The sequence below is a fragment of the Podarcis raffonei genome, chromosome 9 (assembly GCF_027172205.1).
Source record: "Podarcis raffonei isolate rPodRaf1 chromosome 9, rPodRaf1.pri, whole genome shotgun sequence".
NCBI lineage: Eukaryota > Metazoa > Chordata > Lepidosauria > Squamata > Lacertidae > Podarcis > Podarcis raffonei.
Window position 1 is genome coordinate 67,471,325 of NC_070610.1, and position 247,652 is coordinate 67,718,976.

At 44.3% G+C, this 247,652-nt stretch overlaps 6 protein-coding genes and 1 long non-coding RNA gene across 52 annotated transcripts; 5 read left to right on the forward strand and 2 right to left on the reverse strand.

The window, feature by feature from the left end:
• The first annotated feature begins 2,674 nt into the window (after positions 1–2,674).
• On the forward strand, positions 2,675–12,221 carry LOC128421441 (placenta-specific gene 8 protein-like). 2 transcript variants are annotated; one of them, XM_053404284.1, is made up of 4 exons: positions 2,675–2,744; positions 8,239–8,367; positions 10,015–10,139; positions 11,804–12,221. In XM_053404284.1, the coding sequence occupies exons 2-4, from the start codon at positions 8,256–8,258 to the stop codon at positions 11,906–11,908; spliced, it is 342 nt and encodes a 113-aa protein (XP_053260259.1). In that variant the 5' UTR covers positions 2,675–2,744; positions 8,239–8,255; the 3' UTR covers positions 11,909–12,221. The 2 variants fall into 2 exon arrangements, with proteins under 2 accessions (XP_053260259.1, XP_053260258.1); XM_053404283.1 differs by lacking the exon at positions 2,675–2,744 and adding an exon at positions 7,520–7,608.
• A 1,323-nt stretch (positions 12,222–13,544) lies between these two features.
• COPS4 (COP9 signalosome subunit 4) lies at positions 13,545–23,683 on the reverse strand. 2 transcript variants are annotated; one of them, XM_053404261.1, is made up of 10 exons: positions 23,556–23,683; positions 21,833–21,912; positions 20,650–20,801; positions 19,475–19,578; positions 18,438–18,591; positions 16,601–16,751; positions 15,934–16,104; positions 15,056–15,171; positions 14,595–14,679; positions 13,545–13,946 (listed from the first exon to the last, which is right to left on the reverse strand). In XM_053404261.1, exons 1-10 carry the CDS (start codon positions 23,627–23,629, stop codon positions 13,813–13,815), a joined length of 1,221 nt encoding a protein of 406 aa, XP_053260236.1. In that variant the 5' UTR covers positions 23,630–23,683; the 3' UTR covers positions 13,545–13,812. The 2 variants fall into 2 exon arrangements, with proteins under 2 accessions (XP_053260236.1, XP_053260235.1); XM_053404260.1 differs by having other exon boundaries at positions 15,056–15,183.
• Positions 23,684–23,892: 209 nt separating this feature from the next.
• Positions 23,893–58,767, forward strand: LIN54 (lin-54 DREAM MuvB core complex component). 9 transcript variants are annotated; one of them, XM_053404252.1, is made up of 17 exons: positions 23,893–24,220; positions 25,014–25,235; positions 34,854–34,934; positions 36,430–36,503; positions 36,979–37,691; positions 38,142–38,262; positions 43,509–43,654; positions 45,150–45,275; positions 45,639–45,855; positions 46,650–46,726; positions 46,871–47,068; positions 49,705–49,796; positions 50,981–51,052; positions 52,227–52,329; positions 52,493–52,630; positions 54,376–54,578; positions 55,445–58,767. In XM_053404252.1, the coding sequence occupies exons 5-17, from the start codon at positions 37,014–37,016 to the stop codon at positions 55,644–55,646; spliced, it is 2,373 nt and encodes a 790-aa protein (XP_053260227.1). In that variant the 5' UTR covers positions 23,893–24,220; positions 25,014–25,235; positions 34,854–34,934; positions 36,430–36,503; positions 36,979–37,013; the 3' UTR covers positions 55,647–58,767. The 9 variants fall into 9 exon arrangements, with proteins under 9 accessions (XP_053260227.1, XP_053260233.1, XP_053260225.1 ...); XM_053404258.1 differs by lacking the exon at positions 34,854–34,934; XM_053404250.1 differs by lacking the exon at positions 25,014–25,235.
• On the reverse strand, positions 57,460–60,677 carry LOC128421443 (uncharacterized). 2 transcript variants are annotated; one of them, XR_008332313.1, is made up of 2 exons: positions 60,413–60,677; positions 57,460–59,443 (listed from the first exon to the last, which is right to left on the reverse strand). It is a non-coding gene; the product is annotated as an uncharacterized LOC128421443 (long non-coding RNA). The 2 variants fall into 2 exon arrangements; XR_008332312.1 differs by having other exon boundaries at positions 60,273–60,677.
• A 1,018-nt stretch (positions 60,678–61,695) lies between these two features.
• SEC31A (SEC31 homolog A, COPII coat complex component) lies at positions 61,696–120,617 on the forward strand. 18 transcript variants are annotated; one of them, XM_053404231.1, is made up of 30 exons: positions 61,696–61,737; positions 62,158–62,184; positions 74,014–74,096; positions 75,585–75,708; positions 76,822–77,020; positions 77,129–77,224; positions 77,982–78,122; positions 79,403–79,545; positions 80,597–80,696; positions 80,915–81,076; positions 81,571–81,723; positions 83,088–83,321; positions 84,001–84,075; positions 84,614–84,664; positions 86,965–87,042; positions 89,003–89,069; positions 89,207–89,385; positions 94,364–94,490; positions 95,114–95,259; positions 95,440–95,613; positions 97,432–97,608; positions 99,907–99,999; positions 100,672–100,798; positions 102,595–102,948; positions 106,581–106,619; positions 111,361–111,419; positions 112,580–112,858; positions 116,263–116,382; positions 118,587–118,658; positions 120,020–120,617. In XM_053404231.1, the coding sequence occupies exons 3-30, from the start codon at positions 74,018–74,020 to the stop codon at positions 120,197–120,199; spliced, it is 3,828 nt and encodes a 1,275-aa protein (XP_053260206.1). In that variant the 5' UTR covers positions 61,696–61,737; positions 62,158–62,184; positions 74,014–74,017; the 3' UTR covers positions 120,200–120,617. The 18 variants fall into 18 exon arrangements, with proteins under 18 accessions (XP_053260206.1, XP_053260205.1, XP_053260209.1 ...); XM_053404230.1 differs by lacking the exons at positions 61,696–61,737; positions 62,158–62,184 and adding an exon at positions 67,431–67,618; XM_053404234.1 differs by lacking the exons at positions 61,696–61,737; positions 62,158–62,184 and adding an exon at positions 67,431–67,618 and having other exon boundaries at positions 102,595–102,903.
• Positions 120,618–130,902: 10,285 nt separating this feature from the next.
• On the forward strand, positions 130,903–177,132 carry SCD5 (stearoyl-CoA desaturase 5). Its single transcript, XM_053404282.1, has 5 exons — positions 130,903–131,190; positions 161,913–162,043; positions 163,513–163,718; positions 171,639–171,871; positions 176,784–177,132. Exons 1-5 carry the CDS (start codon positions 130,944–130,946, stop codon positions 176,972–176,974), a joined length of 1,008 nt encoding a protein of 335 aa, XP_053260257.1. The 5' UTR covers positions 130,903–130,943; the 3' UTR covers positions 176,975–177,132.
• Positions 168,602–242,358, forward strand: TMEM150C (transmembrane protein 150C). Of its 18 annotated transcripts, none has more exons than XM_053404267.1 (10): positions 190,611–190,726; positions 210,729–210,792; positions 217,423–217,484; positions 225,768–225,849; positions 226,441–226,494; positions 229,246–229,278; positions 229,430–229,497; positions 231,679–231,806; positions 237,695–237,872; positions 241,329–242,358. In XM_053404267.1, the coding sequence occupies exons 2-10, from the start codon at positions 210,767–210,769 to the stop codon at positions 241,535–241,537; spliced, it is 840 nt and encodes a 279-aa protein (XP_053260242.1). In that variant the 5' UTR covers positions 190,611–190,726; positions 210,729–210,766; the 3' UTR covers positions 241,538–242,358. The 18 variants fall into 18 exon arrangements, with proteins under 18 accessions (XP_053260238.1, XP_053260244.1, XP_053260242.1 ...); XM_053404265.1 differs by lacking the exon at positions 190,611–190,726 and adding an exon at positions 204,237–204,483 and having other exon boundaries at positions 210,726–210,792; XM_053404264.1 differs by lacking the exon at positions 190,611–190,726 and adding an exon at positions 204,237–204,483.
• Positions 242,359–247,652: the final 5,294 nt, after the last annotated feature.

A 247,652-nucleotide genomic window follows, 5' to 3' on the forward strand; every position in this document is an offset into this window, starting at 1 on the left:
GAACCAGACAGAGGGCCTTCTCGGTAGTGGCGCCCGCCCTGTGGAACGCCCTCCCATCAGATGTCAAAGAGATAAATAATTACCTGTCATTCAGAAGACATCTTAAGGCAGCCCTGTTCAGGGAAGTTTTTAATATGTAACGCTGTACTGTTTTTAACACTGATTGGGAGCCGCCCAGAGTGGCTGGGGAAACTCAGCCAGATGGGCGGGGTATAAATAATAAATTATTATTATTATTATTATTGCACTTTGACGTGCTTTCGAACTGCTAGGTTGGCAGGAGCAGGGACCGAGCAACAGGAGCTCACCTCGTCACGGGGATTCGAACCGCAGACCTTCTGATCGGCAAGTCCTAGGCTCTGTGGTTTAACCCACAGCGCCACCCATGTCCCACCACTTTTCCTTAGGACATCCCTATTTTCACTGGAGAAATGTTGGAGGGTATGGAGTTATCTGACCCCTCAGCCATCTGAAGGCAGCCCTGTATAGGGGAAGGTTTTTAAATGTTTAATGTTTTGTTATGTTTTTATATACAGTGGAACATCGGTTTTCGAACGTAATCTGTTCCAGAAGACCGTTTGACTTCCAAAACCGAGGATCCATGGGTGGTTGGCAAAATCCATTGAAAAAATGGAGAAACATGCCTCGACTTCTCAGGCATGTTTGAAAACGGAAGCGATTACTTCTGGGTTTTCGACATTCAGGTTCCGAATTGTTCGGCTTCCAAGACGCTCGAAAACTGAGGTTCCACTGTATGTTGGAAGCTGCCCAGAGTGGCTGGGGCAACCCAGTAAGATGTGTGGGGTATAAATAGTAAAATTATCATTATGGAATGGGACGTCCCTATACTCATCGGAGAAATGTTGGCGGGTATGTGCTTGATGGTAGTGAGATGTGCGCAGCTTGCACCCACCAGGAGCGATGCCTCAATGCCTTCATTGTGCACGGCGTTAGGAAGATTTTGGGCATGGCATGGCAGGACAGAGTCTTAAACAAGTGCTCTCCCAAGCTCACATTCCCAGCATGTTCACACTCCGGTCTCAGCGACATAATAATAATAGTTTATTATTTATACCCCACCCATCTGACTGAGTTTCCCCAGCCACTCTGGGTGGCTTCCAACAGAATATTAAAATGCAATAATCTATTAAACATTAAAAACTTCCCTAAACAGGGCTGCCTTCAGATGTCTTCTAAAAGTCTGGTAGTTGTTCTCTTTGACATCTGGTGGGAGGGCGTTCCACAGGGCAGGTGCCACTACCGAGAAGGCCCTTTGCCTGGTTCCCTGTAACTTGGCTTCTCGCAGTGAGGGAACCGCCAGAAGGCCCTCGGCGCTGGACCTCAGTGTCCGGGTAGAACGATGTTGGGTGGAGACGCTCCTTTAGATATACATCTGCTCTGGCTTGGTGATGCCCACAGAATGGAAGATGGTAGGATCCCCAAGGACCTGCTCTACGGGGAGCTGGCTTCAGGCACCAGGCCTGTTGGCACACCAACTCTGTGTTACAAAGATGTCTGCTAACGTGACATGAAGTCTAGCAACGTCAACCCTTCCATGTGGGAACAGATAGACAGGTTGTGACCACAGCAGTGACCAGAGGAGAAATGTCTGCTGGGAGGAGCGCAGAGAGAAGAAACATTGAGGCACACCTTGATCAGCACAACTGGATGCCTTCATCTGCCCCACCTGCAACAAAACATGTCTTTCTTGTATTGGTCTCTACAGCCACAGCAGGCGCTGTAATTCTCCAGCAGTTTGACTTCACCTGCAAAAGTGTACTCTTCCATTGTGTCCCAAGACAAATGGATGAGAATCAGCCCCAACAGCACCATGAGTGCAAATAATTATGGGTGCACAGTAAAAAGGATGTCTAGAAATAGGGCTTGAAATATACAACACACCCAAAGATAGCATCAGTGACTCAGTGTTATGACCTTAAAGGGACCCCTGACCATTAGGTCTAGTCGTGGCCGACTCTGGGGTTGCAGCGCTCATCATGCTTTACTGGACGAGGGAGCCGGCGTACAGCTTCCAGGTCATGTGGCCAGCATGACTATGCCGCTTCTGGCGAACCAAAGCAACACACGGAAACACCGTTTACCTTCCCGCCGGAGCGGTACCTATTTATCTACTTGCACTTTGACCTGCTTTCAAACTGTTAGGTTGGCAGGAGGAGGGACTGAGCAACGGGAGCTCACCCCGTGGCGGGGATTCGAACTGCGACCTTCTGATCGGCAAGTCCTAGGCTCTGTGGTTTAACCCACAGCACCACCTGCGTCCCTTTTGACATTGTGACCTTAAGGTCCTTATGACCTTAAGTGAGTTTATCTCCATACTCTCCAACATTTCTCCGATGAAAGTAGGGACGTCCTAAGGAGAAATGGGATATTCCAGGATCAAATCAGAAACTGGGATGGCTTCTGTAAATCCGGGAATGTCCCTGGAAAATAGGGACACTGGGAGGGTCTGCAGGTCCCCAAGAAATGGTGGCTCCTCATGATCTTTTTCTGCATCTACTAAGATCCACCTTTGCTATTAACACAAAAAATGCACCACCTGGTAACCAGTCTGCAAGTTGATACCAGTTTATTATGCCCAGCGGAACAAACAAAAGCAGTTTCATTATTGTGTGGGTTTCTTTCTGCCATCAACTTCCTTAAACCGACAAAGGTTGCTTGCTGAACTGAAGTATCTCTATAGTGACACCAGCCTCCGAAGGGACCTGTCGCTTTCGAAACACTTGGTAAGTGGCGTGTGTGGCGTTACTGTCTGATTTTGCTTGAAAAGAGGAATGAGCTGATAGAGGGAACTCCTGGAAATGGATGCTGCAATAAGCTAACCTTCCAGGAAAAAGAAGGGGGAAGCGTAACCTGTTATCAGTGCTGGTAATTTAGGTTTATCAAGAGTGCATCTCAACTTAAGGTTGTCTAAACATGCCCAAGCCATGCTGCAGCAGAACTGACTACCGAAAGAGACAGATGTAAACCAGGAATATCTGGATTACATTTTCTTCATGCATCCCAGTTGAAAAGGGGCACGTATGCAAAATTTAGAAGGGCTTTGGTGGTTCTACAATAACTGAGGAAAACAGAGAATAACTGGGGAGCGTTCCGGCCATCTTGGCTTCAGTTCAGATAGATGCTCTTATCTGAGAGGAAATAAGAGATCATCTGGGGGTTTGGGCTGGGTGTTCATCAGTATGCAGATGACACCCAGCTCTACCTCTCTTTTAAATCAGAACCAGTGAAGGCAGTGAAGGTCCTGTGTGAGTGTCTGGAGGCGGTTGGAGGATGGATGGTGGCTAACAGACTGAGGTTGAATCCTGACAAGACAGAAGAATTCTTTTTTGGGGGGACAGGGGGCAGGCAGGTGTGGGGGACTCCCTGGTTCTGAATGGGGTAACTGTGCCCCTGAAGGACCAGGTGAGCAGCCTTGGAGTCATTTTGGACTCACAGCTGTCCATGGAGGTGGAGGTTAATTCTGTGTCCAGGGCAGCTATCTACCAACTCCACTTGGTACTCAGGCTGAGACCCTACCTGCCTGCAGACTGTCTCGCCAGAGTGGTGCATGCTCTAGTTATCTCCCACTTGAACTACTGCAATGCGCTCTACGAGGGGCTACTTTTGAAAGTGACACGGAAACTGCAATTAATCCAGATTGCGGCAGCTAGACTGGTGACTGGGAGTGGCTGCCGGGACCACATAACACTGGTCCTGAGAGATCTGCATTGGCTCCCGGTATGTTTCCGAGCACTATTCAAAGTGTTGGTGCTGACCTTTAAAGCCCTAAACAGCCTCAGTCCTGTATACCTGAAGGAGCGTCTCCACCCCCATCGTTCAGCCCGGACACTGAGATCCAGCGCCGAGGGCCTTCTGGCGGTTCCCTCATTGCGAGAAGTGAGGTTACAGGGAACCAGACAGAGGGCCTTCTTGGTAGTGGCGCCCGCCCTGTAGAACTCCCTCCCTTCAGATGTGAAGGAAATAAGCAGCTATCTTATCTTTAAAAGAAATCTGAAGGCAGCCCTGTTTAGGGAAGTTTTTAATATTTAATGCTGTATTGTTTTTAATTTTCGATTGGGAGCCGCCCAGAGTGGCTGGGGAAACTCAGCCAGATAGGTGGGGTATAAATAATAAATTATTATTATTATTATTATTATTATTATTATTATTATTATTATTATTATTATTACCGAGGCAGAGAAGAGCAACAAGCTGAGCAGCAGAAGTCCCAGCAGCTGCTTTGCTCCGGCAGGGTGAGGGGAGCTGGGCTTGAAGCAGCAATCCAAGTTTGAAGAGTCCAAAGCGTTCAGAACGGCAGGGATGCAACAGAGTTGTTCCCTCCACACACCCATCCCATGCTTTTATAGTCAGGGGACTTAGGAGACCGAGATGGTTGAGTGTGCAGGTGCTCACTGCATCAGGGAGAATGTGTGTGTTCCAGGGGTGTGCACTGAATTTTTTCATAGGGGAACAGTTAGGGCCTGAGGCGCCAGCTTGTAAGGCCAATTTGGGGAGGGGGCTGCGTGATGTTGCGCATGTGAGCATCGCACCTCCCTCCCTAAGCTTCCCAGGCTTTGGGAAGGAGGCGTCCGGCCTCTGACAGGATTCTGGAGCCCTTCTGTCTCCTTCCCAAAGCCGGGGGGGGGCAGTTTTTGGAAAGGTGGTGGGAGGGCTCTTGGACTCTTTGGGAGCATCGTGTCTCCTTCCCTGAGCTAGACAGAAGCTTCCTGGGCTTTGGGAAGAAGGTGGCAGGCATTAATACTTTAATACTCTAACTTACTGGGGACATTTAGGGGACTAGTGTAGTCCCCTAGTCCACTGACCGCATGCCACTGGGGTGCTCCTACCCATGGGAGCCCCAAGGAGTTCTGAGAGGCAAGGCCAGGCCTAGGCAAATTCGGCCCTCCAGACGTTTATGGACTACAACTCCCATCATCCCTGACCACTGGTCCTGTTAGCTAAGGGATGATGGGAGTTGTAGTCCCGAAACTTCTGGAGTGTGTCCTCCCCACCTGACTCTGGATACTCTACCCTTAATGGTGGGCTGACACCCTCCCCAGATTAAAGGTGACAAGTTAAGCACTCAGGTATCATGAGATTCACATAGTGTGGATAGTAGGAGCTGCCACACACGTGTGATACTGTATTTTTCGCTCTATAGGATGCACTTTGCCCCCTCCAAAAATTAAGGGGAAATGTGTGTGCATCCTATGGAGCAAATGCAGGCTCCTTGGCTTCAACGATAGCAACGCGAAGCCTCTGAAGCGCAGAGGGAGCGCTCCCTCCACGCTTTGGAGGCTTCGCGTTGCTTTTGCTGAAGCCGCCTGAAGCCCCCAGAGCGCAGCGGGAACTCCCGCTGCGCTCCGGAGGCTTCAGGCAGCTATCTGCAAGCCTTCGGAGCGCAGCAGGAGTTCCCGCTGTGCTCCGAAGGTTTGCGGATAGCCGTCTGAAGCCTGGAGAGCGAGAGGGGTCGGTGCACACTGATCCCTCTTGTTCTCCAGGCTTCGCTTCGCTGGAGAGGCGCTGCACAGTTTTCCCTCTCTGCGCAGCGCCCCTTCAGCGAAGTGGGAGGAGAAATGGAAGGGGCTCCGTTTCTCCTGCCGCTTCGCTGAAGGGGCGCTGAGCAGAGAGGGGGATAATTTTTTTCCCCCATTCTCCCCCTCTAAAACAAGGTGCGTCCTATAGAGCGAAAAATACAGTGCATATTGCAAACCTGCAAAGATGCCTGTTATTATTTTCTCCCAATTCTCACTGGTGACAACTCATGCTCTGCTTGAAGATGCTTAAGAGTGCTCTCCCTTATTTCAGGTGTGCCATGCAAGGGCATAGCTGTCAACTTTCTCCTTTTCTTGTGAGGAATCCTATTCGGAATAAGGGAATTTCCCTTTAAAAATGGAAATGTTGACAACTATGTGCAAGGGTGAAGCCCAGCTTGTTGCTCTAGTTGCTTTTAATGTGGTGTATCATTCAACACACCTCAGACTTGTCCCCGGTTAGTGTTTAGTTCTAGTTCCAGAGAAGGCAAATGTGTTTGTCTGATGCAAGAGTTTTGTGACACCTTAAAGACTAACAAAATCAACGCATTTGTCTTCAAGGTGCCATAAGACTCTTTGCTGTTTTTTCAAGGCTTCTTTGCCAGTGGTCTGCTGTACCCTTTTTTAACAAATCTCTTTCCGCACTGTTCCTGGTACTGTCTAACGGTTTTAAGCCTAAGTGCCATGGGGGAAGGAAGGGGGATCTGTGGGCCAGATAGGGAGGCAACATCTGGTCTACAAGAAGTAGTGTGGCTAGGCAGAAGGCGGCAGGCATTTTCACTTTGCATTTCTTAATGCAGAAAGTATTGATCTGATGTGTAGAGATCTTTCCTATTCTAATTAATTCAAGAGGGTTCTGGAAGCTTCTGGAAGCTTCTCTGTGTGAAAGAAGCAAGCAGAAAGTGCATGCTGTTTGGATTATGCCCAGTGCTTTTTTTTCTAAAAAAAATGTTTAGGAGTACTCTCATTTTGACTCCAGAAAATCACCATTTTAGAGTTCAAATTGGGGGGGGGGGAGTAAATGGACAAAAGTACAGATATTCACAAAATGTTTAGGGGCATGCATACCCCTGCATCCCCCAGAAAAAAGCACTGAGTACCTTCAGAGAAGCTGAGTACAGCAGGATTAAACTAGTTCTGTTATATCTTTCGTGAAGGTCATGCTGACTATGGTAAGAGGCCAGAAGGAGCCTGGGTTTCACTTTCTCTTTCCATCTCTTTTACTTCTGGTGTGGTGTTCTATACATAGATAGTGTTAAGGGTTTAGACTTAAGTTATTGTAAGTTTAAGTTAAGTCTGCTGCAACTGGATTTCTTATGGACAGTGCCAATCCTGAATGTATTATATTACATTTGTGACCATTATGCTTATTTGCCTTCAATCAAGCTCTACTGGATGAAATATTAATTGCTTCTGGTCTATTTTTTGGGAATCCTGCAATGTGTTTAAGTTTTTACTCTGCTAACTGTACAGTAAATTAGAATCTACTCTGGATCAATATTGAGTAGAATTTCAGTGACAATTTTATTTATTAAATTTGTATAGTGTTACGGAAAAATCTAGGTGTGAGGCTGCTCAGTCACCCAGCTCGTCGGGCAGAGCCCGCGGGTCCCTGCGGAATAAAGGAAGGAGTCCAGCCAACCGGAGCAAATAGCTGTAGACCAAGAGTTTATTGCGCAATAGGTTCAAAGAGCAAATTTTGAACCCTGAGGATGGGGTGACAAAGACTTTTAAAACTTCCCACCATATCCCAGAATACAGTTCGTACAGCATCATTGCTACATCATTGCTACATCACTGACATGTCACAAAAGGGGAGGGTATGAGCTTTCGTGTGCATGCACACTTCTTCAGATACACTGAAGAAGTGTGCATGCACACGAAAGCTCATACCAAGAACTAACTTAGTTGGTCTTTAAGGTGCTACTGGAAGGAAATTTTTGTTTTGTTTTGACTATGACAGACCAACACGGCTACCTTTCTGTAAAAGGGGAGGGGTTAACCTTGGCAAACGTGTCCAGACAAGTCCTTGGTACAAGATTAGCATAAGCAGACATGGGAGGGCAAGACTCAGGTATAAGATTAGCATAGACAAATATGTCTTAAGTACCCACCGCCCAAAAGTACAATAGAAGTTCCTTTGCATGTCTGGAGCCTGAGGCGAGTCAGGTGATGAGATTTGGCTTCCTTTGGCTAACAATGAGCCCAGCAATTGTCACCTCTGGGAACTTCCTGGAGTCCTTTTGCAAGGGGAAAATAGCTTTGGAATGGAGGAAAGTGGGAAGGGAGATGATTTTATATTATTTTTAAAGCTAGGTAACTTCTCTGAGCTGTCAAGTTGAAAGGATACATTCAGGCATAATATTTGTAATATTTAACTTTAAAGATGTGCCCCCCCGGTAATTTCCATAACAGCCTTCAATCAAGCTCTGCTGGATGAAATATTAATTGTCTCTGGTCTATTTTTTGGGGAATCCTGCAACGTGTTAAGTTTTTACTCTGCTAACTATACAGTACATTGGAATCTACTCTGGATCAATACTGAGTAGAATTTCAGTGACAATTTTATTTATTAAATTTGTATAGCATCCTTCATCCCAAGAGTTCACAGCATAGACATGTTCCTTGCATTTGTACAGTATTATGGTATTTTCAGAATGGAGATCTGTTTATTTTAACATGACTCTCTCTTTCTTTTCTTTAGAATCAGCAGCCTGGAAAATGAACCCTCAGCCAGTGATCATGCAGCAGCCACAAGTTGTGGTTATCCAGCCATCACAACAGAGCTACTGGCAGACAGGCGTGTGTGACTGTTTTAGTGACTGCGGAGTATGTGAGTAGCTATGGTACAGATAGATCTCCTTTGTCATGGAGATTAAGGTGGTTTACTCAGTGGGTTGAGTTGGGAAAGGCAGCCTCAGTATGCACGCTGGATGCAAACCTTAAACAAGTATGAGCTTGCTCATCATGGCCGTTATGGAAGCACAATTCTCTCTCCACTGGCTGAGTTCTCCATCGGGTCCTTTTAATATATATATATTCATTTATTCATTTATTAATTAGATTTATATACCACCCTTCATTGAAAGATCTCAGGGCTGCTCACAAGATAAAAGCACAAATGATAGTTAAAACCAGTGCTTTTTTTCTAGGGGGACACAGCGGTACACATACCCCCACACTTTTTTCAAAGAGGGCCAGATTTGATGAAGTGAACATGCATGAGGGCTGACCAAAGTTGAAGTAGGATTGAATTTGCTGAGCTTTTTTTTAGGGTTTTACATGTACTACCTCGGGGGCCGGATTAAATCGCCTGGGTTAGGCCCCCAAAAGGGACTTTGCACATGCCTGCCCTAAACATTTGGTGAATCTTTGCACTGTTGTCCATTTACTGTATTTCTTTTTCCCAGTTTGAACTATAAAATGGTGGTTTTCTTGAGTCAAAATGAGAGTACCCCTAAACTTTTTTAAAAAAAGAAAAAGCACTGGTTAAAACAGACGTAACAAAGCAGTAGCCACCACAAACACATGTAAAAACTGTAGAATATTAAATATTGAAGAAGAATGTTTTTGCCTGGTGCCTTGTTCTCTTCTAATGGCAATGGCCCCAGCCTGAAGTGCCGGAACTGAGTTCCACTGAGTTGGAAATCCCCTTGCACCTTGCATTAATGAAACTGCAGACTGGTTGCATGCCAGGGATGCAACTGGTACATGCAGTCTGCCTTGACAGGCGTCAAGCAAGACATGTCAACCAACTATTCCTCATTATTCCAAACAGAGGAAGCAGGCTTGTATCAAGTAAAACAACTGGGCTATCTCATTCTCTTATTTTTTAAAAAATATTTTTTATTGATTTTAACATATAAATTATAAAATGTACCACAAAACTTATCACTTATACAATCTTTTTAGACTTCCATCAGCACCTCTGATGATCCACCATTTTAACCACTTCTTATGCATTTCTTAACTTTATATTGCCTTTACATCTCTTAACAAATCATCCTCCCCCTTCTCCATTTTTGCAATACTTCCAATAATACTCCTCACAAAACGTCTTGCAAACCTACAAACATCGTCTGATCTTCACAAATACTTTTCAAATAGTCCGTAAATTTACTCCAGTCTTCCGTGAATTTAGGATTTCGAATCCTTCCTGTTAGTTTATCTAATTCTGCGTAGTCCATTAACTTCATCCTCCATTCTTCAATCGTCGGTAATTCTTCTTGCTTCCTTTTTTGGGCCAAAAATATTCTTGCTGCTGTTATTGCATATAAAAAATCTTATATTCCTTTCTATTTATATCACTCCCAACAATGCCCAGTAAAAATGCTTCTGGTTGGGCTATCTCATTCTCTAGGGCAGGGGTTGGCAAAGTTTTTGTGGCTTGGGTCTGTTCACGGTCCCGCGGCTTGTCGTTTTCTTGTACCGGCAGCACCCTCTGCCAAGTGATGCCCTCTTCATGGTCTCTTCTGTCTAGGTCTCTGTGGAACATTTTGCTATGTATGTTTGGGATGCCAAGTTGCCGCAGATATGAATGAATGTTGCCTCTGCGGCACAAGCGTGGCAATGAGGTCCGTCTACCGAACCAAGTATGGGATCCCGGTAAGTGTAGCTAGCCTGGCGAGGGCAGATCCAGGTTTTAAGGATCTACAGCGAGTTGTTTTATTTTTACTAGAATCTCAGGTGCAAAATAGCAGCTCGTGTATGTGCGTGTGCTCTCATTACTAATTCTTTATAGTAATTGATAAGTGTGAACTGTTAATTATTTGCTGATGTTTAATTTTACTGTTTACTATTGGATTCTAATGGATTGTTGAATATTTTAAAGTCATTGTGACTTTTTATATTGGATCAGATTGTTACTATTGACGTTTGATTTTTAAAATTATTTTTATACCTGACGGAAGCTGCCCAGAGTGGCGGGAGCAACCCAGCCACAGGAGCAGGGTCTAAATAAATTATTATTATTATTATACAATTAAGGAATAAGGTGCCTCTGAACACACCTACACATTTATTTTTAGTACCAGACTTGAGCACACAGGTCACACCCATGCCACACATTTAAATGCTCTTTACAGTAATCCCACAACTTATCCGGGTGTTACGTCCCAGGAATTGCTCCTAAAGCCAAAACCATGTATAGTCAAACACGTTGGGTTCAATGGCGAGTGGGATTGCCAGTCGTTTTTCCCGGAACCCTGCCCACTTTTAATTTTTTTTTGTTTTTAATTGCCACACATGTGAAGCTCATTTATACCCCACCCTGAGCCTGGTTTTGGCTGGGGAGGGCGGGGTATAAATAAAAATTTATTATTATTATTATTAAATGCACACAAGCCACAGGCTTAACTGCACCACTTTGGCTTTCCCCAAAGAATCCCAAGGACTGTAGTTTCCTTTCATTCTTTTAAAAAAAATTCTATATTTTTCTGTCTCAAAATAGGGCTGTAAATTCTTAGGGGTGCTGAGAATTGTAAGGAGATCTTGTCATAGAACTACAATTCCCAGCACCCTTGAACTATACTTTCTAGATTCTTTGGGGAAGTAATTACTGTTTAAGAGTGTGGATGTGACCAGTGTCCTTTCCACATGCAGTCACACCTCGTTTTCCCTTCAAGTTTTCTTAATTTCAGCTAATTTAGAGGGGGGTAAGGAGTCTTTGGGACGCGGGTGGTGCTGTGGGTTAAACCACAGAGCCTAGGACTTGCTGATCAGAAGGTCGGCGGTTCGAATCCCCGCAACGGGGTGAGCTCCCGTTGCTCGGTCCCTGCTCCTGCCAATCTAGCAGTTCAAAAGCACATCAAAGTGCAAGTAGATAAATAGGTACCGCTCCGGTGGGAAGGTAAACGGTGTTTCCGTGTGCTGCTCTGGTTCACTGGCTTAGTCATGCTGGCCACATGACCCGGAAGCTGTACACCGGCTCCCTCGGCCAGTAAAACGAGATGAGCACCGCAACCCCAGAGTCGGCCACAACTGGACCTAATGGTCAGGGGTCCCTTTAAGGAGTGTTTGTGTTTAGCACTGTTAAATAGTTGGGAGCCAGATTTCCTGGGCAATCTACTGCAAAGATCACCCAGTAGATTCCATCTACTTTTACTGCCCTTTCTTGCTACTTGCTACAAAAGGCTTTGGGGTTCAGTTACAGGCATTTAAATATATGCCCCACGTGAAGTTTGTCCCAAACTGCCTGTTGACTCTTCATCTGTATTTAATATTTCTTTTTCCAAATATTATCTACTATTTGCCTCATTTCTTTTTAACAGGGATCCATCTGCGATGACTACTGCACTCTCTGGTGTTACCCTCAATGTGCCCTTTGCCAACTCAAGAGAGACATCAATAGAAGGCGTGAACAAGGAATCTTTTAGGGAAGTTGAGAGTTTTGATGGCATTTATAGTTCAATTTAGTTGCTGCTCATGTTAAGCGGTAATGTGAATTTTTCAAAAAGCTTCTAAAATCACACATGAAACCTGTGGGCTTATACAAATCTAAGTGTTTTTTAGCTGTTAATCCAGTTTCTTGCCCTTCCAATTATTCCACACCTGCATGTATTTGAATTAGTGTATAAGGAGCAACAGCAGTCTTTCCAAATCATAGTAGTAGGTGTTCCCTTTTGTGCTTGTCTCACCTTCTGATTTCCTGATTCAGTTATGTCAATTAAGTACCAACAGCGCATGTGTAAAAGAAGACTGGGATATTATTTGACTTGTTCCATCTCTCTAGAATGTGACCTTCTGAATAAACAGGAAATCTGCTATAAATCCTTTTCCAGCTCTCTCTTTTTGGGGTGCGTGGAGGGGACTGGGACAAAGAAGCCGAAGCCCATTTGTATATGTGGAAGTTTTCTGAACAAGTGGGACACCACAATTTCATATCATCCAGTAACTACATGGTGAACCTTAAAATGGCCTTTTGGAAGAATATAAACATAAGATCAGAATAAACTAGCTTTGAATGCTGTGTGTCTGTGAGATTCTCATCTGCACTTCCTGTCTCTGGTTACACCCCAAGAACATAAAATTACCATTATAAATTTGAGATGGGGAGAGAAGAGAAAGAATTCTCCTTTTCTTTATAGTAAGCTAAGTGGACACCTGAGAAGGGGTAGTATAGGGTTCTCATATGAAGCTGAATACCCTGATCATACCTGAATACCCAAATTGTATGAAAACTCAAAATTATGCATTGGGATAAAGGTAAAGGGACCCCTGACCATTGGGTAGTCGTGACCGGCTCTGGGGTTGTGGCGCTCATCTCGCTTTATTGGCCGAGGGAGCCGGCATACAGCTTCCGGGTCATGTGGCCAGCATGACTAAGCCGCTTCTGGCGAACCAGAGCAGCACACGGAAACGCCGTTTACCTTCCCACTGGAGCGGTACCTATTTATCTACTTGCACTTTGACGTGCTTTCGAACTGCTAGGTTGGCAGGAGCAGGGACCAAGTGATGGCAGTTCACCCCGTCGCGGGGATTCGAACCGCCGAGCTTCTGATCGCAAGTCCTAGCCTCTGGTTTAACCCAGGATAGCCAAGTTCTAAGATTCACATGAACTATATTGATTTACATGGTTTTTGCATAACTGATGTCAATAAACATTTTCCCACTATAACTATTCCTCTCCCCTTGTCCCTTAGTTTCACTAGACATTGCTCATACAGGTTTAGGGGCCAGATCCACTCCCATCCACACATATTTGGCTAGAGTGGATGGCAACTTCCTTGTACTAGTTTTCTCTTTGCTCTGTATACGGAGAGGCTATATATACATATAATAAACAAAGGATGAAAGCCTTCCAAGGTTTAACAAACAGCTCCACAGACTGTAAATTCAACAAAAGAAATCAATTATCCTGATGGAAGTTCTGTCGGGAGGATAGGATGTAGCAAATGAAAACTGAAGATAGTGAATCTGATTAACTTCTAGCCTGCCTTCATTGGAATAACTACAGCTAAATAGAATATGGCACTTCAGTTTCCAACGCACACACACAAATATTCACAAGGCCACGAAACAACTGAAATTTTAATGCAAAACTTAAAAAACATCTTGTATTCCATTCAGTTATTTTTTAAACAGCTTAATGTCTATGTTGTACTACCATACCTTTAAGATAAACCTTTGGGGTTTTAAACATAATGTACACACATCTACACCTTTGTCTAGATAGGGTTCTAGCAGAAGTTGAGCCAAAGTTGTAAGTTCTTATGCTAGCTTCACATTTTTAGATGAAAATAAACAAACAATCTCTACAGAACAGGGGGGAAATGAAAGTCTACTGAGCCATCTGAGCTTCCATTGCCTGTGCTGTCCATTCTGGGGCAGTCTGACTAATCTTCTCCAAAAGGTTGTTAACTTGGAAGCAGAGAGACTGAATCTGTTTGTCCCACGTCGGCAAGGCTTCACGAGCTAAAAGACAATAGAAGAATTCATTCTTGCATTCATTGCTTGTTTCTATTAAATTTCCTGCCATTATTCGTTTGCTGCATAAGCAAATTTTCTGTTACCAGGTCTGCAGATACAGTTTTTTGGAATACAGGAATTCAAACTATTGCATGGACACTACTGCCATCTGGTGGCTACAGCGAGAATTACCACTTTGTCATATGTTGATTGTAAAGGGACCCCTGACCATTAGGTCCAGTTGCAGACGACTCTGGGGTTGGGCGCTCATCTTGCTTTATTGGCCGAGGGAGCCTGCATACAGCTTCCGGGTCATGTGGCCAGCATGACTAAGCCACTTCTGGCGAACCAGAGCAGCGCACAGAAATGCCGTTTACCTTCCCTCCGAAGCAGTACCTATTTATCTACTTGCACTTTGACGTGCTTTCAAACTGCTAGGTTGGCAGGAGCTGGGACCGAGCAACGGGAGCTCACCCTGTTGCAGGGATTCGAACCACTGACCTTCTGATCGGCAAGCCCTAGGCTCTGTGGTTTAACCCACAGTGCCACCCGCGCCCCATGTTGATTGTACACCAGGCTAAAATATTTTGCTTTTGCATTACATGTGCTTCAACCGCACCTAAGGCAAGAACAACAAGCTAGAGCTTAACTTACTTTCAAAGTGAACAATTCCATCTATCTGATCAATAAATCCATTCATGCGACCCTCTGTTATCATCTGGGATGCTATCTTTTCCGCCTGAAAAACAAAACCCAAAAGGACATCTACTTTTAATAAATAGAAGCCCACTCTTGATATGGTTTTTGCCACATGTATATGTACATAGGTGTGTCGGTGGTAGAGAAAAGTTATATATGTCAATTTATTCTGCAGGAGACCTTTGCAACTGTTGATTATACTGTGGTTTAACCCACAGCGCCACCTGCATCCCTTATACAGTATAGAAATTTAATAAATCATCATCTTATACCAGCATCAATCATTTTTTGTTCCTTTCTTTTTGAACGCATCTGCTTTAAGCAGAAGAGCGAACTAGTTCTTCATCAAACTAGACGTTATTAAAACTAGCTTAGTTTGAACAAAACAAAAGCAAACAGTACACAAGTCTATATACCTTGGCTGCAGGAATTTCTAATAATGCTCCAAGTTCTTCAAAGGTAATATTATTATACAGTTTGCTTGCAGATAACAAATTATGCTCAATGACAGCTCTGTCCAAAATACTAGAACCTGAAATAGAAACTGACAATGTATTAGGAGTTTGAAATTCAGTATGTATTTGGCTACAAGTCAAATATAATTTAAAAAACCTGTATGTAGCATATGCAGTCCTCAATTTCTGTTCCATCAATACTGCTCCGTAATAAAGGTAGAAAAGAAATTGGCTTACATTATTATGATATTATCGTAACTTTCATAATATAATTTATTGGCTTTAAATCATTGTGCTGAAAAGGATATAAACCTGCTTAACTAAGAGTAATATTTTTTTGCATCTTTGTCAAGCTTACAGAAAGGAAATTTCAGTCTAAATGTTGATGGAAGCCCAAAGTACTACATGATGGCTAAGGAGATTAGAGCAGCATTTCCCAAACTTACAATAATGGCATGCCCCTTTTGAGTGTTCTATCTTACTGGAGTACTCCTTCTTGGTTGAAAATACTACTACTTTATCTTTGAATTAGCTTTTTTTAACTGCAGAAAACATGAAGTAAAATTTAAAAATTCTACTGTGTACACTTTGAAAACTTTCATGTATGACCAGGGATACACATACCATATTTTAGGAAACAATGGATTGGAAATTTCATGGAACTAGGTTATTTGTGCCAAACATTGGAGTATAAAAGGATATAAAGACCCAATGTAAATGATTACTAAAGCTGACCCAAAGTGCAACAATGCTCATTTTGAACGGGTATATACAGAAAGGAACAATGTCTGAGTGCCCATCAGAACAGGGTACACCCGCACTTTAAGAGACCCAAGTACCATCAGCTGTTGTTGCTTTTTGGTGTGGCATGAGCATTGCAGCAAATTCTTGCAATTGGTTCCCTCTGATAATTCTGTCTAGATACATTTTCTCCAGTATCCCATAGGCCGCAAGCTGCTGGCATCTTTCATCCTTGAAGAGAGTAGCTAACATACGGGAACGCTGCTGTCCTGAAAAATAGTAAGAATACCGTGAACTAGGACATCTCAATTCAGTACTGTTCACTTCTATTTCAATGCATTTTCTCAGCTGCCTTTTTGCGAGCCAGTAGCAAATGGCCAATTTCTTCCTGCCTGCCCACAGCACTCAACTGTTAATACTTGATGACTTTTCAAATTATACCTGCTAGGTGCAGATTGCTTTAGCCACTAGATCCTTTCTATGGAAACAAACTGCAATTTCTGCTTCTAGAATGCTACACCACCAAGATGATTTGGTTTCAGTAATCATAATCATTAACATGAAACCGTACATGAAACATTCCAGTGACACAGGGCAGACAACCTGTGGCAGCTTATGCAGAAGTTTTGTTTTATGGAAGCATAACATGCATACTGCTTTAGAGTAGAGCTCCCCCACCCCTTGCAGAACAGGATCATATATATAATCCCAAAGACTAAAATGAAAATTGCATATATAGAAGTCAGCCATCAAGCGTTGCTTTACCTGCTGATGCCAAGATTGTGCAATGCAAGGCATGTTTCAGTGCCTCAAGTCTCTCACTTTCGTGGACTATGCTCTTGTAAGAAAGCTCATTATACCTCTGGGCAGCTTCAATGAACTTCCTTCGGTAGTCAAGAACGCGAGCATAGCACACCTGAAACAGGGGAAAAAACCATACAGCTGCTCACTATGTTACCTATTAAATCCAGTAATAATATTTGAGGGTTCCCACTTTTCATGCAACTGACCATCAATTTTCATACTACAGGTCAGAATAATAATAATAATAATAATAATAATAATAATAACAATAATAATAATAATTTATTTATATCCCGCCCTCCCCAGCCAAAGCTGGGCTCAGAGCAGCTAACAACAGTAAAATAATACAGCATTCTAAAATCAATTCATTATAAAATGAGTTCAAATCAAATTGATGGCAACCATTGGGCTCGAGTTCTGTGAAGAATTACCAAAGGAGGGGGAATGAGAGGGTAGCAACTGGTAGGCCAAATCTGTATCTCGGGAAGTAGCAGGACCACAGCCCCTACTCCAAATAACCTGTCAGTTCAAGAGGGATGTGGAAAGAGTAGAGGTTGTGGTGCTGGGACTTTGAAGCAGGACCCTTTGGGGAGTTGGGTGCATCAAGATGACTGCTCCACCAAAGTGGCCCTTGGAAAAACTAGGTAGAGCCTGGAGGGGTACAGAGCATGGAATGACTTGCAATCTAGGAATTACATGTTCAAATCATAGAAAAGTCACACAAGAACTAGGTTATTGTGTGCTTTCAACTGTTTGGCCTTCCAGTCAGGCATTAAACACCACTGGTCATCACAAAAACGCAGTAATATGAACTGTAAAGGTAAAGGGACCCCTGACCATTAGGTCCAGTCGTGACCGACTCTGGGGTTGTGGCGCTCATCTCGCTTTATTGGCCGAGGGAGCCGGAGTACAGCTTCTGGGTCATGTGGCCAGCATGACTAAGCCGCTTCTGGCGAACCAGAGCAGCGCACGGAAACGCCGTTTACCTTCCCGTCGGAGCGGTACCTATTTATCTACTTGCACTTTGTGCTTTCGAACTCTAGGTTGGCAGGAGCAGGGATCGAGCAACAGGAGCTCAGCCCGTCACGGGAATTCGAACCGCCGACCTTCTGATTGGCAAGCCCAAGGCTCTGTGGTTTAACCCACAGCACCATCCGCATCCTTAATATGAACTGCACTGGAGTACATTTTAGTGTAAGTGGTCACCACCAGACGGGATCCCATGTTACATAATGAAATTCTCTTTAATCCAATGGGCTGCTAAGGCAAACATGGGCGCCGTTCAGGTAGTCTGTTTATCCCCATCCACCATCAAATAATGAATGTCCTCCCTACTATTCAGGAAGGGAATTCTCTGAAGAAGTCCTTTGAGAAATGTATCCCTAGGAGAATTATACAGGGAGCAATATAGTATGTAATGAACAATGCTTTCCATCTCTCCCTAGCCCCAGTGATTTACAGATACTATGGCTATCTCCCATCCAAATGTGTTGTGGGCATAGTTTGGAATCTCAAAGCTGTAAATGCCTTCCTCATCATTTAAGCTGATAACTTTAAAAAGCAATCTTGGAGACCATAATCAGATTTCACATAATAAAATGGTGAAAATTACAGAGTTTGAACTTGACATTTAGTTAACAGATGGCCTCACTTTTTATTTATCCTGATTTGCAACTACAAGGGTAGCAACCTTGAGGTCAGCAAATGAGGAACAGATGTATATGCAAAAATATAATGATAAAACTTTTAAGCAATATGTTATTTCATTTCACTCAAAACAAGAATGTTAGTATTTCACCTTATAGTGAATTTGTAACTGTTCATTGGTTGATTCATTCTGAAGAAGAGATGCTCTGTTGATGTAAGCCTCAGCCTGAACGGGATCGTCATCCTCCAGGTACAGTCGGGCAATTTTTAGGTAAGTCTCCAATTTATAATCTACATTGTATTGCCTTGAATAGAAAGGGGGGAAAATACAGTATTGAAACCTCAGTTCATTTGCCTCATAAGAGTTTTGCAAACATACTTACAGTAATACTACACGCTGTATAATGTTTGCCACCAGCCAACTCTGGCTGAAAGGAAGGATAGGCTGTGTCTCCCCAGAGAAATGGAGAAGCAGGATACACAAAGGCAACCCGCCCCCCTGCAAGAGGGTATGAAAATGTAATTTATTGGTTAATTTTGAATGGTAATAGTCATAAGGTTTTACTCACAGTAGACTATTAAAATGGGCACAACTAATTTAGGCCCATTAATGTCAGTAGGTCTACTTTAATACCACCCACTGTCTTAATGCAAATGCATTCAATGTGGGGCCCTTCTATATGCTGTGGACGACAATTCCCATCAACCCTCAGGGATTATGGGACTTGTAGTCCTAAAACTTGTAGGGCACGTTGACTACTCATCATAACGCAATACACTATTTGATGGAAGCTAGCAACAAGGTCCATGGCAGTCTCTTGTAAGGAAAAAAACAGCTCAACTCTATGCACTGCTCCACAGAAGACACTTGGATCGAAATCAAAAATAAAAATAAGTGCAAAAATAAAAAGTAGAGGTTGCTGAAACCAAAAATAGGACTGTGCTCTAAAGATTATAACTGCAACATGAGCAGCACCAAAGGGTTATGAGTTCCCCACAGAAAAAGTTTCCAGGTGGATCACTGATCTATCAAAATAGTATGTGCAACTGTCACAGAACAATCAGAGAAGCCAAAGCTATTGAAAAGTCAAGGAAACAGATCCAGAATATACCCAATGAAGCATTTGTACTACAAAAGGATATACAATGTATGAAGAAAAAATGTCAGGTTTTCTAACAACTATTTACTTCTGTCCTGTTTCCAAAGGAATCCCCACCAATACTTGTGCTGCATTCCGCCAGTCTTCTTCTTTCTCATAAATTGATGCAAGATGTTGTCTTATAGAAGCAACCTGGGAAGAATGAGGACATAAAATTATAATGCAATCAAGTTATCAGTTTGATCCACTTTCTAATATCCTTTATATTATCTGTTTCCTTTTGCCCATTTGACAATGATAATCTGATTTTACATGATCTACAATATCTTTAAATATACTTCTCAATAAAATGCATATGAGGGATGTATTAGGATACAAACTGCCAAGAAGCGTAGTGATTTTTGTTTTGAGTTATTCCAGGGTAGGAGCGAAATTTGTGGTGTAGAATTTGGTACAAATTTTACAAGAATTTGATACAAATTTTACAAGCTGCAGGAAACTACAGGGCAAACAAAGCTACCTTCAATTAATGACTGTTTTAATAAAGTTAGCAAAGTATGCCAGGATGAACAAAACTGAATAGTCTGTATTCATTATTGGAACAAATTGACTTGGGGCATCTTTTCCTTGCTGTCCTTTTGGCAAGGCTTATCATATGCCAGTGATATCTATTATATTTTAGAGTACAGTACAGTGGTACCTCAGTTTTAGAACAGTCCTGTTTAAGAACGATTCGGTTTAAGAACTCCGCAAAACCGGTAGTGTCCCAGTTTGCAAACTTTAACTCAGTCTAAGAATGGAATCCGAATGGTGGAAGGGCACTGGCGGCGGAAGGCCTTATTAGGGAAAGCGTGCCTCGGTTTCAGAATGGTTTTGGTTTAAGAACGGACTTCCAGAATGGATTAAGTTCGTAAACCGAGGTATCACTGTACTGAAAATATTTCAATATACTCTTTATCTGACTGGTTTGCCAGAGCCTTCTTGGAGACAATTACCCATCTTTGGGATGTCCTTCCTGGTGAGGTGTTTCTGTCTTTTTCATTATGTTTCCTTTTGGAGGAATTTAAATAGTTGTTTACCCAGGCATTTGAAACGTACTGTTTTTGACAACCTTATTAGCGGAGGGCATGTGTCTGTTTCACATGTTTGAAAATGTTTTTATTTTATTTTTAATTGTATTTTTAAATCACTTTGATGTTTCCTGCCCTGGGCTCCTTTGGGAGGAAGGTTGGGATTGAAATTTGATCACCATCTTGCTCTTACCTGCTCCTCAAATGAAATGACACGAGGCTGGATCTTTTCCAAGGTGAAATGGTAGATTTCTTTGGCTGTGCCATCAGGAAGGCTTGGAAGATGGGTACAGAAGTCTGTCAACAACTGGCGTGAAATCACTAAACTGACGTTTTCATTGACCACTGGTTTAAGAGACATAAGGTGGAAAGAAAGTCAGGCTATACATTGTCGTTAGGCCTGTCATTTTAGTGAGCATTCAGTCTATAACCATTGTTAAGGCCCCTGTTTCCAACTCAAACTTTTAGGCAGCTGTACCAGCTCATAGGGACGCGGGTGGTGCTGTGGGTAAAAGCTTCAGCGCCTAGGGCTTGCCGATCGAAAGGTCGGCGGTTCGAATCCCCGCAGCGGGGTGCGCTCCCGTTGCTCGGTCCCAGCGCCTGCCAACCTAGCAGTTCGAAAGCACCCCCAGGCGCAAGTAGATAAATAGGGACCACTTACTGGCGGGAAGGTAAACGGCGTTTCCGTGTGCTGCGCTGGCTCGCCAGATGCAGCTTTGTCACGCTGGCCACGTGACCCGGAAGTGTCTGCGGACAGCGCTGGCACATGGCCTCTTAAGTGAGATGGGCGCACAACCCCAGAGTCTGTCAAGACTGGCCCGTACGGGCAGGGGTACCTTTACCTTTACCTTTTACCAGCTCATAAGAGCCTGGGCATAAAACTGTTACACTGACATAGCATCTGTTTGCAACTCAGTTGCTGTGCTTTCATAATACAAAGGCTCAGAGTCACCATTGTGAAATGTGGAATATGAGTTGCATGGCACAGAAGTGGGGGGGGGATGCTGCCCCTGCACGGGCACAACTCATTCATTGTTTCACCACAGCACAGTTTTATGATCAGATGCCAAAATAATTATACTAGTATTAACATTTTGCAGAGACCATAAACTTGGATAACAGGATTATGAGATAACAACCCTCCTACAGCCTAGAAATGTTTATTCAGAATATCCCACTGATTTTGATGAAATTTATGTCAAAGTATTCATGCTTAAAAATGACACCTCAACCTTTTCCCTACCAAATCCCCAGTGCTATATTGATGCCTGTTTCAATGTACAAAGATTTCTAAGACCATTCATTTTTTCCGATTGCAATTAAATACTTACAAAGTTGTCATTCAACAATTCATGAAAACTGACAATTAAACTCACTTGCTTCTACAAAGGCTTTTAATGCCTCTAATTGTTCCACTCCTGAGAGCTGAATTGCTTTTTCCAATATCTGACGATACCTGCCAGAATGCAGTAAAAAAAGAGAGTTAAGTTTTAAGTATCACTGAATACAGAGCTAATTCTAAGCTAGATGGACCAGCAGTCTGACTTATTATAGCTTCCTATGATGCTAAAAATTGGTGCATTTTAAAAATTAGCTTTACATCTTGTGCATTTAAGGACAATATGCATGATATTTTAGAATGCCATTCTTCTTGAACCATTTTAGAGTATGTACATGCCATACTTTCCATTTCAATGGAAATCCTGAGATCCAACAGCTCTGGTGCTTTCCTACTGCAATGAAATGGCTAGTCATAGAAATGAGGGCACAATTTGACAATTCTTTTTGCAGAAGGAGAGTATTATCATCCTCTTTCACCTTTTCTTGCATTAACTCTAATCAAACACAAGAGTACAATGTTATGCAAGGGACTACCTTTTAGTCCTCCAAAAGGGAGTGTGAATGCACATCATTATGCTGAGATACAATGAGCAATCAAAAAAACAGCCAAACAGCATCAGGCAAAAGCTGGGCATACTTGTATTTACGACATCATTAATCCCATATTATCCTGCCTTTCCAACTCTTGTGAGTGCAATCTCCTGTGGTTTAGGATACTAAATTGAAGAGAGAGGAGGGAAGCTTCAACTACAGCTGCAAGGGAGGCCAGTTCCTGGAAGTCTGTGTTGTTGGCATCTGTCTTGAGAGACAAACCACTGCTTTAGCAGCTCCAAAGTGACCTCACAGGGTGTAAGCCTGGGCAGTGTGTTTGGAGGTCCTGGGCTACTCAGATGACAAGACACCCCCCCCCCCAATCTAGGAGCCACAGGTGAGAATTGAGTGCAGGGTTGTTGACCAAAGATGGACAAACAACCCCAGAAGGAGCCTGTCTCCCAACACCCCATAGAGCTGTAATAATCTTACATAAACTGCTTAATCTTACATAAACTGAAAACATAAACATAATCTTACATAAACTGAAAAGCTGCATAGAAACACACCGAATAAATAGATCAGGCATGGCCAAACTTGGCCCTCCAGCTGTTTTGGGACTACAACTCCCATCATCCCTAGCTAACTGGACCAGTGGTCAGGGATTATGGGAACTCTAGTCCCAAAACAGCTGGAGGGCCAAGTTTGGCCATGCCTGAAATAGATAATAAACTCGAATTAGATGGGGAAGCACGGCTGGCTTGTTTCTACGGGTTCGAATGAATTTCTGCTAAAATCCCAGCAACTGGTGCGAGGAACAACTGCTGTTGCTGTTACCAAATTAATGTTGACAGCTACCCATTAATTTTCTTAACCCACGCTGCTTCTTTTCCATAAAGATCGCCCTAGATCCACAAGGCCCAACAGAACACGGAGGGAACCGAACCAGCGCCATGCAGATCCAGAACAAGACCTGAGAGGAGGGCAGGCCTCCCTAAGCCTGCCTGCTCCGCTTCCTCCTCTCCCCACCCCGTAACCCCGGTCAGACTCGGCGCTGGCTGCTACGGGAGAAGGGGAGGGAGAATAATAAATAATAAAATAAACAAAATTTTATTTATATCCCGCCCTCCCCAGCCGAAGCCGGGCTCAGAGCGGCTAACAACAGTAAAATAATACAACATTATGAAATTTCATTATGAGAAGGGAGGGGGAAAAGGAGCCGCTCACTTCCCGGCCAGGTCCTTGTGGGAGCCGCTCGAGCTCATGAGCTGGGTCAGCTCCTGCCTCACAGCCGCCGCCATTTTGGATCCTCCCCCTTCCCGCCCACAACCTGTGAGGGGAAACACAGCACCGCCGACTCCGCCTCCTCCGGCGCGAGGCGCCTCTACGCTAGAGACGGCGACGCAGCCGCGTATCCATACGGAGTCAACGGCTTTGCGGCGTGACGTCACGGATCCCGGAAGCGCCGAAAGGGGAGGAGGAGGAGGAGGAGGAGGAGGGACCCTGAGCGGAAGTGGAGCGCGCTTTGAGGAGGGAAGGCGGGAGAAACCAGCGCGGCGCGAGAAAGAGAGAGGGAGAGGGCGGGCTCGCGGGTTGGTTGGCTGTTTGGCGCCGGTGACGCGGCGCCGGTTGCCAGGGCGCCGCTGCCCGAGCTATTATGGGATGCGGCGGCGGCGGAATGGCGCTGGGCGCGTGATTTTGAACAAACGCGGAACCTGCCGCAGCTGCTGCCGCTGTTGCCGCCGCCGCGAGCAGCCGCCGCTGTCACGGCGACCAGCCGGCCGCGCGCGGGAGCGAGCCCTGGAGCGCGCGGGCGGCGTTGTCATTACGGTGGGGCCGGCGCGGGGGGTGGAAGAGAGCGATGTGAAGCGCCGGGGCTGCGGCGGGCGCAGGTGAGCGCTAGGCGGGCCGAGCGGGGGGCGGGTCGCCTGAGGGGCAGCAAGGGAGAAGCGGCGCAGCCCTGAGGCGCTTGAGGCGGGGGACCCACCGGTCGCCTCCTTCTCCCTTCGCTGACAGGACGAGTCTAGCCGGCTTGTGGGGTGGGCGCCTGTCGGGAAGGGAGGCGCAGTACCGGCCCTTCTCCCTCCTCCTCCGCCTCCCCTCAGGATTATAATATTTTTAATTGTCATTTTTCTATCTGTCAGTGACGAAGGGGTTCGGGACCCCTCGGCGGAGGCAGAAGGTTTTAGGCCCGGCAGGAACTGCGCGGAAGCCCCGGGGTAATATTTCGGCCTCGGAGCCGCGACGAGCCGGTGCCTCCAGGAACGAGGCAGGAGGCTTCATTGTTTTATTTTCAAATTGCCTCTCATTCTTCTGTCAAGAAAGGCCGCGGGGAGCAGGGATTTGCCCCAAAAGCGGGGTGGGGGGAGGCTGGTGGCGTGGGTTGAAGCTGTGAGTTGTAAGTCCTGGGTAGAAGCGACTAACAAATTCAATAAATAAGAGCAAGAAAGGGAAAGAAGAGTCTCGTTTCGAAATATCGAGTTCGATCTCATTCTTCAGTCTGAAGGCTGCTGCTCAAGGAGGTTTGCTTTTGGCGTATCGTAGGGCCGGGCAAAAACTTTAAAATTACAATTCCCAGTCACGGATATTTATTTGTCCAGAATTTAACGCAGGTGGAAGTGTTTTGCTCTGTTGCTGAAACGGGAGCAGAATAGCTGGCCTCAAGCACCCCTCTCTTTCTCACAGGAAACCACAGTTTAACAGGGACTTTAATCTTTATGGCAGTCAGCTGAGTTCCCTGTGTTTATTGTATGGAAAGTCGTTGGACTCTTCTCTTGCCTTACAATCTTATCAGACCTGGGCGTTGAATGGTGTAAAGAGCAAGCTGTTATTGGTGAACTGTCAAAGATTGCTGGACTGTGGCTTGACTGATGTTCAATAATACAAAGTAGCTTTTCTATTTGATTCGTAAGAAAATGGACTCTTATCTTCTGTCTGTCTGTTCCGTTTCTCTTGTCTAAACAGCTAGTGCATATCTTGATGGCAATAGTACTTCGATTTTTATAATGTAGATATTAGAAAGAAATGTTAAATACATATTTTGTTTTCCCTCTGATCAAAATATTCAAAAATCCAACCAAATCCATTCTTTCTAGAGAAACCACTTCACAAATTAAGCAGCTGTTATTTAAAATGCATTTTTCCTGTCAAAACCCAGTACATATAATTCTAAACTTACAAGTATTTATACACTTACGGTAATCTTGAGATCAGAATGGTAGAACTAACAATACCTTTGTAAGTTGCTCATTATGATCCATTTACTAGCAGAGGGCAAATGAGCCAGTGGAGCAATAACTGTGAGCAGTGTATATTGCTAAGTATAAACAAGGAAGCTATATTTTAACACTATCAGTGCTCCAGTATTATAACAATTGCTTTCCAACTATGTTGATTCTGGAAAATCAACAAAAATTCACTTGGGAGGGAAAGGTGAATCTATTGACAGTGGTGCTTGATGAAATACCAATAAATTCTATAAAATTATATCCAATATTAGTCATACTTTCATTAGACATAGTGAAATCAAAGGATTTAAGTTTATTGATTTGTGGGCAAGCCACACTACATATTTCTGAAACCATTTAAAGCAAAACAATGTAAGCACAGGAGAAATGAAAACAAAAATACTCCTGTTAAATAATAAGTGCAATACAAAACTGACCTCAAACAAATTATATCGCCTCATCTCTAAAAGCTTGGTGAAATAAGTCTTTCACTATCCTCCTAAAAGAGTATCCTACTGTGGAGAAATACACCTTAATGGAGAGAGAGTTCCAAAGTTTTGGAGCTGCCACTGAAAAAGCCTTATTATGAGCCCTATTAACCTTGTCCCTTATAGGAACCACCAAGAGAACCTCATTGGCAGGTCTTAAAGACCAGACAGGTTGGCATGGGAGAAGGTATTCTTTCAAATATTTAGCTGAGATTCCTGCATTGCAGGGGGTTGGACTAGATGACCCTTGGGATCCCTTCCAACTTTGTGATTCTATGAAATATTTGTTTCCTGGGCTGTTTGGGGCTTTAAGTGTTAGCATAAGCACCTAAAATTGGGCTCAAGAAACAATTAGCAACCTGTGTGGATACTTTAAAATGGGGATAATATGTGAGCAGGCTCCTGCTCCTATAACCACATGGGCCACCCAAGCTAGACAGATGCAGCTTGGTAGTCTCTATGCGTGGGTGAGATTATGGTGTCAGGAGGAGGAGCAGGTGGCGACTGGATTTGTTAGGCACCAGACAACATTATAGGACATTATAGCTGAGCATGTATAAAAGGGATGGGCCGCACTGAACCAGTGTTGGACCAGACTGTTGGTAGTTAACAGTTGGGGGAGACCCAACAGGAGCTGAAGAGGGTCCCGTTTAGAACAAATCTCCCCCTTACGATGAAGTTGATAAAGTGATTAACATTTAAATGGGGAAGGTGTAGAAGTAGGCATTGTGAGTGCAGGTGCAAAACAAAGCAGTTCAGGGAGGCCAGACCACAACAGTTCAATATGCAAAATGCCAAAAACACTTGAAGACAAAGACTTCATACAAGTTTTTACACACCAATGCTAGAAGCCTCTGAACCAAGATAGGTGAACTGGAGGGCTTGGTCTTGGAAGATGGCATTGATATCGTGGGTATAACAGAGGGTATAAACTTTATAGGAAGGACAGGGAAAGATGCACTAGAGGTTGTGTTGCGTCAAAGAGGGCATTGAGTGCAGCTAGCTAGAAATCCTCAGACAAGGCACAGAGAAAGCAGACAGAGAAAAGTTTTTCTCCCTCTCACATAACACTAGAACTCATGGTTATTTGATGAAAATTCAGAACAGATAAAAGAAAGTACTTCTTTGTGCAGCACACATTTAAACTAGGGAACTTGCCTCCTGTAGGAGGCTGTCATGGAAACCAGCTTGGATGGCTTTAGAGGATGATTAGACAAATTAATGGAGGACAAGACTATCAAGAGCCACAGTGGCTCTGTTCTACTGTACTTCCATTGTCAAAGGCAGTATGCCTCTGAATAAGTTGCTGGAAATTGCAAGTGGGCAGAGTGCTGTTGTGCTCATGTCCAGCTTGCAGGCTTTCCGTAGTGAGAACAGGATGGTCCATTGGTCTGATCCAGCAGACTCATCTTAAATTCTTATTTAACCTTGCAGGACAAGTCCTGTAGTCGCCCGGTGCTATTCTCTGCTGAAACTCATCAGAGATAGGAGTGGAGCCACTATAAAACAGTATCCCCAACTCCAAATTCATGCCATGATCCATGGCATCAAAAGCCACTGAGATGTCAAATAGAACCAAGAGAGTTGCATTGCCACTATGCCTCTTTCAACAAAAGTCATTGATCAGGGTGACCAAGGCTTGCTGGTTTTCCACAGGCATCTGGTTTGGCCACAGTGAGAACAAGATGCTGCATTAGATGGGTCATTGGCCTAATCCAGCAGGTTTATGTTCTTATGCTCTTAAGGTACTTTTGTTCCCCAAACCAGGCCAGGAGTCAGATTGAACTGGGTCCAGATATTACCAACAGGCCTTAAAGTGTATACCAAAGCTCTCATTGACTCTGCTGTAGAACCCAATTAAGAAAACTCTTGACCTTCATAGCATCTCTGCAATCAGATTCCAGAATCTAGTTTAAAACAGCTAAATTTATGCAAGTGTACCAGATAATTGATGCATAGAATATGCAGAAAATTTGCTGCTTTCCAGTTCACAGTGCATGGGCAGGTTTGCCAGGGTATTTTTGTGGAAACTAAAATAGTTGTTTGCCTCATGGAAATGACTTGCAGAAGTACTTTGATAAATATGTAACTTTTATGTGGAAAATGGATCTAATAGTGGCATGATGTATTGGCTCTATTCAAGTTTTCCAGGATGGTTCAACTACTATAGAACATCAAATACCTACATAAATCTCTGTGCATAATTTCTCCACTAGCATATTTTTCATTTAATTGCAAGAGGCATTGCAGCTTTCACCAATGAATTGCTGAGAATAGTGTTTGACACCCAGTAAAGCCTAAGTTAACTGAAAAGGCATTACAGTTCTTGATACGGGAATTTATTCTTAAACTATTTTGCTATGCTGAATTGGCTTGAGTGCCACGCTTGAGGGTTTTGCTACTGAGCAAAACTGAGACATGAATAATGGAGTTAGTCCTTAAGTAGTGTAAGATCTGATCTGTCATTAACAGTCACTTGTATCTTGGCAGTTGAGGGGATACAGTGGTTATAAATTGTGTTGTGTAGAATGTATGGAATGAAAACTCTTTGAAGTGGGAATCTCAGTGTAGTTCCACTTCTCACACACTCTTGGAAGCAGATTCCCATGTTCAATGTGATGTTCCTCTATGTGAGTGAGTTTGGGTTTGTTTGCTGTTTTTTAAGGGAAAAAGCAAGCATAAATGATTTTAGGTGGAAAAACAATGTTTTTCTCCATCAGGTTTGTCTAGAATAGTGTATTAAAGCATTTTCATGCTGATTTCTTTATTAGCCATGAGATGGGCAAAGTTTTCTTTTAATTTTACTAGAAGAATTGCTGGAAGCTTTCCCCCTTAAAAAGCCTTCCTATGTCAATGGAAATTGTTCATAGTCATAATGCACTGGTGTTTACTTTTTAAGGGCAGATAATAAAAGGATGAGAAAGCTTTTGTTGATGAAAAATCTATATATACACCAGATGCACAGTTACTTCTTATTCATCCTGTCCGCACACACCACCTTTCATCTCTCCCGATTCTTAATCGACTAATAAACCATTTGGTCTGCAATCCTATACCCATTTACCTGGGAGTAAGCCCCATTGAACTCAGCGGAACTTACTTCTGAGTATAGGATTGCACGGCCAGGCTTTTAAGGTGCCGTGGAAGTGCAGCTTGTTAGCCCGGCTTCCCTTCTGAATTCCGTCTCGGAGCTGGAATCCGCCCTCGTTTCCTGGAGAAGGGGCGCAAACCCTTTGCGTTTGCGTGGACAGGGAGTCCTGCCCTGGCCGGAGCGCGCGTTTCTTGTAGGTCAGCGCCCGCGTCGTTCCTCCTTTTCTCGGCGGGGGCCGGGCTTCCCCTCCCCTCCGGTGGGAGTGGCTCAAGCAAAGGGATCGGGACGGAGGGAGGAGGCTGAGGTTGTTGCTGAGCTGGGCTGTGATGGTGATGACGAAGTGAAAATGGCGGATCTTTCGAAATACTATCCCGGCCCCTGACATACCAGCGACAGCACCTAAGCAGCCTTGAGAGGCTCCCCCCAACTCCTCTGCTCGCTGCTGCCAGAAACCTCCCTCTCCTCGTCTTTTCGTCCCAACTCCCGGGCAGCCGCTTTGCAGCTATCCAGACACTTCTGGGGGAAGCTCCCTCCTCCCCTCGGGCTGGAACTTAACCCTCCTGGAAGGAGTCGGTGGCTGCGCCCTGGAGAGGGGTGAGAGACGCACCAAGCAAGGCCTGGGCAGGAGATTGGGGGAGAAGGGGAGCCTGCAACGCTGGGTAGGGTGGCTTGCTGTACAGGAAATCCAGGTGTTTTCAAGTGTAACCTAAATAGTTAACCTGGCTGGAAAAGAAGGGAGTATTTGGAGCTGCTGAGGCCTAACTCGCCTTTCAAGGTCTCGCTTGTACTGTGTCTGTCTGATGTTGCATAGCTTTAGAGTTCGGGTAGCGCAAGTGATGTTCATATGGTGGTCAAGGAGAAACCTCTGCAGAACAAATTACTGGATTGATTGCGCCTACTCTTCTTAGGAGCGCAGTGAAGAATGTTAGTATGCTAAGCTGCTCGTGGGACACTAATGATTTTTAAAATTAGCTGCTTGCTTTCAGGGGAGTGTAGTCGCATACATCATAGGTGTGCTTTAGTGGTCACTTTCAAATATATATAATTAACAGCAAGTGTTGCAATGGGCAGAAAATAATAACTTCACAGCATGTTAGATAATTAAAGCTGGGAATTTTAAAATGTATCCCCCTTAACCTTTGAAAGGTGGAAAAGGTCAATGCAGCAGTAATGATTCAGACGGAAAATGAGTGTTTGGTTTTGGTTTTAATTCCAAGTTTTGTTATGAAAAGGTGCAAAGCAATATATTTTGTAAGTGTAATCTAGTTACGTTAGGGTAGCTGGGATTTCTAGCACAATAAGGCAAATGATAATTGGTGTCAAGGAACACAGTCTGAAAATATGTTTTTGTTTAATTACACTGGGTGGTATCTGACTAGGTCATACACTGAGTACACCCACTGAAATCAGTGAACTAAGTAATGATTAAGTGCATTGATTTCAGTGGGCCTACTCTTGATTATGTCAGATGTCAATGTCAGTGTTATTTACCCAGTGACAGCTCTAAAATGTACACAATAAACGTGACTCCTTTTTCTGAGGGCTAGGTCCACATTCAAGTTCTACATATGCATGTGTGATTCCTCTCTCCACTCCCCTATCTATGAAACTGGGTATCTCTCTGTGAGTGACCTTCTGATCATTTTTGTTGATTGAAAAGCGACATATAAATGTGTTAAATTAGTATTTAAAATGGTATCTTCTTAACTATAGGTTCTAAAAAATGAGATTCATATATTAAATATACCAACCATCTTATTTCTAGGTGGGTTTATATCTTGTAAGAGTATCATTTTTAATTAAAGACATTCCATGCGAATTTTAAAACTGTGTTAACTGTTAGCGTGGGATAGCTTTGTATCAGGAAATAATTAGTTAAATGTGCAGGTGGACCTACTTTACTTTTCCTCTAGTGTAAGAAGGAGCAACAAGCCACGACCCCTGGTTTAGAGTTACATCCAAACCAGGATTTGTTGTCTCACTGCTCCCCACCCCCAAGAAATCGTGAAGTTAAACCAAGGTTTGCTCTTAGCTTACCAGTGATGTGTTTGAACAAAAAAACCCCTCATGATTCCTGGTCCAAACATAAGTCAGGGATCATAGTTAGTTGTTTCTGCTCACACTAGGAAGGAGTAAATCAAGAATTATCTGTGTTTATGGCAAACCATTAACTGTAGTTCACCCTGATGTATGGAATGGAATGTAAGTTATTATTTATATTTTACTTTTCTGCAATCATATTTGGAGCTTGCAACAAAGTAACAGAGATATGCCGTATTTTCCCGTGTATAAGACTATATTTTCCTCAAATTTTTAAAGTTTAAAATTGGGGGTCTTATACACAGAATGTTAAAAATATTTATTTCTTAATTTTGGGCTCAAAAAATAGGGGCATCTTATCCATGGGGGCATCTTATAGATGGAAAAATATGGTAGTTCAAAAATATAGCTAATTTAAATATGAAGCATATCTATATAGACACCTTAGTAGAAAATATTTAGAATTCTGGATATTCCAGCTGTATTTTTTTTATGCTTCATATGTTACATAGTTTCCTATATTTTATTGGGGGGGTAGTAGAATTCTTCATATTTAGATCACCATATAAGCTATAAAATAGAATTCAATGCAGAATCTGTAGGGTGTGCAAAGGTGTTTAATTTATTGGTTGAATACTGGAGGTTCTTGCAAAACTAATTAAAATTAAAACTTTTAAAATTATTTGAATAAACAACTTTCTTTAAAAGTAAGCCATTTTCCTCTTGGGATTTGTGTTTATTCCCTTGGTTTTGAAATGTCAAAAGCAGACTCCCCCAATTTGGAATGCTCCATGTACAACTCCTCTAATCTCTGACCATTGGACAAGCTGGCTAGAGCTAATGGCAGTTGTACTTCAAAATGTCTGAACAGCCTCTGGTGAGGAAAGACAGCTGTAGAGGATTAGAAATTTGTATTTTCATAATTTTCCAACTTTCATTTCTTGACACCTTGTGATATTGCAAGTATTTATATTTCTTATGATACGATACGGTGAGTACAATGTTTCACCAGCCATTGTTTGGCATCCGTGAAGCTTACTAAGATCTTAGACAAGCTTCAGCTTTCAGACTTAATTTCTGATTCCGTTTTCAGTACAGTACACAGCAAATTGAGCAAGTCATATACAAAGTAGCCTTGCAGTTTTAGTGCAAGGCTTTTAGCAGCCCAAAATAAAATTTAGGGTAGCTTTTCATTTGTTACGTCACATTGCTTTTTACCACTGAATTGGAGCAAGCGGCAACCCTAAGAAAACTCAATTACCATTTCCTCTGATTCAGCGGTAAAATGTGGGTTTTCCTGGGGAAAGCATCTTGACACACACACATACACACCCTAAAAAACCCACAACATCACTCAAATACAGACCTGTGCCTACAGAAGCAGCTGAAAGGTAACTGAATGAGCCCTTAGTTAAAGCTAACGGTGCTTTGTGGAAGAAGCACATAGGACACTCAGTCTTTTCACGATATTTATGAGACTAGGAGGCATTGCATGTAGGCTGTTAATCAGGAGAGCCTGCAAAAAACATATTGCATTGGTTCTGAAGGATCTGCACTGGCTGCTGGTTTGCCACTAAACCAAGTTCAAGGTGCTTGTTCTGTCAGATAAAGCTCTACACAGCTGCTCCTACATACACCTGCCTGTTGGTTACAACCTTCTGGATACAGCATTCCCTCTTAACAGCCACATTTACCACGAATTTGCTGCATGACAACATGTAAGAGGACCTTCTTTGATTGGTGCCTGATACCACAATGCCTTCCCATCTCATGTATGACTTATGCCGACCCTTGTGGATTTTTGGTGCCAGTTAAAAATTAGTTGATGTTGTAACATTTTATTGAGATTTCATTATGTTTATTATATTTTATCCTGCTGTGGGGTTCTTTTAGTGAAGGGTGGGCTAGATTTTTGAAGTAAATAAGTAAAGCATACGCTGCAAAGATAAATCAATGCTTTTAATTGTTCTATCCTCCCTAGTGAACCTTCTTTCTAATGGCTGTGACCTTCAATATTATCTCACTCTTTTAAATCTTTATTGCTTATGAAATGGTCCAGACTTGGTTTTCATTTGAGGATTTGTACTCCCAGATTGTACTTCTCATATTGCTGTTGACATGGGAAATAATTGGAAATTTTCTGATCTTGAAAGGACTCTTGCTCTGCCTTTGAGGGAGTATATTAGAATTCGAGTTCATACTTCTGTAAGGGTTGCTTTGGTACCATGCTCAATACACCAGTACGGTATGTTTCCCTCTGCCTAGGTAGTTATAAATAGTGCTTTTGTATAGGACTTTCTTGCTGAATTAGGGTCTACCAGCGGTTACCTCTGGCAAACCCTTTGTCATGTTGAAATTGTACAGCACCAGCTCACCTGGGTACAAGGGAATCTTAATCATTTCAGGATTATGTTGAAACATAAAATGTCTGCATTAATGAGACTTTTAGCCTCTGCGCAACTGGAATTTGCACATCCCACAGACAAATGGTTAAGGTAGTCAGTGATTTTACTTTATCAGTATATCTTAGATTTTTATGGTAATTGCATTTTTATATATAGAAAAAACTGACAAAATGTATATTATATAGATTCCACAAACAATAATTTTGCTGTTAATCTTTAGGAATTAAGGGCTAATTAATTCTCATTGGTCAACACCCCTCTTCCTTAGGATAAGGTAAAGGGACCCCTGACCATTAGGTCCAGTCGTGGCCGACTCTGGGGTTGCAGCACTCATCTTGCTTTATTGGCCGAGGGAGCCGGCGTACAGCTTCTGGGTCATGTAGCCAGCATAACTAAGCCGCTTCTGGCGAACCAGAGCAGCGCACGGAAATGCCATTTGCCTTCCCGCTGGAGCGGTACCTATTTATCTACTTGTACTTTGACATGCTTTCGAACTGCTAGGTTGGCAGGAGCAGGGACCAAACAACGGGAGTGTCGCGGGGATTCGAACTGCCAACCTTCTGATCGGCAAGTCCTAGGCGTCCCTTATCTTCCTTAGGATACTTGGTTCCAAACCACCACTTTTAGCTCAATCAGAAGAGCATGAGACTTAATCTCAGGATTATGGGTTTGAGCCCCATGGTTTGGTTTCTATGATTCTAGGCTTTGTCAAAATGGAACTATAATGTCTTCAGGGGGTCAAAAATACCTGATTAATGAATTAACTGAAACTATGGGCTCTTCACTTTTAAAGGAAGGTGTTCTTTCTGGTAATGGAAAAGCTGGAGCATGCCTTTTGAAATCCACCTTGTTTATTTGCTTTGACTAGCAGAAACAATGCTTATGCTAATATATTGATAACTTCCTTTGGAATGACCGCAGTGAAATTTCTTGTGCTTACCTGTCTTGTTCCATGTCCAGCTAAGGTAGTAATATGTGCTTATTTTCTAAAATAAGTCAATCACAGAAGAGTATTTGCAAATGTTCTAAAAAGCACTTGCCTGCCTGAGAGTCATCACTGCTTGGTGCTATTTTATTTGGCTACATTCCCACTGCCAAGTGAATGGTGAGGTTAAAAAGTTTCCTGTGCCTAGTAGACCTCAGATCAGTTCTAATCCTGTCCTCTGGTATCCTGCCTACATGTATATAAAAATTTACTGAAGTTGTGACGTCTATTCTGAAATAAGCACATCATGAAACTGTATCTCAGACTCTTGTATATTCTGTTATCCTAGAGCTGGATCTGAAAGCCAGAGCTAGAGCGGACCTTGGATATGTCACAAGTTTATAAAACAAAAGCAACTTCTTTTGGAGAGGTAGGTGGGGGTTCATTGCAAGAGAACCTCAGTTATCTGGATTAAAGTTAACACTGCTTCATAAAAGCATTTATTTCAATCTTGCCTCCATCTCCTGAACCTGCAAGTTATTGTAATTTTCAGCTCATTTGGGTATAATCAGTGGAAAACTCACTTCCCCCTTCCTTTGTGTTACATGCATGAACACACTGTACTTGTTCTGTACTCTGTTTTGGCTGTTAGTCATAAAATTATACAAATCGAGCCATAAAGCAGCTTTGTAATCAATGAACAAAACATCCAGCATGTTATTAATTCATTTGAATACCTTCTAAAGTGCTAATCTTTTAATTATGCATGGAGATTTTATATAAATGCCCTCATTGTGGCCTGTTCAGGTTAGTAAGTGCTGCTGTTGCTTCATCCTGACATCCAGCATTAGTATTATGCACAAAGAAAAAATAAAAATTTATTTGGCCAGACATTGTGACCATAAAGTATATTTTGGCCGTATGGAAACTATTATTGCTCCTTATTGTACTTGAATTGATTCAGTGGTTTAAATGAATATTTACTGGTGTATAGCTTTTTATTACTGTAGTGGTTCAGCACCCTGTGCTGTAGGAAAGCAGAGTATAAAAATGTTGAAAGAATGAATAAACTAGTGAGAGGGTACGGGGCAGTCCCATATGACAAAACAGCTCATGGAATAAGGCAAAGGGCAGGGAAGAGGTATGGTCTATATAGGCACAGCTCCTGTCAATTACTGCTAAATTGCATTATTATACACTGTAAATGTAAACATTTTGTGGTTTAAGACTGTGCATCCACCAGTGTGCCTTGGGCATTGTGTATTTTGGAACATTATTCTCAATTTTATTTTTTCCTTCTCTGGCTAAGTAATTCGTAGTGGGTGTATGCTTTAAATCTGAGTTTTTCTTCTGTCACTTCATGTAAACTCTCCTTTCCACACTGAATCTCAGATTAGCTGAATTTTGCAGGTTTTACAATTTCATTAGCATTCTTCCTACCAATTATTGAAGAAGTAGGCTATTTTCTCAGCTTTTTCCCCGTGACATTTTCAACAATACAAAAATACAATTATTAGCTGCTTGAAAAACTCTTAACCTAGTTTGTTATTAAATAGCTTGTTGAAGATGTTAAGTACCTTGGATGATCAATTTAAATTTGCACATCTGTGCAATTATCTCATTATATTGTGGTTTTTACACTCAGCTGTTCTGGAGGTGTGTTCTTTCCATGGAACATTTACCTGTTCTTGAAAATATGGGGGGGTGTTTTCAGTAACCATGAAAATCAGTTTTGATGTGTAAGGTGGTTGAACATCAGATTTATGAAAGGGATTTCCAAATGTGCTATGAGAGGGTGCTTGAGAGAAAGCCTAGAGGTGGAGAGACTTGAAATGGTACTTAAACATTAGAATTTTGTCAGTTTGGGACTGGATTTATAAGGAGCAGCTTGCTTATAACATCTGAAATCTTCCCATCATCTTCAGCCCTAACAGATGGTGCTACATTATAATGCTTCTGGACGTCGTCTGATGTGGAACAGGATTTAAAAGAAATTCAGGTAACTGAACAGAACTCATGATTTTCTATACTTCAGTATTTCATGGAATCACTATAGAAGTCAAATGTCCAATCTATGGACAGTTCCAGTGTCAGAAATGTCCTAACAAGCTTCCTTCCTGGTTGAGAACATGCAGAGTTTTGTACTCTCATTAACCCCCATCAATAGCTTTTCATAATTGCTCAAAGGTACTTCTTTTCAAAGTTGAAAAAGCAAGCAAGAGGCATTTAACAATTTAAGGGCATATTCCAGCCAGGAAAAACCACTCAAGGAGGTTGCAAAGACGATTGTCTTAGACATGCTTGTTAGCCAAAGCAGTGGCTAATCTGTCTGCAAATTTTTAGCCACAGCCAATACCATGTAGATGTTTATTTCACGGTTTTGTAGGCTCCCACAATAATACATCCGATGCTGCAACTTGCACATTGTTGTGGAGCTGAAAAATGAATTTCCTTTCTTTGAAATATCACTGCAGTGCCTCACCTTTGGCCTGTCGTCCGCATTTGCAATATGGAGGTGGTGTCGGCGGAAGTGAACAGCTTGCTACCTGAAGAGATCATGGACACAGGCGCAACGCTGGAGGAAGATGAGAACATAGAGGCTGTAATTGTGGGTGACACTATGGAGATGGAACTGGAAGGAATGGCAAACGTAAGCTCAGGCAGGGATTCTGTTACTTCTGGCACGTCGTCCATCACCACAGAGACCGTCATGGTGTCCAGCAATTGTGTAAGCCACGTCATAGCCAGTACTGCCACTACAAAAGCCGGTACTAGTGTGACTGCACAACCTTCCTTTCAAAGTAGCCTCCAGAAACTTGGTCCTCAGACTCCTGTCACTATATCGGCCAACCAGATAATTTTAAACAAGGCAACTGACTTGAAAATTGGCAACCAGACTATAAAACCAGAAGGGCAAAAGCTCATTGTAACAACTCTGGGGAAACCTGGGCAGCCCATTGTCCTGACATTACCCCACAACCAGCTGTCTCAGTCACAGAAGGCCACGTCGCAGGTGCAAGCAGGTGACTCCAAGCTGCCAGCGCAGCAGTTCAAGGTGGTAACTATTGGAGGAAGGTCAGAGGTGAAACCTGTCATTGGTGTTTCAGCCTTGAGTCCAGGGAGCCAGTTGGTAAATGCTACCACCCAATCCTCTGTATTGCAGACCCAGCAATTAAAAGCAGTGCAGGTAAGAAGGCACACTGTTTCTCATTATCTTTTGTGTTAAAATTGCTCCCATTCATGATTCCCTTTTGTTGGCAGTAACGTAAGTGGAGCAGAGTAAGGCAGGGAAAGTGAATCAATAAGAAGCAAAATGTAAGGAAGAGTTACAAGAGCAATGGAGGTGATGAATGATTATTTTTTTAAAAATAGAGTTCTTGCCTATAGAGAGGGATGTGTAGCAGCACAAAACCAGTTAGAGGACACTTCTTGGGGTGGTGAGAAGATACACATGGCTAGTGATGGGTAGAAGCAGGAGGGAGAAGTTGGGGGACTGCTTCCAAGCTAATCTGTTTAAGGGCAGTGGAGATTGAGAGTGAAGACACTGCAGAAGGTGAGAATATGTGGATTTTGGCTGTTATTGCATACAAACAATAATTCCTCTAACTGAGGGAATGATTCTTCTTTTGCTTTTCAGATTGCTAAAAAAACCAGGACACCCACCTCAGCCCCGGTGATAACTAAGCTGATCTTCACAAAACCAATCAACAGCAAAGCTGTTACGGGACAGACAACACAAGTGTCACCGGTCATTGCAGGTTATATATTTGTGGCTTCTTGCGTGGTGCCGTTCCTAAAGGGGTGAAATGTGAATTGAGTCAGATACAGGCTGGGATCCAATTGGGCAGATTTTCATGGAGGGCTTTTAGGCTCCTTTCTCTTTTACACCGCTGCCTTCTGAGTTCCCTCAAAAAAGCCAGGGAGTCCTTCAAAGTGACATTTAGGAGTGATTATCAGGGGAATCTGATAATTCTGCCCTTGTATGTTCACAGAAGCACTTTATGTGCACGCACAAGGCTCTTTGGGTCCAAGCCACAGAATGAATCTTGCTGCTCTTCATCTCATAACTTCTCAGGGAAGATGAAAAGTGTGTCAATTTACAGATTACGTGGGTCATGTAAAATAGTGCTTTCAAAACCTAACAGCAGCATTGTTATTTCATGTCTCTCTCAAATGTTCAGATTGTGTGCACGGTGTCAACCAACTTAACCATGTAGTAAATGTGGAAAAGCTTGCACGTTTCATAAATGTGCATTAAAAGTGTAGTGTTATGTGCAACTGACTTGCTCTGAAGAGTTCTGTGGTTGCTGTTACTCCACTCCTGGCTACTGACTGGTTCTGTTGCTAGGGAGTCAAGATGTTTCTTCTCATCTCCCTATGCATTGCTGCAGTGTTTTATCACTACTTCCTGGCTCTTTGTTGGGGAAATAAGATGGTTTAAACTGTTCAAACTTCTGGGTTTTTAAAAAGATGAGTACTACTTTTAAGCTGCAAAGTCCTCTGTCGGTTCTAAAGGGTAAAGTGGATAAGGTTTTAGGAATTTTATAAAAGTGGAAAACTAAAATATTCACTTTACACCTTATAAATCAAGAGTAGCAATGCAAATGGACAATACTACTCTTCACCCTCATCACAAACACACAGAGAACCAAAATTAACAACTGAATATGTAAAGGGAAACCACACAGTATCTGCTAATATTTTAATGTTTATGCATTTTTAAACACCTGGAATACAAATTCAGACTAAAGATCAGTAACCCATGGAGAGAGGAATTTCTTCAGACTTCTTTCCATGAAACTCCATTACTTGAGGAGATGCCTTTTCTATTCAGTCATCTTACCACTTGATCCATCCTCCATCCTCTTTAAAATATATTATAATGCATGACAGGGGTGGAAATCACATTTGTATTAATACAGACAGCCAAGCATGCATGGTGTAGAAAAATTTCATCATGTGATATACATTGTTTGCTTTATTAGTCCTTTATCATTTAGGATGAAATTATGTACAGCTCCATTCACTTCCACAGTTGCCTTAGATACAACTATTGTTGTCACTCCCATTGAAAGTGCCCAATGCAGTGCCTCCCCAGTCAGATTAATTTCAGTTTATGCAGCCTGATAATGTGGGAAGGACTCTGCAATGATCTGACTGGCTTCTTGCTCTCTTAAGCCCTGTCCACCCTGTTTGGTGAAAACCACTTGGGAGGGGTTGATCAGTTGTATCCAGGGTGTGTTGAATGCATTTTTACGTGACAGAGTCGTACCTGCTACCTTTAAATAGGCATATGTATTGTAGGGCCCATTTTATGTAACATCCTTCCAGTTGAGGTCAGATAGGCCCTTTCCCTACTAAACTTTTGGCTGCTACTGAAGACTTTCTTTTTAATCCAACGGGTATTTTAATTGTAGCTTGATTTTATAGTTTTTACTAATTTTATTTTTGTATTGTATCTTTGTAAACCGCTTAGAGACTGTTGTTGTTAAGTGGTATATAAATCATTTAAATAATTTTAAAAAACTCACTTGGGAGTAAGCTCCATTGAACTAATTCAGACTTAATTTTGAGTACATGTATAAGATTGCATTGTTAATGACAAAGCTTGTAACATATAGTGCTGTAAACAAGCACTTTCTTTTGATTTTTCCATAACAACAGAGCCAGTATTAAAGTGCCTTTATTATTTTTATATTTTAAACACTGTTGTTACTAAGCAGGAGTTGTACGCAGTGGACCCAGTTTGCATGTAATGCTACTGTGTGGTTTAACAAACCACAAGATGTCTCACAGACAAATAAACCTTGGATTGTTTCTCCAAAGTTTTCTGTTTTTCAGCTACTCTTGCCTTTGTAGCTTGATGAATGGCTGGGGTTGGCAAGCCACGCTTAAGGAAAAGTGGTGGGCTTGCAGGAAATGCCAAGTCATAGTTAAAACAAATCAAGAACTATAAGCCAACAACAAACCAGGTTTTCGGACAGTGGATGATTTTTGGTAGTAAACAAGCCATAATTGAGCTGTTGGCAGGCTTCACACATAATGCTAAGCTGTGGTTTAACAAACCACAGTTTAACAAGCCATGGCTTAGTGTTTTGTACAAACCCAGGCCAGTCACTGCTTCATGTGTATTCACTGCAGTGTCCTGTGAAAATTCAAGGCCAAAACTGTAGTCAATACTTTTATCAGTGCTTTTAGAGTGTAATGAATCTCTTCCAGTCAAAATGCAGGAATGTAAAATGAAGAGCTAATTCTGCTTGTTTAAAAGAATAGAGTGATCCAGCACAATAGCATTCTCTGAAAATAACATGGATTTATTTTCTTGAAACAACATTGTGGGCTGCTGTTCAAGGTGTCTGCTTATCTAATGCATCAGTACCTATCCCTGTTCAGTTAGAGGGTTTGGTTTAATTTAGACTAAATTTGTTTTTAATTGCCCTCATAGTATTAGAAAATTGGATTCGATATTCTTTATAAACACTTAAAAGCTATCAGTAAGTCTTCTATGCTTCTTCAATTAAAAAAAGCAAATGTTCCAACTAATTTGCTTCTATTTATATCCAATGCATTTCTGAAGTTCTGGATAGCTTGTGAGCTAAATGGAAGTGCTTTATTTATACCAAAGCTCAAAATTGTGATTCAATCTAGTTAAGAGCATGAGGAGAGATCACTAGTATGCTTTCTTAGTTCATGTAGAATATTCTGACATTGGTTGCTGCTTGTTCTGCGTTTCAAAATGGCCCACAGCTTTCAAGAACTTGCCAATAAAAAGCAAGCAATTAATTGCCATCAAATTCCACTTTAGGAACATGCGATATTCTGGAAGTCTGTGGCTTTGTTCAAAACAACAATAAATAATGGTTTACTGCTACTTTTTGTCCCAGGCTGTGCTCCCCCTTTTGCCATGCTCTGTTCTTCTCCCATAAAGCCAAGAGGCAAAGTTTGGAAACTTTTGCTTAAGTTCACTGTGCCTTCCCATGTCATTCAAGCTGGGAATTGTGGTTTATATAACGATCCATGGTCAGCTTCAAAATAAGACAAGTTCAAACCATCACCCAAGCATCTGAAACATTTCCTTTCCTAGTTCTGGAAGTAGTTCAGATGGCAGCTTAGTAGCAGTGAGTATACCTCCCTGGTATGTGTAAGTGTAATGGTTGCGGAGTGTTCTGAGCTTCCCAGTCACTGCCCCCTTTATCATGAGGTTGAAAGGATGGTTATCTCTTCGCCTCACCCCCCGCCCCCAAGTTCATACAGCTGAAGGAGTTAGATGGAAGAGTGGTGCTTTTTTGCACTTCCTCTTTCAAGGCCCAGATCAGAACCTGAGTTGTTGAACATTTGTGGAGTGACCGAAAGCATAGCTGGGCGGGGGGGGGGGACCAAACTGGGAGACAGAAAACGGATGTGGTGATGAGGGATGCAGGGGAGAAGAGAATGAGCAATGTGTGCACACATAGGATCCAGTTAAATGAAATCTCTTGAAACTGCATAATTGGTTCACAAATTTACCCCCCTCCCTCCAACCACAGTCAAATTATCAATCACACCTATTTCCATTGACAGAACGGTAAAAAAAATACACTTCCAGTGGTTTCCGGTGTGGCCATTGTGCAAAAACATGGATCTGAGACACAGTTTTATGGAACCTCATAATTTCTACATCAAAATCATAGGTCAGCTCTGTGTCTGCTGATGCGTGCTTTGAGTTGTTGTCATCCTATGTCAAAATCATGAAGATTCATGGGGGATATGAGCCCTGGATCTGTGTTACTGTGGCGCTGGCTGACAACAGATATGAATTTTTTAGTGCACATTCTACCCCCTGCTCCTGCCCAAACCACAATCCGATTAAAACCTATGTCAAACCAGAGAGGGTGGTGCCCATGGCAAACTCGCAACATTTCCATATTATACCAACTGGTAACTGTGGTTCAACAGTAACTGGTTAGTTTCAATGAGCCTGCTCAAGATCAGTTATCACAGATTAGTTATACTTTTTAAATGTCCTTGGACCATCCTGCCACAGATCAAAGAGTCATAAAAGGTGCATTTTCTCCCAAATAACTGGACCCTGCAGTTGAAGAATTTTGGTCTTCGGGGCCACGAAAGACCATGGGAGGCTGTAAAAGCTACTAGATGGTACTTTGGAAAACTTATATTAAACTCCAGGAGAGGTTTACAGTTCTGCAGTATACTATGTTCCTTAACCATACTCCCAATAATCACTGATAAATCAAGCTTCCTTCTCACCCAGCAGGTGGGGACTGAGTGAGGCACTTGAAAAGGAAAAACATACTTGTGCAGCCAGGCTTCTTCAAGGGGCATTTCAACAGAAATGTCTTGTTTTCCTTCTGTGTCTGACTTTTAATCAGAGCTGGAATAACCTGAAGCTGAAGCCTGGAAGGAAACAGGTGGCCCAAGCAGTAATGCAATGCACACAGTCTCATCTCGGGATGTAAATGCACCCCTGTGGTTTCCACTTATGATTTATTGCTGACAGAAAGTTCTAAAAGGGGGGGTTACTGAATGAGGTTGGTGGAACTTTTCTCGCAAGATTATTAGTTGTAACCAGCTGTTGTCATCTTTCCCTTTGCATTTTGTCCTGCTTTATAACAGGTTTCTATTTTTGTTAGAAATACAAGCGGTGAGAATTGAATCAGCTGTATTTCTGGTATATCTTTACCTGGAAGTTGCTAACACAAGAGAAAAATGGCTAATTGTTAATCTTTTGATCTGGAAGTTTGGATTTTTGGCAGCGTGCTGGAGTCAGTTTTGTCTCTCTTTTTCTGTTTTCATTTTATTCTTGATGGTCTTCAGCTATTTTATTACAAAAAAGAAAACACTGTCAGAAAATGTGAGACACTTCTACTCTGCTACCTGGGGGGAAGGATGAAATGAAGGCAGCACTTCTTCTGCAACAGTGTAGAGCAGTGAATTGACATGCTGTTTCTTTTCATGACACCAGCTATAATCATCAGTTTGTTTCTGTTCTCTTTTTTTTCTACAGGTCGAGTTCTTTCGCAGACCACTCCAGGGACACCTCCAAAGACGGTGACTATCTCAGAAAGCGGCGTCATTGGGACTACTTTAAGTTCTGCTATACAGCAGACACCAAATAAGATAGCCATTTCTCCCTTGAAGTCCCCCAACAAGGTAAAAAGGTCTATTCAGGTTTACAATTATTTTGGTGTTGCTCTGAAAATGATCTGAAGTAGTAGGATATATTCCATTTAAACATATTCCACTTATTCAAATGTGGAAAGTGTGAGTTAAATTCTATTAATCTGTATTTACTTAAAATGGTAGCTGAGCCTTCCAAGTGAAGAACAAGTAACCTGAGCTTCAAGCTGCCTATTTCAACCTGTTTTTTGAGTTTGTTTGAATACTTTAAAACCTCAATTTCTTATCACTACTGCTCGATTCTCTTAAATAGGGCTATGTTTAAAACTTGTCATTGAGGTTTTCATAGCTTTTTTATAAACTTGAGGAAGCATTTCCAGCCCTGCACTTGAGCTTGTTTGATATCACTTAAAATCTTATAATTTCTTTATTTCCTTCTGAGGAAACTGATTAGTTCAGTGAAATTAGTTTTGTAGCTGGCATCTCGTAAAAGGTAAAGGTAAAGGGGCCCCTGACCATTAGGTCCAGTCGTGACCGACTCTGGGGTTGCGGCGCTCATCTCGCTTTATTGGCCGAGGGAGCCAGCATTTGTCCGCAGACAGCTTCCAGGTCATGTGGCCAGCATGACTAAGCTGCTTCTGGTGAACCAGAGCAGCGCAGGGAAACGCCGTTTACCTTCCCGCTGGAGCGGTACCTATTTATCTAGTTGCACTTTGACGTGCTTTCAAACTGCTAGGTTGGCAGGAGCAGGGACCGAGCAACGGGAGCTCACCCCGTCACGGGGATTCGAGCCACCGACCTTCTGATCGGCAAGTCCTAGGCTCTGTGGGTTAACACACAGTTTTGTTTAATTCTAGTTTATTTTTTGATTTTTGTTATTCTGTAGTCGATTATTTCTCTTTTCAGGGTAGTTTCTTTTGTTCTGTGTAATTTCTTGGTTCCGTGACTGTCTTTTTTTCACTGGCCTATTTCAGCCTGGGCTCGCTCAGTCGATAGAGCATGAGGCTCTTCATCTCAGGGCTGCAGGTTCGAGCCCAACATTGAGCAGCAGATTCCTGCATGGCAAGGGGTTGGACTAGATGACCCTTGTGGTCCCTTCCAACTCTACAATTTTATGATTTATTTTAATCACGTTTCAAATGATCCACAGCAACAAAACCTGTAAACTTACTGCCTCTGTTTCTTTTAATGAAATTGGAATTTCCAAATTACCAAACATCTACCAGCTGAGCAAAATTATCGGGGGCCACTTTCTTCTTGCCAGCAGCTTCTGATGCCTAAACTGTTGTAACTTGTTTACCAACCTGGTGCCCTGCAGCTGCTTTCAGTACCAGCTAGCAGGTGGTGGTGGTTGTCCAAAATAGGTTGGCTCATGACCCCCAACAGCATGAAAAGTCTTGTGCATTTGTATTCTGTTCTGATTTTGAAGCTGAACGAGCTGTAGTTGTGTGGAACTGTATTACAGAATGTTTTAGCCTAAGATCTTTGCTTTGTTAAGCAGCTAACAGTGGTGTCTGTCGCCTCGCAGCCTCCAAGCTCACCCCAGAAAGCAGTTGGTGTTCCTCTAAACGTAGCCCTGGGGCAGCAGATTCTCACAGTGCAGCATTCAACACCATCTTCCCCCGGAAAGGCTGTAGCTAACAATACAACTCAGGTATGCAGCATTCTGGCTCTTGTTCTGAAAGCCTCACCATCAAGAGTCCGACTCACAGCCCTGCATAGTTTCAGACATTGTTAACTGTTTATCCATCGAAGTTTTGCATTTGTTTTGATGAGTTGAAATGATATGCTATTGGGAGAAATAGCTTAAAGTAAATTTGGTCACAAACTGGTGCTTACTGTATCCGACATCATTAATACAAAGTGATAGTGCATTTCAAGAGTTTATTGATCTGTGCTTTAAAATGAAGCACAAGGGGGAATAATGTTGACTCACTAGAAACTACTTCTTTGCCAACAATAAAATAGAGGCTGATATATTGACACCACATAAATAACTTTACAACTATTTTAACAGGCTGTGAAATCTGCAGTACAGACCCTTACTATGGGGGGAGTGAGCACATCTCAGTTTAAGACTATCATTCCCTTGGCAACAGCACCCAATGTTCAACAGATTCAGGTACCTGGAAGCAAATTCCATTATGTCCGGCTTGTAACTGCCACAACAGCCAACAGCTCAGCACAGCCAGCCACTCAGAATCCCAGCATCAGCACAGCATCTCTTCAGCAAGGTTAGTAGTCTCCATAGTTGAATGTTTTCACGACAGTTTTGGAAGTGCTTAACAGAAATGCAAATACAAAGGGCATTAAGTAGGCATATGTTTAACATTCCGTGTTCTGCTTTGTGCTGGTTGTATGCCCACTCCCAAGTAGGAAAGGTTTCCTAATACTTGTTGGACTAATGATTTAGCCATGAATGTTCATTGTTGATCTTTGACCAAGATTCGGGTGTCCCCATTTATCAGGCAGCCTCCCCTTCTCAGTCCCACCTCCATTGCAATAATTAGGTTTTTTAAAATGAACAGCTTCCAGCAGTGCAAATGCAAACTATTTTTAAAGTTGTAATTGCCACTTAGGGGGTGATATACATTCCTTAGCCATGAAAAGTGTCAGATTGGAAACGCTGCTTGTTTGCCCTTAATTTTAGGAGATGTTGCAGATGTATGGTCTTTTTGTGTTGTGTTGCTTTGTTTCACCATGATTTGTCTAGGAGTTGATCAGGTAAATGGTAAACAGCAAAAGTTTGAGGTGTGTGTTGTTGTTCTATCCAAAATTCTGAAAAAACTCGTTTAAAATATTTTTTTCTGTTAAATGATTTCAGCATGTAACAATGCCATAAAAATAGATATCGAAATATCCCACCCTAACCCGGAAGCTGGTGTTCAGGCAATACATACAAAAGAACAACAAAACCAAAATGGCCCTACCTTTAGTATACAGGAGTAACAACCAGAGAAGCTGCATCCTGTAAACATATTTGCACAGGAAGTTGCATATTGTGTCTCATGTTGTTTCTTTTGAGCAGCTAAGCCAATGGTGGTGAATGCAACCCCCGTGAGGATGTCTGTCCCAATTGTTCCAGCAACGCAGGCAGTCAAACAAGTGAGTTTTGCGTCCGCCTACGTACTTAATACGTATTTCTGGTTTTGTACAGTTGGAATTTCCAAAGTAACTTCTCCTGTTGATTTGCAAAGAATAAGATCTCATGTGCAATGAAGGCATCATGGCAATTTCCTTTCCTTGCAGGTGGCGCCCAAACCAATTAGCACAACTTCGCAGATAGTTACTACAAGCCAGCCACAGCAGAGGCTAATAATGCCTGCCACACCACTGCCACAGATCCAGCCAAACCTCACCAACCTTCCCCCGGGCACAGTGCTGGCTCCAGCCCCTGGTGCAGGGAATGTAGGCTATGCGGTTCTCCCGGCTCAATATGTCACACAGGTATGGCATTGATGTGGAGATGAAATTGACCAAAATATTTAACAAGCGTGTGATGCTTTATAGTGTATAGATTCTTTTAACAAAAATGACCCACTTGGGAGTTAAGGCCAGAAGAATTTCAGAGTTTCCAATGTCTGTGGACACAAAATAAGTGCTAGAAATAGGGTAGGCATAATCCATCATTTTCTAATCTTTGATACCCAAGACGTTGGGCTTTTTCCTCCCGCTTTTGGACTAACTGTGAAGCACACCATTGTACTGAAGTGGATACACACATTCCCTCTCCCAGGATGTTTTCCCTGCTGGAATTTTCCCAGGCTGCCAGCTGTGCTGCAGGCTGTATCAGGGCACCCTTCCACATGGGGAGATGTCGGTGCCCATATGTTGGCAGGAAAAAAACCACAGTCCTGCACAGGGCCTTCCTGCTTAAAGGACATGGTTGCATTTCCCTTCAGTCCTTCTCTCATCACACTAGTGTAACCCAGCACAGTTCGGGAACTGCTAGCCTGATGAAACTTACTGATAGACACTAGCACAAGATGCTGCATATGCTTGGAACGTGTGTTAGACAGGCAAGACTGAGGAACACCTGTGGATTGCTGCTGTCTTCCTTTGGAAAACATGGGATAGAAAATTGCATGTAGAGCAGCTGTGTAGAGGCTTACTGGTCCAAATCATTGAGAGTAGCCCTCTAATGGAAAACAGCAACATCCCCCACGCTCTCCCTTGTAGCCAGATAGTCTGGCAGAGCTGAAAGAAATGAGAGCTTCAGTGTGACTTAATTCATGGAGTAGATGGCCAGGTGGAATTCATTTGGTGCACGGCCCAAGCAGATGATGTGTCTTCTGCCAGAAAAAGAGATTAGGAAGAACTTACCCCACCAGCAATTGAAATACAAAGCAGGCAAGAAAGAAGGAGCCTTTCAACATGGATGGAAAGAGGAAGGACATTGTTTGCCATCATGGCAGCTGAGAAGAGATGGTTGCCAAAATGATACTCCGGTTTTGTAAATGCAAAATCTCATTCCAGCCAGCTTGGAGGATTGCTTTGAAATAAAGCTGAGTTCCAACTGTTCCCAAATAAAGCTGAAAATGGAAGATCTTCTTTGCTGGAAAAATCAGACTTGTCTCTGGAGTGTGAGGTTCAAGTGCATTCTAAGAACTAAATAATAGAAGATTATGGACTGCATGGAGATGAGCGGAAAATAATTTTAATAACAGAGAACAAGAGTCAAATCCCTTTAAATACCTTTATGGGGAAATGAGAATGTGGGATTCTGAATCTAAAAACAATAAAATGGCTGGGAAAGCAAGGGCAGCTGATGAAATTTATTTTAGGTATTAACCCACCATCACTATACCTCAAGGCCATGAAGGTCATCAGAAATTCATCTGGTTAACAAAAGGGTGTTGCCGGGGAGACGTAGGACCTCAGCTGTCTTCCTCTTTGAAAATTTCTCTGCTTCTCCAAAGGAAGCAGGCATGAGGAATTTTTCAGCTTGCAAACAGCTTTCCTAGCTAACGCAGTCCTAGCAGAAGCTCGTCTGCAGGTGGTTCCTGTCCCTAAAGTGGAGAGAGTTGGGTGAAAAGCAGAGAGCTGATTGCACAAGGTGATTTCTTACGGCCAATATGTAGCATGTTAATGGTTTTGTCACTGGAAAAGGTACAAGGAAAAGCTATGTAAACTGACACTCCCTCCGCCACTTTTCCAGCTTCACTACCATGCATTCTGAATCAAAATAGGATACTTGCAGTAAGCCCCTAGTTTTCCATAATTCCTAGTTTTCCATAGATATTTTCTGCTGATACCACAAAATGAGTTCCAGCAGTCCTCTTTCAGGTGTGTGAAAATCCCCATATAGTTTAGCAACAACAAAAAGATCAAAATCAAATCGTATGGTGCTTTGACAGGCTCTTAGGCAGGCATAGGCAAACTCGGCCCTCCAGATGTTTTGGGACTACAATTCCCATCATCCCTGACCACTGGTCCTGTTAGCTAGGGATCATGAGAGTTGTAGTCACAAAACATCTGGAGGCCTGAGTTTGCCTATGCCTGCTCTTTGGGCTGCATAATAGTTCAGCTGTGGAGGAATTCTAATGGGACTATAAATGGAAAAACTGCTCTATGTATTTCCCAAATAAAGTTTTTCCCTACTATTTTTTATCTGACCATGAAACTTAGGCATGAGAAATTGAAGGAGCTTTGACAACATAAACTGCTAATCAGGTGTAATATTTTAGTTTAACTCTCAACAGACTTTTAGTCAAATGGAGTGTTATGGTTCCTGAATTTTCTAATCCTGTCACAAAAAAGTGTGGTGCTATGAGACATTATTGTTATTTTTATGTTTAGACAGGTTTTTAATCTAGTTACAACAGTCCTCTTAGAACAGTGTATCCTAAGAGGTGTGAGGCTTCCATTAGCACTAGAAAATTAGGTACACATTAAACATGAGGTTATAATCCAGTTTCCAGGACAAAAGCCCTCCAGTCTAAAAATAGTAGTGAACATCTTCTTCTGACTCTTAATGACGGAATAAAAAGTGTTTGGCCAGCTATTTGCGCAAGTACTAATCTGCAAACGGTATGTCATGTACTGGCTTCGTGTTCTGACTTTGTGAATTTATTTATTTTTAGCTGCAGCAGTCATCCTACGTATCAATAGCAAGCAATGCCAATCTTAGTGGGACATCTAGTATCCAGACCCAAGCCCGCCTGCCATTCAATGGGTGTGTATTGTGTAGATGTGTTTTAAGTAATCACTGCACAGAACGGAAAGACAGAGGATTGGGAGAAATATTTGGAGTTGTTCGGTGTTTAGCTGCTGAAGTGGTAGGGCATCCGCCTTGCATGTAGGAGGTCTCTGGTCTCAGAATATACAAATAGGGTTGATGTTTTGCTTGGTCCTAAAAAGATACTTCCCAATTGTGAATTTTTGCAGGTTTTTTCCCCTTATGTGCCAACCCAGTTACATTTTGCTTTATATGAAACCAGTCTTAAAATAGATAAAGATCTTACAGATGTAAAAACAATTCTCTTTACCCATAAAAATTATTTAAATCCTACCCAGGTTCCAAAAGGAAAAGTAATCCCACAAGAGTAGGGCAGGCACACCGAACACCTCTCTGCACATATTTTTATTCCTAATGAAGAGACTGAACAATCTTGGTCAAGCGTATTGTTTCTCGTGGTTTGTTTATATGGCGGTAGTACAGTAGATCCCAAATATCTGGGCACACTTTGTTGTAACACCTGAAAAATTTAATTTTAGAATGTGGAAGAGTAAGACTTAGGACTGCTTTTTGAAGAGCCCAATACCCATTTTTTCCATGCATGAGTCACTGATATGGGCATGCCTGCTTAACTGAAAGGACACAGCCCCAAAGAAGCAACTTTTAAGGAGACACAACAGAAAACAGCTTCATGAGGCCAGGTGAATTTGCTGAGTCTTTACTTTTGGAGTGACTGAATAATCCACTTACAGCTGATGCTCATGCAAAGCAGAATAACTAGTCCCTGACAAACTAAGCAGAAGAAAGCAATGCCAGAGCAGGCGATCATTCAGAGAAGCAGTAGATAACCTCTGTTATGCATTGACACAATGGACTTAAAGGACAGTTAAACTGATTTTTTTTTAATCCTGATTCAGTAGCATTTTCCTTTTGGCACCACAGTTTGGGAATTACTTTTCTGATAAGTCATTTGGTGGAACCACTTGCTCCGGAGGCATTTAAGATGCTCCTGCTCTCTGACCTTGGCACAAGGTGGGCTAGGTTGTGTAGTCTGAACTGTGGGGAACAGATGGGTCAATGTTCGCAGTATTGTTATTGCACATCTCAAATGACGCAATAGCTAATCAACATTTTGTCCTTTGGGCCAAAAAATGACTGAAGTCATTAAAACTGTTTTACAGAATAATTTCCTCCGAATCGGCAAATCGCCCCAGAAAGCCATGCAACTGTACAAAATCACTGTGTCTTAAGCTGTAAGTATAGCTGTTTTACTTTTTGCCATCTTGAAATGTTAAAAGTAAAACCCTGTTTTTCCATCAACAAGAAAGTGCATGCATTACAGCAGAGGAAGCTAAAATCTTATTGGGCTCCCAGCACAGCCACTGGTCAGGGATGTTGGGGTTGTAGTCTAGCAGCACGTTAAACCCATTACAGATAAAATCTTGTGTTAGAGGAAGATCAAGTAGAGGCCACATTTCCCAGAGATTTCATATTTAAGGTGGTTATCTTAATCTCACTCTGCGGTAGATACTATCTTTTGCATTTTAGACTTGGATAAAACCTGTGCACTGCTGCTGAGCGCCATGTGCATGATAGGATGAGGCCTCCTTGTGTAGTGATGTGTTCTTGAGATCAAGATATATGAGTGGGCAAAGAGGCTAAACGACGTTGCCTACAACACATCCTGGTTGGCTGAGTAGGAAGTTCAAGCAACTTTTCAGTATGCTGAATGCAAGCTCCTCCCGGTTCTAATTTAAGGGCTACTAAGTTGAAGGGGGGACGCGGGTGGTGCTGTGGGTTAAACCACAGAGCCTAGGGCTTGCCGATCAGAAGGTCGGCAGTTCGAATTCCCGTGACAGAGTGAGCTCCTGTTGCTCAGTCCCTGCTCCTGGCAACCTAGCAGTTCGAAAGCACATCAAAGTGCAAGAAGATAAATAGGTACCACTCCAGCGGGAAGGTAAACAGCGTTTCCGTGCGCTGCTCTGGTTTCGCCAGAAGCTGGCCACATGACCCGGAAGCTGTACGCCGACTCCCTCGGTCAATAAAGCGAGAATAGCAACCCCAGAGTCGTCCGCGACTGGACCTAATGGTCAGGGGTCCCTTTACTTTTTAAGTTGAAGGGGGGAAAGGCCTGCCCTTTCCTTTTCCTTCAGGGCCAAGCCACACTAGCTTTCTTCCTTGTGGGAGGAGTGTTGGAAGCCCTTTCTCTCCAGAGTTGCAAAGCCCCCGTGGTTCTGGCCTTGGGATTTTTTTTTCTCTGCGAGACTCATGACAACAAAGTTTGAGAGTGGCTGTTAAACCCACTTGGAAGGCTGATCTGCCTGCCGTGAGTGTGGTTGGAGGAGCCATGCAACCCCTTGCAATCCACGCTTGTTCAGTCCTTGTGGGCGTTTTGTGTTCAAGCATCACACGAGATTTCCCTTTCAGGTACTGCGATTGCTTTGCCAATGGTGAGTTCTGCAACAACTGCAACTGCACAAACTGCTATAACAATCTGGACCATGAGAATGACAGACAGAAAGCAATCAAGGTAAAGCTCTTCTCTTTCTAAAGCAAAACCAAACCTTGACAAAAAGACTTTTGTCTTTTGTGACCGGATGAAATGGTGTCTGCCAGTTCTTCCTGTGAAAGACTGGGTTTGCGTCTCCAGCAATTGCATGTGGTGATGGATTTCTTTGCATCTGCCTTGCTAGGCCTGCCTTGACAGAAACCCAGAAGCCTTCAAGCCTAAAATAGGGAAGGGGAAGGAAGGCGAGTCGGACAGGCGGCACAGCAAAGGTTGCAACTGCAAGCGGTCTGGATGTCTCAAAAACTATTGTGAATGCTACGAGGTAGGACCCAAAGTCTGCTGTATTTCTCTCCTCTCAGTACTTTTTTGTCACTTCCCTCCCTGGTTCATTCTCACAGCATCTCCATGGTGGTTCCGTTTTTATTTTTTTTAACACACACTTATATTAGGCTTATAAATGTTATGTGAAATACTAATACAATGGTACCTCTGGATGCGAACGGGATCCTTCCGGAACCCTGTTTGCATCCTGAAGCGAACGCAACCCGCATCTGCTCGTGGACGGGTCGCGAGTCGCCGCTTCTGCACATGCGCGTGACGTCATTTTGAACATCTGCGCATGCGCAAGCGGCGAAACGCGGAAGTAACGCACTCCGTTACTTCCGGGTTGCCACAGAGCGCAACCCAAAAATATTCATCCCGAAGCTACTTCAATCCAAGGTATGACTGTACCTCGGGTTACAGACGCTTCAGGTTACAGACTCCACTAACCCAGAAATACTACCTTGGGTTAAGAACTTTGCTTCAGGATGAGAACAGAAATCATGCAGCGGGAGGCCCCATTAGCTAAAGCGGTGCTTCAGGTTAAGAACAGTTTCAGGTTAAGAACGGACCTCCAGAATGAATTAAGTTCTTAACCCAAGGTACCACTGTATCCCTATTTTAAATCCAAAGCTATCTTCAGCCACAGGAAACCTCTTAAATAAAAATTCCTTCAGTGCTTCTGGAAAAGACCCAGGCTCTGACTTTGGGCAACCTCCACAGGGAAAGCAGTTCAGAGCCAGGAAGTAGCTTAACAAAGGCATTCTGCCATGTTTCTGTTTACTGTGTAACATCCATATACTGTAACTTCAAGAGCCCCTTGCGGACACGACTTCTACCTATATGAAAATGGGAGAATGAAAATCTCCAGTAGTTGAAGGATTTTATCCCCTAATTTTGCAGCATAATGAAAGATCAGTGATGCACTATTGCAGATTAGGCAGTCATATTTATCCGGCTGATGTTGCACTGAAAGGTGTGTGCTAAACAGTAATCACTTTGAATACACGAATAAATCTGTGATTTTACAACACATAGAAAAACAATACCTCAAAGACCGCCTCTCCCCATATGAACTGATCTGGACCCTGTGAAAATCATCTGAGGCCCTTCTTCCTGTGCCTCCTCCACAAGAGGCCCGGAGGGTGGCAAAATGAGAATGGGCCTTTTATGCAGTGGCTCCCGATTTGTGGAATGCTCTCCCCAGGGAGGCTCGCCTGGCGCCTTTGTTTCATATCTTTAGTGCCTGGCAAAAATTGTTCCTCTATAACCAGGCTTTTAACATTCTATGGCCTTTCTGCAGGGCCTGCAAGACAACAGCTGTTCTGCCTGGCCTTTGGTTTGGACTTAGTCTGACCCTTATGTTTTCCTCCCCTTATGGTTTTGATCTATGGGCTACTATTAAAATGAGGCTGCATTTTAAATTGTATTTTTAACCTGTATTTTAAATTGGTTCCCCCCCTCCATTATGTTTTTATTGTAATTTTACTGGTGTTAGCCTCCCTGAGCCCGGCTTTGGCCAGGGAGGGCAGGGTATTATTAATAATAATAATAATAATAATAATAATAATAATAATAATTATTAAACGTGTTTCTAGAAAGGGTTTGTTCTGCTTTTCTTTTATTATGTATATTGTGTTCTCATTTTGTATTTTTATGTTGCAAACTGCGCTGTGAACTTCGGATGAAGGGTGCTATACAAATTAAATAAATGAATGAATAGGCTTTTGTTTTTCTCCTGTTCAGGCAAAGATCATGTGTTCTTCAATTTGCAAATGTATCGGCTGCAAGAACTTTGAAGAAAGCCCAGAGCGGAAGACGTTGATGCACTTGGCTGACGCTGCTGAAGTGCGAGTCCAGCAACAAACTGCTGCAAAGACAAAGTTGTCCTCGCAGATTTCAGACCTGCTGACAAGGCCAGCCCCGGTGTTGACCAGCGGAGGGGGAAGGTGTGCTTACTTCCATTTTGTTGATGTCATGCAGTCTCTTCTGTGCTGTTAAAAAAATTAGTGCTGTAGGTTGAGAGAAATACAGTGGTACCTCGCAAGACGAATGCCTCGCAAGACGGAAAACTCGCAAGACGAAAGGGTTTTTGGTTTTTTGAGTTGCTTCGCAAGACGATTTTCCCTATGGGCTTGCTTCGCAAGACGGAAACGTCTTGCAAGTTTGTTTCCTTTTTCTTAAAACTGTTAATACAGTTGCGACTTGACTTCGAGGAGCAACTCATAGCCTTTTTGGTGTGGTAGCCTTTTTTGAGGTTTTTGAAGACTTTGGTGATTTTTGAAGCTTTTCCAAAACTTTTCCGAAACCGTGCTTCACAAGATGAAAAAAACCTCAAGACGAAAAAACTCGCGGAACAAATTAATTTCGTCTTGCGAGGCACCACTGTAGAGGACATGGAAATAACTTTTGGGAAGCAGAGTGCCTTCTCCTGCCTCACTTGCCTGGGCTCGTATTTTAGTCTGCTGCTCCTGCAATTGCTAGACATGGAACAAGTACATATACTACACATTAATGGGTGTCTGTACATGCTGTTTCCCTGCCTTTTCCCTTTAGCTTTTAAGGGCTTTAAACCCCTTTAAACCTGGAGGGAGGGATCTGTGGAAATGATGAACGAAAGCCATTGTCAGCCTGGATTTATAAAGATTGTGGAGAAAAAGAAAAGCACATTGCTATTCACACGTAAGTGTGTGTTTGAGGAACTGCATCTGATCTTCCTTGCTTTTACAGATAGATACCTTGATACTTAATTTAGGGGAAAAGGAGTCTGATTGTCAGTTATAATGCACTAAGGCTTGTTCTTGTTTTCTTCTAGGTTGCCATTTACCTTTGTAACGAAGGAAGTTGCCGAAGCGACGTGCGACTGCTTACTTGCGCAGGCGGAGCAGGCCGAGAAGGCAGGAAAGTCGAAGGCAGTAGCAGAACGGATGATTCTAGAGGAATTTGGACGTTGTCTGATGAGAATCATAAATTCAGCAGGAAAGTCCAAAAGCGACCCTTGTGCCATGAACTGCTGACTCTTGAAATGAGCTGTGGTCTGAACGGGACACTAAAAGGCACAGGGACACTTTTTAGTTCACATCAGATGTAGTTTTAGTCCATTCTTAATTTGGTGCTGCTTAGTTTTCATTGGTGTATGTTAATATTGAAGCTTTGTAATGACGTGTACCTTTTTAGCTTAACACTTTTACTTCATGCATATGGTGTGTATCTTTGTCCTCTCAACTTCATGGGACTGCACAGAATTGAGATTCTCTCCCCCCCCCCCATTTCTCTCTTAAAAAACGTTTCTTCTGGCAATTCTTTTTAAATTATTATTATTTGCAATGTATAGTGTTATATTTTGTATGCAGGTGGGTGGGAAGACATCCGACAGACAGGTTTTCAGGAACATCTCTTTGCAAACCCAGTTGAAATGACATTTGGCCAGCATCACAACACAGATTTTGTTGCAACAGTGAATAGCAGTACATCCTTGGATAAGGCAATGTTGAAAGGAAGTCAGTTAAAATAAATATTTGCTGGAAAGCAGTAGTTAGCCACAGTCCTGACTGCAGTGGGGAAGTTTATTGTACAGATCTTACTATTAGTATATATTAAGAATAACGCATTATCAGAGCTAGACCCAGAAATATTTAACTATGATATACAAAAAATCAAGGTGAAAATTTATATCATAGCCTCAAACAGCATAAAACAACATTTATAGTAAGTTTTTTAAAAATAATGTATCACTGTAATACATATTCCAAATTTTAATAAACTGTTTTCATTCGATTTCAAAGAGATTATCAATATGTTGTTTGACAAATTTTAATGTAGCTAGGGATTTTTAAAAACATTTCTGCCAGGTCCCAAATGTTAGCCAACCCCCTCTGAAGGATTGAAGGCAAATATCTCTCTCTCTCTTGAATCTAGCTATCCTTATAAGGCAGTAATCAAGTTTCCCTGTAACTTCCTGATCTTTTTAAGAGTGTGCTCTTTGAGATATGTGACTATAATTGCCAAAGGATCTTCTAGTAGCATTAATACCACTTATATTCATTGATACCTTACAACTCCCCCAGATCATTTAAGCTTTGTACCCTTCCAGTGCATGAAGTTGGGGGGGGGGAATCATTTATTGAGTTAATGATGTGAGATGTAAGCAATGCTTGATGATGCTACGTACCCTCTAAAGAGCACTTTGCAATGTGCCACACCTTTTAAATTGATATATGGGTGCAAGGGGAGCATAACTCTTAGTCTATATAAAAGGTTACATGGTTTTGCTCACTGAAAGCCCCAAACCATTTCCCCAATATCCAGATACCAGCGAGGATACCAAAAGCACATGAGTACTCTTGTGCCTCTTGAGTTTCTCAAACAGCAGTTTCCCCTTCCCTCAGACTCCATAGCAAATTGTTTTGAAGGGGGATTTTGAAAATGAATTTGCAGTTGGCCTGGCGGGGGGAGGGAGTAAAAAAACAAAACAAAACCCCTTAAGGGCAGCTAAAATGGCTCTTTGGATCCCAGCTAGCCAATGGGAATACTTAATGGTTCAAGGGTGTCTTCAAATGACCTACTTGGGTTTTATTTTAAATGTGATCAGTGAGGTGTTGAGGGTTAAACTTCTAAAGATGTGGTGTTTTATTGTGTTTTAACAATGTGACTGTCACCTGCAGATTTGAGGTGACAATCCAACACTGCTTCACTTAATCCCATTGAGTTAAACAGATTTAAGTGCACCTGTGTCTGTTAGATTGTGGCTGCAGTGCATCAAACATCGGAGCTTTCCATTCAGAAATTTATCCAAAGTAAACTGCATCTGCCTTGCCACTCACTGTGTCATTTTGTTTCTGTTTTTGTATACACCTCAAGTTTTAGCTTACTTATTAAAAAGTATGTTTTAGCAGTGCAGTGGCTGACACGTCCTAGTAAGACAAAGCTAAACCTCATAATTCCTTGGTGGAACAGAACCCCCCACTCCACCCCACCCCCCATGAAATAGCATTATTTTGGGTGGAGATGCTTCAAAGCGAAAGCCTTTGTAACAAATATTATTAAATTGCTAAACACACTTGCATGGTTTTCTAATGCAGCAAATGATTCAATCATTCTAAGTTTCATGAATGGATATAAATCTCATGCTTGAATTAGCAAGCACTTGCTATTATCTTAGTCTGCTCTGTAATACTTCAGTTCTTTACCCCCAAAGGGACAGCATAGAACTGTACATATATATTTTGTTTTGTAACTGTGTATGTATACACATAGCAGGCTGGCATATACGTACACTCAACCCTGAAAGGGAAGCTGTTTTTCCTTTTACCAGAATTGTTTTATGAGTAGAACTCTTGACTTGGAGTCAAAAGTCAGTGTGTTACCTTTTCAGAGTAGATGGTGAAGCTCACCTTTTTACTAATTCCATAAGTGTCCATATGATAAGAGATGTATAAATGTAAATTAGTGTAAGTGGATAAAATAATACTTGATCAAGTTATTTTTTTGAACATGCATACTTTGATCTAGAACTAAATATGTGTTTAATTTTGTACATACTCTTGTGTCTTATTCTAACTTGCACCTTTTGTGATGTGTATTTATAAGTGTGCAGAAAACCTTTTGTGAAGTTTGGATTCCGGTTGTAGATTATGTATGATGGAATTGCGTGTAAAAGATATGAAGAAGGTGCAATCAAAGATGTACTTTTCTGTCCCCCACTCCCTCCCCCCCTTTAGAACAAGCTCTTTCCTGTATTTAGCTTGGTTCTTCCCGTCTTCTTACTCCTGCTTTTGTGTTTTTGAACATGGTTCCCTGCATGAAACTGCTGAACAAGTTAGTTAAAATTAACATCAAGATACTGGGAGGAATCTATGAAACACTCGTGCAGTACAACGTCTCCAAATTAGTGTTTCTCCTGCATTTCTGGCATGATTGGAAAATGCCCAGCTGGAATGCTTTTGTATCATACCCATTGTCGGCAGATTTTGAGAGGGGAGGGTGTCGGGGATTAATTTTCTAGTTCTGGTTTACATCTAAAATAGATTGAAATTTATATTTACTAGACCTATTCAAAGAATACACTTTTCTATATTGTAAAAACAAATGTCAGATAAATCACAAAGAAAAAAAATAAAAAGTTTATACTATTCTGTACACGTGAATGTTTGCACTTTTTTCTTTGATAAGAACCTTTACATTCCTCATTACTACCAGGTTTTATTAGCATTAATGAGGCAATTTCCTTGAGAGGAATTTGTCCGAGCTTAAAATGCTTTATCATCTTAAATCCTCAATATGTCCAATGCAGTATTTCTTCTCTTTCCTCCCCAGCTGTCCTCTTCCCATACACTTTCCCATTTTCCCTGTTGAACAGGACATAGCCTTGGTTTTATTTGATTCATCATTTGTTCCCCATAATTCACTGGCAAGTCATGTTCCTTCTCGCTTTACAACATTGCAAAACCATGGCATTTCGCTTGACCCTCCTATCAGATGTCAAATAGATAAACAATTACATGACTTTCCATAGACATCTGAAGGCAGACCTGGATCAAGAAGCTTTTAAATAATGTCTGTTGTTTCATTGTGTGTTTTATATATTCTGTTGGAAGCCACCCAGAGTGGCTGGGACAACCTAGTCAGATGGACAGGATGCAAGTAATAAATTATTATAATTAATATCCCACTCTGGATGGTTTGTGAGAGCCACACTCACCATCGACATTGGGCAATACTGGTGTGCTTTGGCACAGGCCTCAACTCTGCTGAAGGTGAATGAAGATGCTGCTGCTGTTTTCTTCTGTCAATGAAAACGGATGTTACTACAGGGCTGAGGATATAAAACAGGAATGCTCAACATCATTAAAACTAGGCTGTTTTGTGTAGTCCTCAGAGGTAAGCATGCTGTGATAGCTTCATAACTTCATGCACTTTAACGAACAGCCATGTTGCAAGGTAACGGGAGAAAGAAGGCTGTATGTTGTTAGGAAAGGGCACACCTTTTTTTAAATTGCATTTCTCCTCTGAATTTTAGCCAAGAATTTGGCCTCTTCCCAATGGGAAGACCCATCAACATCCTCTCCAGTTTCTTAAGTCCACAACTTGACTGCACAGCCAAAGTCTTACGTGCAGCGGCTCCCAGTGCTTTGTAAACATTGGCTGGATTCTCCAGGAGTGGAAACTTTTTAGAGAAAAGTCATTCTACTAACTTATCACTGATTTTCGTTGCACCATCATGTGGAAGCAAGCCCTAATAAGCAAGGAAGTGTTCCTTCCCAAATACTACACTACTACAAGTTACAGGGAACCAGGCAGAGGGCCTTCTCGGTCGTGGCACCCGCCCTGTAGAACACCCTCACACCAGATGTCAAAGAGAAAAATAACTACCAAACTTTTAGAAGACATCTGAAGGCAGCCCTGTTTAGGGAAGCTTAATAGGTTATTGTATTTTAGTGTTCTGTCAGAAGCCGGCCAGAGTGGCTGGGGAAGCCCAGCCAGATGGGGGGGGGGGAAATAATAAATTATTATTATTACTACTACTACTACTACTACTATTATGACACGGATATGAAAGGAGTCCTGTGCAACAAGGCATCTCATATGATTTCTCAACAGCCTGTGAGGTAGGACAGGCTGAGAGAGGCTTTGGCTGGCGCCACCTCCAGGTCGTACACGCGGGGAGCTTGCATGGGAATTCAAGCCCTGGTCACCCAGGGTCAGAGTCAGAAACCGTAGCCACTAGGCCATACTGCTTCCTTCCTGGACGTCACAGACTTCTTATAATAATATTTTCCCCCACTCCCTCAGGCTGAGCTCAGAGCGGCGTCGCTCTAGGGCTCCGCATCTTTGTAGTGAGAGCCCTATCGAACGGAAAGCACGGGTGGGTTTCGCAAATCGCCCGCGTCAAGGAGAAACGTACACGCAGGTCTACATCTTTCGTAGCTCTACGTGCTCGCCACCGTTCGTTGAAAGGCCGTTCAAACCGCCGCCCTCGCGGATTTCGTTTTCCTTATTGGCTCCCCTTCCTTGCCTGAAGCCCTTTCTGATTGGCTCGCGCTTCCTCTCCGTGTGTGTGTATATAACCGTTCTTCTCATTGGTCAGTTCTTCTTTAAGGCTTCGTACTTCCGATTGGTTGCTTTTCCTTTCTATCATTCCAAATAACGTACTTCACTCGCGTACCAAAAGCGGAAGAGGATGTCAGAGCCCAATCAAAAGCAGAGTACGGCTAAGAGCCAATGAGAGCACGGCCGCGCTAGGCGCGAGGTTGGCTATACCCGCGTGCTTTGGCAATTCAATTCCTTTCGGGTTCCGTCCTTGGTGGAGTGCGGGTCTCTGCGTAGAATATGGGGGTTTTACAGTAGCTTTGTACTTAGGTTCATTTAACGGGGTGGGCGGACGGTTATTATGACTACTGTTGTTATTTTTCGTCTTCCCCCTTTAAATGTATTTAATTTAAAATTAAATATATTAATTTAAATACATTTAAATGTATTTAATTGCTACTAATTTGGAGTCTAGTGAGAGGCACTTGAAAAATTGCCGGGGGGGTACCCAAAACAATTTTTTCCAATTTATTGGGGGAAGCTGGGGACCCCCACTCCGTTTTCTGTAGTCTTTTCCAGACCTTCAGGCTTGAGTGGAACTTTTCACTGTGATGAGGTGGGTCCATTTCTTTTGGTTAAGGGAGAGTCTCTCTAGTATGTACTGTGGTTGCTTTCTTGTCATAACTCGTAACTCCCTTCCACCCCAATCCTTCAAATGTTGCCTTTGTTGCAACAGGAGACAAGTTAGGAATAATCATCATCATAATTTGTCATTTATTTATAAGTTATTTTTTATACCCTGCCCATCTGGCTGGAAGAAATTACAGTACTTGGCACAAATTGCCAGGCAACGTTCATAGCCACGAAGCCATAACTTCCTAAGACAGAACTCAGTACTGGAATATTAGTGCTCCTGGTTATTCAGTACAGTGGAGGCAGCAGTGAGACCTCTGTAATGTTGCTTGAAGGTGCACCCCCACTTCTGATAAGACTTGCAGGTAGTCTTAATATGTGTTTTACGTGTCCTTTTTTGTTTTGCAGAGGGACTTCATGACAGCAAGGAGTCCCAAACTTCTTGAGGTATGACTGTTGCTCTGAACAACATTTGGCATAGGTTTTGTACTTTTATATTTTGAGGACTTGTTTTCGCCAGTGTCATAAAAAATGTTCATTTTCCTTGTTGACTTATGGAAGCTTTAGTACAAAGTAGTATCCTTAAAATGTGTGGAATCTACTTTTTTAAAAAAGCTCCCAAATTGAACATGATTGCATGTAGACATCAGTATTGTACGTTTCATTTTCATTTCTGCTGGTACTTGCCTCGTGTCCGGTGATTAAACCTTTTTTTGCTGTTCACATCATGATTTGCTGTGATTACTATTCTTGAAGATGAGGACACAGGATTTAAAGTAACATTTCAGATTCTTGAACATTGTATTTTCTATATCTCTATCTATCTTTTGAGATTTACTTAATTATAATTCATTTTTCTGCTTTCAGGTATAAAGAATCTTCCAGGATAATCAGGTAACATTTAAAGCATTTGTGAAAATGGCGAAATTAAGAACTAATACTCATGAACCTCTTGTCCATGCAAGTAGATCTGAGTTGTAGGGGGGCATGGTTTGTCATTCTACAATCCTGTGGTCTTGGGTAGCTGAAAAAAGTGCTGCTGTGATCATACTGTATTTACCGTATGTTTTCCTATTAAAACATGGTGTCCATGTGAACATGTACTATTAGGTTTGCTCAGATGGGTAGAAACTATTGTGCAAATCAGCTCCAGTAAATATTCTAGATTTTGTGCATAGATGACACACACACAAAGTTTTTTAGATATTTGCATGTTATATAATGTTAGTACCCTGCTCTCTTAAGTATTTGGAACAGTGTATGTATAGTTCCCATATAGTTTTCCCATATAAGCAGCTTTAGCTTCAGCTGTAGAATTGCATAATGTGCTTTTATTTATTCTCCCACCTCCCAGTATTTTTAAAAAAATAGATAGGTGTGTACAACAGTGAGCATGCTGGAGAGGGAAGTTCATTTTTAACGGTTGTGTCCAAAATTAAGTCCTGAGCTCTTGAAATAGAGGTTACTAATTAAAAGCCATTTCCTGTGTGTTTTGTCTTGAGAAAAATATGAATTCCTGCTGGATTTTTGGGTGGTTTGGATATTTGCTGTCTTGATTTCTGTGATATTATTCACTTGTGTGGAGGATCGAGTGGATAAATGTCCAAGGAAAAAAGGGGAAATATCCAGAGATGGAAAGAAGTCACAATTCCGACTAAGGAAGAGTAGCAGATAAAATTGATGAATTGTGCTGAAATGGCAAAACTTACAGGAAGAATTAGAAACCGGGAAGAGGCTGGTTTTAATAAATAATGGGGAAAGTTTATAGCTTACTTGAATTTTTTTCTAAACAATTACATACATTGGTAGGTTTGGCACAAAACCTGTAGTAAAAATTTGAATTATGGATTGGTAAAGGATTTATAATAGTTACAGAAGAGATGCAGAGGGAAAATCATTAAATGATGATCCACAAAGAGGGGCGGGGAGGGAATTCAAAGGGGATTTTATGTTTTTATTGTGTTTATTTTTCTTTTGCTTGTTGTATGTAAAACTGAAAATGCAAAAATAAATTATAAAAATAAAAGAAGAGCCTCTCAGGCCCATGTCTAGAAAGTGTGGGATGAACAGAATAAAATCAGGAAAAGGGGAAATGATAAAAGTATAACTTTTGACCAATCTCTGTAAGACACATTTTGTATACTGATCTTCCTTTTGTATTGATATAAATAAATAAATACTTTGACCTTCAATGAAGTCTTGTGGCTTGATTTCTATATTTGTGCTTAGGAAGCAGAACTAGCATTCTAAACTTTATTAAATAAATTTTACTAATATCCCAGCTGTGGAACTGGCAAATATGTTAGATGATGTATTCAAAGTACTTGGGAGAATCTGAAATAACATGTACGGTTGGGTGGTATCAAACAAAATGTCGTTAAAGTGTGGTATGATGGTACACAAGGACAGGGGGAAAGGAAAAACAAGTTCAGAATTCGTCAGGATGCAATGCTTTGCCCAGCTGTGGATTCTGGATATTTTTTGTACTTTTACTTTCTATAAATATTTATTTCTTGGCAGATTTAAACACGGCCTGTTCAGAGAGCTTTTCACATGATACACAAATAGTATTGTAGATAAAAGGTAGCTAAAATCCACAATGTATATTGAAAAACAAATATACAGTGGTGCCTCGCAAGACGAAATTAATTCGTTCCGCGAGTCTTTTCGTCGTGCGCGGTTTTTCGTCTTGCGAAGCACGGTCCGTCGCAACTGCACCTCTTCAAGCGGCTTTAAGAAAAAAGGAAACAAACTCGCAAGACGTTTTTGTCTTGCGAAGCAAGCCCATAGGGAAAATCGTCTTGCGAAGCAGCTCAAAAAACGAAAAACTTTTTCGTCTTCCGAGGCATTCGTCTTGCGAGGTACCACTGTACATAAAACCATAATCACAGTTACAATCATACAAATATTTGTATAACTAAATTATGGGACTGAGTAGGCTTGCTGAAACAATGTTTCAGCAGGGAACTGAACACGTGTGTTGGCCTAATCTTTGCAATTCAAGGTATTTAAAACTCACATCTGTGTAAGTAAAGAAGAGAAATGACTGCTTATTCTGCACTGAAAATGGATTCTGAGTAAATTTAGTGATTGGATAAGAGGGCAAGTCACAGATTGGTAAGCTTTGTGTCTTGTTTGTGGGGTTCCTCTTGGTTACTGTGGGAAATGGGATGCTAGACTCATAATTAGGTTCAAAATTGATGCCAAAGCTCCTAGTAAATGAGAACACCTTGTGGTGGCTTTTATATGAATCCTGGAGTAGCTATTTCAGAAGTCTTATTCTAGCATGGGATCCTCTGAACTACCAACATTTCATGTAAATGGAAAAATGCAAGTGTCACTTGTCTGTTCCTGCTCAAGATTATATATGCAGCCTTAGGAAAAGGGTAAGAGTGAGACTCTCCTGTGCTAGTCATGTTTTAACAGAAGTTCAGGGCAACTTAAGTTTACATTCATAGGCTTTCAGCCACAAGTGTGTTGAAAGTGTACCAACAAAATAAAATTCCTTCCAGTAGCACCTTAGAGACCAACTAAGTTTGTTATTGGTATGAGCTTTTGTGTGCATGCACACTTCTTGAGATACACACATGAGGCATGCACACGAAAGCTCATACCAATAACAAACTTAGTTGGTCTCTAAGGTGCTACTGGAAGTATTTTTTTTATTTTGTTTTGACTTACAGCAGACCAACACGGCTACCCACCTATATCTGGAAGTGTATCGGTGGCAAACTAACTTAAAACAAAAAACAACACTAGTCTGCAGTTAATTAGGCCTGCACACCTGAACACAAACTTTATATATCTGTCAGAAGAGGAGTGCCTCCTCCCCTCCAACCCCACATAAAATCCTGCCTCCCGAAAGATAACTTAAATGTGTAAATTATGTGCAGTGAGTTCAGACTCCAACGCACACCCACTGCAGTGTTGGACTGAAGTTCAAACTCCTGGCCAAACCAGTCAGCCTAGTATATCAAGATACTGTGATTCTAAATAAACATTAAAGTCCAGGGTCTTTAGCTGTGCCTGGCTGCCTTAACGGTCTGCTTATGGAGTTCCCTGAGGCACTGACCTTCGAAAGCAGTGTTGGGCTAGGCCTTTGCCCCATTCAGCAGCTCTTTTCTAAACTAGCTGCAGTGGGGAAGTAAATGCACTCTGCACACGTGCAGAGGTTTTGAAATACAGTATATACATCTATATAAAACGCCTATGAACACTCCTCATCACCTAGAGCAATGGTTCTCAAAGGGTGTGGCATGAGAGGATGGCAACTGTATAGTATAGTATAATACAATATACTGTATAGTATAATATCAAAATAATATTTTTGGATGTAAAATCAGGAACAGTATCTACATCTCTCAAGAGCGTTGGCTATTCTACAGTTCTCCACGACATAGGGTTGTGAGCAGGGATCTCAACTCAGAAACATGAAAGAAAGGCTTTGTGATAAGAGTAAATGAGTTTGTCTCAAATTAGAATATAAATGAGATTACCAGGCAAAAGTGAGCTCACACCTCTTATGGAGTTCGTATACATGTATGTATTTAAGAGGCTCGTTTATATTTCGGGAATGATTCTTGTTCTCTATGTTGCTGCATCGCAGACCCTCCAAGTGCCCCTGTTTCCCAGGGACAGTCCCGGATTTACAGAAGTTGTCCAGGTTTTTGGTTCTGATCCCAGAATGTCCCAATTTCCTTTAGGATGTCCCTAATTTTCACAGGAAAAACGTCGGAAGGTATGGAGTTATGCAACCCCCGAGCTATCTGAAGGCAGCCCTGTAGAGGGAAGTGTTTTAAAGTTTTGTGTTTTATAACTTTTTTATAGCTGCTGGAAGCTGCCCAGTCAGATAGGTGGCGTATAAATATGATGATGAGATCCCATCGCCATGATAGTATAGGATATTCCTATTTTCAAAGAAGAAATGTTGGAGGCTTTGCTCCCCAGGGTCAGTATTACAAAGCAGTTTTGTTCTGTGCTATAACTTGAGCACTGCTAGGAGTGGCTTCTATCAGAGTATATCAGAGTGGATAAAAATCAATGATTTTTTTTTTGTTCAAATTGGATTTTTTAAATAAAATGCTTTTGGAGAAAAAATCTTTCTAAAGATAGCTTTCTATTTAAGTTACATTATAGTCCAAAGGTTATTTCATCAGGAAATAAGGATTTGTTTTAAGTTTTTCATGTGTGCTAAAACTCAGTCTACGAGTGTTGTTTTTTTAAAATCATTTAACCACATCAGTTAACAACAGTTAACAACCATGACTACATATGCTATAATGTTATCGTTCTAGTTAAATCTAAAATCCTTTTAATTTTTATTAAAGAAATGATATATTTTTCTCCTTCCAATAAAGTACAGCAGAAAAGTTGCCCAAATATAAAGAGTTAACTTATTAAACCTCACAATAATTTCATATTTATCTGTCCATGCATTTCTAATAGTATAACCAAATCAGTAACTTTTGATAGAACTGTAAAAACTACTCTGAAAATTTATTATTCCAAAAATGAAACCTTCCTCTGGTTGTAAGTATTAAGATTATACCAGCAAGAATGAGTCTTTCTGTAAAAAAAAGAGAGAGATTTGAATCAAGTCTAACTGACTAGTGATTTAAATCGATTTAATTTAAATCAAATTCACCCTATATATAAAAGTATGTAATATATACTTAAATATGTAAGATTTGCTCGCGGCGAGCCGAGGGTGTTATTTACATATATATACTCTGAGGGTGTTTATCTATCTGTGTGTGTGTGTGTATGTATGTATATGTACTCTATATATGTGTGTGTATATATATATATATATATATATATATATGTGTGTGTGTGTGTGTGTGTGTGTATAGATAGATAGATAGATACACACACACATATATATATATATATATATATATATATACACACACACACACACACACACACACACCCTCAGAGTGTGTGTATATATATTTATATATATAAACCCTCGGCTTGCCGCAAGCAAATCTTTATTCCGAAAGCCAATGCAGAAACTTGGAGCCCCTCCGGCCTAGCCGACCCCCGGCGCGCGTCCACCGTGGCGACTTCTCCCCTCAGAGGCGGCAGCGTGGCGACTTCGCCGGCTTCCCTCTCCTCCTCCTCCTCCTCCTCTTCCTCCCTCTCCCAAGCAGGCCCAGCCCCAGCGGCGGGCGGGTGCCACTTCGTCCCGGAAGCCGGCGGCATGGAGGCGGTGCTCCGGCTGCCACGTTGAAGCCCGAGCGGGTTGGAGCTTGGGGCCCTGCGGGCGGAGGAGGAGGCCGCAGCCCAGCCTTGACTTTCCTGGCCGAGGGAGACCGGCGAGCAGGTGAGAGGGAGACCGAAGGGCGGGCGGCGGCGGCGGCGGGTTGGGGGTCCCAGCCGGGCTTCCCTTTAAACTCGGCCCAGCTCTCGTTTTGCGCCGCATCCTGGCGACTCGTCTTTCCTAGGATTGCAGCCATAGCTTGGCGTTGCGAGGTGGCCGAGAAAGGGGGCGAGGGATCCACTTCGCCCACCCTCCTGGTTTATTTATTTATTTTTTTGCAAAAAGCGGGGGCTCCCGGTTTAGGCGTGGTGCTTTTAACAAGAGGCTTTTCCCTCCCCACTTTTTCGGAGATGCAAATGCATAATGGGATTTCGTCCTGCCTGCATTTTTAGCACTGCGGCCCTTTTGTTGCATCGGTTTGGGGGGCGTCTGGCTGAGCACCTTCGCTCCCCCCCTCAAGGGAGCAGCGGGTTTTCCAAACCCTTCGGGGATCGACCCGAGTTTAGCCTTTCCAGGCGTTTCCCCTGTCTTGTTTCTAGGCATGCACAAGTTTTGGGTTGGAGAAATAGCATATCAGCAAAATCATACTGTTGCATCAATATTTTTTTTGCATTCATACACCTGAAGGAGCTGCTGCTCCCTTCCCTAGTGCCATACTTGAAAATTAGGATCCTGGCTTCAACAGCTAAACACGCATTGAAATATTGCAGGCTTTTCCAACTTCCAAGAGACTGCGATCTACTCCCACTATAAAAAAACTGGCGGTTTTTTGGGAAGTCAAAGTTTTTTTGAGCTTTTAGGGGAAATCTAAGTTAGGGAAATCAAAGGGGGTGGGAGGGGTCCCAAGATCTACCACAGACACCTCACGATCTACCAGTAGATCACGATCTACCTGTTGGCCACCCCTGAAATATTGCATAAAATGCCTTCTTCTACAGCTAGTGTACCATGACAAAGACCTTCAGATTTAAGTTTTAGCCTATTCTCCGATTGTCTTGAAATACATACTGGAAGCTGTAGAGTCAGTTGATTATTGTGTTTAAAATGTCTCTGCGATCTTGAGCATGTCACTGATATTTTCTACCCAGAAGAGTTTTCCTACCGTTTGTACACAAAGTGGCACTTTCCTAGTGTTTTGTACACAAAGTGGCACTTTTATTCAGGGCCACTTAATTTAGAATATCTACCACCCTTGGAGGGCACACCAAAGATAAGGCTAGAGATCAAATGGCAAAATGTTAATTTCTACCTGCAGTGAATTTTGGAAAGTTGTTTTTCTGTATGAGTTTGGACATCTTTTATGATACAGTATTGTAATCAAATTTTGCACAGTGGTTCCTGGCTCAAGCAGCATGTTCTCACCTGTGTTTGGATACAGTAGGATACCATTTTGAATCAAGATGGTGGGCTGAACCTTTCAAAGCTGCAGTTTTTTGGATATGGGGCTGCTAGTAATATCACAGATATACACACATTTCAGTGTTGTTGAATGGCAGACCATAATGTCTGTTAATACAAAAATTAGGAGCCTTGTTAGTTTTGGATTAATTACCATGGAACGATAAGAGTGTAAGCTTTCGTATGTGGCATTGATTTTGTATTTGCAGTTGGTAGCAAGAGGGTTTGCATGCAGACTTGTATATTCTTAGGAAAGATCTGCTTCTTAACCATGGTGGCTTATCAGTGATCTTCAGCTGGTAAATTGGAATCCAGTACTGAATTGCAAGCCTGAGCTAGGTTGGGTCACAACAGCAGTGTTACCGCCATACAAATAGATGATTAAAAATTAACAAATGGGTTCCCAAATGCATGTTTGGAGGCAGGTCCCAAGTCTGCAAAGTTTGAAGACTACAGATTTCAAGAGATACCAGTTAGGATTAAGTAACCTTGGGTCCCTTTTCCCTATTCATCACTCTTAATGAGAGGCTGCACTTTCTTTGGTGCTGGGTTAGTATCAAAGGTTACAGTGCCAAGTAATAGCTTTCTGTGTAGCTGGACACCGTGGAAGGTTGTAAACTCCTTTGTATCTATAGGACTAGCAGGAGACAGGGCTGCAGTGCTACTTTGAAAGTCCAGTAATGGAAATATCTCTCCAGTACTGTATTATTTTTCTGAATTATTTGGAGGACTTGCAGTTTGTCCAGCACTAAGCGAACAAAAGTAATATTTTATTTATTTATTTATTGTTTTTATACACCATCCTTCCTCCAAGGAGCTCAAGGTAGTGGGCATGGTTCTTGCCTTCCCCACTTTATTCTAACAACAAGCCTGTGAGGTAGTTTAGGCTGCTCAACCAGTGAGCTTCATGACTGAATGGAGATTTGAACCCTGGCCTGTCATAATCTAACACCCAAATAAAGGCAGCATACTGGCTGTCCATGCACAAGTTGAAGAAGAAGTGGGCATGTGCAGAATTAGGAACAGCCACTATTAAAGAAAAGCGAATATTTAAGATGCTATGGTCGCTTCCAAATGATATTTCTTTATTGGCTCCAGGTCAACTTCCATTTTCATTGTATAGACTACTGCTGCAGCTCACACCTAGATTCCTGTTGCATGATTTGTTGAAAATTCTCCATTTCAGGAAGTGTGACTTTAAAAGCTGTACGGTACTTAAAATGAAGAAGTGGTGTGGTTAGCTGTTGCAGGATTGGTACCAGAGAACACATACAATATACACATAGCAACATATTGTATTGCCTCAACTTTTCTTAGTGTAAGAGTGCACAGGATTTTGATAGATTACACACAACATGTAAGATGTTGAAACCAGCAGAAGTAGAGCAATGTCAGAAACACAGATATATGACAGTGCTACAATTCTATGATCTCAGCTACATTGCTTGACTTTAGCTTGCTCTTACAACTGGTCACTTGTCCCTTTGTGCAAGAAGGAGAAACTCATACAGTAGAAATGGAAATGGAATTAACTATGGACTGAGACAGAGGTTTTTAAACTGGCTCGATGGAGATGTCAGTCACCAACTTTGTACCCAGGAAATATCTAACACTGAGTGAGAGATTAGCCTGTGTTGTTTTTTAAAAAAACAATCAGAGAACAGTGTTGGTACACAGTATTGAAAAGGCACCAGTAGTGAAAAGCAAGGGAAAATCAAAGTTGGTTCACCAGGTACCAAGAAGACCACAACATGGGTACTAGATGAGCTTCTGTGATTAGAGCATTCCACAGTTGGGGTACAGTCACTTCAGTTTCCTTGCTATGGGAAAAGGCTGTTGCTGAGACTACACAAGACATAGAATCATAGAATCATAGAATTGGAAGAGACCACAAGGGCCATCGAGTCCAACCCCCTGTCAAGCAGGAAACACCATCTGAGCACTCCTGACATATGGTTGTCAAGCCTCTGCTTAAAGACCTCCAACGAAGGAGACTCCACCACACTCCTTGGCAGCAAATTCCACTGTCGAACAGCTCTTACTGTCAGGAAGTTCTTCCTAATGTTTAGGTGGAATCTTCTTTCTTGTAGTTTGGAACCATTGCTCCGTGTCCGCTTCTCTGGAGCAGCAGAAAACAACCTTTCTCCCTCCTCTATGTGACATCCTTTTATATATTTGAACATGGCTATCATATCACCCCTTAGCCTCCTCTTCTCCAGGCTAAACATGCCCAGCTCCCTTAGCCGTTCCTCATAAGGCATCGTTTCCAGGCCTTTGACCATTTTGGTTGCCCTCCTCTGGACACGTTCCAGTTTGTCAATGTCCTTCTTGAACTGTGGTGCCCAGAACTGGACACAGTACTCCAGGTGAGGTCTGACCAGAGCAGATACAGTGGCACTATTACTTCCCTTGATCTAGATGCTATACTCCTATTGATGCAGCCCAGAATTGCATTGGCTTTTTTAGCTGCCGCGTCACACTGTTGGCTCATGTCAAGTTTGTGGTCAACCAAGACTCCTAGATCCTTTTCACATGTACTGCTCTCAAGCCAGGTGTCACCCATCTTGTATTTGTGCCTCTCATTTTTTTTGCCCAAGTGCAATACTTTACATTTCTCCCTGTTAAAATTCATCTTGTTTGTTTTGGCCCAGTTCTCTAATCTGTCAAGGTCGTTTTGAAGTGTGATCCTGTCCTCTGGGGTGTTAGCCACCCCTCCCAGTTTGGTGTCATCTGCAAATTTGATCAGGATGCCCTTGAGTCCATCATCCAAGTCGTTGATAAAGATGTTGAATAAGACCGGGCCCAAGACAGAACCCTGTGGCACCCCACTAGTCACATAGTTTTAAAAATATTAATCCTTTCCTTCAATGCTGTGCTCCTATAAGAATTATAGGGTTTCTGGTTAGGAGACAGCAAAAAGGAGTAGGGAGACTCAGCATTGATGATATCAGTTTGAGCAGTTGGCAAATAATCCTCGAAAGTACTTTCTGAGAGATGCTTATCTGAAAGTTTTGTGGTACTTTCTGTTTTACACTTTCTTCTTTTAGCTTGTTTCTAGTTCTAATTAAAGCTTTTGTGGCATGATCACATAGTTCCAGTTTAAGGTTTTAGTTAAAGCGTTTTAAGAGGAAGCTGTGGTTGGAACAAAATTCTGGGCAGTTGGCCATCGGAGTGAGGGCCACGTTGTCCTTTTCGCTGGCACTTAGGTGGAGGTCTGGAGGTAGAATTTTGGATAACGGTATTCCAGAACTTGATTGCAGTTTCTTCTTATAAATGAGTGCATGCCAGCATTCTATAGAATCACAGTGTTGAAAGGGACCACGAGGGTCATCTTAATCCAACCCCCTTCAGTGCAGAAATCTCAACTAAAGCATCTATCTCTGGTGGTCACCCAACCTCTGCTTAAAAACCTCCATCTAAGGGAGAGTCCACAACCTCCCAAGGGAGTCTGTTCCACTATCAAACAGCTCTTAACTCTCAGAAGGTTCTTCCTGAGGTTTAAGTCAAAATCCCCTTTCTCATACAGGTGTCTCCCCGCTTATGCAGGGGTTACGTTCACAGAACAGGTTACATTAACAAAAACCTTTATTTACAGTGTTTTAGTGCTCATTTGATGTTGCATTGTGTCACCTGGCACGGCCACCAGAAGGAATGTGCAAGCTCTTGCTTCTGCCTTTGCTTAACTACAGTTTAGCATTCTATCTGAACCTTGTTGTTGTTGTTTAGTCGTTTAGTCGTGTCCAACTCTTTGTGACCCCATGGACCAGAGCACGCCAGGCACTCCTGTCCTCCACTGCCTCCCGCAGTTTGGTCAAACTCATGCTGGTAGCTTCGAGAACACTGTCCAACCATCTCGTCCTCTGTCGTCCCCTTCTTGTGCCCTCCATCTTTCCCAACGTCAGGGTCTTTTCCAGGGAGTCTTCTCTTCTCATGAGGTGGCCAAAGTACTGGAGCCTCAGCTTCAGGATCTGTCCTTCCAGTGAGCACTCAGGGCTGATTTCCTTCAGAATGGATACGTTTGATCTTCTTGCAGTCCATGGGACTCTCAAGAGTCTCCTCCAGCACCATAATTCAGAAGCATCAATTCTTCGGTGATCAGCCTGCTATCTGAACCTTAAACTGTGGTTAATGTTAACTATGGTTTGTTGAAACAAGCTAGCTTTATAAACCATGGTTTCTACTCAACTGGTTTCAAAGAAACCATAACCAACCACAATTTGTTTGGCAGCTCGCTGCTAATAAAAAACGAATAGGAAAACGTCACTGTCAGTTTCATATATAGAGCTTCAGAGCCACATGCCCTGTTGGTATTGAGCCATGCAAGAATTTCTGGTTTTGAATGAAGAAGCTGTTTGTGAGGAGGACAGCAAAGAAATATCAATAATACCAGAGTGCCATGTGAGGATTAGGTGTGTTTGTTTATTTATGAGCTGCGTTATAGCCTTCAGTTTAGACAGTTTTCTCAGTCTTCGCTTACTCCGGACCCAACTTGACTTCGGGCCAGAGCAATTGGAACAGAATATGAACTCTCTGGGAAGAGCATTCCACAAGCGAGGAGCCACCACTGTGGTCTACTGATTTAAACTCATCTAGGATTTCTTTTCTTAACACAGTCATACCTTGTGTTATGTTTGCTTCACGTTGTGGCTTTTCAGGTTATGAACACGGCAAACCTGGAAGTGTTTACTTCCGGGTCTACCATACGCGCAGAAGTGATCTGCATGCATGCACAGAAGTGATCTGTGTGCTTTGCGCATGCGCAGAAACAATCTATTGTGCACGCGCTGTAGCAGCACTCTACTTACGGACTTTCCGGGGTGCGAATGGCACCCCAAAACAGATCGTGTTCGTAAGTAGAGGTACCACTGTATTGGTGAATATTCTGAAGACTACTTTGACGCAAACATGGACTTTATTTTTTATTCTTCCAGTCAGAAGGATTTAAATATTGCCTCCTCTGAACAGTTTTGGGTTAAGAGCAGAGTGTGTGAAGTCTTCATTTTTGTCCAGTTTCTCACCTTCTCCTGTAGTGATGCTGTCTGTGTATTGTACTCTTTCAGCAGGATGAAGCTAAAAGAGATAGACCGTACTGCCATGCAGGCATGGAGTCCATCTCACCATCACCCCATCTATTTGGCTACTGGTGAGTTATTATTTCATTGCAATGTGAAAATATCATGTGTTGGATCCAGAGGTCCCATGAGCAGAACTCTCCTCTGCAAGTCGTAGAACCCCTGCCCTTCGTGGATGGGGGCACTCTAGAGCCAGCCTTTCGGCTTCAGTTGAAGCTCCCAGCTGAGGAAAATCTCAGTCACCTGGTCATTTAGAAATCTGATACTAGCATGCTTACATCTGAAATACTAATTCAGATGTCTGCAGACATGGCACTTTAGTTCTGATGCCAGCCACTTAGGGATTTTGAGCACTTTTTGAGCCCTCATTAAAATATTGCCCTTCTGAATGCTGAAAGATGGTGAGAATAGCATGCAGAAAAAAAATAAAAATCACATCCCAAAGAAGAAAAGGTTTACCTGTAAATAAAAGCCCTTGCCTGTATTTGTTTGGGGCTTTTGTTCTGGCTTTTTAAAGTTGTTGTAGTTGTTACTTATTAGACTTGTTAATTGGAGACCAAAGGTCTCTGAGGTCCAGCACCGAGGGCCTTCTGGCGGTTCCCTCACTGCAAGAAGCCAAGTTACAAGGAACCAGGCAGAGGGCCTTCTCGGTAGTGGCACCCTCCCTGTGGAGCGCCCTCCCATCAGATGTCAAAGAGAACAACAACTACCAGACTTTTAGAAGACATCTGAAGGCAGACCTGTTTAGGGAAGCTTTTAATGTTTGATGTATTGCAGTGTTTTAGTATTTTTTTGGAAGCTGCCCAGAGTGGCTAGGGAAGCCCAGCCAGATGGGCGGGGTATAAATAATAAATTATTATTATTATTATTATTATTATTATTATTATTATTATTATTACCAAAGGTCTCCAAATAACAACACTTAGCTTGAACTTGCACTAAATGTGAATTTGAGATTTGCTTTGCTGGATGAGACCAACATCCATCTGTGTTCATCTTCTCAACAGCAGCTGGTATCTCTGTGTATTCATAAGCTCATCATGAAGGCAACAGCCTTAGTCTCTAGTTTAGCACTAGCAGCTGGTATTTAGAGGTACATTGCCTCTGTACATTTCAAATCCAGTTATCTTTTATAGCTATTGAATCAGACTCCTAGATATGTAAACCTGTTTAGTTCATTGAACCGTGTTCTATGTGGTTCAAACCCAGTTAAGTGTGCACAGGATTGCAGACTTAATAGAGTCAGTGGGCTTGTGCAGGGCTTCAGCACCACACTATACAGTGGTGCACTAAAATCCTTTCTTTTCCCTGGCAATTCCCAACATTATTAAGGGCAAGAGAAATTCCACAACTGGTATATAAAAAGGGAGGTTTTGTAATGTCACAAACAGCAAAAAGATTCAGAATCTGATAAGGATTTGTTTGCGTGTTTTAAAAGTAGGTTTTTAAAAACAGTGTTCGGTTTTACCTCTTCCCTTAAGTGTGTGAGGTTGTTTTGGGCTTCCCAAGTGTTATGTTTACAGTACATCAGTAGTAAGGCATTCCACATGTCTCTGCAGGTACATCTGCTCAGCAGTTAGATGCAAGCTTCAGTACCAGTGCTTCCCTGGAAATATTTGAACTTGACCTGACTGACCCATCGCTGGATATGAAGTCCTGTGCTACTTTCTCATCCACTCATAGGTATGTGCAGACTTTAAAAACTGTCTGCTTATGTAAATGAAAAGCTCAGGATGTGAGTATTAGCAGTCAAAGGGGCACAGCTTTCAAGATCTGGAGGTTTTTTCTCCTGATAGTTTATGCCATGATAAACTAGCTCTTGCCAAACTGGTGCCATCTAAATGTTTTGGACCGCAGTTCCTATCAGTCTCGCCTATCCACGTTTGTTAGTTTGGCTTACATCCAGCCCCAAGGTCCTTTGCCCACTAGAAAGCACACAGCTTCATTGTCATGCCGCTGTGCATTTGGGCATAACTCAGCAATGTCTGACTCTCCATACTGCTGCAGCAGAGAGAGAAAGCCCTACACAGAGCTGGGCCTTACAGTCCTTGCTGTGTCTCCTGTACTTGCTGGTCCCTGGAGGTGAGAGGGAGAAAGAAGATGTTGGCAAAAGCAACATGCTTAGGCACAGAACAGTTGCATCAGGGGTAGGTAGACTGTATTGCTGTGGTTGGCTCCCTGGCCTCCTAAGCACAGAGGTCACAACAGGGATCATATCAATTTCTGGATTCAAACCCCCTTTGGTTGTAGTCCTTCAAGACCTGGAGGGCAAATTTCCTTATGCCTGGGCTGTAGATCCTATGTTCCTATGATGTGCCAAGGCTCCTGGCCCTGCAGAAAAGCCCTGAATGGTGGTCTTTATTTGTAAAGGTGGCCCTGTATCCCTTCCTTGCTGCTATTGCATTTCCTTCTCCTAGAACTACAATTGTCCTGAGTGTACATTCAGCTAATGGAAATAATTCTACCTGTTTACTGCTTGAGCAGCACTTGTGCCGAGCTAATAATGGCTGCTTCTCAGGACAAAGTGGCTTGGGTGGTGTCCATAGATGCAAAAGGCTATGCTCTTCCTCATGTAGATTTTGAACAGACTCCATGAATCTTTCATGGCCGATTTAATGACAGACAGCAAAAACACTGTGCTTCTCTCGGCTGCTTGCATTGTCATTGGAGGTGTCTGGCTTGGTTACTTAAGACCGTTGTATTGAATTACTTTGCACTGAATACAAAGTCCTGGGCTATAGGGGTCTTTGCCCTGATCCAGCAGACCTCATCTCACGTTCTTACATCGTTTTGCAGGTATCACAAACTGATATGGGGTCCTCACAGAATGGCATCTGATGGGGATCTTTCGGGGGTACTCATTGCCGGCGGCGAAAACGGAAACATCATTTTGTATGACCCAGCTAAAATATTGGCAGGTGAAGAGGAAGTTGTGATTGCGCAGAAAGACAAGCACACGGGGCCTGTTAGAGCTCTGGATGTCAACCTCTTCCAGGTTAGATCTTTCTTTCTGCACGTTAATCATGGTGCCTAATATAGCAGCACTTGAGATGATATTCAGTCCTTATTGCATGGACCTGATTGTGTGTTCTCCGTTTTATAGACAAACCTAGTTGCTTCTGGTGCAAATGAGTCTGAGATCTACATATGGGACTTGAACAATTTTGCAACGCCTATGACTCCAGGAGCCAAGACTCAGGTACAAGACACATATTTTGCCAGGTCTTAAAACCATTTGATTGGTTGGTGAGAGAATGAGCCGATTGTCATCTTACAGTCTGTTTATGGTTGGGGATGGGGAGCCTGTGGTCCCCCAGGCACCCTCAAACTCAAACTTCCATCAGCCCCTGCTAGTGGGGCCAGTGGTCAAGTGATGGAGGTTGGATGTCCAGTTACATTTGGAGATTTACAGGTTCTCCTCCCCTACTTAAGACACTTTTGGTTGAAGGGAACATCTTAGAATCCTGTACTGTAAAGCTTTTTGAGAAACCTGTAATTGCGTGATGATACATCCTTCTGAAAAGTGCTTGGACATTGTAGAGATGAACAGAATAACCATGGAACTTAGGGTAGCTGGCTGCTTTATTGAGTAAATGATAGGCTAAAATTATTATTGATTGATGTGTGTGTAAACGTGAATTGAGCCTCAGGTACAACTCATTTAAAGTGAGAACTAAGGATAATAGGTTAAACTAGTGTTTCCCAGCCTTGGGTCTCTAACTGTTTTCGGACTACAACTACCATCATCCCTGACCACTGGTCTTGCTAGCTAGGGATGATGGGAGTTGTCGTCCCAAAACAGCTGGAGACCCAAGGTTGGGAAACAGATTTTGTTGTCATTTTCAGTGGAGGTCTGCCAAGTTTTTGAAGAGCTTAATAATAAGAAAGGTCTGCCAGACATTGCATATTTTAGTGACGTAGAATGAGAAACTGATGATGGGTTCTGTTTCCAACAGCCTCCTGAAGACATAAGCTGCATTGCTTGGAACAGGCAAGTCCAGCATATCTTGGCTTCTGCATGCCCTAGTGGCCGTGCTACAGTGTGGGATCTCAGGAAGAATGAACCTATCATCAAAGTCAGCGACCACAGTAACCGGGTAACTATTCAGCCAGTTTGTTGTAGGCACTCACGCCAGTTGAGTATTTGTTAAGGCTGGTTGAAAATTTCCTTCTGAGGTGTGGGCATCTGCCTTCCTTCCCCATGTTCGTAGAGGAAGTGTAGGGAGCCTTGGGCCCAGAGGCTACATGTGGCCCCCAAGCCTCTCTACCTGGCCCTTGGGGGTTTCTCCAGGCCACAGCTGCTGCCCCACCCCAGGCTCTGCTTCTTGTGAGTGTTTCTGCCTTGATTGAATTTGTCCTGGAGCTCCTACAGTGCCTCTTGCACCGGTTCTCAACCTGTGGGTCCCCAGATGATGTTGGACTACAATTCCCATCATTCCTGAGCTCGCCTTGCTAGCTAGGGGTGATGGGAGTTGTAGTCCAACAACATCTGGGGACCCACAGGTTGAGAACCGCTGGAATGGAGGATAGAGTGTATCAAAACTAGCTTAGTGCCCTGTTAAATTTCATATTCCTTGCCCACACCCACTTCTGCCTCTGGAACCTCCCACCACTGGCATGTCTTTCCCCCTTCCCCCTTCCCAGGTTGCTCAGAAAATAATGAGCTGCAAAAAAGAGTCCTCTCACCTGATGTAGAGTAACAACATGAAAATGGTTTTATCGCTGTATGTTCCCCTTGGGAGGAGTAACCCTGAAGGTCAACCCAAAAAGATTGAAAATGTTAAAAGTTAATGAAGCGCTCTACTTGTTGTGAGCATTGCACAATCTTTCTGCTCCCCCACCTTTCGTACAGGGAAAAATCCTGTAAATTGGGCCTATTCACATGTGGCAGGAGGGGGTATGAATTTTCTGTGTTTTGTTACATGCATGGAGAGGGGGTATGCATGCCTGTTCTCTCCATCTTTGGCCTGTTCAGGTTGTGAGCTGGCCCATTCATAAATACAGTATGGATGAGTCGCAGGCCCTGCTTGCAGGTCAGGGATCTGCTTGGCCCCAGTCCAGGATGCTGGACTAGATGGGCCATTGGCTGTACTTGCAAAATTAGGGTAAAGGGAAGTAGGACCCACTGCAAAATGTTGCAATGCATCCTGTGCTAATACAGGGACATGAGCGTGCTTGTATGGTATATCTGCATCTGTTTTGGGAGCGACCAACCACATGGGCAAAAGCTTTTACATGTGCCCAGCCCAGCGCAGAGGCAGAGGTAGCAGCACTGGCAGAGGGCTGTGCAAAGCAAGTCTTGGATAGAAGGCAGCGGTCTGGTTTCTTCTAAGCCTGCTTGATGTTGCTACTGAGAGCACTGCTTGTACAATTTCAGATGCACTGCTCAGGGCTGGCCTGGCATCCTGATGTCGCTACACAAATGGTTCTGGCTTCGGAAGACGACAGGCTGCCTGTAATCCAGATGTGGGATCTCCGATTTGCATCTTCTCCGCTTCGTGTTCTAGAAAGCCATGCAAGGTATTTTGGTCTCTCGCAGATCTGACTGGCTGCGTGGTTGACAGACGTTGAAAATGCTAATGACATCCTCCTTCACTGCTAGCAGCAGTTTGCTATGTGGATTTTGCTATGTCCCCACAAAAACAGACTGCTTAGCAAAAACGATTGAATACTTACACATTGCTAAATCAACACGGAGAGTAAGAGGAAACACCTTACAAAAAGTTAATAAGGAATGGACTATCTTTAAAGAATATCTTAAAAACTATGTGGAGAAGGTAGATCTCCTGACAGACAGTGAATAAATCTAGAAATAAAGAGAATATAATGAACTTAGCTTGGAAAATATTTGGAAGAATCGAACATCCAAAATGAAATGTGTGCAGATTAAATAAATGTAAACTAGCTCAATGAGAATGGTTGGAAGTCAATTCATGGTGGGTGTGTTCATGCTGGGTACGTATATAGGTAATGTATGTTTTGTAGATATGTACGTTTTGTATTGTTTGATATATGTTGTGATGGGATGATGAGCTGCTTGTGCATAAAGTCCTAGTCCCTCAGAGTTTGGCTAAGTCCACAAACCTCTGTCTGTGACGGAGCTCCTTAAGCATGGCTCCGTCAGTCGCTTGTAGAATCAGACAGTGGGCGTTTACGGAACTTCTTCCAGCATAAAAGTTCCTTAACGGAAACGCGTCTTCTGGACTCTCGGTGTGACAGTTTCCGGCGAGGAGTGGGTGTCCCTATGGGAGGTCCTGAAACCTCCCCACTATTTTCGCTGGAAGTGTCTCTGAGCCCTCCCTCCGACTCACTTTCCCTTGGAGCTCCTCCTCTCCCCCTGCTGGTTCCCTCCTCAGCTGATAAGTCTCTCTCAGCCTCTGTGAGCCCTTTCACCTCCTGCTTCTCGGATGGCAGTTCCCTGACATATGTATTGTATTATGTTTGTAGATTCCGATGTACAATAAACCGTATTTAAATATTTTCTAAAAGACAAACAAAAAAATACTGCAGGTATTTCAGAGTTTGTTTTCAACTTTTACAAAGGCTTGATTGGTTGCATCTTTTTCCACAGAGGCATTTTGACAATAGCTTGGAGTATGGCGGATCCCGAACTGTTGCTGAGCTGTGGAAAGGATGCTAAAATTCTTTGCTCCAATCCAAACACGGGAGAGGTACTGATTGAACACTTGCTTGCAAGCTTTTGAAATGGAGAGACATTTCTTGTTTGGGTATTGCAAAAAGAGTGCGCAGACTTTGCGCTCGGAGCAGCAGAAAGAGGCAGGATTAGCTTTTGTCTCCAAACTAGCTTTCTGGATGTGGCTGGGTGGTCCTTCTTAAGCCGTTTAGGTCTCCGCCATTGTTATTGTAATATGTTTGGTTTTGGATACAGGTGTTGTATGAGCTTCCGACCAGCACCCAGTGGTGCTTTGACGTCCAGTGGTGTCCCAGGAACCCTGCTCTTCTCTCTGCTGCTTCTTTTGATGGGAGGATCAGCGTTTACTCCATCATGGGGGGAAGCACTGACAGCCTGCGACAGAAGCAAGCAGACAAGGTATTTAAAACAAAACACTGCGTATCAAATTGACGGAAGACAGATGTTTGCAATGCATGATGAAATACTTTTTAAAAATTGCTTTGACTGTCAAAAGTTACCGTTGTGTACACAGGCAGTGACTGTTATCCTGAGAGGAGTCCTATTTGTAGGGTTAAAGATAGAGAGAGAAAATCATTTGGTGGCACCTTGGAGCTAACTTTTTAGAAGGTTTTTATTATAAAATGGTGGTGTGGTTTGCTATGAAGCTGTGCATCCTGCTTGCCAAACAGAACAATCATGTTCTTTTTTGTATGGACAGTTGAGATATTGACAGGAACCGTTGACTCTGCAGCTCAGATGGGCTTCTAATCCACCCCTTGAATATATAAACAAATTAAACTCCAAAAAGCAAACCCAAGAAATGATAACTGGTTGGATAAACAAGAGTGGTGATAATGCACATGAGTTTTAGACCCATCTGTCTTTCTCTTTCTCTCTCTCCTTTTCAAAAGCTCTCGTCCTCCTTTGGTAATCTCGATCCATTTGGAACAGGGCAGCCACTTCCTCCATTGCAGCTCCCACAGCAGACCACTCCACAGAGCAGAATCCTGCCCTTGAAGAAGCCACCCAAGTGGATTCGCCGACCTGTCGGTGCATCTTTTTCAGTAAGTGGAATCCTAATTGCACTCTAATGGGGTGGGCTGTTTAACTCTTCTGCTGAGTTGTCTGTTCTATGAATGTGTTGTTCTGCTCCTTTGTGAAGTTTAAAATCGAGGATATGCGGTATATCACATTCCCCTTGTGATGAAGTAATCACACAACCGGCACTCGGTATAATGTGTCTGTGGTGTTAAGCCCTGTTCAAAATACTGCCGTGAAATTAGATCTTCAGCTGACAGAGTGTGATGGACTTGCTAGGGACAAACAATTATAGATAGAGCATCTGCTTTCATCTGTCTCTTGGTTCAGAAAAAGGTCACACCTTCTATAACTGGTGAGGTGTTGTTACTTCTTTTATTATTAGTTCTACATCTGTTAAGAGAATGGGGTAAATATATCGATTAACTAAGCCCCAAAATATGTCACTTAACATGTGACATGGCTCCAATGGACAGTCCTCTGCTTTCCCTCCCCTAGTTAAGAGACCCGGAGCCCTTTATAGGTGTGTGCACTTTTTCCCATGCAAACTCTGCTCATTTCAGCAATAAATAAGGAGTGGGGAACCTCAGGTCCAGGGCCCAAATGTGACCCTCCAGGCTTCTCCGCCTGCTCCTCCAAATTCTTCCCAGGACACACCTTTCACCAATCCTGCTTTCCATCCTCCTTGAGTGTTTTTGCCTAGCTAGAATGTGTCCTTGAATTTTGGTCATGCTTCTTGTCTGGATTGAGGACAAGGAGAGGAGAGATACATGTAGAAACCAGGTAAAACTTGTACCTGTTGCTCTGCCTACGAAGGCCTTCTGGCGGTTCCCTCACTGCAAGAAGCCAAGTTACAGGGAACCAGGCAGAGGACCTTCTCGGTAGTGGCGCCCTCCCACCAGATGTCAAAGAGAACAACAACTGCCAAACTTTTAGAAGATATCTGAAGGCAGTCCTGTTTAGGGAAGCTTTTAATGTTTGATGTATTACGGTATTTTAATATTTTTGGAAGCCACCCAGAGTGGCTGGGGAAGACAAGCCAGATGGGCGGGGTATAAATATTAATATTATTATTATTATTATTATTATTATTATTATTATTATTATTATTACCTTTGGCTCAGTCTACCACAGGGCATGTGGCCCCTGGATTCTTTCCCTTGAGCCAAAAGTGGCTCTCCGTCCCTGGCACAGCATCTTCACAAATCTACACTGCAACGCTAGTTTGCAATTCACCCACCCCTCTCAAACGTCTGCTTTAAAGCAAACCTCAGATCTTCAGAACGTTCTTTTCTTTTGAGCGTGCATATTAAAACGGAAGCATGGATCTTGATGGTAATGGATTTGAAATTCTTCCCTAAACTGTATCTGCGCTGCCCTTGAATTCCAGTTTGGCGGAAAGCTAGTTACCTTTGAGAACAGCAAGCCCCAGCAGCAAGGAGCAGAGCATCCTCAGCATCACTACCACGTCTACGTCAGCCAAGTTGTCACCGAGAAGGAATTCCTGAGCCGCTCCGATCAGCTGCAGGAGGCTGTGCAGGCAGAAGCATTTGTCAACTATTGCCAGAAGAAAATCGATGCTGCCAAGAATGACTTTGAGAGGAACGTGTGGTCTTTCTTAAAGGTAATGATAGATTTTTTGGACGGCGCATTAGCTCCCTGTCACCTTAAAAACCCAGTGCTTTGTTAGTAATGACCACAAACTTAGATGCCTTTAAAAGAGGACTAGACAAATTTGTGCACGATAAGGCTATCAGTGGCTACAAGCCAAAATCGCCATGTTCCACCTACTGTCACAGGCACTATGCCTCTGAAGACCAGCTGCTGGGGATCTCAAGTACAGTAGAGTGCACTCAGGTCCTACTTCTGGGCTTTTGGTTGGCCACTGTGAGAACAGGATGCTAGACCAGATGCTGGCCTTTGGCCTGATCTGGCAGGGCTGTTCTTCTGCCATGTTCTTGCTTGACAACATCGTCAATGGTGAGAGATGATGGGAGTTGTAGTCCACCCACATCTGGAAGGCACAACTTTGGCTCTCCCTGCTTTTAAGCATGGACTGCCCTTAAAACACGCAATTCTTTGTACCGCTCTGCTTAATGTTCCATTGCAGTCCTTCCTCCTTGCAGAGATACAAGGGGCATCAGGGTTTTGTTAGCATCTTGCTGCAAATTCACAGGTTTGCTTTGCAACTGTTAATTGTACAGAATGGGAGGTGCAGGATGGTAGACATTGTGGGAAAGGGAATAAAAACCAACCTCTGTTTTCTACAACACTTCCTTTTTCCTAACATTTTTTTTTTAAAGGTGCATTTCGAAGAGGATTCACGTGGCAAATGCTTGGAACTCCTGGGCTTCAGGAAAGATGACCTACGGAAAAAGGTAAATGCTAATGCTACTAAATAATAATATTTGTACACCACCCCAGGCACAATGTTTTTTTAATGAAGCTGTTGGCATGGTCACTCATCAACAATTCTGTGTATAGAACTGAATGGCTGGCACCTCATTGGCTTTTAATGGAATTCGTTTATTGTGTTGATATTTATGTGTTGTAAACAGCCTTGGGGTTTTTAATGTAGGGTATTGTTTTTTAAAAATTAAATAGAAATGAACTAAAAGGTTTTCATTATACAGAGGTGGTTGTCTCGAATGTACCTTAATACCCTGCTCATTCTTATCATTTGCTTTCTCTTGACAAGTAAAGGCCAGATTAACACACTAAATAGAAATAGCCTTTAAAAATATGTGTGCCAATCTTCGAAACAGCTTTTTAAAATACCAGATTGACATGTGATAGAATAGGTCCTTCAATAAGCAGAGGAAAGTGTTGCAGAAAAAAAGAGTTGTCAGTTGGGAGCGTTGAGGTTTTCAAGGGTTCCCCCCAAGATAATCCACAATTCTTTTCTCTTCCCTTCAGATTTCTTTAGCTCTCCATAAAGAGAGTCTTCATGGTAGAGAACCAGATGAGGTAAGGAAACAAATGCAAGGGTTTTATTATGCAAATGGGATGGAGTTTGGAACTTAGCTCACTTTTCCTGCAACCTCATTTCTTTGGCAACCTAGTATTTGCTCAAAGAGGCATGAATAAGCCAAGCTTGCCGTCATGTTAACCTGCATTTTACAAGTTGCACTTTGGGCAGTAAAGGTTCATATTAATCGCAGAATAAAACTTCAGCCTTTTTTAAAAAGACTGTGCAGGAGTTATTTGCTTTTTTCATTACTCCAATTAACCCAGTTCACAGGAGATAAATCCACCTTGACCCAAGTCTTTATGGTTTGCCTCCCTTCCTCCTTCTCCCCATTAATGTTCTTTACAATTCTGATGTGGCCTCTGCGGCAGCATTTTATGTTGTTGGGCGTCTTGACAGTGTAATAATACATCTCGCTAACCTTCCCCACTTTCTCTGGAAAGAGTTATTGCACATTGTCTCCACAGAGCCAGTGCTTTTTTCCCTGAGTTCTGAATCTATAATGTTTAAAAGGTTGCTGGAAACCTTTGAAAAATGAAGGCCATAGATCTCTCCGAAATCCTGGCTTGAGAGGAACAGGAACTGCAGTACTGCTGCAGTTTTGTGCTACTGAGGAAAGGCAGGGGGAATAGCGAAGCTTTGTAAATTCAAGAACTACTTTCTCCAGCAGGGTTAGAAGCAGACAGTGGATCAGAGTAAGGAAATCACTTTAGACTTGGGCAAGCCAAGGGTCTATACATAGTGCCTAATATAACCAGCTTTCCCAGCATTTATAACAGCCTCAAACCCTTGAAAATCTTTCTCTAAATGTTTCGTTGCTGCAGCACCTCCACATGACCCAAACATAGGCTCAATAGGGAGCTGTGTGTTCTTTCGCTAAGAGCTTTGCTTACTAATTACTTCCTGGTGTTTCTTTTCCTTATCCTTTGAGTCCATTTGCTCCTCAATCTTAATCCCAGTCCTCTGTTTTCCTGCATCGCTTTCCTCCTTCTCTCTTTCCCCTCTCTAGTCCACTCTCCCCTTCCAGTTCAGTGTTCTAATTTGCCTCCCTTTTAAAGCATCTGCAGCACCTCATTTCTGCAGCTGTACGTTATTTATTCATCTCTCTGTCTCTCTCTTGTGCCTAAAGGCACCTGGGGCAGCTCATTAGAAAGTTATTTTGAAAACTAAATGTAGCTAAAACACCGCAAGATAAATAAGGGAAAGTGAGCAATAAAGGCTTGTAAAACCTTAATAGGAGGAAGCACTCACAAACCAATACAGGCGAAGAAAATCAGTTGCAAAAAGCCCATGGAAATGAGATGGTCTTTACAAGCCATCAACACCAAGAGGGAGGAGCAGGGAAGTTTTGGACCTGCCAAGGGGCCACCACTGAGAAGGCCCTGCATTGCGTACACACCCACCGAACTTCAGACAGTAAGGGATGTGGAGCAGGGCCTCTGCTGACGATCTTAACAGTCAGGTGGAATAATGTTGGGTTAAGGAAACACAATTCCAGCCTGTCTCAAGAACTAAGAGTCAGCGTCTAGGATCTTAGGCAGACCCACATAGTTTTGTTCTGATCACAGTTTTCATGACATTGACACTTTCGACATTGAGGGAAAGTGTCAGCACAGTTGATGTTTCTCAAGCAAACATCCTCAAGCAAGCCTGCAAATTATTTCTCTCTCCAGATAACAAGGGATAGTATCTTACTAATGGTCATGCAGTTTCTGCTGAACTTTCTGGTTCATAGTGCAGGGTTTCCCGTAAGGAAATAACATGCATTCTGCCACTAAGCTACCCTCCTTATCTTGAGTATTTTTTTTATCCCTGACTGTCGCTTCTGTGAGTTTGCCTTCCACCCATTCCTTTGTCTGTGTGTGGGTTGAAAATACCCTCCTATCTGAAAGTCAGTGTGGTCTAGTGGTTAGAGTGCTGCAACAGGAGACCAGGATTCAGCCACAAAACTCACCTTGGGACAGTCACTACTTGCAGCCCAGCTTACCACGCAGGGCTGTTGTGAAAATAAAATGGAGAAGGGAGAACCTTTCCCCCTGCTTTAGAGGTCCTTGGAGAAAAGATGGGGTATAAATGCAGAAATAAATACAATATAGTGGTATGTTTTGACACACGTTTCTTCACAGGGTGTGAGATGATTTGGAAAGGAAAGCCGAGAAAGAAGTCGCCTTTTTGTCTTTAATTGGGTGCATAGGTTTATACTAACAATGGGAACTGTTTGGTGCTGGCTCTAACTGCTTTGGTGTCTTTCTCTCTGCCTAAAACCTTTGAAAACATCCTTTCCTCTTCTGTGGGAAAGAATGTAGAGGAATCTGACCAGCCAGTGCAGAGTGATGGCGAAGAAGGTGTGGCTGCTCAGGATCAGCTCTTGGGAGAGGTATTCATTCTCTTCTGTACTAAACATTGGGTGCTTGGTCACTGACTCCCAACTATTCTGTTTGCTCTGAAATATTCATATCCCGTACACTCATAGACAGGAGACTGAGTGGGGCAGGGATGGGGAGTCTCAGGCCCCATAGGGCTGAATGTGACCCTCTAGACCTTGTTGGAACTCCCTCTAAACTATGCCCCTTACCCAGTCATACCCTCCTTGAGTGTTTTTCCCATACTGGAATTTGTCCCTGAACTCGGATAACACCTCTTGCTTCCATTAGAGTGGAGGATAGAAGTGGACAAGAGATGTCTCTGGGTAGAAACCAGTATACATGTCTAAAACTTACATTAATTTTGCCTCTGGTCGTGCCCAGCATTTGCTGTGCACACTCTTGCCTCTGCCCCCCAGAAAGAGGTTGGTACCATAGGCTGAAAAAGGTCCACCATCCCTGTAGAACAGCCTTTCTCAACCTGTGGGTCCCCAAATGTTGTTGAACTACAACTCCCATCACCCCTAGCTAGCAAGGCCAGAGCTCAGGAATGATGGGAGTTGTAGTCCAACAACATCCGGGGACCCACAGGTTGAGAACCACTGCTGTAGAAGGATGTGAGTGCAAGGCTGTGCATTTTCTGCACTAAAAATTACCCAGAGTCTCTTGCACAAAGGGGGGAAAGAAAGAGTCAAAATTTGCAGCTTGAGTAAATGCAACCATTAACCCAGGTTGTGTTTTTTCTGTGAATGCTAGGCACTTGTTCTTCCCCCTGTTGCACAGTGCAGTGGTACCTTGGGTTACATACGCTTCAGGTTACATACACTTCAGGTTACAGACTCCGCTAACCCAGAAATAGTACCTCGGGTTAAGAACATTGCTTCAGGATGAGAACAGAAATCGTGCTCTGGCGGTGCGGCGGCAGCAGGAGGCCCCATTAGCTAAAGTGGTGCTTCAGGTTAAGAACAGTTTCAGGTTAAGAACGGACCTCCGGAACGAATTAAGTACTTAACCCGAGGTACCACTGTGCAGCTTCTTAACTTTCTTTTGATGGGCATTGAGAAGTGACATGCGTCAGGGGGCAGTAATGCCTGGAAACCTTTTTTTAGGACACCCACTTCTTAACTCCCCATTGCTTGTGGGGAGGATGGAGGTGCCTGGGGAAGAAGCATAAATTTCCAAAGCTGTTGAGTCTTGGGAAGGCGGCCAGTGGCTTTGGATATACAAGCCCCATGCATATTACATGGGCTTTCCCTGCTAATGGTGAACAGAGTAGAGGAGCAATAGGTTTGGGTTTCACTTCGTCTGCCATTAGCATAACCAGGAATGCATAGGCTACATTAAATACGCTGAAAGATTTTACTCAGATTAGCATCATCCTCTCTACAAGGATGCTACCCACCCCCACAAAACAAATGCAGACTTCCTTTCCATTTTGGCCTCTGGGCTTTGGAGTGTTCTGATGCACATTATAAAGCTGGAATATACAAATTGTATTACTCAGTTGTACATGCTGTGCTTTAAGAGGCCTCCCTTTCGAAGTCACCGGGCATTTTGCCAATTGCATTAGAAATGGACAGCTCAATAGCTCTCTCAACCACAGTGGTTTGTTATTTGGGCATTTCATCTGAATGACGTAGCACCCAATCCTGTGCCTATTGACTTGAAAGTAAAACCCATTGAGTTCAGAAGGTGCATAGGATTGCAGTCCTAAATACGCACAGTTTTGTCACCAGGCTGGGATTCTCCCCGCTCCCCATCAGGTTGCGGCAGGATAAAAGAAATTTTGTTGACACAACACTTTGTGATATATGTGCAGCCATAATAATGCTCTTCTTTAATACCACAAGTTAGCAGCCTTTCAGGAAAATTACGGTATGAAAGCATATCAGTATATCTTGTTTTCTCAGGTATGGATTAATGTAAATACATTATCAAATCCACTCTAACATCACATTCGTTTCTGCCTATTAGAGTAGAAAAGATGAGACTGCCAACCCTCCGTCTGCAGATGAAACATTCAACATTTCCGTCACTGGAGGTAAGGGAAAAATGCCCACATTTTGTACAGAAGATCCAGGTTTTTTTAAACTTGGCTAAACATGAACCTTCCTCAGTTCATTGTTAGGCCGCTGTGATGATGATGATAAGTGAGTTTCTTTGTTTTCCTTGTTGCAGATATAGACGGCTTGATCACTCAGGCTTTGCTGACGGGGAACTTTGAAAGCGCTGTTGACCTCTGCCTCCACGACAATCGCATGGCTGATGCCATTATACTAGCTATAGCCGGTGGCCAGGAACTGCTGTCCAGAACCCAGGAGAAGTACTTTGCAAAGACACGAGGCAAAATTACCAAGGTACGCAGGCTTTTAAGTTGGAAACGTGGGTAAATTATGGGCTCACAACCTCATCCTTTATTCAGAAGACCAGGCAGGCTTCTGGAAGGATCAGATAATCCATGCATCAAGTAAACAGTTATAATAGATGCATAGTAACGTGAGAGCAATTTGTGGGGAAGAATCAGTAGTGAATATGAAGCTGTTGCTTATATAACAAGGCTGATTGCAAGTGGACTGTTGGGCGGCAGATCCCCTCCGTGGCCATTCCCCTTAAACACAATTAATATTGATTTCAGTATAACCTTTAATTGTAATTAAGTCAGGAGACAAGGGGCTCATGGTAGGGAGGAGGCATAAAATCCTTCCTCTTGCTTCCAGTTTCTTTAACAATGGTTGATGGATCAGCCTTGCATGGGTACCAGCCCAATATTAGATAATGGAGCTTCTACGTCATAAATGAAAATCCTCAGATACCGCTAACATATAGAATTGCCTGATTCTATCTAGAGCTGCAGCATTTAATTGATTGCATTAATCAACGGCAAAACTTCTGATAGTCCTTTAAGAAGTGTCCTTGATTAAGCAGGCAGCAGTTCTTTAAAAAGCCAAAGAAGAACAAGGGCTTATACAAACGGCAAATGATGCAAGAGACATTTCTTGCACACCTGTTTTGTGGCAGTCATCATAGTACATCATCTACAAACAAAGTGTGCGTCTCGTTTCTGAAGTCCGGCTTAGATTTCATGCAATTGACTAAGAAGCGTATGATTAATCAGGCTGAAGTCCTGGTTCTGTCATGACATTTTTCTTGCATTCTCTTATATTGAGCTAGAACAGGATAAGAATAAATTTTATTGATTTGAATTGCTGGATGAAAAAGAGAACACCGCCCCTCCTTTTCTTCCAAGGTGGTGTTACTCCTTGGTAAGCCACTCTCAACCAACAACCTCCCTCCCATCTCCTGCCTGCCCCTTAGATTTGACTGTTGTGATGCTTTTCCCTTGGTTCCAAGGAATGTTCAGCCTCAACTTTGGCAGTTTTTGTGTTTCTATATGCCATCTGTTTTGCATTTTGTGAGAACAATTTTTCTCTCTTGCTTTGATCCCCGGTGTCCTCCTTCAGTTTTCTGGCCATCAGCCAGAGCAGAGGTATCTGGGGATTTGTGTTCATATGTTCACGGGTTACTTTCCTGAGTTTAGCAGGAGTTGTTCTTTTCTAATGGCCCGATTTCTGCCATAGGCCTCTGCTGGTTTGTACTTGACATTCTCCGTTGCCAGCAGAGCTCATTCCCTTCTTCGCCTCGTCCTTCCTTTTCCTTGAGGCTGTCAGGCAACTGGAGCAGCAAATGAGGCAGGGCCTTAAAAAGCAATGGAAAACATTCCATTTAGTTTTCCTACATCTTCTGTGATGAAAAGGCTGTATAAGCACTTAACACTTGACTTGTGGCACCCTTGCTGATAAGATTGACTGCTGCTGGGTTAAAGTATTCTGCGAACATTAGTGACCAGCAAGCTAATGGTGCAGTCAGCCAAGAAAATCGCCTGGTGCACACAGAAAGATGATTTCAGACTTTTCCATGTTGGCCCGATTCTTGCTGTAAAGGTAAAGGGACCCCTGACCATTAAGTCCAGTCGCGGACGACTCTGGGGTTGCAGCGCTCATCTCACTTTACTGACCGAGGGAGCCGGCGTTTGTCCGCAGACAGTTTTTCTGGGTCATGTGGCCAGCATGACTAAGCCGCTTCTGGTGAAACCACAGCAGCGCACGGAAATGCCGTTTACCTTCCCGCTGGAGCGGTACTTATTTATCTACTTGCACTTTGTGCTTTCGAACTTCTAGGTTGGCAGGAGCTGGGACCGAGCAACGGGAGCTCACCCCATCGCGGGGATTCGAACTGCCGACCTTCTGATCGGCAAGTCCTAGGCTCTGTGGTTTAACTCACAGCACCACCCGCACCCCATTCTCGCTGTACTTTTTATTAAAACAGAGATAAAACTGCCCATGCTGATTTTCTGGCAAGAATGTGGGGGGGGGTGTGTGCTCACACTTCTGTTGTTTGTCCTATGCTGTGGACATTTTTGAGAGGGCAACAGCAGTAGCTAAGAGCTCTTGGCAGAAACTGTTTTGCTCTGTTTTTAGTGGCCCAGGGCTTAAATCTCCATCCAGTAGCAGAGGCTTGTGGATCTGCCAGACCCAGAGGTGGGCTGTGCGTTTTAGAAATAGCCCTTGGGGTCAGTCTATCTTGCAGCTGTGCAAAGTGAGATTTCCCCAAACACCTGCTTTTGTTTTTTTCCGATGGAGCCAAGCTCCCCTCCTAAACCAGCTTCTTTTTTCAATCGCCTTGTTTACTTTCTCAAGTGTCCTATCAATCTGTCCCACTTGACAGCTGTTCACGCCTCCTCATGATTGAAGTCTCCCTTGTTTGTCCCCACAAACAAGGGAGTTACAGCCAGGTTTCTTTGGCTGTAACTCAAAAATAAATCAGACTTCCGGGAGACGATGATAAGCAATTTAGGCACAGCTTTAGGCAATCAAGTTCCTGAATTAGATTACCAAGATCCTGAAACTTCCAGTGATAAGACAAATGGTGCAGGTAATTGTGGCAGTCTTTGTACACCCCTTTGTTTCTGGAACCAGATAGGTTGATGAATAAAACATTCGATGGTGCCGACTAGGCAGAGATTAACAGGTGCAAAGTTACCTATAAGCCACAAAGGTATACTGCACTTCTGGTATTCTCCCTTATTCTCCCTACCTCTTCTCATACTCTTGTTATTTCATAGATCTAGTTCTCCTCTCGGCTATACCCCCACTCCAATGTTAGATGTGCCATCTTCCAACCTGTCAAATGCCTCTGTTGTTGGGGTCTTGTTTAGGGTTTGTCCAGGGGTCAGCAAACTTTTTCAGCAGGGGGCCGGGCCACTGTCCCTCAGACCTTGTGGGGGGCCGGACTATATTTGGGGGGGAATCCCCCCCATGACTCTCCCCTCCCTTCTGCACAGCACCAGACGAGCCCCAGTGGCTGCTTACCTGTGCCTTGCGAGTGGCAGGGGCTGGTGGCAACAGCGGAGGAGGGATGATGAGCGGTGCGATAGGGCTGGCTCCGGAGAGGGGCTGCTTAAAATGGCGTTCAGCCAACTGCGGCTCAACAAAGCCCAGCCCCTTTTCTCCTCTAGGCAGGGCGGGGAGAAGCCAGGAGGAGGGAGGGAGGAGGTGCTGCCATGGTGTGTGTTTGGGGTGGGTGGGGGGAAATGGCGCAGCCTGAACGATCAGAATCTCCATGCGGCCATTCCCGAACCTTCTGCGGGCCAGATCAAGAAGGCAATTGGGCCAGATCCAGCCCCTGGGCCTTAGTTTGCTGACCCATGGTCTGTGCTATAAAATCCTGGGGGCTTAAATGTTTGTGGATGCAATGAAGCAACACAGGAGGAGGTAGTGCAGTGCACAAGGACCAATGTCCTGCGCTCATTGCACCTTCACCGTGTCCGAAGCTGCTGGGAGCAGAAGGAAGCGAGGATGTAGCAAGGGAGAAGCGCTGTAGGGAGATTAAGATCCGTGAAATGCAGGCAGGAAATGGGGGAGTGGTACCTTGGGTTACATACGCTTCAGGTTACAAACTCCGCTAACCAAGAAATAGTTCTTCAGGTTAAGAACTTTGCTTCAGGATGAGAACAGAAATCGTGTTCCTGCGGCACGGCGGCAGCAGGAGGCCCCATTAGCTAAAGTGGTGCTTCAGGTTAAGAACAGTTTCAGGTTAAGAACAGACCTCCGGAACGAATTAAGTACTTAACCCGAGGTATCACTGTGTATTTATTTCTCTAGCGCTGGATGCAGTGTTACAAACTGAGACAGGAAAGCTAGGAGCTGAATGGCACCTTAAACCTTGGTTATGGGCACAACAGCAGAATGTCTAAGCACGCTTTTTTAACAGCAAGAATATAAAGCTGAAAATGAATGAACTTCAGCTAAAATCTTACATTCATTTTTCGCATGGTTTAGTCCTCACCTGAAGACTGCAAAAAAGAGCAAAGCCATTCTTCCCCTGCACTCACCGCTAATATTTTTCAGAGGGTCTCTTCTCCAGTATTCAGAGAGTAGCTGGAAGTGGGGAGGCAGAAAAAGGTCCTCCTTTCCTTCCACTCTGCAGTTTTAATCTGAAATCTTTGGCGCAGTACTGTACCCAGAGCTCAGAAACTGCTCAAGCTAATGAGCAAAACGCTTCCTTGTCGCAAAACGCACCTAGAAAAATGGGAGTTTCGAATGCGGGTTAGATGTGATTATCAGGCAGAGGGTTGTAGATGAGTCATCTGACTAGTCTATGACTTCCCTTACCTGATAATCTATTTTTCTGTGTGGAAGAAACATTCAGTCAAGCAAGCCTCCACCTGCATTCTGTGGTTGTACGTTCCAGGTTTCTCATCCATCGTTTGTGAGAACTAGGCCTTCAAAATGTTGTAGATTAAGAAGTGGTTAGGGAGGATGTAGTTATTGGGTAGGGTGGAATTTGGAGTGCATGATCTTACACCCCAAGTTGGGATAATTACATTTTAATGTTCCTATATGTGAATCAAAACAAACAGTTCCCTGTAGGCAGGGAGAAACTAGCACAACTGAAGTGGCTGGACTAAGACTTTTCTCCCTTATGTGCTAGTTTTCTACTTGCAAGGCTTTTTTAAAAATAGGAGAGACATTCCAAAAATGTGATTCCCACCCCCGCAACCTGCAGTATGAAGTAATATTTTCTATTTTACCACCACATCCTGCTGCATGTGTAGATTAGGCAACTACAGATTTCGCTTGTACAAAACCATGACACAGGATTACTGTAGCGTAGTAGTAACCAGTGAACAGTGTGGATGTCTTTCGATCCTGTTTTTAAAGCAAGCTTTTGCAGAACCGCTATACTCTGTTGGCTAGGATGCTCAATCGATAAATGCACAGCATTAGAACAGGGCAGTCATAATACACTTATTTGTTCTCTGCCTTTTCTTCTCAGCTCATCACTGCAGTTGTGACCAAGAACTGGAAGGAGATTGTCCAGTCTTGCGACCTGCAAAACTGGAGGGAAGCTTTAGCTGCCGTGTTGACTTACGCAAGGCCAGATGAATTTGCTGCTCTCTGTGGTGAGGAAACTAGACACAGACGAAGGTGTTGGGTTACTCTTTAATTAAAATGCAACGTATCTTTTTTATAGCTTGCATTTTCTGTGTGGAAATAAAATATGAACACATCTCATTTAGTAAGCAATTAAGCAGATTATTATTATTATTTAAAGCATTTTTACCTTACCTTTCATCTGAAAAAGGTTTCCATAGCGGCTCCTAAAATATCAATGAAAAGACTGATCCAACTTGCAGTCTTACATTCTTAAAAGGCAGAGCACAAAAGGAAAAAGGGATTTGGAAGGATGAGGCAGGGAAGCGAACTCGAGCACTAATTCTTACAGACAAAGTTCTTGTAACCACCAGCTGGAATGGATCAAGTGACAGCATGGCTTTAGTAGCCTCCATTTCCTGGTTCTTATAATCATAGGTTTTTCATGATGTTTAGAATGGGCAGCTGAGATTAGCACTAACCATAACTTTGCCAAATTTGAATGTCGTAGCCAATGCTGGCTAGAGATAACCAGCAAATGGAAAAGGGAACACTTGAGCCCTTGGTACACTTGAACACTTGGTACATTTTTAACAGTGCAGGTTTTAATTGCATGGATTCAAATATGCACTCTTTTCCTTCTAATTCCTAGATTTGTTGGGCTCTAGGCTTGAAAGCGAAGGTGACAGCCATCTGCAGACTCAGGCTTGCCTATGTTACATTTGTGCTGGAAATGTAGAAAAGCTGGTTGCCTGCTGGACTAAAGCTCAAGATGGAAGCACCCCGCTTTCCCTTCAGGTAGCTCTTCATTAACTAGTTCCCTTTTGGGTCTGGTCCCCTGTGAGATAACACAACACCTTTAAACTTTATATGAAATTCTACTGGTAAAAAAAAAGGGACCCACATGCAGATAGAAACTCTTCAATCCAAACTGGCCTGCTTCCCGCTTAACTATTTCCTTTTTCTTTCTCCCCATAGGACCTCATTGAGAAAGTGGTTATCCTGCGCAAGGCTGTGCAGCAGACGCAAGTGGCCGACGCCAGCACAGTCGGGGCTCTCTTGGCCGACAAGATGAGCCAGTATGCCAACCTCCTGGCTTCGCAGGGCAGCACCGCTGCAGCTTTAGCTTTCCTTCCCGAGAACACCAACCAGGTAAACGGGCTCGGCTTTTGTTTCCCTCCCTTGCCTTAACGCTAGATTGGCCTTTGCTAACCTAGTGCCCTCCAGATATTGTGGAGCGCAGCAACGCATCAGCGCCAGACCTTGAAGGCAACTGAGGAACTTCAGCTGGTCCAAAATGCAGCTGGGCTTACCATCTAGGTAACCCTGTTTTTAAACAGCTGTGTTGATTTCCAGTTCGTTTCCAGGTCTGATTCAAGATGCTCACATTAGGCTAAAGCCCTAAACTGCTTGCACCCCAAATATCTGAAAGTCTACTTTCTGGAGGGGGGGGGAGATTCTTGGTAGTTCCACTGTCCTCAGAAGTTTGAGGGTCTTCTGGGAGAAGGTGCTCTCTGTGGCAGCCCCCAAGCTGTGGAATTCCCTCCTCGCAGAGGATCATATGGCACCTTCATTATGTAATAATAATAATAATAATAATAATAATAATGATGATGATAACTTTTATATATACCCCGCCCTCCCCGGCCAGAGCCAGGCTCAGGGCGGCTAACACCAGTAAAATTACAATAAAAACATAATGGGGGGAAAAACCCAATTTAAAATACAGGGTAAAATGCATCCTCATTTTAAAAGTAGCCCATGGATCAAAACCGTAAGGGGAGGGAAAACATAAGGGGCAGACTGAGTCCTAACCAAAGGCCAGGCGGAACAGCTCTCTCTTGCAGGCCCTGCGGAAAGATGTCAAGTCCCGCAGGGCCCTAGTCTCTTGTGACAGAGCGTTCCACCAAGTCGGGGCCAGTACTGAAAAGGCCCTGGCCCTAGTTGAGACCAGTCTAACCACCTTGCGACGTGCGACCTCCAAAGTGTTGTAGGTTCCATCTGCTTCTTAATTTTTTTCATCTATATCCCACCTTTCCTCCAATGAGCTTAAGGAGGCATACATGGTTCGCCTTCCTGTTTTACCTACACAACAACCCTGCCAGGTGGGTCAGTGCGCGTCTGGCCTGAGGTCACCCAGGGAGTGTCATGGCCGAGGGGATTGGAACCCTGGTCCCGTAGGTCCCAGTCCAACACTCTAACCCAGGCATCCCCAAACTCAGCCCTCCAGATGTTTTGGGACTACAACTCCCATCATCCCTAGCTAACAGGACTAGTGGTCAGGGATGATGGGAATTGTAGTCCCAAAACATCTGGAGGGCCGAGTTCAGGGATGCTTGCTCTAACCGTTACACCACACACTGATTCTGAAGACGCACCTCTTTACCCTGGCATTTGATGCCCAAGAGAGATTTGTATATACATTGGGATCTGCCCTATTCTCTTGATTGCCATCTGTTTTCAATCTTGTATTTTTAAATAGTTGTAACCCACCCTGGGGCCACATGGTGAAGAAGGGTGCGTAAGAAATATAATGATGGTGATGGAGAATGGATAAATGAGTAGTTGAACATTGTAGGGCCCAGTTAGGCCAGTAGGGCCCAGTTAGGCCAGGAGAGGAATGACTGAGTGGAAACTCCTTGTTGGTTCAGTTCTTCCGGCTTTGGAGCAGGAGCTATGAAGAAGAGCTGTGTTGAAGCTCCCAAACATCTCCTGCCTACCTGCAAGATGCGGAACACCCCTCATCTTGCAAAGATTAGATACATTTGTGTGTTTCCTTGGGTCCCTGCTTCAGCATAGGTGAAAAATTATTCCGCTGCTGCAGTAACTCGAGTCCTCGTGCTTTCTCACGACTCTATTCTCCTGCCACCTTCTGTGTCAAATAACGAATGCGCCAGTTCTCTTGATTGGATCACGCTTGCTTGTGGGGTGTATGTGTGCAATTCCTTGTGTTTTCTTTCCTCTTTGCAGCCAAACATCATCTTGTTGCGGGAAAGGATTTGTAGAGCTCAAGGAGAGCTTTCCCGGGCCCCGGAAGCACCAAAGGTACCTTACGAAAGACAGCCTGCAGCACCCAGGGGGAGAATTGGACCTGCGGCTGGCCAGGCACAGATGCCACAAGTCCCAGCCCAGCAATACTATCACCAGGTAACAGACACCTTCATCAGCAGCCACACTTCAGCTTCTGTGGACACCCAGCTTTGCTGCAGCATTGTTCTGCCTAATGTTCTGAGCATTCAGCACCTGCAGTGTCTGTATGAAGTGCCTCTTGCAAGTCTTTCCAGCAGCAGCTTCTGTGTGTGCTTTTTGCAGTTTGTACACGTGCTTTTCTGAAAAGCGATCATGGAAATCTTGCAAGCCAGCCTGCCTGAGTGTTCGTTTTGATGCCACGCAAGCTTTTGCTGATGTGAAATGCTCTTTTAAATGCCGAGTGTTGTAGCCTTAAATCCTGCTTGGGATATTTTCTCCTGCTTTCTTTTCTCCCTGCCCTCCACCACCCTTTGTGTTGCTTTAATTCCCTGTGCAGATAATGAATTTGGGACGTGTTTTGCCACTACCCTTTCAGCTTGAAATAAGCTGGATGGTTTGCTCCAAGGCTTATGGCTCCTCAGCCTTCCGATATATTTGCCAGACAGCTATGATAGCAGACTTAAAACACAGTTAGGGCAGGCTTGTAAATACAATATTGTCTGGGTGGACTGTAGTGAGCAAGCATCTTCTCCAGGTGACCAAGCCTAGAAGTGTTTATAAGCTAAAAGAAAAGAAAATGTTTTATTTGATGCAACAAATGACAAGTATAAATGTTTGTGGAGAGGTGGCTCCTGAACGATTTTATAGCTTAGAAGCAGCCTATTTGCAAGGCTGTTCTTATGGATAGAGAGCGTGAAACTTGCACCTCATTGTTCTGTTGTCTGTAACACACCGGGAGAAACCAGCACCAGAGGCTGTGTCCCCCCTGCAAGTTGTTTTTGGGATGTGCACATTCTTCTCTTCTTTAAGCACAAAAGTTATTGGCACACATCTGTCTCGAGAGAGAATGGAGTGTGCCCCCGGGGGTGAAGTTGGAACCACTGTACTAGCAGCAACAGAGTGACTTCCCCGGACACACTGCCTGGCCAGTGGGTAAGGAGGTCCTGGGCTGCCCAGACGACAAGACCCTCCTCTCAGCCTCGCTGATGTGGTCCAAACGAAAGCGGAATGGTATATTGTAAATGGGAATGGCTCACTTTGTCTGTGAAGACATGTGCTGGGCAGGCTTAAGAGTTAAGTGTTGATTTCACCCTGTTTCTGCTGTGAAAGGCAAAGCACAAATCAATCTCTGTATGTGGCTGAGTCTTAAAAGCAGGCAGAAGCTGCCATCCTCTTTGGGTCTTGCTCCTTTCCTTTCAGTATCTTAATTACATAATACCATGTATTGATTTTGCAAAGAACATAATGTGTCTTACTCCCGTCTTGATGTTGTACAGTGGTACTTCGGGTTACATACGCTTCAGGTTACAGACGCTTCAGGTTACAGACTCCACTAACCCAGAAATATTACCTGGGGTTAAGAACTTTGCTTCAGGATGAGAATATAAATCTCGCAGCGGCAGCAGCAGGAGGCCCCATTAGCTAAAGTGGTTCTTCAGGCTAAGAACAGTTTCAGCTTAAGAACGGACCTCCGGAACAAATTAAGTTCTTAACCCGAGGTACCACTGTAATATCATCAGGCCTTTTGTTTGTGCGACAGCACTCATTGGCACAGAGTTCCAGCACCTCTTTTTTGCTGCCCATAGCAGCCATTTTGTGCTGGCACCCATGGCACTCATCAATATAAGCACGGGCACCTCGTGTTGTTGTTTTTTAACAAGGACATAAAAGCGCTGCATGGCATTATCCCAACCCAGCAGCTGCAATAGTCACAGAGCAGTCTGGTGCCCACGCTGAGTTTTGTATGGCCAGGTGTGCTGTGTATGTTTGTGTCTCCCCCACCCTCAGCCCACGTTCTCCACTTGTATGCTCTGGGAGTTCATATCTTCCGCAGGGCTCTCTGTCGGTTCCTGCGTTTTAAAACAATCCAGTCGAGTATTAGACAAGCAGCACTTGGCACCGAGACTGCAGCTTGTTAGGGATGCAAAACATGACAAAATAAAAGCATCCTAGTCCATCCAACAGCACTAACCAGGTGAAATCTAAATCACCGCTGAGCATTCACTGCCTTCTTCCCCTGAGCTTCTTCTCTTTCCCCTTGCTGTCTTGTCTTGGCTGCTTGGCTCCTAAGAATACAGTGATCGAGGTCTTAAACAATCATAACTATTAAGCAGCATGGCAAATAGGGGGTTGGCATTGTTTGGTGTGGGCATTTTTTGAGCATTCTGGCTGTTTTGACACCCTTTCGGATTTTTTCTTCTTCTTTTTTCATTTCGTTTTATTTTTCCATGATTGGTATCTCTCTGTTCAATTCAGGTTAGAGTTGCCCCTACTGTCACTACCTGGAGTAACAAAAACCCCACTGCCCTTCCCAGCCATCCTCCTGCAGCCTCTCCCTCTGAGACACAGGTATAACATCAATTATTCCTCTTTGAGCAGGATCTGCTCTCCTTGTTATTATTATTTTTTAAATAAAAACTGGACACTTGCACACATAATCCCTTTCTATGCCATTCCTATGCTCCCTCCCTGCTCCCATCACCTTTTTTATACACACTTCGCAATTCTCAGCGCATTCCTGGCCATCTGGGAAGTAGGCACAGGTTTCAGATCAATCAGATTTCCCAGCCGGCCTTGCTGTATTTCAAGATGTCTTCTGGCCTGTGAATCAGATTTTGAGTTCAATCAACGAGGCCCCCGTAGTTTCCACTGGGGGAACAGGTGGGCTTAATTCCTCCCCGCTGCCACATTTCTCCCTCCCTAACAAATTGAATAAATGATTTAGCCCTTAAAAGCACCTTGAGTTGACCGTCCCATTCCCCATAATGAATTCAGCGCACGTTAGGTTTTCTCCATTTTTCGGCATTGCAGGTGGATATTGCCAGTTTCTTGGGCACCCTGTTGCATGTTCTGTCTTTACATTCAAAGTAAGGTGGGAAGTGGAAAAGAATTGTATGTGAGCTAAAGAGTGCTTTGAGAGCAGGACTTTTAACTTTGCAAACTGTCATTCTGGGCCAAGCCTTCGCTTCTTATGCACCTAACCAAACCTAACCTTTCTTCTCTTCCCAATTTGTTCCCCAGGGGGAAAACCCTCCTCCTCCAGGGTTTATGCCAGGGACTGTTAATCCCAGTGCACCACCACATCAGCCGGCGCCTCCTGCTTACAATATGTACTCTCAGATCGCAGCACAACAAGCGTATCCACAACGTAAGTACCGCAATCTTCCTAGTATCCCCCCCTTTATTCTTATTACATTGAGCTTGGTGTGCTATAAACCTAGGTTTGTTGTTGTGGCAACCTTTGAGATCTTCCCCTGGTGCCCACAAAGCCTTTGAACCACCCCCTCCCCATCACCGCTGCCATGGTCACAAGGGGGTAAAAGTGGTCACATCTTTCTCCCTTGAAAAGTACATAGAGCTGAAGGAGGAAGTTGTGAGAATATGCTCATTCCGTCAGCACCCTGGTATCTCCAGATGAAGGGTGGTATACTACTACTAGTAATAGTAATAGTAATAGTAGTATCATACACACACCCTGGCAAGGCAGATTGGATGGTAAGGGACCTGTTGTGGTACTTGCACTGGCTTCTGCTAGAGCATCCGGTTAGCTGAATCCGGACCAATGTTGTGAATAACATGGCAACTTGGATTATTTTCCCCATTGTATCCGAAGAGCCCGGAATGGCTTGTATCTTTCATGACTGTGAAGGAACTTAAACCTGCTCTTTCTTTCATTCTTTCTTTCCTTCTCTCCCTCCCTCCCCCTCTCCCTGTAACTCAGTTCTCAGCCCACCATGCTGCTCAGGTTCCCTTTGGGATTGACAAATTTCTCTTCAGGCATCATACAGGCATTAAATAAATGAGCTATGGATTTTGCAGTGAAATAGCTGCAACCTTGTGATATTCATTTGATTTCTTCCCTCCCCATCGCCCCTTAATAACTCATCTGGTAACAGCACTTAACATCCAAGCAATTTCTGCCAGGCAGCATGGTGGGGAGCAGGGAGAGCTTTTGAACAGACGAGTCAAAGAATTGTTGAACATTAAGGGTTGCGATTTCTAAGGAAGAAATGGCACTTGGCAGAACAATGTGTCTTCTAAATTATTCAGGGCGAGCTGCATACATGTCGTTGGTCTCCCCCTACCGCCACCCTTGTCTCTTTCTAGCCCCCTAGAGCAGGGAAGGGGAGATCCTGTGGCCCTCTGGGTCACATTCGGCAACATCATCTCACAGGCAATAGATTGCAACCAATGTGCCCCTTTGGGTTCAGATAGTACATGGGTAGACTAGTCTAAAAAATCTGGGATACAAATGTTCCTGGCCCTCTAGTGCAGGCATAGGCAAACTCGGCCCCCTAGATGTTTGGGACTACAACTCCCATCATCCCTAGCTAACAGGACCAGTGGTCAGGGATTATGGGAACTGTAGTCTCAAAACATCTGGAGGGCTGAGTTTGCCTAGGCCTGCTCTAATGGCTATGGAGGCTCATTTGCCTTATTTACCCATGTCTAGGAGGCTTAGTTTGGTCAAACAAGGTATGCACTTCCAGAGCAAACGCTAAATACATTACTTCTGGTAAATGTGCCACTGTAGCAACTAGATGACTGTGAAAATTTGTGTCCTGGGCTCCTCTACTCATGTACTACCTGAGACCAAAGGTGTGCATAGGTTGCCAGATGTGACCCCCCCCAGCTCTCCTACCCCACGATTCTAAATGTGTCTGGGGGGGGGGTTATGGCGTTGCTTTCGTTCTCGTTTATTATGCATTCTGTGTTCTCGTTTTGTATTTTTATGTAGTGCACCGCCCCGTGATCTTCGGGTGTTGTATGCAAATTTAATTAATAATAATTTTCCGTTTTTATCTTCCGTATTAAAGCAGGAACCTTTATCTGGAATGCTTAACCTGCAGCCCCTCTTAGGAGGGCTGTGTTTTCTCCCTTTTCAGCTGGGCCTCACTTTACTAACATAACCTTCTCCTTTCCCCCCACGCCTCTCCGATGTAGCTTGCCAGCCAGCGCAGCAGTATTCTTTCGGAACGGGGGGACCGTCGCTCTATCAGCCCCACCAGCAACAACCTCCTCCGCCCCCTACCTCAGCCTCTTACGCTAACCCCAACCCTCCTTACATGCCCTCTAACCCTCCCACCTCCATGCCCTCCCCGCTGTACCCAGCCCAGCCCCAGCCCTCCCCGACCAGCTTGAACCCCAGCTCTTCTCTTCCTCCTCCCCCTCCTTCTGGTGCCTCCTTCCAGCATGGCCGGCCGGGAGCCCCAGCATCTTCTCTGCCGTATGCGCTGCCTCCTGGACCCTCAGGTACAGAGCCGGCAACCAGTGAGCTCGCTGCATCCCAAAGAACAGGTCTGCGCTTGCAAAGGGGCCTTTGTTATGCATTTTGGGGGCGGGCTGGGATGGGGTGCACGTTTCATTTATCCTTGTCGTTTTGCATGTGTACGCTGACATGGTTTTGCGCAAAACTGGTGACTTGCGCAAAACTCTGGTTGTGTGCTTCTGAAAAGCATCGCCATCTTTTGCCTTGCTTATAGGACCAGCAGCTTGCTCTGTCCAGAGCAGCGTGAGTGGCCAAACGCCCCTGCCGTGAGTCAAAATAGCGTCCAGAGATAGTCCCAGGAGTCATTTGCTGCATGTTGTTCTTGTTCAGTCGTGTCCCACTCTTCATGACCCCGTGGACCAGAGCACGCCAGGCACTCCTGTCTTCCACACTGAGAGCCAGTGTGGTGTAGTGGTTAAGAGTCTTGTAATCTGGTAAACCGGGTTCGATTCCCCGCTCCTCCACATGCAGCTGCTGGGTGACCTTGGGCTAGTCACACTTCTCTGAAGTCTCTCAGCCCCACTCACCTCACAGAGTGTTTGTTGTGGGGGAGGAAGGGAAAGGAGAATGTTAGCCGCTTTGAGACTCCTTAGGGTAGTGATAAAGCAGGATATCAAAGCAGGCTGTCTCCTCCAGCACCATAATTCAAAAGCATCAATTCTTCGGCGACCAGCCTTCTTTATGGTCCAGCTCTCACTTCCATACAACACTACTGGGAAAACCATAGCTTTAACTATATGGACCTTTGTTGGCAAGGTGATGTCTCTGCTTTTTAGGGTGCTATATAGCTGTATATTTGCTGCATAGAGGCTCTCAAACTGTAGAAGGGGCTTTAGCTGAACGTTCTGGTTTTAACCAAAAACAAGACCAAAAGGAAGTCAAGACATCAGTGCTGGCAGCTTTCAGTCAACGGCTTATAAGAACAGGGCTTTAGAATGGGACCTGGCTCTTGTTTGTTTGCCATGCCCCAAAATTGCCTAGCCAGTTGTTTAACATTCACAAGCCTCCCGCAGAAAAGTGTGTTACCCGCTATCAGTTTGCTAGATTTTTTTAGCCTGCTAGGGAGATCCTAGCCACCCCCTACCTCCTTTACTCTTGCAAGAGCCCCATGGAATCCTCTAGGGTAGCCTTTCTCAGCCTGTGGGTCCCCAGATGTTGTTGGACTACAACACCCATCACCCCTAGCTAGCAAGGCCAGAGCTCAGGGATGATGGGAGTTGTAGTCCAGCAACATCTGGGGACCCACAGGTTGAGAACCACTGCTCTAGGCTGAGAGATAGTGGCTGGCCGACATTCACCCAGTGAACTTCAGAACGGAGCGGGGATCTGAGCCCAGGCCTTTGCAGCCTAAGAGTCCAGCGCTTAAACCCCTACACCACACTGACTCTCCTAAGGTACGGTCACTTTACTGATTACCACTGCAGTTGCACCCGTGCCGCTCTGGAAAACCTGCAAAGCTACAGCCGCCCTGCACAGACCAAACATTTGTATTTATGGAAGTGTGTAAGTACAGGAAGCCTTATACTTCTCTGAAGTGGCATGGGAGCAACCGCAGTTGCCCATTGGGAGCCAGAATCCCTAACAGGCAGATAGCCATGATGTGGGAAGGATCCTCTTGGTGCTCTATTTCTCACTTCTTAACAAAGATTATTCCATTAGCAAGCTTTGAGATGATTTCAGGAGAGCATGGACCAGGGTTCTTGTTTTAAACCCAAGTTTGGGGACATGGGGGGGGCAGTCTGACCTGTCCCTTTAAAATAATAATGGTAGTAATTCTGGAAACTTAATCAGAGCATACCTTATAAACATGATGCTGTAATTCCAACCAGAACAAAATGCATTGGCCTCTGACCTATTATATCAATACTCCAGCCCTTTATATTCATTGTTAGCTGAAGTTTTCCCATTGGGATTGGCACCAGTAAGGGGGGGGGGGGCGAGCGACAGTTGTTCACTAAAGGTGAGACTCGATATCGATGAAGCAATTTAGAAACCCTTTAAAGGTATGTTTTTCTTCTCGCATGAACTAAACAAGCATGTCTGGAACGTTTGCTTCTGCATGTGTGTTAGCATGACACAAGAACGTTTGGCCCAAAATGAGAGAACTGTCAACTTGCTTTTGTTAATGTTTTTTGTCTTGAGCAGCTATGGGTGCATGATAACAGACCTGTTTCTTTATCGGTGTCGTTCAACTCTTTAGCTTTCCTTTCCTTGAAAATAAAATGCAAATAAGCATAACAGGAAGACACAAAGCTTTTGTTAGGGACCAAAATTTTGTATTATTATTATTATTATTATTGTTATTATTTTGGCCAGGGTATGAAGGGAGTAAGGCTATTACAGGTTACAGTTTTGGATGAAATTACATTAGATACACAGCAGCTGTTCCTCTTTCCTGGTAGAAAAATGGGTTAGAGTGCTTTTGAGTTCACTTCAAGAAATACAGCGTGTCCCAGGATGCCTTGCAAAGAGTTCTGTGGACTAAAGTTTTCTAATGGAGGTAGCTTCCATGTTCAGTTCACAGCTGAACTTTTAAAACAGATGTGGTCCTCTAGATGTTGAGCTTCAGCTCCCATCATCCCTGACTGTTGGATTCCAGACAACTAGAGGTCCATGCCTACCCCATCCCTGTTTTTGCAGGGATATCCCATTTTCACTTTGATAAACAGGACTAGTGATGTTAAATTCTCGAGAATATTCTCAAATATATTCTCGATTAATGAGAATATTAGATAATTTTCATAGGAGAATATTCATTTTAATGCATTGAAAATGATATAATTTGTTAATATACATGTTTATTCATGGGTAAACTTGTTCAGATGGCAACCAAAAACTGTAAAGATACTTTTATTCAGTGGGGCAATGCAATGAATTCACATTCTTTTGATTTTTTTTTGCACCAAACTTGAAATTGAAAATTCAGCGTGAATACTCAAGTTAATCACCAAGCCTATTACATACAGTTGAAAAACATAGGAATTCAAATGTTCATCAAATTAAATGAATAGCATTTTTAAAACTAAAAAAAAAAATGGTTTCTGTAGCTCACATTTCAGAACTGCCAATGGTGAATGACACAAAGCCCAGTTATGTAACTGGATAAAAAAAAAATTTATTCATTATTTACACTGGCAATACCACAGCTTGATTTATTATTTACTAGGTTTTTAAAATGTGGGTTGTAAAACTGGTTCTTACATTAGAACTTAAGTTTGTGGAGAATATTCTCCAGAGAATTTTCTAGCAGAGAATATTCTCACCTCACATCACTAAACAGGACTTTGGAACCAAGAATTTGGAACCAGGCCTTGCAGGCCTTAAGCCCAGCACAACACCAGCAGCTATTCAAATGGAGTTCTCTGAGAATCCCACGGTTCCTGGGAAACTCCTCTAGGTTTTCTTAGGCAGGAGGTTGTGGATACTGAGTGCATTTCCTTGGAGAAGGTGTCTTGTTCTTTGCTGCTTAGGCAAACTCTGGGGCTGCATGGCTAAACTGGGAGTGAGGATTGGTAAGAACGGACGCTTGAAATCTGTTCTTGAAATCTTAGAAGGTATTTTCCAGCACATGCAAAGCTTGGGAAAAGCTGGTAATGGGAAGGTAGTGTATCTTTTTTTCCTTTTAAATTGCTCCTGAGGTTTTTTTGCGTTTTGTCTGCAGACTATCAATCCATACAAGACCAAGCCAGTATCCTGCAAGGTGACTTAGCTACCTTTTATAAAATGGAAATCATTAAGGCACAGCACGCACATCTAACAAATTGGACTCTAGCAGTGCATGTGACCGCAAATTCAATACTTTGTGCTAATAATACTTGTTAAATCCAATGAAATTTAACACTCGGTAACATTTTAATGGAGACAAATGGTTTGACTCAAATAGCAGAGCTGGGATTTATAACCACAGATGTGATCAACTTCCAAAACAGATGTTTGTTGCATTCATTGGGAGAGGAGTAACGCTCTGAAATGTTAATTTCCATGGTCTGCACTATAATTTTTGAAGCAGTCTTTTGCACAAACAGGACAGCTGCCTTTCGTGTTCAGAAAAGCTGAGAAGACAGTTACACAATCTTCCAAATAGTTGCAACTATCCTTAAAATCAGGGCGTGTGTATTCTGCACTCTCCAATAGAACGTTAAAAGAAATTGCACCTAATCAATCCAAGTTCTGTGTCCAAAAAAATCCAGAATCATTTGCTTAACTTGGGCAGATTGAACAGATTTGCATAAGCTATTTGTAAACTAGCTCCTGCTTGTGCTGATGGAAAAGATGAGGAATTGCTGAGGTCGTGAAGATGTCTACCTGCAGTTCTTCCTTTCGGCACAGGAAATAGGTTTTGGTTAATAGTAGGAAGGAGAGCAAACTCGGCCTCAAACTCAGGGACATATAATAATAATAATAATATAATAATTTATTATTTATACGCTGCCCATCTGGCTGGGCTTCCCCAGCCACTCTGGGCGGCTTCCAACGAAGTATTAAAATACCGTAATACATCAAACATTAAAAGCTTCCCTAAACATAGTCAGGGGGCCTCTAAGTTAGCCTGGCACCACATTCAGTATTTCTAGGGTTTAAGTGTTGGTTTTCACCAGGCTCTCTCAGTTTCCCAGGTGAGAGACTTGCTCATGGGGGCAGGGAAGAGAAAAAGTTGAAATGCTAACAGCAAATATTTCTCTTCTCCTTTGTTTTTCTTATTTCGCCTAATTTATCCTTCAACTTTCAGCCTTTAAAAAAATATGATTTAGTTAGTCCTGGGAAGGGAGAAAGAACTGTGAAGAACACTGAAGTTCTCCCTGCCTAGCCTTGATTGCTAGAAATCTTAATCGGAAACCCTGCTAGCTTCCAAGATTGGAGCAATCATTATCCCCACACTCTCAATCTATATTTTCTATAATGAGGACTAGAATCTTCCTTTGGAAAAGAAACAATGCCGAGATCCACAGAAAGTGAAATCCTGTTCCCAGTACACACTTACCTTCTTGCCCTTAGTTGCAAATGAGCTGCAGAACCATGGGAATCCAAATTTCTCAAGGAAACTGAGTTAATCCTAGACTTTAAGAGAATGGGAACTGCAGTTTTGTGAAAAGAAAATTATAGCACTGTGGTTAAAAACTCCAGCTGTGATTATTTTTGATTAACTATCGGTGTTGTGTAACAAACCTGCATTACTTTTTATTTTACTTGAGTGGCCCTTGAGTTCAGATCAGTTCAGAAGATCCCAATTTAAGCTGTCCCCCTAAGCATGTTTGTTGGGGCAGGAGAGGTCCCTGCATACTCCTGAGCCAGAGCAAATTCCACCAGGAACATCTGCAGCTACTGATTCCGGATTCACACTCAGTATTGCTTTCATTCATTTTCAATAAGGCTTATTCGGAAGCCCTTGCCAATAGACGATAACATCAATGTGTGTTCAGATGCCCAGCTGGACACTTTTGTCTGGACAGGTTCATAGCTTTTTTATTTATTTAGATGGTTTATTTGCCGCTTAACCTTCTCTTCTTCTTTGCAAAAGTAAAATCTCTGAGCGGTTCACTGATACCGGCATAGGCAAACTCGGCCCTCCAAATGTTTTTTGGCCTACAACTCCCATGATCCCTAGCTAACAGGACCAGTGGTCAGGGATGATGGGAATTGTAGTCCCAAAACATCTGGAGGGCCAGGATATATATGTGACTTAAGAGGTTTAAATGATGGAGTCTAAAGAAGGAGAATAATATTAATGAAGAGCAAAACAAGGGGTTTTGTGAAGAATTTGGTACAATTGAAAACATATGCGATATGCTCTTTACTGTATTTGGGTTATTACGATTGTAAAACCTTCTGTAATACTGTATAAAATTAATAATAATAAAGATAATAAAGGAAGAAACATCTGGAGGGCCGAGTTTGCCTATGCCTGCCATAGAATTTAAAATAAAAATGCAGTAAGTGCGATTAAAATATTGCAGTTAGTGATCAGGATACAGCAAACATATTGTAATGAACTTCATCCCTGAGGATCCTCTAGCCTGCAGTGCAGAAATATGAAGTTTCCCATATGGGGATCAAACCTGCAACCTTGGTGTTATGGGCACCATCCTCAGTCTAACCAACTGAGCTATCGGTTTCCTGGACGGAGCGCTTTCATGAGCGATGCTGCTTTTTCCCAGGGAGGCACAGTAATTGGCACTGCAAACGCAGGGGGCTCCCTGCATTTCAGCTCCCAAGCCCATGAGGCTCAGTAGCAGGCAGCCGTTGTTACTCTACTCCCCAGTTAGTGATTATGAATTCAAGCGGCAAGATCTGTGGCAGCGCACTCTCCCTCTGCGAGACAGGCTTCCTGCCAAGCAGCAGCAAAACTTAATTAAGTGACTAAAACGAGCATGTTCACAGCAGCTTTGTTCTTTCCAATTTTTACCAGTTTTGATCCGAACCATTTTTTTTTTAAAAATGTTGACGCTGCTGTGGATTTATGGGTTACCAGGAATTACTGATTTTCTCCTGATATCCATGCTGCAAAAGCTGGTTGGCTTTTTCAGTGGCCTGCACTGGAAAGGATAGGCAGTGAAGATCTAAACCTGCCATCTCTCTGCTACCAGTTGCTGATTTAATCCTAACATTAGCAAAACTACAGTTGTGCGGGAACCTAGGCTCGAAAAGATTCACTGCTGTCTTCAGGCCTAGTTCCATTGTAATCAACTAATGGTTCTGCCCATTGCATATCTGAATACGTGTCCTTATTAATGCAAATAGCACAGGCCTGTCCCCAGATTTAATCCTCCTTCTCCCAGTGCAAAATCCATTGTCCTTTGGGAAGGGCAGTGCCCAGCGGTAAAGTCTGTATGCAGAAGGTCAGTCCTCTTCACCTCCAGGTGGTCAAGGACTCCTGCCAGTCAGTGGTCGATCAGAGGCAGGGAACTTCCAGCCCGTGGGCCAAACAAATGTGGCCCTTCAGGGCTTTGTCTGGCCCTTGGCACTCCACCCAGACCACAACCCTCACGGGCCTTGCTTCACATCCTCCTCCAGTGTTTTTGCATGGCTTGAATGTGTCCTTCAACTCTGATCATGCCTCTTGCTTGCATTGATGGAGGGTAGAGAGTTGTGTGAGTGAGCACTTGTAGGAACTGGCCTCCTGTCGAAAGGTAAATTGACATCTACTGGTTTGCCCACGTTTGCCTCTGGCCTTGACCACCACTGTTATGTGGCCCCTGGAAGCTTCCCCAGAAAGGATTGTGGCCCTCAGGCAGGGAAGTGTCCCCACACCTGGTGTAGGGGAAGCTTTTAAGCCTAAGCAACTGTGCTTAGATGAGCCTATTGTCCAAATCGATACAAAGCAGTTTCTTTGTTTAATCACCATGAAGGCTCTGCAGCCCAGACTTCCAGGGCGAACCAGTAGAGGCATGTATTTTGACAAACGGTGGCCAGCACATCGCTCAGTTGGAAACGTTTCGGGGCATGAATCAGCATTTAAAACCCCAGAAGCGCCGAAATGCTTCATTCCCCTGAGCAGCAACACGGTATTCCAAAGTGGTGTCTGTTGCTAACAACGTCCGAAACAAATCTCTGAAATTTCAGATTTTCTTCGTTAGCCCAATGATAGAAATGTCAATGACCGTATTAAATATGTACCGATAAATAACAGATATATGTGATTATGCTAATTGTACTTGCAAATCCATGCCAGATTGACAAAGAGCGCTGTAATGAATGTTAATCGTAACTGGAATATTGTGCCATAAAGCTTTGCAGGTAGTATAAACCCACAGGGTAGGTCCTTCCCTCGTGAGGCTTGCGATCTGCATTCTGGTAGTGGAGGCAGAACATGCACAAATATAGGAGCCACTAGTTGGGTTTAGTTCCCGTTGAGCAGGAGGAGCAAGGGAATTGGGCCGAAGGCTGTGAAGGCAGATGTGGGTTTTTGCGTTATTTGCATTCCTATTTCAAATACAGAACATGCTCATCCCCTCTCTGAAATTTCTAGATTCCAATGAAATGCTAGCCTCTAGTTAAAAAGGTAAAGGTACCCCTGCCCGTACGGGCCAGTCTTGACAGACTCTAGGGTTGTGCGCTCATCTCACTCTAGAGGCCGGGAGTCAGCGCTGTCCACAGACACTTCCGGGTCATGTGGCCAGCGTGACGAAGCTACTCTGGCGAGCCAGAGCCGCACACGGAAACACTGTTTACCTTCCCGCCAGTAAGCGGTCCCTATTTATCTACTTGCACCTCATGGGGCTTTCGAACTGCTAGGTTGGCAGGCGCTGGGACCGAGCAACGGGAGCGCACTCCGCTGCAGGGATTCAAACCGCCGACCATGCGATCGGCAAGTCCTAGGCGCTGAGGTTTTACCCACAGCGCCACCCGCGTCCCTAGCCTCTAGTTAGAATGTGGCAAAATTTGCTCCTCCTGATTTTCTGGGACACTTTACATTCCACTGATATTGTTTGGTCTTGTTGCAGGACCTCAGAATGGCTGGAACGACCCTCCTGCTTTGAGCAGAATTGCAAAGAAGAAGAAGGTAGGTTAAAAGAAACTTAGGACGTGCCAAGAGTGACTTTGAAGGCCCTTCCCCAGGTGTCTCTGCGATCAAAGGTGGCAATCAGAGAGAGGGTTATCTTAGCCGCTGTGTTGTTATCCTCCCTGATCAGCAAAATGAGGTTTTTAATTGTTCCAGTAGGCAAGACAGGACTCAAGAGGTTAAGATCTCTTGGATTTAGAAAGAGGAGGTTTTTCCCTGCCGGATATGAGACTGTATTATGAGGTATCCTATCTTAGCTGGTTGAAGGAATGGATAACATTAGAAAATTCACATATTCTACACTTAGAAGGTCATGACAATATTTTTGGTTGGCACGCTTATATATGGTATGAAAAGGTGAAAGTTCAAAAAGGATTTAGAAATATAATTAGGGGGGAAATGTCTACAGTATGGAATAAATACAAGAATCTATTAAAAAACTTATGGAATATGCAGAAATGGTGAAACTTACCGGAAGAATAAGAAATCAAGATAACAAACTTTTTATAAAAGAATGGAAATGGTTTATTGAATGTTTACAGATAAATTGTAAACAGATTAGAACATTGGCAGGATTGTTGTAATAACCTGCAGTTTTATAAGAGTTTATATTTAAAGTAGATGAATGAATGAGCAAATTAATTTGGATACGCAGAAGATACTTAAAATAAATTTAAGGAACCGCAGAAAGGGGGGGAAGGAAGTCAAGTTTTGAAATGTTAAAATGATTGTAAAATTAGTGAAATGTATAAACCTGAAAAGCATATTTTTTTTAAAAAAATAATTCTCTTGGATTTGTTTTAAATCTATCATCAGAGGGCTTGCGAACGCATTTCAGTTTATGAAAGACTGGAGCATGGAAAAATCAACAGCAAGTTATACATGAATGAAGCTTGCCTGTTCCATCAACAGCTTCAAAAAGAACTCCTTTAAACTTAGCTAAATTGCTGGCTAGGGCTGATAGGAATTGTAGTCCAAAACGTCAGGCTAGCAGAGACTGATTGAATGCCCAGCGAACAAGGAACTGAAATAACCTTTGATAGGTGAACAGCCCTCAAAACAGTGGTAGCAAATATCATTTCCTACTCTTGCCTAATTTTATCACACACCTGTTGCCATAAGAACTGAAATGAGCTCTTCTTTTCCTCCTTCTGCCTTAGGTGCCTGAGAACTTCCTGCCTCCGGTTCCCATCACAGCCCCGATAATGAACCCCATGTCGGACCCTCAAGCCCAGCTACAGCAGCAGCAGCAGCAGCAGCCAGGAATGCCTCCTGCCCAGGTTCCATTCCAGCCCTCGCATCTTCCTCCAGGCCAACCTAGCATGCCAAGCCCTTACCAGAACGTCCCACAACCTGGGGGCCAGACCATCATGACTCCTGCCGTGTCCATGCCCAGCATGGAAGGGGCTCCTGGAGCGCCAATTGGCAACACCATGCAGGTAAGAGCTGGTGGCCAGGTGTCTTGGGCTGGCTGGATGCCAAGGAGTGGTGGGAGGCACCAGCCGTGGAACCCCCTGGCTAGCAGGACCAGTGGTCAGGGATGACGGGAATTGTAGTCCCAAAACAGCTGGAGGGCCAAGTTTGGCCATCACTGCCCTAGGGAACCCCCAGGGGAAGTGTCAGGGAACTGCCGTCAGCTCAGAGGCGAGAGGTAGAAGGGCAGTTGTGTTATAGGGAACCTCCGAAAGTCTTGCGAAGCAGTTCCTCCTCTGGTGAGGTGGAAAGCCCCACCTCCAGTGGGGAGGAGGTGGTGGGACCAGGGGATGCTAGGGAGAGCCTCAACACCGACCCTGAACAAGCTGGAGAGGAGAGAAGTAGCCCTTTGCCAGCGCCCACTCTGCGCAGTAGGTTTCGGCGCAGGGAGGGGAGGAGAAGCTTGGGGGTCAAGCGACTGTTATGCTGGGGGAGGTACAAGGACCGACCACTCCCAGATTCTGCCAGCGACTTGAACTTGCGACGCTCTTCACTGTAAATAGTTTTGCACTAAGAATAAAGCCTGGAAAAGACAGGTCGGAGTCTTGCCTGTTTGCTTTCGAGCAACCAAACCACCATCTGACAGGAAGGATGCTCAGGGCCAGGCAATTGGTGTTGGGACGACGATGAGCGGTCAGAGGGAGAAGAGGGACAAGACTGGGAGGAGGAGGTGTCGGAAGCTGAAGAGGTGACAGGCTTTAGTGAGCAGGAAGAGGCTAGGGCAGAGAGCAGTTCAGACTTTGAGGCTGAAGCGGAGGCTGCAGGCGAGGGCGGCCAAGAAGCAGAGTTGAACGATGGTATTTGCCACAACATTTAGAGATAGATGGTTTAAAAGGGGATTAGACCAATTTGTAGATGGGAAGGTTATTGATGGTCACTACTTGCGATAATCACATTCCCTCCAGTATCAGAGGTGGTTGCTAGGCAACGTGAGAGCGCCTTTGCACTCATGTCCTTCTTGGAGGCTTCCCATGAGCATTTTGGTTGGTCATTGTGAAACCAGGATGCTGGGCTGTAGAGAGACCTTTGATCTAGTTGTGTAAATTTATTTGGTTTTCAGATTAAAGTTTTACAGTCACATAGCCAACATACAACATAGAAACAAGATTCCAGAGAATCTCCTGGACTTCCCTTTTCCCCTTTGTGGGTCCTGTTGTTAATCACCTCTTCCCGCATCTTTTATAAGAATCCAAATCTTTTACATCTCCAATGTGTCCAAAGTTCACCTTTAAACTACAAGTGTTATTCTAATCCTACTAACGGTTTTAACTCTTCACAGTAGTTTTTAAGATAAGTTATAAAAATTTTCCCCATTCCTTAATAACAATTTGGTCTTTCTGATTCTTCCTACCAGAGAAGAATGGCAGAGATCAAGTTGATGGATTATCCCGAAATGGCTAAAATGACAGAAGAATCAGAAGTCAGAGCTTTGATCTAATTGAGCATCTGTTCTTACGTCTTCATTGAGATTGACAGTGGAGTGAGAGGGAAAGATTGTAGCCTGGGGAGTAGGGGGTTACCTTTGGCCCTGAAACGGTTGTCTGAGGTGGAATGAGTGGGAACATGTTCAATCCTGAGAAGATTCCCTCACCAGGCCAGCATCCCTTACATTTTGCCACCTGGCACAGATGTGGGGAGCCTTTGGCCCTCCAGGTGTTGCTAAACTACAGCTCCTGTCCTGCCTGACCAGTGGCCATGCTTGCAGGGGTTGATGGGAGTCATAGTTCAGCCACATCTGGCGGGCCAGAGGTTCTTCACACATGTCCTATTAGGTTGCACCGTCCCTTGCTACAAGATGAGGGGTTCGTCTCAGCCTCACTTCACAGACAGGGAAGCCATTATCTGGTTCAGGGGTCGGCAACCTAAGGCCCATGGGCCACAAGCGGCCCATTGGGGTTGTTTAATTGGCCCATGGACCCCTGCCGCCCGCTCGGTCAGCTCCCGTGCGCTAAATTGGTGCGGAGCAGAGCAGGGACCGCCTTCCACGACGCTGGCCTGCTTCCCATTGGCTGCAGGAAGCTCCTGCAGCCAATGGGAAGCTGCGCGTGCCTTCTCCGCACCGGAAGGAGCGCCGGAAATAGTGTTTGTGTGTGCGTGCGTGCACACACTCCAGCCCACTGTGGCATCTGCGGGACCGTGAACTGGCCCAAGCCACAAAAACTTTGCCAACCCCTGAATTCTGGTTGGATTCCCTCTTTGCCTGATGTGGTAGCAGCCATGTCGCCTGGACAGGCAGCTGTTGAATTTCTGAACGGCTGGTGGTTTCTTCTCCCTCCCACTTGCTCAGTGGGAGGTCTGCAGGGTCCTGCCTGAAGAAACAATCACCCTTTTGACTTGGGGGATTGTCTTTGAAAGCAAATGACTGGCAAATGATCGTGAGAGCCTTGTGGGTGGGTTGCTATGCGGTGAGAGACGTTGGCTCATTTGGAGCTGCATTGTTGAGGCAGGCAGGATTTGCCTGTTTTGTTTGATTTAGATCTTACTCATGTTTAGGCAGAGGTTAGCATTTGCTTTCCCTGTCCCAAAATCATCCAAGGGTGCTAAATATGCACTCTAAACACCTGATTATCCTGTGGTAAGAGGGAATCCAGCGTGAATGGGTTTTATGCTAAGGCACGATTAGCAGCGCTGCTTCAGCATTAAGAGGCAAATTTGGCAGGTACCATTAAAGGGCAGCACACTGGTAGGTGTATAGAAACAAGAGTCTTTTGGCCTTGGACTTTCTTTGTCACTGGACAGTTGGCCCAGGGTGGTTATTGACTGAAGGAACACAGTGCCACCACCTTGCTGAACCTAAGCAGGTCTGAGTCTGCTCAGTGTCTGGATCAGAGACTACCTGGGACCTGCATGCCCATTGACTTGGGTTCCATGATGGAATATGAATGTAAAAATATAAAGGGGGGGGGGATAGAAAATAATATATGGGAAGTGAGTTGCCAGGAAAATGTTGATTGTGGTTTGGAAGTACAACAGAAAGGATCATTCAGTTTGTAACTTAAGGGTTAATTGTGTTACCAGTAAGAAGAGTGGAAGTGTTGCTTGGCAATCAGGCAGAATAGCATGATTCCTAGTGGAGTAGCACCTGCTCTAATAGGCTGTGTAGTTCTGCGGGAATTTTCCCTTTGTATGTTTTTCATTGAATGTCTCCATGCCCCAAACAAGGCCTGAACTGGAAGCGAAATCCTCTCTGTCCCTTTCTCCTCAAATCATACACTCTTTTTATTTGGCTTCCTCAGTATCAAGACCTTCCCTCTGCATTCCATCTGTGTTATTTAAGTGACTTTACTAACATGCGGTTCCCCTGGAGTAAAAAGACTGGGAGCAAATGATGACAAAGCGATATTCCAAATTACTCTTCCTTCCCCTCTAGCATGTGCAATCCTTGCCAACAGAGAAGATAATGAAAAAGCCCATACCTGAGGAACACCTTATCCTAAAGAATACATTTGAAGCTCTGATCCAGAGGTGTCTCTCTTCAGCTACCGATCCGGTATGTCCTTCATGTGTTTCTGTGTTTTGGTGGTGGTGTTTTTATATTAAAAAATGCATTTTATGTAGTGTAATCACACATTCAGAGCTGGTGGCATCCATCACTGTGTGGTGAGTCATCAGAAACGATTTATCACCAGCAGCTAGGCTCTCGCCAAGTGCTTCAGATATTCAGCCTATCAGAAAAATTGCAGTTACTGTGTGATTCACACAATGGGAGGGCATAATCTTAGGCTGTCTTCCCTTGCGGGCGACTCGAATTAAGATAAGTGCTTCTTCCCCAATCCAAATGGTTCAAGAAGACCTTGGAAATGCAGAGGGCAGCAGCAAAAAATGAATGTTTTGCAGACACGGCCGAAAAAGGATTCAGCACCTTGGAGAGCTGCAAGTGAACAGCGGTAGGGAGCTGCAGGTGGGCTTGTGGCCTGACTCTGTGGAATGCAAGTTTATATTGTCATTTTGGTCTGGGGGCTTGGAGTGGTTGGGTCCAGGGATACCAAAGAAGGATGTCAAAGAGATATCTGAAGAAGTGTGCATGCACACGAATGCTCATACCAATAACAAACTTAGTTGGTCTCTAAGGTGCTACTGGAAGGAATTTTTTTTGTTGTTGTTTCTTGTATGGCAGACCAACACGGCTACCTACCTGTAACTAGTTCTAGTGTTTTATTAAAAGGAAAGGTGTAGACTTACAGCAAACCAGCCTGCCAGGTCTCCCAGCCTTTACAGACACGGGATGGACTCTGCAGCAAGGAGATGGCTTGTTTGCACCCAAGCAAATGTGCATATGTTTTTTATAGACAAAGCGACATACACCACTTTGCCAGGACTTCCCATCACTTCACCTGACCAGGTGAGGGTATCGGAGGCAAATTCCCAAATCTTACAGATAGTTCCCCTTACTGGGCCCAGAGCCCAGCACCCGAAGCCCACAGACGATGACATCAAAGCATGCCAATTAGCTCAGATCACAGCAAGTGAATATAAACGTATTTGAGCTCATTGCTGCAACTACCAATTAATTGTGGTAGTTATCTTGACTACCAAGATGGTGTTTGCAGAGCTTATGGAACAGCTCACCTTTGATTCAACACAGGGAGGAAGGGAAGACGCAGGAGCGTATCCTGTTGGTTGACAGCAGCGGAACCGCCTTCCATAAACTGAGTGCTGGGTGCTTGGTGCTTGCTTTCACCTTCAAAGACACAGTTCTTTCAGGAAGATAATTGTGATTCAGACTCGACTGAGGAGGACCTTCCTTTCTACCTCAAAGCCAGCAGTTCTGTGTGCCCTCTGTGCAGTCCCACATAAACAACTTGGCTTGTGCAACCAGCTGCTCTGAACCTCCTGGACCAAGGGTTGGGAATCTCCAACCTCTGTGCCAAAATTGGCCTGCCTGGTCAGTTTCATGAAATGACGCCCGCTTGCCCCACACCCTATGTCATATGTGACTTGGGATATGGGGCAGGTAGATGCTTGGCCACAAAAAGAAGGACTGAACCCATTATCAGTTGATGCCTGGGGAGGTTCAATCCTGCTTTGTTCAGGTGTGCCAGCTAACTGCTGGAACCAGCTGGTGTGCCAAAGCCTTGCCTAAAGTAGGATTGACAACCCCCCACATGTGCATCAGCTGATGTGTGGGGAGTTGAATCCTACTTGGAGAGGAACTTTCCCCATGCTTAGGAAGCACATCAAAGTACATACTAATTCATATGTATGTTTATATTGGGATACTGCCGGGGAGACAGGGGCATCAGGCTGGCTCCAACCATCAGCCGGCAGCCGGGCGATCACCGGTCTCCCTTGGAACAGCATCAAACAGCGACACAAGCCTCAGATATGTTTAGAGACTCGCGCACGCTCTATATCAGCAGAGTGAATAAATCTTCGCACAACAGAAGTGGCGGACAGAGCCATGTGTAAGCATAATTTACAGCATTTTATTCAGCAGCATGAACAAAGGAAAAAACATGTCTGCTTCCTTTCGTGTCCAGCAAAACAGCTAAAGCAAAAGCAATATACAAAACGGAAGTTCCCAGCGAGCCTGTGCTGGAAATAAACAGGCATGTGACACACAACAGTCATGCCTGTTCCTTTTAAGGTGGAACGGAACTATATCCTAACAGTTTATGTGTGCGTGCTGGTTGAGCATTGATAAAATTTGATAAGCTTGTTTAACGACTTCCTACGTTCTGGTCTCTTCTGTAGCAAACCAAGAGGAAACTTGACGATGCCAACAAACGCCTGGAGTTTCTGTATGATAAACTTAGAGATCAGACCGTAAGCTTTATTTATCATTGTGCATTATGCTTTGCCCTGCTCAGATTATCTTCCTTGCATTTCATCTCCAAGCCAGGCATTCTAAACTTCAGCAGCTGAACTGCTTCCTTCAGATCGTTCTCCAGCCTTCCTTATTTATTCTTGCATTGTTTTCCCGCTTTTAAAAACTATTTGTTAGCTAGAAATAATTCCTGTGCTATAAGATGGGTCTGCAGTGTTTTGCAGAATAAGTAAATGCACTTCCTGGGTGGGATTTGGGAATCCGTTTTTGAAGCGATGTCACCAGAAGGTAGCTTTGTATATGGCAGCTGGCTGTTTAAGCGATCTGACAAATGGAGCATGTGGTAATTTCAGGCTGAATGTTGAGGTGGGCTCCTGGGAATCCCAATAAAATGCTTAAAACCGTCAGCACCCATTAAATAGCATTAGAAATCCCCAAGCCAGACCAGCTGTAAAAAGTCCATATATCTGTTTCAGTGTTCTGTCCCTACAGTGGCCGAGCAGAATAAGACGGAGCCCAAGGGATGAGTTGTGTGTATTGGGGAACCTGGGCCACCAACTTCCACCAGCCCCAGCCAACATGGTCCAGTTGGAGTCATCTGTAGGGCCACAGCTTCCCCATCCCTGGCCTACAGCATCGGTCATTATTGGGAGTCATGCTGACTCTGAATAGACATTTCACACAGTTGCTGCAGATGCTGGTGGTGTCACAGCACAAAAAAGCCAACTCTTGTAATAAGTATTTGCTTCCAATCTCAAGCTGATGCATCATCCAGAACGGCATTTCATTCTGTACCAGAAATGCTCTCCATAACCTATCCTTCCACCATGTGGGTTGGGGAAGTCCTGTAGTGGCGCAGGAGACAACATTCTGTGGTCTTGGCTGGGCAGGGCAGGAGAGGCAGACACACTGTTCCACATGCCCTGGAGCAGGGCTTCCCAAACTTGGGTCTCCAGCTGTTGTTGGACTACAACTCCCATCATCCCTGGCTAGCAGTGGTCAAGGATGATGGGAACTGTAGTCCACCAACAGCTAGAGACCCAAGTTTGGGAATTTCCTGCTAGAGTAACGGGAGAAGGGGCTGCTACTGCCTTGCACCAACCTGTTGCCGTTGGCGCTTGCAGCTGTCCTTGGAAGAAGTTGTTTGCTTGCCCCAGTTGCATCTGCATTTGTGAAGTCGTGTAAAATAATAATGCGGCAACCATTGATGAGGACAGATTTTCCAGTGGCCATTTAGCCACTCCACTCTGAGTGGCGTGCTTGGGGCCAAGAACACTGGAGTGATGTCAGGTGGCGGTGCCCAGATATCTCTGTGAAAAGGGTACCTTCTCAACTGTGTTTTCTTTCCCCCTCCCTCCAGCTCTCCCCAACAATAATCAACGGTTTGCACAACATCGCCAGGAGCATCGAAACACGGAACTACACGGAGGGCCTGAACATCCACACCCACATAGTCAGCACTAGCAACTTCAGCGAGACGTCCGCCTTCATGCCGGTGCTCAAAGTGGTCCTCACCCAGGCCAACAAGCTGGCCGTGTGAAGTGGGCTTTTTGCAGAGCAGAAGCATCCTGCTTTCAAAGTGGCGTGCTGCGAGATGGACCCCGGCCCTTAGAGCATGATGCGATATAGAAAGCTGGTCACAACAAAGCCATTTTCTCTTCTCCCTCCCCACCCTACCCTTGCCGCAGATGAGCTTCGTTTTAGAAGGGCCAGCAAGTCCTGGTGCTTTTTCTTTCTCTCCATCTTTTATTACCCTTATCTGCAGATAAGTGTATTGAATTGCGCCACGTCATATACCCCATTTTAAATGCATGTTACCTGCTGCTTTGAAAGTGGCTTTTAAATACAGCAAAGAGAGGGGAGATTGTGGCCACTCCACTCTGAGTGGCTGACCTCAGAAAGCAATTCCCCCCCACATTCCTCTGCATCAACAAGCAATTAAAATGTTTCAGATTCTATTTTCTGTGTGCGCTGAGTTATTATTCCTCCTCCTTAAGGCTTCCGCAGTGTCCGTGGGATTTAGCTTAATTAATTTTTAGCTTGCTTAATAGTTTAATGCCTTTGCTTTCGTTAGGCCGCACGGCTATTTATTTAAACCCGTCGCCATGAAGTTATGCATCTATATAGAGGGGGGGGGAGAGAGAGAGAGAGAGAGAGATGCCCCCTTCCCACGCTGATTCCTTCTATAACAGACATCAGATCAGTGCTGAAGCAACCTCATCAAAATGGTACTAAGGTTGGTTTTGATAGATCAGACAGCAAAGTTCACATGTCTGTGAGTCAGTTGGAATGATGGCATCTTTCGAACACCTTGTGCGTGTCAGCTTTCAAAACAATGATTTCCAAACTCTCTACTTTCAGGGAACACACAATGGCTTGTCTGCCAAGCTGTCCTTTTGTGTTGCAAAGGGTTTTGAAGCATCTTCAGGCATATGCGAAGTTCATCCGGGGCACTGGCCCAGCCTGTGAGGCCCTACCGTTGCCCCAAAAGAAATAAAAATGTGATCACAAACTCTGTATTCTCTGGTATCTACACCTTAGAAGGGAAGATGGGAAGTGGAGAGGTGAGTTTTATTTATTTATTGGCCTGGAGGCTATTTCTGCTGCTCCACTCCACCAGGCAAGCTGCTCTTACCACAAAACTATTCCTCTCCTTATTTGACGCTTACCTGATGCAACCCGTATTTACGCACGCTGTTAAAGCTTGCCAATTCTCCTTGCCTCCAGTAGATTCTGTGTGCTTCCAAAGCAACCTGTTTTGAAAGCACACTGTTTTGAAACCCATTCTGATTTGTTTGTGGGCAGGTTCGATGATGTTGCGTCAAAGCAACTGTTTTACCACACTTTGCAGTACGTTTTCTGGCCACTTGGCTTACACAGAAAGTCTGATATTTTGGGGAGGCAGGTTTGTGGTGCCAGACCTTCCCGTCAGCTACAATTGTGCAACCTAAATTTGCCAATATTTTGTTGGATCCCACTCAAAAATAACGATAGTCTGGAAGCTCCCTCTGTCTGGGGGGCTCCTGGCTGTTGCAGACGTGTGTGTCTCCCAGCCTTCAAGTAGACTGAGGCAGAATAACAAAGGGATTTGAAGCCATCTACATCTTTGCTTATCGTATTAACCAATCAATAGCTTAACTTTCCCTGAACGTTGCTCAGCATATAACAGAACTATACAAGACAAACGTACAATTGTAAAAGCAGCATTAAAACAACACAAGACAGAGAGAGTTACTTCTCTTTCTGTCTTGTGTTGTTTTAATGCTGCTTTTACAATTGGCAAATTTAGGTTGCACAATTGTAGCTGACTGGAAGGTCTGGCACTACAAACCTGCCTCCCCAAAGAGCAAAAACACCCACCTTGCAGAGAGAGAGAGATAGGTAAAAGAATCTGATTTTTAAAAGCCTATAAGAGTATGAAGATGTTTGCCTGCAGCTAAAGACCTTTATTGAAAGCATCGGGTGAGTCTTGGGACTATACGCTGTAAATGAGGGACCACTCCTAAAAAAGAAAGTCCTTTCACTTGTTACCACCAACTACCATATTTTTTGCTCTATAAGACTCACTTTTTCCCTCCTAAAAAGTAAGGGGAAATGTGTGTGCGTCTTATGGAGCGAATGCAGGCTGCGCGGCTATCCCAGAAGCCAGAACAGCAAGAGGGATTGCTTTCACTGCGCAGCGATCCCTCTTGCTGTTCTGGCTTCTGAGATTCAGAATATTTTTTTTCTTGTTTTCCTCCTCCAAAAACTAGGTGCGTCTTGTGGTCTGGTGCGTCTTATAGAGCGAAAAATACGGTATTTGTCAGTTTCCAGGAGCACATGGGGACCGGCCACCAGGGATATGTGGGTGCTTCAAATCCTACATTTAAAAGCCTAAAGGAGAGAGAAAGTTTCAATGAAATTTTCATGGGTGTGGTTCATGCCTTTTACTGCATTTTTCTTACTTTTGACGTGGCCAGAAAAGGAACAGACTTCCCCAGGTCCTTGCAACAGCTTTCATCCTAGCTGATACTGCACAAGTCAGTTGCCACGTTGCAAATTAAAATTTGATATGTGAGCTTGCCAAAAACTCAAAAGACCAATTACTAGCAAGCGCAAAGTCCCCAGTAATGCTTTGTGCTGACCAAAACCTCTTGTGCATTAATGTGGAGAGCAATCCACTGCTCCACTTAACTCTCTAGCGGGAGATTCCTGTTTCATGTTTATACTTCTCGAATAAACCTTTTATCAGCACATAAATCTGAGGAAATCCTGGTTTTCTGCACAGGACTTGTAGATTACCCCGCACTGAGCTACAATTCCGGCAATCTTAACAAGGCACAGCTCCCAATAATTATTGGGGGGGGGGAGAGTGGGGGGGATATGATTTAAATCAGGGGTCAGCAAACTTTTTCAGCAGGGGGCCGGTCCACTGTCCCTCAGACCTTGTGGGGGTCAGACTATATTTTGAAGGGGAAAGAAATGAACGAATTCCTATGCCGCACAAATAACCCAGAGATGCATTTTAAATAAAAGGATACATTCTACTCATGTAAAAACACGCTGATTCTCAGACCGTCCGCTGGCCGGATTTAGAAGGTGATTGGGCCGGATCCGGGCCCCGGGCCGTAGTTTGCCTAGCCATGATTTAAATCTGTACACAGTGCTATTCTGTTGGCTACAATAAAAGGCTTCTTTCAAACCTAATTTCACCTGGGTGAGGGGAGATTGGGTGCCACTCCAGTAACCCATGTATTTGCTTGGTCAGCTCCTGCCATAGCCTCCTGTTTCTTCCCCCACCCTGGGTGTTGCTCATTCATTGACAGGCTTTTCTGCATTTTTTGATGGCAGGTGTTTCTCTTCCCCCTTGTTTTCTCCTGGAAGAATATTCTGGAAGGGTCTTTGACAAGCCTAAAAATATTTTGATTGTTTTTTTTTAACCATGTTCTCTTTGCTTGTGCAGTTGCCTCCAGAGACCTACCTCATAATTAGCTCATTCCTACAATGTTCTTTTCCCCTCCTCCCCCATGGTACGTTTCATTAAAAGGCCTCCCTATTCCTGGCTTGCTGCCCAACACTATACATTAAGCTGGGCAGTAAATGGACCACCACATGCTGCACTCTATAAAGACAGAGGGTGGGGAATCGTGGTTTTCACATTCCCAAGCCATTCTACATCAGGAGAGTTTTCTCTAGGCTGAAATCGCAACTGCAGAGCTACATCTCTTAAAGAGCGGAGGTCAGGGGTGGGAATCCTTAACTCTGGTGGCCAAATTCAGCTCTCCAAACCTGCCTGTCTGACCCTTGGGACACACCCACCTATAAAATTGTAGAGTTGGAAGGGGCCTCGTCCAACCCCCTGCAATGCAGGAATGTAAGGTAAAGGTAAAGGACCCCTGGACGGTCAAGTCCAGTCAAAGGCGACTATGGGGTTGCGGCGCTCATCTTGCTTTCAGGCTGAGGGAGCCAGCGTTTGTCCACAGACAGCTTTCCAGGCCATGTGGCCAACATGACTAAACCGCTTCTGGTGCAACGAAACACTGTGACAGAAACCAGAGCGTGCAGAAACGCCGTTTACCTTCCCACCACAGTGGTACCTATTTGTCTACTTGTGCCAGTGTGCTTTCGAACTGTTAGGTTGGCAGGAGCAGGGACCAAGCAACAGGAGCTCACCCCATCGTGGGGATTTGAACTGCCGACCTTGTGATCAGTAAGCTCAAGAGGCTCAGTGGCTTAGACCACAGATGTCCCATATGCGGATTGAACCTGCAACGGTGGCGTTATCAACACCACACTAAACAATTGAGCTATCCACGCCCTTGAGGGTTCCCCCCCCCCCAGCTAGAATGTGTCCTTGAACTCTGCTAATGCTTCTTACTTGCCCAGGTGAAGTATAAAGGGAGGTTTTGTGGAGTGCATGTCAAAACTAGCCTACTGACCAGAGGCAAAATTTGCATCCATTGCTCCACCCACTTTTGCCACTGGTCCCACCCACCACACACATGTGGCCCTGGGAAAGTTGCTCAAAAGTAAATGTGGCCCTTGGTTGAAAAAGGTCCCCCACCCCTCAGACAAGCTCTTATCCACCACCAATCTTGGCCTGTCTTCTTGCTACTTAATCCATAATAAAAATAAAGGCTATTGAAGCTCCCAAGTTGTAATAGGTTAATACTGGATTTCCCGATCCAGTGCCATCCAGATGTTTTGAGTACTACTCCCTTCCTGACTGATGGTTGGCTGTGCCGGATTGGGGCTGATGGAAGTTCCAGTCAAAAACATCTGGAGAATACTGGAACAATAGCACCTTCGCTTCAGTTGCCAGCCACATCTAAACTATATATTTAAAGCACTGTGATGCAACTTGCATGAGTTCTGCCAAAGAATTCTGGGAGCTGTGGTTTGTTAGGTGCTGAGAGCTGTTTGGAGACCCCTAACCCCCCTCCAAGAGCTACAATTCCCAGAGTGGTTTTACGGCCGATTCCTCTTCACAGGGGACTCTGGAAATGGTATCACTGAGGGGGTAACAGGGCGCCCCTTAGCACCCTGAATAAACTACAGCTCCCAGAATTCTTTGTGGAAAGTCGTAACTATTTACAGTGGCATCATAGCATTTTACATTCATGGTTTGACTGTGGATGCAGATGATTATTATGCCCTATCAGAGGAGAACAACATGTCTACAGCACTTCAGTAAAGGTAAAGGGACCCCTGACCATTAGGTCCAGTCGTGACCTACTCTGGGGTTGTGGTGCTCATCTCGCTTTATTGGCCAAGGGAGCCGGCGTACAGCTTCCGGATCATGTGGCCAGCATGACTAAGCTGCTTCTGGCAAACCAGAGCAGCACACGGAAACGCCGTTTACCTTCCCTCCGGAGTGGTACCTATTTATCTACTTGCACTTTGACGTGCTTTCGAACTGCTAGGTTGGCAGGAGCAGGGACCGAGCAATGGGAGCTCACCCCGGCACGGGGATTCAAACCGCCAACCTTCTGATCGGCAAGTCCTAGGCTCTGTGGTTTAACCCACAGCGCCACCCGCACTTCAGTAGCCAGCTATAAAATTGCAAAATAAAAGCAACCACCTACAGTACAGCTGTTGCACCTAATTTCCAAATACCAGGAATATTAGTATTGATCATTATGTTGATCATCTCCCCCCACCCTTCAAGGAGCTCAAGTGAGCATAAATGAGTCTCACATGTCCTCATCTGCCCCCAGTATTGTTTTATCCTCTCAAAACTCCGGGGGAAGTGAGGTGGGCTGAGAGTTAAGAAGAAGCCCAGGATCACCCAGTAAATTAAAAGCCAGAAACCTGCTGCCCTTTAGATGTTGCTGGACTACAAGTCCCATCATCTGTGTCCATTGGCAATGCTGGATGGGGTTGGTAGGAGTTGGAGTACATCTTCATCTCAGAAGGCCACAGGTTTCCTTACCACTCCCATGCCCAGGAAACGTTCTGAGTGGGGATTTGAAACCCAGGCTCCCTAGTCATTGTTCAACACGTGGACCACGGAATCAGCATTATCTTAAAGGTGTCGCCAAAAATAAGGCATGAAAGGAAGCCGGTTCCGTTAAAAATGCATTCTCCATCTTGCTTCTTACTAGCCCCAGATGAAGCTGTCCTCTAGTTCCAGTGAACTATTTTCTCTCCTCTGCGAATCTGGGTCATCCTTCTGATCTGATACTCATGAACAGTGTATTAACAAATCCCGCAGCTGGGATACAGAGCGGGAGAGGCGCTGTCATTTTTCTTCCAGGACAGCTCTGTAATGTGATAGAGGGGATAAAATAATTGAGGCCAGGCCAGCAAACAGTGGTGGATAACATTGTTTTATAGAAGGGGCGGGCGTGAAGGGGAGGAGCGGCATAAATGTTATCTGGGCTTCTGAGTCAAGCTGATTCATTATCGTCCCGATAATATTAGAATTTTGACTGCAAGAGAGAACTGGCTTGAGAGGAACTGGAGCTTTCCAGACGAACCATGTTTTATTTATGCGTTAATATATTTTGTCGTTACATTAATATCCCCCCTTTCCTCCAAGGACACGAAGGCAGTGTACCTAGTTCTTCCTCTCCCCATTTTATCCTCAACAAGCATGGTTCATGACTGAATGGGAATTTTGTGGGATGTGAAACCCAAGAGCAGTCAAGTACAATATTCCTAGAGTGAACATGTTTACACATGGGGAGAAATGTATGTCCAGCCGGCAGGTAAACTTCCTGTTTCCTTCTGAGCTGGGACAGACTTCCTCTGCATGTGGCTAGAGGTGGGCATGGCCTCACCTGTGCAGGTAACGACAAAAGCACAGGGCAGGACAGCCATCTCTCTCTCTCTTTGACGACATACATCAAAGAAACAACATCTGCTTAGCCAAAGATGCTTCCAGCCAAGAGAGGGCGAAGGGACTGTCTCCTTATGAGATGGTTTCCAGGTGTATGTTACTTTTCTAAGCTAAGTCTGCCTTCTGGGATCCGATTGTGAACAGAATGTGAGTAAACTCTTTTTATACTTTTATAGAAGACTGTGTCGTGTCTTATCTTTTATGAGGGAATAAGGGGGAAATACCTGAACAGTTATTATAAAGGCTTTAGCGAGCCTGAGCAAACGCATCCGCTGCAAGTTTAAAAAGGGGAATGTTACTCTGCTAAAATTGTGAACTTGTTAACACAAGTTGGAAAGGCTATAATCAAACAATATGTCCTCTCCTGCATCCCTGAACATTCCCACAGATTTGAACCCTGGTGTCCCAGGTCCTATATGGTTATAGGCTACACAGTCCCTACCTTTCCCTGGTATCATTACAGATAAGGGGTGGGCTATACATATTCCTCATAATAAACAAGCAATGGAACCAATCACTGCAGAGCTCCGCCCACCATTGTGAGGTCAAAGGAGGAGGTGGCGATGATGATGCCCCTCCAGCTGCTGCCATTGGCTGTGGAATCGACGGCCCGTGATGTCACAAAAGCACAAGGCAATCAATATGGCTAACCTGACCCAACAACCTACCCCACCACCCCATTCCACACACAAACAAGCCGCACTGAAGTCAACTGAATGCAACCAGCCAAGATAATCGCTCACGTTATCAATAAAAATAAATACATACCTAAACAAAGGGCCTAACCGTGTGATGCTGACACAAACCCCTACATTAACAGTAGGCAACAGAACAACAACAACAAAAACCCCAATACCCCCAACTCTCTCCCCCTATTTTCCCCCAACTGTAAGCTGCAGAGATAGCGCAGGATAGTGCGCACCCCAGAAATTATCTCTTTCAGCTTCTGCCTTCTGGAAGAAAGTACAGGGTTATAAAGACTAGGACTAGCCGCCTGAGAAACAGCTTCTATCCAAATGCGGTTTTGGTTTTAAACGCAGTGTAAGGTAGTCTCTATGGGAGTATATTACATTTAATTATGGGGTATCAGAGTTTTTAGGGGGCTAACCAGGCTGGGATAGCTGGGATAGCAGGCTTGTTGGTTTTTGAATGTCTGATGTAGATTTTTTCAATTTCGTTGTTCTGTATGGGACAATGACAATAAAGATTATCGTATCGTTAATGACAGAAGTGCCTCCCAATGAATGTAAATGGAAATTTGGTGTTTCTTTGAAAGTGAAGATAATAGATGGACCTTTCCCTGTTTCTCTGTTTTGTAACACAAAAAAACTTTAATAAAAACTAATTTTAGAAAGCACATGGCACCTGAGTGGATATATGAGGGTGTGCCAATGGGGTAAGCCAAGGCTAAAAACTTCTTCCTTTCCAAGGAGAACATAGAGTGGCCAACAGCTGGGTCCTTCCACACTGGTTGGTTTCCTTCCACATGGCGGTGAGGCAGAAGGAGGCAATCCTTCAGCCGTGGGATGCTGTGGAGCACTGAGAAGGCAAGTTGACTTGCTAAGCAAGACTGAAAGCAGCTGATAGTCATGGTTAGAAGCAAATCCATGTCTCTGTTTATTTTTGGGTGAAGCATAAGCGGACCACCACAGTTAAGACTGATGAACACACAAAACCACGGTACAGTGGTACCTCTGGTTAAGAACTTAATTCGTTCTGGAGGTCCATTCTTAACCTGAAACTGTTCTTAACCTGAGGTACCACTTTAGCTAATGGAGCCTCCTGCTGCTGCCATGTGATTTCTGTTCTCATCCTGAAGTAAAGTTCTTAACCCGAGGTACTATTTCTGGGTTAGCAGAGTCTGTAACCTGAAGCATCTGTAACCTGAAGCGTCTTTAACCCGAGGTACCACTGTATTCTGCAGGTCATCAGAAGTACAGTCTCATCCAGCCTAGCAACTAGATAGATGTTGCCTATGTGCCTTTTGCCAAACATAACAGCACCTTCAGAGAAAGGTTAGAGAGGAAATTTCATCCACCAACTGCAACCTAAAATAAATGTTGCATCTTTCCAGTTGCTGCAGCAAGACTTGTTCTTCTGCATTCTATTTTATCTTTAGCAATGCTTTCCACCTGTTTTCCCGAGGCAGATGTTATACTAACCGGCCTGTAATTTCCAGGACCCTCTTGAGAACCCTTTTGTAAAAATTGTGTTCCAATGGCGACCTTCTGGTCTTCACGTACGGAGGCCGATCTGAGGGACATGTTACATATTTTTGTGTGAAAAGATCAGCAATTTCACATTTGAGCTCTTTTGAGAACTCTTGGGTGTATGATTTCACAGAGCCGTAGAATTGTAGATTTGTCAGTTTTTATTTTGTCAATCAGGCCTAGAGCTTCAACTCTTGTCACAACTAACTGCATCAGTTCTTCATAATCTGCATATTCCTGCTGCATATGCTTTATACATCCCAAGCATATGGCATGTATTTGACACTGACTGAAGCAAAACAAAAAACAAAAAAAATGTGGTTGATATAACTGTTTGGCTCCCAACACTGGCACCATTCCTATATAGGTGTGTGTGTGTGTGTGTGTGTGTGTGTGTGTCCGCCCCCCTCCTTATTTTCAGTATTAAATTGGGACGCTTGTCAATTGGTGCTAAAGACCTTCCCCACCCTCAGGCTTTTTAAACTGTGTTTTAAACCCAGACTGTTTCATGCTGTCTCTGTTGTAATGATCTTATTTTTTATTTTATTTTTGCTGTCTCCTATTCCTTGCTACTGGTTTCAGTCTTGATATATTATATTTGTTTAAGCACGGTTTTGCTTGTAAGCCGCCCAGGGAATAATTATTGAAGGGTGGCTATAGAGAGGGTGTAGCTGTGTGTTCTTAAAAGACTCAGGTCTTCGGCACTCATTGGCTGAAAATGTTCCTGTCATATGCTAATGTATACTTAGAAACATATACCACTCTTAGAGATGCAAATGTAGGCCTCTAAGCAAATTTAAGCTGGCTGGCGATTGGGGTCCCAGGAACCCTGTAAGCAAATTGTGGTGTGTGGTTTTTTTGGTATGGGGTTTTGTTTTGGTTTTTGGTTTTTTCCAAAGGAGAGGAAGGAAATCTGGAGCTGCGCACAAAAGATCTTGGGCTTCACCTCCCTGACTCTACCCCTAACAATGGCCCCAGTCAGCTAAAAGCAGCAACTCTAAAATGCACCATTTAAAACAGTGACTAAACTGGGGTCAACATCTCTTTGAACCCAAAGCCTTAAGGGAGAAGTCCTTTTGTTGTCGGCTGCATGTGCTGAAAGATTTTAGATACCCATTCAGCAATTTAACAGAGAGAGAGATCCCACAGCTACCACACAAAGACCTGGGTGTGTGTGGGCCTTTTCTGCAATAGGTTGCCTTTGAACGTGCTATATATCAAACGCACCTTTCTTTGTTGGACGGAGACTATATCTCTCTATTCAGTCTGGCCAATATGTGGCAATAGTAGACAGGGATGCTGTGCATCTCAACCAACCAACCCCCCCCCCTTTAAGAGCGCCGCATCTGATTCTGATTGGCTGTAGCTATGCAGGTCTTTTCCTCTCCTTCTCTTTCTCCCTCCCTCCCTCCCTCTTTTTTTTCATTCTCTGTTGCTGTGCGGAATTTGGCTCCGGAGCAGCAGCAGCAGCAGCAGCATGGACGAGATGCCAGCAACAGATGCTGCCGCCGCTGCCCAGCGACCAGGCTCCCGCCGGTAGACCGTAGCCCCAGAGCAAAGTGCTGGGAAGGAGGAAAGGGATCTATTAAAAAGGAAAGGGGTTTTTATTTATTTTAAAAAAGCAAACTCAGAAGTAAAGGGAGGGAGAAACCTGACCCTAAAAGAGGGAAGGAAAAAAGGGGAGGAGTGGGGAGAGAAACAAGAGGCAAAGTAAAAGGAAAGAGAGGGCACCTCTCCCCGTCTGCCCTTCGGCCATGTCCAAGCCCGGAGCCGGCGGCGCCGTCGAGGAAGAGGCCAAGATGCCCCTCTCTTCTTCCTCCTCCTCCGGCGAGGGGCGAGATGGCAGCTCCGCGGACCCTGCGCCCGAGAGGAGCCCCGGGAAAGTTGGGCAGAGGCAGGAGATCGTCTGGAGGAATGTCATCCTCATGGCTCTGCTGCACGTCGGGGCGGCGTATTCCCTGGTCCTCATCCCCAGAGCGCATCTGTTCACCCTGATGTGGGGTAAGTGGCTCCCCCTCTCACTGCCCCCTCTCCCTCATCACGGGAGATTTCAGTGTTTTTCCCTTTATACAAGGGATGTTGTTGTTTTGTCTGCCTGTTCCCCAGGGGATTAATTCATAACGCAGGCCTCCTCCCCCTCCCCCCCCCCCGTCTGGGTTCCCCACCCCCAGAGGACCAGTTGTGTGGGTGGGGGTGCTTTTCTCTTTTAAAAATTATATATTTCTCGCCCACTTCGGTGCTTTTGAAAGTTCTGCATCTGCTACACCATCCTAAGCCTTGGGCTGTTCTTTCCTTTTGCAAGATCAAACTCTGTCGATGCATCCAGTCGCCACCCTCTGCTTTGTCCTTTGAACATTTCCGAATGTCAAATGCGCTCCCCGATTTTGCTGCTAGGTGGGTAGGAGCGCAGAAATGGAAGGCAGCCCATCCATTAAGCACCTTGCTTGTTTAGACAAAAGAACGGCTCATAGGTATGCCCTGTGCAATAGCTGGTCTTGTGAACGCCCACCTAAAGATTGCACGGTCTGTGCTGGATGAGATACAGGCTGTAGTAGCAGCTGAGTAGCCCTGGGGTAAAGCAGTGGTAACTTATATGTTTATAGCTTCTCTTACAAGCATGTGAGTGGGGAGGGGGTTTCAGCGTGTGTTTAAGAGGGAGGGAACTCAATGTGTTTGCAGAGGATTCTAACAGAAAACAGCATTAAAATCAACATGCCAGGAACTGGAGGCCCACAGCAAGACATCTTTCTACTGTTCTGGATGCAAGGTTCAAAATGCAAAGACTTCTTCATAGTGCAAGGAGTGGTGCGTGGTGTGCTGATCCTATGGGTTCAAGGGATTTTAAAGTAATTTGCATTTAGGACCAGTGTGTGGTTTTTTTTAAAAGATATTTATTAAGTTTCCAATTTTATACAAGCAAAAAGCAAAAAAGTTTAAAAACACATACAGTTCACAATACTTAATTTTCAATGACATATTTCCCTGACCTCCTCATACCTCCCCTTCTTGTATTCCAATTCAAATTATTTACTCAGCAAATCCTTATCTCAAAACATTGCAGCTGGAAACCCCTTAATTTCAATCCAACATCATTCAACATTCTTTAATTTTACAATATTTCTGTAAATAGTCCTTAAATTTCTTCCAGTCTTCTTCCGCCGACTCTTCTCCCTGGTCACGGATTCTGCCAGTCATTTCTGCCAATCCCATACAGTCGATCATCTTCATCTGCCATTCTTCCAGAGTGGGTAAATCTTGCGTCTTCCAATACTTTGCAATAAGTATTCTTGCTGCTGCTGTAGCATACATAAAGAAAGTTCTATCCTTTTTTAACACCAACTGGCCGACCATGCCCAAGAGAAAGGCCTCTGGTTTCTTCAAGAAGGTATATTTAAATACCTTTTTCAATTCATTATATATCATTTCCCAGAAAGCCTTAATCTTAGGGCACGTCCACCAAAGGTGAAAGAATGTACCTTTGGTTTCCTTACATTTCCAACATTTATTATCGGGCAAATGATAGATTTTTGCAAGCTTGACTGAGGTCATGTACCACCTGTATATCATTTTCATAATATTCTCTCTTAAGGCATTACATGCCGTAAACTTCATACCTGTGGTCCATAACTGTTCCCAGTCAGCAAACATAATATTATGTCCAACATCTTGTGCCCATTTAATCATAGCAGATTTAACCGTCTCATCCTGAGTATTCCATTTCAACAGCAAATTATACATTTTTGACAAAGTCTTAGTTTTGGGTTCTAACAGTTCTGTTTCCAATTTAGATTTTTCCACCTGGAAGCCAACTTTCTTATCCAAATTGTAAGCCTCCATTATCTGATAATAATGAAGCCAGTCTTGCACTTTATCTTTTAATTTCTCAAAACTCTGCAATTTCAATCTGTCCCCTTCTTGCTCCAAAATTTCCCAATATTTTGGCCATTTGGCCTCCATGTTAAGTTTTTTCTGAGCCTTAGCCTCCATTGGCGGACCAGTGTGTTTAAGTTGTCCCTTATTTTTGAGCCACCAGCCTAGATCCAGCTTACTTTATAGGGTGACTTGTTATCCTCCGCATGAAAAAACCCCAAAAAATCATGAGCAGAGCTGGAGAAAGAGAGAAGTGCTGTTTAACCAAGGTGCTGGGCCAGTGCAACGATTGAGAATTGTTAGGGCTTAGCATCGCACAGGATCAGGCCAAGTGGTCCCAAATAGATGCATTCCCTGCAGCGGCAAAAGATTATTCTCCCACTCTGCCTTGTGAATCATGCTCTGCCTGGTGTGTTCGCATCGCCTTGCTTCTAATGTATCTTGCATACGGTTTGCCTGCTTCTGCCAGAGCTTGAAGTGAGGATTCGGTTTCAGCCAGCGCTAACCGTGGAAGCCATGTTCACCAACAGCACTCTCATCCTTAGAGCGGACTCTCCCGCCCCCTTTTAGCAGCAAGATGCAGGAAGAAAATAGTTTCTCTGTGCATAAGCAGTGTGCTTTTCCCTTGCCACTGGATGCCTGCAACCGGTTCTCGTGCATCTAAGATTATTATTATTATTTCTTATTCAGACGGTGCTTTGCAGACGGATATAAGCACAAATCAGCTCCTGCCCTGAGGAGATTACAGTCAATACTTCTGCAATAGGGAAGGCATCAAAAGGGAGAGAGGTGGAGGTAATAAAACAGCCACTGACCAGGGCTGTTGTCCAAAACATTGGAGAAGGATGAAGGAAAGAAAATTCAGGTGCATGCTTCAGGTTTAGTTTTAGTTAAGAGGGTCCAGGTGAAAACTTAACGGCAATGGTGGTTTTTATGGAGAAAAATGAAGGAGACAGAACTTCCAGGTGAGTGAGGACCTTTTCCCAGTAGCTTTTCAACCCCTGGCTTTGCTGCTGGAAAACTAAGCACAGCCCAATGTCATTGCCTGCAAACAGTTCCCCTTGTAATGCCCTCTGGCGCAATGACATTGCGAACCTCATCTGACTTCCTTTTCCCCCACTCCTCCCATTCTCAGCTGTATTGCTTGATAGTGCAACATTCACCTGGGAGCTTTTCTTGAGCGCAGGGGCTCCAGAGCTGCGACACCAGAGGCTGCCCAGTTTAATTTCCAAGCCCTCTTTGTTTCTTCTGAATAGACCTCCCTCACCCGCCCCTTCCGCCATCACGTGCAGAAATGGTGAAGCCTAGAAAAAGTCTCTTACACACCGATGTTTCCAAATGCGAAGACTGACGCTTCATCTTCACGTTGAATGCTTGGGAAGCTATGCTTACCTCGACTCAGGAATGGTGCTGTTTTAAAAAAAGAAAGAGCGGTAGTCAGTATGACAGCTATACTCTCTCTGCAAATCAATGCCATTTTGCTTTTGCTTGTATTCTATTCTATTGGTAGTTGAAAAGTGATTTAGTTGGTGAACAGAAAGTTGCACATTCCCCCTCTCCAGTAGTGAAGTGCACTGCAAACTCACTGTATTTTTTTGAAGGGGGGGAGAGAGAAACAGCTGTTTTGCTTGCTGCAAAACTACCTCCACCAAATGGACTAGATATTGTGCTATTGCCTCCGAATCCGTCCTAGAGGAATGCACAACAAAAAGCCTCAGTACCCCCATTTTACAGATAGAGGAAGCTGAGTCTGTTTGGTGAATCACTCGCTCAGGGGACATCCATCAATATTTTAGCTAAATAGGAATTTGAACTCCGGATCTGGCATAAGGTGTCACTGGCATGGTGACAACACCCAGCTCTGCCTCTCTTTTTCATCTGAGTTAGATGAGGAAGTGGGAGTATTGAATCAGCGTCTGGGATCAGAAATAGATTGGATGAGAGGCGATAAACAGCAGCTTCAGTCCTGACAAGACAGATGCATTATTTGGTGCGTGTTTTGTCTAACCAGGAGAGAGATGTTCAGCTTGTTCAGGGAGGGGCTACAGCCCCCCTAAAGGACCAAACTGGTAGCTGGGGAGTGCAGGTAGTTCTAGTTTTGTTAAGCATAAGGCAGGACCAGCACAATATATTTTACTGCTTGAGGCAAACAACAACATTCCTGCCACAATCCCAAGTATGGAAGCCAACTAGATTGGCAGCTGAATCTGTTTTCAGCTCTGGCAGTAACATTCAAGGGCACCAAACTAGCTTACTGTCATGGACTGGATGGAAACAGAGGATTGGGGGGCAGGCACCAGCTAGGGAACCCCCAGGGGAAGAAGGCTCAGAGCCAGGGGATTGGTGTTGCAATGATGATGAGTGGTCAGAGGGAGAAGAGGGAGCAGACTGGGGAGAGGAGGTGTCGAAAGCTAGAGAGGCAACAGGCTTTAGTGAGCAGGAAGAGGCTAGGGCAGAGAGCAGTCCAGAACCAGAGGCAGGAGAGGAGCAGGGCCAGGGTACAGAGACGAGGCAGGCTGCTGAAGAATCCAGGGATTCTCCCCCTCCTGCTGCGACCAGATCCCCTCTCTCCTGGTCTCCCAGAACACAGGAATGAAGAGGGTGGAGCAATGAGAGAATAGACGAAGGAGTCTGAGATTGCTTGAGAAGCACCTGGGAGAGGAGGAGCTTTAGAGAGCAGTGGGAAGGCAGGGACCTTCAGTCCTTGCAACTACCTCACTGGGGCAAGATCTATGGGGAAGGCCTGCACTGTTTTGGTTTCTTTGAATAAAGCATTCACTTCACTGACTCCAGGTGATTTATTGCTGTCTTATGCCTGGCTCCTGACACTTACTGAATGCAGAACAAGTAATGTGGCACACAGAGCTGTCCTCTAACTGAGAGAACAGCGGGGGACGAAGGAAGTGGCTACCACTGCTCCCCCCCCCAGCACCTGCCACCTGAGGCATTTGTCTCACTCTGCCTAATACTAGGGCCGGCCTTAGGAAGAGGGCCTCTGTGATGTAAAGCACTTTTCAGCAGTTAAGGCTGCTGCACCAGTCTCCACAGCTCTGTGCAGACCTCCCCATTTGTGGCACCAAGTAGTCTTTCTCAACAGGGAAACTTTCTTGCTCATCCTCAACGTGCTGCTTTCAATCCAGAGAGATTCTAGAACTTGCCATCCACAAGGTGGGTGTGGCTACTTGAGACCTATTTGAAAACCCTCCCCTAAATTAAGCTATTCACGCATTCCCCTCGCTGCACATGCCCCAGCTGAATGAAGTGGGAGGTACTCATTGCCACTTCGTTATTTGTTTTTTATTCGCCCACCCACAACGTCCTTGTGCAGCTGTGGATACGTCCCTGTTCCTGGTACCGCCTCCATATCTTTTCAAATGGGGACACTGCGGGGTGTAACACGGAATCAATCTTCATTGAGCTTTCATTTTCAGAATGTGAAATTGAGAAAATTGAGAAAAGCACTTTGCAGGGTCATAAAATATGCCATAGACCCCATGCGGAGCATAAATTTGTGTGCATGCAGCATTCCTGGACAGAGATAGCCTGTCCAAAGTTACCCATATTCTGGTAGCCTCCAGATTTGAGTACAGTGGTACCTCGGGTTAAGAACTTAATTCGTTCCGGAGATCCGTTCTTAACCTGAAACTGTTCTTAACCTGAAGCACCACTTTAGCTAATGGGGCCTCCCGCTGCCGCTGCACGATTTCTGTTCTCATCCTGAAGCAAAGTTCTTAACCTGAGGTACTATTTCTGGGTTAGCAGAGTCTGTAACCTGAAGCGTCTGTAACCTGAAGCATCTGTAACCCAAGGTACCACTGTATTGCAATGCATTTTTATAGAGCAGCCGCCTTTGAAACATAACTGTCAAGCGTCCCTTATTTGGTGGGACAGTCCCTTATCCCAGCGCCATGTCCCGCTGCTGTCCCTTATTGATGATGTCCCTTAAATAAGCTACTGAAGGTAATGGTGCCCTTTCTATGTCCAGCTGTCCTTTGTCAACAACAAATTGTTGCTATTTTTTGTGTTGAATATATGCTATATGGTAATTTATGGACCTAATAGGTATCTAAAGCCATTTGCATGCAACAAAATAGGTATTTTATCAAAGTAATTGTTGTTCCCTTATTTTGGCTGCTGATCCCTTATTTTAGAGGCTGCTGGTCCCTTATTTTCAAATCTGTAAGTTGACAGCTATGCTTTGAGAACATCTCAGAAACTTGGGTTGGTCTGAACCACGGCTGCTCCTGGGTTACTGACTTAGAGGTACATTCAGATGTTGCATTAGTTTTCCTGATTATGCCAACCCTTCTGTTCCATTTTCTAACATTCCTTTCATACTGCGGCACCTGATGCCTCATGGAACTGTGGCTTTTTGACTGATACAGCGACGGCACATTGTGCTAAATTTCATTCACACCAGTGGGCATGTTGTGGCACAACAATGAACGTCGCTACTCCCTCACCCTTTCTGCCCCTGTGGGCTTCTGCTCCCCCATGAAAACTGCAGGAATGCTGGTACAATATATACCTCCCTGTAGGCTATAGAAGCAGTGATATATTGCTGAGTTATGTCTATGTCTCAGCCAGAAAATATAGCCAGAGACATTTTGGCAAATTTGAAAGATCCAACTGGACAGACATTTTACCCCTGATAAAGAGGACGTATTCAGAAGCATTACTAAGTGCAGAAAAAAAGGGAAAATCAGTTTCCCTAAAGCCTCTTCTTTTGTTCTGCTAACGGAGAACATTAAGAATTGCCTTGCTGAATCAGACCATTTTATTTCCAAGATTAATCAGCCATATGCAATGTTGGCACCAAGATTTGGACACGGCACCCTGTCTAGACCAGGAAGACTGCACCAAGTGGGAACATTGTTAGGGAGATTGGACTCTGGCAAATCACCAGCCTTGCCACCATTTGGAGCTGACCTTAGGAAGATGCTTCTGGGCCTTTTCAAATAAGCTATAAAGGTGACTTTCGAAGTTCAACTAACTCCTTCTTTGGTGGCAGCCCAAAGTCGGGTGTCCAGAATCTTACTGCCTCTGAACATGAAGTTCTGCTTGGCTGATGAGAAGCCATGGAGAGAGTTGTCCTCCATGAAGTTGTCGAAGCTTAGGGGCCGTCACCATGGCTTGCCTAAACAAAAAACGTTTTTAGCAGGTGTCACAATAAAGAATAGTGAACGCTCCAGACTGATGCCAGTCGGCTAGGCAGGGAGTTCCAAAGTGTATCAATAGGCAGGGAGTTCCAAAGACTGATTTCTCACAAATGCAGAATGAGCGCCTGTTCCACAAATCTAAGCAGTTGAATAGCCATATGTATATGGCAAACCTGTAATAATTCCAGTGATGAGTATATTTGTTCGTCCCTTCATTCATTTATTTATTTTTAATTAATTCAGAGGATGGAGGCCAATTAAAGAAAATAACAACTGATAGGCTTTAGATATTCCATAAACTAATTCTTAATTATGGGAAGAAATGATTTTCGTGTCCCCCCCCCCCGGGTCATTTTGAAACCTGAACCTACAGCTTCATCATTAGGCAAAAGGGAGTTCAAAAATTACGATAGAGGAAGGAACATTTCTTTCTGCAATTTTTTTAAAAAGCGAAGGCTTGGTATTATTTCCTTAGGCTAAAGGGAAAGTCACGATTAATTTATGTTACCCTTAAAAAAAGAAAGATAAATGATAGAACAAACAAACAAAAGTTACATCGGATTTATGAAGTCAAAGTAGGATTGTAACGCATTGTAAATCAAATGGCAAAGCATTAATATGCCATAATATGCAAATTAATAATTTGCATATTTATCATGCAGAGCTGCATTCGAGTGTACAGTATTTGCATTTGTCAAAAGTAGATTGCAGGTAGCAAAATAAACATCTGGGGCGGAGTGCATGGGCAAGTGGTCGGACCTCCTCTGCGAGAGGCATTTTAAGCTGAGTGGCCTCATCCAAGGATGCTGTACTTACAAGATTCTTGCTGTGAGAAGGGCCTTGAGCTACCCATCACTTTCATCACCTGTTTATCAACAGTGAGAGAGCCTCTTATCTTTCTGTACCAAAGTTTTATAGTAACTGCCGTTCACTTTTCCTGTGTATGAACCATCCCCATGAATGATTACTTCATTCATTCGTTTCTTACGTTAGATAATAAAAAAAGTTTATTTGTGTAATATCTCCACTTGTTCCTCTGGAAAAGTGTCTCATATTGTTACACCAGGGTGCAAGCAGCTCATTTATCCTAATCCAGTCTTTACAGTGGTACCTTGGTTCTCAATCCGTTCCGGAAATCCGTTCCAAAACCAAAGCGTTCCAAAACCAAGGCGCGCTTTCCCATAGAAAGTAATGCGAAATGGATCCATCCATTCCAGATTTTTAAAAACAACCCCTAAAACAGCAATTGAACATGAATTTTACTCTCTAAACAAGACCATTGTTCCATAAAATGAAAGCAATAAACAATGTACTGCAGTCACACAATCAATCAATCAATCAATCAATCAATAGCATAACTGGGTTCCACACACTCACAAAAACCAAACAAAAAGAGCAGTAAAAACAAAAACGCAAAATAAATGGCAAAAACAGACAGACCTCAGCATAACACTCAAAACGGAGCACGTTTGGCTTAAAAAAAAAGCTCGCAAGGCGGAACACTCACTTTTGGGTTTGCAGTGTTTGGGTTCCAAGTTGTTTGAGTACCAAGGCATTTGAGAACCAAGGTACCACAGTACTGCATTATTCTTAAGCAACAGCCAGATAATTGGATATGGAGGTTCCGCGTTGCCGGAGAGCCGGGTTCTCTGTTTTCTCAAGGCTGGAGGCAGGAAACTTATGACCCTTCAGACATGACTGAGTTCAAACTCCTATGCAGGCTGGGGGGTGATGGGAACTGGAGTCTAACAGCACCTGAAACACCACAAATTCCTTATCCCTGGTCAAGTCATAACATCTTCTCCTTTCTTCCTGAAATAGAAACTTGTTTTCCTTCCAGGAGAGAAAATATTTTATAATCTCCTCCACCCACTTGCACTCTCGTTGTTATGTCCACGCCTACACCTTTTATTTTGGGAAGATTCTTTCTTGGGAGGTTCGACGCTGTTTTATCTATAAAAGAATTGATCGTTAGCTAAAAAACGATTGGCAGTGCATGAATGCAGATCTTACGTTTGTACTGTACGCTGGTTTCTACACATTATCTCATATATATATATATATATGTTTGTGTGTGTGTTTTTTAAACATATCATTTTCAACAGTAATTAAACATACTTCTACATCTTATACAATTTTTTGACTTCCATCAATGTCGTCTGAAAATTTTCCAATCTAATCTCTTAGTATACATTTCTTACTTCCCCTATTACATAAGTCTCATAACTAATATCTCTATTCTTTTTCTACTTTGTAACTTTTCTTATATTTCTCCTTACAAAACTTCTTGTAGTCCTACTAACGTAATTTGCTGATTACAATTTCTCTTCAAATAGTTCATATTCTTCTGTAAATCTCCGGTCCTGCAGGTTTCGAATCCTTCCTGTCATTTTGTCCAATTCTGCATAGTTCATTAATTTTATCTGCCATTCTTCTTTCGTCGGTTTCTACGCATTACCTCACACACCCCTTCTCTATCTTGCCTTTGGCCAACCAACAGACGTTGTCAGAGTTCAAGGAAGCATTCCAGCCAGGCGAAAATACTGAATAATGGTATGAAGGGTGTGGCTTGGGAAGAGTGGGTGTGGCTGAGGAAGGGGTGTGGCCTGGGGAAGGTTCCAAGGTCCATATAGAAAGGCACAGAGGGCCGAATTTGTCTCCTGGACCTGAAATCCCCCCACCTCTGATCTATTGTTTTTCAGTTTCCTCAGACATTTTATGCTGTGTGCTCTCCCTCCTGCAGACAGTGGCTCTAGTATGTCCTTTGGGAAGACGTCTAGTCTGGAAAGGTGCCCTGTTCCCACCCATCTCTGATCACCCAGCCTGCCAGTTTAGGTCATAAATTGGTACAAAATGCAGGTCAGACGGACAAGCTATTCATTCTCCTCTCCCCACTTTAATCTTGGCAGGAGTTTCTTCCACTCAAGGATATATATGGCTTCTTGGAAAAGTTCCCCAGAGAATTAAAAAAAAAAAGTTGCCACAGAAAATCCATAGGGGGAAGCATCCCAAGCATGTATATGTCCTGACTTCAAATATACACTAATGTGGTCTGAAGTGGAAATGACTGATTATGAAAGAGTTCTTGGGATTGTCAGTGGAAATGATCACCCATTGTGTGCAACAACTGTGAAAAAAGGGGGCATCTTATGTTTGGAATCCTCTAACCTAAACTATCCATATACAGTGGTACCTTGGGTTACAGACGCTTCAGGTTACAGACTCTGCTAACCCAGAAATAGTACCTTGGGTTAAGAACTTTGCTTCAGGATGGGAACAGAAATCGCAGGTGGCGGCAGCGGGAGGCCCCATTAGCTAAAGTGGTGTTTCAGGTTAAGAACAGTTTCAGGTTAAGAACGGACCTCCAGAACGAATTAAGTTCTCAACCCGAGGTACCACTGTACTGCAATGCGTCAACACCTAAAAACTGGACCCACCAGAACCAGATGCCATCCTTTCCCCTGACACACCCACACAAAGGCCGAACTAGTATATGGCACACCTAGAGCTCCCCTCCCCTCTTCTTGGTGTCAATGGGAGGGGAACTGAAAATAAGGTTGAATAGAAAGAATTAGAAAATTGAGGTGTTGGAGCAGGGTGTTTCTGCTCTGCCTGGTGCAGGGAAGTGGAAGCATATCTGTCACAGAATTTCATCACCACCTTAGGATTTCTCTGTTAAGGTCCAAAACAAGGACTGGGGTGCAATTATTTCAGACTCTCCAAGTGTCCCTATTTTCCAGGGTCAGCCCCGGATTTACAGAAGCCATCCCAGTTTCTGATTTTATCCTGGAATGTCCCACTTTTCCTTATGGCGTCCCTATTTTCATCAGAGAAATGTTGGAGGGTGTGGAGTTATGTCACACCCACACCCACACCCTGAGCCAAGAAGATAAGTACGTAACTATACAACCTTTAAGGGACGCGGGTGGCGCTGTGGTCTAAACCACAGAGCCTAGGGCTTGCCAATAGGACAGTCAGTGGTTTGAATCCTCGTTATGGGGTGAGCTCCCATTGCTCGGTCCCTGCTCCTGCCAACCTAGCAGTTCAAAAGCACGTCAAAGTGCAAGTAGAGAAATAGGTACCGCTCCAGCGGGAAGGTAAACGGTGTTTCTGTGCGCTGCTCTGGTTCGCCAGAAGCGGCTTAGTCCTGCTGGCCACATGACCCAGAAGCTGTCTGCAGACAAACGCCGGCTCCCTCAGCCTATAGAGCAAGATGAGCGCCGCAACCCCAGAGTCGTCTGCGACTGGACCAAACGGTCAGGGGTAACTTTACCTTTACTTTTTATACAACCTTTAGAAGACATCTGAAGGCAGGCCTGTATAGAAAAGGTTTAAAATGATTAATTATGTTTTTATATATGGTAGAAGCCGCTCAGAGTGGCTGGGACAACTCAGTCAGATGGGTGGGATATAAAATTATTGTTATTATTGTTATTTTTTAGGACATCCCTAGTTTCATCAGAGAGATATTGGAGGGTATGTTATTTCTTAACATTTCCTGGTCCATCTCAATGTGAATGGAATGAGAAAATTCCATCCCTGTTCTACCATTTACCATTGGAGGCTGATATTCATAACAGCCCAATGTAAATGGTGAAAAAACTCCTGTGACTTAATCATTTCTAATATTGACATAAATGGCCTACTTCTGCCCTTGTATTCACCTTGGGGACAATACTGCAGCACTTAACGCCTACCCAGGACTTACTACAGCCAATACCTTCTGGTGAACCTGATCTCAGATGTACTTGGGAGAAGGTAGCAATTCTTTTGTTTCCTGAAGACAAAATAAGGGCCAATCCACCACTTCTGGTCTGAGATCCTCATTGGACAAAAGCAACTCATGTTTGTTTTAACCTTGATGCTGGAACACCACCGAACTCTGCTGATTCTCCTACTGTGAAGAATGCTGAGAGAAAGCAGCTGTAATCTTGTCTAACTTAAGGTCTTTCTTAGTCACATCCTGAAGTCAGCAATGTGTGCGCAGACACCACTGCGTCCTCGATGTCTTCTCTTGATGCTAACAAAGCCTTCTTGCCAGAAACAAGGCAGTGAAGCACAGTTATGATGCAGGAATCTGCTTTTTAAAATGTGTTGGTTTCCCCCAACGTGCCTTAAGTTTAATGAGAACTACTTGATGTTTATGTGGGTGTTCTTGTTCCTGTGCACAAAGGCCGCCATTTTTACCAAAGGGAAACATATGATCTGCCCTCTTTAGAGAAGTTTTTAATGTTTGATGTTTTGTCGTGTTTTTAATATTCTGTTGGGAGCTGCCCAGAGTGGCTGGGGAAACCCAACCAGATGGGCAGGCTATCAATAATAATCAATTATAAACAGTCCCCACAAATTCAACTTACCCAGAACCTCTCTCCCAAACCCTTCCGCTCGTAGCAATGCAGTGACAAAAACGGCCCAGAAGCTTGGGAACCAGATTAGGTTGCCATCAGCACTGCTGGTGTCACCCAAGGATGGGGAAACTGTGGTCCTCTAGATGTTGTTGGACTTCAAGTCCCATCAGCACCTGTCAGGTTCACCAATAGCCAGGGTGATATGAGTTGTAGTACAACTTTTGAAAGGCCACAGGTTCTTCATCCCTACTATAAAGGCTTCTGGTTCAGGCTGGGACTGTACTGGGGCAAGAATATTCTTTACTCACCAGCTCCGACTCCTGGCATGTTTTCTGGTTCTCTGACTCCCCAACTTGGGCTCCTGTCTTGATCTGCATTTTTGGCTCCATTCAGTGTCTTCCCACATGGTTCACTTCTGGCATTGTTGATGCACAACTACAACTGCAGTGCTGCTAGTATGTGTTTGTTCATTAAAAGCCCTGTTTAGGGAAGATTTTAATGTTTAACAGACCACTGTATTTTAATATTTTGTTGGAAGCTGCCCAGAGTGGCTGGGGAAACCCAGCCAGATGAGCGGGGTATTATTATTATTATTATTATTATTATTATTATTATTATTATTATTATTAATATCCCAGCTCAGGGCCGGCCCATGAAATTTTTGGCACCTGAGGCGAACCACAAAATGGTGCCTTTCCAACAGGGGAGAAAAGGGTTGAGTGAACATTTACAAGGGGAACAAAGTTTGTGTGTGTGTGTGTGGGAATAGTGATTTACATGGTGAACAGGGGTGGGGGGAGAGGTGGGACTGGATTGGGGGCTGCCAGGGAGGAAGCAGATCCTGGCAGCTGTCACGGTCACTATGGCAGCGGCAGCAGGCGATGCATTCCTTGGAAGCCAGGCCTGCTGCCCCTGTGAATTCTGCCACCCGAGGCAGTCTTCTCACCTTGCTTGTCTCATGGGTGGGCCGGCCCTTTCCCATCTCTTTCTCGGAGATCATCTACAGGAGCATCGCTGGTTGATTGCCAGGTCGGTGAGGCTCCTTTAGACAACAAGAAGAAACCAATCCTTCAATGTCATCGGCCCAGTCTTCTGGAATACTCTGCCAACAGAGAGTCAGCCTTCTGTGCCAACTTTTAAATGCCTGTTTCTTTTCCGTCAGGCTGATGCAGGCAATTAAGAATACATATTTTCATAGCAGATTCTGATCTTAACATTTTTTACATAGCTTCTGCTGTATGGTTTTATGCATAATTTGTTGCCAGTTGCTCTGATTTAAAAAAATGGAATAGCAATATATAAATATTTTTTTACACACATATAAAGAAACATATACCGTATATTAGAAAGCCTAAACATATTATTAGGCTTGTCATACATCAGGAAAATTCCTGACATGTCCTGGTTTTCGGGTGTAAAAATGGCATAAGGGGGAGAATTTGACTGAATCTGCAAAATGTCAGGGAAAACCCATATGTATGGAAGTTTTCCCAAAAAAAAGCTGAACAATTTGGGTTTGTTCCCCTCAAAAAACAGCTTAACACCTTTTTGGGTGTCAGGAATTTTACTTTTTGAAATGTGGCAACCCTAAAACATATACTGTACAGTGGTACCTGTACATACGCTTCAGGTTACAGACTCCGCTAACCCGGAAATAGTGCTTCAGCTTAAGAAATTTGCTTCAGGATGAGAACAGAAATCGTGCTCCGGTGGCACGGCAGCAGCAGGAGGCCCCATTAGCTAAAGTGGTGCTTCAGGTTAAGAACAGTTTCAGGTTAAGAACGGACCTCCGTAACGAATTAAGTACTTAACCTGAGGTACCACTGTATTTCCAAAAAGCCAACAAAAAATGTAACTCTACCCGAAACTGATAGTCAGCAGGCAGGTCTCAAGCACTTTGTGCTATCAACTTCCTCTGTGTGTGTGTGTGTGTGTGTGTGTGTGTGTGTGTGTGTGTCTTTTATGCAGGAAGACAATGGCCCCTGTGTTCTTTGATCCCCTCACGGATGATGACTCTCTTTCACTCTCTGTAATTTATCTTCTCTCCCTGATTTCGGTAGCTGTTTGAGCCTCCGTATGAAAGGCTGTAGCTCCCACTTTTCCTTTAATGAGATCTGATTCGCCACATTTTTAGTGTGGCAGAGAAGCCTGAGCGGGGGATGCGGTGAGAGGCGGCGAGAGAAAGGTCCATTTTGGTTGGGAAGCATGCTTTGATGGAAATCAAACACGGAGAAATTGAAAAAAACCAAAACCCAAACATGGGGGAGCTGGAGATAAATACAGCATTAAAAGAGTCGGCTTCAGACCAGATATAATTATGTTTCATTCGTTGCACCTATATATATACTTCTGCCCAGAAAATTGGCTCTGCAAGCCGAGGGTGTAATTACATATTATCCATCGTTCTTTCCATTATTCTTTTTTATGGACTTTCACCCTACCACTCACATCTTACACAATGCAGCCATGGAAGATGCAATTTGAAAGGGAAGGCGAGTTTTTGCAAAAGAACAGCTTTTGAAGCTTTTCCGACTCGTACTGTTTTCCTGCTAAAACGTCCCTCCCTCCTCCACAGCAGCTTTTAGTCTTGCTGAGGAATTTTTATTTATTTATTTATGATTGTATTTATATGCCACCATTCCTTTAAAGAGCATTCCTGGCAGCATGCGTGGTTTGGGCCCTCTTCTCACACCTTTTAGTCTCTCCCACAACAGCCCTGCGGGGTAGCATAGCTGTCAACTTTTCCCTTTTCTTGCAAGGAATCCTATTCGGAATAAGGGAATTTCCCTTAAAAAAGGGGAAAAGTTGACAGCTGTGCGGGGTAGGCTATAACAGCCCTTAAGGATCCGTGTTAGAAACTCAGATATATTATCTGGACACCAAATGGCACATTAAACCTAGGTTACAGCCGCCATGACAGAATGTATACAGTAGTACCTCAGGTTACATACGCTTCAGGTTACAGACTCCGCTAACCCAGAAATAGTGCTTCAGGTTAAGAACTTTGCTTCAGGATGAGAACAGAAATTGTGCTCTGGCGGCACAGCAGCAGCAGGATGCCCCATTAGCTAAAGTGGTGCTTCAGGTTAAGAACAGTTTCAGGTTAAGAACGGACCTCCGGAGCGAATTAAGTACTTAACTCGAGGTACCACTGTATTTGTCCCAGGAATTTGAATGGTAAGCTCTGAGCATGACTAATATTGGATACAATGACCCCTTCACTTCCAGGTTCTACTAGGAAAAGGAAAGCCGGAGGCGGTGGAAACGTTGCAGGAGCTTCAGCTAAAGTTTGCAGGGTTAGGAGGTGGAGGACAGGAGATCACTTTGAAATGTAAGCTGTGGGGCTTAAAGCCTGCAAACCGGAGATCTAATTAGCCACAGCCTGCCTCTCTCTCTCTCTCCTGTGCCCCTGTAATTAATTTTGGCAGCCTCCCCATCAGTAACAGTCGCAAACCTTTTGGCAAAAAGCATTCATGCCGCCAGATTATTCTCCTGCCAAGTGAGAGGGGACAAACGCTGTGTCTCCTCACTGCAGCAAGCTCAGAAAGGAGGCTAACAGCTAGCGAGTGCTGACCGTGCTTGCTCAGGAGTAAATCCCATTTGTTTTGATGCTGCCAAGAACCGTATCTTCCCTTCAACAATAAAAAAGGGTACCTTTCCCTAGACCCCAGCTATCATTTCACTCCCCTTTTGCTTCTTGTTATGGCCAGCAAAGAGTATGGTATTTTTTGGGGGGGGTATTTTCTTTAAAAAAATAAATACAGTCATACCTCGGGTTAAAGTTGCTTCAGGTTGAGCATTTTCGGGTTGCACTCCACGGCGACCCGGAAGTAACAGAACGCGTTACTTCCGGGTTTTGCCGCTTGCGGACGTGCAGACGCTCAAAATGACATCACGCGCATGTGCGGAAGTGGCGAATAGCTACCCACGCACGCGCAGACGTGGGTTGCGTTCGCTTCAGGATTCGAACGGGGCTCCGGAACGGATCCCGTTCGCATCCAGAGGTACCACTGTAAATTCTACCATTCTCCTGTAATAACAAAAATTTAAGGTCATATATATATATATATATATATATATATATATATATATATATATATATAAATAAATGTTCATAAATGTACCAACCAAGCACGTACATAGATATGTGGACCACATGTCTGGAGCAGCACAGGAAGACCGTCCTGAAACCATTTGACTCCCAAACTGACCAAATGTTTTCTCTGCAAGGAGGGAGGGGGTGAGGGAACCTTCTCAGGAATTGGGTAATCACCATCTCAAAGGAATGGGCAGACTACCAGGAAAGGCAATCAGATAAGGAAGGCATTATCAGATAACCTGGCAGACAGGAAAAACAACATTCAAATTTCTGTTGTAGACCGCCTTTTCTGTGATGTAGGTATGATGTTTGTGAGGGGTGGTCTTGGGTTACACCCCTTCTGTGATGTATGTATGATGTATGGAGGGATGGTCTGGAGCTCCAGGGCAGGGAATTTAAAATGTCTATATAAGGGCAGGCATACCTTTGTTCAGGGTCCTCCTCCGTCTTCCTGCGTGTGAGGGGAGCACCCTGTTGTAACAGCTTTAATAAAGATCAGGCTTACTAGCTGCTTTGCTTCTCAATATTCTCTGGTTGGCCTCTGTTATCTTCTCCAACCGATGAAGAACCTACAAAGGACTCTCTAAAGGGCTCTTGTATACCCCATAAGGGAATAAGGGCAGATTTTGTTTACAACACTCTCACCCACTGGGAACCGCTGGGATAGAAGGCAGGGGTCCAAGTAGAAAGTGAAGCCACAGGCAGAGCTGACTTATTCTGGTTTTGTCGCCATCCTCCTCTTCCCTCCTGAAATTGCAAGGGGCAACGCTGAAACTAAGGAGGAGGGGGCTTGCTGATGGCCGACTGAGGTTGGTGGGGCAGTGCCCCCATTTCCCCACATGCACCAACTTTCCTTTCATCGTGGAACCCATCCCCAGGTAGTACAGCTGTGGTTCCCAGGTAGACACCCACCCACCTGTAGACAAGACCAGAGCCAGAACTACCATCAGGAGCAAACCATCAGTAAATCACATGAAGGAAGTCGAGTTAATAATAATAATAATAATATCTTTATTGTCATTGCCCCCTCTCAGGGACAACGAAATTACTCGACTGCTCCATAAAAACACTAATTAAAACAATACAGCATAGTACAGCAAGGAAGATTAGATGACTTTCAAAGTCCAGGCTTCCCATTCAGGGCTGAGATCGCTCTGGAGAAGAAGCTGTTCTTAAGACGGCTCGTTCTTGTCTTCATCGTCCTGTATCTCCGTCCCGACGGCAGGAGCTCGAAGAGACAGTGACCAGGATGCGATGGATCTTTTACTATGTCCAGTGCCTTCCTATGGCACCTTGTGGCATAAATCTGCTCTAAGGTGGAGAGTGGGCAGCCAACAATGCTCTCTGCTGCCTTAACAACTCTGCACAACCCCATCCTGTCCTGGGTAGTACAGCTTCCGTACCACACACATAAGCCATAAGTGAGCACGCTCTCAATGGCACAGTGATAGAAGGCAAGCAGCAGTTTCTGCGGAAGATGGTTTTTCCTTAGAATTCTCAAAAAGTACAGTCTCTGCTGCGCCTTCTTCACAAGCCCCCTTGTGTTGACACTCCAGGACAGATCCTCTTGTAATTCAATGCCCAAAAATCTGAACGTTGTTACCCTCTCCACACAGACCCCATCAATCAAAAGTGGCTGGATATTGCTCTTCTGTCTCCTGAAGTCCACCACAAGCTCCTTTGTCTTCCTTGTATTTATGAGCAAGTTGTTAGCTCTGCACCACTCTGTCAGCCGCTCCACCTCATCTCTATAGTGCGTTTCACCCTCCCTTTCAGGGATGAGCCCAATCACGGTTGTGTCATCTGCAAATTTGACAACCCTATTACTAGGGTGAGCAGCGACACAATCGTACGTGTAGAGAATATAAAGGAGCGGACTGAGTACGCATCCCTGTGGTGTTCCTATGTTAGTCTTAAGCATTTTAGAGGTATAAGGGCCCAACCGAACCCTCTGGGAGCAGTCTGACAAAAAGTCCAATATCCACCCACAAAGTGATAACGGAAGCCCCAGATCTTCCAGTTTAGACATCAGACGCTGTGGTAGAATGGTATTAAATGCCGAGCTGAAATCTAAAAAAAGCAGTCTGGCATAACCCCCCCGCTGCTCCAAATGTGCAAGGACGGCATGGAGGGCAATCGCCACAGCGTCCTCTGTCGATCTTTTCGTTTTATAAGCAAATTGGAATGTGTCCAGTCCCTCTGGTAGGCAGGCAATGACATGATTTCGTACCAGCTTTTCAAAGCACTTCATGATTATAGGTGTGAGTGCTACTGGACGAAAGTCATTCAGTTCTTCCGGGTTAGGTTTTTTTGCTATTGGAACGATAATAGAGGACTTTAGGCAGGATGGAACAATAGCCTGGGCTAGGGATCGATTTAAAATCCCAGTGAAAACTCCTGCTAGTTGATCTGCACAGTCTCTCAATACCCTTCCAGCTACCCCATCTGGCCCTGTGGCCTTCCTTGGGTTGATTCCCTTCAACACCTTCCTCATCTCTTCTTTTTCCACAGAGACTGCTACATTCCTTTGTACTGATGATGGTGATGGTAGTGATGATGGCAAAGCCTTCCCAGGGGGTGGTGGTGGTGGTGGTAAAGCCTCAGCAGGTGTTGCTGCAGATGTTACTTCAAAACGGGCAAAAAAGGCATTCAAATCCTCTGCGAGGGATGCCCCTCCCTCGTCTGCCAGGGAATCCTTGGATTTATACCCTGTTAATTCTTGTACACCTTGCCACACCTGCCTGGTGTTGTTACTTTGTAGATGATTCTCCAGCCGCTGTCTATACGCCTCCTTTGCTACACGGATACCTCTCTTTAGATCCGCTCTAGCTAAGCTGTACAGCGACTTATTTCCACTTCTGAAAGCAGTATTTCTTGCCTTTAGCAACCCCTGGACCTCCCTTGTCATCCAGGGCTTCCTGTTTGGGTAGATCTTTATCCGGCGCCTCTGTGTTACATTGTCAGTGCAGAACCTGATATAGTCCAACACTATATCTTTATTCGAAAGAAACAAGGTCTGCACAGGAGTGTCAGGCCTAATGAGCACATCAGCTCAACTCTGGTCGTTCTTGCCCCCCATGAAGCATTTGCTGAGACTGAAGGGAACACTTGCTGATGCTGAAGGTGCAGAATATAAACTATGGTAAGATAAACCAACACAGAGTGCTTTGGAAACTGTTCATAGCATTTCCGGACAATTTGTTTTTAGGATCTGTGTTCTAGTTGCGACGGTTTCAGTCCATAAAACAAAAAAAATGAGAACATAAGAACTTGAGAAGAGCAGGATCAGGCCAACGGCCCATTGTGATTTCCTGAGCTCCTCATCTTGCAGGTTGCTCCTCACAAAATACAATGGTTGCCAAGTTCTGCTCTATCCCAGGTATTAATCAGGATTGGTGTCTATCGTATGAGATGTAAAACCAAGGGCTTGACCTTAGTCAAGTATTTTGATTAAAGATCTGTCGAGTTTCTTGTAACAGTAGCCGGGTTAAGCTTTCTGGGATCAGTTCCAGAGCTGGTAATTTCACCCTGAATTTTCTATGAGAACTTGAAACTATTCTTCCTTGGGTGGATGGTGGCTGTCTTTTTCTCTCTCTTCCACAGCTTCTCAGATCCTTCTCTTTTCGCATCTGCTTGCTTCAGGAAAGCCAGTAGGATGGGCTAAAAGCACATTTCTACCACCCCCATGAACTAGAGAGAGCCCTGTCTTGAGTGAGTGGATTAGATCGCTGGGTTGCTTAGATACCCAGTCATCATGAGGTACACGTGATCCAGGGGTATCCGACTTTTTTGGGGCCAATGGGCACATTTGGAATTTACAGAAAGTTCTGTGGGTGCCCATCACAAAATGGCTGCCAAAGGGGAGTGGGGTATGGCGTGACACAAAATAGCTGCTAGGCAGGGGTGTGTGGCAACCAAAATGGCTGCCACATCTGGAAGAGGAGAAAAAAGAGGGCCACAAAGCAGTATGGGCATGCCTCACCCTGCCAGCTACGCCATTTTGTCATTAAAAAGGTACCTGCGCCAGCCATCTTGCTCACAGGGAAAAGATCTTGCACCTCACCTCTGTTCAGAACACATGCCCACTCCTGGCATTAGATGAAAGGTGGACATTGTTAAATTGCTCATATAAGAGGAACAGAAAAAGAAGAGCAGGCTCTTGTGTATTGTGGTCTTTGAGGAGATATTTATTTAGACTTTTCACCAACGCCATAGGTGGGGCTGGCAGGGACCCCAATGCCACATGCCCTACAGTGGTGAGCCCTGTGACTCCCAAAATACATCGTATACATCCTACACTTAAAACACATTCAGTGCACATTTAAAGCAACTGCGTTCCCCCACCCCCGGAGAATCCTGGGAGCTGTAGTTTGTTACAGGTGCTGGGAACTATAGCTCTGTGAGGTCGAAACTATTTTCCCCAAGATTCTTTGTGCCAAGTCATGTACCTTTAATGTGCTTTAAATTTAGGGTGTGGATCTGCCCAAAGCAAAAGAAAAATAGGGAAGCCTTGAAAGAGGAATGAGCATGTTTGGTGGAGAGGGATTAGAGGCAGATGAAATTCCTGTTTTGTTTCATATATAGATGTATAATTGGCAATGGGAGTGACAAGGAAGTCTAATGCATGTAAGCTTCGCTGTCCTTGAGAATGTCTCTGTAGCTGCAACCTCTCCCTTAAGGGGGATAAAGTGCCTTTTTGACTCTGGCAGAGAAAAACAGCAGAGGTAGCACTAAGAAATTATCAGAGTGCTGCTTCCTTAACAAAGCTGTTATACGAAAAATCTGGGGTTGGCTTTTACAGCCCAACTCCCCATCAAGGGATTCGGGATCCCCTAAGTCCATTGTAAGTCAGAGAAGGATGGATGGAGGCAATATCCAGTCAAAGCAAGGCAGATGACAACATCAACAACTACTACTACTACTTTATGCCACGCCCATCTGGCTGGGTTTCCCCGGCCACTTTCGGAGGCTTCCAACAACAGATTAAAATTACATTAAAACATCAGTCATTAAAAACTTCCCTAAATAGGGCTGCCTTATTTTTCTGTTGCAGCAGAGTCCCCGCCCTTCTTGCAAGGAGGTGAGGACCCAGAACAAAGAGGGCAAGAACTTAAAAAAAAACACTTCAGAAATTGCCCACCACCCAAAAGCATCCGACAGGTGTCACAGAAATAGGAGGTCTACAATAGAAATTTGAAAGTGTGCCTTGTCTCCTGTCTGTCAAGATACCTGATAATGTTCACTGACTGGTTTACCTCGTGGGTAGGCAACCTAAGGCCCGGAGGCCAGATCCGGCCCAATCACCTTCTAAATCCGGCCCATGGACGGTCTGGGAATCAGCGTGTTTTTACATGAGTAAAATGTGTGCTTTTATTTAAAATGCATCTCTGGGTTATTTGTGGGGCATAGGAATTCGTTCATTCCCTCCCCCCCAAATATAGTCCAGTCCCCCACAAGGTCTGAGGGACAGTGGACTGGCCCCCTGCTGAAAAAGTTTGCTGACCCCTGCTTTACCTGGTCAGTGTGGGCCATTTTTGGAGATGGTAAATACTTTAGTTCTTAACTCCAATTCACAGGCCTAAGCTATTCATACACAAAATATGCCCTTAAAACAAGCTTTGTGGAAAGAACTATTGGGAAAGATTTCTTCCAAGATACGTCACTCTACAGAGAAATATTTGTGGTTCTTAAGGATGAAGATGGCTTCAGGATTCTCTCCTGTACTCTTTCAGACATGTGGTTTATATACCGGTGTGTGTTTACCTTGCACGCTTATGAACATTCATTTTATTTATGACATCTTAGAATTTTTATGACAAAGCCAATAAAGAAACCTGTCGTAGTGAGCAATCTCTCTTGTCCCCAGTTTACAGATGAGAAACTGAGACTGTCTTTTTTAAAAAAAATAATATTTATTAAAGTTTTAAGGGGTACAAAAAGAAAAAGTAAAAAACATCATTTTAAACAAAAAACAATACCACACATCACAATAGGTAAAAAAAAAGGATAAGATACAAAGGGGGGAAAAAACAGAAAAATAAAATCCATTAAACAATAAAGAAAAAACAAAGAAAAATACAACAAACCTTCCCATTACTTATCTTTCATTAGCTTATTTCCTTGACCTCCTCACACCTCCCTTTTTTGTATTCTAGATCGATTATCTATTTCAGCAAATCCTTTCCATCTTTTCAAATTTTAGTCCTGTAATTTATCTTAGTATAATGTAGCTTTACTTTCCCTCCTTTCACCAATTAACAGTCAGTTTTTCCCAAATCCTTTATATCATTCCTGCTAAAGTCACATAGAGAAACAGAGACTATCTTGTCCAAGGCCATCCCTTCAAAAGTAGATTTCTCTTTTCAGTGGACAAAAGCCTTCTCTCCTGATATGCAGCCCATAACACAGCCACTGCAACAGGGCTGGGGAACTACAACTCCCATCATCCCTGGCCACAGGCCATGCAGCTGGGGTTGATGGGAGTTGGAGTCCAACAGTGCCTGAAGAGCCACAGGTTCCTCACCTCACTGTATGGGTGCTACAGACCCAGGATGGGCCACGGTTCCCCCATCACGGGGACCCACTTACTTTGGCAAAACAAGCCTTTGCCACCATGCAATCTGGGACGTGGGTGGCGCTGTGGGTTAAACCACAGAGCCTAGGATTTGCTGAACAGAAGGTTGGCAGTTCGAATCCCCGCGACGGGATGAGCTCCCGTTGCTCGGTCCCTGCTCCTGCCAACCTAGCAGTTCAAAAGCACCGCAAAAAGTGCAAGTAGATAAATAGGTACCGGTCCGGCGGGAAGGTAAACGGTGTTTCCGTGCGCTGCTCTGGTTCCTCAAAAGCGGCTTAGTCATGCTGGCCACATGACCCGGAAGCTGTACGCCAGCTCCCTCGGCCAATAAAGCGAGATGAGCGCCGCAACCCCAGAGTCGGTCACGACTGGACCTAATGGTCAGGGGTCCTTTTACCTCCAGAACAGATTTTGAGAACCATGAGAGGAGAGAAAAGAGAAGTCCTGTTGTGCAATGGCCTGAATAATGCAGTAGAGGGGATGGTCCTGGATCTCTAATAATCTAAACATGTCTTCTTTTTTTAAAGTTTGTCTCCTCCTTGGCTGAAATGCTATATCCAATTACCTGGGTGTAAGCTCTTTCAGACTCAGAGGCTTTTACTTCTGAGTGGATTTCACTATTAGGATCATTCCAGAAGCAGAAGTCCCAGCAAAGGAAGAATGGATACAAAAACTTAGGTACTGGTCCAGCGGGAAGGTAAACGGTGTTTCCGTGCGCTGCTCTGGTTCCTCAAAAGCGGCTTAGTCATGCTGGCCACATGACCCGGAAGCTTTACGCCAGCTCCCTCGGCCAATAAAGCGAGACGAGCACTGCAACCCCAGAGTCGGCCACGACTGGACCTAATGGTCAGGGGTCCCTTTACCCTTTAATCTGGGAAATGTTCCTAAAACTAATCCGTGAATTTGAGTTAGAGCCAAGATTTGAACTGAGAATCACAATCCTTGCCACCCCAACAACACCAGCTGATGACTTGTTCCACTTACCATCAGTTAGCTGAAATATAGGTCAATGTCGTTGAATTCATTGTTTAAAATACTCTGCACCCCTGGGATGTGTTTTCGTTTGGACTGATTGCTTAGTGCCCGTAAATAAGTGACTTTAGGGTGAGAGAAAATTTGGGCTAAGCGCAGGCATCGGGGGAATTGCCTCTCTTTGCAGAGTCTGTGTCAGCACATTAAACATTCAGAAAACTGACTGTGTTCTAAACTTTTAAAGCTCAGGAGCCAAGCTTTGGCTCCTCAGCACAATTATAATCAGAAAAGCAGCACCTTTGGTCTTTCTGTACAAAGCCTGGGCTTCCCTATGATTTACCTCCTATTTAGTTGAGACCTAGTTGAAGATGCATTGAGGGGTCTTACAAACTGTTGCTATTTTCAGGTGGGATTCAATCATATGCCAGAAAATTCAGGCTGCACAATTAAAGCTGATTGGGAGGCCTTGACCAACAAAGTCTCTTCATCTAATATTGGACTGCTTGGTGTAAGAAAAGTGATGGGAAATTGCTATATGAAAAGTGGTGCAGAGTGTGGCTTAACACTTGCACTGACACACCACGGGGAGGCTAGATCTGGATTTTGTTTTCTGTCCTTTTCTCATTTTTCCAATCGAAAGTTGAACTCTCCACAGTTCCCCATCAGTTTGCAAATTTGTAAGAAGAACTCACGGAAATTCACCAGCATTTTGGCGTGAATTCCTCTCACTAGGCACGTCCTTGTGTGCAATTTTGCCTAATATATACATTTTGGCAAAGCAATTACCTCTAAAATAATGCATCTGTGTTATCTTCACTAACACCTGCATTTTGTGGGTATTCTGCCTGAACAGATGCATTTTCGAACACATTATTTGGCTGAATTGAAAAATTCAGAGAATGGTGGCTGCGCTTTTGTTTTTGTTTGGTTTCTTTGACATGCAGAGCTATAGATATAACACCATTGAGAGGATACTAATGTTTACGATCTCTGAATCTGATTAAGATGTTTTCTTATTGTTCTTATAGCCCATCTGAGAAATCTGAGAGACTGTTGATGGGATTTGGTGGGATATTAAAGCTTGTTTTCAAGCAGATAGTGTATAGTACTTTCCCCTTCCTCTGTCATTATCTTTCCACCATTTCCACATGCCGCTGAGCTATCATAACAACACTGATGATTCTGCTATCTTGGGCAAGTATCACGTTTTTCCCAGGTGCAAAAATACGATGCTTTTGAGTGTTGGGCAAATGTGATATCCCTGAATACAAGCATAAACTTGTCGGAAGAGGCGGGGGCTAGAAAAACAAATGAAATTCCAGTGCTCGTCTGTGTAAAATTCTGCATTTGCAAAGGTAAAAATAAATAAATATACAGGTTGCCTGCTGCGGGGCTGGTTTAAGGTCTTGATTACGATCCTGATTTGGAAGATGCACCCTGTGGCTTTCAGAACCATGAATTTTTGCACCTTCTTTTAAGGGTTGTAGGTGTTTTTGGTTTTTTAAAAAATTGTCAGAGCGAATGCCCTGCTGTTAAAGTGTGAAGGAGAAGAGGAGACTGAGCATTATCCAACATATATTTAGCTGAAGCCGTGACCTCCCGCTAATGGAAGCATACCGATGCTTCTGTTGGCTTCTGTGTTTTTCCTGCAGTCAAGCTGATCTCTGCAAACCTGTGTATCGAGCCCCGAAGCCCTCCTAATTTGTACCACTCATAGAGATGCCATCCGCAAGCAAGCGGGCAGTGAGGTGGGATGTAAAAGGCTTTTTATGTTTAGCAGCAAGACCTCAGGTACTATTGATTGCGGAAAGGAAGGGTATCATCGCATCCCCCGCTGCTTATAATGTGGCTCATCAGACACCGAGTTAAGTGCTAGCGACACCCCGGCGGGCTTCACAAAGTCACATTGAGAGTCGCTTCATCATTGCAGTTGAGATTTTGTAGTCAGCCCTTCCTTCCTTCCGCCGCCTCATTCCTCACTCGATTCAGATGGGTCCTTGTGTGCTCTTGTCGGTGCCTACAATGTAATTGCAGGGCAATCTCTGTGAAAAGGCCCATTTCTCAATATTCCACTATGATATTTATGCATTTTGGAGGGTTGCCAACATTTCCGCTAGCCTCAGTAGCTGTGCCTTGAAGATATTGGCTGGCTTACATTCGCTGGTGATGCTTAACTGCCTGCTGGGGAAAGGTTTTGCTTGCAGATTAAGCAACCGCTGGAGCAGACCAGACCATTTGGGCGGTCAGTTGGCAACCCAAGAAATGCAGTTTATTTTTAAGGGCAACACGCCCCCCTCTGACTGTCACTATTTTGTGGGAGAAAATCAAGCACTTACTGGAAATTTTGTTTAGTGCAATTAAAATCAATGAAAGGGCTCTGCCATACTAACACAACCAATCCAGTTTTTTAAAAAATGAAGCACACAGACGTTATGTGGTTAGTAACTGTGACGTTAACATAGGAGAATGCTGGAGGTGAAATAGTTAAACAGGTTACCCAATCAGAACCCAGGGGGGCGGAGTCAGAGGGACTATAAAACCAGCTCTGGGAGGGGCGAAGGGGCGAGTTCGTTGGGAGTTGGGTGTTTGGTTGGAGTGGGAGTGAATTGGGATAGTGTCTGTGGGTAGGTGGAGTTAGTGTAGCGAAATAAGCTGAGTCAGGAACAGTTAGGAGCTAGGAAAACAAGTGGTTCTGAGAGGTGGTTTAGTGAGTGAGAGCAGGTAGCGGAAGTTATAGGTCTGGATAGGCACCCCCTGATTGTAACTGACCGATACCGTTTATGAAACCACACGCTTGTTAAACTGCAATAAACAAACAGAAGTTTATGTTCCAATTTAACCCTGACTGGACTCAGTATTGTCCCAGGTAGGGCCTGGGTGGGGGCAGCGAGAAATAAAGTGGTGGCACAGGGATCAATAGATGGTGAAACGTCCGGGGACCCTGTGTGATCGCCACAGTAACATTATGGGGGAAATGCACTGGAATGTTTGGGGCAAATGAATGATTAATGGGAGGGTATATAAACACTGCATAAGCAAATCAGGATGAATGCAGAATGTCACATAACCTCCCCACAAACAAAGCAGAACAAGTATTCAATAAAGACCAGACATAGTCTAACCTCTGCATTGGCTTTATGTGAGCAAGTCAAGATGAATTCTCAATAAACTGGTAATCTAGAGAATCCCTAAATACTGCATTTGTTCCATCATGAAAGTCTAAGCTGTGTAACTGGAGTACCCAGGCCATCTTTCATCTACACAATGACCAGACCGGATCTACTTAGCTTCAGTAAGCTTGCTAAATCATGCCTTCAAACTATTCTCTGGGCTGTCATTGTATTCTAGTGTGACCCTGAAAACAAGGTGGAGCTATGCAAATAGCAACAGTCTTGATCTGTAACTAATAAGGTGTCACAGAGTGAGCCCGTCAGTAAATCACACAGTTTGAACTTGGAGTTAACTCTTTATTAGCAAAAACAAACCTAGACAGCATCTTAAAAAGCAGAGACATCACCTTGCCAACAAAGGTCCGTATAGTTAAAGCTATGGTTTTCCCCGTAGTGATGTATGGAAGTGAGAGCTAAACCATAAAGAAGGCTGATCGCCGAAGAATTGATGCTTTTGAATTATGGTGCTGGAGGAGACTCTTGAGAGTCTCATGGACTGCAAGAAGATCAAACCTCTCCATTCTGAAGGAAATCAGCCCTGAGTGCTCACTGGAAGGACAGATCGTGAAGCTGAGGCTGCAATACTTTGGCCACCTCATGAGAAGAGAAGACTCCCTGGAAAAGACCCTGATGTTGGGGAAGATGGAGGGCACAAGGAGAAGGGGACGGCAGAGGACGAGATGGTTGGACTGTGTTCTCGAAGCTACCAGCCTGAGTTTGACCAAACTGCAGGAGGCAATGGAAGACAGGAGTGCCTGGCGTGCTCTGGTCCATGGGGTCACGAAGAGTCGGACACGACTAAACGACTAAACAACAACAACAACAAGCAAGCAAAAACATGGCAACCCCATCTGGAACTGGTCACCTCCCAGAAGCTGTTCAACACCATCAGCCCCATCCAGTATGGCCAAGGGTCAGGGTTGATGGGAATGCCAACCAGTGACATCTGGAGGACGACAAGTTCTCCACTGCTGATCTGGCCCAGTACTGCCTGTTCTGACTGGCAGTGAACATGGGAAGCTGTCTTACACTGAATCAGAAGATGGATCCATCTAGCGCAGTATTGTTCAGTGGTTCTTCAGGAATTCAGGCAGGATCCTCTTCCAAGCCCAGCTGGAGGTGTTGGAGACTCGACACAGAATGTGATCTACCTTTGAGCTATGACCCTTCCAGGAATATGATATGGCTGTGACTCTTCAGCCATATGATACGAGGCCTTTTATTTCATGTGCTACCTGATCTTTTTAGCTGGAGACACTAGGGACAGAACCTGTGCCTACCGTTGAAAGATGGCCCCTTCTGATAAACTTACTTGTAAACTGCTCTCTCTCTCTCTTTGTATGTAAGGCAGCTTATGTAAAACAATTCAAAACAGTGTTTAAAATGAGAATATTTATATGGCAGCCCTACAGAACACATGTTGAAACATGGAGCAGTTTAGAAACGTAGCTGCATTCCAAAACAGCTCTCCAAATTAAGCTCCATAAAACAAGGGGGTAAATTAGGAAAAAAGCAGCCTGAAATATATATTAAAAAGTTTTAAATTCCATTTAAAGACCTCTCTCTCTCTCTCTCCTTTTAAACTTAGATACTTTTGGCACCCAAGTTCCGAAATCCAAAATTATGTTTTGATTTCCATTGTGTTTTCATCTGCGCTAGCAATCCTTCACAAGAAATTCAACTGGCAATGGCACAAAGGGGTGGAGTTGGAGGCACAGTTTTCAACCAGCCGTTGTTGCCAACTTGGTGCTGGCCAGATGTTTTGGACTACAATTCCCATCAAGTTGTACTGGCTGGGGCCAATGGGAGTTGTGGTCCAAAACAATTCACCATGTCGACAAAGGATTCTTTCGATTGTCGCTGTTTATGTTTACAGCTTTTGAGAACAATGCACCTCATGTGGTGCAATCTTCAAGGCAGAGACTCCTTCAGGGACTGCAATCTGTTTGGATGATGCTTCCTTGTTCCTGCTTCCAGACATGATGAGCAAAATTGACATAGCTCAAAACAGAGCACGGATGAAAGCCTTTCTGTTGGCGCCCAGGACGTGGGAGCACAGCTGGCTTTCTCTTGGCAGTATTAGTGCTGCTATGCTCAAAGTGATATAAAAGCAACAGGAGGGATATGGTTATGATGAAGCACAGAGTGGTATCTTAGTGAGGGGAGAAGATAAGCCCCCCTGAAGAGACATGGGGAATAAGAAGCTGGAGACAGCTTCATCTTCAAAAGATTCTGACATCTTCAAAGGAGTCTTTTGCAGTTCTGGAGGACAGGGCAGAACAGAAGGTGTTCCTTGTAAATTTCAGTCAGATGAAACATGGAGAGAAGAGATTATGGACCATCAAAGGCAGAGAGGGTCTTTGGGAACAGGCGGAGTTTAGTACTGTCACCTGCCAGTGTGGTGTAGTGGTTGAGAGCGGTAGACTCGTAATCTGGGGAACCGGGTTCGCGTCTCTGCTCCTCCACATGCAGCTGCTGGGTGACCTTGGGCTAGTCACACTTCTTTGAAGTCTCTCAGCCCCACTTACCTCACAGAGTGTTTGTTGTGGGGGAGGAAGGGAAAGGAGAATGTTAGCCGCTTTGAGACTCCTGAAGGGGAGTGATAAAGCGGGATATCAAATCCAAACTCCTCCTCCTCCTCCTCCTCCTCCTCCTCCTCCTCCTCCTCCTCTTCTTCTTCTTCTTCTTCTTCTTCTTCTTCCTCCTCCTCCTCTTCTTCTTCTTCTTCTTCTTCTTCTTCTTCTTCTTCTTCTTCTTCTTCTTCTTCTTCTTCTTCTGCCAGTGGCTTGGGAAGTGCTGGGGAATGGGATGCTGGGGAAACAGGCCAGAATTGTGCTTCCAGGAACACATATTGCATTTGGAGGGTTACATTAGAATGATAAATGACTTGGGTTATGTTTTTTGCCCGAAACCTATAGTGTTCTAATCAATACAGTACACAATCAGAGTGGGAGGTCAAGGCACAGCAGGTATCTTGTGCTGGAATCTTGAAAGCCCCCAATTTAGGACTCTTTGGTGAGGGAATCCCAGCGGGGATTTAACATGGCAAACCATGCAGCGAAAAAGCGCATCAATTTATAGGTTGTTAAACCTTTAACATGTGCCTTTCCAGCAAATTCCAAAGTGTACCTCTTTCCTAGCCTCTCCCTCTTGCTTATTCTCCAGCAGCTGCTATGAGCTGCCCAAGCAGCAGTGGCCATGGAGAGGCAACAGGATGAGGCCACCATCATCGTCGTTGCTCAGGGCAAGCGCTAGCTCATCCTCCTCAAGCTCGGCAGCAGCACTGGCGGGAAAATGGGAATTCTGGGATAAAATCAGAAGCTGGGGTGCCTTTTGTAATTCTGGGACTGTCCCTGAAAAATCAGGATACTTGGAGGGTATGTAATTAGAAAAATGTAGCCCGCTAACAGCAACACCTATGAGAGTCTGAGCTATGTTTTAACAAGGAACAATAACAGATGCAATTGCTTGGTATTTACACTTTATTTCCTTCTCTTCCTCCTCCCCCTGTTTCTCCTTTATGTTTCGCAGCATACCTGTGTTTCTTTGTGACCGCCCTGGGAGTGACAGCAGGGGCCCATCGCTTGTGGAGTCACAGATCTTACAAAGCCAAACTACCTTTGCGGATATTCCTGGCTGTAGCAAATTCAATGGCCTTTCAGGTGAGCAACTAGGCTCTAGCTACTGCCCATGCATGCCTGCAATTTCATTTCTCCACTGACGACAGGCTGCTCAATGGGTGTAGCTCCCTTTGCAAGAGGAGCTCCTCATTCATCCTCGAGATGAACGAAACTCGGCATGCAGACGCTTGTGTAATGGAAGCAAAGCGGTTGGTAATAGTAAAAGTAATAGTAATTTATTATTTGTACCCCGCCCATCTGGCTGGGTTTCCCCAGCCACTCTGGGCAGCTTCCAACAAAGATTAAAAATACATTAAAATGTCACACATTAAAAACTTCCCTAAACAGGGCTGCCTTCAGATGTCTTCTAAATGTCAGGTAGTTGTTTTTCTTTCTGATATCTGATGGGAGGGCGTTCCACAGGGCAGGCGCCACTACCGAGAAGGCCCTCTACCTGGTTCCCTGTAGCTTAGCTTCTCGCAGTGAGGGAACCGCCAGAAGGCCCTCGGCGCTGGATCTCAGTGTTTAGGCTGGATGATGGGGGTGGAGACGCTACTTCAGGTATACAGGACCGAGGCCATTTAGGGCTTTAAAGGTCAACACCAACACTTGGAATTGTACTCGGAAACATACTAGGAGCCAATGTAGGTCTTTCAGGACCGGTGTTATGCGGTCTCGGCAGCCTCTTCCAGTCACCAGCCTAACTGCCGCATTCTGGATTAGAATATAATAGCACAGTCATACCTCAGATCCCGAACACCTTGCGAGTCGAACGTTTTGGCTCCTGAACACTGCAAACCCGGAAGTGAGCGTTCCAGTTTGTGAACATTCTTGGGGACCCGAACGTCCGATGCGGGTTCCACAACTTCCGATTGGCTGCAGGAGCTTCCTGCAGCCAATAGGAAGCCGCCCTTTGGTTTCCAAATGTTTTAGAAGTCGAACAGACTTCCGGAACGAATTCCATTAGACTTCCGAGGTACGACTGTACACAATAAAATTAAATGCCAGCAAATAATAATTAAACAGAAGTTCACTCTTAAAAAATTACAATACATAATTTCTAAACTATACAGTGGTACCTCAGGTTAAGAACTTAATTCATTCCAGAGGTCTGTTCTTAACCTGAAACTGTTCTTAACCTGAGGTACCACTTTAGCTAATGGGGCCTCCCGCTGTCGCCACGCGATTTCTGTTCTCATCCTGAAACAAAGTTCTTAACCCGAGGTACTATTTCTGGGTTAGTGGAGTCTGTAACCTGAAGCGTCTGTAACCTGAAGCATCTGTAACCCGAGGTACCACTGTAATCAGTAAAAGTAGCCCCTCGCTCTCCACTTAGAAGGGTTAAGGAATGGCTGAATTGGGTGGGGGGAAAGCGAGCCACTCTGTCTGATATCATTTGACGCAAACAGTTGTTGTTTTTCCTGCTATGGCGAACGGTGCTTGTGTTTGAAACTATGTGCCTGTGAAGCCAAACTCAAATTGCTTAAACCCTCCTGCCGCCCCCCATGCAGAACGATATTTTCGAATGGGCCCGAGATCACCGAGTCCACCACAAGTACTCGGAGACGGATGCCGACCCCCACAATGCCCAGCGCGGCTTTTTTTTTGCCCACATTGGCTGGCTCTTTGTCCGGAAGCATCGAGATGTCATAGAGAAAGGAAGGAAGCTGGACTTCAGTGACCTGCTGGATGACCCTGTTGTCATGTTTCAAAGAAAGTGAGTGAAACGGGAGGACAGGGGGAAAGACTTTAGCATGAGGAGAAGGCAGAGGGTTGCATCCACGGCCAATCCTACTCAGAATACAGTCGTACCTTGGATCCTAAACGCCTTTGTACTCTGACATTTTGGCTCTCGAACTCCAAACCCAGAAGTGAATGTTCCTGTTTGTGAACATTCTTTGGAACCCAAATGTCTGACTGGGCTTCCGTGGCTTCTGATCGGCTGCAGGAGCTTCCTGCAGCCAATCAGAAGCTGCGCCTTGGTTTCTGAACATTTTGGAAGTCAAACGTACTTCCAGAATGGATTCCGTTCGACTTCCAAGGTACGACTGTACACACTTTGAAGTTAACAGACATTGCAAAATTTAGTTCATTCAGAAGAAGAATCTTTATTTGCATCAGCCACTAGCAGTAAAATAAAATAAAATGTACTGAAGATAGAGGTAAAAACTTAACTATATAAAATACAGTTGGGGGGTTTACATCAATAATCAAATAATAGATCTTATTCTAATTGCCCTGGCTAAAAACCTTGCAGTTTTTGCTGTCACCTGATCATCTTGATCTGCTAAAAGAAAGGACACAGTAGCAATGGTTGAGCAACCCGACATGGGGAATAATAGAGGGGTAATAACCTCAAATCTTTATAAAGAGTGCAAGCCAGAAGCACATGAGCCACTGACTCAATACTGCCATCTCCACAGGGACATAACTGTTTTCCCCAGTGGAATTTATTGAAATCGACCCTAAAGCACAGCCGAGGACAGTATATTCAATCTTGCGAAAGTGAAAGCGCACCTGTATTTTGGAATTGTTAAATTTTGCAAATAGGGTGCCAAAGTGTCAGAATGACCAGGTGAAAAAGAATCATACCATGGGCAAAATTTCCTTATTGCGGCCACATTATTCTGTCGCTCGATATATATAGGCACTGTCGAATTAAATTATTTGCTTTAATGAGGCCCAGTGTTAATAACTGTTTTGGTGATAAACCAGAAAAGTAAAGATTTTGGGTGACAATTTTAGTCCAAGCGCTCTCATGACAAATCTTGAGATACTAGGGGTAGTAGACCAGTAGATCAGTTTATTAATTTTAGCAGGTCTATGAGTAGGGCTGCCATACATCCAGAATTTCCTGAAAATAGTGTCCCAAAATGGCTCAACGGAATTTCACTTTTTGAAATACAGCAACCCTATCTGTGAGTGAAACTTAGTTAGCCACAATCCAGACACTGAAACTGTTCAACATTGTTTCCGGTTAAGTTTTACTCAGATTAACCCACTGAAATAATGTCTGTTGATTTCAGTGGCTCTGCGTCGAGTGGGCCTACCTATAGCATTGGCTACAACCCTTAGCATTTAACAGCCTTGACAAAACCAATACAACCACCTCTGCTTTGCTAAGGGCTTGTACAGTTGCACAGATTATTTTTGTCAGAAATGCAGATCTGCAAGGGCAAGGAATTATGTGACCTGAGCCTGCAAATGTGATTTGTGTGATGATTATGATGCACTGCTGACTTTACTGTGGATTTTACATGGAGCATTTGGCTGGCAAGCTGACAGCCCAACACTAACTTCAAGAGATGTCGCATGCCAGACCAGGATGCACAAATCTTTCAGGAGAAGGGTTGGAGGTCACCAGTAGAGCATCTGCTTTGCATACAGAAGGTCCCAGGGTTCGATTCCCAACATCTTCAGGTGGGTCTGGAAATCTCCCTTGTCCAAAACCCCTGAGAGCCACTGCAAGTCTCTGTAAACAGTAGTTCCCAAATCTGGGGATGGAGAGAGAAAAAAGCATTCTTCAGAACAGCAGTTTCCTCCAGTAAGGAAGACAATAACACAATAAAATTCATTTTTTTTTTATAAAGATTTTTATTGGAGTTTTACAGAAAAGAAAGATAAAAATTCACAGAATAAAAAACCCTAGATTACAAAAAAAAGAAAGAAACACCAAAAATACAAAAAGAAAGCACAACTAATTAAGAAAAATTAAATTTAAACATAAAAAAGTTAAAACCAATCCATTTTTCAAATAACCTCAATTTCATATGCTTATGTTCTTGACCTCCTCACGCCTCCCCCCTTTTGTATTCCCATTCAAATATTTAGTTCAGCAAATTCTTACCCTTTTTCAAATGTTAAACTTTATACCATAACATATACTATATCCATATTTTCAAGCATATCAATACCTATTTTTTTTGCATAATCTTATTAACTTTTATCACTAATTACCACTTATTGCCAATCCAAGCACAATTTTAGCATTCATTAATTTTATAATATTTCTGAAGATAGTCTTTGAATTTCTTCCAGTCTTCTTCCACCAACTCTTCTCCCAGGTCTCGGATTCTGCCAGTCATTTCCGCCAGTTCCATATACTCTATCAACTTCATCTGCCACTCTTCCAGGGTGGGTAGCTCTTGTGTCTTCCAATACTTTGCGATGAGAATTCTTGCCGCTGTTGTTGCGTACATAAAGAAATTTCTGTCTTTCTTTGGCACCAATTGGCCCACCATGCCCAAGAGAAAGGCCTCTGGCTTCTTAAGGAATGTATATTTAAATATTTTTTTCATTTCATTATATATCATCTCCCAGAAAGCCTTAATCTTTGGGCATGTCCACCAAAGGTGAAAGAATGTTCCTTCACTTTCTTTACACTTCCAACATTTATTGTCAGGCAAGTGGTAGATTTTTGCAAGCTTGACTGGTGTCATGTACCACCTGTATATCATTTTCATAATATTCTCTCTTAGGGCATTACATGCCGTAAATTTCATACCTGTGGTCCACAACCATTCCCAGTCAGCAAGCATGATGTTATGACCAACATCTTGTGCCCATTTAATCATAGCAGATTTAACTGTTTCATCCTGTGTATTCCATTTTAGCAGCAAGTTATACATTCTTGAGAGTGTTTTAGTTTTGGATTCTAACAACTCAGTTTCCAATTTAGATTTTTCCACCTGGAAGCCTATTTTTTTATCCAAGTTATAGACTTCTCTTATTTGAAAATAGTGCAGCCAATCTCGCACCTTATCTTTTAATTTCTCAAAACTCTGCAGTTTCAGTTTATCTCCTTCTTGTTCCAATATTTCCCAATATTTCGGCCATTTGGCCTCCATATTGGACTTTTTCAAAGCCTTTGCTTCCATTGGTGACAGCCACCTTGGGGTTTTATTCTCCAGTAAGTCTTTATATCTTAACCAGACATTAAACAATGCTTTCCTGACAATATGATTTTTAAATGCCTTATGAGCTTTAACCTTGTCGTACCACAAGTATGCATGCCACCCAAAAACATTGTTAAAACCTTCTAAGTCCAAAATGTCTGTGTTTTCAAGAAGCAGCCATTCTTTCAGCCAGCAAAATGCGGCCGATTCATAATAAAGTTTCAGGTCTGGCAGGGCAAAACCACCTCTTTCTTTAACATCAGTTAATATTTTAAATTTTATTCTGGGCTTCTTGCCCTGCCAGACAAATCTAGAAATATCTCTCTGCCACTTCTTGAAACAGTCCATCTTGTCCAAAATTTGCAAAGATTGAAACAGAAATAACATCCTTGGCAGTACATTCATCTTTATAGCCGCAATTCTACCCAACAAGGAAAGCTTCAAGTTTGACCATATCTCTAGATCTTTCTTCACTTCTAACCAACATTTCTCATAGTTATCTTTAAATAAGTTTAGGTTCTTAGCTGTCATATTAACCCCCAAATATTTAACTTTCTTTACTATTGTTAGGCCTGTCTCCTTCTGAAACCTATCTTTCTCAATCGGTGTTAAATTTTTCTCAAGAACTTTAGTTTTAGACTTATTCAACTTAAAACCAGCCATCTTCCCAAATTCTTGAATCACTTCCAAAACTCTTTTCGAACTAGATTCTGGCTCCTGTAATGTTAGAACTAAATCGTCTGCAAATGCTTTCAGTTTATATTGCTTAGCTCCGACCTGAATACCTTTTATCAAACGGTCCCTTCTAATCATATTCAATAATACCTCCAGGACAGTGATGAATAACAATGGGGAAATTGGGCAGCCTTGTCGTGTGCCTTTCTCTATCTTAAATCCCTCTGTCACCATATTATTCACAATTAATTTAGCCTTTTGTTCTGAGTAAATTGCACTTATACCATTTTCAAACCCTTGGCCCACCCCCATCCCCTGAAGATTTTTCTTCATAAAATTCCAAGAAATATTGTCAAAGGCTTTCTCCGCATCTATAAAAATTAAAACTGCTTTAGTGTTTATATTCACTTGCAGCTTCTCCAAAATGTTAATTATATTCCTCGTATTGTCCGACAAGTGTCTACCCGGGAGAAAGCCAGCTTGGTCCTTATGAATCTCTTCCAATAGTACTTTCTTTAATCTATTTGCCAAAATGTCCGCAAATATTTTGTAATCCACATTAAGAAGGGATATGGGGCGGTAGTTCTTAAGTTGCGTCTTTTCAGACTCAGTTTTTGGTATAAGTGTAATATATGCTTCCTGCCACGACTCCGGCGCCTTTTTCCCCTCTAATATCTCATTGCACACCTCCGTTAGTGGTCGAATTAACCAATCTTTCAAAACTCTGTAGTATTTGGAGGTTAAACCGTCTGGTCCTGGAGATTTGCCCAGCTGCATATTCCGAATGGCGCCCTCCACTTCCTGTTCTGTAATTTTGTCACTCAACATTGTCCTCTTTTCTTGAGAAATTTTTTGTAATCCATTTTTCCATAACACAATAAAATTCAAAACAGTAACCATTTTATACGGCAAACCACCCCATGATCGGCAAATGAAGGGCGGTACATAAATTTAATTGAGAAATGAAAATTTGTTGCACATTTATTCAAAATTCAGTTTTTGTTGTTGTTTAGTCGTTTAGACGTGTCCGACTCTTCGTGACCCCATGGACCAGAGCACGCCAGGCACTCCTGTCTTCCACTGCCTCCCGCAGTTTGGTCAAACTCATGCTGGTAGCTTCGAGAACACTGTCCAACCATCTCATCCTTTGTCGTCCCCTTCTCCTTATGCCCTCCATCCTTCCCAACATCAGGGTCTTTTCCAGGGAGTCTTCTCTTCTCATGAGGTGGCCAAAGTACTGGAGCCTCAGCTTCAGGATCTGTCCTTCCAGTGAGCACTCAGGGCTGATTTCCTTCAGAATGGATAGGTTTGATCTTCTTGCAGTCCATGGGACTCTCAAGAGTCTCCTCCAGCACCATAATTCAAAAGCATCAATTCTTCGGCGATCAGCCTTCTTTATGGTCCAACTCTCACTTCCATACATCACTACTGGGAAAACCATAGCTTTAACTATATGGACCTTAAAACTATCTAATTAATTCTGCAAAACTGATGAACTTGATCCATTGATACCAGCTTTTTGAAGTCTGATAGGCATTTACCCCTTGTTCTTTTAGCTCCTCCTGTAAGTAGTCCCCCCGCCCCCCAGGGGGCAGCATCACCCACTTTGGGAACCACCATGCTTGGCCCAAGAGTCTGACTCAGTATAAGGCATCTTCCTATGTTCCCATGAAAAGCACTAGGAGCAGGCTGGAGGAGGTTGCCCTAATATCTGCTCTGTTGTTGTTGTTTAGTCATTTGGTCATGTCCGACTCTTCGTGACCCCCTGGACCAGAGCACGCCAGGCACTCCTGTCTTCCACTGCCTCCCACAGTTTGGTCAAACTCATGCTGGTAGCTTCGAGGACACTGTCCAACCATCTCATCGTCTGTCGTCCCCTTCTCCTTGTGCCCTCCATCTTTCCCAACATCAGGGTCTTTTCCAGGGAGTCTTCTCTTCTCATGATGTGGCCAAAGTACTAGAGCCTCAGCTTCAGGATCTGTCCTTCCAGTGAAAGGACAGATCTAGAAAGGCTTAAAGAAATTCATTGGGGAGTTGGGCACTTGTGAGCCTTTCCGCTGCAGAATTACTTTTCCTTTTCTTTTTCTTTTTGGCAATGCACTCTAAGCATTTGCATTAATGAGGAAGGAATCTGCCCTCATTGACACTAATTCTGGCAAATGACAATTGCTCCGCATGATGTTACTCTGCACAAATCAGCAGAAATTCTGGGACTGCAACGAAGCCCATTCCAAATGGCTGCGTGCAGCAAACAGCATTATGGAGGGACACAAAGGTTCTGCGGTTTTTTGGGTTGCAGGGAGTGGGGTCAGTGGGGGGAACACATGGGAAGTGAAGTTTGATGCTGGACATCTCCTAATACAGCCTTTGCCGATCAACCTGCTGGCTGGCGCTGACGGGAGATGAGTGCATGCTGGCTGGCGCTGATGGGATTTGTAGTCCAAGACTTCTGGCAAAGCTTCTATATGGGTTGAGCCAGTGTTTAGTTGTCATGGACTGGTTGGACACAGAGGAATGGTGAGAGGAACCAGATGGGGAAACCACCAAGGGATTCAACAGCATTAGGCGCCATACAAAAACGTTTCTCTTTAACTAGTCATTTGGCTGGTTAACATTCTAGGTAAAGGTAAAGGGACCCCTGATCATTAGGTCCAGTCGTGGCTGACTCTGGGGTTGCGGCGCTCATCTCGCTTTATTGGCTGAGAAAGCTGGCGTACAGCTTCTGGGTCATGTGGCCAGCATGACTTAAGCCGCTTCTGGCAAACCAGAGCAGCGCACAGAAACGCCGTTTACCTTCCCACCGGAGCGGTACCTATTTATCTACTTGCACTTTGACATGCTTTTGAACTGCTAGGTTGGCAGGAGCGGGAACCGAGCAATGGGAGCTCACCCCGTCGCAGGGATTTGAGCTGCCGACCTTCTGATCGGCAAATCCTAGGCTCTGTGGTTTAACCCACAGCGCCACCCGCATCCCTGTTTAACATTCTATGTCATTTTAAATGTGTTTGTGGGTGTTCTAGGTTTGTTTTTGTTCATGTTTTTATGGTGTATTTTGCAATCTCAGTTTGTCTTTTTATGTTGTGAAGCACCCTGTGATCTTTGGATGAAGGCTGGTATACAGATTCAGTAAATAATAACGGTCATAATAACAGTCATCCCTGAAGCAAATGAATGGATGTGAACTGGGTATTAAAAGTGAGAAGGTCACGAATCCAACTGGGCAAACCACTGTAAACTCTTTAGAGAACTTGGCTGATGGGTAGAATATAAACATTTTCCTGCCCACTTCACCACTGGAATTTATAAACTTCAGTGGTTTTTATGCAGGAGGGTAGGAATTGACAGTAGGTGGTGCTTTGGGTTAAACCACAGAGCCTAGGACTTGCTGATCAGAATATCAGCGGTTCGAATCCCCGCAACAGGGTGAGCTCCTGTTGCTTGGTCTGTGCTCCTGCCAACCTAGCAGTTCGAAAGCATGTCAAAGTGCTAGTAGATAAATAGGTACCGCTCTGGCGGGAAGGTAAACGGCGTTTCCGTGTGCTGCTCTGGTTCGCCAGAAGCGGCTTAGTCATGCTGGCCACATGACCTGGAAGCTGTATGTCGGCTCCCTTGGCCAATAAAGCGAGATGAGCACCACAACCCCAGAGTCGGTCATGACTGGACCTAATGGTCAGGGGTCCCTTTACCTTTTTAGGATTCGAAAGGGCAATTGGAATCAGAAATTTCAGAATCTGGAAATTTGTTGCCATATAGAATCATAGAATTCTAGAGCTGGATGGGATCACAAGGATCATCTGGGCCAACCCCTTGCAATGCAGGAATAATAAAAATAAAATAATATTTGACAGCATTCCCCAGGATTTTCATGCAGGTTTCTCTTGAGACAAATAGTAAGTTTGTCTCCCATTCTTTGGCTTTACACTAAATATATACTGCAGTCTATGGTTTACTAATTTGTCTTCTGTTACCTTCTATTCTCACTTGTCTGACTTGGCCTTCAGCAGCGTAGACCTTTTCCCCTCGTGCGATGCCGCCATAGACCTGTCACTGCTTTCCTTTCTCCGCAGGCACTATAAGGCTTCGGTCGTGCTGATGTGTTTCGTCATTCCTACTATTGTGCCTTGGTACTTCTGGGGGGAGAGCTTGTGGAATTCGTACTTCCTTGCTTCAGTTCTGCGTTACACCATCTCTCTCAATGTTTCTTGGCTGGTCAATAGCGCTGCTCACATGTATGGCAATCGGCCGTACAACAAGAACATCAATCCTCGGCAGAACCCCTTTGTCACTATAGGAGCTATTGGTGAGTACCAAAAACAGTCTCCAGAGACATTTGGAACAGGGATGGGGAACCTGTAGCCCTCCAGATGTTGCAGAACTCCATCAGCCCCAGCAAACATTCCTAGTGGTCAGGGATGGTGGGAATTGTCCTCCAACAACATCTAGAAAGCCACAGGTTCCTCACCCCTGATTTGTAATGATGGCATTTGGTTTGTTTTCTTCCAAACTTCTCTAGAAGTTACTGTTAAGTTGATTAAGCAACTATATGAACACCTTACTTCATGTTGAACTTGTTTCCTTCTCCCAAGACAGTTTTTCGGGTAGTTTTGTTTGAGGGCCTTCAGAGATTCAGGTTCCAGACCTGACTGTTTTTGCAATGTTTCATGGCTTACTGGGAATTGCAAAGGATATGGGGAGCTCTGTCCCCGTTAGTACTGGCTCCACAACCATTTCAGGAGATGGATGAAATACAGCTGCCTTCAAAGGTTACCCTAATGGCTGGAGCATGGAGGCTGCAGAATGCCAGTTTGGTTAAGATGGTGCTTTACTGGCTGACTGGGTTACTGCAGTGCTAAACCATTGCACGATACCACTATTTAATGCTAGATTTAGACACTCAGCTATTAAACTAGCATTAGATGGTGGTATTGTGCAATGGTTTAGCACTGCAGTAATCCAGCCAGCCAGTAGAGCTCCATCTTAAGCAAACTGGCATTCTGCAGTCTCCACGCTTAGAGACAGTTGGATGGCACCTTGCGCACCTCCTTCTGGCAACTCCTGCAGCCAAACATATTGCTCTGCTTTCCTTTGGATCACATCTGTGAGTCTCGTCATCTGGGCATCCCAGGTCTTCCAGACACACTTCCCAGGCTTGCACCCCAGAGAGGCCACTTTGGTACCACTAACGCAGCAAAAACAACATATGAGGCAGCAGCTACGAGTTATTGTGATTCTCCAGCAGTTTGGCTTCACCCCCAGAAGCGGACTCCATTGTCCTTCGATACAGACGGATGCCAACAAATGCAGATGCACCCTGGTGCCCGTTATGCCCCTTAATTTACCGTATTTTTCGCTCTATAACACGCACCCGACCATAACACGCACATAGTTTTTAGAGGAGGAAAATCCGTAGGCATGCCACCCGTAGGCATTCCCTCCATAACACGCACAGACATTTCCCCTTACCTTTTAGGAGGAAAAAAGTGAGTGTTATGGTGCAAAAAATACGGTATTCTTGCAGTGCTACTGGACTAAATAGCACCAGCAGTCCTCCCAACGGTTCATTCAGCTGCACATTCTATTGGGCCAAATATGCCACCACCAGCCAACGAATGCCCTTGCTGGCGTTTATGTAGGCCAGGCCCTACATTAAGAGAATGAAGGGACATAAATCAGAAATGCAAAATGGCAGCATCCAGAAGCCACTGGGGATGCGACGCTGCCTTCGTGCACATTCTGTCTCGGATCTCAAGGTCACAGATGCAACGGGAAGGTCAGTGGAATTAACGGCTTGTGACCATGAAAGGCAACAAAGATCCGTGGCGCCTTGAAAGACGATTGCGGCATAAGCTTTCATTTCACTTGGACTGAAATAAAGACTCACAGTGTTGTAATGGTCTCTCTCCACCCCATAATAGAATAAAAAGCAAAGGAAGGAGGCAGGGGAGGGAAGCGAATGCGACTGCTGTTGCTGATCTTCCCGTCTTGGGAATGATTTATAAGGAGAATGGATCAATGAAGCTCCTCTGTTGCATGACCCAAGAGTGATTCAGGACAGAGCTAGTTTTGGGGTGAGGGTCTAGACCTGCTGACAGGCTGGGTCTCAACCGAAGAGCTGAAAAGTGAGGTGGGTCCAATTTGGATCTGGGGAAGAAGAAGAAGAAGAGTTTGGATTTGATATCCCGCTTTATCACTACCCGAAGGAGTCTCAAAGTAGCTCACAATCTCCTTTCCCTTCCTCCCCCACAACAAATACAGTGGTGCCCCGCAAGACGAATGCCTCGCGAAACAAAGAACGCGCAAGACGAAAGGGTTTTTCGGTTTTTGCGTCGCTTCGCTAGACGATTTTCCCTATGGGCTTGCTTCGCAAGACGAAACGTCTTGCGAGTTCTTGCGAGTTTGTTTCCTTTGTTCCTTTGTTTCCTTGTTTTCTTAAAGCCGCTAAGCCGCTAAGCCATTAATAGCCGCTAAGCCGCTAAGCCATTAATAGCTGCTAAGCCGCTAAGCCGTTAATAGCCGCTAAGCCGCTAATAGCCGTGCTTCGCAAGACGAAAAAACCGCAAGACGAAGAGACTCGCGGAACGGATTAATTTCGTCTTGCAAGGCACCACTGTACTCTGTGAGGTGAGTGGGGCTGAGAGACTTCAGAGAAGTGTGACTAGCCCAAGGTCACCCAGCAGCTGCATGTGGAGGAGTGGAGACGCGAACCCGGTTCACCAGATTACGAGTCCACTGCTCTTAACCACTATACCACACTGGCTGAAGGTGGATGTAGCATGCAGGAGGCAAGGAATGGTCGGGAGAAGAGTTAAGCCCTCTTTTCTTGCCCACCATTTCTTTACTTCAAATAAAGGTCCCCTTTGTCCATCCCACCCTCTTCCTGCTTTACAGGTGATCTAGGTCTCCACTCCTCCCAGTTTTGCCTCACTGGGCTGACCGCCTTTCTGGCAGCACCCATTTTTGCTACTGCCCCTGAGACAGCTCAAATTGTTTTGAAACACCAGGTACCGCTTCTAATAATAATTCTACCCTTGCTCTCAATTACTGATCACGTCTCATACTTCCCCCCTTTGTCTGAGTACATTCAGCCCTCTTGGCAGACACTGATAAAAACAGCAATTAGCTGTGTATTCATTTAAGCCGGATACGGTGCTATTATCTTCCTTTCCCTGCTATCCTCAGTCCATAAAAAGGCACCGCTCTTATAAGGTCAGTCCAGAATAAGGAATCACTCGCTTTCAATTTGATGGTGGATGAGGTTGGCCGGCCTGGCATTTGTCACCGAAAATTGGGTGGATGAGCTGGGTGGGCCGTGTGGTCTGACCTAGTTTTGTCCCTCAGGTACGGCATCAACACAGGCTGGAGTTGTCATGGGGCAGGTGAGACATAGGCAGAGGAAGAGGAATTTTGGAGACCACCTCCGCATCCTGACCTTTCCAGGGAGGAGGAAGAGGAAAACGGTATAGATTTACAACAGTGGTTTGTGGGCGGTCACAGCTCAGAGGCTGTCCTCAGAAACGTACTGGAAACCAGTGTAGATCCTTCAGGACCAGTGTTATTTGGTTCTGGTGGCTGCTCCCAGTCACCAGTCTAGCTGCCACATTCTGGATTAGTTGTAGTCTCCAAGTCATCTTCAAAGGTAGCCCCACATAGAGCACAATGCAGTAGTCCAAGCAAGAGATAACCAGAGCACGTACCACTCTGGAGAGACAGTGTGCAGGCAGGTAGGGTTTCAGGTGGCATACCCGGTAGAGCTGGGTCTGACTTAGCACATCACTGAGCCGTGGCAAGACATAACCTCAATCTGGTTTTTACAACAGGGTGTTAGATGAGTTGGTGTTGGGAGAGGTTTCTGTTGGCTTGCTGTCCTGGACCAAACATTTCCTAGTGGAGTTCAGTTTGACAATAGCAGTTCCCCCTCTGCAGGGATGGAGGACCCATTACAATGGTCTGCTCCCAGAGGCTTATGAAATTCAAGGGATTCCTGAATGTCCCAATGACTTTTCAGTTGGCATGTTGACTCCCTGGTCTCACCGCGAAATGGTGAGGTGGAAAAGGTCATCAGCATGATCACTCCTGATTTCCCTCTCTGGTGCTGCAGATCCAGATGGCCCCCTGATTCTCAGGGGACCTCTGGGGAATGATGCAGACGAGACAACAGCTAAAGTGCGAAAGATTCAAGTTTTGTGAAGAAGACAACCAATCATAGGTGAGAGGACACTGAAGACAGCAAATAAAGCTTACTTCTCCACCACCTCTGCCAAAGCAGTGCTTTTCCAATGGGTTGTGGTGAATGGGCTGTTAAAAGCTAGATTTTGGAACCCTTCTGCTGTGACATGTTGTAGGGCACTTTGAAGGTTTTCCTGCTGAACTTAATACTGTGCTAATATTGTTCTGGAGTAGGCATCCAAAGCACTTTTGAGTCGGTTGGTCTGGGATCAGCTTCAGCTGTTGCAGCCAAGCTGGTGCCACACATGAGGCTGAGAGGGGAGTCTTGTTGTCTGGGCAGCTCAGGACTCAATACACACTGCCCAGGCTGGTACCCCGGGGAGGTCACTTCTTTAAAAAAAAAAAAATTAACAGGCCAATCAAATCACATTATTTCCAAATCACATTAGTTCCAAATTATACAGCCAGATTTTTAAATTTTGTTGGGGGTACCCATACTTCAAGCTCCGAATGGGGGTCCAAGCATCACTTATATTGCTGCTTTAATTAGACAGTTCTATCCAGTTCTGTCCAGATAGTCTCTTTATTACTTTCTTGTGGAGGTCACTTCTGTGCTGCCAACACAGCAGTTTGAGTTCACCCCTGGAGGCAGACTCCATTGTCTCTCGAATCAGATGGATGCCAACAAACCCAACAATGTGAACAAGAGGAAGATATTCATCCTACTGTGTGTAGACTTGGCCCTTAACCATCATGGCTTGTAAGAGTTACCTGGGGATGGGGGACCCACTAGGTGGGTCCAGGATGTAGTAGATACTGCATTTTAAGATGGAGTAGTTCCTTTCTAATTATTATGAAACCAGCGATGTCTACGTACTATTTTCAAAATGTTGAAAAAGCATGGAAGTTTCTGCAATGAACTGTTTCCTAGCACACATTAAAGGTCTTCTCTTCTTTTGCTTCTGATCATTGGGGTTACCACCCACTCCTTTTTCTTCTCTACCTTTTGACCCCACTCTCTGTTCCTTCTGGGTTCTGTTTTCCAGGCGAAGGCTTCCACAATTACCACCACACCTTTCCGTTTGATTATTCAGCTAGCGAGCTTGGCTTGAACTTCAACCCAACCACGTGGTTCATTGACTTCATGTTTTGGTTGGGCTTGGTCACCGAGAGGAAGCAGGCTCCGAGGGAGATGATCCAAGCTTGCAAAGAGAGGGCTGGAGATGGCAGTTTTTGAGAAACAAAATATGTCTCTGAACATTGATGCTGCTGTATGTGTTGTTTGTATGTTTCTTCATTGGAGTGGAGGGTCTCCTTACCCCCAATCTTCCCCTTAGGATGGAAGTAGTATTTTTCATTGATCATAGGCTAAATTAAAATCCTGGGTTAATTCCATCTTACTTTAATGCAGTGGTTTTTAAACTTTCTATTGTAAGGCAATACTTTACACATTAACAAATCATCTTCCAAGAAAGTCCTTAATGCTGCAGAGGATTCTAGGGCAAGCAGACTTTCAGACCTTGATTTGCAAATTTAGCTTGTTTCCTACATTTCAAGTGCACCGGCTGTGAATGCTGCTGTTTATGTTCCCAAAACAGCACCTCCCTTGCAAAAGAAGGAGGTAGATTTGGAGGAATCCTGAGGTCTGCAGCATTTTCTTTAAGGGAGAAGCTTCCCCATACAGCCCAGTGGCGAATGAGCACGCTCAATGGCCTTGGAATGCCTTTTGAGTGACGGAGCATATAAATTGGGGTGAGAAATGGAATGGAGTGGCTGGAATCCACACTGCAACGATATTGTCCAGGTTCCACAAGCCCAAGTATCAATGTGCATCTGATTTACTGAACAGATCAGTTTCTTACATAAACTCTAAAACTGGCCAGCAGACATGATTGAAGGTGGTTGCCAATACATATTCATATTTTACAGGCAACGAAGAGATAAGCTATTAGCACAAGGCCAGACACAGTAGAATCCCTTGCACTCTTAAGCATAAAGTCTCTTTGGTTGGGGACCATCAAAGCTCCAAGATGTACAACTTGCTGATGGATCTTTGCACGTAATTGTTTTAGTTGTCGCTATTTGTCGAATGACTGGGAGTCACAAATCCTTGGTTATGTTATTGCATATCACTCAGAGATCTAAGCAGTAGATCTTCACTTAAGTATGCTTTCAGCTGAAACAAGTCTCTGGCCTTCTGAGCCTCCACGTTGCTCTTTGTGGATTGAAAAGGTGCCCAAATATGACCACATCCATTAGTGGCTGGTCCAGTGGGTCAGAGCTGCACAGCTGCCCTCAGGTCACAGATGATGCTACAGCTTACCTGGACAAGGGTGGGGTGAAGTGAGATTGAGGGTGATGCTAACACTCCCCTATAGCTGTACATTGCGGCAGAAGATCAGTACTGGTAAGTAGACTTTCTTTGTCCTCATCTTCACTATCCATTCAAAGCAGTATTGTACTACTTTTAACACCTGTGGCTTCTCCCAAGAATCCTGGGCAGCTCCTGTTCCCCTCCCAGAGCTCCAGCAATCAGTCCCTCATCCAAGGGAACTCTGGCAATTGTAGCTCTGAGAGCAGAATAGGGGTCCCCTAACAACAGTGGGTGGGTGGCGCTGTGGTCTAAACCACAGAGCCTAGGGCTTGCTGATCAGAAGGTCGGCGGTTCGAATCCCCGCAACAGGGTGAGCTCCCATTGTTCGGTCCCTGCTCCTGCCAACCTAGCAGTTCAAAAGCATCTGAAAGTGGAAGTAGATAAATAGGTACTACTCTGGCGGGAAGGTAAACAGCGTTTCTGTGCGCTGCTCTGGTTTGCCAGAAGTGGCTTAGTCATGCTGGCCACATGACTCAGAAGCTGTACGCCGGTTCCCTCGGTCAGTAAAGCGAGATGTGCACCGCAACCCCAGAGTCGTCTGCAACTGGGCTTAATCGTCAGGGGTCCCTTTACCTTTACCTTTAGCAACACTCAGCACCCTCATTAAACAACATTTCCCAGGGTTCTTTCAGGGGAAGCCACGCCTGTTTAAAGCATTATGATATGGTTTTAAATGTAGAGTGAAGAAGGGGCCTCTGAATATAGCTTGTCCACCGATGTTGGCCTTCACGTTGAAGAATCCTTGATAGGTCCCAGAGGGTCTTCAAGGTTCCCCAGCAGAACACAGTTTGAAAACTACTGCTTTAGTGGAATTAAATCATGGATGGATATAGCCTAAATTCTTAGCTGTCTTAAGTACGGTGTTTCGGAAAGTTACATATTATTTAATATTATAGTTAAATGTAGTAGATCTTTTGACTTGACTGAGTCCTCATGACTACGCCCAATAAATATGGCTGCAGATTGTAATCTCTAGTGGAATGAAGGAACTGGTTGCTCTTTAAAAGCATAGTTTGCGCAAGTGAATTGTTTTATTTGAAGTAATTCTGTCAACATTTTTTTCTTTTCTAGCGTTTCTTGTTGGCACGGGGGCTTAAAGGCACATGCGGGACTCGCCCACTGAGGAAGGCTTTCCCACTCAATTTTGAAAAGGGATAGATAGCTCCGTGTGTGCAAAGAAATGTGTATGTGAAATCAAAATGGAGGGATATTTCCGTTGGTTCACATGTTTAAAGCAAACTGACTCAATCTGCAACACCCTCAAATGGAAACCGTATTGGTTCAAATATAAGCTGTCCCCAAATATAGGCCAAACCCCTAAAATGAGATTACTTAAATCATGGGTTATGTATGTGTTAGACTGTGCTTCTGGTTTACACTCAGGTTTTATGCAAGTCAGATTTAGCTGAAAAGTGTGGCCTGTATTCAGACCAATATAGCATATAGATCAGAGCATAATTAGCCTCCAGGTTTCACACTTCTCTGAATATTGCAGTACAATTCTCAGCTAAAAAACAATACCAAAATGCATTTTTAAAATGCATTTTCTTCAAGTTCAGTTTATTTGGTCTACAAACCATAAGCATCAAATACAGTATAGGTTTATCAAGACTACTATAGCAAAACACAGCAACAAAACACGCAAACAGTGCCTTTTAAAATAAGAGTATAACAAAATCCATTTTTAGAAATCCATAAACAATCTGGGAGATCTAGACCAGTCGACTCAATCAAATGCAATTTAGCTCAATTAAACACATTTTAAAAGGTGTATATTAAAATAAAATACATATTAAAATACATATTTTGTGATACAATGGGCATTTAAGTATGTATTTAAATATGGATTTCCACGTGGAAAAAACACACAGCTAAATAAGAAAATTAAATAGGACAGACTCATTAAAATACACATGCAAAATTGGTGTGGGTTGGCCACAAAGGCTCTCAGAGTGGATTGCATACAATCAAATTAAAACAAGGCAGACCCTGCCCCACAGAGTTACAATCTAAAAAAACACATGACACATACGGGAAAGTGAACCAGGAGGGAAGAGGGGGGGGAATCAAATTCAGGCACCAATTCTTAAACAGTTATAATGACCAGCTGGCATAGTTCAGGGTTAGGAGGTGCCTGGGAGATCTGGTGTTTTGGCAAAGCTGGTGGAATGAGCCCCACTTCCTAGGTGTCCTACTGAGGAAGTCCAATGGAATGGTTACCCCAGATGACAGTTGAAGGAAAGGAGGCCTAACATGCATGGGTAAACCTGTTCACACTGGTAATGCAGATTTCTGGAAGGGGGGTCCTACACTGCAGTCCTGTGTACTGTATCAGATAAGAAAGGAGAAGGACTGGATGCACAGTCAACTCAAACATACAACAAAAGGGATGTTAAACATTATATCAACATTTCCTCGCTCCTTTGTGGAAAATTCCAAATTCCTCAGAGACATATCACCTGACTAGTTGTCACCATTTGTATTCCTAGTATCCGGAAATACGCAATGGTGGTTCATGCTTGTTTCTCCATATAAAGGAGAACTGGGGGGAAATGATTGAAACCAATTTATATAAAATCGGGATATGTGTGCCCACATTCAAGGTGTGGAGAGAAGAGGCTACACACACAGAAGCATGCCTCAAAGGGTATTTTGACCCCAAGTTCTCTGAACATCTGGAGATATTTGCTAGGGAAGTGAGTCCTACTTGAAGAACAGAGTAGTCTCTGATTTGCTCCAAGTTCTATAACGCTGAAGACATAGCTGCCAATGTTCTGGTAGGGAGAGAGTTTTCCTCAACTGCTGATCTCTCACATGGGAAGCCACTGTAGCGTCCTCCAGATGTTCTTGAACTTCAGCTCCCATGAGTCCTAACCACAATGGGCAACTTTCAGGAATAGTGTAAGCTCTAGTCTAATGACATCCGGAGGTCGCCATGTTGGTTCTGCTTCAGGATATTGGGTTGGGCTAGCTGGGAAGAAGAAGATTGGTGGCCTTCTCATGACTCTGGTCACTGTGGGGTATCATCATTTCCTCTTGACCACACTTAAACTTTTGCCTTCCCTTCCCTGCTTTCTGTCTAACATATAGAGGTTCGCAGTGTGGACAAAGGTGCAGCGTGATCTGTAATGACAAGCACCTGGCACACACAAAAGGGTTTCTAAACAGTTCTGAAGCTGAGGAGTGAAAAATTGTCATTATTCAAAGAAACAAAGGAATTGCCCTTTGTGGCAAGACAAATGCTCCTCTGGTTTTATTTTTTTACTTCTTCTTCTTTTGGCTTTGTTTCGTTGTTGAATATGCAGTTAATTTATTGAAGAGCAGGTTACTTGTATTAACATCGATATGCTTTGTGGGCCAAAAAATAAAATTGGTATGTTTAAATGATTAATTCTGTTGTCACACATGCATTGTCATTTGTAAATGTGTACAGCTAAATGACGTCTTAAAACCAAATAAAGCTTCATTTTAAATGTTTGGATACTTAACTTCTGTTCTAACGCGTCAAGGCTATTGAGGTGTGCACATTTTAAAAATAAGTAAATAAATAAATAAATAAATAAATAAATATGTATTTAGTAGATATTTTAATTCGCCCCTTAAAAAACAACAACCCACAAACACACAACTTTTTGACCATTGAAACATAAGAGCTGATGCTTCTTCTGCATGTGATGTACAGTACATATGGATTTTCAAGCAAAATATATTTTAAAAGGCAGTTGATGTAGCTTTGGGGATTGACTATTACTCCTTGTATACAGTGCATGTTAGGGTAAAAAGACCTACAGTAGCCTTTGTGGCCAGTGACAGCTGCTGATGGATAAATGAATTGCAATGGAATTGACAACCCTGTCAGATTTCTGGAATTTTGGAAACACAGATTGTGTAATGTGTCCATTTGTAGATCCCAGCAAGAACCCCCCTCAGTCATCTCTTCCCATATTCATTTCAACCATAATCACAATATTAGAGTATCGAACAAAATTACGGCAAAAAAGAAAAGAAAACCACCCATGATTTATTGATAAGAAGAACCCAGATAAGAATATAAGGCTGCAGTCCTGGAAAATTAAGGGTGCTGAAAGTTATTAGGAGGTCTCCTATTTCCCCTTCCTTGGTCTTTAGGGGAAAATGCATGAGTTTTAAAAGCCACTGAGTTTCAAAAACCGTGTTTCGCATCAGGGGCGGGGACGGAATTGGTCACAAAAATTTGAAGCTGTGTACCCACACAACTTGACACTTACAGCACAGTCTACTCAAAAGTCCCATAGATTTCAATAAATCTTTTTCCTGGTGAAATATACTCGGAGTCGAGAGTGGATTTCATGCTCTTTATTCAGCTCATAGTGGTGAGGAGGAATGGAAGTTCCCCCAGAATGTCTGCTTTATATACATTATTTACACAATGGGCCCCACGTGATTGGCTAATTCCGGGATTCTCCTGTAGGCCAATCAGGTTCCAGATTCACTTCCACCTGAAGCTGGATTGGGTGGCTCCTGTGGACCAATCAGACTGCTGCATTCTGAATCCTATTGTTCTACGACCAATCAGAATGCTGCATTTTGGATCCTATTCAACTCAGTACATAACACCTGGGCAAGTGGGTATAGCGTTGCAGCCTGATTTGGAATAAATACAAACATACGCACAATTGCTATTAGAAAATGATCCTTGATAATGTGTTTTTTCCCCCATTGGAAAAGTCATGTCAGTTCTAAATTAAAGACCTGGCTATCTCTCTTTCTCTCAGGGGCTGTTTAGGCCTTCTGAATCCTTCTACTGTGTCAGAGGCTGTGAAAATCTCAAAACTCCTTCCATTCCTCATTCTGTTATTGTCAGTAGTAGGGTGGTGTTTTTTACAGAAAGATGGCGTCCATTTTGGCTAGAGGCTCCCAATAAACACAGTGCACGAAGGATCTTGTGATGGCTGTAAGCATAACTTACATTTCATTTAGAGTGTACTCTATTTATATACACTGTATACTACAAATTTGAGGGGGGTTGTTTAAGGAGCTGCAAAAAAATGGGGGGAGGCAGGATGCAGCCTATGGGCTTCTGAAATACAGGAACAAGCCAAAAGATGCTATAACGCTTCTGACAATGATTTTGGCAGGGATGCCCAGTTTCCTGGTGTTGTAAGGTGACTTTGGCTCATATTGAAGAATTTTAAAAAGAAGCAAGTAGATGGAGAACGTGGCCATCTTGGATTCTTCGATGGGTTCCCATTGGCTGTGCTGGTTATCCGACACCAAATTCATTGGTGTGCAGAATTTGAGGTGATCACAAAACCTGCCAACTTCCCCCCTCAGAATTAATGGGGCAAGCTGGGGATTGGTGAGGAAGGTCTTTGTGGAGACACTGAAGCCCTCCAAACCCCTTGGCATCAAACGGGACTTGAATTTTGTGCATATGGCTGCAAACATATCCAGACTTACGGGGAGTAGTTACTGTGGATCTTCTGCCCTCCCACAAATCTATCTGATCAGCAGCAGCAGCGGAGGTGTGTGTGTGTGTGTCTGCACTGGGTACCCTGCCTCAGAAGTGGGAAGATGAGGAGTGTTGTAAACAAAATCTATCATTTTCCCCTTATGGGGTATCCAAGACCCCGTATAGAGTCCTACATGGGTTCCCTATTGGTAGGAGAAAATAACAGAGGCCAACCAGAGAATATTGAGAAGCAAAGCAGCTAGTAAGCCTGATCTTTACTGATCTGCTGCAACAGGGTGCTCCCCTCACACGCAGGAGGATGGAGGACCCTGAATAAAGGTGTGCCTGCCCTTATATAGACATTTTAAATTCCCTGCCCTGGAGCTCAAGACCACCCCTCCATACATCATACATACATCACAGAAGGGGTGTAACCCAAGACCACCCCCCACAAACATCATACCTACATCACAGAAAAGGCGGTCTACAACAGAAATTTGAATGTTGTTGTTTTTCCTGTCTGCCAGGTTATCTGATAATGCCTTTCCTGGTAGTCTGCCCATTCCTTTGAAATGGTGATTACTAAATTCCTGTAACAAGGAGGGTTTTGTCACCTCCTCCCTCCTTTCAGAGAAAACATTTGGTCAGCCTGGGAGTCAAAATGGTTTCAGGACTGTCTTCCTGTGCTGCTTCAGACATGTGGTTTATATATTTATGTACGTGTTTGCTTGGTGCATTTATGAACATTTATTATATATCTAAGACCTTAAAATTCTTATAACAGGAGGAGCGGTCCACAGAGCAACAGGAGGCAATAGGAGCCAAACACTACTCTCCCAACTCTTTGTATCTCAGGGGTAGAACAAAGATATTGCATGCAAAGGGTCCCTCCTTCAATCTCCAGCATCTTTGAGTAGGGATGGAGATGTCCGCTGTCTGAAACCCAGGAAGACTGCTTCCAGTCAGTGTGGACAAAACTGAACGATAGAATGATGGCTGGTCTGATTCGGTTTCTAAGGCACCTTCCTTCATTCCTATGTTCTTTGTATTAGAGAGTGCTGTATGTTTTACTGCTGAATGTAACAAGCCCTCCTCCCACATATTGCATCTCTTTTGACAGACGGCAGGACCAATCCCTGTTTCGTGCATGTGGATGGATTGGGGCCAGTGCCCGCCTTTTATAAGTAACAAAAAATGAGTTTGTGCATCAACACGTCTAGTGTCAGTGGAACGTGCTTTTTCTTGAATCACGACTTAAAAGTCTGGGATTGTGTGGAGAGTTATTTGTAAAGTAAATGAGAGTGAAAGCCAGATTTCTTGTGACGGGTTTTGATTTTGAAAAAAAAATCCAGTCTGGTTTGTTAATGTCTTTCTAATGCTTCATTAAATGATGACTGTAAACAAAATGAACAAAAACATTTCCTCCTGTTTTTCATCCAGCAGGCATTTGTCAGTGTTAATATGTTATGAAAGACATGTAAATGCTTGAGTGATTTATAATAAACAGTTATTAACATGTTTGCCCTGCCTCCCTCCTGTTTTTTATTTGAGCAAGGGTGGTTCAGAAAAACACATAAAATTGGGGGTGGGGTGGGGATTTAATCTCACTTTCTAGCAGCTCCTGTAAAGTCACATTAAGGTAAAGGGTAAAGGGACCCCTGACCATTAGGTCCAGTCGTGACCGACTCTGGAGTTGCGGCGCTCATCTCAATTATTGGCCAAGAGAGCCGGCGTACAGCTTCCGGGTCATGTGGCCAGCTTGACTAAGCCGCTTCTGGTGAACCAGAGCAGCGCACAAAAACGCCGTTTACCTTCCCGCTGGAGCGGTATCTATTTATCTGCTTGCACTTTGACGTGCTTTCGAACCGCTAGGTGGGCAGGAGCAGGGACCGAGCAACGGGAGCTCACTCCGTCACGGGGATTCAAACCGCCAACCTTCTGATCGGCAAGTCCTAGGCTCTGTGGTTTAACCCACAGCGCCACCCGCATCCCTAAAGTCACATTAGGTAAAGCTGAAAGTCAGGAACTCAGCTTGATGGCTGAGTGAGGATTCGAACTCTTGTCTTCCTTGAATTTTTGGAAGGGAACACATTTGAAATCTGACTTGGAAGGTTTTGTTTGTTTGTTTGAAAGCGGGCTGCATGGATTAAGTTGCTGAAATGTGTGTATATTTATGTTATTTTTTAAAAACCCCACCTTTCCCAAAGAAGGTCAGAGCTGTGTACACGACTCTTCCTTCCCATTTTATCCTCACAACACCACTGGGAGGTAGGCTAGCCTGATAGCGGTTGGCCAACAGCCCTCAAGGAACCTAGTCAAGTTTCAGCCAGGTTGCTGTCTCTGAAATTGACTCGTTTTGTGGCCTTAGGCAAGACGCTCTAACATCTGTAAAGTGGCGGAAATTATGAGTTATGCTAGAAGGATGTATTCTGGGCTTAGACACAATAAAGTTCGTAAATCACATTGCAAGATAAAAGTACTATACAACCTAAGAGCAATTATGTCTTGCAAATAAGTATTTGGTCTCATGCATCCAAAGCAATCATTTATTCCAGGAAGACGTCCCCAGGGGGATGTTTGCTGCACTAAATAAACCATGAATCTGAAATGCGTCTTAGGAGAATTCCAGACTTTGTTCCAAATAAGTGTCTAGTCCTCATCGGCCTAAAGCAGTGCTTGGGTTGATGGTTGCGAATTGCCTGCCAAAAGCTCATGAATAGATAAAAACTTACTGAGTGTTTCCAGTACTTGGGCGTGTGGACTTCTGCAGAAAACTGCTCTAGAAACCTCTGCTGCTGAAGGCTGGTGTTCTTTCCAATTTCCTGAAGCCCACAGTGTTACTTCTCCCTTGCCTTCAATCAAATAGCTATGTGCTTTATTTGAATTCTTTGGAGCATGAAATAGACCAGATGCAACAGAGGGCATGTTGGACCAAGCTCCAGTTGATAGCATGACAAGGAGAAGGTGATTCACAGCCAGGAAGGACGGTCTCCTAAACGCTCAGGCCAACCTAAACTGAAAGTCGTTATCAGGACCAAGGAATGCCATGTGACTCATGCTGTCCTGCTGATCTGCTTCCTCGATGGTCATACCCCTGATAAGTATTTCAAAAATCACCTGCTGCCAATGTCCTGTTTGTGTCATCTCAATGACTTGTTTGCAAATTAAGCCCTGCCCCCTGGAAATATCCTAAAAGGTGTTTTTTTTTTTAGGTTTTTATTTATACTTTTCAAATTTATACATTTCATTATTTCTACAATCAATTTCACATTTCAAAATTTGACTTCCTTCCCCCTCTTTCTGCGGTTCCTTAAATTTATTTTTTGATACCTTCTGCATATCCAAATTCATTTAACTTGCTCATTTAATTATTGACTGTAAATATATACTCTTATATATACTCTGCAGGTTATTACAATAATCCTGCTAATGTTTTTTTTATCTGTTTGCAATTTATCTGCAAATATTCCATAAACCATTTCCATTCTTTTATAAAAAGTTTGTTATCTTGATTTCTTATTCTTCCGGTAAGTTTCACCATTTCTGCATATTCCGTAAGTTTTTGTATCCATTCTTCCTTTGCTGGGACTTCTGCTTCTGGAATGATCCTAATAGTGAAATCCACTCAGAAGTAAAAGCCTCTGAGTCTGAAAGAGCTTACACCCAGGTAATTGGATATAGCATTTCAGCCAAGGAGGAGACAAACTTTAAAAAAAGAAGACATGTTTAGATTATTAGAGATCCAGGACCATCCCCTCTACTGCATTATTCAGGCCATTGCACAACAGGACTTCTCTTTTCTCTCCTCTCATGGTTCTTGAAATCTGTTCTGGAGGTAAAAGGACCCCTGACCATTAGGTCCAGTCGTGACCGACTCTGGGGTTGCGGCGCTCATCTCGCTTTATTGGCCAAGGGAGCCGGCGTACAGCTTCCGGGTCATGTGGCCAGCATGACTAAGCCGCTTCTGGAGGACCAGAGCAGCGCACGGAAACGCCATTTACCTTCCCGCTGGAGCAGTACCTATTTATCTACTTGCACTTTGACGTGCTTTCGAACTGCTAGGTGGGCAGGAGCTGGGACCGAGCAACGGAAGATCACCCCGTCGCGGGGATTCGAACCGCCGACCTTCTGATCGGCAAGTCCTAGGCTCTGTGGTTTAACCCACAGCGCCACTCGCATCCCTTCTGCTCTGGGGGACCTCCCCCCAAAATTTCTAGGTGCACATGGGGCAGGAGGAGGTGGGGGATACAGTGGGTAGCAGATGAAATCCAGTCATGTGAGCAGAATCTATAATGGTCGCACAGAGACACCACTGAATTTTACCCTGGAACTTTCATTCCTGCCTCTAGAGGCTATTGAATAAAACTCTCTATCCCGACAATTTGATCTTCAAAACCTGCCTGGGTTGGTTGTTCTTTTGCCCTACACCCCATTAAACTTCCCTGAGTAATTAAGCCCCTCTAAGTAGGGCAATGTTTTATCCAATCGTAACACAAACTGACTACTACTTATAATAATTTGGGCCGTTGCTTTTGACACTTATTGAGCCGCAAAGTAACAGGAAATCCAAGCCAGTGTTGGACTCACTATGGGAGGAGCAGCCTCCTGGGTATGTTTTGGTTGGCTAGCAGTGCACAGGATTTCCTGAAAATCAAAACACGGACAACAAAGGTGGGTCTGGAGATACATAAATATTTATAGAAGCAGAACAGGATTTGCCTATCTGAAGCAGTGTCGCCTGCTCTGAGGTGACTAGACTGTGGAGCTTGTGTTGGTCGTCATTCATAGCAGCCATTTCTTCTCGACTTGTAAGTTTCTCAATCTACTTTCTCTGGGTTATTTCTCAATTTACATTCTACGCTTTAATTTTGGGTGTTGGGAATTTGCCGTGCTGTGTATTTTAATTGCGTGCAGCTATATCACTAGACTGCGATTGGATGTGCCCCAGTAAACAGCTCAGAAGCCATTTTGGCAACTAAGCGGTATAATTTAGCTATTTCGATTGAGCCTCATTGTGTAGGGATAACACTTGCGTGTTGATCTTGTCTCACTTGGAGCTCTTTTCCCCAAAATAATCACTAGGTGGCACTCATCATTCTGAGTCAATGTTCAGTCCGTGTGGCAGAATTTAAGAGGATGCTTTAGACCAGTGGTTCCCAACCTTTTTTTGGCCTTGTCCCACCTAAGCATCTCTAAAATCCTGATGCCCCCCACCCCGGTGACAAATAATTCTTATTACAGTGGTACCTCAGGTTACATACGCTTCAGTTTACATACGCTTCAGGTTACAGACTCCGCTAACCCAGAAATAATACCTCGGGTTAAGAACTTTGCTTCAGGATGAGAACAGAAATCGTGCAGCGTGGTGGGAGGCCCCATTAGCTAAAGTGGTGCTTCAGGTTAAGAACAGTTTCAGGTTAAGAACGGACCTCCGGAAAGAATTAAGTACTTAACTCGAGGTACCACTGTATTCAAAAAGTGAACTCCTATTCACGTGGAAGAAGCCTAAAAGGCCATTCACTGTTAATAACTCTTTCTCGAATTGCCCCCCTTAAAAATCAAATTGCCCCTCTTTGGGGTGTGTGCCCCACGTTGGGAACCATGGCTTTAGACAGAGCTATACTGCACTAAAAAATTAGGCTGGATCGAAACCAAGGTCTTGGCTTTGTGTAGATGGACACGAATAGCAGTGGCTGGCATTTATAATAGCACATTTCCACATGGAAAATTCTTCACAAGACTGGTGACAGGTGTGTGCCAGGAGCTCACAGGGCCCCCATCCCTGCTGCGCCACAGTGTCGCTACTCTCTAGTCGCCTTCCTCCTGGGCCGCAAATTTGCATGGCAAAGCATGCAGCAGTGCTACTGCGGTTGGTGCTCTTGAATAGGAGCGGCTTGGCTCCAAGAGAAAGGGGTTGCCTGGCATAAAATTACCCAACATGCAATGCATACTGGGCAGGGCTGACCCAAGACACTTTGGCACCTCAGGCGAACCACAAAATGGTGCCCTCTCTCCCAGCCAGGGAAGAAGGAGGGACTGAATATCTACACCAGCTTCAAGGGGAGAATAACGATCTACATCAGGAATAAGAGGGGGAATCAAATCAACCTTAGCTGATGGATGAAACGGGAATCAAAGTCCATTGTGGGGGGGAAGGGGACCACTCCAAAATATACCAGGCAGGAGCAAAGCCCAGAGGGCAGCCCCCAACATTTGCTCCCAGCAGTGCTTCCTATTCATTGAGAAGCTGCTGTACACGCAGGTTTTTTTTGGGGGGGTGTCTGCTGCTGAGGAGGTGTCAGATCTGGCCTCCAAGGTGGCAATGCATTCCCTGGACGCTGGATCTGCTGACCCTGTGGATCCTGCCGCCCGAAGCAGTCGCCTCACCTTGCCTTATGGGTGAGCCGGCCCAGATACTGGGTAACTTCATGCCAGGCAGCGACTCCGCATGAGATTAGACTCGCTCCTGTTTCAAGAGCACCAGCACCTCTGTGTACCCACTGGCGGAGAAATGGGGGGCAGGGGGAGCGCACTGTCCCTGGCACCATCAGGGAGGGGGGAACCATTGCGGCTGCCCCACTGGACACGTGCCATGCACTCCACCACCACACTGGGCGCCATACCTCCTACGGACGGTGCACCATGCCCCCGGGACGCACACCACGCCCCCACAGGCAGCATGCCATGCCCCCGGGATGCGTGCCAGCTACGCCCCGCTTGCTCTCCACCCCCAGTGCTGGAGCATGCAGCTTCGCCACTGTCCATACCTTCCCTCTAGATGTGGCCACCTGAATAGCTTGCTCTCGTTTCAAAAATGCCGACAACAAAAGGACGGAAGGAGCGACAAACGCCTCGGAATTCAGCCTAAAACAACACAGGTTCTTCTCTTCTTGAAAATTCGTCAAAATCCCTTTGCTCCCTTTCCTTTCATTGTCAAGGCTGGACTTGACTGGGATTTGAGTTCCCCTTCTCTTTCTCTCTTTCTCCCCTTCCCTCCCCACATTTCCTTTTCTGGAGACTTCCTTTGTTCTTTGTTAGGTGCCTGTGAAAAAATGTTCTTTTCCACTCCTTTTCCCCACCCCCTCTCTCCCATTTCTGTCTTCCTTACCTCATGCTCATGTGCCTAATTCACTGAGAGCTGAGGAGGGAGCGAGCAGAGAAAGCATTTCTTCTGCATTTATCAAGTAAGTGACCTGCCATGTCTTTGGGGCCACGTGGGCACATTTGTTAACCAGAGAAACCATTGCGGGCATCACACACCCTGGAACCTATTCTGCTGGCTACAAATGAATGCTGCCTTCAGGCCTAGTTTCAGCAGGGAGAGGAAACCCTATGGGCTTCCAAGAAGGCCTCTGTGGCCAGGTGGGCACCCGTGGGTGGCACTTTGGTGATCCATGGGTGTATAGGACTGCAGCCTTAATGAAATAAAGATGAGCAGAGCAACCTTACCTATGTCTGCTCAGAAACATTCTGAGCATTCAGTGACACTCATTCCCAGGGTACAGAATTACAGGGGTTTGGTATGTGTGTGTGGTCTAAGTATTAATAATATGAGAAAAAGAACAATTGGCACCATGGGATGGGTATTGCCATGCTGCAAATGTGGTCTTGGCAACCTTACATTGCATAAATAATCGGGAAGTTGGTTAGGCGCCTCTGGGTTCAGTTTGCAGCTTTGGCACGCCAATCTTAGGAGCTCTTAGGCGGCTTCTAACATGCATTGTTAAATACTTATCTTAAACGCTTCCCACTGGAGTAATAATCTGCGAGCGATACCAAGTCGTGTGGCTGCATATCAAATTAAAGGAAGATGAGGAGCTAGGAGCAGGAAAAGGGGGAGGCCGAGTGTGTTGCATTGTGGCAGTGGCATTGTGATAATCAGTGGCGTAGCGTGGGTTGTCAGCACCCGGGGCAAGGCAAGTAATTTGCGCCCCCTAACCCGTGGATTTTAGCACTCGAGTGTGAGCGCCCCCCCCCAGATGTTGTGCCTGGTGCGGCCGGCCCCCCCTGCACCCCCCACGCTACGCCACTGGTGGTAATGTGTACCCCTTGAGTGTGCTTCTAATAGAGAAGTTTTGAGTGTGCTTAAATCCTTGAGTGTGCTTCTAATAGAGAAGTTATGGCAGCCTGTTACTTTATGAAACCGGTGATTTTGCATGTTGCCGCCTCCTCCCCTTGGGGCAGAAATACAGCGAATATGTGAATCACAAAGCTACAGCTCAAAGCTAGAACATAAGTTTCTACATGATGCACACTAACACAATGTAACAGAACACGGTGGGAATCAGAACGTAAACAGCAGAAATTGCCAGTGCTTATTGTGTATGTGTATTAAACATTGAAATGAGGTAATGATGTATATGATTGGTGGAAATTGAAATGCTTTGTTTGAAATATTATAAATACCACTGCCTGGACCACTGGGCGGGCTTGCATTTTTCTGGCCTACAACAGCATCATTTGGAAGGGGCACGGCAGAAGAGGCAGAGTGGTTAGGAAATATTGGTTCGTTCAGCCACTACAGTGGTACCTCAGGTTACAGACGCTTCAGGTTACAGACTCCGCTAACCCAGAAATAGTACCTCGGGTTAAGAACTTTGCTTCAGGATGAGAACAGAAATTGTGCGGCGGCAGCGGGAGGCCCCATTAACTAAAGTGGTACCTCAGGTTAAGAACTGTTTCAGGTTAAGAACGGACCTCCAGAACGAATTAAGTTCTTAACCTGAGGTACCACTGTACTTGTGTTGGGGACAGGGAGGACTCTGAGGTTTGGGTAAAGGAGGCAAGGTCCCTGGTTTGTGCCCCCCCCGATTGTGCGCCCGGGGCAATGGCCCCCATAGCCCCTCCCCACCTTACGCCACTGTGGCCCGTTGCCTTAAGTGTGACTAGGTCTTGAATATCTACTCTTATCTTGTAAAGGCAAAACCCATCAGGAGACCATGCTTTTGCTCATAACAAACGAAGTGGTAATTAACCCATATCCGAAGTAAAATCTTCATCTCCATGGTGCTGCTGATGTCACAGATGCTGTAGGAGTTGGAGTTTGGGGAACAGTGGTGGGAATTTTCTGTAAGAAATAGCCAGCTTCTTTCCCAGAACTGATTTTCCCTGGGGAAAAGAGAATCCGTGATGACTAATATATCAGTTTAAGCCTGGCTGGACACTTCAGTGGGAAGATAAGCCCAAAGAATCATTTTTGTTTTAGTTTTTTAAAAAATATATAAAAAAATAGCCACAAAGACAGCCACAGCCACCTATAATTTATTTGCTCCAGCTACCTAATCAATCTGATCCGGGCTTAGTCACAAAATTCACAGAACAGGCATGTCCATTCCTTGGGGTACATTTACTAGCTCTGTATCATAATTTCAGTAGTTAGTTCCTTTCTGACCAGGCTCATTCCAGCTTCCATGTATTTCTGAAGGCCCTCTCCCTCCACCTCAAGATTTTGCAAGCTAAGGCTGCAAACCTAAACACATTTAACAGAGCATAATGCCCATTGAACACCACGGGACATATTTCTCAATAACCACGCATAGGATTGTACTGCATCTTTTTAGCCTGTAGCTACTGCTGCTTCTTTCATTCATTCTATGAAGTAGTAAACAAATACAGATACGTAGCCTCTTAAGCCCAAATTTTTAACCAAAGTTCTCTTAACTACATTCCTATATTCCCAGTCAGTTGTTTCATGGTACCTGTGATTGGAGAGCATTGAATCTGGATTTGAGATAATCTGCACTTCCCAGGCTCCGAATCCAACATTTTGGCATTAAACTAGGAGTATTACCGGGGGTGGGGGTGGGGAACCATAGGTGTTGGTTCTGGAAGAACACCGACAGTGCAACATTCTACTTTGCAAATATTTCCTTGGGGAATAAATTGCATTTAAGGATGCAGGTGTCACTTCAGAATATATGCGTTCCTCTTTTGCAAAGAAATCACAATCCCTGATTTAATAAATAGAGAGGGAGGGGATGAGAATCTATGAAAAGCTAAGCTGCCCATATCAGGGAAACTGACAGAATGAGCTGCTTGTTAGAAAAGTCAGGTATCGCAGGTTTCCTTGACAACTGTTCCCATAGAACTTGACCTCAAAAGACAGCTGCACAAAACAGGTTGGCAAGATTGATTATAAATACCCAAATAATTCTAATTGCATCAGTTCTATTTATGCTTTGCTGGGTGTAATGGGGCAGGATTTAAAGGGATTTACTCCCAAATAAGTGTGCTTAGATTACAGCCTATTTCCTTTATTAACCTTCTGGGCAGGAAGATTGCTGGGGGTTTTTTATTCACGGTTATGGTTTTGAGGTGGGTTTTTAAAAACTCTAAACAATACACTCATTTTCAAAAGGCAAAGTGTCTGGGAATATTTTTTCAAGCATATATTGAATCTTCCCGTAAATTGTAATCAAATACGTTAACATCTCATACAACATTCATGGTGGTACCCAGTAGGGATGGAGGTTTATGGGACATGTAAGCACTGCACTGAGCTGTAAACAGTTTAATCACAGCTCATTAGGGACAGGGGGGAAATGTTGACTTTACATTTTTATGAGAAGCTACCTGATTCCTGCTTCTCAAACCAATATGCAAAATGAAGCTCAATTACCCTTCAAAGTTCTCACATCTCTGAATTTTGTGAAGCAGCGCTTCAACCCGTGCGTACAAAAATTCATAAATAAAATGCATATATTAGCGAAGATGACATACAAAATTACATTAGGGAAATTGCTTGCAAAAAATGTTGTGCCGGGTAATAAAACGGCATGTAAGTTTGTGTGTGTATTAGAAGAAACTTGGCTGATGAATTTTCATGAGGATTTAAAAACAACAACAAAAAGCTAATTCCTGCAGAAATGTGGAGAACTGTATGAAGAATGGAAAACCAAGAAGCATGGAGAAATGGACAGACCTGGCCATCACCACAGACCATGCACATTTTAAAACGGATAATGTTGTATCTGTTTGTGAGAAGCCAAAGGAAATTTGAGGACAACAAAGAATTCTTACGACTCAAAGGTCTCATTGCCAATGAAACATTCCAGTTCAAATTACAGTGGAATGGTGGTTAGGATGTTCACTTGCTCCTTTCCTTCGCAAATCTTGCCCTGCTTCGGCGTACTTTACATCTATGGGCTCCTCCAGACACCCTATTTATTGAATGTTCATACTGATTTCCTTGCACGAAGCTTAGGTGCAAGTGAGATAATGTCCAGGCTTCCTTGAGCACCCTTTCTGCTTTGCTTACGGAAAGCTATTAAACAAGGAACATTCATCCTCGTTTGGTTGTTCTGTGTTGGCAGGTCTTCCCGTTCGCTATTCATTTATCCCAGACTTTTCAGGGCGTTTCTGTTGGACATTTGGGTGCAACTCGGCTTGAAGAAAAGGGGTTTGCATGGGGTTAAAACAGATAAAGCAAGGGAACTCCAGAATCCTGGACTGCACCTTTGACTTCTTCGCTGACCTCCCTGTCTCATTGATGTTTAGACTGATACATCTTAGGTTGTATCCTTCTTGCAATTTCCTCCTCCTCCTCCTCAAACTTCTCTCTCAGACCTCAACAGGAGCGGTCACCTTGGATCTTTCCTCTGAGAACAAAGGAACAAACACAGTTGCTGCCTTTGGCTTCTCTAGATTAGTTAGGTTAGAACTAGAAACCTTTTATATCCAAGTTATGCATTTTCTAGAAATACTTTATTTTCTTACTCTACAAGCATCTCTCTCTCTCTCTCTCTCTCTCTCTCTCTCTCTCTCTCTCTCTCTCTCTCTCTCTGCCAAAGAGCTCTGACTGGTAATTGGACTCTCAGTCTTCCAATAATGTCCCTGTCATTTCCCTAATCACAAAATATCATATATATATTTTTAAGGCACAAAATACATACCCTGTCCAGAGGGACAGGGTGCTTATTCCATTTTAACTGCACAAACTCAAATTTCTGATGTGCACTTGACTTCCTCCCACAAAATACTGGCATTCTGGAGGCAAGTTGTGTTGGCACTAACCATGCAATGTTTGTAGGGCACAGACTACAATATTATGCCAAACCTGCAGCTTTTTGGGGTTTTGTTTGTTTGCTTGTTGTTCAGGAGAGTTACGCATATCCGCCACAGCAGTTGTTTAAATTCTCTTATCACAGACTCCGGTTAAAACCACCTTGAAAATTCACACTCACCTACAAAGCAAATATTTGCCTCATATTGTTTGCTGAGCAGCTGGCGGAGTTTTGCGCTAAACTCCTGAACTCCCAGGCTGAGAGTGGATCATTTCTGCTGCTGAAGCCAAGCCGGTTTGGCCCTCTCAGATTTCCAGGGAGCCAGATCTTATTTGTCCAGAAGGAGGAGGGAGAGAGAGAGAGAGAAAGCAATGCAGAAGAATACAAAGAGCTCATATTGCCAAGGAAGGAGCTGGCTGTGGTCCTGCAGTCTGCTCAAAATGAACATTTGTACACAGTTTTGCAAGTCAAATCTCTAGGGCTTTCTTCCCCAATCAGCTCTGACCCTGTAGTACCCAACCACCACTTTCCCACACTTGTTGCGAAACTCACAAATTGAGCTGCTAACTGAGCGATTGCAGAGGAATAGTGACCCATCTCTCTCTCTCTCTCTCTCTCTCTCTCTCTCTCTCTCTCTCTCTGTGTGTGTGTGTGTGTGTGTGTGTTTTAGGCTGTACACTATACATTTAAACCACATCTGAAGCACATTATTTCCCTCAAGGGATTCTGGGCACTGTAGTTTGTTAAATGTTTCTGGGAACTGTAACTCTGTGAGAGGTAAACTACAGTGTCCAGAAATTTTGAGAGAAAGAATGTCATTCAAATGTGCTTTAAAGGTATAATGCATGAGTAGGCAAACTAAGGCCCGGGGGCCGGATCCGGCCCAATCATCTTCTCAATCGGGCCTATGGACGGTCTGGGAATCAATGTGTTCTTACATGAGTAGAATGTGTGCTTTTATTTAAAATGCATCTCTGGGTTATTTGTGGGGCATAGGAATTCGTTCTCCCCCCCCCAAAAAAAAATATAGTCCGACCCCCCACAAAGTCTGAGGGACAGTGGACTGGCCCCCTGCTGAAAAAGTTTGCTGACCCCTAGTATAATGTGTATGCCAACCCCCCATGTTTGGCCCTGAGTATCTAGAAATTGACCTTAGTTTCCAGGAATCTCCTGAGGCCATTCAAGTGAGGTGAGTTGTCTCTGTGGCAACAGGGCAACCTCTTTGGACATGCAAATGGCAGTATTTAAATGGCCAGCTCAGGCTATTATCTTACGAAGAAACTCATCTGACTGGCTCTGCAGGTTTCCTCTAAAAGATTCTAACCTTACATACACATGATCACAGGTTTGGAAGGGACCCATGTGTATCACCCAGGCTGACCCCGCCCCACAAACCTGTAACGTGACTCATCGCAGGTTTACCACAGTATTTCCCACCAGTGAAGTTATACAAGTTGAGAGTGCAGAAACAAAATGCTTTCCTGGAATATTGCGTTATTCTGGAATTGCAACGAAATATACCTCGAGGGTTGCCAAAAGCAACCAGCAAACCAGAAAACATTTTAGATCTGACACCTCCCACAAGGGACACAGGAAAAAATTCCCAAGTAATTATGTGTCATTTTTGTGCCACAGGGAAACAAGCATTATTACTTGCTTGATTCTTGCAATGAGAATTGTGAGACGTGAGGCAACTGCAACACCGTTCTCCAACATTCACAGTGTTTATCCTTATGTGACTGGCAATACCTCTGGGAAACACAGGTCCAGTGCATCAGAAATCAAAGTAGCAAAAGGGGGTTGCAAATGCCATATAATCCACAGTTGCGTCAAGCATGGGATGAAAGCTTTGAGTTTTGATGTAGAAACACTCGTCCACAAAGCAGAAAATGAGTTTTCCTCTTTGGATAAGGAGATGAATTCTCTTATGCCAGCGTGGTGTAGTGGTTAAGAGTGGTGGACTCGTAATCTGGTGAACCGGGTTCGCGTCTCTGCTCTTCCACATGCAGCTGCTGGGTGACCTTGGGCCAGTCACACTTCTTTGAATTCTCTCAGCCCCACTCACCTCACAGAGTGTTTGTTGTGGGGGAGGAAGGGAAAGGAGAATGTTAGCCGCTTTGAGACTCCTTCGGGTACTGATAAAGCGGGATATCAAATCCAAACTCTTCTTCTTCTTTTTGTTTGTGTTTTGAGTTTGTAGAAAAGGAGTAAAAAGATGTGCTTTCGCATGCAGCAGCAAGGTGGCGATTACTTCTGCATGCTATTGAACACATACTCCATAATTCTGCCCAGACACTGAGGTCCAGCGCTGAGGGCCTTCTGGCGGTTCCCTCGCTGTGAGAAGCCAAGTTACAGGGAACCAGGCAGAGGGCCTTCTCGGTGGTGGCACCCGCCCTGTGGAACACCCTCCCACCAGATGTCAAAGAGAACAACAACTACCAGACTTTTAGAAGACATCTGAACGCAGCCCTGTTTAGGGAAGCTTTTAATGTTTAATAGACGATTGTATTTTAAATATTCTGTTGGAAGCTGCCCAGAGTGGCTGGGGAAACCCAGCATGATGGGCAGGGTATAAATAATACATAGTATTATTATTATTATTATTATTATTATTATTATTATTATTATGCAATGTTGACCAGCACTGAAAGCACACAGAAGAAGACTGTGTGAGCAGCGTTCTGTGAGGACGGACAAACAAATCTCTCCCTGCTAAAGATATTTACTTTCTGCACAACCTGATGTGAACCTTTCATGCTGCTGTGGGGGAACTGGAATCAGCGGCAGGCGGTGAAATTTTTCAGAGATGAACAGTTAGGGCCAGAGGTGCCAGCTTGCGAGGGCAATTGTGGTGGTGGTGGTGGGGACTGCTGTTGTGCACATGACTTCACAACATCCTGGCGCTGCACGCATGAGCATCATGTCTCCCTCCCTAAGCCTGGCTATGGAACTGGCATTCAGCAGCACAGGGCATCTCACAGTGAAGACTGAATACAGGCATTGCGCCTCGTAGTCTTACCCACCACCAATGTGTATCACCTCAGTATTGTCTACACTGACTGACAGCAGATTTTCTGGATTTCACACAGCCTTACCTGGAGATGCCAGGGGTTGAATCTGGGATCTTCTGCATGCAGCGCATCTTCTTCTTCTTCTTCTTCTTCTTCTTCTTCTTCTTCTTCTTCTTCTTCTTCTGCGATCACTCGTAGCCAAGTAAGACTGTCTTCCATAAACACGGTGTTAACAGTGAGTCCATAAGTGACTGTGGAGGCCAGTTCTGGATCCACACATCCTTCCACAGTGGGGACATAGGTTTCTGGGCAGGAGTTGATCATGGTGAGGGTTTGCCAAGCATGCCCTCCTCTTAGCATGTTTCTCCCTTGCTTTCTGAGTTCGAGTGTCTTCAAAGCCCATGACACCTTTGGTAAAGGCTGTTCTCCAATTGGAGCGCTCACAGGCCAGTGTTTACCAGTTGTCGGTCTTTGTTGTTGTTCAGTCGTTTAGACATGTCTGACTCTTTGTGACCCCACGGACCAGAGCACGCCAGGCACTCCTGTCTTCCACTGCCTCCCGCAGTTTGGTCAAACTCATGCTGGTAGCTTCGAGAACACTGTCCAACCATATCGTCCTCTGTTGTCCCCTTCTCCTTGTGCCCTCCATCTTTCCCAACATCAGAGTCTTTTCCAGGGAGTCTTCTCTTCCCATGAGGTGGCCAAAGTATTGGAGCCTCAGCTTCAGGATCTGTCCTTCCAGTGAACACTAAGGGCTGATTTCCTTCAGAATGGATAGGTTTGATCTTTCTTGCAGTCCACGGGACTCTCAAGAGTCTCCTCCAGCACCATAATTCAAAAGCATCAATTCTTCGGCGATCAGCCTTCTTTATGGTCCAGCTCTGTCGGTCTTTATACTACATTTTTTTAGATTTGCCTTGAGATAGTCTTTGAACCTCTTCTGTTGACCACCAGCATTACGCTTTCCATTTCTAAGTTCAGAATAGAGCAGTTGCTTTGGAGGACGATAATCAGGCATCTGCACAACATGACCAGTCCAACACATAATGACATCTGCCTACAGATCTACAAAGAACGTGCAAACTAAGGCTAAATAAAGTGTCTGTTGGTGGTAGTTTTCTATCTCTAGCTCAAAATATTTTAAAGCCTGATACAGAAGAGCATATGGCAGGTGATGAAGGATTTCGCTAGTAATCTGTAGACCGGTATCAAATAGGAGGAAGAAGTGTTTTCATTTGTCACTAAGATTAGCTTCTGTGTTAGCCAGCAGTGTTGTGTTACTGTTTTTGAAGATGCCCAAAGTCCGCTGATAGATCCCCGATCAGCAGATGCTTTTACAGACTTATTTTGAGAGTTAGCCAACACTTTTGTTGGTGTTCTGATGATGGATTCTTTTCTGGGGGTGGGGGAGGGGAAGATGGGTTGGCACGAAAGTCAGCCGATTTCTGGACCCCCGACAGCAGCATGGATAAAAGCTCATTGTCTAACATAAATAGCGCATGACATGATTATTGGAAATAAGAGCAAAAAGCTGACCTCATGGCTTCTTCTCAGAAAAAAGAGAACATTAAAAATAAAGTCTTTTAAGCAGTTCTCCCACTTTAAAAAAACAACAAAACTTGTTTGTTTCTGCTTGCAGCCTGACCCCATAAGCTGCTACCCCAGAGGAGGAGATGGTTGTCTTATGCAGACTTATTGAAGTGTACTTTTGATAGCAAGGAGTCAATTCCTCACTCTGCATGTTGACATGAGCTTCCTGGGGGTCAGGGTGGGATACAATACATTTCTCTGCTGTTGTTTTGTCACTGGTGGAAATTGCAGTAGTCTGATGAGGAATAAAGTCCTCACTTCAGCTTACTGCAATGCGAAAAATGCATGCGATCGGAAATTTTTTTGACTGACAGCTACTTGTCAATGTGAAATGCTACAAACATGTTTTCACGCTTCCCCTTCGGACTCCCCCTGCCCCCTCGCTTTCAGCAAATTCAGTTGAAAATGGCGATAATAGAACTTAAAGCCGTTATATTTTCCCCTTGCTTAAAAAGGAAGAAGAAGACATCTCAGAGAGATATTTAATGAGACAACAGATGGATTCAGTTGACCTACCGAGCCTGAATCTTGTGGTTCCTGTCCTATGAATGGTTCCCTGGGGCATAAAAGCGCATGAAATGCTCTTAAATAGCTTCCCAAGCGCCTTGTTTGTGACCAACCTTTGCTATTCTGCCAGTACTGCCTCAGGGGGAACCAATCTGAAGGAGCCCATTACCAACAAAAATAACTCAGTCAGTCCAAGCACACTGCTCTGTCCCCGAGGGCATCAGATGCACCGATGCATTATGGGATACAGGAGGTCCACAGAGCAACAGAGCATGAGTGGTGGCATGTGGCAAGCTGTAGAAGGGAAATAAAGGATAGAGTTGCAGCTCAGGATGGGAAAATAAATCCAGAACTGCAATTGTTTATCTGTGTACAGCCCATCTCGCCCTGAAGGCTTGCAGCCAAGAACTTTTCTCCTTTCCATTAAAATAGAATGTTTCAAAAGGATAAAGTTCAAGGACTAGATTACATTTACCCTGCCATCAAAATAAGGCCAGAGAAATAGTTCTTGCGATGTTTGCTAAATATTTACTTTTGCTGGCTTACTATGGGGAGATTTATTTGTGTGTTATACTTATGGGCCTCTCTCATACCGAGCTGCTCATATCCTTGTACATGAAAACACCCCACTCTACATCCTCACAAGAACCCCAGAAAGTAGGGTAGGCTGAGCTCCGAGCTCTGTTTACCGTATTTTTTGCTCTATAAGACTCACTTTTTCCCTCCTAAAAAGTAAGGGGAAATGTGTGTGCGTCTTATGGAGCGAATGCAGGCTGCGCAGCTATCCCAGAAGCCAGAACAGCAAGAGGGATTGCTGCTTTCACTGCGCAGCGATCCCTCTTGCTGTTCTGGCTTCTGAGTTTCAGAATATTTTTTTCCTTGTTTTCCTCCTCCAAAAACTAGGTGTGTCTTGTGGTCTGGTGCGTCTTATAGAGCGAAAAATACAGTACATATTTCATAAAGTTTATACAACCCGGATTGTAAAGAACCTCAAAGTGGTTTACGAAAAAAGGGGAGCGGCAACAGAATCAAGAAAAATTCACAACCCTACTTTAAAACAGACAAGGGTTAAAATACTAAAGCAGATTAAAATCACCTCAACTTTCTAAGCATCTACAGTAAGTAGGTTTGCCTGAACGAGAACGTTTTTATCAGGTGCCCAAAGAATAAAGTAAATGCACCTGTTTGATCTCAATAGGCAGAGAGTTCCAAAGTATAGGTTCTGCTACACTGAACACTTCTCCTGTTTGTGGGATTTGTGGCCAAAAGTGGTGCAACTGGTCAGATTAGATGGTTTTATAAATGAGAACTAGACGACTTCATAGTGAACTGTGGATATTAGCCCTGATGGCTAAAAACTGAGCCCTCATCACCTAGAAGCAGTATATTGTTATGTACCACCCCAATCTCTAAGCAGTGTTCATGTTTCCTTTGGAAATGAGACACAGTGGAGACTGTGCCTTTATGACATATGGTTTATTTACACAGATATACAACCTGAGCCTGTGATGGAGGGTTTCAAAGCATTATACTCCAAGTGGGTCCTGCTTCTCCCATTGCTGAAGCCTCCAGTTGGAAACAGGCAGCCCACATTGTGCTCTGGCGCCCCGCCCCAGCTAGCCGCATTTAACAAACTGACACTCCTTTTCCTCGATCACGCCACAGCCAACTGAAATCCTGAAACTTCCTCCTAACAAAAACTCTAGCATTTTTCTTCTGCTAACTACTCAGAACTCAAGGCAGGGCTCCACCCATTTCTAATCGCCCATCATCTTCCTTTCTTCTCCATAGTGGTTCTTCTCCCGGGCAATTTCCTGAGAATGGAAAAACTGGTCTGGCCTGAATTTTAGCACTTTGATCAATCCAGCATCCGGCAGCCTATTTCAATGCTCCAAGCACTGATTAAACTCCAACACCCACTTGACCTAGGAATTTAGGGGAGTCAAGACACCCACAAACTCATAACAGTATTACAATTATTGGATGCAAGACAAATGACAGGGGATAGCTATCTCCGTCATGGCTGATCCAGGGTACTCTGGTCCAAGCCTGCAAGTCAGTTCTTGTAATATGAAAGAGAAAATGAAGCAGAGCGACCTGTGTTGAACTTTCTATGATTCTTACCAAAGCTGAAAGTAAGTGATGCGAGAAGAGAGCGATTCACAAAAGGGAGAAAAAGGAACTGGGTTATCCAACGGAACCTCTTTCTGTTTCTGTTTTCTGCTTTCTTAAGAAACACTTTCCTTATCTGCTTTTGACTTTCAAAACAGTGTGGCGTGCTTCCCTCTTCTTCGATAAGTCCATGGGCAGTGCTGAAAGGCCTGGCTACTTTTTTTAAAAAAATTATTATTGACCATTTCAACATATCAAAATATCAAAACATATAATATTCATTATTTTTCCCCTTCCCCCCACCTCCCCATCAAGCCCTCCCCCCCAACTTCCCTCAGCTCCCCTCTCTGATTTTTCAACACATATTATTCTCTGCATACTGTGAAATTGTATAAATCCTTATCTATCTACTATGTTTACAATCAATAAATTTGTGTATGTTTATTCAAAGCCTGCTAAGCAGTCCAATTCATTCTGTTGTCTTTTTAAGTAATTTGTAAAAAGTTCCCATTCTTCTTTGAAGTCACAGTTGTCCTTATCTCGCAATTTAGGTATATGTTAGTTCAGCCAATTCTGCATAGTTCATCGATTTCTCTTGCCACTGTTCTTTTGTTGGGATTTCCTCATTCTTCCATCCTTGCGCTATCAAGACTCTTGACGCTGTTTTTGCATACATAAATAGATTCTTTATTTTCCTTGGCAGGTCTTGTCCTACAATCCGAAAGGCCTGACTGCTTTTGCACAAATGAGGCATATGGTGCCTCTGTAATACAGGTAACTTGCAACTTCCGTGCATTTAATTTGTGCACATTCAAATTTACACATTTAGCAAAAAAGCATAAATATTTTTAAGGGGGCAGGCACCCAGGAAAACAGACTTGGGTGATCCCACCACTGAGATCACCCCCGCTGATTTCAGGGTGGTGGGTTCAAGGTCTGTGTTGGGCAAAAGATTCTTGCATTGCAAACGGTTGGGTTAGGTGACCCTCGTGGTCCCTTCCAACTGTAAAATTCTATGACCTGTAACTCAGGCTCAAGGCTCCGCATGCTGCATCGCAGGGGGGTCAGACTGGATGACCCTGGGGGTACCCTTTACTACTTTACGACTCTTCGTTGCTTTCAGGTCACCGCCAAAGGGGAGAGCTGCCCGCAGGTCAGCGCAAGAGCGCAATCGGGAAAGTGTGGCAGGCGCGCGCCTGTGCATCACACGCGAGCGCGCACTCTCCATCCTCCCCCCAAGGGCAATGAATGCCCGGTTCGAGGGGGCCCGGCGCCTCTCGTGCCAGATGACAAGTAGGCCGGGTGGGTGGGTGGATGAAGGCGCAAATCTGGGGTGGGGCTGGCTAGTGGTACCCAGGAAGGTGCCGCCGCCTCCGAGGATGGAGAGGATGCCGCCCGCCCGCCCCCACCCCTTTTGGGGGTGTGTCTCCCCTCCCCTCCTCATATCCCCCCTGCGAGAGAGACGCAGGCAGCCAGGCGCGCCCTCGCCCTTTGTCTCTGGCGCCGGGGAAGCTCCGGCGGCTGCGAGAGGCGGACGGCAGCCGCAGACTCCACCTCTTCCTCGAGGGGAAGCCCTCCTCCCGGCCTGCCCAGTCCTCCTGCCGCCGCCGATCGCGCTCCTGCCGCCTGCCTCCTCTCGCAGGTGTAACTGCACCAGGGACCCCCGGGCCGGACCGACGCCGAGACGCCTCCGCGCTCCTCTTCCTTCCCAGCTTTTCGGTAGGAGGGTCTCTGGGGTCTCTCTCTCGGTTTGGGTGCCTTCCTCCCTGCGGCGCCTCCTCCGCCTTAAAGCCCTGCATCTCCTCCCCCACCCGTTCCTGCACAGCCCACCTACCCCCCTCTCCATCTCCATCCATCCCTGTCCGTCTTCCTCACCTCCACAATCCGCCCAGATAAGCCTTATCAATGGTCCTGATCATCACCATCGCGCTTTTGCAGCAACCTTGTGCGCGCGCGTGTGTATTGCAAATTGCAATTGCCTGGAGAAAGTCCCGGGGATTTCCTGCTCGCGACCCGACCCGCCTTGCTGAATTGCTGCCCCGTGCTCCATCGAAGGGCGCCTCTCCGTTTGATGAGCCCTCTGCTTAATTGCTTACATTGGGAGGATCGTTGCTTTTTGCTGGCTGCACACCTGAGAGGCGGCCTTATCTCTCCCTGGTTCTGCTCTTGGAAACTCCCTTTAATTCTTCCTCCTTCCTGCTGCCACTTGAATCAAGCGATTGCCCGTCCAAAAAAAAGCGAGAGAGAAAAGAACCCACGCTCCCCCGGTGCACCAGTTTCCATCTTTCTATCAGGCTGCACCAATGCTGCTTACAAAGCATCGTTCAGCCATATTCACTATTTCCCTTTACCTGCTCGCATCCCCTTTGCTTGATAACTGTGCTGCTGAATGCCTCTTAAGGGATGTTCTCCTTGTTTTTCAGACGTGCTCCTTTATATCAGCCCCCATAGTGCCTAGGTCGGCTGTCTGTGTCCCTTTTACTCCCAAAAGCACCAGAAGCGTCTGCAGAGCCTGTTTTTTTAATTTTGCATCTACCAGCCCTAGGTGGTGATCGCGGCAGGGGATCTATAATAACAATAAATAATGTGGTTTCTGCTGTGTTTTTGTAAAGGGCTGGGTAGGCAGGCTAGTGATGCAGACCAAGCCATGTGGTCCCTATTGTTTCCGCTAGCAGTGCCTGTTCCCCATGACAGCTGATGGTTTGGGTGTTGCGGAGTGAGGGCTTGTGTTGTCAGGCTCAATTGAATGGCAATTTTTGCCTTCCCTTGGGTGTCCCCAAGTTCAGATGTGTGACTTTTGCACATGGGAGTGAATAGCAGCCATTTGTCCCATAAGATAGAAAGCCTAGGGTATGCAACTTTTGGGGATGCTAGGGGAGCATAAGATAAATTTACTGCATGCTCCTTGTGACCTCAGCTTAGGAACATAGGATTTTGTCTTGCAGTAAGACAGATTCTTAAGGGACGCGGGTGGCACTGTGGGTTAAACCACAGATCCTAGGACTTGCCGATCAGAAGGTTGGCGGTTCGAATCCCCACAACGGGGTGAGCTACTGTTGCTTGGTCCCAGCTCCTGCCAACCTAGCAGTTCAAAAGCACATCAAAGTGCAAGTAGATAAATAGGTACCACTCCGGCGGGAAGGTAAATGGCGTTTCCGTGCGCTGCTCTGGTTCGCCAGAAGCGGCTTAGTCATGCTGGCCACATGACCTGGAAGCTGTACGCCGGCTCCCTCGGCCAATCAAGCGAGATGAGCACCGCAACCCCAGAGTTGGCCATGACTGGACCTAATGGTCGGGGTCCCTTTACCTTTAAGACAGATTCTTGGTCCATCTAACTCAGTACTGTCAACACAGCCTGGTAGCAGCTCTCTAGGGTTTCAGTCAGGGTTTGTTTCCCAGCCATAGCAGGAGATGCTGGGGATTGATCCTGCTCAGCAGATTCCATACTGCTGAGCCCTTCCCCATGCCTTACTATCTGCAAAGGTTAGACCTGGCTCCAGAGGCTGACAGGTTCGCACATTTTTTAGGGGTCCCAGATTTGACACCATCCCAACAGAACTGAAGCAACCTGAGGAAATTCTCAATTCTCTTGGAACACTCTGCCTGCTGGTTAATCTGTGTAATGGAATGTTGGGAACTATATTGATATTTGTTGTTCTTGGCATCTGTCTGTCTCGAGAGACCATGGAGTCAAGCCGCTGGAGAGTTCACAGCGGCTGCTGTGGCTGCAGAAACCGGTAACTTGTGACTGCCACCACCTCCTGTGTTGTTTTTGTTGCATTAGCAGCAAAGTGACCTCCCTGGAGCATAAGCCTGGGCAGTGTGTATGGAGGTCCTGGGCTGCCCAGATGACAAGACCCTCCTCTCAGCTTCACCGATTCGGTCCAAAGCAAGGCCAGAGCTCAGGGATGATGGGAGTTGTAGTCCAACAACATCTGGGGACCCACAGGTTGAGAACTGCTGCTCTACAGCATGTGCAGAAACAGCTTTCTTGACCATTGGACCCACTATTGGTCTCGTCCGCTCAATCTGCCGGTGCCTGTCTTTGCATGCAGGGCAAGTCCCTAACTCACCGAGGCTTTGAGACCCATCAGCTACCCTAACCTGGTTTAACCTGGCTAGCTGAAGCTGTTTCTTGGGGTGAGAACTGAGAGCAGGGTAGGCACCAAAGGGTAGCACCAACTCCCCTAGAAGCAGCACGGCGTGTCCCCACCAAAGGTACTGTCCCTCCCCTAACAGCCCATGTACCCCATATACAGTATACCGTATTTTTCTGTGTATGAGACAAGGGTTTTTTTTAACCAAAAAATTAGGTTTAAAATTGGGGCTCGTCTTATATACGGGTAGTGCTGAGGGGTGTTTTCTTAATTTGAAGTCCCCCCAAATAGGGGGCGTCTTATACATGGGGGTGTCTTATACACGGAAAAATATGGTATATTGGCACTTTAAGAATAGGAGAACTGGTCCTTGCCCCAGAGGGCTTACAATTAGAAAAGCAGCAGAAGGGAGACAACAGAGGAGGAGTGGGCGCAGGAGAAATTGGGAGTGGGCGCAGAAAATGTGATTACTGTAGTTAACATATGCTTGAGCCTCCTTACAATAGGATATGGGAACAGGGTGGGTGTTGTGCTAAAAGCTTTACATTAAACTGGAGGGAACCGTTCTTTCCTTTTGTCATGTGGCTAACAGTCCACTTATGTCATGAATGAATTGCGAGACTTTTGACGCAGGCAAGAATCCCCCTTCCCTTTTCCACACCTATTTCTTACCTGAATAGGACTATTTTTCTTTTTAATAGGAACACGTGGAATAAACGTTGTGCCATGTTTTGGTTGCCCTCTTATCCTCCGTTGCAATGTTTTCTTTTGAAATCTGTAAGATAACAGTTTCCTGTTCAGTTATGCTACTTTGAATGCATGCTTTATGTTTGACTTTCTTCACTAATGTTTTTGTTCTGGGTTGTTTAATTTGATGTTTTAATATGTGATGTAAACTGCTTCGAGATTATTTTCCCTTAAAGATATAAAGAGGTATGTTGTTGTTGTTGTTGTTGTTGACGATGATGATGATGATGATGATGATGATAATGTTATGCAGCTGAACACCCTAGCCTAGGGTTTCATGAACTGTGGCCCTCCAGATATTGTCCAGCTCTAACTAACTCCCGTATGCCCCAGCCAGCAGGATCAATGGTTAGGAGCTAGAATCCAACACCGTCTGAATGGCCACAGGTATCCCATCCCAACCCTAGCCCCACTCCACATCAAGGCCATTCCCCCCAAAAATTGCCCTCCAGCCAGTTACATATATTTAGGACTTCATCACCTGCTTATAAATGGTAGGTTTGGAAATGCTTGTTATTAAAGAAATAGCTTAGCTTCCCAAATGGAGTCCTATGAATCAGTTGCCTTTTTAGTATATCCCATCTCATCCAAATGGATCAGGCTGGGTTGTATTCTGAAACAATATGAAAAAGCTTCCTTGTCCCTCAAGGTCACGGACGGAACAGCTTTTACGGAGGCTTCACACATGCAAGTTAATCGGCTTATGGCTTCGATATCCAGTGTCGACTTGCCATGTGTGAACGAGACCTTGCAGAAACAACAGCCCACAGGAAACTTTAATTAGCCCCTCCAACACAATGATTTTCAACTGGAGTATGTTCATGCATGTGGCTTCCAGTCTCCAGGGACTGGTTCATGCCTGTATATAGTCGATCTTTGTACAGTTGGAGACTAGCAACAGAATGTGTGAATGCCATTGAAAAAATGTGATGTGTGGGCTGAGATGAAATTTGCATCTCTGATGTTATATATGTATATATATGACAGCCGATTAACAAATGGAAGTCCTGGATGCTGCAGTTGGTGCCGTGGGGCTAGAATTTTCCCATTGCTGTGTTTCCTTGGGAAGATGTTTCCATATCTAAAGATACAGAGTTTGGCCACATTGGGAATACTGGACCTGCTTCTTGGTGCCACATTTTTAGGCGGGGGGGAATTGGCAAACATCTGTGCCTGGCATAAGGTAAAGGTAAAGGGACCCCTGACCATTAGGTCCAGTCGCAGACGACTCTGGGTTTGCGGCGCTCAACTCGCTTTACTGGCCAAGGGAGCCGGCGTACAGCTTCCGGGTCATGTGGCCAGCATGACTAAGCCGCTTCTGGCGAAGCAGAGCAGCACACGGAAATGCTGTTTACCTTCCCGCCGGAGTGGTACCTATTTATCTACTTGCACTTCATGCTTTCAAACTGCTAGGTTGGCAGGAGCAGGAACCGAGCAATGGGAGCTCACCCCATCGCAGGGAATCGAACCGCCGACCTTCTGATTGGCAAGTCCTAGGCTCTGCGGTTTAACCCACAGCTCCACCCGCGTAGACAGCAGCTTTATACTGTGTCAGGCCATTTCCCCATGTAGCTCAGCATTGTCTGACTTGCAGTGGCTCTCCAGGGTTTGGGGCAGAGGACAACCCCCAGCTCTATCTAGAGATGCCAGAGATTTAACAAAGGACCTTCGGCATGCGAAACAGATGTTCTGCCACTGAGCTATGGCCCTTTCCCTGCAAGTTCAGCATAACTTGCTTTGCTGATCACGGGGAACAGCGAGGCACTATGAGGAACTGAGCCTTATAAGACCATTTGCCTACTGGTAGCAGATTTCCACGGTCCCAGCCAAGTCCAGAACTACCTCCGTAGGAATATTGGAAATTGCTTTTTGCTGAGTCAGATCACTAGACTTCCTCTTTGGCGATCACTCGTAGCCGAGTAAGATTGTCTTCCATAAACAAGGTTTTAACAGTGAGTCCATAAGTGACTGTGGAGGCCAATTCTAGATCCACACGTCCTTCCACAGTGGGGACATAGGTTTCCGGGCAGGAGTTGAACATGGTGAGGGTTTGCCAAGCGTGCCTTCCTCTTAGCACGTTTCTCCCTTGCGTCCTGAGTTTGAGCATCTTCAAAGCCCATGACACCTTTGGTAAAGGCTGTTCTCCGATTGGAGCACTCACAGTGTTTCCCAGTTGCCGGTGTTTATACTACATTTTTTTAGATTTGCCTTGAGAGAGTCTTTGAACCTCTTTTGTTGACCACCAGCATGACGCTTACCACTTTTAAGTTCAGAATAGAGTAGTTGCTTTGGAAGATGATAATCAATGCATCAGCATTGTCTACACCAGAGGTCGGCAAGGTTTAGCTCACCTGGGCCGGTTCACTGCAAAGGAGTTCCCTCCGTGGGCCGGAGCGAGCGCGAGCACGCACGCCCACGATTTTCAATGCTGTGGAAGTGAGTCCCCGCACTGCGCTGCGCCGGTTTAGCGCAGCACGCGGGGACTCACCGAGCGGGTGGCTCAGTTTGGGGGGCGCTCGGGGGCCGGTTAAATGACCCACATGGGCTGCTTGTGGCCCATGGGCCTTAGCTTGCCGATCCCTGGTCTACACACTGATGCTTCTGGATCTGCCATCCTTTGACACAGAGGCCCTAAGCTATGTAATTCCCACAGGAGTGCACCTGACATCTTCAGTACTGTATACAATTTTCATCAAACGCTGAAGACACACTTCTTTAGCCTGGTCTTTCGACACCTGAGATGTGTGTTTTCAGGACCCACACAATTCCTGCGACAGCAGTTTGTTTAAACTGTTTTAAATACAGTGGTACCTCGGGTTACATATGCTTCAGGTTACTTATGCTTCAGGTTACAGACTCCGCTGACCCAGAAATAGTACCTCGGGTTAAGAACTTTGCTTCAGGATGAGAACAGAAATTGTGCGGCGGCAGCGGGAGGCCCCATTAGCTAAAGTGGTACCTCAGGTTAAGAACAGTTTCAGGTTAAGAATGGACCTCCCGAACGAATTAAGTACTTAACCCGAGGTGCCACTGTACTGAATTTTAAATGGTTGTAAAGCAAATGTGATGATGATGATGCTAAGGTATCATATCCAATATATGTTGTCCTCTGTCAAGCAGGTGGGGACTAAAGCGTGACCCTCTGTCGAACACCATATATGCTTCAGTACTTGGATGCTTCAAGGTAAGTTTAGTTCTTAAATGTTGAACTTCCTGGAACTTGTTGATGAAAGGGTGGAGAACCTGTTGCCCTCTAGGATTTGGGACTACAACTCCCATCCTCCCTGCCAATTGTCCACGCTGGCGAAGGATTATGGGAGTTGGTGTCCAACAATGTTTGAAAGACCACAGGTTCTCCAACCCTGTGTGTGAATGGCTACAGTCCAAATGCATACACAAGACTTATCCATTGATATACCACAGGGAACCTTCTTTCCTTTTGAGGGCTCCATTTTCTCAGGGTTAATCTCTCAGGATCCGGAACCAAATTGGGCAGGATTAGAGCCCAAAGTTGTCATAACTAGAAGGTGAATTTTGTGAAGTAGGCAGAGCTTTTAGACGAAGCTGGTGACCTTAAGAGAATCTAATGATGAGTGTTTTATGGAAGAATGGGTGTCTTTTTCGTGTTACTTAATATTATAGCATGATGAACTCACGAGCGGGATTTGAGCAATGAGCAACAGAAGTAACAGAATTTCTGAATGTCGCTGCTTTTCTCTTTTTAAAATAATAATAATTTTTAAAAAAATAAAAAAAATATTTTTTTAAAAATATTGATATTTCAAAATAAAGTGAAATAACAACACCCGGAACCAACATTATTTTCTTCCCATTCCTATGCTCCAAATACAGGTTCCTTATGGGGTGTTGTATTTTTTTTATTGCTTTTATGTGATCCAGTAAATATATATCTATATATTAAGTGGTTTGAAAACTTTCATAGATAAATAAATAAAATAGGCAGAGGGTTGCAGGAGCTTCGGTTCTGAGTTGCTAATGTTTACTGTCCTGCACTGCTATCTGCAGGCTCAGTCTATAGGCACCAATCCAACTAAAGTTAACCCTGAACAAGACATGTTTAAACCTATGCAACATGCTTGTTGTGACTCTCTTTTTAGTCCCACTGCTTTCAATGGGGCTTGTTTAAATGAGCTGGGCTCAAAGGGCTTTTACTTTCATTGTACTATGTATCATTTTTTAAAGTTTTAAAGGTAAAGGTAAAGGGACCCCTGACTGTTAGGTCCAGTCGCAGACGATTCTGGGTTTGCTGCGCTCAACTCGCTTTACTGGCCAAGGGAGCCGGCGTACAGCTTCCGGGTCATGTGGCCAGCATGACTAAGCTGCTTCTGGCGAACCAGAGCAGCTCACGGAAACGCCGTTTACCTTCCCACCGGAGCGGTACCTATTTATCTACTTGCCCTTCATGCTTTCGAACTGCTAGGTTGGCAGGAGGAGGGACCGAGCAACGGGAGCTCACCCCGTGGCATGGATTCGAACCGCCGACCTTCTGATTGGCAAGTCCTAGGCTCTGTGGTTTAACCCACAGCGCCACCCGCGTCCCCCTTTTTTTAAGCTTTACCACACTGCAATAGATTCTGAAATAGGCATATTTTACAGTCGGAATAAAGCATTGATGCTAATGGCGTCAAGGTGATGCTCCGCCAGATTTGCAGAATTCAAAATGTGGGGTGTTTTTTTTTATCAGCAAAGCATTTGGGCTCTTTTAATGGAGAGATGAAGACCTCCTGGCTGTAGCCATGTACAGAGTTGACATCAGCAACATCTTCCACCCAGCTTTTGGGGCTGGTTGGGGGCAGAAATAAATGTCATGGCACCAACCTCTAGCCTGGATTATCCATTCATATTAGAGGCTTCAGTTGGATGGATATGAAAATGTGTCGGGATCAAAACCCTTCCTCCCTTTTGCAGCCAGATGGATGGGGTATAATTAATAAATAATAATAATAATTATTATTGACCATCAGTGGCTTATCATTGCCATTGATCTGAGTAAGTGATGCTCAGATGCCAGTGACCCTGTAGCTTGCGTCTGCTGCATTGCTATTCTTGGTGATGTCCACGCAGGAATGGGATTTTGTGTCATGTTGGTTCTCCAAGGACTCAGCTACATTGGCAAAGAAAAAGCGCTTTACATGTGTTGTATATGCATTATAGCACTGTGGCACCTGATGGCGCTGTGGAGTTCCATTTTTGCCAACCCGATTTCTCATACAAAGTTTACAACATGTTTCACTGAAACGCTTCTTTGACGTGTCTAGAGATCCAGCCCAAGGAACAGCAAAATACAATAAAATAAGGCTCCCTTACAAAGAGATTGTCTCTGTGTAAATGGGTGTCAGGAATGAGCCAGCTCCAAGCGAATGTTTGCAGCCAATTGCAGAAAGCAGCCAGGAACAGAGAAGCTTAGATGTTAGTCAGGTAGGGGAGAGCCGGCAGCTGCAGACTTCGGCTCTTCCTGACCTTGATGGGCCGGCTGATAAGGCAGTAGCTGAGAGCAGGCTAGAACACAGCCAAAGCTCGCAGGAAGCACAAATAGGCACAAATAGACTCAGCCTCTCAGACCAGGAAGAGGTTGGAGCTGATCCACTAAGTCCGAAGAGTCAGCAAATGGGAGGGCTGCTAGATAGGAAGCAAAACAAGAGCCGTAAGTTCAATATCTTCTGTCATGGCCGGAAGGAGTCTTCAGAAGGGTCATCTTGAGTAATGATGCTGGAGGCTTTGTCAGAGCCGTCTGGAGCTATCCTTTTTGTTTTTGCAATAAATCCTCCTTTTTAATTACCTACGCTTACTGTGTTATCAAGCTGGACTCCTGACAATGGGTGATTAATAGGGAGTTAAACCACTCTTTGTCTCTAAGCATCTCCAAACTTACCTGGTGGAACAAGACACCCCAATCTTGAACCGTCAGTTTGAAGATGTGCAAAGCACCGCTATTCAGGTGGTTAGACAATCCCTTCAAGTGCAGGGGCAGTGAAATATCACTTCCCAGCAGAATCTAACATCAAAACACTTACTTATTGAGGACAATTTCTGTCACACCACCATGTAATCTGCTTTCAGGGCCAGGGCTCTTTCCTAGAAGGTATGAAAGAAGAAGTAAAAGTGCTCCTGAGCAGGCGCAGAATGCATTTCCCTACACCAATGAATAACAGATACATTAGGGATTTGGGCAAAGGGCTTCTAGATGAGAAGTTGAAATTTCCAGGCAAATTTGAGCCAGCATTTCCCTTTCAAAGCTTTATACGATAATGGATAAATTCTTCAAAGGAAAGGTTAGAGAGGCCATGAGGTTGCGTGAGCGCTGCACTTCTTTGAACTTCTGCATTTTGCCTGATCAAAAAAGAGCACCCAGCCATAGCCCCCAGGCCCTTTAAATTGCAGGCTGCAAAAGAGTAGTCTATTGTCATGGTTACGTGGTCAAGAGGCTGACTTTGGTCATGCAAGACTCCTTGTCAGGTATTGGCTTGGACACTGAGCGAGACAGAAGAGTGGGCACCGGGAAGAAGGGCGGGTTGGAGACTGACTTAGGGATCAGTGATCTGGGGGAGCCTGTTACAGCCAGGAGACGAGAGTCAGAGGCAGGAGAAGCTGTCGGAGAGTGAATTAGAGGTTCAGGAGGAGAGGTCAGACTGGCACAGAGTATAGGGCTTCCTAACCTCTTCCTCCTTCTGCTCCTAGCTCTCCTGCTCCACTGCCTCCCAGGACCAGGCGAGAGGGAGAAGCAGAAATTGGTTACATGCAGGGGGAGTCTTTGCCTGCTTGCGTGCAGCTCGGGTGGAGGAGATACAGAAGCTGAGGTCAGCGGAGCGGGACCTCTCTCTTGTGTCTACTGCCTCATTGGGTTCACGCCTAGGAGCAGCTGAGAGACATAGGGCCGATAGACGTGCCTTTTCCTCACTTGGAAGTGTGCTTTCCATTTCTGTCTAGTATGCACTGGTAGCCCTTAGGACACAGAGGGCAGGGGATGGAGCCGAAATCCAACCCAGCTTGTATTGAGTCTGGAAGCCAGGTTCTTGGTTGGGTATGCAGAGTAATCTCTGCATATGCAAAGTCCAGTCCGTCCCAATCTGGTATAGTTGAGAAAAGGGTTTCAAGGCACAGAACCGCACAGAATTGTAGAGTTGGAAAGTAGCCTGAGGGGCATCTAATACAGCCTCGGCCCAGTATACCTGAAGGAGCGTCTCCACCTCCATTATTCTGCCCAGACACTGAGGTCCAGCGCCGAGGGCCTTCTGGCAGTTCCTTCGCTGCGAGAAGCCAAGTTTCAGGGAACCAGGCAGAGGGCCTTCTCGGTAGTGGCACCCGCCCTGTGGAACGCCCTCCCACCAGATGTCAAAGAGAACAACAACTACCAGACTTTCAGAAGACATCTGAAGGCAGCCTTGTTCAGGGAAGTTTTTAATGTTTAATAGGTTATTGTATTTTAATATTTTGTTGGAAGTCGCCCAGAGTGGGTGGGGTATATAAAAAAAATCCCTCTGCAGTGCAAGTCTCCCCACTGCAGTGGACCCATTAGGATAAATGGGGCACTGCCCCACCAACCTTACTTTGCTCTCAGCCTGCCCCCTTCATTTGCTTTCCTTTCTACTTAAAACTGGTTCAGGGTGTGGCATAGCACAGCATCCATTTCCCCCTTGGATTCAGTTTGCCTTTGCAGAAGAGGGAGGAGGATGGGGACAAAACCAGATTTGGTTAGCTTTGCCTGGTATTATCTCTGGCGCCATCTACTGGTGGGCTCCCTTCCTTCTGCCCTACCATACTCAATGGGCACCAGCTACCCCTGTGAAGAACTTAGTGCAGTCTAGAGATATGCCCACACCTGATCTCAACAAGAGGATTTGGGAACCTTTCCTGCCTTCTGCAATGTGCTCCAGAGTTTCATCAGAGCAGAATAAACCTGTTCTAGGATCTGCTCCTCACTTTCAACAGCAAAGCAGCCAGAGCCCGGACATACCCCAAATGTGTCATTGTGGCCCACATTCATCCAGCCAGCCAATGGCCTGCAAATTGCTCAGCCCTCTGCACGACTGCTGTTGCTTCGGAGCACTTCAGCGGTTAATACTACCTGCGTGGGCTCGTTTGTCAAATGGAATATTTTGGAATATTTACAATTAAGCTGAAAGCTTGATCTGTGGCTCGGAGCTGCCAAGTGAGCTCTGCCATCGACGCTAATCCGTAGTAATCCCGCGTAATAGCTGGCTGTTGCCTTGGCCTGATTCTCTTGACAGCTGATCTGACATGAGACCTAGGCGAGCAGGTCTGGCGGACCTGAAGGGTGTCTTTCCGTCGCAAAACCACTTTGCACGGCCTTGTTTCTCTGCAGCAGTGGGTGTGCCTTGCCTACAGTGCTCCTCGCTGGCTGCTCGCCTGGTTGCTGCTAAGTATCGGGGCTGCAGCATAACCATGCTGTGTGTGAAAATAAGCAATCGTTTTTAAAATGGGTTCTGAGGGGATGCGGTAGGGGATCACCATGTCCCTCTGTCGTAGGCAAACCAGCCTCTTCACTTGTGCTAATGTGTTATAGGGCTACTTTCTGTGTGCAATCAAATCATAGAATTATAGAACTGTAGAGCTGGAAGGGACCCAAGGGTTATCTAGTCTAATAATAATAATAATAATAATAATAATAATAATAATAATAATAATTTATTATTATTTGTACCCCAGCCACTCTGGGCGGCTTCCAACAAACATTAAAAATACATTAAAAGGCCACACATTATAAACTTCCCTGAACAAGGCTGCCTTCAGATGTCTTCTAAATGTCAGGTAGTTGTTTATCTCTTTGACATCTGATGGGAGGGCGTTCCACAGGGCAGGTGCCACTACCAAGAAGGCCCTCTGCCTGGTTCCATGTAGCTTTGCTTCTCGCAATGAGGGAACTGCTAGAAGGCCCTCAGAGCTGGACCTCAGCGTCCGGGCCGAACAATGTGGGTGGAAACGCTCCTTCAGGTATACTGGGCCGAGGCCGTTTAGGGCTTTAAAGGTCAACACCAACACTTTGAATTGTGCTTGGAAACGTAGTCCAACCTCCTGCAATGCAGGAATTTCAACTAAGGCATCCATGACAGATAGCCATCCAACCTCTGCTTAAAAACCCCCAAGGAAGGAGATTCCAGGACCTCTCGTGGGAGTGCATTCCACTATCAAACTGCTCTTTCTGTCAAAAAGTTGTTGCTGAATTAACTAACTGAACTGGAATACAAAAAAGGGAGGTGTGAGGAGGTCAGGGAAACAAGGAAATGAAAGACAAGACATGGAAAGATTGATTTGTTTTTAATTGTTTTTATTTTTCTGTATTTTGTATTTTTTGCTTCTTTTTTCTTTCTTTTTCTTATTTTTGTAACCTTTTCTGAAACTTTAATAAATATCAATTTTTAAAAAAACAAAAACAAAAAGTTCTTCCTGAGGTTTAGTCGGAATCTCCTTTCTTGTAACTTGAAGCCATGGGTTCGGGTCCTAGCCTCGGGGGCAGGAGAAAACAAGGGCCACCAATGTTACATGTTGTAGAGATTTTACTCAGCATCCACAGGCTGCTGTCCACTGAAATTTGATTTAAGAGAAGCATTCTATTGTAGTCATATGTTGCTGTATGTGTGTCCCCCTGGCAGTTTCTCTGGTTTGCAAACGAGCCCAAATGCTCAAAAAGACGGGTGACAGGTTTAAAATGATGGGTGACAGCCCTTTTCCGTTGTTCCACAGCTGTGCCTTGAGACACTCCAACCTTTACCTGCTGAATTGGAGCTTAGTTAAACATAATCTCTATTTGAATTTTCCACGGGGGCAGGATCAGATTTTCGCAAGGCATGGCTGCAGAACAACGAAGAAAGCTCTCAAACCCTATGGAATTAATTGGTACACAATACAATCAAAATATGGGTCAAGCAAAATTGTGGATGAGCCCTTGGTTTGGGATTTGATACTAAAACTGCTTTCTAGGTCTTTGATGTTGATTCCAAGCAGTATTTTTGTGCCCTCTGGTGCTCATTGGTTGTAAGTGCACAAGCTATACAGTTAAAACATGCATGTTTTAGACCAGTCCTAGTATGTTTCCATGGAAAGTAGGTCCCTTTCACTAATTGCCCCACAATATATCTTTGTGTGTGTGCAATCATGATGATTTTTGCTCATGATGATACTAGGATGGTCACGTTTTAAGGCCTTATAGGTCAAAACCAGCACTTTGTTTTTGTTTTTGTTTTAAAAAAATTTTTATTGGTTTTTTCCACACAAAATACAAGACAATACAACACAATACAAGACATACAAACACGTAAACACGTATAATTTCTTAACCTTTCATTTCTTAAGCCTTCTTTCAGCGACTTCCCCATACCTCCCCTTTCTGCATCCCTGTTATCAATCTTTTCAGCATCCCCTAATTTCAATATAATACTTTCTTTAGATCTTATTTCTCATATCCAATTGCTAATCGCTGCAATTCTATTTTGCATTACCCAAAACATTTTAGCATTCATTAATTTTACAACAGTTCTTAAGATAAATTTTGAACTTCTTCCAGTCTTCTTCCACCGTCTCTTTCCCTTGGTCACGGATTCTGCCGGTCATCTCAGCCAGTCCCATATAGTCTATTACCTTAGTCTGCCATTCTTCCAGTGTAGGTAGTTCTTGTGTCTTCCAATACTTCGCTAATAGTACTCTTGCTGCTGTTGTAGCGTACATAAAAAACGTCCTATCTTTCCTTGACACCAATTGGCCTACCATGCCCAGGAGGAAGGCTTCTGGTTTCTTCACGAACGTGCATTTAAGCACCTTTTTCATTTCATTATAAATCATTTCCCAGAATACCTTGATCCTTGGGCACGTCCACCAAAGGTGGTAGAAAGTACCTTCAGTTTCCTTACATTTCCAACATTTATTATCGGGCATATGGTAAATTTTTGCAAGCTTGACTGGGGTCATGTACCACCTATAAATCATTTTCATAATGTTCTCTCTCAAGGCATTACATGCCGTAAACTTTATACCGGTGGTCCATAACTGTTCCCAGTCAGCAAGCATAATGTTATGACCAATGTCTTGTGCCCATTTAATCATAGCTGATTTAACCATCTCATCCTGTGTATTCCATTTCAACAGCAGGTTATACATTCTTGACAAGTTCTTAGTATTGGGTTCCAATAGCTCTGTTTCTAATTTTGACCTCTCCACCTGGAAGCCAATTTTCCTGTCCTGTTTGAAGACTTCATTTATCTGATAGTAATGAAGCCAGTCTCTTACTTTTGACTTCAGTTTCTCATAGCTCTGCAATTTCACTTTTCCCTCCTCCTGTTCTATAATTTCCCAGTACTTTGGCCATTTGGATTCCATATTAAGTTTTTTCACTTCCTTAGCCTCCATTGGTGACAGCCACCTGGGGGTTTTGTTTTCCAACAAATCTTTATATCGAATCCAAACCTTATACAATGCTTTCCTAACAATATGGTTCTTGAAACCTTGATGAATTTTTACCTTGTCGTACCATATATATGCATGCCAGCCAAATCTGTTATTAAACCCTTCCAAATCCAAAATGTCTGTATTTTCAAGAAGCAGCCAGCTTTTCAGCCAGCAAAACGCCGCTGATTCATAGTACAACTTTAAGTCCGGCAGGGCAAACCCCCCTCTTTCTTTTGCATCAGTTAATATCTTAAATTTTATTCTGGGCTTTTTGCCCTGCCAGACAAATCTAGATATGTCTTTTTGCCACTTCTTGAAACAATCCATTTTGTCTAAAATCTGCAATGTTTGAAATAAAAACAACATTCTAGGCAAGACATTCATCTTAATAACAGCAATACGGCCTAACAAGGAAAGTCTCAAATTTGACCATACTTCTAGATCTTTCTTAATTTCTGACCAGCATTTCTCATAGTTATCTTTAAATAAATTCACATTCTTAGATGTCAAATTAATCCCCAGGTATTTCACCTTCTTTGCTACCATTAACCCCGTTTCACTCTGAAACTTTTCCCTTTGAAACCAGCACTTTGAACTGGGCCTGGAAACTAACGGGCAGCCAGTGCAGTTGGGCCAGGGTCGGTGTAATATACTCAAAAACCACCTTGCCCCAGTGAGCAACCTGGCCGCTTGTGAGACTAGTGGCGATTTATTGTGATTAGACTGCGTTGCCAAGGCAACATGGGACTAGGCCGCAGGAGAGATGCTTTCCAGTGGCAACTAACATGGCCAGAGAATTGCATCGCAACCAGGCACCGTAGTCTGAAAGCTGCATTCTGGGCCCGTAGGAAGCTCCAAGTCAACACTTCCTTGACTGAAATTGTGCGCGCACATGCACGCCTTGCCATGTTGCAGGCATCGGTGTGGCCTACTGATTTGGGAGCTGAAACGCCCTTCTCAGTTTTCCCTCTTTCACCACACATCCATGCGCACCCGTCTCCCTGCCTCAGTGCTCTGGGAGATGGGCCTGAGGGGGCCCAAGCCATTAACTGAACTTGGCCCCCGCATAGCCCCCCCCAAGAACTGGTGGTGCGCCATTTTTAGCTTTTTGCGTGCCCCACCCCAGCCTGAACGCACAGAGCTCATGGCAGAGAGCGAAGGAGAGAGAGAGGCGCCTTCAAGGCTCCAGTCGGGTAGACGGCAGGGCCAAAGCCTTGCATGTGAGCTCGCCCCACAACGAAGGTTGAGGTTGCACGATGGTCTACCCCATAGGTCTACCCTATAGGCGTAGGTGGCTTTTCCCTGGTGACTGCGCAGCCGCCGCTATCCCAGGGGATCTGTAGGGACTTTGTGCATTGCAACGCAAAACTTGTGTTGAAGAGTGCCATGAACCCCTCAAAGCGGGTGAAGATGGAGGAAAATGCACAGCCCTGCTTTATAACGTGCAAAAGTTAAAATATTGAAGCAGGTTAAAATGTCCTCTGCTTTCTAAATGTCTGGGTAGGAATGTTTTTAACAGGCGCCGCGAAGAGTATGAGGTTGATCTCAATAAGCGGGGAGTTCCAAAGTGCAGCTGCTGCGACACTAAACGACTTTGTTGTTGTTGTTGTTTAGTCGTGTCCGACTCTTCGTGACCCCATGGACCAGAGCATGCCAGGCACTCCTGTCTTCCCGCAGTTTGGTCAAACTCATGCTGGTAGCTTCGAGAACACTGTCCAACCATCTCGTCCTCTGTCGTCCCCTTCTCCTTGTGCCCTCCATCTTCCTCAACATCAGGGTCTTTTCCAGGGAGTCTTCTCTTCTCATGAGGTGGCCAAAGTATTGGAGCCTCAGCTTCAGGATCTGTCCTTCTAGTGAGCACTCAGGGCTGATTTCCTTAAGAATGGAGAGGTTTGATTTTCTTGCAGTCCATGGGACTCTCAGGAGTCTCCTCCAGCACCATAATTCAAAAGCATCAATTCTTTGGCGATCAGCCTTCTTTATGGTCCAGCTCTCACTTCCATATATCACTACTGGGAAAACAACTTAAGTTCTAACAAATGTGGGACAGTTGTTACATATGTGTGCCAATCCCCCCCCCATCAAAGTAATTTTGAGTGGGCATGTGTGAGATAAGGAAATCTCGTCATAGCTGTCACCGTTTTCCTTTTTTTAAGGGAAATTCCCTTTTTCTGAATAGGATTCCTTGCAAGAAAAGGGAAAAGTTGACTGCTAATTATCTCATAGGTTTGGAGTAAGTCATCTCCCTTTTTTAAAAAAAATGCCTGTGGCAGCCATTTTGTGCTGCTACCCACCACACTCTTATCAATATACGAGTACCGACGCTTCATTTTTTTTGCCCGCGAAACACACAAAAAGCAAAATAACTACTGGCTGTAAGAAACAAAATCCCAGAATGTCGCAATAGATTGCAGTGTGGGAGGTGTCCCCCCCCCCCCCGGCTTCATCCCAAAGCGCTGCTGTTGCTGCTGTGACATTTTAAAGGATTTGAAGGAAGGAGGAGGAAATCAGACAGGCCTGGTTGAGGCCGAGCAGCGACAATGGAGGGATGTGGGGGACCTGGAATCTGCCCCATGTTGCTCCCATCGTCAGCATGGGATGAAGCCACAGAAGAGCTTCTGGGCTGCGTCTAGAACTGAAATGGTGCCATCAGATTTTCATTTTTTAAAAAATGTGACCGTTTGGGGAAGACCCCATTTTTCATTCGCAGGATGAAATAGGCAATATATATTTTTTTCGCTTGCAAATGTTTGGTTCCTTCTAGCGTGGTTTGCAGAAGGAAGCCAAGTTTTGCTAAGCATGGTTTGTCTGCCAGAAAGGAAGGCAAGTTTCATGGTCATTTGTTTACACCGAACGTTGAACAACCACAGATGTGGGGGAAACTCGTTGAAAAAGGCCCATGAGCAGAAGGGGCAGAGGAAATGAATCTATTTTTTTTTATATATATATAATATTTTTATTGAACAATTTTTTATATAACAGAAACAAAACATACATGAACAAACATTCAACAGTAATAAAACATAGAACAAGTACCATTTCATAACCCAATTTCTAAAACCTTACTTCCTCGACCTCCTCTTACTTCCCGTTTCTGTATTCCAAAATCTTACAGTTATTCAGCGAAATCTTGCCTTATTTTATTATAAATTTATGCTAATCACCCTTATTCTCTTTGTCATAACCATTACTGATAGTAACCATTTGTTTTAATCCAACATCATTCTAACTGTCTCCAATTTTATAATATTTCTTTAAATAGTCCTTGAACTTTTTCCATTCTTCTTCCGCCGCTTCTCTTCCCTGGTCTCGGATTCTGCTCGTCATCTCTGCCAAGCTCATATAGTCCATCACCTTCATCTGCCATTCTTCCAGTGTGGGTAGATCCTGTGTCTTCCAGTACTTTGCAATAAGTATTCTAGCTGCTGTTGTAGCATACATGAAAAAAGTTGTATCTGTCTTTAACACCCCCTGGCCGACAATACCCAAGAGAAAGGCCTCTGGTTTCTTGGGGAAAGTATATTTAAATACCTTTTTCAGTTCGTTATAAATCATTTCCCAGAATGCCTTAATCTTCGGGCACGTCCACCAGAGGTGAAAGAATGTACCTTCCTTTTCTTTACATTTCCAACATTTATTATCAGGCGAGTGATAGATCTTTGCAAGCTTGACTGGGGTTATGTACCACCTATAAATCATTTTCATTATATTTTCTCTTAAGGCGTTACACGCCGTAAATTTCAACCCGGTGGTCCACAACTTTTCCCAATCAGCAAACATGATGTTATGACCAATGTCCTGAGCCCATTTAATCATACTTGATTTTACCATTTCATCTTGTGTATTCCATTTCAGCAGCAAATCATACATTTTTGACAAATTCTTAGTACTGGGTTCTAACAGTTCAGTCTCTAATTTTGATTTTTCCACCTGGAAGCCTATTTTTCTGTCTAGTTTAAACACTTCATTTATTTGGTGATAATGTAACCAATCTCTCACCTTCCCTTTTAATTTTTCAAAACTCTGCAATCTCAGTTTGTCCCCTTCCTTTTCCAAGATTTCCCAATATCTTGGCCATTTCGACTCCATATTTAACTTTTTAACTGCCTTAGCAGAGGAAATGAATCTAACGGGGAAGGCAATTTTTTGTTTTGGTACTAATGAACTCTGTGCCTTTATGCAGTCTGGCCATGTCTACTGGCAAAGTGCTCTTCTTTTGACCATCTTCAATGCGATAACATTTATTTAAGTTGCCCCTTAGAGGGCAGAATTTTTTGAGAATTATTGAACACAGAACAAAAGGGTATGACGTTGCATTTCTGCCTTCTGAGAGGTACTTATGGGCATTACCACATTTAATCTCCCAGAGTTCAGGAATATTTTGCATTCAAGATCTTGGAATATTTACTCCTAGGTGTGTGTGTGTGTGTGTGTGTGTGTGTGTGTGTGTGTGTGAAGCAGAGGCTTGCACAAAATCAAGTCTTCATGCATCAGGGCCTTGGGTTGCAACAACCTTATATGTGTGCCAGGGAAGTAGCTGTGACTTTCTTACCTCTACACAAAGGTGAATTTCGACTGGTTGAAGCAGTCAGTGAGCTGGTTTGCAAAAGCTCACAAGAGTTTTGCTTCTTTTGGTTACAGCTCATGGTTAGTGAAAAGAGAGTTTCGCCACAAATCCCAGTTTAGATGGCATTCTAAGCCAAACTTTGATTTAGCTCAGCACATCACATCAGTTAAAGTAACTGGGGAGGAACAAACTGGCTGTGAGCGTCTCTACGGGTGTCTGCATGTTCATGCATTCTCGCTAAGCCAAGATTTAGTGTGTCCTGTGAACCAGGCCAATATGTAGCAGGCAGTAAGCACTGGGTTTTGCATTTGTTAACTTGGCCTCAGTTTTCTGAAATCTTAATATCTAACTCCAGTGCTTTTTTTCTGAGGGTACGCAAAGGTACGAATACCCCTAAACATTTTGTGAATCTTTGTAATTTGTCCATTTACTGTATTTATTTTTCCCGATTTGAACTATAAAACAGTGGTTTTCTTGAGTCAAATTTTTTTTTTAGAGTAATTTTTTTTTAGAGTAAACATTTTTTTAAAGAAAGAGAGCACTCTTTATTTGTACTTTTGGGAAGAAAATGAACAACAGTAGTATCTGGTGTGAAACGATGCTATGGATATTAATTTAGTCAGGATATAGCTGAGGAATGTTTGAAACCAGTTAAGAAGTTGATGAGTGTTTTTTTTTGGGGGGGGGGTTACATGTGCTGAAAATGGTCACAATGGAAAGAATAGAAAGTGGCGCATATCCCAAAGCAGCAAGCTTGGAAGAGGTGGCTAAATTGCTGCAGGCTTCAGGGATGGCACTTAGCGCTTGCTGCATGATGCTGAAGTAAAATCCATCCTAGGCAGAGATTTCTTTGCAAGGAAGCTAGAAGCATAGAGAAATTGACTTTTGTCCCTGCTGACATGTCTCCTGGTACTCGAGTGACAGATTCCATTAACTTTATTAATGAATTCATTGGCTTCGAGGATTGGGGTAGACGAAACTGGAGGAAAGTGGTTTTCCAGGATGACTTGCGTCTTGCTTATTCGACATCAAGCGTGAAAATCGCACTGAGAACTCAAAACTCTGTGCTCATCATAAAGCATGCCAATCAAGAAAAAAAGGTGCATATAGAAAATGTAGCAATAAACAGCCTCGGCTAGCGTGTTCTCTCATTATTATTTTTGCAGAATATTGACATTTCTGGCAGGGAACTGTGTGGGAACAGAAGGAAATAATAGATGATGACTAAGGGGAAGGGAATGTAACTAGAGACTGAAAAATGCGATTAGATGCAGATCAGGCCAAAAAAACCCCCAAACCTTTCTGCTTATTATGCAAATTTGCAATCAATTGCAATTTGTGTGAAATGTGCATTGAGTACCATACATGAGTTTCATTAGTGCATCTTCCAAGGAACCATAACCTGAGGTCATAAGGCCCGCCTCTCAGGATTTCATGAGCCTCGTATACAATTTGGCTAGGAAGAAGGGGGGGAATGTGGGTGCACCCCCCAACAATTCAGTTCACGCTTTACTCTGCTTATGTGCTTCTCATGTGACATCTCACCAGACATTTTGGGGGGCTATGGGAAGACTGGAAAGAGTTGTTCCTGTTTTAAGGATGTGTTATGTACTGAAGTTCTCACCCTGGGCCAGCAGGGGGATACTGTAGATAGTTGTGCAAATAAGGGATCGAAAGTGACATTCAGTGATTGGATAGTTACAGAAAATGGTTACTGTTGCGTTGTACTGGAGCTCTATATAAGCAGGCTGGCTGAACCCTTCAGTTGAGTTCTGTTCTGGCCTGTGAATAAACAAGAGCTGTTTGAAGAATCGCTGTGTCGTCTGATATGTTCACCCACAACTTAACAGGATGGGTGGCAGAAAAGCAATTGTCCATCTTTCTCTTTACCTAGGTAGAATAACAATTAGCCTTTTGAAAACTGTGAAGTTATGGTGGTACCCGAAGGTGCGACAGTAGGTGTGTCCAGGCATAAAACAGACTAAGCTCCCTGTTGCTCCTGGGAGGAAACGCAGGTTTAAAATGGGATTAATAGTAATTTGCAAGTTGGGCGAAGAATGTCACCATCTTGAGTATGTAGAGAGCACTGTATATCTTCTCGCTGATGTAAGAAAAGGCCACAAGTTCTCACATTTGCCATGTTTCATTTCTGTTCTCTTTGTTCCTGTCAGGCATGGATGGGAAGAAATGCAGCGTATGGATGTTCTTACCTCTTGTGTTGACACTGTTTACCTCAGCAGGACTGTGGATTGTGTAAGTGACCTTTGTGGATCTTTTATGGTTTCTGGGTGGAATAATTTTCTTTGGAGCGACATTAGTCAAGGGGTCTTGGCATGCTTCAGGATGAACAATTCTTTCCTGGAAGAACATTGTTCTGTCATTCTGCTGAACAACTTGCCTTCTTCCAGTAACCAGCCCTGACACCTCACCCTTCATTTAGGTAAAGGTAAAGGGACCCCTGACCATTAGGTCCAGTCATGAATGACTCTGGGGTTGTGGCGCTCATCTCGCTTTATTGGCCGAGGGAGCCGGTGTACAGCTTCCAGGTCATGTGGCCAGCATGACTAAGCCGCTTCTGGCGAACCAGAGCAACGGACGGAAACGCCGTTTACCTTCCCACTGGAGTGGTACCTATTTATCTACTTGCACTTTTATGTGCTTTCGAACTGCTAGATTGGCAGGATCTGGGACTGAGCAACGGGAGCTCACCCCGTTGCGGGGATTCGAACCGCGGACCTTTTGATCGGCAAGCCCTAGGCTCTGTGGTTTAACCCATAGCGCCACCCGCGTCCCTTTTACCCCTCATTTACAATTGTCTAAATGTCTTCCTTCCTATTTTGGCAGGTATTTTATAGCAGTAGAAGACAACAACATTATTCCGCTAAATGTGCTGGACAGGTAATATATATATATATATATATATTTAATCTTACTTTCTAATGACACAGTCCATTATGCTTCACAGTATCAAATCGTCAGGGTGCGTTTCAGCACGTGAACTCAAAGCAGTGCTGGGAGCCCTATTCTGCTGACCCCTACAGAGAAGCAGAATTAGTTTCCCTGGAATGCATCATATAATCCTTTTAGCTGACTTTACACAGCGATGCTCTCGGCTAATAGCCTAGGGCAGTGATGGCCAAACTTGGCCCTCCAGCTGTTTTGGGACTACAACTCCCATCATCCCTCGCTAACAGGACCAGTGGTCAGGGATGATGGGAACTGTAGTCCCAAAACAGCTGGAGGGCCAAGTTTGGCCATCACTGGCCTAGGGTTTTATCCGCCAAACAGCAATGTAAATAGAAGAAATGAGTGGAAACAGTGCAGAGTTCCTTATGAATTGAAAGTTACTCTGCTTGATTTGGCAGTCTGCTAATACCACCTTCCTTTTCTTGCAATCTACTACTAGCACGTTTTCTTTTTTAAAAGCAAGAGTAGGTAAGGAGCCAAGCTAAGCAGTTGGCTCCTTACCTCTCTCGCCCTGACCTAGCCACTGTGATCCACGCGATGGTCACCTCCAGACTGGATTATTGTAACTCGCTCTACGTGGGGCTGCCCTTGAGACTGACCCAGAAACTCCAGCGGGTGCAGAATGCCGCAGCGAGACTCCTTACGGGGTCTTCGCTGCGAGATCACATTCATCCGGTGCTATACCAGCTGCACTGGCTCCCGGTGGAGTACAGGATCAGGTTTAAGGTGCTGGTTTTAACCTTCAAAGCCCTATACGGCCTAGGACCCTCGTACCTACGGGACCGCCTCTCCTGGTATGCCCCACAGAGGAACTTACGGTCTTCAAATAAAAGCATCTTGAAGGTCCCAGGCCACAGAGAGGTTAGGCTGGCCTCAACTAGAGCCAGGGCTTTTTCGGCTGCGGCTCCAACCTGGTGGAACGCTCTGTCACAAGAGACAAGGGCCCTGCAGGACTTGACATCTTTCCGCGGGGCCTGCAAGACAGAGCTGTTCCACCAGGTCTTTGGTCAGGGCGCAGCCTGACTCCCTCCTTTGGCAATCTTTACAAAATTTTAGTTTATGGTTGCCATCAATTTTGATTTTAATTAATTTTTATAATGTTTTTATAATGTTGCACTGTTTTAGTGTTGTTAGCCGCCCTGAGCCCGGCTTCGGCTGGGGAGGGCGGGATATAAATAAAATTTTTTTTATTTATTATTATTATTATTATTATTATTATTATTAGGTCAGGCTTGAATGAGCCACCTTTTGCTTTTCTTAAAACCAGAGCTCAGAAGTCCACCAGCTGCAGCCATTTGCAAAACTGTGGTGCAGACGATGGAGCCAGTCTTGGTTACCTACTGCACCCAATGAACCCTGCATTGGCCTGAATTAGTGCCTCCCATTAAAATGACAGCTAAAGCAGAACAGCAGAAGCCCCTGCCCAGATGGGGGAAGCAGGAGACAACCTTGCCACATCCCCTTCCTAGGTAGCATGCAGGCAAGGGCCAGCAAGGAAACTCCCATTCCATCCATGACCACAACAGCCTTTCTCACCCTTCCCTGCTGGCTGTCCCTTGTGCTGCTGCTGCCTGCAGCTTTAGTCACAGTTGAGACAACTGTCCAAAGCAGCCTGTTGTCAGGGCCGGCCCAAAACATTTTGGCACCTGAGGCAGATCCCAAAATGGCACCCCTCTCACGTCAGGGAAGAAGAGGTGAGGGAAGATCTACATCAAGAACAAGGGGGGAAAGAAAGATTGGCATTAGGTTCTGCTGCCCCTGTGGATTCTGCCACCTGAGGCAGTTGTCTTACCTTGCCTCTTGGATGGGCCGGCCCTGAATAAAGATCTACATTGGGATCTGCTGTCCCTGTGGATTCTGTCACCTGAGGCAGTTGTCTCACCTTGCCTTTTGGTTGGGCCGGCCCTGAATAAAGATCTACATTGGGATCTGCTGTCCCTGTGGATTCTTCCGCCTGAGGTAGTAGCCTCACCTTGCCTCATGGATTGGTCAGCCCTGCCTGGCGTTGCCCAGTAACAACCAAGGCATCAAATGGAGGACCGCTAGCATTGCTGCTACTGGCTGTCACAAGCTCTGCACCCAGATTGCTGCTCCACCACCACCGGTGCCCTTTTAAATTTGGCAAATGGTTTGGTGTTGCAAACACATATACACACCCATTAGGTAGAGGGAGTCTGTCACTGCAGGCAGGTCTAATTCAGGGATCAGGAACCAGCAGCCCTCCCAATGTGGTTGGGCTATATACAGGGGTCAGCAAACTTTTTCAGCAGGGGGCTGGCCCACTGTCCCTCAGACCTTGTGGGGGGCCAGACTATATTTTGGGGGAGGAAATGAACTAATTCCTATGCCCCACAAATAACCCAGAGATGCATTTTAAATAAAAGGACACATTCTACTCATGCAAAAACACGCTGATTCCTGAACCGTCTGCGGGCCGGATTTAGAAGGCGATTGGGCTGGATCCGGCCCCAAGGCCTTAGTTTGCCCACCCATAGGCTATAACTTCCATCATCCCTGACCATTAGCAAGGCTGGCTGGTGATGATGGGACTGGAGTCCAACCATTGGAGAGCCACGCAGGTTCTCCATTCCTGTTCTAAACTAAATCACATTCTGTAACATTCAGTAACCAGCCCTGCAATTCTGACTTGTGTATGATTCATTTCTTTTTTCCGTCCCTTAGGAAGGAAGGTCCCCAAAAGCCTCCTTATATAAGGTAATGAAGTCACTTTCCATCCTTTATCTCTCTCCATGTCTTTCCCCCCCAAAATAAGGCCCATTTTTAAACCAGTGGACCATTTTACTGATTTATGCATCTCTGTTGCAGGCTTAGTTGAATTACAATGATGCGCATTATATTTTTGAAGTATTGCAGGTGACGCCCCTCCTGCAAGCTGTGTGTTTAGCCAAGTCATGAACATGGCAGCATTTCTAGGTAGGCGTTGCATGGAGAATGCCTGGCTTCTTCTTTTATTTTTTTGTCTCTTCTAATTTGTGTTAGCGAATCACCAGGTTCAGCTCAGTAAATGTTGTCAAGGCGAGGCCCAGTAATCTGCAGCTATTCTGGCTTAGTTCTCACTGAGGGGGGTGTTTGGGCTGGACAACTTGAGACTTAAGGTCATGCGGGGGACTCCTCCTTCATAAAAAGAATTGAAATCTTTCAACAAAGAAGATTAGAATGTCAGGGAGAAGGCTAGACTAAGTCCCTTCTTCCTGACATGCTGGATTTCTGCATGCAGGGTGTTTTTTTTAATGGAGGAGCAACCAATTGTAGGAAACCCTACCTAATCTCAAGTTATTTAGCTCAGATGCAGGTTTTAGGCTTGGCATCAGCATCTAACATCTTTGGGCATGGCCCACCAGCTCTGACACCTACCTTGGTGTGGGGTTTACCTAGCAGCAGAGCAGAGCTGGCTGCCATTTTAAATTTCCCACAATGCCCTGGAGCAACACTACACTGTGTTCTTAATTAAAATTTCAGGCAGTTTGCAGCACTGCTATCTGCCACTGTCAGTAAACCTGGGAAGGGCAGTGTGCCCATTGTGGGAATGATAATGTTCTTGGGGGCCAACCCAACATCACTTAGCCACGTCCCCTCAAAGCTGCCCCAACATATTTACTGCCTCTGAGAACTAGGCCTGTAAAACAGGGGTGGGAAACCCATGGCCCGCAGGCATGATCCAGACCCGCAAGAGGTTTTGTGGCTCTTGAGACACACACCTCTCTAAGTTTGTCATTTTTAATTTGTAGTGCTATGATGCCGAATGATTTTTTTTTTTGTAGCATTAAAGCCCCTCCAAAAATGTCCATTTATTTTAAAAACATTTTTTACAGACTGCTCCAGTAGGTTCTCAGATGCGATACTGCAATGCCGAAAGATTTTTTGTGGCCTCCCAAGGCCACTCAAAATTTGTTCATTAAAAAAAGTCTGTTTTTTTAAAAAAATGACAATTCTTGCAGGTTTCCTTCTGCAATTCTATGATGTCAAATATTTTTGTGACCCACCCATAAGACCTACCAAAATTTGTAACAACAACAAAAACATAACAACAACAACAACAACATTTGTTTTCCCATACTTCTACATTTTGGCCATTGCTCACTTTGACATGTAGCCCTCAGAGGCCCGCAGCCCAAAAAAGGTTATCTGCCCCTACTATAAAATAACATATGCAAAGTTTGTGTAAAATATCCAAATAGTGAAACATTATAGTCGCCATATATTTTTGCTTGTTTGTTTTTAATCATCTCATTTTTCAGGCAATATTTGTTTTTATTTGCATGACACTTGATATCAGTTTCTAATGCTTTAAATCCTGCATGTGTGTGAGCACAGCAATAATGTGATTATGCATATAATAATGGTGATAATGTTTGTTATATAACGTTTGCAACCCTTCTTTTAATTGATGGTCAGTATTTCTTTGCTAGGGTTAGGAACTGAGCTGTAGTAGCCCTATAGCAGGCTTATAAATCTACGCTCACCTGGTTACCTGGGATGTGTAAGAATGGCCTGTAGGCCATTGGTTATGCCAGTTAGGGCTGATGGGAGCTGTGGTCCAAAATATCTAGAAGGCTGCCCATTGGCTACCTCCAGTCTACATATATACAAGGAAGACTCTTCTGACAAAAGTTTATGGTATGCTGTTTCAAATATAGGGTGACCAGATCCAAAGGAGTGCAGGGCACCTATGTGTAGAAGAAGGGAGTTTGGCAGGTATGTAAACTGGAGCTACCAAAATTCCTTTTCCTACACCACTCTTAAAAGTACCAAAGGCCTGGCTGCCTTTGCTTCTGGGTCATCCTTTGTAGGCAAGATTCAAGCACAGTGGAGATGGTTAATGGGAGAGAGGTTTCCAGGGTCCTATCAGGTCTTAATTGTTCCGGGTGGTGTTGCTTTTGACTGACCAAGAAATAACTTAGGAGGGAGGCTCTTGCAAGTCCGCTGCCCCAGAATTAAAAGATGGCAGATCCTTTTGCACTTCTCAAGTTCCATAGCCAGGCTGTGGTGGGTGCATTTGTAAACCTGTCTGGCAGACCTGTTTGGACCTAGAATTATATTGACGTTTGGAGTCATAATTGCGCATGAGTGTCACGTTCTCGTTCCTCATTTCAGCGCTTGTCGTGGCTGTCCTTCGGTTTATTCAGCTAAAACCAAAAGTTTTGAATCCCTGGCTCAATGTGAGCGGCCTGGTGGCGTTGTGCTTGGCCTCCTTCGGAATGACTTTGCTGGGCAATTTCCAGGTATTGTGTGTGTTCGGTCTCTCTCTCTCTCTCTCTCTCTCTCTCTCTCTCTCTCTCTCTCTCTCTCTCATCTTCCCCAATAACTGACTCTCTCCCTAAGCCACGCCCCTCACCAGCACCTCTTTGCACCTTCCGTGAGCGTTTTTTGGCTGGAATGTGTCTGTGGTCTCTTGATAATACCTCTTACTTGCCTGGATGAAGGATAGAGAAAGGTGTGAGCGTACAAACTAGCCTGTGCTACAAAGGTATCCTTTATATCCATTGCTCTGCTGCTTTTATCTGTCTCCTCCCGCCACTGACATTTGGCCTCCAGAAGGGCACCCAGAAGGAAATGTGGCCCTCGACTGAAAAATCTTCCCTACCTCTTGTCTGTCCTGAGTGGGAGTGACTCTCCAAGTCCCACGTTGAGGTTTTTCCCATCACCTGCCATTTTCAACTAGACAAGTCAGGGGTCGAACCTGGTATATTCTGCATGCAAAAGATGCGCCCTGCCCCAGAGATCTGTGCCTGGCATATACGGGCGTCTTTTTAATGTTTCTAGACCACCCTTCTGTTGTCACATTCCAAGTGGAATCGAAGCACATGCAATCGCATGTTGCAGTTGATATGTACAAGCAAAAAAATTAATCAGAGGCCAACCAGAGAATATTGAGAAGCAAAGCAGCTTGTAAGCTTGATCTTTATTGATCTGTTGCCACAGGGGGCTCCCCTCACCCGCAGGAGAGAGGAGGAACCCAGAACAATGGCGCGCAAGGCCTTATATGGACTTTTGAAATTGCCACCCTGTAGATCAAGACCACCCCCAGAAACATCATACATACATCACAGAAGGGGTGTAACCTAAGACCACCTCTCAGATACATCATACCTACATCACAGAAAAGGTGGTCTAAAACAGAAATTTGAATGTTGTTTTTCTCCTGCCGTTGTTTATTTCCTGTCTGGCAGGTTACTTGATTGGATTGCCTGGGGTGCTGGGCCAGTTTTTTGTAATGATAAATACTTAGTTCCTGGGCCAGGTCACAGGCTCACACTCTATTCAAACACAGACATACCCTTAAGACAGGATTTGTGAAGGAAAAGACAATGGGGAGGCTTTTCCATTTGACCTTGCAGAGAAAACACCTGGTCAGCCTGGGAGTCAAAATGGCTCCATGGCAGCTTTCCTGTGCAGCTTCAGACATGTGGCCTATATATCTATGTACGTGTTTTCTTGGTACATTTATGAACCTTTATTATATACATAAGACCTTCATTTATTTATTTCAATATACTACATCCCCATAATCCCTCACTGTGCAGGCTGGCGCTGATGGGAGTTAAGATTCTAACAACATCTTGGAAACCTGCCAGTTCTCCATCTATACAGAATACTTCGGCCGGATTCAGCTATTTGTTTCGGCCATGAGCCATTAGGAAGTTTACAAATGTGGTGATTCAAATAGTTTACAAATTAAAACATATGTCAAATTAAAACAGAACCCAAAATGTGAAACTTTGTTAAGTTCACATGGGCCACTCTGGGCAGCTGCCAACAGAATATACAAGAACACAACAGAACACCGCATGTTAAAAGCTTCCAGATGCAGGACTGCCTTCAGATTTAATCTGTCCCCCATCAGATAATCTTCCCTTTCACACTATGCGATCACCAGGCTCATTGCTGCTTTTTCTTGTGACACCACAAACGATGGTCTGTTTGTTTGTTAATGATTAAACAGTGAAACAGCCATGTTTTGTCAGTGTGTCTGAATTAAGGCATTGTCTCATTAGTTTCTAGTTCAATAGCCTGTTAATAATAATCTACAGTAAATGTCTAGAACAGAGTTATTCTATTATGATAGGGGAAGGAGTATTTGTGCTGGAAGAACCTCTAAACCCCAAACCCTACTGACCTCATACGGACCAGGATGGAGGGTGGGAAGGAGAAAGTTGCAGAGGAAATTAGTATGCCAGCTATAAGGCTGGAATATTTTCGCCTCCTTTTTCTCTCTCTCTGTGTCAGAGGAACAAGCATTCTGGGTTCAGTAGCTCTGAAAACCTCCCCACTTCTGCCCCATCACATCCCTTATTGCCATTGTGGCTGTTGGAGCACTGACAACAGAGCAGCAAGGGTGGCAGAAGTTTCCGTGTCACATTTAAGACAGGTCAAGGACAGGACTCCTTCACCGCCTACAGACCTCCTTCTCTGTGGGTGAAGGGAGAGATCTCCTGTATCCCATGGCTTCTGGGGTGTGTTCTCAGGGATTATAGCACTGTGCCCTAAACAACGGTAATGTCCCTTCTTCTGTGTCTTCCTCCTTTTTTACCATACTCTTAAATGACTCATCTTCCCCACCTGGCAAAATCTCTTTAAATATATATATATATAGGGACGCGGGTGGCGCTGTGGGTAAAACCTCAGCGCCTAGGACTTGCCGATCGTATGGTCGGCGGTTCGAATCCCCACGGTGGGGTGAGCTCCCGTCGTTCGGTCCCAGCTCCTGCCCACCTAGCAGTTTGAAAGCACCCCTAAGTGCAAGTAGATAAATAGGTACCGCTTTATAGCGGGAAGGTAAACGCCGTTTCTGTGTGCTGCGCTGGTGCTGGCTCACCAGAGCAGCTTCGTCACGCTGGCCACGTGACCCGGAAGTGTCGTCGGACAGCGCTGGCTCCCAGCCTCTTAAGTGAGATGAGTGCACAACCCTAGAGTCGGACACGACTGGCCCGTACGGGCAGGGGTACCTTTACCTTTACCATATATATATATATATATATATATATATATATATATATATATAATTTATACATTTCACTGATTTTACAATCATTTTTACATTTCAAAACTTGACTTCCTTCCCCCACTTTCCTTAAATTTATTTTTAACATATTCTGCATATCCAAATTAACTTCATTTGTTCATTTATTCATCTTCTTTAAATATGTACTCTTACGAAACTGCAGGTTGTTACAATAATCCTGCCAGTGTTTTTATCTGTTTACAATTTATCCATGAGTATTCCATAAACCATTTCCATTCCTTTGTAAAAAGTTTGTTATCTTGATTTCTTATTCTTCCGGTAAGTTTCACCCTTTCTGCATATTCCATTAGATTTTGTATCTATTCTTCCTTTGCTGCGACTTCTTCTTCTTTCCATTTTTGGGCAAGTAGCATTCTTGCTGCTATAGTCATATACATGAATAAGTTTCTATACATTTTAGGTAGTTCTATCCCTATAATTCCCAAGATTTTGCCCCTGACAAAATCTCAGTGCACCTTTGCCCATCGTGTGCTGCTCTTCTTCAGCACCCTAAAGAAGAGTGCATTGCATGTGCTTTCAGCATGCAGGGCAGAGTGGATCCCTCCCTGCTTTAAAAGGATCTCCTGCCTAGCTTCATCTGGCCACCAGATGGCACTTTCTGTAAGTTCAGTATTCCCAGACAGCTGCTTCTCTGTCAAGCTGTCTCCATCCTTTTGAGTTTCATGTTTCTCAACTCCCTCCTTGTCTCGTGTAGAAACGTAGAATCGTAGATCCGAAAGATGCATGAAGGTCACCTAACCTTCAGCCCTTCTCATAGAGCTAGGCCCTTCATCCTGATATCCCAGCACCCCTGAAATGATGGCGTGCTGCAGGAGAGAATCCTGTCTTTTGTGTGCCTAGCAAGATCATCAGCCATCAAGCACACCGCATTACAAGCCGCCTTTGAAAAACCGTCGGATTTTGGCATGCTCTGCAGCTTGATGTAAGAAGGGCAAGACCTATCAAGCCCACACAGCTAGTGGCTCAGTTCTCCTGGATTCTGTCCAAGGTGCCTGCAGGTCACGGAATAAATGTAAGCCGTGTTTTCGTGGGCCAAAATCTGATGCCCGCAAAAGCCCGGCTTAGGTGTCGCTTAATGTCAGGGCCCAGGCTGCTCCAGGCAGATGAGATGATTTATTTGGCAGATGTGAGGTAGGGAATGATACATCCATAAAAGGAAACTGCGCATTTATAAGAGAACGGCATTTGTGCTGAGGCGTGCAGGATTTACTACCACTTGCGTAAGAGCCCGCCGTTCCTATAAATCCCAAACCCACCTACTGTCATAAAGAAAGTACATTTCATGTAGAATTATTCTTCTAAGTGGATTAATAGCAACAGGAGGCCCGTAGGTCATGTTAAGCTTGCCACTCCCTGCAACCTGTTGTTGGTGCCATCCAGGACTGGGATACGGGAGAGGATGTGGAACAGCACATCCTCTGTTCCCCAGGGAATCCTGGGTGCTGTTCAGGGTGCTGAGAATTGTAGCTCTGTGAGGAGTGAACTATAGTTCACAGGATTCTTTAGGAGGGTGCTTTAAACTACGGTTACCAGATTTTTTAAAATGAATGCGGGGACACTTTTTTTTTTTAAGCCGAGTAGCAACACGGAGTCAGTAGTGGGGATGGTGAGGCAAAAGACCCTGGGCTCAAGCACATATGCATATTGTATAAAGGTGCAAAGCCCTTCTTTTGCACCCTGTGAAACATAAATGCTCTGAGTTTTTAAAAAACTGGGCAACAGCGTACCGCCCGCCCGTGACTCCTGAGCCCCCCCCATCTCCTTCCCTCTTCCCCCTTCGTTTTGAATGATCAGGGGAGGCTTGGGAGTTTCCCAGTTTTTAAAAAACTGCACATTTATGTTTCACAGGGTGTGAAAGAAGGGCTTTGCACCTTGCCTGGCAGAGAAACCATGCACCTTGCACCCCTCCTGGGCAACGCCCGCCCACCTGCGACTCCCGAGCCTCCCCCGATCTGTCAAAACAAAGGAGGAAGGGGGCAGGAGATCTGTACCACCGGATGTCCCTGGTTCCCCCTCGGCAGTGGCGGTGGCAGTGAGCAGCTCCTGAAGCCAGCCAGAGCCAACTGTGCTACCAGGCTGGCTCCGGGCTGCTGAGGCTGCCGCTGCCACGTTTCCCAGGGACAGATTTGCAAATCTGGGGACATTACAGGGGCGGAATTTGTCCAGGGACAGATTTGCAAATCCAGGGACTATCCCCGGAAACTGGGGACATCTGGTACCCCTACTTTAAACGCCTTAGTTGTCTCTTCTGATCTGCTTCAGAAAGGGCAGAAGTGTTTCCTCTCCCTCTCCAGCTCTTCCATCCTTCTTTACTCCAGGCACGTCTTGGGTGGTCAGATGCAAAAGACGACAGGGCTCCCAAACCTTTTAATAGCTGTACAGAAGAGAGAAGCTTGGCAGGTGTAACTTGCATGATAAGATAGGTAAAGGTAAAGGGACCACTGACCATTAGGTCCAGTCATGACCAACTCTGCGGTTGCGGTGCTCATCTCGCTTTATTGGCCGAGGGAGCCGTCGTACAGCTTCTGGGTCACGTGGCCAGCATGACTAAGCCGCTTCTGGCGAACCAGAGCAGTGCGCGGAAACGCTGTTTACCTTCCCACCGGAGTGGTACCTATTTATCTACTTCCACTTTGACGTGCTTTCGAACTGCTAGGTTGGCAGGAGCAGGGACCGAGCAACGGGATCTCACCCCGTCGCGGGGATTCGAACTGCCGACCTTTTGACCGGCAAGTCCTAGGCTCTGTGGTTTAACCCACAGCGCCACCCACGTCCCCTGCATGATAAGATACACCTGCTGAAAGCCCCTCTTCTGCACAAATATTAAATGTGCAGGAGCTCCTTTTGCATCTGCCCACCTTAGGCGTGCCTCTGAGCCATCAGCCTTGAAGGACTGAGGAGAAAGTAAAGTCATCCACACATCAAGGTATTCTCTCACGCATGTTGAGGTCAGCAGTGGCAGTATGACCAGGTTCGCTCTGGTTCCTTAGCAGAACCAGGTAAAGCAGAATCATCTGGAGGTTTGAGGGCAAGAGCCTTTTCTATCAATCACATCAAGGAAGGCCACCGGTTCTGTTGTCTTTGCAGCTTTCGAACGATGAAGAAATCCATAATGTGGGCACATCCCTGACCTTTGGTTTCGGCACCCTCGCCTGCTGGATTCAGTCTGCCCTAACGCTCAAAATAAACTTGAAGAATGAAGGAAGGAAAGCTGGGATCCCTCGAGTCGTCTTGTCGGCAGCGATAACCCTCTGCGTCGTCCTTTGTATCCTTTAATTCTGCAGAATTTCTCCAGGGGGCCAACTTCTCATCTCAAAGGCGGAAAGTTCACGATCTGATAAATTAGAGTTTCCAGGCGATGAGCTGTTTGCATGAGGCTGTAGTTTGCCACTGCAGTTATGAGTATCAGCACATGTACTGTGAAATCAAGTCTTAACATTAATCCCCAGAACTCATTCAAATTATGCATTTCTGAAACTATAAATTCCACTAAAATTTAAATTTTGATGCAGGCGGTTTTTGTGTGCCAAGCATGTAAGCTTGGATTTTCAATGCAGTCCTGTGCCTTAAGTTGTGATCCTGTACCGACATACCTGAAAGCAAGCCCTACTAAATACAATGGGGCTTACTTCTGGGCAGAAATGCATATAATTCTGCTCCTAGACTGAAATCATATACACCCTTAACTGGGAGTAAGTTCAGTTTATTTCTGAGTATGTACGGGATTGTACTGAGCAAGTCCCAAATTAGTCATCTGATGAAAAATGTGTTTTGACCAAGGGACGATGCACAATATGAATACTCTGTGACCCTTTAGTAACTGCTGTGTTTTAAGAACATAACCTAAGAGTGTAAGAAGGCGGCTGTTGGATCAGATCAAAGGCTTATTGAGTCCAGCACCCCTCTCTTACAGATGCTTAAGGGAAGCTCGCAATTTCTTCAACTATACCAAGCCTACAGAAGCCTGATACTAATGGCTTGAAAGAACAGAGATACAATTCCCCTTAATCAGTGGTGACATTAGCAACATATGAACCGACACCTTATAGACTTAATTTTCTTTGGATAAATTCAGTGGTATTTAGAATGAGTTTACACAGAATATATTGGGATACTGACAATTATATGTGCATTAGGCTAATAAGAATATACACATTGGTATATGAATGTATGGTAAAGTATCAGTATTTTTTTCCTCTGTTACATTCTCATTCACTTTTTACTTTCTTTCTCTCTTTTTTCTAAATGCAATTCTCTTATTTATATATATATATTTTAAAAAACACTAAAGTGGTACCTCGGGTTACATACGCTTCAGGTTACATACGCTTCAGGTTACAGATTCCGCCAACCCAGAAATATTACCTCGGGTTAAGAACTTTGCTTCAGGATGAGAACAGAAATCGTGCTCTGGCGGCGCGGCAGCAGCAGGAGGCCCCATTAGCTAAAGTGGTACTTCAGGTTAAGAACAGTTTCAGGTTAAGAACAGACCTCCAGAACGAATTAAGTACTTAACCCGAGGTACCACTGTATACCAACCTACAGAACTTGTGATGCATTGAGCCAAATTCATCCCACTGGACAGTTATTGGGTTTGCCAAGTTTGGGTAAAAGAGTTTGTGCTGTCAGTGAAGGGGTGGGGGGAAACATGACCGTGGCTACGTGGCCCTGCCCTTGAACTCTGTACACTGATTTGGGTCTTGTGGACAAAGGCTCCACAGACCTGCTTTCTTTACAAGACCTGATCCAGGCATGGGGCTGTGGGACAGTGAGCGTGGTCCTGCTTCTCTCTCCCACGTCTCGAGTGAGATTTCATTTGTGTGTAGATTTTTTTGTGTGCGCACAAGGCTACCATCTGTAGTACAGTTATTAGCAGGAATGATTTTGAATGAAAATTGTGTAGATTTTTTTGGTGCATGGCACAGAGATCTTAAACAGAATTTTGGAGGTGCAAAACCAGAGATGGGTATTAAATGGGTGCGGTTTTTATGAACGTGCCCTCACCGTCACATGCAAAATTAGCTTTCATTTCTCATCTCTTATCTCCTTGTTTTGCATACACACAGCATTGGAAACTTGCCAGCCTTATTATCCCTTTTGCATGCTTTTCTTCCTGCTAATGCAGTTCTCAGAAGACAGAGGTAAGGTTCTAATAAAACAAGAGCAGCAAGTTGAGTCTGGTAAAAAAACCAAACCCACGTCATCTGAAATGTCCTTACATAAGCCTTGCGAAAGTATGATGAACTCTTGATGGATCAGTGTGCCGGTGTAATAAAGTGGGTGTCTGCAAAGGGGGGGGGTTATCTGTTTTAATACCAAATGGGATGCATAGGAAAGGGAGAAAAACTTGGCCCCCTCTCCTACTTGGCTTCTTTCAGCAGTGAATTCCCCATGAATACCAAAACCCACATGGGTTATGAAAAGGGCCAACCCTCCCATTGCACCTTGTGAAGAATAAATGATGCAAAATAAGAGACATAATAATAATAATAATATATTTATTTTTTTATACATACATACATATATACATCATAGCTGTCAACTTACAGATTTGAAAATAAGGGAACTGCAGCCTCACCTGTTCCAGGCACTCCAGTCTTCCTGTCCTCCTGCAGCCTGGTCAAACTCATGCTGGTAGCTTCGAGAACACTGTCCAACCAACTTTGTAACCAGAGGTTCAACTGAATAGAATCTGAATCACATGCACCACAAGGCCTATGCAGCCTCAACTTAAGATGGCTCCCCGGCCTGGCTTTGCACTGCAAAGTTTGCAGCAGCACGTGCAACAAAATGGCGTCCAGCATTCAAAAACCTCCTCAGCTTGCATTAACTAGCCACACACAAGGCATGCAAGCTCCACCCTCCAGTCGTTCTTAGACTTCTTATTGGGTGAGCAACACAGCCAAGCAACACAGTTGGAGCCTCCCTCCTCCCTCGCCGACAGGGAGGGAGGGAGAAGGGCTGCTTCCTTTGAAATTTAAGGGACATCATTTAAGGGACATCCATCAATAAGGGACAGCAGCGGGACATGGCACTGGAATAAGGGGCTGTCCCTTCAAATAAGGGACACTTGACAGTTATGTCATACATACATACATACATACATACATACATACATACATACCCCGCCCATCTGGCTGGGCTTCCCCAGCCACTCTGGGCGGCTTCCGAGCAAATATTAAAATACAGCAATACATCAAACATTAAAAGCCTCCCTAAACAGGGCTGCCTTCAGATGTCTTCTAAAAGTTTGGTAGTTGTTGTTCTCTTTGACATCTGGTGGGAGGGCGATCCAAGTTTAAGTTAAACAACTCACAGAATTCTACTTTTTTGGTGCAGAATTTGGGTTGCCTGGGTGCCGAATGTTTTATTTTTTAGCACAGCGTTGACACAGCCCTGCATGTAAGACAGCCTCATCCACGTTCTCTTGAGAGCCAGTGTGGTGTAGTGGTTAAGAGCAGTAGACTCGTAATCTGGGGAACCGGGTTCGTGTCTACGATCTTCCACATGCAGCTGCTGGGTGACCTTGGGCCAGTCACACTTCTTTGAAGTCTCTCAGCCCCACTCACCTCACAGAGTGTTTGTTGTGGGGGAGGAAGGGAAAGGAGAATGTTAGCCGCTTTGAGACTCCCTAGGGTAGTGATAAAGCGGGATATCAAATCCAAACTCTTCTACCTGCTCTCGAGCGCCTCCTGCGCATTTTTCCTTGACGCCTCTCCAGATTTCATCTTGATGTCCCAGAAGTTCCACATGCACGCTGCGCGGATACAGTGGGGAATGGTGATGTGCTTCCTGTGCTACTTCGGCTCCTTTGCTGTGGAGTTCAGACACTACCGCTTCGAGATCATCTGCTCCGAGTACCAGGAGAACTTCCTCAGCTTTTCCGAAAGCCTCTCTGAAGCGTCCGAATACCAAACAGATCAGGTGTAACCCAGGCCACTCTCTCTTTCCTTTTGTCGTGGCGTTAGCTTCCTGTAGACACATGGTTGAACCCCTGGTCCTAATCCTCCCCCTTTTCTTTTTTTAATACTTGTTTATTTTCCACGCCTACAAGTTGCCAAAAAGTATTCCCCCCAAAAAACCCCCACAGAACTAGGTATTTTAAGAGACACGGAACTGCCACCACCCTCTGTGCCTCTTTCCCCACTTCCTCATGATGTATTTTGCAACGCAATGTGCGATGCAACGTAATACCAGCATCTCCCAAGGCACCTCTCTTCGTTGGCCGGCAGAAGTGGGTGAAGACGCAGTCACAGCCTATTCTGTGTCATGTTGTGGGTTTTGCAAGGAAGAGGCAGCAAAGGGATGTGGGGGCCGCTTTAGGAGGTCTAGTCCCACCCTCAGGGTACCTAGGAAAGGTGTGAGGCAGGAGTCTTCTAAATTCCTTGGTGCGGCTGCAATACAGTTCAGAACAAGATTGGCGCCTTTGCTGCTATGGGCCTGGCTGTGCATCAGCTTCCCGTACTCCGCCCCCCCTAAATGCAAATTTTGAACTGCAGGAAGGGCTCCCAGAAAAGGTAGCTACCTCCCCTCACTCTCATCCCTAGTGCGCCAGGGAATTTGCTCCCAGTCTGTGCCAGTCCCTGCGATCTAGGGAGTTCCTTCATTTCTAGATTTGTTGCTCGGTTGGGAAACATGGAAGCTGCAGCTTCTAGTGCAGGCATCCCCAACCTGCAGCCCTCCAGATGTTTTGGCCTACGACTCCCATGATCCCTAGGTAACAGGACCACTGGTCAGGAATGGTGGGAATTGTAGTCCAAGTTCTGGAGGGCCGAAGGCTGGGGTGCCTGTTCCAGTGTCTGTCTACCTCCATTCTTTGCTTCCAGCTTCCCCCCACCCCCACCCAGCCAATTGCAGCAAGCAGGTCTCTGAAGATGCCACACAGAGGATGAGGCATGGATCAGCTGTGTGCATGCGTGGAAGAAGACAAGAGCCACAGCTACTTAGGTCTCCAGCTTCAGATTTAACAGGTTACCCCCAAGCTGCAGCCTGCTATTGCATTACCTCCCTCCTTATTGCGTGGCACGAGTCTTTTAAAAGCAGAAGGGCCTTGCTGGAAGGGGGAAAGCTGGCAATCCTCAAAGCAGCCTAGTCTAATAACTAAAGCATCAGGGCGAAGGGGAGAGGGGAACCTCTCATTCTTCTCCTGAAACTCAGGGGTTAAGGTTGCCACCTTTCCCCTAAACGTTAGGGCTTTTGTGGTTTTCTGAACCATGCTGAAATACTGGAGGTGACAATTTGCTGGCTCGGAGGAGGATGAATGAAGTTCACCCAGGGACCATCTATATTTTGAAATAAACGCAGCCAACATTCCTTAGTTCTTTTCTCCTGCTGCTGATGGGCATGGGGTTTGGTTCAGGGCTTCCAAGTTAAATGATTGGACATGAATGCATGGTCAAAACATGGGAGAGTATCCTATGATTGCATTGGGCCAAAGTCTGCTGTTGGACATGGACTATTTTGCTTTAAAAAAATAATCCACTTCACTATGTAAAGTACACAAACGTCTCAATAGGTAGAAAGGTAGGTTTGGGGGAGGGGCTGTAAGAGGTGAAACCAACACAAATGAGTTTTATACACGGCTTACAACAGCTGAGATGCACACAAATACACATAGCTAAAATAGGCTTCTGTTCAAATGTGTTTTACTGTAAATATTATGTGATGTTGTTTTTTTAAAAAAGAAAATGTTTTACGTTGTATCATTTTATATTTTGAAATTTTATTGGAAGGAAAAATCTGTTTGTGAAAGGTTTTTCGTTTTTGTTTTTCCTGATATGCAACCACTCAAGCTGAAATTCCAAGCTTTTTTGGTGATATATTGTACATTTCTTAAAAGAATTTCTTATGGCACATTTCAATACAGCTGAGCAATGACTTAATTCCTGTGCACTAAAACATGACCACTAAATAAATTTCTTTTATGGAGAGCGTTGAGTATTTATTACACATGTACGCACACTCAAGAGAGTGTTGGATGGAGCAGGAAAGCAGGTTCTGCGGCTGCATGCATGAAGATGCTAATTTTTTTTTACTTCAGGTGAGGAACTTTTTCAGACCAAAGACTGTGTTTCTTTCTGAGATACCACCTAGGGACCATATGCCAGTGGCGAGCAAGGCCAAAGGCAAAACCATAGAGGGATTATAATAGATTGATGTGATTGGACCTAGGACCCACATACCTACGGGACCGCCTCTCCTGGTGTGCCCCGCAAAGGACCTTAAGTCCACAAATAACAACACTTTTGAGGTCCCGAGCCTGAAGGAGGTTAGATTGGTTTCAACTAGGGCCAGGGCCTTTTCAGTACTGGCCCCAACTTGGTGGAACGCTCTGTCACAAGAGGCTAGGGCCCTGCGGGACTTGACATTTTTCTGCAGGGCCTGCAAGACAGAGCTGTTCCGCCTGGCCTTTGGTTTGGACTCAGTCTGACCTTTATGTTTCCCTTCCCTTATGGTCTTGATGTATTGGCTATTTAAATTCCCCCCCTTTCCCCCCCATTATGTTTTTACTGTGATTTTATTGTTGTTAACCACCCTGAGCCCGGCTCTGGTCAGGGAGGGCGGGGTATAAATAATAATAAATAAATAATCCAAGTTTATGGTCACCATTATGTCTTGTGGTAGCGAGTTCCATAGTCTTAACAATGCACCGTGTGAAGAAGTGATTCTATTGGGCAAAGAGACTTTGAAGGAGAGGGACATAATTGCACAAGTATCTACTTTCTAAAGCCATCATCCTAAACGTACTTCAGTGGAAAGAAATCCTCTTGACACGGGGTGACAAGCCCCTCTCTAGCCTTCATCCAAACACGCTTGAAGAGGGCGAGAGGCTGAACTGAGAGCCCAGGAAAAGTGAGGTGGCGGTAGCAAAGGAGGAGGGCGACCTAGAGAGTGTTCTGGGGGCCAAACTGAAAGGTCTGGAGGGCCACATTTGGCCTCTGGAGCTGAGGTTTCCTACCCCTGTTGTACATCTAGGCAAGAGAGAGACATTATGAGAGTTTAATAATAATAATTGTACTCCACCAATCTGGGTTGCGCCAGCCACATTCACACTCAGCAAAAATGCTTAGGAGGGTATGCGGGGTGTGGCCTGGAGGGCCTTGTTTGGCCCTGCATCTCTTCACCTGTCTTGAATTTATTAGCCCTGACAAAATCTCCACATCAGAAAATGAAATGTGTCTCATCTCTTGCCCAAATTAAAAATACATTCTGTGCGTTGGGCCCCAAACGGGATAGGATCATGTAAACTGTTTGGTGTGTCTGCCCGTGACTTGTAATTCACTAATACAGAACCAATCACCAAGCAGAAAACACATTTTTGGGGGTGTTGTACAGAGAGAAGTTTCCATTTCTTCTCTGACCTCCATCTTTATTTCTATTTCACATAAGCAGCTTCTTTTTCCAACGATTTTTTATTCTGTAACTTCTCTGGAACACACACAGAGAATGAAACTTTGCTGGTTGCAAGAGTTTCATGCTGGTTTGGGTTTTTCTGTGCCAAGCTTTCCACATAACTTTTGTACAGCTCTGGTTAATATTTGTGACTTGTTTTGGGGAGATCTTATGTCTCCTTTATCAGAACTGTTCCTTTTGCACGGAACTAGGTTTTTCCAGACAGCTTGGAATATTTTCTTTTATAGATCATTCTGCTCCAAGGTGAGATTAAAAATAAAATATCAAAGTCAAACATTTTTCTTTAATTTTTACGCAGACTAATTTTATGTTTGGATTTTTGTGGTTTTTATATCCTGGACACCATACTTATCTCTAGCAACATGCATCAAACACCACAGGAGCCCATTTCCTGGAACAGTCTTTTCTTCAAGTGAAAAGCCAGCTAGAATTATGCAGTAAATGAAACTTTAAATGAAGAGGCTGGTGGAGTTTAGGTAGGGAGAGTTTAGTTGCAATTAAGATTAATCTTGCATATAACAGCCACTTTCCTGTAGATTTTTCATTCCCCAATATGTATTTCATGTTGATTTCACTTTGATATTTCTAAGCTCACATCTTTCATAAACTAAACTGGCATGCGCTGGACTTTGATATATTTAAAATAAAATCCAAACAAATTAATAGCCTCTCAGATTCTGTTCATCCTCTTGCCTATTCGGGGCAAATTAAGACTGTGTGGGACGCAGGTGGCGCTGTGGTCTAAACCACTGAGCCTCTTGGGCTTGCTGATCAGAAGGTCGGTGGTTCAAATCCCCACGACGGGGTGAGCTCCCGTTGCTTGGTTCCAGCTCCTGCCCACCTAGCAGTTCAAAAGCATGTCAAAGTGCAAGTAAATAGGTACCGCTCCGCGGGAAGGTAAACAGCATTTCCGTGCACTGCTCTGGTTTTGCCAGAAGCGGCTAAGTCATGCTGGCCACATGACCCGGAAGCTGTCTGCGAACAAACGCCGGCTCCCTCGGCCTATAGAGCGAGATGAGCGCCGCAACCCCAGAGTCGTCCGCAACGGGACCTAACGGCCAGGGGTACCTTTACCTTAAGAACCTGACTACAACTCCCATCATCCCTGATTAGTGGCCATGCTGATGAGAGCTGAAGTCAAACAATACCTGAAAAGCACCAGGTTCCCTGATCCCTCATTTAGAGAGTGTCCCCCTTCATTTGTGTGCTTTGAAAGATTACCTGAGGCCAAATTTGCAACAGGTAAGCAGCTACCAACATTATACAGGCGCTTGTCAAACACTAAAGACAAACCTTTATTTACCACAAGTGCGTGGGCGGAAGTGAAGCCAGTTCAGACGGAGGGGCCATGGGAGGGGCCATGGCTGCCGGTCTTCCATTTCAGCCACAGATTTGTTTAAAGACAACACATGCATTACAAGGCGACAATCACACGGACATTGAATAGATCTGCAGCAAAAGGGACGCTTCCCATCGCTACTGAAGGAAGAAGCTTTATTGCTCAAATGGTTGCACGTGGATTTCATTGGAAATATTTGTTTCCCAGCATGCAAAGGTTGTGGCGAGAACTGGGATCCTTATGCAGCAGGGTGGATCACATATTCATGTGCACAGTTTCTAACAGCCCTTTTCAAATACCTGAAGAGGCCAAAGCCTTGTTCTGGGCTTCCGCATAGGGCAGGACTTTTCCCTAGGACAAAGCCTGCCCCACCCCCTGGTCCTACAACATAATGTGAATGTAACTTGCTATACCTATGGCCACATCTACACAATACTATTAAAGGGGTATCATACCCCTTTAACAATCATACGGTGCTACAGTTCCCAGAATTGATTATCAATCCCCCTTTCCAAGAAATTCTGGGAATTGTCGCTTTGTGAGGTGATATGGGTTCTCCTGAAAACTCCCAGCACCCTTAACAAACTGCACTTCTGATGGTTTTGGGTGGCAATGAGGAGCCACTACCAAGTTGTATCACAGTGTTTGAAATTTACAATGAGGATGTGGTCTGTTATATTCTGCATTCTGCCTATCTTAAGACATAAGTGTTTCAGGCCATCAGCCATCCAGGTCCTGGCCAGTCACAGAGCTGCTCAGTACTGGCCAAGACCGCTGCAAAATATGCCTTGAAGACAATGCCCTGGTTACAGTGCCTTGCGATAGTATTTACTTACAAGCAAGGAAGTGGTTGCTTGTGTGGCAAATGACACTGCTTTCTCTCAGCGTTCGCCCTGTCCGGTGTGGATGAAGTTGTATCTCTTCCACGCAGAACAGAAAAGGGAAGAAGCAGCCTTGTTGGCTGGAAACAGCTGTATGGCAAGGCACAGCTGCACACTGAATTTGAGGTGATACACACTCCTGTCTTGGAGACTCAAAAAAACATGCAGACGTTGAAAGGGGTCAGTGGGGTGAAACGTCGGGGGGGGGGGAAGATGACATTTTGGGAATTCAACAGTCACAAAATGGTACAAGGGAGAAATGACTGCTGTGATTTGTGGCATCGACGCCACAGGTACTGTCCAATTGACTGCAGCTGCAATGCTCGAAACGCTCAACCTATCAGTAGCTGAAGGGGAGAGATTGTGTTTGCCCAGCATCACAGTAAAGGGAAAATACAATCCTTCCCTCCCC

What these genes read in the sequence shown, in the direction of transcription:
- TMEM150C (XM_053404262.1), top strand. Translation starts at nt 220,015, where the DNA reads ATGCGCACCCGTCTCCCTGCCTCAGTGCTCTGGGAGATGGGCCTGAGG. An exon ending in TCAGCAGGACTGTGGATTGT is followed by an intron (nt 225,850 to 226,440) that starts GTAAGTGACCTT and finishes CTATTTTGGCAG; the next exon opens with GTATTTTATAGCAGTAGAAG. An exon ending in CTTTGCTGGGCAATTTCCAG is followed by an intron (nt 231,807 to 237,694) that starts GTATTGTGTGTG and finishes TTGTCTTTGCAG; the next exon opens with CTTTCGAACGATGAAGAAAT.
- SEC31A (XM_053404231.1), top strand. Translation starts at nt 74,018, where the DNA reads ATGAAGCTAAAAGAGATAGACCGTACTGCCATGCAGGCATGGAGTCCA. An exon ending in ATGGTAGAGAACCAGATGAG is followed by an intron (nt 84,665 to 86,964) that starts GTAAGGAAACAA and finishes TCTGTGGGAAAG; the next exon opens with AATGTAGAGGAATCTGACCA. An exon ending in TCTCTTCAGCTACCGATCCG is followed by an intron (nt 116,383 to 118,586) that starts GTATGTCCTTCA and finishes TCTCTTCTGTAG; the next exon opens with CAAACCAAGAGGAAACTTGA.
- COPS4 (XM_053404260.1), bottom strand. Translation starts at nt 23,629, where the DNA reads ATGGCGGCGGCTGTGAGGCAGGAGCTGACCCAGCTCATGAGCTCGAGC. An exon ending in AGTTACAAATTCACTATAAG is followed by an intron (nt 16,752 to 18,437) that starts GTGAAATACTAA and finishes CCCCTGTTTCAG; the next exon opens with GTGTGCTATGCTCGCGTTCT. An exon ending in CACAATCTTGGCATCAGCAG is followed by an intron (nt 16,105 to 16,600) that starts GTAAAGCAACGC and finishes ACTATTTTTCAG; the next exon opens with GACAGCAGCGTTCCCGTATG.
- LOC128421441 (XM_053404283.1), top strand. An exon ending in TTTTAGTGACTGCGGAGTAT is followed by an intron (nt 8,368 to 10,014) that starts GTGAGTAGCTAT and finishes TCTTCTGTCTAG; the next exon opens with GTCTCTGTGGAACATTTTGC. An exon ending in GAACCAAGTATGGGATCCCG is followed by an intron (nt 10,140 to 11,803) that starts GTAAGTGTAGCT and finishes TCTTTTTAACAG; the next exon opens with GGATCCATCTGCGATGACTA.
- SCD5 (XM_053404282.1), top strand. Translation starts at nt 130,944, where the DNA reads ATGTCCAAGCCCGGAGCCGGCGGCGCCGTCGAGGAAGAGGCCAAGATG. An exon ending in TCTGTTCACCCTGATGTGGG is followed by an intron (nt 131,191 to 161,912) that starts GTAAGTGGCTCC and finishes TATGTTTCGCAG; the next exon opens with CATACCTGTGTTTCTTTGTG. An exon ending in TGTCACTATAGGAGCTATTG is followed by an intron (nt 171,872 to 176,783) that starts GTGAGTACCAAA and finishes TCTGTTTTCCAG; the next exon opens with GCGAAGGCTTCCACAATTAC.
- LIN54 (XM_053404252.1), top strand. Translation starts at nt 37,014, where the DNA reads ATGGAGGTGGTGTCGGCGGAAGTGAACAGCTTGCTACCTGAAGAGATC. An exon ending in CCTTGAAGTCCCCCAACAAG is followed by an intron (nt 43,655 to 45,149) that starts GTAAAAAGGTCT and finishes GTCGCCTCGCAG; the next exon opens with CCTCCAAGCTCACCCCAGAA. An exon ending in ACAGACAGAAAGCAATCAAG is followed by an intron (nt 52,330 to 52,492) that starts GTAAAGCTCTTC and finishes CTGCCTTGCTAG; the next exon opens with GCCTGCCTTGACAGAAACCC.